The sequence below is a fragment of the Onychostoma macrolepis genome, chromosome 03 (genome assembly GCF_012432095.1).
Source record: "Onychostoma macrolepis isolate SWU-2019 chromosome 03, ASM1243209v1, whole genome shotgun sequence".
Lineage (NCBI taxonomy): Eukaryota > Metazoa > Chordata > Actinopteri > Cypriniformes > Cyprinidae > Onychostoma > Onychostoma macrolepis.
In genome coordinates this window covers 21,700,592-21,960,094 of record NC_081157.1, presented here as the reverse complement: position 1 = coordinate 21,960,094, position 259,503 = coordinate 21,700,592, and the positions used below count along the sequence as shown (strand labels likewise).

Sequence of the window (259,503 nt, the reverse complement as noted above, 5' to 3'; positions counted from 1 at the left end):
TCACAGGAGGTGAATCCTCATCCTTGAGATCCGCTCACACTCACGGATGAAATTACAGCTCACATTTCAGACGTCATGGAGGTAGAGGAGTTAGAGAGGAAGGGAAAAGGAGGTCTTAACTCATAGTGAGAGAGATTTCCATGTCAGCAGGAAGTATCAAATCCTTTATGATATTCCTTCTTCCTAATAGCTGGAATAGCAACAACCAATGAGACAGTGACCTAGAAACATGAAGACAAGAAGAAAACATCTTACGGCGCTGTAGCATGGCCATAAAAGACGACATTGCTCTTGATTTGCAAGAGATAATAATCCGGTACTGCATACACACAAATACACAGAAAAAAAAGCCATTTATTTTATCACATTTACGCATGAAGACAGCACATTTCCCATGTAGCATACTAATATTTGTGGATATATCTGTGAATGACACTTTTTTATTTTGAGCACAGACTCGTTAAACTAGGTTAAATATCCGGAGTTTTTGTCAGGCTCTGAGAGGGACCTATTTCCTGTCTTTGGTTTCCAAAACAAGGTTTACTTCTTGCTGCGGTTGTCACTGGTTCACAAAGAGAGATCGACCAATTCCCGTTTTAAACAGGGGAGTAAAGGCAGTAAATGTCAGATAGAGGCCATTTACTTGTGAAGCAAAGCATCTTGGGAAAAGAGGCTGGAAATGGCTGTCAGAGGCTGTTTAAATCTGTCTTATTTTGAAATTATGAGCTCTATTTTAGTGCCTAGATTACCTGGAGATCAGGGAGACAGCAGAAGGGAGAGAGTGAGAGAGAGTGAGAGAGAGCGAGAGAACATGTGGAGGGTGACTGATTAAGTCATATTTACTCACTTTAAGAAAGAAAAAAAAAGGAATACATTTGTAGCACCTTCTTTCTGCCGTAATTTGGATGTCAACAGCTGTTGCAGACATAATGACGCGCAGCTGGAACACAGCTGCACAGAGTAAATGCCCTCCAACGATGCAAATGAACATTAAACAGGAAGGAAACTGAAATATATGCATTATTTGACTGAAGAATGAAAAGAGAAACATTGGCACGGTCAGTGTTGACTAAATTAAACATGAAAATCCAAGAGCTGAAATATGGAAACAAAGCACTGAAAAAAAGTGTTCTCATAATCTGGATATCATATGACAAATATTACAGCAATAATTTGCTACTCTGAAATAATGCATACTGTGAATATAAACTTGACTTCACTGATTCAAATCGTTTTTCATAGATATGCAAATAATATTGTTTTGATTGACGTGTGTGTGTGTGTGTGTGTGTGTGTGTGTGTGTGCGCGCGCGCGTTTTTGTGACAAATGAGGACATGTATAATTGAATATAATATAATGAATATAATTGTATAATTGACATAGGGTAAACGTACCCATTAAGGCAGCACACTTCCATTTTTGAGATCAGATTATAAAAAGAAAAAAATATTTATTATTCTACTTGATGTCTTAACCAACTGATGTGTTTGTTACTACATGCCTCCTGTAATTTCAAGTCAATCAGATCATTGCACACTGAGATATGAGTCTCCATGTGATCACACTGTCTGGTGGCCATTTTGAAAGCTTTCTAAAAGCTTTCCCCAAATGTTTAAGCCTTTATTTTGGGTAAGTTTCACTACTTATTGTAAAATTAAGAGGTTATTGTTCAGACTTTTGCATATTATAACCTGGAACTTGGATGTGGGAAATAATTACAGTTAGATCCAAAAGATAGTTTTAGCAACACAGCGCAGATGCTACAGAACACAGTTAGCTGACTAGCTGTATAAGATTGTGTGCTACGCTAACATATTACTTCACAGGCATTACTGACTTGTACCTTTACATCCATAATATTATAAATTACATAAGTAATTATTTAAATAATTAATTAAATAACAGTTTATTGCTGGTCTGTCGTTTTACAGTGCTGTAATTTTAAAGATTTCATATTATTTTAAAGTGAGCTTAAAGGATGCACGACTATGAAAATCACACAGCTTCAGTGTGACATCAGTAAGAAAAATAATAATTTCATAGATATTGTTAATAATAGTTGTTCATATTAAAATATGAACTTAATAGGCTACATGACCTTGACTATTTATTTAGCAAAATCCTGTCATTTTAATAAATATTACATGAAATTTATTAACAATTGTTGCTGCTCCAATTAAGCTCAGTGTGCTCTCTTTAAGCTCTTCTATATTGAACATCTATGTAAATACTTCATAAACAGACTTTAAATATAAAGTGATGGCTGTCACTTTAAGTTAAGGTAATCGATTTTTTTATGGATTCTGTCGACTCAAATCTGCAGACTGGCTCTGATCTTTGGCAACTAGCATCAACTTCTCCAGACTGTAAATCTGTGGAAAATCAGGGCAAAAACCGTGTAGTGTATTCCAGCCTTAAGAGACTATAGATAAGTTGACATCCATTTAAAAAGAGGCTAGTTTCTGTGTTCATCCCCATGAGGAAAATGTTTTATTGGTTTGTTTTATCTGATTTTTTAATGTGTTACGTAGCTGAATGTGGACTAGTCTAGATGTTGCAATGTGCTTAGATGACACTTCATTATGAATATATAACTGATCAAACTGAATGCCTTGTTGCTTGATTTTAGTGTTCTGTTTTTTTTTTTTTTTTGTGATTGACTTTGTACCTTCAAAAAAAAAAATATTTTTACAAGAATTTTTAATAAAACATGATGTGAGCTTAATGGGAACAGGGGTGTGCTTAAAGGGTACAAAAATGTACCCATTAAGCACAGCCAGACTTTTTGAATTTAATGATGTATATATTAATTGAAATGCTTTTGTCATTTAAAATTAAATTAAATATTTTTGTGTGAGAGATTAATATTCTATTTTAACATAACTTTTTGCACTGAAACCAATATCTTGTATACTAAAAATGTCTCAATGTAGATTTTAGTGAGCTTAATAGGTACGTTTACCCTAGGTATTACAAGGAGAAGGTGACTTTTCAGGACATTACCCCATGTCCCCACTTTTCAAAACGCTTATAAATCACACAGAATGGAGTGTATTGAAAATCTGAAATAGCACAAAGTCTCCTGTAAGGGGTAGGTTTAGGTGTAGGGTTGGTGTAGGGCAATAGCACATACAGTTTGTACAGTATAAAAACCATTACGCCTATGGAGAGTCCCCACTTTTTTTGCCCTTTGTTTCTCAGCCATTTTAAACATAATTCGTAACACTTTACAGTAAGATTTTGGTTGTTAACAGCAGTCAGCTGATAATAACATTACAATAATCCACAAGTAATCCATAATTAAGGCATTTTAAATCTGAACCATCGCTTCTGGCACAAATACAATCCGTAATAACACTTCTTACAGTGAAAAAGTCCACTCCTTGTTGTCCTCTCACATCAAAAATTTTATTTAGTTTTCACTTGAAAACAGTGCTTGTTCTGTGCATGTTTCTCTCCTGATTCAGACAAAACAACTTTTTCACTGGAGGAAGCATTAATATTGTCACGGTGCACACAGCAGGGAGGAACGAGGAACACGCAGACGAGGAGTAACTCCAAATAATAGTCTTTAATAACGACATCAGGGCAAGACAAGGCAAGGTAGACACAGACAGGAACACCGGGGAATAACAAGTAGACCAGACAAAACTAACTAAACAGGCAGGAACTAAATACACATGACAATCACAGATAATGACTAAAACACAGCTGGACACTACTTAACTAATGATCACACTTAACAAGGACAGGAACATGACCAAATATGGAAACAAGAGGCGGGAACACATGACACACACGACAGAGGACTGACAAATATGGATTATAGACTTATATTTTAGCCCGACACAACAGTTTGAAGTTAAAAACGTCTTGTTCATGGATTTGTTTCTTACAAACAGTTTTTGATTCACAATGCATTCACTGATTGGCAGGAAGGGTGTGGATTACTTGTGGATTATTGTGATGTTATCAACTGTTTGGACTCTCATTCTGATGGCACCCATTCACTGCAGAGCATGCATTGGTGAACAAGTGATGTAATGCTAAATTTCTCCAAATCTGATCTGAAGAAGAATAAATGCTAAGGATTTTTTTTCCCTATTCCTTTAAGATTAATAAATGCTGTAGTTTGTTTTTGTTCATTGTTACATAGTTCAGTGTTAATTTATGTAGTTGGCTCGTGTTAACAAATTAACTAAAATGAACAAAGACGTTATTGTATAGTGTTATAGCATAATTATTAAAAACATCATTTTTGCACTGACAAAGAAGGAACTAAATAAGCTTATTGACTACGGCTTACCAGCGCAGCAGTCAGAAATTGAAAACAGAATCTGAAATGCAATCAGCAATGTGTCTTTAAAATGAATTGCAAGGTTAACACAAGTTGACAGGTTGACATAACAAGAGTGCTATGAAGCAGGCCTACATCACTTTACATTCATGAAGGTGCTCATCCCACATGATTCCACGGCCGTCGCTTTGTTGTAGTGAGAGCTCAACAGCATCGAGCATCTATCTTTGCTCTTGCTCCCCATTAATCAAAGCAATCAATTCATCAATTAAGTACATCACCATAGTTACCAGAGGCCCCTGGGGGCCAGAACAACCTTGCTTGATCCCCTTATTGCTCTTTAACAATATAGAGTAACAAAATCTCCAAACAAACTAACCGCTTTGTAGCTAAATCAATCACAGAGCTCTTAAACATCTGTCGCTGCTTGACAGCAGTAATATAACTGTGAGCATCACGGATATGTTTACTGCTGTCATCATTTCTGGGACAGTACGTCAACTATTCTGATTTACACAGTGTTCAAAAACGTAAATGTCAGTTTAACAATGAAAAAAATTAATTAATTAAACTGAATACAATAGAATATTTAAGACAGAGGGATTAAACATTTAAGAGACAAATGATTTTTAGTTGACAAATTACAGAACTGCTCGATAAAGATGATTGTTCAAAAATTATTTAATTACCATTACATGCTGCAGATTGTGTCATATATATATTTCCACTCTGTTTTGTAAGAATACAGTATGTCTGCATCTTTTTTTTTTTTTTTTTAAGATAAGTTCAAATATGGTACCTACCAACACAGCAGTGTTTTATGATTTATACAAGCAGTATTTATTAATATAGTTTTTTGGGGGGCAGGGGTCAATTTTATTAGTTTTTGTTTATTATATTTCTATACCTTTATTTCTATTTTAGTTTTAGTAATTTAAACTTATTTATTTCAGTTACTGATGCAACATTTTTCATTTTTAATTAAGTTTTTGAAGTTAAGTTCTTCATGTAGCTTAATAATTTTATTATATTTCAGCTTTACTTCAAGTACAGAAAACGATTTTTAGTTAACCTTTTTATACTTTTAGTTAACAAGAACAATGCCACACAGTCTCAGCAATAATCAGTAATATATTTTGTGCATTATTTATTTATTTATATATATATATATATATATATATATATTTTATTTTATTTTTTTTTTTTAAGAATACCGTTTAGGCTTTTAGGCTACAACAAACCAGTTCCGAATGTTTCTTTTATGGCAAGTAACAGTCTGTTCGTTTTTGAATCGGTTTGTTTTTGATTCGCAGTTGTATTCGTGGCGGTGTTGCAGGCATACCAGGCTGACCTGCTCAAAGATCTGGATGAGGGTGAGGGAATTAATGCGGAGGATATCAGAGAGCTCCGCAAAACTGCTGATTTGTCTCTCCGTGCCATTGGGCGGTCTATGGCAGCTCTGGTGGTGGCGGAGAGGCATCTCTGGTTGACCCTGTCAGATATTAAAGACCGTGACAGGGTCTTCCTCCTGGACGCCCCGCTTTCGCCATCTGGCCTGTTCGGCGACGCTGTTGGTACCGTCGTCAACAGGCACCAGGAGGCCAGGAGGCACGTGGCAACATTCCAGCGGTTTTTCCCTCGCCGCTCTCTAGATCACGGGGCTGCTGGGCGAGAGCAGCCCCTGCCGCGTGCTGGCTCCTCATATAGAGAGGCTCAGAAAGAGAGTGTTGCCACCCATGCTCCCCCGCGACGGGGCCAGGGCAGTAAGAAAGACTCTCGGTCGGGGGCCTCGAAGCCTAAGCCGGATCTGCGGACCGTCCTTCAGGCAAAGAGGTCTTCAGCCAAGAGGCTCTGATGCCTATGGCCCAGGGCTTATGAGGGTAGCCCCCGCTGGGGAAGAGTGGCGCAGCGATCTCCAGCGAGCACACATCACAGTTTCTTCCACCCAGAAACGTAGCGGAGCTGAGATGCTTGCTACCCCTTCTGGGGTCTCTAGAGCAGCTAGTTCGGCCGTCTCCTGATTACACCAGAGGCCAGTCTCGAGAGACTGGTTCCCTTAGTAGACTATTTTGCAGCATGGAAACTACTGCCAAATGTGTCTCAGTGGGTCCTGCAAACTGTAGAGAGAGGCTACAGAATCCAGTTCGGTTCTCCTTCGTCTCAATTTAACAGGGTGAATCCCACTCTGGTGGGTCCCGAGCAGGCTCTGGTAATGGAACGAGAAGTAGATACTCTCTTAAGGAAGGAGGCCATCGAGATGGTCCCTCCACACGAGAGAGAGTCTGGGTTCTACAGCCAGTACTTCATAGTTCCAAAGAAGGATGGAGGTTTGCGTCCCATTTGAGTCAGCAGACCAAGGTTCAAGATGCTCACACTCAAACAGGTCGTGTCTCAGATCAGGACCGAGGACTGGTTTGTCACGATCGATCTAAAAGATGCATACTTCCATGTCTCCATCCTTCCCACTCACAGGAAGTTCCTGAGGTTTGCTTTCAGGGGCGAAGCTTACCAGTATCGGGTTCTTCCCTTCGGCTTAGCACTCTCACCCCGCACTTTTACGAAGTGTGTGGATGCCGCGTTAGCTCTGTTGCGGCTACAAGGCATCCGCATACTCAATTACATCAGCGATTGGTTAATTCTCGCTCAATCAGAGCAGATGGCGGCTCAACATCGAGATGTTGTTCTCGCTCACATGAAAGTGTTGGGGTTAAGACTGAATGCCAAGAAGAGTGTGCTTTCTCCATTACAGAGAACCACTTATCAAGTCAAGTTAAGTCAAGTCAAGTTGCGCTTTATTGTCATTTCGCTACATGCGGGGGCATACAGTGGAACGAAATGTCGTGCCTCACAGGACCACGGTGCTACATAAATACAGGCATACAGCAATGAAGTAAAACAATATAAACCTATACACAACTATCCTACTGATAGATTTTGATTATAAATATACTATATATCATTTTTATAATTTTTTTACCTATACATAAACTAAAAAATACAAACTATACAAACTATACGAGTGCTTCAGATAAATACTGTACATGTGCGAAGAGAACCATTGTGAGTCAGCAGCTGGCTGGGGAACAGTGCAAGATGATTTGTAGTGCATGAGCATGTAAACATACATATATTACTGAGTCTTTTTGTGGGATTTGTATACACACAGCAGTGTGTGTGAAAAGTGACTAGTGCGCATAGAGGAGGAGAGTGTGCTACTACAGGTGGTTTGTACAGGCCCACTCACCTGTGTGTAGCACACTTCGATTGCACAAAAAAGTTCCATAAGTTTCAGATGGTCCATGTTTCAGGAGGTAGGGGGTTTGTATGGGGTTTCAGAGAGGGGCGGGGTGATTTGAGTTCAGGGCTCTCACAGCCTGGGGGAAAAAGCTGTTGAGCAGTCTGGCAGAGCGGGCTCTGATGCTACGATACCGTCTTCCTGATGGTAGGAGCTGGAAGAGACTGTGGGAGGGATGTGTGGAGTCCTTCACAATACTGTTGGCTTTGCTGGAGGATGGAGGGGAGAGGGGCACCGATGATCCTTGCAGCTGTGTTCACTGTCCGCTGGAGGGTCTTGCGGTCTGCTGCAGTACAATTTCCGTACCAGACAGTGATGCAGCTGGTCAGCACACTCTCAGTGGTGCCCCTGTAGAAAGTGGTGAGGATGGGTGGAGGGAGACTTGCTCTTTTCAGCCGGCGGAGAAAGTGTAGGCGCTGTTGTGCCTTCTTGGAGAGTGACATGGTGTTGGTGGTCCAGGTGAGATCCTCTGTGATGTGCACCCCCAGGAATTTAGTGCTGCTGACTCTCTCCACAGGCGAGCTGTCGATGGTCAGTGGGGGGTGATCACGGGAGTTTCTTCTGAAGTCCATCACAACCTCCTTTTTCTTACTCACATTGAGGGGCAGGTTGTTAGTGCCACACCATTTCGCCAGCTGTGCCACTTCCTCTCTGTAGTGCGTTTCATCATTGTTGCTGATGAGACCTACCACTGTTGTGTCATCAGCAAACTTGATGATGTGGTTGGAGCTGGACTTGGCAGTGCAGTCGTGGGTCAGCAGCGTGAAGAGCAGCTGTGTGAGTGTGTTGGGGAGGCTGGTTTTGATGTTGTGCATGACTAACCTCTCAAAGCACTTCATCATGATTGGAGTCAGTGCTATGGGACGGTAGTCATTTAGACAGGACACAGGTGATTTCTTTGGTACCGGTATGATTGTTGTGGATTTGAGACATGTGGGGACGACTGCCTGGCTCAGGGAGGTGTTGAAGATATCTGTTAGGACATCTGTCAGCTGTACAGCACAGTCTTTCAGTATACGGCCAGGTATGTTGTCAGGACCCGCAGCCTTGCGTGGGTTGATCCTAGATAGGGTCTTCCTTACGTCGGCTGGAGACAGACAGAGCGCCTGGTCGTTTGGAGGTGTGGGCAGTTTTTGTTTAGGTGTGTCATTCTGCATTTCAAACCGTGAATAAAAGTGGTTGAGTGTATCTGGGATGTGTCATCATCACAGGCCTGTGGCGGGGGCTTGTAGTCTGTGATGGTCTGAATGGCTTGCCACAGGCTCCGTGTGTCACTGCTGTCTGTGAAGTGATTGTTGATTTTTTGAGCATATGACCGTTTTGCATTTTTATGCTGCGGGACAGATTGGCTCTTGCTGTTTTGAGGGCTGCTTTATCTCCTGATCTGAAAGCTTCATCTCTGGTCTTTAGCAGCACATGAACCTCTGCTGTCATCCATGGCTTCTGGTTGGCGCGTGTGGTGATGGTCTTGGTGACTGTCATATCATCAGTGCACTTTTGGATGTAAGCAGTTACAGTTTCAGTGTACTTCTGCAGGTCTGTGTGGTGGTTGTAGGTGGCCGCCTCTTTAAACATGTTCCAGTCTGTGTACTGGAAGCAGTCCTGCAGTGCTGAGGTAGCATTTTCTGGCCATACTGTGATCTGCTTTAGAACCGGTTTGGCAAGTTTGAGAAGTGGTCTGTATGCTGGGATTAGCATAACAGAGATGTTGTCCGAGTACCTGAGGTGGGGGCAGGGTTCGGCTTTGTATGCATTCTTTTCTGTTGTGTAAACAAAGTCCAGTGTGTTATTTCCCCTTGTTGCAAAGTTCACATGTTGGTAGAACTTTGGCAAAACTGTCTTTAAGTTTGCGTGGTTGAAGTCACCGGCTATGATGAGAAAGCCGTCGGGGTTATTTGTTTGTTGTTCGCTGAAGGCGCAGTACAGTTCACGAAGCGCGTCCTTAGCGTTTGCACACGGGGGAATGTATACCACGACAATAACAATGGCCGTGAACTCCCGTGGCAGGTAGAACGGTCGACACTTCACAAACATAAACTCCACCAGTGATGAACAGTGTTTTGTCACTACCACAGCATTGTTATACCATTTTTTGTTGATATACACACACAAGCCACCCCCGCGAGTCTTACCAGACAGTGATGAATCTCTGTCCGCTCGGTAGCAGGTTAGCCCGTGCAGCTGAATGGCGGAGTCCGGGATATTGTCGTTTAGCCATGTTTCAGTGAAAACAGACACACAACAATCCCTTGCCTCATGCTTGAATTAAGTCCAGTTTGTTTTCCAGAGAGCGAACGTTTGAGAGCATGAGTGTTGGAAGAGCTGGTCTTGTGGGGTTAGCCCTCAGCCTAGCTCGTATACCTCCGCGCTTACCGCGCTTCCGTCCTCTCTCACACCGCTTGCGACGCTGCCTTGTGCGGGTAGCATCAGTAGGCGAGGCCACGGTCTCGAGGTCCGGCTCCAGCAGTAAACAAAGGCCTCGTAGCTTCTCAGTAGCCGCCGGCGAGAGTTTGTGTTTGTATGTGTTGTCGATATCCAAAAGGCTTTGCCGATCATAGATGTATCCCGGAGTGATCTCCCGATGAATTAGCGGTAAATTGACATTGTTTGGAGACGAACAGACGACATTAAAAGACATAAAAGCACCGTCTTTGGGACCTGGAGAAGCCGCTGCGTCCGACCGCGCCGCTATCTTGGGCATATTTCAACTTGGTGTGGTGTGGGATTCGACAACGATGCAGGCACGTATGTCCCCTGCTCGGATCGAGTCGATCCTCACGGCAGTCAGGAGAGTGAAAGAAGCCAGTCACTCACTGTCGAGCAGTTTCAGAGACTGCTGGGTCTGATGGCAGCTGCGTCCAACGTGATACCCATTGGCCTGCTGTACATGAGACCCCTAGAGTGGTGGCATAAGACCATGATAAAGGTCACGCGGCGGTGCCTACATGCCTTAGACATGTGGAGACAACCTTGGTTCTTGGTTCTTGCCAGTTGGTGCAGTGCTGGAGTTCCTGCAGGCTCAACTCTCCGCTCGACTCTCCGACCCGCTCCACCTTGAAGGTTGATGTGGCGGCAATATCACTAGAGGGAATGAGACGCTGCGTCTTGAGGCCACACTTCCGTCATCCCTGCCCGCGCTTGCTTCATTCCTAGAAGCTGATGCCGGTTTCACCGCACGTGCTTTTATACCAGCTGGTCATTACGTCACCTAGCCCGTGACATCTCGCCCATCCATTGGACAGATTACACTTGTATTCAGAGCCAGTCACGCTGAAGGCGTTCCCCTAGCATTTTCGGATGCATCGTCTCGCTCCCTCGAGGAACTATAACACTATAACCAGGTTAACACTATAACCAGGCTTTTGAACTAAAATTTCAAAACCATAACACCATTATTTTTTTTTAAAAAGCACACCCATTTTGCTGAACTATAAACGCTCGATAAAAGATTTGGTGAACTGTTACTGCAAAACTCAACACAAAAATCTCTACATTTCTCAGTGCTTACACCATGTGGTCGTTTAGAAAGCACGAGCATTCAATATTGTTCACTCAAGTCTGCACAGTTTGAGCTCAATTAGCTCACAATTACCCAAGTGGAAACACTAGGAGTCAAAATTTATCACACACCAATCAGAACCTGCGATTGGATTGATAAAAGGTCCAAAGTCAGCTTACAGTTTTTCTCAGTGGCTTTGGTGCATTTCTCGAATCAGAAATGAAATTCTCAAAACTACTTGTTCAACCTCCACATCATCTAGTCACTTGTGCACATCATAAAAAGTTTTCATTCTTTTGAACAAGTTGCGATTGCTTTGGTACATTCTTGCAACTGATTATGTACATTTGTCTGTGGTTTCCTACGTCAGTTGCTATTGTCATGTTGCTCAAAATGTATTATATAGTTCACTGTAATAGCTCAAAGGTATATCTCATCAACCTTCAATTGGAAAGCATATATAGACAGAGGACAACACAAGAGTTACAAATTCTGACAGTGGACTTTCTAATTTTTATTTTTGCCTTTGTGCACATATTTCTTTTTCTTTTCTATTTCACAATGACATTGTAATGTGTGTGTGTTTTTTATTATTTCATTATCAGTTGTTAATATCATGTTGCTCAAAATGTATTATATAGTTCTCCGTGCAATAATCTTACCCCTCAAAACATCTAGTTATTAGTTCATAAGTCATTATATGCAAAATGGTTGATCTAGTTGTCATAAACTGTCAAGCATATTTTCTACACATTTCTATTAGACTTTTTGTAAATTTGTCATGAATTGTGAAAGTGAATCTTGACTTTCACTAATGAAGAGAATATAGATCAACCAATTATAAACCAGTTCTCTGAAATAGCTCAAAGGTACATATGAACCTTCAATTGGAAAGCATATATAGACAGAGGACAACACAAGAGTTACAAATTCTGACGATAGATGAACATCCAGAAAATGATCAGGGTCAACAGCCGAGAGGAAGAAGAGGAGTATGGATGCATGGTGGAAAGGTACAGAGGCCAAGGACAGAGGCACATATTACAGTAGATGAAATAAAGGCCACTATTGTGGACCATGTTGTCAATCATGGCCTTACAATGGCTGAAGGGTGCAGCTAAATATTGGGAGATCGACCATATCCTCGATAATTCAAACATTTCGAAACAGTCTCTTTCAATCAATATCCCACATACAGTAATGTGTAAATTTGTACTTTTGAAATGGATATATGGCATACATAAGAAGCACAGCCTTCTGCACTTCAGTACAGTAACTCTTATCCAAACTCTTGTCATAGTTTACATCAGGTAATACTAACAGAGTGCACTGTTATATTGACAACATGACTAAGCATCTTGTTTGTGAACAATGATACAAGGACATCAGGCATGCAAGAGCATTTTACCCCCACTGCCTGGCCAGGGCCAGTATAGCCTGTGATGTTGAAGAGGTTCTTTGGCCTGTTCCAGACCAAAGACGGCATGCTAGGGCAGAATAATTATTTTTGTTGTTGTTTGCTGTATTGTACTGTACTCTACAGTACATTAAATTGAGGAATAAAAAATTTGGGGAGTACAACACTTATTACTGGTTTTTGTAGTATTGTTTTGAATTTATTTCATCAGAGTGTAAGACTCTGTTGTAGTGTGTGTTTGTGTGTCATGTCTGAGAGCAAAGTTTGGTTTTTCAGCAAGACTGAGTTGTTTTGAGTGGAGAGCTTCATTTTTACCTGAATATAGGAAGTCTGGGGAATTGAGTTAGAAGTTATGGATTCGTGTTTTAAAAGAGTTTTAAAAAACTGTAAAAGAGAAATTGTGAATCTTTAACTCATTGACTCATTAAAAAGAATCAGTTCATATGAGTCATTTGTTCACGAATCAGTCATGGTGGTTTTGCACTGTGTTCGTTGTTGCTCGAAGAAAGAAGCACTGGCGTGCGCTGTGAAGACCTCACGAGGTGATATCTTAAGATATTCATATTTGCTCACACAAACTAGTCCTGACTAGTCACCAATACCGACATTGTTGTTAAATTACTACACTGTAAAAAAAAAAAAATAAGTTGAGCCAACTTAAAATTTTAAAGCAACCAGCTTCAGCAGATTTTTGAGTTTTCTCAATTTTGTAAGTTTATACAACAAAAAGTTGAGACAATTCAAAAAAACTCCTACAAAAATAAGTTGAGAAAACTCAAAAATCTGCTGAAGCTGGTTATCGATATTAGACAGAGAATTGGTTTCCTTTGCTCGTGCCATCCACTGCATTGGTTTGTGACAAGGAAAAAGTGCTGCCCAGAAGGCGAGAGGAGCCCCAAAGACTTTATTGAGTTTATAGCCAGCACTTCTCTCTCCAGCCCTGCAAAGGTCCCTCATAGTCGCAACAGATGTTCACCACCACCACTATGGCAAGCCGTTTTGACTTTCATTCATTCTCAGGATATGAATTCTTGATATCAACAATTCAGTTTTTACTAGTTAAAATGCTAATTCTTGATATCAGGAATTAGATTTCTACTAGTAACAATAGCTATTTTTGATATCAGCAATTGCATTTCCAGCTGTAAAAATGTTAATTTTGATATCAGCAATTCAGTTTTCTTATAAGTTGAAATTCCAATTTCACATATCAGAAATACAATTCTTACTAGTAAAAATGTCCATTCTTGATATCAACAATTTAATTCTTGATATCAACAATTTAATTCTTGATATCAAGAATTAGCATTTTAACTAGTGAAAATCGAAATGTTGATATCAAGAATTAACATTTATACTAATGAAAATTGAATTCTTGATATGAAGAATTCATATCCTGCGAATGAATAAAAGTCAAAACAGCTTGCCTATTGCCATTCCCACGATATAAATTCTTTATATCAAGAATAATATTTTTTACTAGTAGAAATTTATTTGCTGATATCAAGAATTAGCATTTTAACTAGTGGAAATCTAATTGTTGATATCAAAAATTAACATTGTTACTAGTGGAAATGTAATTCCTGATATCAAGAATGAACATTTTAACTAGTAAAAACTGAATTGTTGATATCAAGAATTCATATCCTTATAATGAATAAAAGTCAAAACGGCTTGCCATACCACCACAGCTCTCATGGTGAAGAATGTCGTCATCTAGGTAAACTTATGCGTTAATCTCTAGAAGGTGGCAGGTGGCTCATACAGGCCATAAGGTCTTTTTCTTCACTGTGGGCGTGAAGTGACCTTGCCAGTATCCCAGCATGAGATCCAGAGTAGACGTGAGCTATGCTTTGGAATATAGTAGCTGTCAAACTGTTAGACCTCACTGAGCCTCTGATATGCTTTCTATGGTCTGGCAGTATCTCAAAGCTGGACCAGTCTCACAGGAACCCAATTCCTTTGCAATCCCAATGTCATTTTCCTCCATTTATTGCATCTGACATCCCATTTAGACAATAGACATTAACTCCTGATAAAACTACCCATTTGGAGTGGTGAATTCTGGGCCAGGGCTTGATGGACTGTATGTACTATGCATCCCGAAGTCCAGTCCTTAACCAAAACTAAAACATAAATAAATGCATACACACACACACACACACACACATTTTTGTTACTTAAAAATTAACTGAAATTAAATAAAAGTTAAATTTTTTATTTTTTTTAAATGTTTTATTTCAGCTAGTCCTGAATAATTTCTCATTTTCGTTTAGTTTATCTTGAATTGCCAAAAATAAGTAAAACTAAATAAACTAATACAAATAAATAGAAATCTATAACTATATTATATAATTATATATAATATATTATATAAAGACTATATAATGTTTTATATATAGACTATATATAAAACGTATAAAATAAAGTCATAAAAATGGGGGAAAAACAGACAACAAAATTATTATAAAATTATTAAATTAAATCTAATTCAAAATATAAACAAAACTTACTAAGATACTAAGATAACACTGCTTTTTGAATGGTACAGAAAATGTAATACGCATTTATAAACTAATAAAGAAGCTAATTTTTTGATTCCCCTTTTTGTGGATAAATGCAAGTAAGTTGTAATTTTTCTATTTTTAGTTGAATTGCATAATAAGATGGGATAGGAGAATATGTTTGTGCATATTTTAGTAGTGCACTAGATTTCATGCTAATCCTTGCTTTTCCCATCCATGCATTAGGAGATGACCTACACATTATCTTGCTATATCTTTTCTATACTATATACTATGACATGCTGCTGGCAAAGAGTCTGTTAGCCATGGTGATGCATGCAACACCTCATTCTACACTAACTATAGCAAGAAAAATAACAGGTAAAGTCGATGAATACGAAACCTAGAGGCTTTTTACTAAGTGTGCATACTAACTGTGGGTGATCTGGTGCTTGTCTAGGTTGCTCTTCAGAGCAGAAAAGTGCTTCTTTCTCATCAGTAAGCAGAAAGAGGTAGGATGATGCTGTTCATTTGCTTCTTGTTACAGCTGGAGAGTCATGTGTGTGTCGCCAGAGTCATTGCTCAGCTTATTGAGATGCCAACCTCCTTTTGTATTATCCACTGATAATTAAAGACGAGGTCTAAGTGTTTTCATTTATACTGCACCACTCTCAACATCTGTTTTGTTGCTGTAACCCAAGATGATCCTGAAATATACATAGATGGTTTATCTTTTATGTCTAAATATTTAATATAACCATTTCTATGATGCACTGTGAAACGAAAAAAAAAATTTCCCTCAAAATTACTGTACTTAGACCTTAGATAACATATAAAGGCAAACATGCATAATACAGGAAATGATAACATCAGTATGATGAAGAGAGCAAATTTTAAGACTTTGTTGGTTGAATTGTCCCGCTAACAGAAAATCTTAGGGAAAAAGCAGAACAACGACAGAGGACAGAGGAGAAAGGGAAGGAAAATAGGAACCCAAGGTGCCTCTTTTGTTTAATTAGCTGAGCCAAATTAATTAGTAACAGAAGCTTGAATTAATTATGGTTGAAAAGCGGCAAAGAGACTGACAGTCATAGTAACGTCCCCAAAGATTTACTGTTTCGGCTTCTGTTAATGTGCAATTAGACAGTCTCTCTCTCTCTCTCTCTCCCGCTTATTATAATATAAATAACATTGCTCCCAAAATACAGCTTTTATTTCCTTTCTACTGCTTGTGTCATGCTGTGGGTGTTTCCTCTGGATCTGTTTTTCTGATTGGGCTCTGTAATTTGCGGCCTTTTATTTGTTTTAGTGCCTGAGTGTCTGCTGTTATTTGTTTTAGTGCCAGTTTATTATTGGATGTGTTCGGCTTAAGTTACTTCATGGTGGAGTATGAGGATTTGTGAGTGTATGAGTTATTCCACAATACATGGTTTTGTCCTCTTTTTAACTAGCTTAACCAGCAAGGTTAACCTTATTGTTAGGTCAGCCTTTCTATATATAACCTTTCTTTATTTAAAAAATGACTTGAGAATGCAAGTGATTCATAAGTTCAATTCAGTTCCTTAATATGAGATAGCAAACAGGACGCATAATATAAAATAGGAATATAAAATAGACAGCAAATATTGATTATTAAAATTATAAAAATTTGATTTTTTTTAAAAATCTTAAATATTAAAAAATATCATTAATATTAACTAAAAATATATGTAAATTTATAGTATTTTTGTTTATTGGAAGATAGAACTTTGTGAAGGCAAACTTGAATGTTGGTTTGACAAATTCGTGTTTAAAGGTTTTGAGAAATATTTCTTAAAAATTTGGACTTTTTTTTAGTTTAGTGCTTTCAGAGAGATGTTTAAAAAGCAACCTATAGAAATTTGTTTAGTTTATATATTTCATTGTATTTAAGAAATTCTCTTTTAATCTTAAGAACACTTCATTTCCCAGAATGCATTACCTGTGTTGAATTTCTTTGAATTGCAATTATGGTAAATCCTTTTCCTTTCATTCCATTTCAGTTTTCTTTGAAACATAGCCAGTGTGATTCAGTTCTAACTTAATATTTAAAAATGAACCAATTCTTCAATTCTGGACTTTGCCTACCCAGGTGTGTTAGTTTTATGTAAAATCACTGATTTTCTCTGTCTTAAATCCAATGCAATGCAATAAGAAACAGAAACAGGTACTATACATATATAATTCAAATGGACAGAAAAATCCATATATTGTGGTCGAAGAACCAGTTCAAGAGCAGCCTGATGGAAACTTACATTGTCCCAGATGACAACAAATCTCGGCAGCTGTGGGTCATGCATCTGATCCGCTGGCAGGAGAAGGTCATGTAGTGAGTATATAGGCAGATAACAAATAAGCAGTGTTGTTGGGCATCATCTTGGTTCATCATAAGAGCGACATTTGTGCGGTTTGCACCTCTATATATTGGTACATTCAACCCTGTTGTCTTAGCTTTATATGGGTAAATTCAACCTCATCTATAATAAAAATATTTATAGTGCACTGCTAGTCAGACGGTTAGCTGAAACGGACAAAAAATACAGCACGAGAACAGAAAAACAGTCAATCGGGTGTAGCACTATACACTAGATGACACTAATGCATCTGTGTAGTGCTGATAGGACACAGACATAGTATAGCATAGTGTGCTTGCACTGCACATCCTAGTGCACTTCTTTGATTTTCTCTAAGATTTACACATTGGCTCCTTTAGAGCTGCTTTAGTTCTGCTTGTGCTGACACAGACTATACTTGCTAACATTTGAGGTTTGTAAATATTACTTTTTCAATTAATTAAAAAATAAATAAATAATAGAATTAACCACACGATATGACTCATGTTTCCCAAAAAAAAAAACTCAAAATAAACATAATTCAGTACCATAATATTATTGTGGCAGATGAGTGAATTTTTGGGGAGATATTACAAAATGTGGCTTTAGAAGTCAATATGTTGTTTGCATTATTAACTGCTTTATTTTTAATCATGTTTTTTATATAATTAATTGCACCAATTTAACATGTTAAATTGGCAGTCCAAGTAAATATGTTATGCCAAATGATTTTGGATTTGTTTCAGATGAACACTGCATCAACACGATTACGTTCACAATGGTTGTTTCCTGTTTAGCGTGAAAGCTTGTGTTCTCAACCATAAAACAGCATCAAGCAGCTCTGCAAAAGATCTGTTTTTGGAAGAGAAACTGTTAGGCTTCACTGAGGTTGCTCTAAGTTTCAACTCATCTGAGTGGGAATTGCAGAGACCTTATCATAGCCTGAGGAATGGCAACTCGTCTTTAATGTTGTATTAGGATTTAAATGTTTTATCTCATAAGATGTGCTTAAGATACTTTCACAGGCGTATTTAAAAATGTCATTCATGACGCAGGTTTTATTTACAAGACTAAATATTTAGATCAGATCGTTTAAATCCAGTCTAAGATGTGTTAGATTCAGATAGTGGATGTGAGGAAAGAAGAGTGATAAAGATAGAAAGAAACAAAAAAAAAGATCCTTGATATTAAGCAAGTAAGACTGTCAAGTCCAGAAATTACAGACTTGAGTGAAAGTAAAGCAGAAAAGGGAAGCTAAACCTTTCCTTTATAATCCAACATCACTGACAATTCAGTAAGTATAGTATAGTATGGCTGTAAAATAGATGAAAATATTATTTGAATTCAATTTTTTTTTTAAAGCTGTAACATTCAGTCTTTTGTAGCTGATTGTGTAAATATCATGAAAATATTTCTAGGTCACATAACAAAGGAAAACATTTGAATATATAAAATCAGGCCTATATTAAGACCATTAGGAATTTTTGCATTGTAACATTATTTATGCCAATTAAGCACGTTCCCCCACAAATTTTCATTACTGTAATGCATACAGATTTTTTGTACTTCCCACAAGTATATGTGTGTGTGTGTGTGTTTTGAATTATATTAGTAATTAGTGGGCAAATATGCTTAATTGTCATTAAAAAAATAATGTCACAATGCAAAATGTATTAATGGTCATTAATGGGTTAGTTCACCCAAAAATGAAAATTCTGTCATCAATTACTCACCATCATGTCATTCCAAACCCGTAAGACCTTTGTTCATCTTTGGAGCACAAATGAAGATATTTTTGATGAAATCCAAGAGCTTTCTGACCCTGCATAGATAGCAACGTAAGAACATCGTTAAAATAGTCCATGTGACTTCAGTGGTTCAACCTTAATTTTATGAAGCTACAAGAATACTTTTTTTTTGCACAAAGAAAACAATTCATCAACATTTCATCAAAAATATCTTAATTTGTGTTCCGAAGATGGACAAAGGTCTTACAGGTTTGGAATGACATTAGGGTGAGTAATTAATTACAAAATTTTCATTTTTGAGTGAACTAACCCTTTAATATAGGCTTCATTTTCCTTTTGCAAAATGCAGTGCAACTCAGATCCTATTGTCATAGTCTGCTCTTAATAGTTTAATCATTTATCTTGCACTGCAAAAACTCATTTCCATAACTACACACTCTCACACAAGTGTTAACATACAAACAATTACTGTTTTGCTTTTATGTTTTAACTATGTATAAATTTGCAAATATGTATAATTGTATTGACGCGAGCAAACCTTCGATTAGGAATAACCCTACTTTTACTCTGTGAATTGCTTTATGGATAATTCTTTATTCCTGTAGCTAGCTGTATGATTGGAGCAGTGGTTTGCAACAGTTTCACAGCCTCATAAATTCTGTTACACACAGCATGTCATAAGCAATACGCAGTCGGCTCCTACAGAGGCACAGTTTTTATCTGCAGGCGTGTTAGCCAGTGTTAATGTGCTCAAAGCTCACTTTCCTTAAAGCATAATTTCACGCCGGTGGTTCTGAAAACATCAGTGATTGAATCTCAGCAGAGGTCGTACGCAACCGAGAACAAGGACAACTGAGATTTTAGAAACTGAATCTGACATTATTGTCTTAATTTCAGAATTTAAAAGATAAAACCTTGAATTACCATGGATTTATTCAGGTCAACCGTGTTAGACTGTAACCTATACTAAAGATTTTTTGTCGATCCCTTAGTTTTCTCTTTCTGCTGCTTTGCACTCGGTGGCTCTGCCCACAGTGAAAACTTATTGGTCTAAAATTACAATACGCATACGTTCTGACTGGCTGCTGTTGCATTGTAGTTTGCTTGCCCTGTGATTGTGCACAAACAAACAAATTATTTCTAGCTTGAAAAGAGTGTCTGATTTTTGTGTGCTGTTTGAGCCCCACTTGTCTGTCTGGATCAGGCTGAATCTGTCTGCAGGAAACTCGCCAAAAGCAAGCAGAGGAGCGAACACCCCACATTTGAGATTCAGTTTCTCCGTGATCTCTTTAGTGTCCACTCAGATCCTGTTATTTTCTCTTCTAGCTCCCTGTGTCCTGCCTACACACGCACAAGCGCACACCTCAGCCTGCTCGCAGTCTCTCTATCTCTTTCTCTCTTTTGGCCTGCTGAATGTGTAGTTTGAGATTAAGTTTGACGTTTGAAGAAAGAATCCAAGTCTGAACCAGAAAACCCACTACACTGCCAGTATTTTGAAGGCTTCAAAAAGAGCTCAGACAAAAAGACCACATAAGTCATTATTGCTCTCAAACAATGAACAACATCACTGTTTGTCTGTCTATCTATCTATCTATCTATCTATCTATCTATCTATCTACACTGTAAAAAAAAAAAAAAAATTCAACTTTTAAAAGTGAGTGCTTATGCTACCTTAAAATTTTAAGTTTAGTCAACTTCACATTTCAAGTTGACTAAATTTAACATTTTAAGGCAGCACAGACACTTACCTTTTCACAGTGCAATTGCATTGGCTCAAAAAAGTTTATTTTTTTCAAAACAGTAAGTTCAGATGTCTGAATAATTAGTATCTTGACAACAATAGATTTAAATTTCTTATTGATTAAAGCAAATTGCGTGTGTTTTGGCACGTGTGAAGTGCAGTTGTCTAAAATTTGCACAATAACAAATTGCACATGACTTGTTGATCAAAACTGATAAGTTGCTTTGCACTGAAATTGTCAAACTCTTCACAACTTCTAAACATTATTTCATTGTGTGAGCCATCACTTGTAAAATGATCCATTCAATTATCAAAATCTGTCAGACGTGTATATATTCCATGAATATCTGATATGGAATGGTTGTAATGTATGCTAAGTCGTCTAATGGCTCGCCATTAAAGTTGCAAAGGGGCAAAACATTTATGGTAAATTTCCAGCATCTTTGGAAACATTGTCAGAGACTTTTACAAAGTTTCCAGAAATTTACCAGAAATGTTCTACCCCTTTGCAACCCTACTTACCATTGTAATGAAATGGGAATCACAATTTTGCAAGTCAATCGCTTGCATATGGAGTTTGCCCAGCACAATTACTACCGTTTTTGAAGGAGGAACGTCACAACTCTAAACAGCAGCAGCTACAGCAATACTGTATAAATACATTTATATTTGAACAGAACATTTACCTCTAGAAATGTGTTACATTAACAGTTGCTTGTGGAAGAGCAATAGGAAGAAGAATGTGTGGTGGTGTTGGTGTAAGGGGAAGACAATAGAGTGTGTAAAAATGAATAAGCAATGGTGAATTTTCAGTTCACGTGCAACATATTTCTACAAAAATAAGTGTACTGTATAAATATAAATGTTCATTTTCTTTTTGTGTGCTACAGTATTAGGTTTTACCAATGCATTTTTACCCATGTTGAAATCTGTGTCTAAAATGCTCAGTGTGATACACACAAAACTGACATTTTTGAATAGTTCAGGAAGCAGTCTGTCAACAAAAAATGTGAAAAAAAACAACAAAAAAACAAATTGCATACAACAAATCACAAATTAAATTGCATATAATAAATATGAAATTAATCAAATGAAATTTGCATACAGTATAACATGAAATGAAATGAAATGTGCATATTAGAAATATTTCCATGGTGAAAAAAATATCTAAGCATTTTGACCAGTGTGGCTCAAATGATGACAAAAGTACTTTTTATTTTGGTGGCACTGGCCAAGTCATTGACAAAATAACTAGGTTTTGAAGCATGAATGAAATGTTTTGGGTATTTTTCAGACATGCAATAAAGTTTTGATGTTCCAGCAAACAGTTATGACAGTTGAACATACTGTTTAGAGAATGTTAAGACGTTTCGAAAATTGTGCCAAAGCGATTGAGAAAAACTTTAGGTTGAAACAACATTTTTTTTACAGTAGTGTAGCAGTCATCTGTTAACAAAGACCCAGCACACTGTAAAATCACTGTACAAGTTTTGCACAGGCGAACACTTCTCACATTAGAACATGTAAACATCCAGTTCTCTCTGTGACTCATTCTTGAGCGTTTGACTTCCTTTCCTTATTATTTCCTCCACATTTATTATTCAGTGTTTTATGAAGCTTTACCAGAGGATGACGACCGATAAATATAATTGTGCGAAAGCAATTTCCTCTTTTGGGACCCACATCGCTAAACTAAACAGCAGTCAAACTCATTTTATTTCTTTGTCTAAGGGTCACTGTCTCCACCACTGGGCTGACCCAGATAAATTTGGGTGTGTGTATTAGCTATTATTTGGCTGTGGACTCTCAGGCGATTGTCACAAAAGTGCCACCACTTCCAAAGCTACTGACCCACATTACAAACACTGTGACTGCTCGCAACACGCTGGATTTCAATGAAAGTTTGACTGCAGCGTCTTCTGAAAATTCCCAAACCCTGCTTATCAAACCCCAGAACTCAAAGGGCCTGGTTTACATCACCCACACTGACACACATTAACAGCTTGCCTTGACAGACAAATTCAGTCTTTGCTTCATTATTTTAGCAACCTGAGAATTTTGCATTTGTCAGCCCTTCTTCTCCGAGCCACACTCTATCACTTGAGTCAACGTTGTTAATTCATTTTAGTTCACTGGTAATTAGAGAATAGGGAAATTTCACTTCTTAAACATGCACACGCGCACACACTCATCTGCGAGACAGGCAGGTATTCTTAACACTAACAGAAGCACAGCTATTTTCAGCTCATTCAGTTCCAGCCTGGCTGCTCTGGAAACACACACACACACACAATACAGAAAGTAGGCGCTGGCACAGTCAGGTCCTGATAGAATACATTATTTTTTTGTTAGGCTGATAAACTAGGTGGAATTGCATCACTGTGTGTATGTGTTTACTGCTGGCATGTCTGCTGTCAATGATGTTATCCAAAAGAAAGTATTCAAGAGACTCAGTTAACAAGAATGGTTAAATTTTCTACAAACAAGCAACCCTGATGCTGCTGATTTAAAATAGTTAAGTAAAATAATGTACTTAAAGATATATATATTTCTGTCATGATAACTCTCGGAGGGATTGGCATGGTAATGTACATGACAATGTTAATGTATTTGGTCTTGGCGGAATAGATCTGCTACGCTGCTGCTGCTGTGGCAAAGTACCAAGACTTGCTACTGCCAATACATCCACAACATGCTGCTGTGAGCATGTAGGAAATACTGCTGCTGCACATATAACACATATGAATAACCCCCCACAAAGCAGGAGACACATGCATGCGGCTGAATATAAGGATAAACTGCTGCATCAGTGGACATGCATGTATCTACACACATAAAGATGAACAGACAAGGAAAGACAAGACACCCCCCACAAAGCAGATCTATCACCAAGACATATGTACTGCTGCTGCTCCGAAGAAGCATGTGACTAGTGGCCTATGACTATGTGAGCCTTGGCTACCATGCCGACCAGCTTAAAGGACCGTTCACACCAAGGACGATAACTATAAAGATAACGATAAATATATAGTTCTAAAAATCGTTCTCAATATTAAAGAATAGCAGAGTCCACACCACAACTATAACGATGAAGGCACAGAGAAACGGTATCGTTGGAATCACTTTCAGAACGATTTTTTCCAGCTGATGAACGATACAAACATTGACAGCCAATCAGAATCCATCCTGCTATAACGAGCTCAAGAATTTAAAGCGGCAGACGCGCGTGCACTTAGAATAAACAGACAAAAATCTGAAAAGTTCAAGCATATATTTCTTAACTAAATCCCACATCTTCACTATATTATAGAGACGCTGCAAGGTAGAATTAATTCACACACGTAATGTAAAGTATAGTATAGTAATAGTAATATATATATATATATATATATATATATATTTCTGTCATGACAACTCTCGGAGGGATTGGCATGGTAATGTACATGACATTGTTAATGTGTTTGGTCTTGGTAGATACTGCTGCTCTGCATTTATGAAATAACCCCCATATAGCATACATGAATCGCCCCGTAGCAGATCTAGACAGGTGGAGCTGGGGAAGGTGGAAGGTTTCTGAAGCGTGCTGCAACTGCTACAGCAAGCACTAGCCAAGTATCTGAATGTTGAGCAGCAGCTCATTATTACATTTTAATAATTTTAATAATATATAAATTTGTATTTATTTCATAAATGCATATCATGTTTTTTTATTCATTATGTATATTTATTATTTCTAAATGTGTGTATGTAATTACTTTATTTAAAGATAGACAGACAGACAGACAGAGAGATAGATAGATTACACTATTTTTATTCATATTTGTTTTTAAATAATGACAGTATTATATTTAAAAGTATATATTTTACTATTGTTTTACTATTGTTTGTCTTTATCGACTAAATCTGTGTTGATTTCCACAGGCAATAATTCTAATCGTTCTAAATTTGTAAAAAAAAAAAAAAAAAAAAAAGGAAGACAACATTTACAGTAACACACTTACAATGGAAGCCAATGGGGCAGGCAAACAGCACCATATTGTGCACTACTACGCACAAGTTTTTACAAACTGAGAGGTGAGGCAAAATTATTTTCTGTGGTAATTAGCATGGCGCACAAGCTGAATGTTAACTCGTATTGAGCCTGGAATGTTCTTTTAATGTTGCTTCTTTGCACTGATATATCCATCAGAGGCCTGCGTGACTGGAGTGTTATAATCCTGCAGCGCTGCACTGCAGTGAGCCCTGTTTATGTTTGGGTTTTGAGTTTACATGCTGTGACGTCACCACCTCGCCTTACAAAGCCTGAGCCGGCTCCCCCGCCGTGACGGCCTATAACATCAAAGAATTCACTGAGGCAACGCGGCATCCAGCGTGAAGTGAGAGAATTTCTGGGGGATCCAGATACAGATTGTGTGTGTGTGTGTGTGTGTGTGTGAAGGGACTAGAGATGAAGTGATTGGGGAAATGTGCATATCAGCAAAGAAACGTCAGTTTATCGTAGATCTGGAGGGAACAGCAAAGGAGAAAACAGCAGAAAAGGCAGGGAAAATGATGCTGATTATGGATATGTCCCGAGGTTCAAAAAAGCTAAGTCTTCATGCACACTGCCTCAGTGTTTCTTCACTATGGACACTTTTGGCCTGTGGGCACTGTGTAGAAACTCTTATTAGTTTATTTCATTTTTCAACTAACAGTGTTCAACAATTTATACAGATCTACAGTGTATACATAACTTCTGAAAATCATAAACTTTGCCACCACAGTCATTTCCAGCACATCTCAAGGGATACAGGTATATTGTGTTCAATGTAGCATTCTTTTGGAAATAACATTTTAAGAATAAAATGTCTGTAATCCATTCATCTTGCTATGGTTAATTTTATAGTCAACATCTTATGTATCCTAAATACACACATTAAATAATATTTTCACACCTTTTGCATAATTTGACAAAATTACAGTCCAACAGATACCGTATTTTCCACCTGACTATGTCACATTTCTCTATAAGTTACATTATATTATTATATTCAGAAATAATGTAAAATGTCAGTAAATAAAATGAAGTGTTTACATTTTAGTTCTCCTCATTCCACAATAAATCCATAAAATTTAATGGCATTCATTATAAACAACATTCATTATAAATGCAAAGCCAAAAAAAAATAAATTATTAAAGCAAAACTGAACCTACTGGCTTGTGGCAAATGTGCTATACAAATAAACTTGGGTTCATGTACTTCTCACATTCCTCACAAATCCAAATGTGTATGTTTTGCGTATGTTTTGTGTGCTTGCTGTTAATTGCATTAAGTTGCTTTGGAATATAAGTCGCAGCAGTTTCAGATGATTAAAAAAACATGACTTGTATTCCAGAAAACACAGTATTGTGTTTAAAAGTAATATTTACTTTTAGGCTTTCTTTACACCTTTAATCGCACACATGCTCTTAACTGACACTCTATGTCTCTTAAGTACACTAACTTTGTTATTTGGCAAAATTGTTATTTGCTTTGGAAATGGCAGCACAATTGTTGTGGGACAGATGTCATTTTTTTTTAAATAGATATTTACGAAATAATAAATACATGCTTATACAATTGTAAAACAGAAAAAACAGCAATAAAGGCATTGAAGAAAACATTTCCTGGGACATGAAAGTGCCTAAAGCTGAGGAAACATCTTTAAGTATTAATATATTTAATTTAGTTTGATGTAAACAAAGTACTTATAATTCACACTTGAGTGCATGTTTCCCCTGCAGGCCAGATAATTGTGCAGCTTGAGAATGCATGCATGCATGTGTGTGCATGCTATGTAAGGTGCAATCAGGGAGATTCAAATGTCATAGATAAACAGAGATCGTGAGAGAGAAGGGGAGAACATGTCAGCTGCTGTGTGTCATTTCTGTGCCACTAGTGGCAACAAACAGAACTGCGATAAATGAATACATTTCAGCATTTTCAAAACCAGTATTGGTGCTCGTGCAAAACTCGAAGTCACAGTGCTGAAGTGTTCCGGATGGTGGCCAGAATGCTCCTATCTGGTTGCATTTGTGAGTTGTTTGTGAGTTACTATGAAATTGCTAGAGTCGTAGCGTATTGGCCCAGAGTCAAAAAGAGTTTTTTTATTTTTCAATCATCATTGCAAGGATAAAATCATAACACCCTAATCTAAACTCTAATGACAGTTTTATTTGTAAAAAATAGTGCACAGGGCACTGTATTAATTTGAAGTATTTTCCCATATTTTTACAGGTGTTTTCTCCTACTCATGAAAGTGCGTATAAAAGTGAAGTGACATACGGCCAAGTATGGTGACCCATACTCGGAATTTGTGCTCTGCATTTAACCCATCCAACGTGCACACACACAGCAGTGAACACACACACACCGTGAACACACACCCGGAGCAGTGGGCAGCCATTTATGCTGCGGCGCCTGGGGAGCAGTTGGGGGTTCGGTGCCTTGCTCAAGGGCACCTCAGTTGTGGTATTGAGGTGGAGAGAGCGCTGGACATTCACTCCCCCCACCTACAATCCCTGCCGGCCTGAGACTCAAACTCGCAACCTTTGGATTGTGAGTTCAACTCTCTAACCATTAGGCCACGATTTCCCCATAAATAGTACAACAAAAATAAAAAAAAACGAAAACTCGTGGTAGGATTAGGGTTGTGGGGTAGACGCGTATCATATGCATGCTAAAACTGCGTATTAAATGCACGCCAAACACGTGTTCAGTCCATTTTTGCGTATCAGTACCACGAGTTTTCGTTTTTATTTGGCGTAGGCCTACTATTTATACGCATTTTCATGAGACCGGGCTCATTTTATCTGTATTTTGAATTTTACACTTAATTGCATTTTGTTTTAGGATTAAAAAATAATATCTGTAAAAATAATGGAAAATGTCTCGATAATGTGCTGCCAGTACTTTTTCTGTTATTTTACAGATTTATTTCTTACAGTGTAGCTCCTATAAATTTAATATAAAAAATAGTTAGATGAAGAAATTTGGGGTTTTGACATCTCATTGATAGTGAAAGTAGAGCCATTACAGAAAATTATGAGGAGAAGAATGAGGAACAGGATCAGGACACAACAAAAAATAAAGCATTGCAACATATTATTGAAGTAAATAAATGTTTCATGCAGGCTTTTGCAGCTTATTGATTATAAATCATGATTTCTCTGAATGGCGAGTTGATGGCTGTGACCTGCAGGTGACTGTTGATGCAAGTATGCAACCAAATAATCAATATTAAAGGGAAAGGGAGGGTTAAATTTTAAGAATCAGTCATTGAAAACCCACTCTGATCAGCAATGTGAATATTTGAGAGAGATGCATTCTCTTTTACATCAAAAATTCCATTCATAAGGTTTGGGAATCAAAACATGCACTTCAAAACAAAGCTAATTTCTCAAAGTTGAGCATTTTTTGTTTGTTTTTCCATGAAGTATTATTTACCTCAGTCTACATACTCATTTAAATCACTTTTTGTTGTTATAAATGACAGTCATTCTTTATGCCCTTTTTATTTCTACATACCATGAGAAGGGGGGGGGGGGGGTGGATGGGAGGGGGGAATGATTTTAGAGACAGCCATAGGCTTACCGTATGTCACAATGGCCTATGAATCACACTTTCTGTAATATAGTACATATTTCAATGCGTTTACTGTGCAGGCTGTATTGGATAAATGCACAAACATGTACACAACGCTCTGACTTGCTTTCATAGTGTTTTTCTGTATTGTTGTCCAGATGCTGTGTGCTAGTAAAATGTACAAGCCCAGCATTTCTCAGTCCAGTTACATCATGGGCATCCGTGTCGGACTAAGTAACTGTCTGTCCTGCCCTCGGGAAAAAACTGCTTAGATGAGTCAATATTCACTGTCAATGTATGTCACTGTGATATGAGCCCTGATATTCTGAATCACTGTTTAAAGTCACATGGAATCAGCGATGTCAGTATTGAAGGTAACTTATCGAGCAGAGCTTAAAATCTGCTGTACCTGAGAGCTTCGGTCACTCAGTAATGCAATAATACAATTTATTTTGCCTTCGCAACCGCAATGGGAATATGTCACAGATAACGAATTCACTTCATATCCCTCTTGAACAAGCACTCACACACATAGCACACACACATTGGGCATTGTGAGTGTGTGTCTAAACTACTTTGTCACACTAATATTTCTGGTAACCCAGTAGTTGATGTTTTATCTGTAAAGTCAATAGTGCACACAGAGAGATTTGCCGTTGAATGCCATCTAAAACCATTTGAATGTAACAGCTGCGTCTGTATAGTGAAAAGCATTTCTATTGATCTGCTCTTAAATAGGAAAAACACTTTTCACGATGTATGTCCACTGTGGTAGTGGGTGACTAAAATAAAATATGTATGTTATTTAGTGTAATATATTCTTATTATTAGTCAACTACTACTTTTTTTTTTAAAGGCTGATTCTTAAGGTCTTTTTTAAGCCATTTTTGTTCCGATGGGGTGGCATTGGTGTTAAAAAAATTCACTCAGAAAATTGCTGGTAAATTTCACAATTAATTACAAAGAAACATCAAGTAACACATTGACTCAAATGTGAATTTTGGAAGTAGAAAAATGAAAAAAAAAAAAAAAAAAAATTTCTACGTACACCCATAATGTTATCATTTTCTTTTCATAATTTCATTTACAGCTTAAAAACATTTTTTTTTAAAAACATTAAAAATGTATTAACTATATTATTTCAATTTTTATTTATACTTTTTATATTTCTCACAAAGTACACCATGTTACTAGAAATTACTGCTTGAAAATTTAAGTATTCAACTCTCAAAAAATATTTTTGCTGTTTGTACACTTTAATTAAAATGAACTACAGTAATGCAAAAATGTTTACGTAATTCATTTGCATTGGGACTACATGGATTTTTTTGTTTGCATTCACTGAAATTGGGAACTGGTTTGTTTTTCCCAGCATGCTCTGCATGGGACTGGGCAACTGTTAATCAACTATTGTTTTATGTGTTTTTATTTAAGTTTAGAGACTTGGTATTCTTAAGTGTTGTAGCATTAGTGTATGAAGAAGAGGATTTTGTTTTGGTGGTTTCCATTCTGCTGAAGAGTGGAACTTGTGTTTAGATGTATAGCAGTTAATATCTCTGTCTTCTGTCTTCTGTGTCTTGCTCATTATATAAAGGTAAAAGCATTAATGCATTATTCTTAATCTGAAAGAAACTACTATCAAGTTACTTTGATACACCTAAATTTATTTAGAACAAGCACATGTGTATTTGTATGCATTGTGTGATTTGTATGCAGAGTTGAGTGCATGAGTGCATACATTTGGTATACATGAGGACATTAACATTGGTCACAGCGTTCCTGCTGTTTCAGGCAAATGTACAAGCAGTGCTTTCTACTAAAGTCACACATGCGTAAGCAACCTCTGTCCTCCATGTGCATATGTGTGTTTATATCGTTGGCCTTGACTGAGGTGGGTCATGCCAATCTCAGGAGAAATCCATATGGCTCCTGCCCTGCAGTGGTGCCCCTCGGGTCAATGTCACAAAAGTTTGTAAAAGACAAAGTAGTGAACAGAAGGACAAATGCAACTAAATTTTCAGGGAAAATAAAAGCATGCTTATATTTCATCTACAGCCTAATTTATTGCAGGACTTAAAAATGTTCTGCTTAAAATGTTTTTTTGTGTTTTTTTAAGTTAAAGCAATCTTTTTGTGTTGGGACTACATGAATCATTTTTGTTGGCAATGGTAGATTTGTACACAGCTAACAAAAATATGTTCTAAAAATGTTTTGCTAACATTTCCGTTTAGTTATAAAAGGTATGAAAACTGAATGTTTTCAAAACACAACATCCATTTTTCATAATGCAAACATTAAAGGGGTTATGAACTGCCTTTTTTTAATAGGCTATTATTTTACTGTTCTGAGGTCCAACAAGAACAGACAAAGCAATAGTGACCACTATTCAGTTACAGTGAGAACTGAAAACAGTTACTCACACTTGTGTGTTGCGACATTACTCTGAACTCTGCTTTGTTTGTAAACGAATCCACAGTAAAATGAAGTGAACAAAGGACCATGTTCTTACTGACGCGGTCTGGATCTACATTAAAAATAAAGTTCATCCACTCTTCCCTCTTTTAAAGGAAGGCAATGCAAAGACTGTTTTTTTCCACAACTTGGCACTGCTTATTTACGCTACGTGAGCAAATCGGTGGTCCAATTTTTGTCTGCTGATTGCCGTAAGAGGCTTGTGTTAAAATAAGGTAAATACAACTCCAATCTCTTCTTGAAGATCCTGAAAAAGTCCATTGGTGCCTTGGTTAACTCAGAAAGCTGTCAGTCTCAGCTGTCAATCATGACGTCACACTCCCCTTTTTATAGCATCATTAACTAACTAAAACCAAACTTATTTAAAAAACAAACACCCTAACTTACATCAGCGTGATGAAATCTACATCAAATGACAAAAACCTTGTTTGAAAACAAAATATTTGATTAAAATTAATTATTTAGTTTGTCTCAAGTCCCATTAGATTACATGGAGAGGGCGGGGTTTAGGACCTATACTGGAACCAGCCACCTGGGGACGATCGAAACGCGATGGCTTCACTTTTGAGGACTAGTGCAGCACACTTGGGCTAAACAGACACCGATAAGCATGCTGATCATCTTCTGTGGAGGCGGTGCTTATCCATCATAGAGTAGAACATTTCTCAAGCTGTCGTTTCAGCAGACTGGCTTCAATATAAGCTGTTTTTAGACTAACGACAAAGTTTTGAATTCTGAAACTTGCAGGATGTTTTTTATAATACAATGACCTCTTATATGTCAAAAGATCAAGGGAAGTTTGATTTCTCAGTTCATGACCCCTTTAAAGAACATTCCACTTTAAATTTATGCAAACATTACAGGATATTCTGAAATAGGTAAGGTAGTAACTTTTTTTTTTTTTTTTTTTTTAAATGTCAGTTGAACATCCATCTAAAATGTTTCAGAAAGAAAATGTTCCATGAATGATACCATTTTTATGCTAACATTTTGAGAAAATGCCTAAAGACCAGAAAACACTGAACAAAAGTTCTATCAACATTACTGGAAGACTGATTGTTCCTAATTTTGAAATAACCTTGACAGAACGTTTGTGTTTCATTTTCAGTTATGATGGAGATTTTGTGGTTATCGATCAGAAGAACTTAGATTGTGGGTGGCTGCCTAAAAGTTATGGAGTTGTGTGGAGATATTCAAGCAAACATACTATTCAGGTCATTAGCAAGTCACTTTTCATTTGCTTATACCACATATTGTATTTAGCAGAAGAAAAGCTATGTTTTGCATGCAAATATATACTAGTGCTGGGCTGCATTTCCCAAAAGCATCGTAAACCTAAGTACACCTTTGCCACCAATGGTCTCTATGATCAACTTAGCATACAATGATTTTTCTATTTTTTTTTGTGAAGAAAGTGCATTTTATTTAATGCAGATAAAACAATTAATCCGCTGTTTTCAAAGTCAAGACAGTCATGGTCATTCTCAGTGAATACTGAAAACTAATGTGCTTGTAGAATATCTCAGCTTTGTTCAGATTAGTGGCAGATTTGTATCTGGTGTGTCTGATTCAAATCTCTTTAGTTTTTTGTAGTTGTAAAAGAAAAAAACAAAGTATGCTATGTTACCTAAGAACTGGAAAGAAAATGAAAAAAGAAATAGAGAGGCTGGAAGGGAAAATGAAACAATATATTGTAAAATGTGCTTGTTATGGTGTGAAAGTGTATGTCAGTGAGCTCCAGAATCTGATGAGTCATGAGAGATTGGCGTGAGGGACAGGAGATGAGAGAAATGGATGGAGAGATATTAGAAGCCAAAGTAGAAGAGACACGAGGACATGCACTCAAGCATGAGACCCTCGCTCTCGTTTCAGTTCATTCAGTTCATTTATGACAGTGGCAGAAATATCATTCTCAGAAGTTCTCTGAAATACCATAAGCGACAGTCAGACATTAGATCTCCAGATAAAGCTGGAATTAAACTCTTGGAGAAGAACAGGAAGCTTAGTTCTGCTTCTGTTTGTGAGCCGACCCACTTACAAAGACAGTCAGAGCGAGCGTGAGACATCATGTCTGGACGTAATGATGAAACACTCAATGAGTCTCTGGGAACGGCAGAGCGGTAGCTAAAACTGGGTCTGTGACATCATAATCGTCTCAAATTAAAGGAACATTTGTTCACCCTTGTCATTACAAACCTCTATGAATAGGAACTTTCTGCTTTCGCACCCAAAATAAGATGTTTTAAACAATGTGAATGCTGCTCATTCCGATTCAGCTGGTTGTCAAACTGACAAAAACAAACAAAAAAAAAACGTAAAAGTGTTTTTATGCCCTTTGCATATTCCAAGTCTTCTGAATCATGTAATGGTTTTATTTTTACTTTGAAACAGGATTTACTTTGAAACCATTTTCACTCAGAAATAGCTAGTAAATTTCACGATTATTTACAAAGAAAAAGCAACACATTGAGCTAAACATTACATTTTGAAGTAGAAAGACTGAAATTGTATTTTTTGCAGAACTTGTAATAATCCAATTAAATGTTAATAAAGCATTTTTACTGTGTAGCTATCAAATCTCATTTGCAGGTTTCAAAGTTACAGGTTTAAAATAACACTCAGAAATTGCAAGTAAATGTCAGAAATAATTACAAAGAAAATAACACATTAATTTAACAAGAAATTTTGAAGTAGAAAGACAGAAACTTTGAAATATATAGATTTTTACAGCGTAGCTCTAAAATCTATTTTGCATGTGTCAAAGAGTAAACAATGACAGGATTCTCATGTCTCTCACTGTAAAAATGACTTTTCAAAGTTGTAAATAAAACAACAATTATCGGAGGATGTTTTAAAAGAAAATACTATTTCAGTTTTTCTACTTCAAAATTTTAAATATGATTCAGTGTTACTTGCAGTTTCTTTGTAATTGTTTGTGAAATTTAATAGCTATTCCTGATCGACCATTGTTTCTATACAATTTTTTCAGTGCTTTAAAAGGTGATGTTCATGACATGGGTGTTGTTTAGACACAGGATGTTTGCTGGAAGTGTTTCCTCTATTATAATACTTCACCATCAAAATTTCACCTAAATGACAAAGCATTTAACAGAACAGGACAGAGTACCAAGTGAATCCATCATAGGTCTCTCTGTGGGGATTAAGTTTGGGTTTAAACTGCTTATTTCTATTCTGAGATGTTCCCTTAGAACCTTTCTGGGTCATGTTTTCGTGTGCACCAAGACTTTGGGTTGTCAGATCGAGGGTTTGTCACAGTCATAACACAAAAACATGCACACACACTCTTCTGAGCACAAGTGTGTGAGAGGATTGGCGACGTCTCCGCAGAGGTCACACCTCCCACAGTGACAGTGTTAGCTGGAGAGAGCCAACGAGAGAATGAGTCAGTGAATGAGTGTAACGGGGTTGACTTCAGGGGGGAACACAGGCACCCCTTCTGTAGTGATGCATCTAATCGCAAAAGAAACAAATGGACTTTGTCCTTAAGACTAGAATAATAAAGATGTCATTTGAGGAAGAACCTTGTTTTGTGATCATTTCAGGGGTTTTCAAATTTGAAAAAGGACCCTCAAATGTGATGATCTCCTTTTTGAGGGAACCCAATATTGTCCCGTATACAGACTCTTTATTCTCTTGAGAAAATGTCAAAATATGAAATATGTTGTTTGTACAATTAAATATTTATCTTTTAATATTACCACTCTAATTAAATCTAAAGCAAATCTTAAAATATTTTCTGGAAAATGCATTTACATTTATTCATTTGGCAGATGCTTTTATCCAAAGTGACTTACATTTGACTAATGCAACAAGCGATTCATCATAAGATGGCAATAAACACAAGAAGTGCCAGTTATACAAGGTTTCAGTCATTGTTCAAAATTGCTAGGACAGGAAGGGATTAAGGGATAATGAGAGCATAGGAAAAAGTAAAAGCATACAGAATTTTTTTTTGTTTGTTTGGGAGGATGCAGTTAGATGCTCACAGAGTTTTCAGTTGATTCTTGAAAATTGTGAGGGATCCGGCTGTTCGGATAGAGTTAGGCAGGTCATTCCACCAGCAAGGAACGGTGAAAGACAACGTCCTTGAAAACGTCCTCACTTACCGACCTCAGGCTTTTGGACGGGATGTAGACGCATAGCAGAGAGTGGAGGTTGGAGGGTGCTGTGCCCGTGGCTGTTCTGTAGGCAAGCACTAAAGCCTTGAATTTAATGTGAGCCACAACTGGAAGCCAGTGCAGAGAGATGAGAAGTGGTGTGACATGGGCTCTCTTGGGCTCATTGAAAACAAGATGTGCTGCTGCATTCTGAATAATTTGCAGAGGTTTGATTACACATGTTGGAAGTCCAGTCAGAAGAGCATTGCAATAGTCCAACTTAGAAATGACGAGGGGCTGAACGAGAAGCATGGTGCTTGTTCTTCTAAAGTTGTGTAGTGCAAACCTGCATGATCGTGTTGTTTTTGCAATATGATCTTTAAAGGTCAGCTATCTTCAAGGATCACCCCAAGATTCCTGGCCAATGGGATTATCATTGATGAGCATAGCTGGATGGTAAACTGGTACTGTACTGATGGGGTGGCTGGGAAGATGAGAAGCTCCATCTGAGATCCGAGCAGGTACCGTTGGATCATCTGGTTTAAATGAGAGGTAGAGATGCATGTCATCAGCATAGCAATGGTAGGAAAAACCATGTGCCTGTATGATGAAAAGAGGAGGGGTCCGAGAACTGATCCCTGAGGAACCCCAGTAACCAACTGATGTGATTTGGACACCTCTCCTCCCCAAGCAAACTTGAAGTACCTACCTGTGAGGTAAGACTCAAACAAGCGAAGTGCATTTTCAGCAATGCCCAGAGGTGAGAGGGTGAACAGAAGGATTTGATGTTTAACAGTGTCGAAAGCAGCAGATAGATCTAGCAGAATGAGAACTGAAGATTTGGACTCAGATCTTGCCCTCCATAGCGATTTAGTAAATGACAGCAAGCCGGTGTATGTGTGTGTGTATATATATATATATATACAGTGGATACGGAAAGTATTCAGACCCCCTTAAATGTTTCACTCTTTGTTATATTGCAGCCATTTGCTAAAATCATTTAAGTTATTTTTTTTTTCCTCATTAATGTACACACAGCACCCCATATTGACAGAAAAACACAGAATTGTTGACATTTTTGCAGATTTATTAAAAAAAAAAAAAAACTGAAATATCACATGGTCCTAAGTATTCAGACCCTTTGCTCAGTATTTAGTAGAAGCACACTTTTGATCTAATACAGCCATGAGTCTTTTTGGGAAAGATGCAACAAGTTTTTCACACCTGGATTTGGGGATCCTCTGCCATTCCTCCTTGCAGATCCTCTCCAGTTCTGTCAGGTTGGATGGTAAACGTTGGTGGACAGCCATTTTTAGGTCTCTCCAGAGATGCTCAATTGGGTTTAAGTCAGGGCTCTGGCTGGGCCATTCAAGAACAGTCACGGAGTTGTTGTGAAGCCACTCCTTCGTTATTTTAGCTGTGTGCTTAGGGTCATTGTCTTGTTGGAAGGTAAACCTTCGGCCCAGTCTGAGGTCCTGAGCACTCTGGAGAAGGTTTTCGCCCAGGATATACCTGTACTTGGCCGCATTCATCTTTCCCTCGATTGCAACCAGTCGTCCTGTCCCTGCAGCTGAAAAACACCCCCACAGCATGATGCTGCCACCACCATGCTTCACTGTTGGGACTGTATTGGGCAGGTGATGAGCAGTGCCTGGTTTTCTCCACACATACCGCTTAGAATTAAGGCCAAAAAGTTCTATCTTGGTGTCATCAGACCAGAGAATCTTATTCATGTGTTTTTTAGCAAACTCCATGCGGGCTTTCATGTGTCTTGCACTGAGGAGAGGCTTCCGTCAGGCCACTCTGCCATAAAGCCCCGACTGGTGGAGGGCTGCAGTGATGGTTGACTTTCTACAACTTTCTCCCATCTCCCGACTGCATCTCTGGAGCTCAGCCACAGTGATCTTTGGGTTCTTCTTTACCTCTCTCACCAAGGCTCTTCTCCCCGATAGCTCAGTTTGGCGGACGGCCAGCTCTAGGAAGGGTTCTGGTCGTCCCAAACGTCTTCCATTTAAGGATTATGGAGGCCACTGTGCTCTTAGGAGCCTTAAGTGCAGCAGAAATTTTTTTGTAACCTTGGCCAGATCTGTGCCTTGCCACAATTCTGTCTCTGAGCTCTTCAGGCAGTTCCTTTGACCTCATGATTCTCATTTGCTCTGACATGCACTGTGAGCTGTAAGGTCTTATATAGACAGGTGTGTGGCTTTCCTAATCAAGTCCAATCAGTATAATCAAACACAGCTGGACTCAAATGAAGGTGTAGAACCATCTCAAGGATGATCAGAAGAAATGGACAGCACCTGAGTTAAATATATGAGTGTCACAGCAAAGGGTCTGAATACTTAGGACCATGTGATATTTCAGTTTTTCTTTTTTAATAAATCTGCAAAAATGTCAACAATTCTGTGTTTTTCTGTCAATATGGCGTGCTGTGTGTACATTATGAGGAAAAAAATGAACTTAAATGATTTTAGCGAATGGCTGCAATATAACAAAGAGTGAAAAATTTAAGGGGGTCTGAATACTTTCCGTAGCCACTGTATATACAGTATATACACATATTATTAATGTGTTCATTAATGTATCTGTCTGACATCACTTAATGTCACTTAATTTCTAGCGATTATCGCCGAATTGATTGCACAGATATTATTTAAACTAAACTGAGCTAGACAATGACATCTCTGAATTCAATAATGAAATGCCTTTAACTGAAAATTGAAAATTGAGTGTTTAATCTTATCATTATACATTACTGACACTCTATCCTCTAATTTGATACTGTTAAGTGCTTTGACACAATCTGTATTGTTAAAAGCGCTATATAAATAAAGGTGACTTGACTTGACTTGACATCAGATCTTTGCATAAGTTCAGAACAAAGTGCTTTTGCAGCTTAGTGTCATTTAATGGTATTTTTTTTGCATTGGGGATGAAGTTTGGAATTCTGAAAGTATGTTTTTAATAGCACACTGAATCTTTCAAGTCAAAGGGCCAAATAAAATGTTGATTTTCATTAAATGACCCCTTTGAAAGAACGAAGTTGTTTTCTCTCATGGAATTTGTTGTGAGTGAAAGTTTCGAGATGGATACAGTTTAATAATTTATTTTACAAAATTGCCTATTTTATAACTAAAAAATGGTTTCTGGACTTGGAGGATAGTGAGTGAGTGGGGTTAAAGGAATAGATTACCCAAAAATGAAAGAAAAAAAAAATACTATGGATGTCAATGGGGACCAGGAAGTGTTTAGCTGAATAAATAAATTCATACAGATTTGGAACAACTTGAGGGTGAGTAATGACAGGCTATTCATTTTTGGTTGAAAAAAAAAAAATGCAAAAATAAAATAAAATAAATATATATATATATATATATATATATATTAAAAAATTAAAAAATGGCTCCATGAAACTACTCGGGTCAAGTGATTTGGTACAAAATCCCTGAAATTGGACTAATGACCGCAAATAAGGAAAAGTTTTACCTACCCATCATGCCTCACTATGTTTTATTTGCACAAGAAAGTACCGAAGTTGAAGCACTACAGTGTGCAACTCTGTTCCAATAAAACTGTTGCTTGTGTAATGCAGATTTTTGTCTTCACTATTTTCTTTATTATATAGCTATACCATGCATATGCTATGGTTTATTTGGAAAGTATTAAATGTAACTATATATATATATATATATATCTGTGTGTGTGTGTGTGTGTGTGTGTGTGTGTGTGTAACTATATATATATATATATATATATATATATATATATGTGTGTAACTAATATATATATATATATATATATATATATATATATATATATATATATATATATATAGCACATGCATATATTACAGTATATTTAAGCATATAAAGAAACTATTACATGTAAAAATATAGTGCCTTTTTTGGTTTTGATTGCAATATATATATATTTATATGTATCAATATATATACATATATGGTCTATGCATATATTGCAATATATTGGAAAAGATAAATATTAAATCCCATATATGAGAATATATTGCCTAATATATTACATGATATTTTCCAATATACTGCAATATATTTTTGTTTCATAAGGGACAGCATTGCCTTGTGTAATATCTCCATCTGGTGTTTTTCTAGGGTAGCACACTTTTTAAAATACCTCCCTTTTCTCGTGTTCTCAGAAGTATACTTCACAAGGATGGTCAGTTTTTCCGAATTGAGGGGGGATGAGGGGGGATGGCATCCCCCTGGTCGAAAAAAAATGACAAAAAGCATCCCCTCTGTAAAGCCACCATCCCCCTTACCATCCCCTTTGGATTATTAATTTTGTGTATTACGTAAAATTTATCATGCACATGAAATGTTAAAATTCTCTATTTATGATCATTTACGAACTAAATAACGGCGGTTGGCCAATCAGAACTTGGTACTGTAACAAGCTGCGCACAAGCAAGCAATTTCATCATTTTTCGCTCAAAATGGTTCAAGCCCAACTTTTGAAGTTCTTTAAAAAGAAGAAAATGATTTTTCCTTGATTAGAATTCAAAGACATTCTCCTGACAATGTATGTTTTACTTTGAGGGACTGAGAGACAATACCCCGAAGTATTGTATACCCAGCAAGAGAGCTGACATTATCCACAAAAAAACACGTCTTGAGAGTCCAAAAGCATTCACTGAGCAATGAAGCCCATTAGAATACAGTTAGAATGCCCTTATAATTCCAGCAATGAAACAAAAAATACCCATGTATGAGTTTTTACGTTTTTTATATTCATTGCACAAGCAAGGTACTTTTCTGTATATCAGCACATGTGCGCGAAATGAATGATTCAGTAAGTTATTTATTAAAACAGAGACTTGCTGCCACCTACTGCGGTTTTATTGTCATATTTAATTTATCCATGACAGGCCTAAACCAGCCAAGATGCCAGCACAAAAACACATTCAGCAAAATATTGTTTAATTATCAATATTGGCCAAAATTCCTCTATTTCAGGCCCCTGAAGGGAAAAAAAAATCTGATAAATAATAGTTCATTTAATAAGGCAATTTTTCATTAAATAGAAACCTTTTAAAAAATGAGACCAATTTTGTAATCATTGTGTAAAATTAGCCACAGGAAGAGTTCTGTTTTTTAGTTGTTTTTATTTTGGTATTGTGAACTGTCAATTTCAAAGTAAGACTGGATTTATGCATTTTTACATGTAGTGTCATGTACTTTGTCTATGTTTAGATTGCAGAAAAGTGAGGATAAGAACACACACACACACACACATCTTTATGTAGACTCAGTGCTGGTTCTTTAATGAGATGACTTCCATTAAAACATGAATATAAAGCTCAAAACAATCAGTGCAGTTTAGGGTCTGCAGCAACTATTTGACAATGACAATAGCATGAAAACAAAATAAGAGTGGCAATAGCCTTTCATCAAACATCTCTATTTATTGAGCAAAAGTGATAATGTAATATTCAAACCAATTTAAAATAGGAATATGTTAATAAATACCAATAATAAAGACACATTCAACCATATAACACTAACAACAGCAGCAAACTTTCCTTTCATGAAAATAAAAATTAGCATAAAGCATACATAAAAGCATTTAGTTTGTTAAATAAATGGAAGAGACAACGTCTACCTTAAGCATAACGTGTATAAATAATTTGTACTTTACAGATTAGTTAAGATTAAAATGTTACTTGTGCCCAAGCTGCCATGACAAAGGCACAAATACATACAGTGGGGCAAAAAAGTATTTAGTCAGCCACCAATTGTGCAAGTTCTCCCACTTAAAAAGATGAGAGAGGCCTGTAATTTTCATCATAGCTATACCTCAACTATGAGAGACAAAATGAGAAAAAAAAAAAAAAAACAGAAAATCACATTGTAGGATTTTTAAAGAATTTATTTGCAAATTATGGTGGAAAATAAGTATTTGGTCAATAACAAAATTTCATCTCAATACTTTGTTATATACCCTTTGTTGGCAATGACAGAGGTCAAACGTTTTCTGTAAGTCTTCACACACTGTTGCTGGTATTTTGGCCCATTCCTCCATGCAGATCTCCTCTAGAGCAGTAATGTTTTGGGGCTGTTGCTGGGCAACACGGACTCCAAAGATTTTCGATGGGGTTAAGATCTGGAGACTGAAATGCTTCTTACGAAGCCACTCCTTCGTTGCCCGGGCGGTGTGTGCTTGGGATCATTGTCATGCTGAAAGACCCAGCCACGTTTCATCTTCAATGCCCTTGCTGATGGATCAAAATCTCACGATACATGGCCCCATTCATTCTTTCATTTACACGGATCAGTCGTCCTGGTCCCTTTGCAGAAAAACAGCCCCAAAGCATGATGTTTCCACCCCCATGCTTCACAGTAGGTATGGTGTTCTTTGGATGCAACTCAGCATTCTTTCTCCTCCAAATACGACAAGTTGAGTTTTTACCAAAAAGTTATATTTTGGTTTCATCTGACCATATGACATTCTCCCAATCCTCTTCTGGATCATCCAAATGCTCTCTAGCAAACTTCAGACGGGCCGGACATGTACTGGCTTAAGCAGGGGGACACGTCTGGCACTGCAGGATTTGAGGCCTTTGTTACTTTGGTCCCAGCTCTCTGCAGGTCATTCACTAGGTCCCCGTGTGGTTCTGGGATTTTTGCTCACAGTTCTTGTGATCATTTTGACCCCACGGGTGAGATCTTCGTGGAGCCCCAGATCGAGGGAGATTATCAGTGGTCTTGTATGTCTTCCATTTTCTAATAATTGCTCCCACAGTTGATTTCTTCACACCAAGCTGCTTACCTATTGCAGATTCAGTCTTCCCAGCCTGGTGCAGGTCTACAATTTTGTTTCTGGTGTCCTTTGACAGCTCTTTGGTCTTGGCCATGGTGGAGTTTGGAGTTGGACTGTTTGAGGTTGTGGACAGGTGTCTTTTATACTGATAACGAGTTCAAACAGATGCCATTAATACAGGTAACGAGTGGAGGACAGAGGAGCCTCTTAAAGAAGAAGTTACAGGTCTGTGAGAGCCAGAAATCTTGCTTGTTTGTAGGTGACCAAATACTTATTTTACCGAGGAATTTACCAATTAATTCTTTAAAAATCCTACAATGTGATTTTCTGGATTTTTTTTTCTCATTTTGTCTCTCATAGTTGAGGTATACCTATGATGAAAATTACAGGCCTTTCTCATCTTTTTAAGTGGGAGAACTTGCACAATTGGTGGCTGACTAAATACTTTTTTGCCCCACTGTATATATATAATACACTGTATATTTCTCTCTGAATCTGAGCCACATGTATCATGGTCCATTTGTTCACATTTAGTCATTTCTTCAGAATGCTAGTCATATTACAGAACACGTGCTTCTTTGTCACAAAGTCACTGACATAAATAAATACATATATATTAAGAATAAAATTAAAGATAGTCTTTCAACTTTTTGGCTTGCCAATATTAATACATATCAACAGACAAATTATTAGGGGAAAAACAGCATGAAATGATGTGAAAGGAATAAAAACTAACAGCAGGAAAGAAAAAAAGTTGGATTGTCATCAACAAACAAATGACCTTTGCATGTGGTGGGCTGTAGAGATACAAAGTAAAGATACATATTAAAATGAAAACCATGGAAACCAAGAACTTGACACTGAAAAATATGAACCATCAGTGATCTGGAAAGAATGACCTGGGACCTTGTGCATGAAACACTTTAAGCAAAACTGTCTCTAAATATCTGGGTAACTGTGAATATGGACCAGAATTGATGAAATTTTGTTCAGTGCTCTTGAAAGATGTGTTTTGAGCCAAATTCATTTACAACAGGGCAAATAAGTGTGTATAAACAGCGTATGTGTGAATTATTGCATGTGTAGGTGTGTGTGAGAGAGAGATTACAAAGCTGATCTAGCTATGATTATTTTGGCTGCTGATCACGTTTCCGCCTGGAGGGGCAATATGTATCGAGTCCAGGATCGGCCGTAACACCTGACCAAATGGCCTGAGAGAGAATGAGAGAGCATAAAGTACTGTGAAATCTGTACAGATCTTCTTGCATAAATTTTCAGCATTGGAAATGTGACAGATGAAAATGAGAGAACATCACAGTTATACAATCACAAATGGGTGAATCTCAGAAAAACATGGTCAAGGTCGCATCTCACTATAAAATCAATAAAGAAAAATTTGCATAAAGAAAATTAAGCCTATTTTTAGGACCATTAAATGGATAGTTCATCCAAAAGTGACAATTTTGTCATTCACGTTAAAAATGTCTTTGTGGCTGTTGTCTATACAATGAAAGTCAGTAGAATCCAATGTTGCTTTGGACCCTTTTGACTTTGAAGGAACAGTTCAACAAAAAAATTACAATTTCCTGAAAATTAACTTCCTGGCCATCCAGGATATAGAGGAGTTTGTTTCTTCATCGGAACAGATTTGGAGTAAGTTACATCACCAATGGACCCTTTGCGGTGAATGGGTGCCATCAGAGTGAGAATCCATGCAGCTAATAAAAACATCACACAATAATACATAAGTAATCCACACCACTCCAGTCCACCAGTTAATGTCTTGTGAAGCGAAACATTGCATGTTTGTAAGAAGCCAATTCATCAAGACGTTTTTAACATCAAACCAGTTTCCAGCTAAAATAGTCCTCTACCCATAATCTTGCTTTCTCCAGTGAAAAAGTTGTCTTGTCTTGAGAAATATGCACAGATCAAGAATTGTTTACAAGCCAAAACAGTTCTAAACAAATACGTTGGTGGATTTTGATGTGAGAGAGCAACAGGGGATGGACTTTTTCACTGCCGTTATTATGGATTATGGACTAGTATTTTGGCCAGAAGTGACAGTTAAAACGCCTTAATGCTGAGTTTGTTTCTTACAAACACACAACTTTTCACTTCACAAGACATTAATTGATTGACTGGAGTCATGTGAATTATTTGTGGTTTATTGTGATGCTTTTATCAGCTGTTTGAACTCTCATTCTGATGGCACTCATTCACTGCAGAGGGTCCATTTTTGGGCAAGTGATGGGAAATTTCTCCAAATCTGTTCCGATGAAGAAACAAACTCATCTACATCTTGGATGGCCTGAGGGTGAGTAAATTTTCAGCTAAATAATTTTTTTTGGGTGAACTATTCTTTTAATTGAATGGATAAAATCATTATATAAAATATTGGTAACAATTTAGAATACTCTTTCTTACTTACTGCATAACTAATAAGGAATTATTGAAGAACTAACAGGTAATTATTCATTAAAGGTGCCATAGAATGCATTGATACAATATTTTATATTGTTCTCTGCTATCTACATAGAAGGTGGCTTAGGTAAGGGTAAAAATTCTCCAGAAACGGTTTTACGTTTACATTTACAATTACATTTAGTCATTTAGCAGACGCTTTTATCCAAAGCGACTTACAAATGAGGACATTAGAAGCAATCAAAACCAACAAAAGAGCAACAACATGCAAGTGCTATGACAAGTCTTGGCTAGCCTAACGCAGTACACGCAGAAAGGTTATTTTATTTTTATATTTTAAAGAAAATGAGTAGATAGAATATAGAAAAAAGAAACCTAGTGTTACATGTGCATTTACAACCCTAGGATTTCTCTCTAGAATGAAACTGTTATTGGCTTATTTGGCAGGGTCATGAATAATAATGTTAAGCTCTGCTCTGATTGGCTGTTTCACAGTGCAGTTCTCATTTCAGTAGCTCACACAGCAGGAAGGAAGCACAGGGAGGAATTATATTTCAATACTCTCTCTCGCAGTTACATCGTCGGGTAATTTTACTGTATATAAAATGCGGGCATCAGGGAGCCACTATTAATATGTGGGGCATTGAAACTGCTTTCAAATGCATGATCGCTTTTTACTTTCACTTTCGCTTTCGAGATTCGCGATTGGAAGTACTCTGTTTATACTATGGAGCAGCAGTACTTACCACACATTTTACAAGATCAGATGCTTGTCAGTGATGCTCAGGATCTGTAAATCTTTCGCCATCATCCTCAGTCATCTCTCCTTACTCTGTTTATGTGGTAAGTGAAATCTTATGTACTGTAATGTAACAGGCTACGCTAGCAAGGAGCTAACCATGTCCCTTTAGTGGCTCGCGTTATTTTATTAGAACGCATTATTTGCTTTCCGTGCCTTTCTGAATACAGAATACAGACACCAACCCATCCCTGCACTTCACATCCCCTGCACAGCCTGAAACATAACATTTATTTCCATGATCTGCCATTTTTGCTGTTGTCCTCGCTTGTTTCTTCACAATACCTGCAGAACTGCTGATGTTTAGCTGGTGGCTGGCCTAGAACATGGGTGGGTAGACGTTATGCAAATGTTGGTGGCGTAACTATTAGTGATCCAGACTGTTACATCACAGTCGGTGTTATGTTCTGATTAGCATATTTTTCAGTGGTCTTTTTTATTCACAAGATTTACATAAGAAGGAAGAAACAATGGTGTTTGAGGGTCACTGTATGTAATTTCCATGTACAGTACTCTTATTATTCAACTATGCCAAGGTAAATACAGTTTTCCATTCTATGGCACCTTTAACACTTAACTCACTACTAAGGAGGTATGGGTTCAGGAGGTATGACAGAATACATTAGTTATTGATTAGCTAACTGTTACTTAACACAATCATAACATTTTATTACATTCTAATTAGTTAACACATCTCCCTTAGTAGTTAATAGTAGGGAGTTAAGTGCTAATGAATAATTACCTGTTAGTTATTCAATAATTCCTTAGTAGTTATGCAGTAAGTAAGAAACAGTTTTCTAAAGTGTTACCAAAATATTTATTGTTTCACAGAATACAAGTCACACAGGTTTGGAACGACATGAATGTGTCTCTTTAAGATTTCTCACATTATTTTCTGTACATTTAAGCACTTTCTCCTCAAAGTTATATTACCATAATGCATCAAAAAAAAAAATGTTTTGTGTTTATACTTTTGTTAAACAGTACCTTTTGACAATAAAGATTAACTTAACACATTGAATTTTCTTGTAAAACATACTCCAATAATCTTGCTATAATAATGTCTTATTCACAACTTTGAAACAAAAATCTACAGTGCAGATCTCAAGCTATTTATTTATTCTCTGGATGCAGTTACTAAATATTTACCTATGAAGTCGGAAGTAAAAATAACACTGTAAATCTTCTTGAAATACGTAACGTAAGCATGTATGTGAGCAGGTTTATGTTTAGCATACTCACGTGGAGAGCACTTCAGAGGGCAGATCTGTGATATAGGAGGGAATTTTATTGCCTGTGAGAAACTGGGCCACCTCATTAGTGAACGTGTTACAGTTGTGTTCAAACAATCTGTACTTGTCACCACTGCAGAGAGAGATAGAGACAAGAGATTTCAGATGCCTACAAAATGCAAACAATGCATATAAAGCACATGTTTGTACAGTACAAAAACTTTATAAAGACCTTATACCTGAAGAAAGGAATCCCTATTTTTATTTTGATTAATAAACAACAATCAAAGATACACTCACCTATATGTTGTTTCTCCAAGTGAGGACAGATAATCCATAAAGATCTCCTCTGTCACCTCGGTGCTTCCCAGCTCCACCACTGTGTCTGGAGGTCCGAGCATCGTCCCGCCCTGTAAACACACATACACCGTGTGCTACATACTCTCCTTGTAGCCACCTTAGAGTAAATGTACCTCTTAAGGACAATTATGTTGCAAGGCCAATGTGTTACGTCAAAGCTTCACGTGGATGACAATAAACATGTAAACTGAGGGCTCACAAACAGCAAAACATACCCTGAGTATATTTTTGGGCTATGTTTTGAAATGCTTGTCCTATCTTGAGTACTAAGTGTCATAATGGGTTGAGATTTTACCGGTGGGCAACTAGAGATCCCGGCACCACCATAGAAGAATTCCTCTCCGTAGATCACTATAGATGTGTGCCTGTGTTGACATGATCATACAAGAAAAGCATATAGTTATATAACTAGAGATTTATATATTTAACTTATGCATAAAAGGTTTTAACCATAATCTGTAATAAGTAGATATTAAATAACAGTAATTCACTTACCAAATACCATCAAGCTGTTTTCCTGTAAGAAAGAAAATGTTTTTAGAAATCATACAATTATAGATATTAGAGATTTTACATATGTTCCTCATAAGTTATAAATTATGTTTATATTATTAACATATTAGGACTCTTATGGTTTGAACCACTCAAATAGTTACATTATGTTAAATTTAATGAACCTTGATAACCATAATTGCTACCTTCAGCATGTGACACCTACAATAAAGAACATCATGTTCTTAAACAATTTGTTTTTTATTATTGTTCATTTGTTTTTTATTATTGTCCTCATTTGTAAGGCGCTTTGAATAAAATCGTCTGCTAATTGACTAAATGTGAATTTGTTTTTTTTAATAAATAATTCTAGATAACTGAGAGATAAACAGGTCTCGGTGAATATAGCTGACACGTTTAAGTGATGTTGCTGATAAAAGTGTTTCCATTATCTGTAACCAGACGACGAATCCTAGTATAGTGACGGCATCTTTTAAATATTCATAAGTAAAGCATTCGCTATTGGATAGTAACGACGCAACGTCAGTTTAACATTAAACTGCCAATCAACGTTAGAATCAGGTCATTAATATTCAGTAGCCAAGATTTCTCATTGGAAGGTTACCAGGCAACGACAGCACGCTGGAAGTCATATAAATGAGCTAAACCTTCTTCATGGTAGGATTGGAAATTTCGCGGCCCTCACCAATATAACGGTAAAGATATATCACTCACCTAGCATTATAGGGCTGAGCTGTCGAGCCATTCCCCTCGACAGATCATAAATGAAGAGCTGCACTCCAAACGTCGAGTCGTGTTGATCCATGTTTGTGATGCCGGAGGCTGACTGCGGCTGACTATAGCCTGTCTGCGGCGATACACTGCAGTTACACGGCCTTAAGATTCTCAAATGATCGCGACAGTCTGAAATCTCAAGTTTTTAAATTTCTAAAGCAGTGTCTCTATATCGGACTTTTGGAGAATCGGTGGCATTAGGAGGGTCTGAGTAAAAAAAAAATACAGCAAAGCTGCTTTAAAACGATAGCAAGATAAATAGGCTCTGTCCTTTCAAGTCGCCAATGAAGAAGCGTATTAATTTAACGGCACGACAGCGACATCTATCGGATGCGCAAGTGTTTGCCTCACGACATTGTAGCCACATTATGCCCACGACAAATAAAACTAATTTATTTCAGTGTGCGTGTCTTTAAATTGGTTTTAACTTAATAAGATGCAACAAATGGATAACACACCTATCACCTTTCCTCACTGTTCTGATATTGTTTTTCATCCATATTTTGTTTGTATTGTTTGTAATAGTCCAGTTTGACAAGTCATTAACTAGGCTTAACTGCTCTATTATTTGGGGGGGGGGGCTTGGGGAGATGTTTTACAAAGAAAGTTTTAATTTTCTGGAAAAAAAGAAGAACATAGCCTAACAAAAGAACGTTTTTTTAACATTCCCATAATGCTATAAAAACTTTTTTTTTCTTTCTTGGTTATGTGAACGGTAAGGGAACATTCATTTTTATGCCATGGTCTGTCTGAATACTGGATTCTGATTGGCTGGCAGGTGTTGATTAAGTTCGTTGAACTGCACAGGTAGTTCCAGGTCAGTTTAATCATGTTCTATATTAATGCGCTTCCTATAAACATCGGTAACCATAGTAACATACAGTTACAGCTGAATAGTAATACAGATGAAAATAACCGTCATTTTTATCGTTCCGGTCAAATATTGCAGCGCAAATATTATTAACATCTTTAATATGTGAATGCTGGAAAATGACCATGGCATAAATGGGATAACCCACGGCTAGCTGTGCATTAAACGATTTGAATGCACTTCGCGGAGGGCGGTTCTTCGCCTCCACGTCGTGCATTCAAATCGTTTAATGCACAGCTAGCCGTTGATTATCCCTTAATTATTATTCTGAAAACATTACGGGAACACTGCTTTTGAATGTACACATTCTTAAACAAATGTTAGACGGACATCCAACTAAAATGTTTCAGTTTTGAGAGCATTTTTAAAGAACAGATAACTTTGAACAAACGTTCTAAATTTGAAAGGAAACCTTCCCAAAATAATCTGAGAACCTTCCCCTGGTTTCTATATGTAGGCTATCTGTCAGAAGATATCTTATTTACATTTAAAAGTTTGAGCAATCCGATAATGAGACTGATAGCCATTTAATTTCCAAGTAATATCTTTTGTGGGAAAAACTGTTGCCTACATTTTTCATATATTTAATTATTTATCTTCGTGGTTTTGCGCGAAACATTCTTAACGCTTAAAGTGATAAAGCAGTGATATCGGAGAATATATGATAACCCCGAATATGAACGCAACACAAAAAATGTAACGGAAGTGTTTCCCCCAAGAAAACCAAAACAAAATAGCTTGTATGTAGGCTATTTAAAACAGTTATAGATGCTGAAGAACCGCGTTTATATTCTGGGTTCATCTGTTTGCCTGTATATAAAGCTTATTAACTTTTGTTAAACGTTGCCTCAAAACCTACCTTTGTAGCAAAGCCTTTGAATGATTCTTAACATTTCTTTTTGTTTTTAATCTGTAGCAATTTGGGATTCTGTGTGAATATAAAGTGCGTTATAAATGAAATTTATTATATTATTATAATCATTATTATTATCATTATTATTAAGTGCCTACTGAATTTGGGTCTCCGATATTAATATTTTTTGTCATCTTGCCACGTTTTCTTAATAATGTTTTTTAGGGAAACGCCTAACTTTAGGCATTGCCTTATATTCATCTGCTTTCCTGCATACATGCATTTCAGTCCTCATTTCACTGTATTTGTGCATTATACACCTTCTTATCTGCGTTTGTGGGTGAAAATCAGCGGAATTCTGTCGATCTGATTTAAATTTGGTAAATGCGTAGAATAAACCAAAACACTGTCTGTGATCACAGCAGCACACGGGGTTGGGAGGTGTGTAGAACTGTTACCGTAAACGAGGGGCACTGGAATTCTCTAGAAATCTGCGGAACTTTCTGTGGAATTCTGTTGGCGCAGATTCCGGGAAGGACTAATTATGAGTGTTTTTCGGCGCATTTCTCGGAAAACACTAGTATACTTTCATTATGTTCTAGTCAGTATGTGCATGTGTAGATCACGTTACTGTATATAGGGGTTTACATCAGCCTCTGCAATGACCCGATATTCTCGTGTATCTCAAAAGTGACTCATCGCACTAATACGTCTTTATCGCTCAGAGCGAGACCACCTATTCCCGTCTTTCATTCCCATTTCTCGGCAAAAACAGTCGCGCTCCTTCCTCAGCGCGCGCGAACTCTCGTGGCGACTCGTGCTCGGTGCAGCACTAAAGGTATAACGGAGTTTGGCAAGCCATCTTAACACTCTTTCATTAAAACTAGTATACTAGTACTTATTTTTGATTGCAGTTAGAAAAATAATATCTAATGTTTGACGTTCTTGACAAAGTCTCTTTTAGAATGCACAAATAGCCTACTAGTACACTGTAAAAAAAAAATTCAAAACTAATTATTATTATTTAGGAACTAGTTCCACAGAAATTTTACGTTCAGTCGATTTCTGTATTCAAAGCGTTGCCTGAATTGTTATTTTTTTAGTTGGCTCAACCTTTAACTGAAATAGTTGTATAGTCCATTCAACTAAAGTGTTTTAATTGGTCAAACATTTAGAAAATGACAGCAAATTAGGTCAATTAAAATTTAACCATTTGTGTTTCATATGTTACCTCAACTAATATTTATTATTTGGGCATCATAAGAAATTGCTGTGGAACTAGTTATTATAGTCTATTTTATGCTGAGTTTAAGAAAATTATTAACTGGTGTCTATTAATCACTAAAAACACTCGTTACAACAAAACAATCTGCATTTAAAACATTTGTCATTCAGACTAAACATGCAGGCTTAAAGGGATAGTTCACCCAAAAATGAAAATATGTTGTTAATTGACTCACCTTCAGGCCATCCAAAATGTAGTTAATCTGTCAGCTGTAATCTGCAGACTGGCTCTGACTTTCCTCAGCTAGCGTCAACTTGTTCAGACTATAAATTCGGGGCAAAAATCGTGTATTCCAGGCTTTATCTGTCACCATTACCTAAGTGTTTATACTAAAGCCTAGAATACACTACGCGATTTTTGCCCCGAATTTATAGTCTGAACAAGTTGACGCTAGCTGAGGTGGATCGACTAGAAGATAATGAATTCTAAAAATCAAAACAATTAAGACATACATTACATTTATATTGTTATTTAATTAATGTAATAATTGATACAACTCATCCATTTTCTTAAAAATATATATAAAACATTTTGACCTGTAAGTCATGCTTTTTACAGTCATTTTACAGTTTAATATGTTACCATAGTCAGTGCCCTACTACACTCATATGATATTTTATTTGTGCAGGTCTTAAAAAAGTCTTACATTTGAGCTTAAAAATCTTAAAAATACTGAGTTTAAAATGACTTAAGGGAGCTGTTTTTGGTCCCTTAAATATGTCAAGGTGAAATAGTCACTAAGGACTTTGTAGCAACACTTAAGGGAACATTTAGTTAATTAAGGGGAATACTTAATGGCAGCCTTAAGGTTCCTTAAGTTGACTCTTAGGATATTTCTTGCAAAAAAAACCCCCAAGTTCACTAAGGGTTTCCCTTAACCTTACAACTAAGAGATTTTTTAGCTTAAGGGCTTTCATGCAACCGGGCCCAAATAAACATGTAGACAAGACCAAATTACCAAAAGCTCCTCAAGACACTTTGAGGTCTTATGAAGCTAAACAATCAAATACCGGCAGCCACAGACATGTAGTGTATGAATCGCCAAGGATCACTGTTTCAGATAAAAATCTTCTTTACTGTTCTACTGAAGAAAAAAGTCACTGACATCTTGGATGGCCTCAGTAAAACAACAGCAAATTTAAATTTTTGGGTGAACTATCCCTTTAAAGTGCTCCAGTTGTCAAACATTACATTTGTAATACAACTGCAAAATTTATTTTAAACATTTGTTTCATGAACTTAAAAAATACTAAACAAGTTAAACAAAATATTCTTATTAGTTTTTATTAGTTTAGTCAATATTAGCATAGCTGAATTTTGACTGGATTTGAAAATAACTCTTCAATGTTTTTCAAATATATTTGAGTAGACTTAATATAATATGTCTTCTCAACTAAGCCCAAGCAATAAAATTCGCTCAACTTAAATATTTTTGCCCATCCAACATTTTGTTAATTTTTTTTGTTTGTTTTTACAGTGTAGCCTACTCATTGTCTTGCTAGTTACATCTTTAACAAAAAAAGCTGGACAAAAAATTAAATTAGTAAGTTGGACACAAATGAAAACAATCGCTGAAAGTTAAAATTAAAATATACAAACATTTATTCAATATTTTTAAGTGTAAAAATGTTTCACCAAAAGAAAATTAAATAGCTCATATAGTTTATTTATTTATTTATTTATTTTTAAGTATATACTTCTTACATTTTCAGTCTTTCTTGTAAATTTTCAATCGAACTATATAGTCTCCTCAAGTCTACACATCACATCTGACAAGTTAAAAAAAATAAAATAGTAGGCCTAGGCTATCCATCTAACAACAACTGGGATATTTACCAGTAACTAGAAAAAAAAATACTGTTAACAAATGAAAATGTATTAACTAGTGACACTAAAAAGGATACCACCATTAGACTTACTAGTGCATAAAGAAGTAAAATATAACAATAATAGATACTCGTTGAAAGAATACATGTTAACTCAGCTTGCCATATACGGAGAAGTGGGTGGGCGCGAGTGCATAGATCGTGCACGCGCCAAACCAAACCAGTGCATACATGTGTCGCAGATTCAAGAACTCAGAGAGAGCTGGAACAGCGGCGGACCTGAGTGTGCACCAAGAGTACCAGTGGGTTTAAATCCTAAAAAAAAGAAAACACTCTAATAGTCTACGCAGAATAGTTAGGTGACATTTCATCAACTGAAGAGCAATAACGAGAGAGATAAGAAACTCTTATTTGCTGCACTGGAACATCTCATGAACATGGAGCTGTTAGCAATAGGGGAGCAAGTGTTTGCTGTAGAGTCAATAACGAAGAAGAGGGTAAGAAAGGTAAGGACGCTGCTGGTGCGTACAAAAATGCACTTCGGTCAGTTGCTTTAATGCAATGTATTCTGCACGCACTATTTACTTTCTGTTTTGAAATGATTCATCCTGCAAAACTCCGCACAGTTTTCTTCTGTTGCCAGTTCAGGAATGACTCATGAGTGACTGACAGCTAAATTCGCATAACGTTTCGGAACTTTTTCGTGTGCAAAACAATGCGGTAAATTGTATGCTATTCTCTTAAATATGAGAATTTTCGCAAGGTCTCGAAAACTGAATTGCGAACGCTAGAGATGGAGGTGGGTGTGTGAGAAGAGAACAGTGTCATCTTCATCTTTTCCTTCGATGCGCTTTTCGCTCGCAAAATCGCCGCGTCTGGTGGCTACGCAGTTTATTTGTACGCGCGCAGGGTCAGTGTTGATGCGCGTATAACATCCGCGCAGTTTCCAGAATAATTGGACCAGTTTATACCAACAGCAGAATAAACGAGATTGAATACGTTTAAATAGCAATAAATAAAATTGGTCACGTTTATTAATAGAGCACGCACATTGGTAGGTGTTTGTCTGTGTATTTGTTATTTTGAGTGTGTTATACAGCCAGATGTTGTAATGTACAGCAGTAGCTAAGATGATGAGTAGCGCTGCACATGCACGCGGGTTTCGTTTCGTACGCTCAAGCATGAGGGGAAGCAAGACAAGACCTTCGCAGTGCTGCACGTTGCAGAAAACGAGTTGTTTACGCGTTCCCAAAGCCCCACCTACTTCCATCCAATGAATGTTCTTGAAACTCGCTGTTTTATTTTTTTAAATGGAACTCACGTGCTCGCCCCTCTATGACATCACGCGCCATAACATTCGGGAGGGCGGCGCTGTTCTCGTCCTGCATAATCTTTCACGTCAAAATACTACTGAGCGTCAACGTCTTAAAGAGACAAACATGCTTTTTCAAAATCTGTGGGATGTTTGTGTTTGTATCATGGATTTGTTGAGAACAGAATGGTGACTTATGTCTCCATCTCAACTTTAAAAGTGAAAATGACCCCTTTTGTTTCTTTCTCTTTCTCATTTCAGGGAAATGTGGAATATCTGCTCAAGTGGCAAGGATGGTCGCCCAAGTAAGTTCTCATAAAAGATTGGGAAAACATAATATTAGTCATTTTATTCAAAACAAAATATAACCCACAACTAGGACACAATATGTGACCGAATCCTACAAAAAACACGAAGGTCACATTTCACCTGCCCCCCAAATCAGGTAAAACTCTAGAAAATTAGATGTTGGATAAAAAACAGCATCATATTATTCTTCTTTCTCATGTCACATATTTTATGCCTGAATCTCACAAAACTTGTCAAGAACATGTCTTGATCATATTTCACAACAAATCAAAGAAGAAAACAAAAATAAAACAAAACAGTGTTTTATGTAAAGATAATGAGTTCTAATTTTAGGAATGTGAAGAAGCTGTGCATTGCAACATTAATGACAATTCCCATTGTTGTTTTTCCTTTTTATTTATCTATTTATTTATTACAATGATATTTTTATTAATCTAAAACAGAACTTTACATACCACCATCAAGTATATATACACTTTACATTATCATTATTGTTTTACACTATTACACTCAGAAATGACACTCATGGAAATATTGCAATTTTGAAGTTATGATATATTGCAAATATTGCAATAAAATATTTCTGCAGCTGAAAAGTTTTTCTTTTGATTTTGGGGTGAAATATGAGCTAGGTATGTTCTTGACTGATTTTACGAGATGAAAATTACTATAGATTATAAAGTTCAATTCTGGGCAAAAACTAAATATGATTAAAAAAGTATGATTGCCATATTTTATACTGGATTTGTTGTATTACATATATTTGTATTTGTGTGTATATATATATGTGTGTGTGTGTCTCTAATGATCTGTTTGGGACTGTGATTGTCAGGTACAGCTCTTGGGAACCAGAGGACAACATATTGGACCCTCGTCTTGTCCTCGCCTATGAAGAAAAGTAAGTCACGCTCTGGGAACCTTCGGTTACTGATGGGGAGATGAATATGCTGGAGGCAACGGGATGTTCTTACCTTTCTATCCCACAATTCCTTTGCATATCTCTCTCTTTCTAACAGAGAGGAGAAGGAAAGAGCTCTGGCTTATAAGAGGAAAGGCCTGAGACCTCGTCGAGTTATTCTGCGGGTACGAGTTACCTCGTTTTTATTTTGATGTCCAGTAGCAATTAGCATGTAATTTATGTAAATCTGATGGGTTTTTTTTTTCTATAATGACAAAAAAACAATATTTGAAGCCTCATCCAACTGTTGTGTCCTTTCTATGCAGCTTCTGTAACAACAAGTACCAAATATTTTATTTCAATTCATATATCATATAACCAACAATCTGATACACACAATAAAAAAGATCTGATGTACTAAAGTATCCTAGGATCTGAACTTAGATTCATTGTCCAAATTTGGCTTAGCATCCGCAGGGGCTGTACTTGACTTTTTGTTTCAGACATGGTTCAAAACAGTTCTCTGTTTTCAGTGGAGCCATCTAGATTGCAAGATAATGTACTGCAGCAGTTGTGAAGAAACTTCAGTATTTCAGAAAGAACAATCTAGACTAACCAGTATTTGCAACATCTGATAAACACAGCATAATCTCACCCCTCTAACAGAGCATCTACCCAATGGACCTACGAAGCAAAAACAAGGTTCCAGATAAACCCACCCCAAGAATCCGCCTGTCACTCACCCGCTCGGTGGGGACGGTAATAGATCAGAATGGGCGGCGCTGCAAGATAAGGCAGTGCAGGTCCAAACTCATGAATGACAACAAATCATCCCAGCAACAAAGACTTCCTGCAAAAGACTCACAGAAACCATGGGGTGGAGACGATGAAGACGAGAGGAAGAAAATGGTGAAGATGCAGCAAAATAACAAAGAAAACACAACAGAAGTGCATCAGGACATTCCAAGTGGTAGGTGTTGCGTGGCATCAATATGACAACTGTTGCTAAGATACACTGCAATGAAAATATTCAGGGGTCATGAGGGCCATTCTGAAAAATCTTGCCAGATATTTCTGAATCACAGTGACAACGTGTGTTTAATGTAATTATGAAATACTCAGCTGTCAAAATTCACCAAAAAATGACGATGTAGTTTGTCATTCAAAACCTATAAGATACTCTGAATGAAAGTGAATGACCGTTAAACTTAAAAACTGGACCATAATGCACCATAAAAGCAGCCAATACATTTAATAATAAATTTGCCATAAATTTCAACTCTTCTAAAGCCATTTCGCCTTTTCTGTGAGGAACGACTCGTTTAGCACTCCAATCTCATTTAAGTCAATTTTAAACTTGCCATTTTAAGATATGAAGTTGTGTCAGGTTTGATGACAGTGACGTTAAACATTGGTTCTTACATCTTGCAATCGATCGTCATCTACGTAAAACCGAATGTGACGTCTTGAAGCAGCATCCGAATGTGAGATTTTCAGAGGTGCGTTTCCCAAAATCATCATAAGCCTAAGTAGATTGTTGAGACCACTGGTGCCTGTGATTTCGGTTTGCTCCTCATTTTAAAAAATCAATTTCACAAAGTAGTCCATACGACTTCCAATTCTTTAGAAGTTATACAGTAGGACCAACGTGATATTTACATAGTTAGTTGACAAAAGTCTTCCCTTCTGCTGCTGCTTTTGAATCTCTTTCGCATTTAAGTACATTCAAATTTGTCGTTAAAGGTGCGTCACGAGTAAAGATCATTGACACCAAAACTTTTATGACATATCTTGAAGCCACATAACAGAAGGTCATGTGTGTTTGGACTGACTTTAGGGTCACTAAATAACTTTCAGTTCTAGTTGAACAATTCCCTTCAAAGTTCATTATGAGTTTCTGTTGTTTTCTGTCAGGTCAAGAGATGTCGGAGGGTTACAACTCTTCGGCAGAACATGAAGCTGAAATCACCATCAAGGAAACTGAGAACTGCGCTTTCATTTTTGAACATGCTGAGATGCAAAGTGAGGATACAGGTCCAGTTTTAGGAGCAATAGAAAACAGTACAATCACCAACACACAAGAGAATGAGCCAGTCACAAACACTGCAGGGGATGAGGACTCCGACCGGGTATCACATGACACAACAAACACTGACCAATCACTACAGAACAGCACCAAGTCAGGAGCCGAGCAAAGTGTGTTTGACAAAGTACAGAACAGACCTTCGGTTATCGAGGTACATTCGAGCACTACATGGAGACAGGAAGAGGTAAGAGAAAGGTGTGAGGTAGACAGTTCAGAGGCCGAAGAAAAGGAAGGAATGGATGCTGATGTTACAGCAGAATGCACAACATTATTACAGGTCCCAATTGACCAATCACAGACTTCCTCCACCACCGCAGCACATCCTGGGAAAGTCATTGTGACTCGGGTAACGCTAAATTCCTTGACCGTCACCTTTAAAGAGGCCACGAGTGCAGAAGGCTTTTTTAGTGGCTATGGGCTTGAGGTGTAAGTTGACAAAGGAACCCAAGAACATACAAAAGATTCATGTACATTTAGTCAGGACCAAGTGAATAATACAGTTTTCAGTAGTGAAGCAGATATTGTCTAAGCAAGGTAAAGACTTCAACAAGGCATTTGTTTTAAGTTTGTCCTTGTGTCATTGTGGTAAAATAAACATTGAAGGACAACATTTCTGATTATACTCAGTGATGCTGTATTTGAAGACTTTAAGCATGTAAAGCAAATCTCTGTATCTGTACCACCACTTTTCCATCAGCAGCAGTCATTGACTTAATGAGAAGAAACTGTTTTTCAGTTCTGACTCCAAGACAAAACTACTGTTACGTCACCTCTTTTGTCCTGTAACCAACCAGGTGGGAAAAGGAATTGCCACCTGGCTTTGTTTCCATATCTGCGCCTGAGCTGTCTTCACTGTTAGGAGGCCTTTGTGCATTTTTTAAGAGACAGTATTGGTTTACATTCACAGCTGCTACAGTGGACGCTTTCGTAGGGGTAGATCCTGTTCATCTGAACACATGTGCTTTAGGTGTGCTTTTAGCATGGCAGAAATCAGAGCCGAGCCTAAGTTACATGTTTTGTTCGTGATAGTTGAACATGGCTTGTCAGCTCTATTGTTGCTCTCACATGTGACAACTACTTTTTTTTGCTTGTATTTACAGCAAATAAATAGAAAAATAAAGTTGTGGGTGATTTTAATTCATTTGAGTAACACTTTTTTTGTTTGTGTAAGCCAATTTGTGCCTCGGAGTAAATTATGTAGTGAAATATAGTGATTCACAATTGTAACTTAATACCCTGCAATTGTAACTGTATGAGTTCCAATAGTAAGACAGTTACATTGAAATAATCACATAGTATGTTACAGTTGCAACTATGAGAAGTCATATTTACAAGAAACAGTTGCAATTGTGAGATAAAGTTACAGTTGCGAGAAGTCACATTTATGAAAACAGTTCATGAAGTCGCATTGTGAGTTATGAAGTCACAATTACAAGAAATAGTCACAATTATTAAACACAAAGCTGCTTTTGGTTCCTTTTTTATTGTGAGGCAGCTTCCTTAATGACGTCTTCCAGAGAGCAGTGTAATAAATAATCATTACACGCCCTGGAATACTCAATTAAACAGCAAAAGTACTGTCAGCCAGTTGTCACAAAATAAACCCAGGAGGAGAATCTCAAATTGATATTCTCTAGTCAATCGGGCCAGGTAAATGTTATAAACTACTAGTCAAAAATTATGAAACAAGCCGACAGTACGGTCATATTTGCTGACGCTAAAGCTGATTCTTAACCACTCAGGGAAAGCCACTAAAGCCTCACTTTTACCAGTCAATCTCTACAGTTCCCTTGTATCACCTCTAGGATGATTTGCAGGAGCAACAGTTTCTTCAGACTCGGTCTGAACGTCAACCAGCAATGACAGCTGGCTGATGAGTCAACTATGACCAGCCTAACAGCACCTTTTTAACACATTTAACCAAACAAACCCAAATCCAAGAGCACTGCCATTCTGCCAAATGAAAGAAAATCTTTTTGAGCCAAATAAAGAGATAAAAGATTAAAGCAGAAAGGAAATTGGTTAAAAATTGCAAACTTCAAATGATCATCAAATACTGAAATTAGTTTTCTTCATTTTATTAAAAAAAAAAAAAAAAAAGTATGAAGTCCACAGTTTGTGTTTCCTTTGTACAGTACAAAATATTCAAATAAAACTCCCAAAGTTCAGAGCAAAGAAAATTCTGGAGGTGGAGGAAAATTAAGAGTGGTACTGAAGAAGGACGAAGATGGTGAAATCAGTGGCTCGCCTCTCCTTCTCCGTCCTTTCACTGCGCCATACAGTTCATATGTGAAACGCTGATCAATATGATATTGGCGAGAGCAGATGAACTCCTGCACCACAGCCAATACACACACACATACACTTGCGCAGACACACTCACTCACACTCACACACACAAAACTTTCATCCAACCAGTACAGACACCTCCACTATCCAGTAAGTCTATAAGGAGTGCACACACATTCTGAGGGTGGGTGTGTGCGCGTCTAAGAACTTGTCCTGTTGCAAAAGAAGTAATGTCCAATGGAATTTCCAATATGGCATGAAATAAGATCCATTGGGCAGCAGAGCGCACACCAAACCCGAACCCCCAACACTGTAATTTATATTATACTCAATAACCTAAATCTCCAGCTTAAGTAAAGGAATAGCTCCCCATTTTAATAGGTTTTAACAAAAATATATTCTATGTGAACTGTAGCAGTCTCTGGGAACACACATGAAAAAAATCCATCATGACAACAAATGAAAAAGCTAGAATAAATAAAATGCAAAACTCAATTTACAAGGAAGATATGCATGATGTTCAGATAATTATAATAATATAGGCATGACAACGTTTGAAAAGTTCCATATGACTCTGTAAAACACATAACAGAGACTGGTACATGGTGAAACTATATATAAAAAAAGTCCTTAATCATTTGCACTTTAATTTTATACCACTTTTAAAATCTTAAAAAATATCTCTTGAAAAAGGAAAAGTACTCCCCTGGACTGGTTGTGAAAATATTACTTGTGGTTTGTTCTCTGAGGCCGAGAAACAATCCTCAATTTGTACACAACTGGCAAAAAAAAAAAAAAAAACACACCCCGCTATACTTATTTGCTATCTCTCTAGGCGGGTCCATTTTCAAAGCATTTATGATGAAAAACACTAAACTCATCCTTGTAGTATAAAAAAAACTAACACTGTCTCAGGTGAGGTTTTGTGAATTTCGTAATAACTATATGATGTCTAATGAGTTATTAATGTTAATGGCAAGGTCCTGGCCACTAGAGGGCAGCATATCATTAGATCCCGGTCCGTGGAGTCCAGTCAAGCCACTGAGCTGAGATAGCATGGCGTTCTGATCTGCACCAAATCCACTTGGGTCCTTAGAGTTGTGCTGTGGCTGTTGGGAAGGTGGAGGAGGTGGAGCCATGCCTGAGTGATGCTGCTGAAGGTGGCTAGGATGCGGAGAACCCGTTTGGGTCTGAGGCGAAATGTGGTGGGGCGAGGGCTGTGGTTGCAGGCGCGGGGACGGACTTGAGTGAGGTGGCTGGGACTGGGGTCGCGGGGAGGGTTGAGGGGAACAAACCTGGTTGCTGAGGGAGGATGGGAGCTGTTGGCCCTGCAAGTGGGGCGACTGAGACATCTGATGCTGCTGTGGGCTCATGGGGTTGTTCTGCTGTGCCGGCGAGGTGCCACTGAGATGTTGCTGCTGATGAAGCAGACGCTGATGCAAGGCCTGTTGCAATAATGCCTGTGATGTCTGAAGACCGGGACCTCCTTGCGTGGGCTGCGGACCTCCTCCGTGCCCCATGTCGGGACCTTGCGATGCCGCATTCTGCTGCTGTTGCATCTGTAGTTGGTGTTGCTGTTGCTGTGCAAGCCTCTGCTGCAAGGCAGCTGCAACTTGCTGCTGCGCAGAGTTGCCTGGAAAGCTCTGCTGCTGGCCAGGTTGTACACCTTGTAGCGGCTGACCTCCTGGTGGGACTTGCATGTTACCCTGCTGACCCATGTAACCTTGTTGCTGTTGGAATGCTGCGTGATTACTCATTTGTTGCTGCTGCTGCTGTTGCTGTTGTTGTTGTTGCTGTTGTTGTTGTTGTTGTTGCTGTTGTTGCTGCTGCTGCTGAAATTGTAGTTGCTGTTGCCTTCTAATGACCAGATCTCTAAACTGTGGATTTATGTTGGCCATGTTTGGAACACCCTGACCCTGAATTCCTTGCTTTTGCTGCTGCTGCTGCTGCTGCTGTTGTTGTTGTTGTTGTTGTTGTTGTTGTTGTTGCTGCTGCTGCAAGGTAGCAACTTGCTGCTGCTGCAATAGCGGCCGCTGTTGCATTTGCTGCTGCTGTTGGAGCTGAGGAAGTTGAGTCTGCATGTTAACACCCTGTCCAAGGTGCATGCCAGGCTGGGACATCCCAGTGTTGACACCCACTGGCTGTCCTCCCATGGGTCCTGGGCCACCCTGTGGTCCAGCAGGGCCACCTGTGCCTCCTTTATATTTGTGAACCCGCTGCTTGATAAATGCTGCCATTAATTGTGGGTTAGACCGAAGAATGTTGAGGACTTGCTGCTGCTGTAGAGGAGAGCTTGGAGATCGCAGGGTCCGCAAAAGATCCTGCAGGGCTCCCTGAGGCAGATTGCCAGCTGCTGCCCCACTTGCTATGCCACTCTGCAGACCAGCCTGCACCATACTCATCAAGGCGTTTCGATTCAGCATTTGGGGTGCTTGCTGTTGTTGCATTTGTTGTGGTTGTTGCTGCTGCTGCTGCGGAGGGGGCTGCATTGCAACCATTCCTGGTTGAGCCATCATGGCAGGTCTCTGCTGGGTTGGCATACCCTGCCCCGGCCATTGTTGCTGCTGAGGCTGAAGTGGGGAGTTCATTCTCGGCTGTTGTAGATGCATTTGTGGTGGCATCTGGCCTTGCACAACTGCCTGTTGGGGTTGCTGCTGCTGCATGGGCCCAGCTCCCACCATCATTCCCTGAGATCCTTGCTGCTGCTCCATCTGCACTCTGTTCGCTGATGTTTGTGCCTGCGAGGCCATTCCTTGTGGCCCTACCATGCCAATCCCAGGGTGGGCTACTCCCATCTGTCCCTGTGGCTGCTGATGGTGCTGCGGCATCATGCCAGCTTGCGCAGCCTGCCTTTGTAGCATCTGAACGTGTGCCATCTTTCGCTGCGCATCTGCCACTTGCTGGATCTTCATGGCTATCTCCACAGCTGCAGGCGGAGGACCTGAAGGTTGCTGTTGTTGGGACATAGGTGCTGTGCCTGGATTGCTGGGGAGTTGAGGAGGAGTTGCAGGACCAAGGCTTGGCTTACCCTGCGACTGTGGATTTGGGGAGGGACCTGTGGAATGGGGACCATATTGATTGTGTGGATGCGGGAGTTGACCCACAGGTTGTTGAGGAACCATTTGTTGCTGCGGTGACGACATCATCCCGCCTGCACCTGGCATCTGCTGAAACTGGTGGTGGATGGGATGCTGAGGAGGCTGCTGGGGAGCTCCAGGTGGGACTCCACCCACACCAGGCTGGGGCAGAGATGTAAGGTTGGGCGTCAGCTGTGTGGGCGTCTGAGGGGTTGCAGGTTGCGTACCGACCGAAGTAGGTGTGCTAGGACCTGTGGCCCCATTGTTGCCAGGGGATGGAAGACCTCCAGGAGGCCCACCGCCACATGGTGGTGGCTGCCCTACTCGCTGCATGGTGGCCATACGTCTACGCAGCATTTGCGCTTGTTGAAGCCTGTGTTGCAGCTGCTGCTGACGAAGCTTGTGCTTGATGTTGAGACAGAAGGGCACAGGACACTTGTTTTCCTGGCAGTGCTTGGCATGATAGCAACATAGTGCAATGAGTTGCTTGCAGATGGGACAGCCACCATTGGTCTTGCGTTTGCAGCCCTTGGTATGTTGCACTACTCTCTTCATCTTCTGGCAAGATGGCAAAGAGCAATTAGCATTGCGACACTGGCACGCATGCACCAGTGACTGGATGCAGCGTTGGATGCTGAGACGACGCGAGTCGCCAGGGTTCTGAGTGGAGGCTGCAGCTTGGTTGTTGCTCTCGTCATCAAGACCCAGTCCAAGTTTATCCATCTTATGCTCATGGCCCTTAGTGTTGTAGCAAGTGATGCAGAGATCATAATCCTACAAACGAAGAGAGAAGGGGGCATTTAAAAAGTTGCTGTGTTTCTTGCTCTAAAAAATATGCACCACAATACAGCATTTTTAGAAACCCTCTTCAAAGACATACCAAGTATCATACATCCCACATGGCATTTCTTACCTCACAAACAGTGCAGTGAAAGCGTGTCTCAACGTGGTGCTTGCATTCATTGCACGTGTAGACAAAACGGTCCTGGCTTTGATTGTGCAGTTCTACTAGCATACACATGGAGCTCCATTTGGCCCGCCTCAGCGAACTGAATTCAAGGTGCTTGTCTCGTGCAAGCGTTAGGAAAGCATCTCGTCCGTCCATCAGATCGCAGGCCATCAGGGGGTCAGCATCCAAAATGGGTGGAAGGGAATTGGCAGAAGGGCCAGCGATGAGACGGATAACAAAGAAAACCTTGAAATTAAGCAGAGTGTTGACATTTGTGAGTTCAGTCCAAACGTGTAAATGACAAATGCTTCAAATGTTTTTGGGAGCTACATACCTCTTTGTGTTTCTCCATCGTAGCATAGAGTTTCTGGGATAGATCATTGGAGACATTTGGCATGCCCGGTTTCTTTTTATTGGCTCGGCTCAAGCTGCTCTTGTTCTTGCTAGTCTTCTTGCTGTTCTTTTTTTTGGCATTCTTGCTGTCACCATTGGTAGCCTAGACAGTCAAAAAAACATTAATCTTAAGCATCAAGTTAAAATAATCAGGTTTTAAGAATACATATTAAAGCAGCTGCACTAGAATTTTATCATCAAGTCAGAAACAAGAAAGGACAGTAGCAGTCTAAAAACTCAAAGTGTGTTCAGTTTTTTCTAGAAGTACATTTTAAAGTTACCTAGTTCACACAACAATTTTCTTCCTTTGGCACTTGAGTATGTTTTTACCCCAGTACAAAATGGTTACAAATCTGAGTCAATCACTCACGTCAATACTTTCACTAGAGGTGTTGTTTTCCTCTCTCTTCCGTTCTTCCTCCTCCTGTTCCAGCTCTTTAATGCTCTCCTCCAACACATTAGGCCAGAAATCACCTTCAAAATATGGGAGCTCCTTCGCACTGGTCAGACGATCCTCTGTTGCCTGCTTAAAAATGTCCTGGGTGAGGAGAAACACGCAATAGTTAGTGAAGGACTTTAAATAGATGACACATTGCTGTCAACAACAAGCCAAACAAGGGAAAAGACTATAGTGCTGTATGCTGACTCAAGTCTAAACTTTTATTATTGTCACCCAGAAGTACAGCTGTCACAGTACCTTGTAGTCGTGTATAATTCTCTCAGCTACTGCTTTGTCAAGCATCTTCTTGTACCATTCTTGTAAGCGTTTAGGTTTGGGAATCTTCTGATCCGATGGGTGGCAATGGAAGATGTAGTCGTCACCTTCACTTGGTGGACAAGCCCAGATGTGGCCAGTGACAAACCCCATTTTTTTAACATACTCCAAGTATCCAATTAGGATCTCGTGATAGACTCCGGTTCTCAGGTGACGGGGTTGGAAAAAGTGCACACTGTCAAGGTAGGAGATGTATACGCGTCTGCATGGAGAGAGAGAGAGAGAGAGAGAGAGAGAGGATATTGCTAAGTTACTTGTATTTCTCAGACACTCTTGTAATGTTATCCACATGAGGGAAGATTTTGTGTGTGCCTGAAGATGTGTGACTGTGTCTTTGTTATTTTTAACCTTTGATTGGGTTGAGGGCAGTCAGAGCCATATTCTTGTACATGCATTCCAAAGAAGCAGACATCTGTTCCATCAATATCTTCAAATGCAAACAGAGCTTTTGTCCTGTACGGGAATGACTCTGACATCTCGCCGCTATCAACAAACCTGTAAAAGACAGCCAGTAAATTCTTTAGATCTTTTCATGGTGTCTATTGAAATTGTTCTTTTTTAAAAAGACAAAAGGTAATTTTTAATTAAGCAAGCGTGAATATTTATCATTTTTCAGTTTCATAATCAAGGATCCATTCATTAATCCACATTGCAATACCCGAATGTGTGTAATATATTGATCCAATGTTGTTTTTTCGTCCTCCTAAAGGCCTTTAAAACACAAAACACCTTTAAGTCATTCATTTTCAATGACAATTAATAGGTGTCAACGATTAATCGACAATCAAATAATTTTCGACGAGATGCAATCGATTAAAGCTATCAATAGTCGATTCAGCAGTTTAATTTAGGGCTGCATGCGTCTCATGTGCAAAACACATGCAAGCGGCTGCGAGTGATGGTGACGGAGCTGGATCTTTGGCGAAAATAATTCACTAACATACAAATTATGCTTTTAATGTGATCCAAACTTTAAAAAGTAGCTACATTAAAACAGAAACAATACAAAGTTATTTTGTATCGAAATGTAGTAACTAAGTCATGTTTAATTATAATTTCCGCAGATAAATATTTCGTATCGGGCTCTGCGCTTTGACAGGGCTGCAGATAATTCATTCCTACAACTTGTTAATTTGTGACCACTGTCCATGTTTCATATTTGTTCCCTAGAAAACCCATGATTTAACTAAAATGAGGGAATGAATTAAGTCATAGGAACAAATTCTTAATTCACGGCCATGAAATCTTTAATTTCCCCCCACGCTTACCACAGTAAGAGATGCGAAAACAGTCATTAAAAGTAAACGACAATGAAATAAACCTGCGAAATTAGAGGGTGAGACTTGGGAAAAGAAACAATAAATATTATAAATAGTGGTGGGCCGTTATCGGCGTTAACGTGCTGCGTTAACGTGAGACTCTTATCGGGCGATAAAAAAAATATCGCCGTTAATCTATTCTCAAAGTTGGGTTGGGAGCTGGGTCTATACTACGCAAGCTATGATGACTTTCACCTCGATATTTTAGCGCGGATGTATACCTAGCCGATTGCACTGTAGGGGGCGAGAACGAGTCTTCGAACCTGTGTGTATGCGTGCTAACATGGATGCAGCTATGAAGCCGCCGGGTTTGCTTCAGGGGAAATTTATTTTTAAGAAGCCAATGGAAATCGGCAAGTCATTTCTGTCTCTACGTTACATGGTCGCGCTCTCTGTATCGCGCGCACAGCGGAGTTCCGCCCCGGTTCGCACACGCACACACACACACACACACACACACAAACTAACGTAAGCGCACACACAAGTGGGCACACTCCCACTCCTATTTGTAAATATTAAGCCGCAAAACGTCTATTTAAATATGACTTCTGTGTGTGTCTGTGTTAATGTATGGCGCAGACGCACGGGTTTGTTCACTACTCATACAGAAGACCGCGTACCGCTTGCAGCGATATTAACGTCTGTCGTCTCACTAAATGAGGACATAAATACATGAACAACATCTCCAGAACTGCTCTGAGAGTCACTTCACGAGCACTCGAGCGTTTCATTTGAGAAAAACTATCCTCACGGCAACCCGTCAAAATAAAAGTTCGGTTTCACTTGAAGACATTGGGCAGAACGTAATAGGCTACTACTACTAAAACTATTAAAACCTTATCTTTAAGGAATAATCATACAATGTCTTCAATGTTATTATCAATATTAAATTCTTGATGACTGCTAGTTGTTTACTTATCTACTTGGCAGAATTCAAATGAGCCATTTTAATCTAGATTAATTCCAAGATTACAGTGAGATTAATCTAGATTAAAAAATTAATCTATGCCCACCACTAATTATAAAATTTGTATACAACCAACAAAACAAAGCCACATATGGATTTAAATGTATCGGACAGCATGAATGCAAAAGCATGGTCACGATGTAACATTTGCCTGCTAACCCATTATTTCTCTTATAAACAAAGCTTTGTACCTCACTTATGTCATAATACTCACATTAAAAATGTTTCATGTGAGCAGCAGTGTGTTTTGCCGCAGCAGCATGTCTACATCTACCACAACCCTAAACCTACCCTTACAATAATGCAAATACAGTAATTATGTTGTGGCTGTGGCTAGAAGGGATACAGCTACCGGAAACCAACAATAAATCATTTTTTCTACCTATTAGATTGTTTTATTAATCTCTACACCTACCCCAACCCTAAACCTACCCATACAGTAATGCAGATACATTAAATATTGTTGTTCAGCATGAGAAAAAAAAGTGCTCTCTTCATTATATCAAATGATCATAATCACATCCATTCATTTTGCAGTCCTTCTAGCCTTTTATTTAGACTAAAAACCCCTTTAATTCGTGCAAGGAAGCTGGCGTTTTGAGTGGCATTGGCATATCCTGTCATGCAGGTGACTATATGCCACTTCAATTTTACACTAAGGTTAACCATAATTATCAATTAATTGATCGTTAATTTAAACGACGATCGATCATGGAAATAATAGAAAACTGACATCCCTACTATTTACACAACAGCGACTGATGGTGATACAATGCAGTCATGTCCAAAGTTTAGAACAGTTTTACTTTATGCAAATGAGCAACAAAGCAATGAGATTGACTACAAATGTGAGTGAAAAAGCATCCCAAAGTGCAACAGTGATGCGTAAACTGTCTCCTCTGAGATACTGCACTTGAGTGCAAGCAAGATGAAGATGTTATTGTTTACTGTGAGCAATTCATCTGCCCACATACATAGATATAATTTTAAACATATATGGAAAACGCGTGGGAATTCCAAGAGAGTTTGATTCATGCATTGTAATAGTCGTTCATGTGCATATGAATTGCATAGTGCTGCAATTTCCTTGGAAACACTTCCCCCTCAAAATGGTTTCTTGACAAAATAGAGCATCTTAATTTTACCATTTATGACCAGAAGCTACGGAAGGCCACAAATAACGTTTGAAGATAAACAGTGTTACTCTATTGTAGTGTTGTCAAAAGACCCGGTACGTCGGTACAAAGTCGGTACTAAAAAAAATGAAAACGTCACGATACCAGGTTTTTTTAAGTACCGGTGGTACAGAGAACCCGGTTCTTGACGCATACGGCCCTATGATTTCCGCGATGCAGAAAACGCGGACGGAATCGCGGAACCTAGTTTAAAAACGGAATTTACAGTTTAACACGGAATGTCATGGAATTTGTCAAGGTTTGGATGAATTAATCAAAAGTAGGTCATTACACTTAAATCAAATCGCGATATGGACTAGTATCTGTAAATATTAAGCCGCAAAAGTTGATTCAAATACGAATCCTGCATGTTCTACGAGTGAGTGAATGGCAGAGACGCGCGGTTTTGTTTACTACATACACTGAAGCGCGTGTGACGCTCGCTGTGATTTCAGCATCTGCCGTCTAAATGAGGACATAAATACATAAACAACATCTCCAGAACTGCTCTGAGCATCACTTCACGAGCATTTTACCGTTTGATTTGAGTAAACTAAACCAGCGTCATATCATATACACACAGAAATTTAAAAGGTATTCACGAAATATATTAGGCTACTATTATTTGGTAGAATTGTATGTGATACTACTACTACTACTACTGTTTAAAAAATTAATAAAACTTTTTATTTTTTTAGTAAGTAAATTCACAGAATATTTAGTAATAGCAATAGTAAATCCCCTTTATTTACCAGAAAATAAAAAGTGTTTCAATTTCATTAATTAAAAGACCAATTAAATTTGGGTGAAACTTGTTTACGGTTTTCCATACTTGAAAAACTAAGAAACACAATTTTAAATAAGCATAAAGAATAACATTGATTTTTTTACATTTTATTTTTGTTTTGACTTTATTAATAAAAATAGTGTTTTTTATTTTTTTATTTAGCATGTTTCTGTGTTTTGCTTTGGTACCGAAATTGGTACAGAGAACCGTGGATATTCACTGGTATCGGTACCGAATACAGAAATTTTGGTACCATGACAACACTATTGTTAACTAAAACTGAAATTAAATCTATTCAAATTAGTTTTTCGACAAATAAATCTGAAAATGTAAATAAAAATATTAAATGAAAAACAAACTTCAAAACGAATGAAAATTAAATGCTGCTTTGGCAACTAACAAAGAAATTACTAAAACTGAATTAAATTAAATCTAAATACAAATATTAAAAAAAGAAAACAGTCGCATAAATGACTTTAAACAAACTAAACCTGAAATGAAGATGAAAATATAAAAATAAAAAGGTAATCCAAAATAACAATAATATCAATCTCATATACTATACAGGTGCATCTCAAATTAGAATGTCGAGGAAAAGTTTATTTCAGTAATTCAACTCAAATTGTGAAACTCGTGTATTAAATAAATTCAATGCACACAGACTGAAGTAGTTTAAGTCTTTGGTTCTTTTAATTGTGATGATTTTGGCTCACATTTAACAAAAACCCACCAATTCACTATCTCAACAAATTAGAATACTTCATAAGACCAATAAAAAAAACATTTTTAGTGAATTGTTGGCCTTCTGGAAAGTATGTTCATTTATTGTATATGTACTGGTATGGAAGCCCAGGATTCTTTGACAGTGGCCTTCAGCTCATCTGCATTTTTTGGTCTCTTGTTTCTTATTTTCCTCTTGACAATACCCCATAGATTCTCTATGGGGTTCAGGTCTGGTGAGTTTGCTGGCCAGTCAAGCACACCAACACCATGGTCATTTAACCAACTTTTGGTGCTTTTGGCAGTGTGGGCAGGTGCCAAATCCTGCTGGAAAATGAAATCAGCATCTTTAAAAAGCTGGTCAGCAGAAGGAAGCATGAAGTGCTTCAAAATTTCTTGGTAAACGGGTGCAGTGACTTTGGTTTTCAAAAAACACAATGGACCAACACCAGCAGATGACATTGCACCCCAAATCATCACAGACTGTGGAAACTTAACACTGGACTTAACACTTCTCCACCCTTCCTCCAGACTCTAGGACCTTGGTTTCCAAATGAAATACAAAACTTGCTCTCATCTGAAAAGAGGACTTTGAACCACCGGGCAACAGTCCAGTTCTTCTTCTCCTGAGCCCAGGTAAGACGCCTCTGACGTTGTCTGTGGTTCAGGAGTGGCTTAACAAGAGGAATACAACAACTGTAGCCAAATTCCTCTACGCGTCTGTGTGTGGCGGCTCTTGATGCCTTGACCCCAGCCTCAGTCCATTCCTTGTGAAGTTCACCCAAATTCTTGAATGGATTTTGCTTGACAATCCTCATAAGGCTGCGGTTCTCTCGGTTGGTTGTGCATCTTTTTCTTCCACACTTTTTCCTTCCACTCAACTTTCTGTTAACATGCTTGGATACAGCACTCTGTGAAGAGCCAGCTTCTTTGCCAATGAATGTTTGTGGCTTACCCTCCTTGTGAAGGGTGTCAATGATTGTCTTCCCCATGATTGTGTAGCCTAGTGAACCAAACTGAGAGACCATTTTGAAGGCTCAGGAAACCTTTGCAGGTGTTTTGAGTTGATTAGCTGATTGGCATGTCACCATATTCTAATTTGTTGAGAATTGGTGGGTTTTTGTTAAATGTGAGCCAAAATCATCACAATTAAAAAGAACCAAAGACTTAAACTACTTCAGTCTGTGTGCATTGAATTTATTTAATACACGAGTTTCACAATTTTAGTTGAATCACTGAAATAAATGAACTTTTCCACGACATTCTAATTTATTGAGATGCACCTATAATAGTGTATAAATAATACTAACATAACACCGGTTAGGGTGTACAATAGTAAATGCCTACTACAACATCTATTTGATGACCTTCAATAATGAAATCATTATGTTAACAAGTCTATTACTGCATGTAAGGTTATGGGCCATTGTTAAGTTTCATAATAATCACAAGGACAATTTAGTCACAAGAAATGAAGCAAACAGTTCCAAATTCAAAGTCCCCGAACCTTAAAAGGAAAAACAATATTTCAGAATATTCTGCACTGTCCCTCACCTGGACTTCATGCCAGGTTTGACCTCCACCACTTTATCAGAGACGTGAACCACACGGATGGTGACATCACCGGTTTCGGGATGACTCTGGCGCTTCAGGTACTCGTTCACTTTTGTCTCCAGGAAGATACCAAGCTTTGTCTGAGGAAGCCCTGGAATAAGGAGAAAGAAAAGCAGGGAGTTTAAAATCCAATGCAATATAAATGCAATTATAGCATTTTAAAATACATTATGACAATTCGTTAACATAAAACAGTGCAACACGGCATATTCACTCTTAAGATCTGCCATTAAATCTTATTACACGGCTCTCAGAAATGCTTGATTCTCATTAGCCAGGCATGGAATTCTATACTCAAAAAAGTTAAACAAAAGGAATTTTTTCCTTTTCTACTTACTCTTTGCACTGTATTTATTCTCCTTCCTTGTTGCATTGGCCTTTTTCAGACATCCATCACAAACAAACCTGATTGAAGACAGAGCAGGATATTTGGAAACAGAGCGTTACATCTCTGTATATACGGTTAACTCTGCATTTACAGATACAAGACAGAACAGTAATAATCAAGAAGTAGTAGTAACAAAGGACATCAAGTTGTCCTATGTCTTCCATATTTACAGTAGCTCAAATTGTCACAAAGCTCTGAAAGACGTTTACATTTTTTAATTTGACCATTAATTAGAAGGATGGATATATCTTTTATTAATGCATATATATCTGTGTGTGTGTGTCTGTGTCTGTCTGGGCGTTTCTTCTGAGGAGGCAAGGGAGGGAGTGCCTCCTCAAAACATTAGAAGAGAAAAAAAAAAAAAAAAAAAAAAATAGTACAAAAATAAAAACACAATTATTACAAAATATGACATTAAAAAAAGAGTGTATAAATCACTTTTTTTTTTTTTGGATAAACATTGTCCAACAGCGACACCAGCAGGTAAAGCTACAGCGGGAGTCCGCGTCTCTCTCTAGCCTCTCCTGAGCCCACTGAGTTTTAACATAAGTGTGCGGTTGATTGAGAATGAATGGGGGAAAAGTCATGTGAGAGGAGGCAGTGACCGACAGGTAGAGAAAGGGATATGAGTGATAAATAATCAATGCCTAACCTGATGAAAAAATAATTATTTAATGTTATCCATGTTATATTTCATCTGTAGCAACACTGTGAACTTTTATAATAATGATACGTTTGGTCATTAACTTTTAAAATGCATCATTATGCAAACACATGAGCAGAGTTTTCAGCATGATAGACCCGCGATGTGCCTCTTCATTTCTCTCCAACACCGTAGGAAATCAAATTAAACGAAATGTGGACGATGTTAACTGTGACAAGATGATTGACAGGGCAGTTTAAACAGTTACAGGATGCACGTAACTAAGCAACAAAGCGTCAGTTAAAGACGCAGCTATGACCAAGTAGTATGTCCCAAAGCGTGCCTACTATTCTGCTACATACTCAAAAGTATGTACTTTTTCTTCACAAAAAGAGTACATACTTTTAGGTAGGGATGCACCGATACCACTTTTTCCAGTACTCGCCCGATACCGATACTTTTATTTTTGGTACTTGTCGATACAGAGTATCGATACCGATATTTTCATTGCATTTGTAAATTTTTTAAATATTGGGTACAGAAACCAAAAGAGTATGTATAATGTTAGTTGTTTAACTTAATTTATCAAATAGATACAGTCAAACCAAAATTTATTCAGACACCTTCAACATTTCTCACGTCTCACAGTTTATTCGCTATAGTTTATGGTAGTAAAATATAACAAGAACTCAGAGTTAAACTGTGTCAGAACAAATTCAGCTCGATAATATCAGATAACTTTAACAAAATTATTCAGACAGCTGTTAGTATGACCATATTTACACAACTATCAATACTTTGTCAGGCAACCCTTAGCCTTAATGACAGCCTGTAGTCTCCTGGGCATGCTGTCAAGCAGGAGCATGCAAACCAGAACTTCAGTTTTTTTCCCAGACTCGGTCTGAATAATTTTTGGTTCCAAATTTGTATCAATTTTATTGGTAGTCCACTGTATGAAGAATTTTTGGATATAATATGGTCACAGTTTACTTTATTTTGCTATCCTCACTTACATAAATTAACTATAGTGTCCTGCACCCACAAAATATCAAAAATTATATTTGGTCTCTGAATAACTTTTGGTTTGACTGTATATCCTTCGATTATTTTCACACTTAATTATGCACATTAAAATGTATTTTACAAGTTTTTGTTACTTTCACTGTTCTTTTTTTTTTTGCTCTATGGTACATCATGTTTAATTCAATTGCATTAGAGCTGCTAAAATCACGCGTTTTGCTGTAATAATGCAGGGAACCACTCGTTATAAATCTCCTAACTGTGATATTTTCAGAAATAGAAGTCGCATTTTTCTTTGCTTTTCTTTCTAATGCAGAAACACTCATGAAGCAAGCAAAACATGCACAACGTGCGCACGTATTTGTACTGGTGCAGAATGAGAGGGACAGTACAGCCTAGCGCATTTCACACAGGCTGCTAGTTTCACTTTCGCCAGAAAGTCGTGTATGCTTAAGGTTGAAAATAAATGTATTTTATAGTGAATGCCCCTATAAATTGTCTTATATTTACGATTCAGTTTTAATCCAAGTGATGCATGCTATGTGAGCGAACATCAATAAAGATCACAGAAGTGCGCGCGCGCTCTCTCCCTCCCTACCGTTAAGTAACTTGTGCATTGTTTTGCTTACTTGTTTTTGACATATCCGACCGAACTACAAAAGTTCCAGTGATGTCTGTGAGAAAAGTATATTCACTCGACACAGGACTTTACCGCCTCATTTCAGAACACCACTGCACACCACTGGTATGTATATTTGTTGCTTTAAATTCATGAATCAGGGTTGTATTTAACAGGAAAAACCCGGCAAACCTCATATAAAATATATTATGGCTAACTTTATATTAAGTTTCACTTTCTCAGGTAAGGCCTTACATTCACTAACACTCCATTTTTTAAACCCTATTATGCACTAGAATGTGTCAAATAGAAGTGTGCTCAAATAAAACTAGCTCACCCCGACGGCCATATCGTCTCATTGTGCAGAGCGCATATCTGATGCATTTTTCGACCACAATCGGCACATTCCAGCAGTCTGTAAAGAAAAATCAGAAAACAAAGATCAGACGATGGCAGCAAATCCAGGCCTTGACTAAAGCTTCAGAACAAGCAAACTGAGATGACACATTTGGACAGAGAAAATATGTACATACAGTTCAGGGTCGAGGGTGTCGTTCTTTTTCCTTTGAAACTGATCTTTATTGATGGACCTGAGGAGAGGAAACGAGACACAGAGAGGAGGAAGCCGCCCAATCGAGTGGGTCATGAGAATCACTGAACGAACGCTCTCCGGAGGAATAGCATCACAACAATAACAATGAAAGAGAAGATCAAAACACAAACATTTAGACGGTTACTCACGTTTGAGGCTGGGTTGGATCGTCCCCCAGGGATACATTCTCCCCTTGGATTTCGTTGAAACACTTCTCACAGAAGTGGTACCTGTCAGCAAGAAGCCCATATTTGGGTGAACTAGACCGTTCGCCAAGAGCACAGCCAATCACAGTGAGGGCACGTGGAAGCAGCCACCAATCAGGGCAGGGCAGGCCAGGAGACAGGCACACAGGAGAAGGCAGGTTCGTCGCCGGGAGCAGCCAATCATGAAGCAGGTTTTTTGTGTGGGCAGATTGATTGATTGGTTGCGTGTAAATTTCGGAGCGGATGATTGGTCACATCAAAGCAGGCCAATGCAGACATCACAAGCGTTAAAAAAGGAGGGAGAGAAAGGGAAGGGGGGGAGGAGGAGGGCAGAATGAATATTTTAAAAAAGTGTGAGAAACAAAACCGTTATGAGGGACAAAGAGCTACGTGTTGGACAGGTGGAGGGGTGGGTCAGATGTAGAAGAAGAAAACTAAACCAAAAGAGAGAGCAGGAAGCCGAGGCAAAAGCACAGACGGTCTCCCTCGCGTCTGCTGAGCTCTAAAGCAACCGTGACGCCCAGAGAAGCGAGGGACAACAATGGACTGAGTGAACGAACTGATGAGAAGAATGAGAACAGGAGCAACAGAGACCCATCATCCTTTCAGGACATTTTAAAGAGGGTCCCAAGATTCGCTACTAAAACAACGTGTGACAGATCAACAGTTAGTACGCCCTGTAGTTGGCAGCATGAATGAAGTCTTAGCCGATTTTGAAATACTGTACTTTTGGGTGAATCTCATTAAACACATCCAGGTCATATTTTACCCTAAAAATAATGTTCCTTGCATAAAGCAAATGAAGGACCATTGATATCTGACATTACCATTTTACAAAATTCTTTATTGAAATGCAGCTTAAAGGCATCACAACATTGTGACTTGACATGTTTTATGTAGCCTCTTTATATAATGAAAGTAAGGTTCAGATTAAGTCTAAGGTTGCCAAAGTTATACCAAATCTTAAGCTTTGCACAACCCTAGTTTGTTTACGCCGAAATCTCTGATTCTGGTGAAAGTCTTTGCCAGCCAATGCGAATAAGAATTTAGCTGTTCGGATCTAGGACGTAACTCAGAAAACTGGCAATGATTTTCACTAACACATTAGAGGAAGAGCACCGCAGTCGTTTTGGTGCTTCCTTATTAGCACTTTGTTATTTTGTGCTTGTAGCTACCAACTGAGGTAATCAACACAAATACTTGCCAACACACCTGTTAATTGTCAGTACACCAACAAAACGTCAAAACACAACTGGAGTCAAAAATGCAGACCCTCTTTAAAATGGCCGTTTAAAATCAGAAAAAGAGCAGAGATGTGAAATGTGGTCTATTTTGCCACCGAAAGTCAAATCAACAGGCCTGAAATTCAACAACACCCTGATGTGGGAAATATGTGCTCATAGCAGAACAGCGTTTACATTTTTACAAAGCACATGAAAACAGAGCTTTTAAAAATACTCACCTCGATCTTTTTACATACAAATACACAATGTAGTGAAGTACTATTAAAGTGTTCAGAAAACAAACAGCTTTCATAATACTTCATTCTAGCACTGGGCCGCTTTATAGCAGAGCTTTTAAGGCTGCCAGGCAACATGAAATTGATTTTAGGCTGAAATGCAAATGATCTACAATAGTGTGACGACATGCCTGATGGGGTCAGGCAATTACCCATCAGGCCACATTCACTGTGATATAACTATTCGTATGAATTCAATAACTTGCTTCTGTTTGTATGCATAATATAGACTCATTGAACTTTCAAGTGGTTATTCTTACGCTAATAGGTTTGATAACTCTGTATTTTAGTGGCTGTACTGCACAGTATTAAGCTATGGGTGCGAGTGACTGTGTGTAGAGTGGATACGGTGCAGGGGTGGGCAAACTTTTTGACTCGAGGGCCACATCAAGTTTTCCATGTTAAGTGAGGGGCCGCATAATATGTTTACAACAAATGAAGCTTTGATTTTTTTTATTATTCTAAAATCGACACTCACTTACTACTGTACTGTATGTATACTTGTACTATTTTTTCACGAGCACTTTATGACATAGATAAGGTGCATTGGTGTTGCCTACAAGTCAATTGATGTGCAAGATGCATTTTATCATTTCATTCAGAAATAATGTAAAATAAACAAAACGTTTACAAATATTAGAAACATGTATATTCCCAACACTCCACAAAAAAAATCCTGTAAATTTAGCAGTGTTCAGAATAGAAAAAAATAATGAAAATATAAGTAAAAAACAAACAAGTTATAGTGGCATTCAATATAAATATATATTATAAACTCCCAGCCTAAATATTTAAAGCGAAACTGAAACTAGTGTGTGAGTGCATTTTCTAGCAACTTGTCGTTCGTTATCAATCCTAATGTGCGCGCTTTGTGCTTAGCCTTGTTTGCTTCAAGTCGCCTTGGAAATCACAACACGTTTCAGATGAAAAAAAAAAAAAAAACGCAATTTAGAATCTAGAAAAAAAAAATAGTACTATATCCATTTTCATAAACGTGTGTGAAAAACAGAAGGAAGCACATTTTGTATTTGTCAAAAATAGACTAGGTTTTTGAAACGTGCCGCGGCGTAGCTGGTGTAAACACAAGCATTGATTCGAGTAGCCTCGATCAGCTCCAGCACTACGGTGTAAACCAGGTGTTATATTCACTACAGGCTACAGCGCCATCTATTGGATTGTACTGATATTGCATCAACTTCGCTATTTTGGACCAACTGCCTCACTGGCTGGATGAAAACGCCCATAGTTTGCCCACCTCTGCAGATTTGTATCATTTTTAAAAATCCCTCGCGGGCCGTAGTTTGGACACCCCTGATATAGTGTGTATAATACAGTGGATATAGTGTGTATAATACTGACCTGTTCTGATAACTGAAGTATGCAGCATCTCGAGGGATGGTACACAGCTGTTTGCCATAGCAGCACAGAGTTTGAGGAGAAAACTCCAACTGAAAGAAGAAAAATAGGTAACGTTATAGAGGGATTAAAAAAGAGAGAAAGAGAGGAAGAGGAGAGTGGGGTAGCAATATCCCATTAGTTTTAGCAAGAAACCACAATGTACTTCATAATGTGCCAAATACTACAACTTAACTGTGGTAAAAACGCTGTTATAAGTGTTTTCCTGCTTTTTTACATAAAAACAGTAATATGACATGACATTTCTTATTGTTTAATAAAAAATAATAAAAAAAAAACTACAAAAACAACAACAACAACAAGTAGTAGTAGTTATAATAATACATATTTAGCATACATTTACGACAAGTATTAACTTGCATTGCTGTTGTGGTAATAATAATAATAATAATAATAATAAAACAATAATAAATGTTGTATATTAACATTTAATATTTAATACAAAAACGTATGGTATTATATGGTGAAATTACAACTCTTCTAAATAAATAAAGTATTTTAATACATATTTAACAAAACATTTAACATACTTGCTGGAATTATTCTTATTAACAGTTCTATTGTTAAATAAGTTTGGTATTATAAGGTAGTACATTATAATTCATCTTAAGTAGCAGCAGTATTTAACATACATTTAAGATACTAACTATACTGTTTGCTAAAAAAGACTTATAATAATAACAATAACAATAATAATAATAATAATACCCTGGACCACAAAACCAGTCTTAAGTGTCAATTTTACGAAATTGAGATGTATACATCATCTGAAAGCTGAATAAATAAGCTTTGCATTGATGTATGGTTTGTTAGGATCAGACAACTATTTGCCCGAGATGCAACTATTTGAAAATCTGGAATCTGAGGGTGTAAAAAAATCTAAATATTGAGAAAATCGCCTTTAAAATTGTCTAAATGAATTCTTAATGCATATTACGGTAACACTTTACAATAAGGTGTCATTTATTAACATTAGTTAATGCATTAACTAACATGAACAAACAATGAACAATGCATTTATTACACTATTTATTAATCTTTGTTAATGTTAGTTAATGAAAATAAAGTTGTTCATTGTTAGTTCACAGTGCATTAACTAATGTTAACAAACAACTTGTGAGTTTAATAATGCATTAGTAAATGCTGAAATTAACTAAGATTAATAAATGCTGTAGAAGTATTGTTAATTCTTAGTTCATATTTACTAATGTTGTTAACTAATGAACCTTATTGTAAAGTGTTACCCATATTACTAATCAAAAATGACGTTTTGATATATTTACAGTAGTAAATTTACAAAATATCTTCATGGAATATGATCTTTACTTAATATACTATTGAAAAATCAATCATTTTGACCCATACAGTGTATTCTTGGCTATTGCTACAAATATACCCCAGTGACTTAAGACTGGTTTTGTGGTCCAGGGTCACATGTTGTTTAATTAAGTTTTGTATTATATGGTAGTATATTATAATTCTAAATAGAATATCTTTTAAAAAAATAATTTCATTTAATACAAATAAGTTTGGTATTATATGGTATTGTGTTATAATTATTCTTCTAAATACATAATATTTGTATTTTTAATACATATTTAACATGCTTGCTGGCATTATTAGGGGTTCAAGCACATAGTGCTGAAACCCTATTGTAATTGTTAGGATTTTTACTATTATTATTTTTCTGCCATAAAACCGTAAGAAACTTGGCCAAATGACAGAGCTCAATTTGGGGAGAACCTGACAAAGATTCATCCCAATCGGACAATAAGGAGTGCTACAGCCAACAAAAAAAAAAAACACAAAACTGCTCATAACTCCTAGACCGTTTGTCATAGACTCAGGTGTCTTATATCATTGTAATCCTTGGCTCACAACAACAAAAATGATTCACCCCCATTATATATTGCAGCTATATTTATTATTATTATTGTTGTTGTTGTTGTTGTTGTCGTCAATAATAATAATAACAACAGTTCTATTGTTAAATTAGTTTGGCATTATAATGGTAGTACATTATAATTATTCTTAAGAAGTAGTATTTAACATACATTTAAGGTACTAACTATACTGTTTGTTGAAACTGTTATAATCATAATAGTTATATTGTTAAGTAAGTATATTATCATTCTTCGTCGTCATATTATTAAGTATCTAAACATACTTTTAAGGCACTCAATATACTGTTTGCTGAAATTGTTATTATTATTATTATTATATAAATAGTTAAATATTATAGTAGTATATTTTGGTTACTTTAAAACCAGTGAAATCTGATGGGTTGAACCACATTCCTTTTATTAAACTTATTAGTAAAGAAAACCAAACCAACAAACACACACGGCTCACCTTCCTTCCACAGCAGTAGCCCAACTCCTGCATGACAGGGTCTATTTCCTGTTCAAACACCTCAGCCAGTTTGGAGCAGTATTTATACACCCGTGACGTCTTCCTGTTATACAGCCAGGCGTTATTGAACATCAGCCACACGTCGTCCACGTACTGCCAGGGCTCCTGGTACTGACCCGTGTCCAGCTTACGCTTGATAGTGGACAAGTCCATGGGGTTTTTCACTATGTCAAAGTAGTCCTGGAGAACGGAGTCCAGAGCGCAGATGAAGTTCAACATCAGGTGAAATGGAGTTGCAGTCGGACAGAGCGAGGGACGGCGGCCCGGCGGGTTGAGAGTCAGGGGGAGAGAAGAGGGTGCAGGGGGACAATGTTGAGCGCTGTAGAAGAGGTTCACATGCACAAACAGAGAAAAACGTAACAGACTCCCACTGCCTCGCTCAATTCTGTACCCTATTTCTCTCTTGTTCTCCCATACACACAAATACACACACAAATCTCAGGGCCAGCAGCAATGATGGCAGACATCTACTGATGAACTGGGGTGGGCAAAAGTATATGAACATAATATGATCAGATAGTAGGCTGAATCGCATTCAAGAAATGCCAAGAAAATTATATTTTGCATTTTGAGCTCATTTTTAAGACCTTTCAGATTTTGCATTGTCTTTAAAATTCATGACAATTAAACTTTATTAATGACAATTAACCCTCCAATGCTAATGAAATATTACTAAAAATACAACAGTAAGTATATGTTTGAAAACATTTGCAGTAATGAATTTATGATTTGAAATAACACTTTCCAAAGGTTCCGTTTGTTAACATTAGTTAACCACATTGGTTAAACTAACAACAAAAAAACACTGTTTATCTTGATTTGAAAATACTTCATTGATTTGACACACACACACACACATATATATATATATATAAGATTATATAGTTAACAAATGGAACCTTATTGTAAAGTGTTACCATAATGATAACTAGTATTATTATATTTTTTATCCTCATCATTATAATTACTTTAACAATTAATATTATTATTAATATAAATTTTAAAAGAATGAAGACATTAAATGTCTTTGAACTGTCACAATGATGCTACAATGCAAAAAAAAAAGGTCCTAAAAATAAGCTTTATGCAAAATATAATTTATTGTTTTTCTTTTGATTTTGGGGTGAAATGAGCCCAGCATTTCTTCATAATATTAACTTGTTAACCATTATGACTGTAATTTATTATTATGCTCTGTCATTATTTTTAGCTTGGAAACTGTATTTAAGAAAACATTTACTAATTTTAAATCCAGGCTTGGTAGAATAATATCACATGTGGAGGAATGAATCCATTTGGCCAAAAAATCTAAATAAACTGAGGTTTCATAGGGTGATGTTGGCAGGGTTAGCATTTAGGGTACAGTAAGCTGAGGTGAGTACAAGCGGGGTGATATTAAATTACAGCAGCATAACTATGAGCGTTTACACCACAAAGCACAGCTGGACTGGCTTCTTTACAGTCCAACAGCACAAGTCAAAGGCACAGGAGAAATACAGTCCTTCAGGTGTCAACCCCACCGTATTCAGGTTGTGTGTGACAGAGTCAAATTATTTGGAACTAACTTGTGTTTCTTTATCAAAACTTTTGTTTTTAGGGAAATTTAGATGAAGGTTTTGGGCCACATCAAAATATCTTAGATCTTGAGACTCTGCAGGGTGCCTGGCAACTGACAGATCTACAGAACCATACATTAAAATATGAATATGTACAGTGATTACAATAATGGCCCCCTCATCTGTGTTTACACGACCATATGCGTTCTTTGAGAAGATACGATGGGGACGACACAATGCCAGGACAAACTGAGGCGTTTCAAACAAACAGTTAGACCAGTGAAGAGAGTGAACAAACCCAATTATTTTTCATTTTCAGGGTTTACCGTTTGACCAATAAATTATGACTTTTAAGTTTTATACATATTTTGTTCAACTTAAGACTCTTCAATTTTGAGGTCAAACATCTCTCTCTCTTTGTCTGTAATGTTTGCTTGTCACACCTTAAATAGGGCCGGTGCCTCATCCAAACAAACCACTGATAAAGCAGCAAAATAACCAGAAAAGCAGGAAACTCATTTTAATTTTCGCCACTTTGTAAGAATCCAAATTAACTGATCCCATCATACAACACAGTAATCAGTGGAAGAAATGTGTCTCCTTAATGTAAATGAAAGAGTTGTACTCGTCAGTAAAATTATACCAATTATACAATCAGTAAAATTTCATCTGCAATGCTGGTTATTGATAAAACTCTGGGGAATGATGATAAACTAAAGAATGAGGATATTATATGGCAAAATAAAACAAGTGCAATGGTTTGAAGCTCAGGTTAAGATAATGAAGTACATGGAGTTTAAGCAGATGAGAGCAAAAAAAAAAAAGATACTAAATGCAGAAAATAATGCCAGCGCAGACTGAGAGATCTTTCAGAGCCATTTCATTTTATTAAAGCCCACCAACCAGCAACATTTAAGACTTAATGCCAACTGAACATTCAAAATGAACTAGTTAGAAGTACCAGTTCATTTTCACCAAATAACTGTTTTATCATTAAATAAAATGTTAGTTCCAATTTGATATAATCTTAAAACTACAATTCTCAGTTTAAATACATTGCGTAAATAAAACTAATTTATAGCTTAAGTGTGTAATCTCTGGCATTAGCAACATAACTAGTTTATAAAAATCTTTAAAAACTATTTGTTGCCCAAACACATCCCAGACTTGCCAAACACCATTGGTTGAGTCACAGTTGTGGCGTTGGGCTGGTCAAAAAAAATTATTATAAAAAATGGCTCAGCACATTAATTCAGGGTTTTAATTTCAAAACAAATCACAAACTTCAGCTTTAAATTTTCCTGATTTGAATATGGTCTAACATAATTTTCTGTCTATGTTTTGACAAGATGAAGACACAAAGCACAAGAACAGATGTTCATAGTCTGCGCTGCCTTTTATTCACTCATGTTTTCTGACAGAAACGCTACAGAAGCAAGCTTGCAACGTCTCTCTCACGTCCAAACACAATGTACACAACAGCAGGCAGAAGAAAGAAAGAGAGGGGGTAAAGGAAAAAAACAAACAAAAAAAAAAAATAATAATAATAATAATAATAATAATAATGAGACTAGAACTGAAAAGTGCTAGGTTTTGTAGCGTAATGCGTGCCAGCGCAGGCCCTTACCAGGTTAGTTTTGTTACTAGTTCGAATACGTACGGGTATTCCCAGTAACTGGGGGTCCACCGGCTGCCGGAAGGGCAGCGACTCTGGGTCCTGTCTGTACAGAGCTTCCAGAGTGGGCATTAAAGCCTGGCGGAGCTCGTCAGGTTTAAAGACTGATGGAGAGGAAGGAAATAAAGGTAGCAGCGGAGTCAAGAATCAGGCACATATTCATATGAAAATGATGAGTATTGATTTCAAAGCAGTGTTTGTCCTTCATATTAAACTGAGGAAGGAACAAGCACCTGCCGATTCTAGATCAGAATTAGTAGATTTCATGCAATGAGAACTCATGATTTTCCCTACATTTAGCACCATATACATTTAAATCACAATATAAAATAACAGCAAAACCATTGCATGTTGTAAGATGCTTTGGTTAATGACTGTGTGCAAATTATATAAGAACATCTGCAGGGTCATTAAAGGTGAAACATGATTTCTGTGCCACTAACCAAACACAATCAGAAAATCTTGTTGTTGAAAAAACATTTTTAACAGTTATAAACCACAATTAATCTATCAAATTGATCACATTACACATTTTGATCATTTGAAAATCAGACAAAAAGACAAAATTGTGTACTTAGAAGCATCGAGAATGACAATCAGTTATAAAATGGAGACATAGCCTACAAAAAGCTTCAGGTTTAACTTCTCCGGGATGGTCTACCAATGGATTTTTTCCCAGAACATTATATCTTCATAGAAAAAGGTATTTTTACATTGAAAAAAAACACAACACCTTAAAGGACAAAAATTTTCATATAAAAGGTCTCCATGAATGTGTGCGTTAGTTTGTTTTACCTTTCTTCTTGCTTTGTGTGTTTGCGGGAGTGCTGTTGGTTCCCGCAGCCTCTTCCTCTTTGGGTTCGATTTTGACCTCCGGCTTCTTGTCCTCGGCTGTCGACCCAATAGATGTTTCCATTGGCTCGGTCTTACATTCATTGCCTGCAGGCTCCTCCTTCTTTATGTTGCAGATCAATCAAAATAAGGTTAGAGACAGAATTGAAATACAGACTGAAATACTATACATTAACAGATGTATAGTTTTCCGACTCACCTCTGGTTTCTCTTCAGTCTTAATCTCAGTCTTCATGGCAGCCATTTTCCCTGAGGCCTTATCCTCGGTCTCATTCTCATCGTCGTCTTCCTGTTGTTTGACCTCAGTTTTGGGGTCGAGTGGGGCGGTGGGCTCGGATGATGTCAGCTGCGAGCTGGGGTCAGCACTGCTGTCCGAGGCAGGAGTTGAGGCCTGACCGTCCGCCGTAAGAGATGACTTCTGGGATAGCTGAGGGGTGGAAAAGAACAGCAGATTAGGAGAACGACCAATGGCGAACAAAAACAAGAAGGAACAACCAATAAAAACCGCTGATTAAGAGAAGAGTAAACAAACAAAATGAGGGAGGAACAGCCAACAAGGCACAGCAGATAGAGAGAACAGCCAATGAAAAGTTAAAGAAACATAACAGAGAAATTGGCTAAATAAGAAACAAATCAGGAGGAAGGCCAACAGCAAACAAAAACCAGGAGGAACAGCTACAAAAAATAAATAATTAAAAAATAAACAAAAAAACAATAGCTTAGGATCAAATAGAGATCAAATAAGACAAAACAGCCAATGGCAACCAAAAATCTGAAGGAACAGTCTATAAAAAAAAACAGCAGCCAATGGCAAACAAAAGGAACAGCAAATAAAAAAGTTACAGAAACTAGAGAAATGTGTGTCTGAATGAGAGAGCAGCCAATGAGAAATAACAGTCAGCAGGAAACGCCTAATACAGAACAGTCTATGGAAAGCCAAAAAAACAAATGTCAAAAAAAAAAAAAAAAAAACAGCAATACAAATAAAGAATATGAAGGAAATATTAGATTAAGAGAGCTTTCATGCTGGGCTTGTTTGCGGTGTTCCATTCTTCTATCAACCCTGTGCGTTTTTGTTTATTTTGCGTCATCACAATCAAGCGAATTGTGACAGAGTTCCAAAGCAGACAAACAAAACAGAGAAATTCATCAGACCATATGAAATTAGTTTTATCTTTTCCCATTTCATTTTTCTGGATTCAGTTTAATGGTTTAATTAAATACATTAGGTAATAATCAAAAACAATGACTAATCATTTGAATTCATAAAAACTCAATTTAATCATTTTTACTTTAATTTTATAAATAGGGCATTTTAAAATAGTTTTATTCTTTCAGAAAATCTTTCATTGTTATTTTTTTGGAACCATTACCAAAAACGTCAAACAAATGCATAAAACTTCAATAATTTAGTTTTTTTTTAAATGAAATGAAATTATATGAATTAAATTAATTTCAATTTCAACAATTTCTTTCATTTGTGGCAAACAGTCCTGCACAACAAAGGTTCACGGTTTAAATTAAAACAGACAAAAAAAATAAATAAATAAATGTAATACTCTAAAATTAATGTTGTAATTAACTGTATTATTACTTAGAAATATATTTTCATTCACACAGACATGCAGAACATGTAGACTACACATTTAAATGGCAGTCTTTTTGTGCTTTAATATTCAAAGACATGATTTATTCATTGATTAAATACACAGCCCTGCTTTTGATTTATTCATCCAAATTTTGCCAAATTCCATGACAATTCGCATTATACTGTAAACTCCATTTTTATGATTCCATATGTTTCATCATAGGGCTCTAAATTCACTGGAAGCTCTTCCGTGTCGATGTGAAGGTATAAGCAAAAACACCTCAAACAAACACATTCTTGATTGTGATACTCACAGGAGTACGTGGGTGTACACAAAGCCCGTGCGCATTCTGGGAAGGCACAGATGACGCTAGCCCTGTTTGGGGGCCTCCAGCAGCTCCGCCCCCATGCGATGGCTGCTGGAGCTGACTGGCTTTTTCGGAGCCCACCCCCTGTGCCATCGGGGGCAGCTGCGTTGCAGGTGGGGCCATAGTGGTCGAAGACGTTGGGGTGTGGGGCTGGGGGGTCTGGTTACCCGGCAACTGCGGGGGCGTTTGGTGCGGGGCAGGGGTAGGGGTGAGGCTGCGTGCAGGAGAAGGGGAGTTTTGGCGTAAGGGAGGACAGGGCGTGTGCAGTCCGGGCTGTGGAGGGTTGGACGGAGGCCCCTGAGGGCCGGCAGAGGCTGCGGAGCCTGAGACTGCTGTCTGGGTTTGAGCTACTGGACTTCTGACTGCCAGCGATGGTGGAGTGGGCATTTGATTCTGAGAGAGAAAAAGATTAAAAAAATGAGACTGGGTGTTATTGCTATACATCGAGGGCTGGGTAATGTATTAAATATTTACAACATATTCCTGATAGTTTTATTGGTGATGTAACACTACATATTGTGAATACTGCGGTGATCTTAAGTTTGTTCAGTTTCCTGAAGACTCTTTAATGGCTGCTTCTTGTTTCACTAATAATTTCTGTCCATTTCAAAGAATCTGTTCAACTGATTCAGCGATTTATGTGGCTTATGTGTTTTAGAATGTTTTTTGGTTTTACAATTTTAAAATGTTTCAGAAAAATATTTAAAATTTTCTATGTATATTAGCATATATAAATGTGTGCAATTATATAACTCGGGTTTCTTCAGTGAAGAACCATCAGTGGAAATTTTTAAAATAATAATAATAATAATAATAATAATAATAATAATATTTATTACTAGATTTCTTTTTACTGTACTGTTGTTTGGCCCAAATATTTTTGTTGAATATATTACGTTTACGTTACGTTTAGTTTGACGTTACTACATTTTTGATATTTCTTTTAATATAATGTATATATTTAAAGGTTTTTTTTTTAAGTTTCTTATGCTCATTTAAACAGTTGTGCTGATTGATATTTTTGTTTACACCATGATACTTTTTTTTTCAGAATGTATATCTTTTGCAACCCTATAAATGTCTACTGTCACTTTTGATCAGTTTAATACATTCTTGCTTAATAAAAGTATAATGTATATATATATTTATTTTTTTAAATGTCACTAAAATCACCATTTACATCAAGTATTACTTAAAATTAAGTTTTATTAACATTTATGAGCACAATCAAGTAATACCAACTTATCACTCAGCTGCTAAAACATACACAAAGAAACCAAGATACATGTCTTAACAATGAACAAAATGGGTTTTAATAAGGCAATTTAAATTATGCTAAATGTAATGCTTAAATCTCTTTAAACAGTACTTTTTCCTAAAATTGGTCATTCATTTACATTAGTCATTCATATTTTCTTTCACTCTTTTAGCCACCAAAAGACAATTCATATTAGATGCATTAGAGACAACAAGCTGTGCAGAGTAATATGGTATGAATGTGTTTTAATAGCTGACCTGTGACATGGCTCCCTGCCCTGCAGGTTGGTTCAGGGCAACTGCACCCTGGCCCAGTCCGGCACCTGTGCCTGAAAACTGGTTCTGCATGTACTGGTTTTGTAACTGGGGTACGTTGGGTTGAGTCATTCGAGGTGTTCCCTGCATACCCATCTAAAAAAAAAAACACAATAAAGGCTTAAATAAACACTTAAATCAGTTAAATTAGTTGTCCCTCTTCAGGTCACAAGTGTTGTTACCTGATTGAGATTTGCTCCCATTGGCAGGGGCGGCGTTGCCCTTTGTCCCATTGGCTGTTGCATCCCCACCTGGGCAAACTGATTCATACCTGCGCAAGAGTTGCAAAAATGTTACAAAAAAGGCAAACGCAAAAATCGGGATTTATTTGTAGACATTTAAAAAAAATAATAATTCAACTACAGACCATTTAGTGAGTGTGCCATACCAGCAGGATTCTGCATGCGGTTGACCATCTGATTGGGTCCAGTGGCTTGAACTAGGGACGGATCTGAATGGGGACCATCTAGGAAAGACCAGAACAACCATCACAAACAGCATCATTTGATTTAACTGCGTGTGTTCGTACTTGAAGACGTTTGGTTTAAATTTAAGGGTGTAGTGCGCCCAAAAATGAAAATGTGCTGAAAATGTACAAATCCTCAGGCCATTCAAGATGTAAACGACAATGGGAACAGATTTGGAGAAATGTATCATTACATCACTTGTTTACCAATGGAGCCTCTGTAGTGAATGGGTGCCGTCAGAATGAGAGTCAAAACAGCTGATAAATGCAACACAATAATCCACAAGTAACCCACGTGAGTGAAAAGCTGTGCGTTTATAATAAACAAATCCATCAAGACGTTTCTAACTTTAAACCGTTACTTCCAGCTAAAATACAAGTCATCCATAACATTGCTTACTCCAGTGAAAAAGTAATCCCGTCTGAATCAGGAGGAAAAAAAAAAAATATGCACAGATATGCGCATATGAAATATGAGCACTGTTTACAGGTGAAAAGAGTTCAAAACAGTTGGTGGATATTGGTGACATGTCAGGGCATTATAATGTGAGAGGACAACAGAGACCGTTTCATTGGAGGAAGTGTTATTATGGTCTTATATTTTGGCCAAAGCGACATGTTAAAAGTTAAAACGCATTAATGATGGATTTGGTTCTTAAAAACACACAGATTTTCACTTCTAAAGATATGAATTGATGGACTGGAGTCATGTGGATTACTTGTGAATTATTGTGATATTTCAGTTGTTTGGACTCATTCTTACGGCACCCATTCACTGCAGAGGATCCATTGATGAGCAAGTGATGAAATGCTAAATTTCAACAAATCTGTTCCAATGAAGAAACTCATCTACAGCTTGGATAGCCTATGGATCAGTACATTTTCATTAAATTTTCATTTTAGGGTGAACAGTTCCTTTAAGGCCAGATTATGCAGGTGTGTATGTGCACGTACTGGGCGGCTGTGCCTGACTCATGCCAGCTGGTGCTTGAGGTAGAGCACTGTTGGGCATGCCAGGTTGAGCTGGCATCATACCCTGCTTCTGCAGTCTGGTTCTCCTCTTCTCCTCCAGCTCTTTCTGAATCTTATAAATCTTCTCCGCCAACAAGTGGTAATACTCCGCCTGGAAAAGTTAAACATTCACGAGGACAATCATTCTTATAAATCGTTTTAAACATGTACAATGTTTCGGTTCAAATTTTTTTTCATGCAGCTTTTAGTGAAGACAGAAAAATTAATGGACGTATCACGCCTGGTTAGGACGAGGTTTTCCAGTGCTCTGTCCAACGCTAGCTGCGTCATGGGTAAAATGTGAGGAGTCAAGTGATTCTGTGGATTCACTTAGATATTTACCAAATATAATCCACAGACATGATACTGTGCAAGCCTTTCCTTACCCTGCTGTTGGCAGATTCATACATGTCGCCCTCCACTTTGCGAGCATAAGCTACAAGGTTTTCCATCCGCCGATCCTTCAGTGCTGCAGGGTCTGGAGTAGGGAAGATAGCCTGCACACTACTCACACACACAAACAGAAAAATACCTAAGTAACAGAGTGAATTCATGAAGTTAGACAGCACCATGTGTGATCCAGTTTTGTGTGTTTACTAGATAAGGATTTTAAATCATTTTATGGAGAATGAGTTCACAAGGAGCAATTTCAAATAAATCAGTATCAGTACCATTTCGGTATCACTGACACCATGTCTACACGAGACACGTGTGGCGCGACAAAATATTATAGAACCCACTATAATCAGTGATGCTGCCTACACTGGATGCGGTGCAGCGCGACACGACAAATCCCCGACAGTAAACTGATGCCTCGTTCAATTTATGACGTCCTGACACAAAGTTCAAATTACTTGCAATGGTCGCTTTAGCTGTTGCGGCAAGACTCGATAATTGTTGCATCTGGTGTAGACATAGTGTGAGACTATTACAGATTTTATATTCATTTTGAATTAACTTATTTTTGTACTTTCCATTTTCATTTTACTTTTTGTTGAAGTTTCCGTCATTTTGTAGTGTTTTTAGTTTTTGTTGTCCATACAGTTTTTCTGAATTTTTATTTTAGTGTTTTTATTTAATTATTTTAGTACATCAACTTGAAATTGAGAAATGTGGCCTTGATAGCTAGCTGAAATAAAATGTTTCATTTTGTATACTTTATTTCAGTTAATGTTTCTTTTATTATAATTCGTGACAGCAATGTAACTGACATGTTCAAGGCACATAAACGTAGTAAGGACATCATTAAAATTGTCCATGTGACATCAGTGGCTCAACAGTAATTTTATGATGCTACAAGAATACTTTGTGGAAAAATAAAACTGAAAAAAAAAAAAAAGACAGTTGAACCACTGATATCACATGGGCCACGTACACACAGCAGCAGAATACGGCTGTCAGTCCTGTATTTGAGTCCTTAATATGGTTACATTCACACCCAGTTCGGTTATTTACAGGTGTGACAACTGCATTCTGTAACCGAACTCACACGTGAACATTTTCAGGAGTCACACGCGCTGTGTGAACGGAACAGGACTGGACAACTAGTTGTCTGTCAAGACATACAGTGCGAGAGAGAGCCGCTCTGCAGAACAAAAGCGCATCTACCGCGTGTTTCGTGCTTTCATGTGTTTTTGGTAACTTACAGTGATGGAGAAATGAGCTGCGTGTCATCTGGAAGTTTTAGATCCCGTCAGTTTTGTGTTCTGCGCACAATTCAAATGCTCCGCTCTCCATCCAAATTTAAAAGCTGCCGTCGGTTAATAAAGATTTGTCGAATGAACCCGGGGCTCGATTGGACTCTTGTCGTGTCAGAAAGTGATAAGACTTTCAGTTTTAAGGACGTCGCCATCTTCAATTTTACTTTGTTCACTGTCGCTATGGTTACTGGTAAGGAATACGAGCTTGACTCCCGTTGCTCGTTCATACAGACAGTTATTCTAAACACAATCGTAAGCTTCTGTGTGAACGAGACATTTCAAGACTCACACCTGTAAAGAAAACTGACAGTGTGAACGTAGCCATGGACTATTTTAACGATGTTCTTACTACCTTTCTGGGTGTTGAACGTGTCAGTTGCGTTGCTGTCTATGGAGGGTCAGAAAGCTCTCGGAGATGAGAAGATGAACGAAGGTCTTACAGGTTTGGAATGACTTGAGGGTGAGTAACTAATGACAGAGTGAACTAACCCTTTAAGTATAAATACATTTGCAACAATGTACACTATCATTCAAAAATGTGGTTTAAGAAATTAATACTTTTATTCAGCAAGGATGTATTAAACTGATCAAATATAACAGTAAAGACATTTATCATGTTACAGAAGATATCTATTTCAAATAAATGCTGTTTCTTTGGACTTTCTATTCACTGAATAGTGACGTGTATAAGTGATGTGTCAATATCGACAGAGATTTGCAGCGGAGAAGCGACCTAAAGTTATTCATTTTCAATGAAAGTTGGTGCTTTCTGATGACGTGAGCAACAGTGACTGTTTTATCGGTCTTTATGCAAATGAGCAGCGATATGATTCGTCCGACAGCCAACGAGAGTGCATACTGTAATCCACCACCTATTTCAGCTGAATACAGCGATCAAGCAGGAACGTCTGCTACTAACTAGTAATTATTCAGTGTTGACCCCACCTTCATTTTCATTAATTTATCATAAATGTAAAATTCCTCAACATATTTTTACTATTTCTTATAATAGATGTATAAAATGACAGGCTGAGTGTTAGCATATCACTCACAGTTTGTGTACGAGGTGATTGCGGAGGTCTTGTGTGATATCTTCATGCCAGCTCTTCCTCATTCCTGCAGAGGGGGGAGTGGCTGTTGCTGCAGAACCCATGTTACCAACACCAGAGCTGTCATTCATCAGACTGCAAGAGAGAGACAAATCATCAAACATCAACAAAGCTATTACTGACCAATCCATTTAAACCAGGTCTGGTCCACTGAGCCGCAGTGATGTCCAGTACCTCTGAGGCGTCATGTTCCTGTGCAGCATGCCATCAGGCAGCATTCCTGGATGCTGGTTCGTCATCGGAGCGCCGACTCCGCCGTTCACGCCCATTGAGTTCCCACCTGCTGGTGCACACAGTTTAAAACATTGTAGGCAAGACAGGTTAAGGATGTACACTAGCAGACTAATTTTTGCACTAACTGAAAAAACACTACATGTATGATTAAGAACCAAAAAAAAAAAAAAAATCATAAAATTAAGGTTGAACCACTGATGTCACATGGACTATTTTAAATGATGTCCTTACTACGTTTCTGGGCCTTGAACATGGTAGTAACATTGCTGTCTATGGGAGGATCAGAGAGCTCTTGGATTTAATAAAAAATATCTCAATTTGTTTTCTGAAGATAAACGAAGGTCTTACGGGTTTGGAACGACATGAGGGTGAGTAATTAATGACTAACCCTTTAAATAACATTAGTGGACATACATGTAATTAGAGACTACAACTTATGGAAACTCTCACCTATATTGTTGAGCGTCCTCATGCCGGGCTGAGTGGGCACAGAGGTCTGCTGATTCTGATTGGATGCCTGGTTGCCCTGGTAAGTGAGTCCAAGGGCAGCGTATGCCCTTTCAATGGAGCTTGGGTCAATCTGACTGGGTGGGTTTAAGTTTGGGGCTGAAGGCTGACCACCGGGTAATGACCCACCTAACGGACCACCCATGCCCATCCCAGCACCTCCCAGCAGAGCTAGAGAGAAAAATGGATGAAAGGATGAGAGATCGAACAACCCTTTAAATACTGGAATACGTTGCTATAGTCGTATTTTAGTATAAAAGACGATGTCTTAAAGGGATCATATGATGATGCTAAAAATAACATTATTTTGTGTATTTTGTGTAATGCAATGTGTTTACGCCCGTTTAAGGTTTTAAAAACACATTATTTTCCACATACTGTACATTATTGTTGCTCCTCTATGCCCCGCCTTTCTGAAACGTGTCAACTTTTACAAAACTCATTGTTCTGAAAAGTGCAGTGTGCTCTGATTGGCCAGCCGAATACCTCAAGCGTGTGACAGAAATGTTACGCCCCTTACCATATTTGGAAACACACAGCGTCTCCACGACATGGTGGTGGCGGCGACGGCAAAAATACTACAGCGAGAAAAGTTATGCCTTCTTTCTTTGCATATACATTTGGGCGGTGTTATGCAAATCTTCCCACACCGTGACGTAGACATGTGGGGGCGTGTTTGAATGAGCCGTTTTAGGAAGGCAAGGACAACTTAACTTTTATAAAGAACATCTCTTTGGGTTTGAGACTTTAATCTTTGCGACTTTTACGGATCTCATATAAATGCACGAACAGCTTGAAACACTCCAAAGACTAAGGAAAACTTGAAATCGCATCACATGACCCCTTTAAGGAAAGTCAATGGAATCCAACAGCTGAAGTATTCTTCTAAATATCTTCTTTCGTGTTGGACAGAAGAAAGGAAGTCACAGATTTTGAAATACATCGGGATGAGTAGCAATTTGTGCATATTAAAACTCACACTGCTGGTTTCTTTTGTCTCCAGCGCTTTTAAGCGGCAGGCAGACGGGACAGTCATGCCGTGTGCAGTTCTTCCAGTGAGAGATGATCTGCCTGGAGGACGCGCAGTGAGCCACTGCAGAGGAACACACGCATTGTTTATTTATGAGAAAATAAAATATGACTGAAAGAATATAAACTGGTTGCAGCGCTCACCCTGGCAGGATTTTCCGGCCTGACAGTGCGTCATGTGATTAAGGACATTCTTCATGGTTCTGCAGTGGGGCAGGCTGCACTGGCGGACCTCTCCGTTGGCCTGCTCTCTGCGATGGCACTTGTGAGCGTGCAGTAACAGCACCAGCTGCTGCTGAATGAGTTTACGCTTCTCCGGGTCCGCTGCAGGGGGCGCCGCCACCGCCGCCGCCGCGCCTGGGCCCGACACGCCACCCACCACACCTGAGCTCTGCTAGACACAGACAGAGAGAGGGTTTTCAAGGGACAGGATTTCATCTTCCTGCTGCTGCAGAGTGTTAAGAAACAGAGAATTGGTTCAAAAAAATGGGATCGGTAAGTGTTTTTTTTATATATATATATTTTTTTTTTTATTTATTTTTTTTTAAATAAGTCTCTTATGTTGACCAAGACTGCATTTGTTTGATCAAAAATAAGGTAGAAACAATAATATTGTGAAATGTTATAATTTAAAATCACTGTTTTCTATTTTAAAAAGCTGAATTTTTTGTATCATTACTCCAGTATTCAGTGTCACATGATCCTTCAGAAATCATTCTAATATGATGATCTGATGCTCAAGAAACATTATCAATGTTGAAAACGGTTGGGTTGATTAATATTTTTGTGAAAACTATGATCTAAATGCAAAACCTGCAAACCTTTTTCCATATTTTAAGATTCTGAATGTTTAGATTCTGCAGAATAGTGTTAATATGGTAAAATGTGTTACTGAGAATACTGCAATTGTACTTACAACAAGAAAAAAAAAAAAAAAACTAACAAATTAGCCAGAAATTATTTAGATATATTTTATTTAAACAACATGGTAACACTTTACAATAAGGTTCATTAGTTAACTACATTAGTTAACTAACTAATTATAAACTGCACTTATACAGCGTTTATTAATCTTCGTTAATGTTAATTTCAACATTTACTAATACATTATTAAAATCTTGTTAACATTAATGCACTGTGAGCTAACATGAACTAACAATGAACATCTGTATTTTTATTAACTAACGTTAGCGAAGATTGGTAAATACAGTAACAAATGTATTGCTCATGGTTAGTTCATGTTAGTTAATACATTAACTAATGTTTAACTAATGAACCTTATTGTAAAGTGTTACCAACAACATTTATTCAAAACTAGGAATGTACCAAAATTGTGGCTGTCAAAAATGTTCGGAAGCAACTGCAACTTTTTTTTAACAGATCTTTAGAAGACGACTTTGTCCATGCAAATACAACTTTTATTGCATAAATATCAACTTGAGAGTGTTATTGTGTTCTGCACATAAGTATGTCAGTAAAGCAAGAGCTGTGTCTTAAAGTTTATTCTAAAAATATGTAATTTGTCAATTAAATGTTGGAATATTTTAGATAAACGATCACACTAAAGGTCATTGCACACCGAGGCCTAAATTTTCACGTGCGTTTTTCCGTATTCCTCAATGCATGCTACAGATGCGAAAACACAGAAAATCGAACCTGATCCGAATTTTTTTATGATGGACGAAAGTTTCGGAGTCAGTGTGAAAACGTGATTGACACAACGTAAGGTCGTATTTATTTTTTAATGTGCAAAAATTTCGTACTCAGTGTGCAGTGACCTTAACCTATGTAAGTAGGTGTAATTGCTTATATAAACACATTAACTGAAAAAAAAAAAATTAATTTTGTCTTTCTGTCTATTGAGTCCAGAATTTTCAGAGGCGGTTTAGGCGACAAATTTCCGTTGCATTGCATCACTATTCAAAGAATTTTCAAGATTAAAACTAACTGAAAATGGGGGTAGTGATGAATGGAATTTCACAAATAAATGGCCTCTCAAATTGTGCACAAATCTGGAGAAACAAATTTTGTGACTACCTAGAAATAATCAATCAACAAGTTCAGTGTCTGTGGGATGAACTACTGGCTGAGGTCTGAGGGGAAATGATAACTGAAGGCTCTTGGTGGCCAGTAAGAGATAGAATTAAATCTCCTCAGTCAGAGAGGGTCAGGCAATGTGTGCGGATGTGGTTCGCTGTGACAATTTCTGTACAGTTCTCTCACCATGCCACCCATGTTCTGCCCATGCTGAGGTTTCTTGTCCATGTTGAACTGGTTAATGCTGTTGGGTTGTCCCGCTTTGTTTTGGAGCTGAGGCCCAAGGGACTGTCCTCCGCACTGACCATATGAACTACTGTAGGGGCCTGGAGCACCCATCATTCCCATCTGAGGAAAAAACAAAATAAAAAATGTATCATCAAGAATGAAAATGAGCTGGTATATCAGTCATGTCAGAATCTGATCCATCATCCTGGGCAGAATCATAAAGCATCCAAGATGAGCTGACAAAACTGAGAATATTAACAGCAAAACAAGAACATGAACATCAATAGAGGAGTATCAATCATTCAGCCTGTTTGACACTCACGTTCTCATTGTTTACTCACAGCATATGTATAATATTAGTGACATTGCGGTATCAATTCTGCAAAAAAACCCTCAAAAACAGCAGCTTGAAATCTAGAACCCAGCAAAACAAAAAAAGAAAATGTCATTCCCTCTTTTTTTCTGCCCATTTCCTGCAGTCCAGGTTGTGCAATCGCCTGTGAATCAACAAAATGGTGCACACAGTTCCTCGTATGAGGGAGTAGAGAAGGTTTTTCAAACTGAGGTCTGTTTCAGTGTGAAGGATCACATCACATCACATTCAAACCAAAGAAAGACCACAAGAGATTTCTTTCACTTGAATAGTCTATTTCACTACCTGATTTCTAACAACAGTCTTACAAGACAAAAAAAAAAAAATTGACAAAGGGTTGTGTTTTTAAGTGCTGTCAGAAGAACATACCAGTACAGTAACCAGATGTGTCTATTCGGAAGATGAAAACTAAATTTGAAAACTTCTGGCTTTTAAATCAAGCAACTAATGATAAACACTACATGAGTCTTTTTTTCTTTTAGGTTAAAAAGTTTCAAAATTAGACAACTTGGCCTTTAAAAGTCATAAATCCTGAGAACTATTTGTTTGACCTTTAATATTTAGTATTATGTTCTCTCTAAAGCAACTTAACCATAAAGTTTAGGTCTGGGACTGATAGGTGTGTGACAGCAACAGAACATGGCGCTTTTTGCTGTTATTGTACTTTTTGCTCCATAAAATAGTTTGACAGCTGTTGAAACAGGAAGTTGGGACAGAAAGGCTTAAAAGGGCTTGCACTTTTTGTATTAAAAATAATAATAATATCAATAACAATTAATTAATTTAGCCAATGGTCTTTATTTATTGATTTCATTGGGTCTTTGTCAGTTTTTCAATTTGTCTAATGAAAAGCAACACTTATGTTTGTTTAAAATAATATTAAATTACACACATTATTTATTGTAATTAATAATTAGATCAAAACTGAATATCTATAATAAAAACTATGTATAATAATTAAATAAATAAATAGCATCTATAATAAATAAAATATATAATATTACATAAAATTGTATACGTTTGAGTCTCTTATGCTCACCAAGGCTGCATTTATTTGATCATATATACAGTGAAAACAGTAATAGTGAAATATTACAAATTTAATTTCTATATTTTTAAAATGTAAAATATTCCTCTGATGGCAAAGCTGAATTTTCAGCATCATTACTTCAGTCTTCAATGTCACATGATCCACAGAAATCATTCTAATACGCAGATTTGCTGCTCAAGAAACACTTCTTACTGCAAATGTCGAAAACAGTTGTGCTGCATAATATTTTCGTGGAAACGTAATCCTTTTTACAGAATTCTTGAACAGAAAGTTGAAAAGAACAGCATTTATTTTGAATATATTTTTATAACAACATATTGTAACATTATATTACATTCAATTTAATATATATTTATATACACACATTGACCCCAAATTAAATAGCTCTTTCACTCAAAGACACATCAGTTCATAATAATGAGATATAAAACACAGATTGAAGTTAACCTTAAAGCTTGAAGCAAAACCATTTTGTGTGCAGTTCATTGGTTTAGGTGCACACAGAATTATTATATTGACACTCTGATTTGTTCATGTTACCTTGTTCACTGCTCCTGGTTGCTGCGGTCTCATTGCTGCCTGTGCCATCTGCTGTCCTGCGTTCTGCTGCTGCAGAGCATCGGGCAGCATGTTCCCGTTACCAACCATGCCCGCATTCATGTTCACATTGGTGTAGCCCATTCTAGGCGCACCATTCATCATCTGCCCTCCCATCATGCTCTGCGGCTGTCCGTTCCCTTTCTGGGTGCCCATCATGCCCCGGCTCAGTCCTGCCACCATGCCAGGCTGCGGCATCATGCCAGGCTGCTGCTGTTGAGGGCTACCCAGTCCCTGAGTAACCGGGCTGCCGCTCAGACCTCCCATCATCCCCAAGGAGGGTGCGTTACTGGGGCTGCCCGTGGCTGTGGAGGTGGATGGAGGGGCGCCAGGGCGGAGGAGCTCAGACAGGTGCTTGTGTTTGGCTGCTGTGTCCTGGCCCGAGCCACCCAGAGGGCCCAACATCCCTCCTCCACCCAGAGTGGTGTGCAACTGGCCAGGGTCCATCCCGTTAGGAAGACCCAGGTCGGAGGAGTTAATGAGCTCGTCCGGGAGGTCATGCTCCAGGTCAAACAGGGGGCCAAAATCTGAAAGAAAGGGGGAAGAGAGACTATAAGATAATAAGGTTGTTGCTCACAGAAAAATCACTCATTATGAGATACATCGCAGAATAATTATAGTATATGCCCAAAAAATGAGATGTGTCCAGCAAAGCCACAGCAAAAGAAACCATATTTGTTCTTAGACAGAATTTAATCTGATGAGATAAAGTAATACTAACACTCTATAACGATAAGTGGACAACACATCTGTAAATTCAATACACCAGGAGGTTAGTTGGCCTGAACAATACATGGGTTGATCCATCAATCTACAGCAAAAAATCTAGACAAATTGACCAAAGCACGACTGAACAAATCTCATGCAACAGTTTATTGCAGCTCCCGTGATGAGAGAAGGACTGAGATTATCGGCTCACAGGAGAACAGTATGCAGTAGAGCCGGTGTGCATGTCCTAATGGTTCATACTAATAAAAAACACATGGCATGGCATAACAATGGACAAGTGGTGGGACAAAATGGGGGCCTTTTCCTACATAATGGCAGATCCTGATAGCAGCAACGCACCAGTGACTAATAAATGCAACATACTCTAAATAAGAAGCAAGTGAATCTTTAAATGCAGTCCACATTAGTGATTAGATCGATACATCAGCCAAGCAATTAATCAGACAATATTTGGATTTGAATTTAAGATTATGGTCATAGACAAACAACCAAAACATGCTTGGCTGATTCACACTTTTATCTGTTTTAAAGTCTACATACAACCTTTTTTGTGGATACCAGAGAGTTTTTATTTAATTTTATGTTTAAAGGAGAGTTTTTTTAAATGCATGTAAATTTTCAAGAGACGTAAATAAGAAAAGTGACAGCATTTAGCCAATTTTATGATACATTTTTGGCATGTATTTTTTTTTATTTTCCCCCATCTATAGAACATGTCCAAAATTAAAAAAACATTTTTACATTGACTTCAATATTCTGAATATTAAAATAACAATCTTATGCCTGGTTCATCTTTAGGTAATTGCAGATAGTGCACAGTAAAAATAAAAACAAAAAATGGGATTTAGTTCAAAGTATTAGTTGTACAAACATTCATTTCTTATTGCCTAGATGACAACACAAACAGTGGCACAACGTACGCCAATTTTCCCAAAACCTTAAATGAAATAAATATTATATGAAATAAAATGCTGATTCAAATTCATCTTATTTGCTATTATGAAATTCTTCATGCATATAAATAGATTATAGGTTAGCATAACAGTCACCCATCTGCTCTGTTGATATCAGCCATTTAAAAACCTGCACTGGTGAACCACTAGAGTTCGGGCAGTATGACCTGACTTCCACTCCAATACAAGCTGTAAAAAAGCTGTATAAACCAGCCTAGAATGGTTTGCTTGTCTTAACTAGTCAGGCTGGATTTAGAAGGGTCTTGGACACTTTTCATCTGGTCTAACAGGAAGACCAACAAACCACCTTAAGCTAGTTAAAATACAGAGTAACCGCACAGATGAAGTAGTGTTGATCAGAAACTTACAGACACTGGTTTGTCAACTATTTAGTACGCACTACATGTAAACCAACTTGAAAAGAAAGACCTCTGGAGTCTCGAAGTGCTCTACACTTCACTCCCGACCGTGTGTCAGTAAAACGACCTGATTTATAACATGTTCCTGTCGAGTATTCCTTTCCCTGACAAGCTCAAAATGCATCACCTTATAAACCTTTGACACCAACCCCTGCTCTCGACATCTAACAACGACGAACAAAGCGAAAAGTTTGTGTAGCGCACACCCGGAAAAACACTGCATACTATTTTGCTCACTCAGATGACCAAGTACAAACAGTATTGTAACACACCTCATCAACTTCAAATGAAAACACGGAGCAAATTAGCCTGCTAGCTATCCCTGCTAAGTTATTTAAATACCAGGGGACGATGCAAACAAACAGATACAACAAAAGAAAGCTCTTAGAAACACACGTCGAGCGTTTTTTGTTCATACATACAGGCGAACAGCGGCAACAGACTCGCCGCCGCACACCGCAGCGCGTGAAACATTATTATTTACGTTACCGTTTCCATCGCTCGCGGAGACCGACAGAGCCGGGGAAGACAATTTAGGCCTCTTAGCTGAAGGCGGACCGGATTCCAGCACATTATCGGCCATAGTTTTCCTCCGGTTTAGTGTTAAAGCATATATCCCGCGTAGGATAGCCCTTCCTGTGCAGTCGCGAGCCGATGTGCAAAATGAAATCTCTCCTCGTTCACGAGCACCGGACGGATTCCCGTTTCCCTTTCATGGGACGATACATGCATGCAATGCAATGCAAAGCAAAGCTTCAATGTTCAGTCCACCTTTAAAGCTCCCTTTTAAGATTTTCTAGTCTTTAGTTCCTCAAAGTATGTTTCCGAATGGAGGAGGTGAAGGGAGGGACAGACGGTCATGCAAGCTCGCCGCAAACTCACGTAGCCTCCTCGGCGACTGAGCAATTTTCCCGAGATTTATCCTCGCTGCTTGCATCCGTCTTTTCCGCCATTGTCGGCGGCGAGCTGAAGTGTTGGGTTTTTTTTTAAGGCGTTGTGTACGAGAAACCGAACTCGCTCCGGTGCGGCTTCATGCAATGCTCATGAGCAAACGCTATGATTCAGAATCGTGCCTGCCTTTGCATTGTAGCATGTGCAATTCTCAGCCTGCATCACTTTATTTAGAAGATTGAAAGTCCATCGTGCTCCTTAAAATTGACACAGATGTTTGAATCTCCTTCATCAATGTCTTTATTTCCTCCCAAGTAATTAAGATGAATGGAGAGAACAAATAAATACTGGAAATATCAATTAAACGGTCATATGCATTTAAAAGTTTCCTTTCATCCTTACTAAGACAAGTACTCTTTGCGGAATAAATAACGCGACGAATGTGCATCCAACTTCAGTTTGCATGCACGAGCTACCACTTTAGATGATTCCAAACAACTTGCATATTTCAGTGTCCACGTCTTAGCGTTTTGCAACAACACTTCAAAGTGACAAGTCAAATGGTTTATTGTGCATTCGCGTCTGAATATGGCTCGTGCGCCCTCTGTGTGAACGTGTCCACTGCACGAGTTAAAAGTGTTTGCAGAAAACCTCTGACCATCGCTTCACGAGACCACCCTGCACTGCGCACGGCTCGTGCATGCAAAGAAATTATTTTAAAAGTGTCCGTCTAATGGACAGAACATGCATGCAGTCGGTCTGAAGTGCAAGAAGATGTTGTCTCGCAGTCCGCTGTGCACGAGCTAAAGAATGGAATCAAGTGAAGTTGGTCAATGCATATGCGTGTATTTCAATGCACTGACACATCAAGCAAATAAGAATAATTTGTCACTGCACGAAGAGCCTTGCGGAGCATTAAGAAAGAGCGAGAGGAACAGGCAGCGGTGGGTCGAAAACGGAACCGAACCGAGCTGGGCTTCATTAATATTTCGGGTCTGAAGCATCTGCCGATCCGGGTGATATTGCCAGCTGCACCCCCCAAAATCTGGGGGTCCTCAAACCCCTTTCATAGGCTTTGTGATGCTGTGAACCCCCCTGCGCGTTCATCCCTTTTAAATTTATCCCTTCTCTTGCACAGTTCCTGCAATTTTCCCCACTTTCGCCGTCGTCCGCCAGCAACCGGCGATGTAATTTCACAGATATTCCCACTTCGTGACGCTGTTATTTTCCTTTTCCCCTGACGAGCTTCCCTTCGTTTAAATGTATTGCCCTCTTCCGCCTCTCCGCTTCGTTTAAAAAAAGAACAGCAAAAGAAAGGAAAACCCAGTCTGCTCTTTGATTTGCACACGGGAGAATCTATAATCTCCCTCCGTCGCCTCCGCTAATCGCCGGGCTTGTGTTTTATCCGGTCTGGATCCGCGAACCGGAGCCGGCGGCGCTCAGAGTCGCAATGGTCGGCGCTCGAGTGGCTTTTTTTCGGTCGCTCCTGCCTCCTTCACTCTCTCCGCACAAACAAAATGGCGGCTTGTTGTTTCTACTCCTCTGGCTGGGGGGAGGGAAGGTTGGAGGTGCGGTAACATTAGTAAAGGGGGGTGGAGGGGGAGATGGCGATCGGGATTTCCCGGACAGCGCTGTTTCCGTACTGTTTCGGAGTTGCGACTGGGGTCCAGCAGCATCATCAGATGATGGAGTCACTAGGAGTGAGATGATGCCCACCTTGTGACTTGGTTTGCAAAATATTGCCTCGCTTGGCTTCGCTGTAGCTGGAGGGACAGTCAGCCTCCTCGGCGAAACCCAGGGGTCAAGTGCCCTGTTGAAGTGCAATGGTGATAGAGGCCAGAACAACCGGTGATGTTTTTTTTCAGACCTTGGGTACGCAGAGTCGTCTCAGTTCCTCAAAGCCTAGCGAGCTGCTAAACTACAGAGTATTTTTGGACATCATAGGCAGCTCAGCTTAAAAACGTTGCTTAACTAGGCAATTTTTGGCATAACCGCATTGGGAACCGCACTTGTTTGAGAGATTTGGTCTCAAAAGCCTGCTGGAAAAACAAAACAAAACAAAAAACAGCCTAAAATGTTTAGCTGGTCTTCCAGCCTGGTCATATCTAGTCAGGCTGGAAAGACCAGCTATGCACAACTTAGACCAGCTAACCAGCATAGGCTGGATTTAGCCGTTTTTTCCAGCAGGGAACCAAGAAAACTGATTATGTAGCCAGCATTTTTGGGCATCATAAACATGTTCAGAGTGAATTCCTCAAAAGAAGCTCCAAAACCTAGTCTGCTGCCTATCTAGACGGCATTTCTGGATGTCAATTCAGCTCAAAAACCTTGTTGCTTTCCAAGACAGAATTTTTGGGCCTAAACGGACAGCAAGAGATTGTGTCTCGAAACCTAGTCAGCTGCCTACCTTTTTCAGTGTATTCTGAGTGAGCTCATGTCAAAAAACTCCAAACCTAGGGACTTGTCGACAACATTTTTTGGCATCATAACCATGTTCAGAGTCCAAACCAGCTAACCAGCATAGGCTGGATTTAGCAGTTTTTTCCAGCAGGGCACCAAGAAAACTGATTATGTAGCCAGCATTTTTGGGCATCATAAACATGTTCAGAGTGAATTCAGCTAAAGAAGCCCCAAGACCTAGTGTGCTGCCTATCTAGACAGCATTTCTGGATGTTGTATGCACATTAAGTGTCTGCTCAGATCAAAAACGTAGCTAGACAGCAACTGGCAACAATGTAACTGAGCATAACCATAGTGCAGGTCATCTCCACTTGAGAGATTGTTTCTCAAAACGTAGGAAACTGAATATGTGGCCAGCATTTTGGGCATCATAAACGTCTTTAGAGTGAATTCAGCTAAAGAAACCCCAAAACCTAGTGAGCTGCCTTCTTAGACAGCATTTCAGGATATCATGTGAACTTTAAGAGTCAATTCATCTTAAAAACCTCAAGTTCCAAAACAGGATTTTTGGGCCTAAACAGACATTAAGTGATAAAGCCCGTCTCAAAACCCAGTCAGCTGCCTACCTTTTGGGTGTCTTCAGTGTATTCTGAGTGAGCTTGTGTCAAAAAACTCCAAACCTTGGGATTGTCGACAGCATTTTTGGCATCATAAGCATGTTCAGAGTCAATTCAGCTCAAAAACCTCAAGTTGATTTCCAAGACAGGATTGTTGGGTCTAAACGGACTGAGATTGCATCTCAGAACCCAGTCAGCTGCCTTCCTAGGCCTACCTTTTAGGCATCTTCATTCTGAGTGAGCTCATGTCAAAAATCTCCAAACCGACTTGTCAACAGCATTTTTTTGCCATCATAAGCATCTTCAGAGTCAATTCGGCTCAAAAACGCGGAAACCTAGTGAGCTGCCTATCTAGAAATCATTTTTGGATATCATGGACACTTTCATAGTCAGCTTTGCTTAACTAGACAACACTTCTGCTCAAAACATAGGGAGCTGACCATGCAGCTAGCATCCTTGGGAATCATAAGCGTGTTCAGTGGCCTAGCTAGACAGTATTTCTGGGCCTCACTTGGCATGTTCAAAGTCAGCTCACATAAAAAAGGGCATAAAAGCATTGCAAGTCATCTTAGCTGAGAAATTGTCTCAAAATCTAGCAAGCTGCCAACCTAGACCTACTCTTTGGTAGTCATTTGCATGTTCTGAGTGAGCTCTGCTTCACAAAAACTCAGAATATCCCAAGTTTAGCCACATGTTGCATCATAACATTTTCAAAAACTCCAAAAACCAGTGAGCTGCCTACCTAGACGGCATTTCGAGCCTCATAAATACATTCAAAACCACTTCTGTTCAAAAACCTATCCAGCATTGAGCTGCTTCAGAGCATCATGTAGTTCACCTAGACTGTACTTTTGGACATTAAACAAGCTCAGCTGACTCAGAACATGCTTAATTTCAAATATATTGTGGAGTTATCAGATTCACAAAAATACAGCAGCCCAACACACAAACAAATTCTGTTTTTCCATTTCCAACCTTACTGATGTTTTAGAGTACTATTTTAGAGTCTATAAGTATTGTGAATACACTATAGTATATTGTAGTTTTCGACTTCATTCAAACATAAATGTCATCACTTTTAACTTACTATTAGAAACTTTTTTATTTCTAATATTAAATCACTTTGACTTAAAACCAATTTAGTGTATGTTAGTACAACTTATATGCTACATCATATAATTTGTGTGTTATGGAGTCATTAAAAGTTTCAAATGTACTTAGAATATGTACTGAATGGAAAAAAAACTTCAGTGACTAATTATGTGGCTTAGAAATGCATTGTGCTTACAAACTGCAGCAAGAATCAAGAATCAGACGTTTATTTTGACAACAGTAAAAAAAAACACCATGTATGACAGTAAATGCCTCGGCAGACAAATTGAACTTTTCACAGTACAACAGATAAATTGTCTCACAAACATCCTGTTCACGACGCTAAATCATAGCAACCTGTTTGTTTCTCCATCTGAACTCATTTGAAGTAAACCCCTATAAACCCTCAAACAAAAAGGTATAAAAGCTGACACTGGGGTGGTACCTTTTCAAAACATACAAATATGTATACTTTACATATTAATATGTACCTTTACGGTACTTATATGCACCCTTTGCGGGTAAATAAGGTACAAATATGTAACTTTTGAAAGGGTACCGCCCCAGTGACAGCTTTTGTACCTTTTTTCTGAGAGTGTAGTTGTGCAGGTCAAATACAAAACACGACCCAACACAACCATTTAGCTAGCGTAGGAGTGAACTGGCTATCAGGGAGACATTGCACGCTGTCCAGACATGTCCAACTCTTAATCCTCCAGATTTAATACTTAACTGGAGCAAGTTCTGTGAGATTCAGACCTCCTGAGTTCACTATTACAGAAAACCCTGCCAGCGGTGTTAAAAGATGGGAGGAACGGACTCATTCTAGCAGGGCTTGCTATGTTGTACTCTTTCCTTTCAGTCCTCTACGTGTGCGCAAGCACTCTCCACCTCAGCGATGGTTTTTGGGGTGTTTGCAGACAGGATGAGGGGTCCCCCGTGTTCTCGGATCACCACATCGTCCTCAATTCGCACCCCAAGACCCCGGAATCGCTCTGGACATGAGCTGTCGTCCTCGCTGATGTATAATCCTGGGTGAAGGGAGCAAGAGATGAGAGTTTAGAGCTTTTGCTTTTTGCAGTACAGCTCAAATGCTAAGAAGTTGAATGTTACTTTGACCAGAATGCCAAAGTCCAACTGTCTTTACAGTGCATTCAAGATACATATCAGTGTTATTACCCTTATTTTTCTAACATGGTGCTGTATGAATGTCCTCAACAAGTGCAGTTTTCAAAACAACTCTTTCGGGATGCAAAGTGCAAAACATTGCTCTGATTGTAATCAACAAGTCTGTCTACACCTCAAGTGCCCAGTCCAGCGTGTTGCAACGTGCATTCAGATGACTGATGATGCCTCATTCCAATTTTAGTCCCGCCACTGTAATTTGTATTTATTCTGACTGACTGAATTAAAACATTTATTTATAAATATATTAAATTACTATGAATTTTATGTGCTACACTGCAGTAATATGCAACATCATTATTACTCTTTAAGAGAATCTGTATTATTTTAGTATTTTTATATACTATTATAGTATCTATTAACACATTGAAATTAGCCTTTATTTTTGTATTTTCAGTTTTTAATGTAAGTTTTAGTAATTTTGTTATGTATTTTATGTTTATGTATTATATTTGTTTTTATACAGCTAGTCCAGTCACTGTATTTTCTCCATCTGACTAAATTAGTATTATTTTAGTTAAAAATGTCTTATGTTAATTGATTACCATGGATTTTGTAATATCGACTACAATAATATGCATTATTGTTAATACACTGAGAATCAGTGTTATTTTAGTATGTATCATACACAATTATAGTATTTATTAATACTTTGAATTAGCATTTATTTTTGGGTCCCACTTTATATTAGGTGGCCTTAACGACTATGTACTTACATTTAAATTAATCATCTGGTACAATGCACTTATTGTGTACATACATGTTTTTACATTGTACTTATATTTTTAAAAATACCTATATGTAATTACATCTGTAATTAATTTCTGTAATTAAAATATATAATTACACTGTTGACCCATTCCTTACAACTTAACTCACCCTTAAACCTACCCATACCACCAAACCTGTCCCTAACATTACCCATATAACACCTCAATAGCAGTAAAAGTGTTTTACAATATGACCACAATAAGTACTTATTTTTAGATGTAAGTATATAGCAGTTAAGATCACCTAATATAAAGTGTGACCTATTTTTGTATTTTCAGTTTAAACTTTAATTGTAGTAATTTTGTTACGTTCTTCTGACCTTTATAGTATGTTTAGTACTTCAGCTTATCTAGTTATACACTATGTTTCATTTTATTTCAGCTTTATTTTAATTAACAAAAAATGTTTTTTCTTCTTTTTTTATACAATAACAGCACAGGATAAAATGGCTTTCTATTTTATTAAAAAAAAATAAAAAAATTCATTTGCTTCTTTTAAAAGCATCATCTTCAGAAGCCATAACAAGAAAACACTGTTACCTCAAACTTGTTCTTAAGAAATCATTCTAATGTTCATTTTGCAACTCGAGAAACTTTTCTTATTATTAGCACAGCTGAAAATGATTGTTCTGCTCAATGAACTGTGGAAATTACAATACAGTTGCTGGAGTATTGAGTACACTTGCAAGTCACCATACTTTTCTAGAATCTCATCAGTCTCTTGTTGTATTGAGGGATGAAGGTTGCTTTATGCAAGGAAAAGCCACATCTGATACCAGTACATAAAATAAAAAGAACAGAAATGGCAAAGATCAAATGGTAAGTGATTATTGTGGATGGATAAATCTAAGTTTGAGGTGCTGATCTGATCGTAAAATCCATGAGAATCAACCTACGACTCAATCGCAAACAATAGGAGGTACAGCATGAGAAGAAATTTCATGCAATCATTCTGATAAACTGAATGCTAGAATACATTCTTTGATGAAGTAAAAGTTTTAAAAAACAAACAGTCACATGCAACTTTAATTGCTTTTGAATAAAAGTGATCTCCACCTGGCTCTATTGTGATCACCATGCCAGGTTGCAGCGGTTGTGAACGGGACAGTTCAGGGGTGTCATGAACATCCATGCCCAGGTAGTGACCCACGTGATGGGGGCAAAACTGCCGAGCTGCCTGGAAGGAAAAAAGAAAGAGACGGGCAGACATCTATTAAGAAAAACAACTGTAATGTGATTACAATGCATTTTACAGCATGTGAAACAATTGCAAAGCTACATGTGAGGAACATGAGAACAGAGTTAAACTGAAATAAGTGCACACCTACATCCCCACAGCCACAACAGGCTTAACTGACCAACATGTCGGTTTGCTGGCCTCATAAACTCACTGCACTAAGTGAAATGGTGCTTTTATGGCAGTGTGGTGCTTTACAGATGCTATAAGTGGGTCATATCTTTGCCATTGAAATTGGCCAGAAAGACTTCTTTCCTGACCACAGAGCTTTAGGGAAGTTCAATTAAATAAATAAAGAATGTCTCAAATTCTTGGTGTTTCAGCAACTGTGAACCATAATCTCAGCCTGGTGTGAGAAGCCAGTGATACATTTTACAGTATATTTGTACGTTTTCTTGGAGAATTTAAATCGATTACAAAACTAGACAAGAATCAGTTGCATTTGGCATCATTGAAAAGCTGGAACAATGCAATGAGTGTCTGTTTATATACACAGAAATAAGAAAAAGGGTAGACCAATGCAGATATTAAATAAATAAAAAGGCTAAATATAATCTTTTCTTACACAAAATGACCATATTTATTTTTTTTAAATCTATTGTTGAAGGTTGCAAGTTCGACACATGCTGCTTTAATGTGTGTTCCTGTGGTTCTTTAAAAATGTATTTAAATATGCAGTGATCATCTTGGATGTTTTAGTATGTTAAATGTTACTATAATACTTTTAAAACGCCAAGTTTTATCAATTAAACAACAACTAAAAATTGTGAAATATTATCACAATATGTAATTTATTACTGTGATACAAAGTTGAATTTTCAGCATCATTGCTCCAGTCTTCAGAGTCACATGTTCCTTCAGAAATCATTCTGATATGCTGATAAACGTTTATTATTATCAATGTTGAAAACTGCTTAATATTTTTCTGGAAACAAAGATACATTTTTCCATCTATTTTAACATTATAAATGTCACTTTTGATCAATCAAATGCTCCTTGCTGAATAAAAGCATAAAATAATAAAAATATTAATTTTAATAAAAATACATACACACACACACACACACACACAGGTGCATCTCAATAAATTAGAATGTCGTGAAAAGTTCATTTATTTCAGTAATTCAACTCAAATTGTGAAACTCGTATATTAAATAAATTCAATGCACACAGACTGAAGTAGTTTAAGTCTTTGGTTCTTTTAATTGTGATGATTTTGGCTCACATTTAACAAAAACCCACCAATTCACTATCTCAACAAATCAGAATATGATGACATGCCAATCAGCTAATCAACTCAAAACACCTGCAAAGGTTTCCTGATCCTTCAAAATGGTCTCTCAGTTTGGTTCACTAGGCTACACAATCATGGGGAAGACTGCTGATCTGACAGTTGTCCAGAAGACAATCATTGACACCCTTCACAAGGAGGGTAAGCCACAAACATTCATTGCCAAAGAAGCTGGCTGTTCACAGAGTGCTGTATCCAAGCATGTTAACAGAAAGTTGAGTGGAAGGAAAAAGTGTGGAAGAAAAAGATGCACAACCAACCGAGAGAACCGCAGCCTTATGAGGATTGTCAAGCAAAATCCATTCAAGAATTTGGGTGAACTTCACAAGGAATGGACTGAGGCTGGGGTCAAGGCATCAAGAGCCACCACACACAGACGTGTCGAGGAATTTGGCTACAGTTGTCGTATTCCTCTTGTTAAGCCAGTCCTGAACCACAGACAAAGTCAGATGTGTCTTACCTGAGCTAAGGAGAAGAAGAACTGGACTGCTGCCCAGTGGTCCAAAGTCCTCTTTTCAGATGAGAGCAAGTTTTGTATTTCATTTGGAAACCAAGGTCCTAGAGTCTGGAGGAAGGGTCGAGAAGCTCATAGCCCAAGTTGCTTGAAGTCCAGTGTTAAGTTTCCACAGTCTGTGATGATTTGGGGTGCAATGTTATCTGCTGGTGTTGGTCCATTGTGTTTTTTGAAAACCAAAGTCACTGCACCCGTTTACCAAGGAATTTTGGAGCACTTCATGCTTCCTTCTGCTGACCGGCTTTTTAAAGATGCTGATTTCATTTTCCAGCAGGATTTGGCACCTGCCCACACTGCCAAAAGCACCAAAAGTTGATTAAATGACCATGGTGTTGGTGTGCTTGACTGGCCAGAAAACTCACCAGACCTGAACCCCATAGAGAATCTATGGGGTATTGTCAAGAGGAAGATGAGAGACACCAGACCAAAAAATGCAGATGAGCTGAAGGCCACTGTCAAAGAAACCTGGGCTTCCATACCACCTCAACAGTGCCACAAACTGATCACCTCCATGCCACGCCGAATTGAGGCAGTAATTAAAGCAAAAGGAGCCCCTACCAAGTATTGAGTACATATACAGTAAATGAACATACTTTCCAGAAGGCCAACAATTCACTAAAAATGTTTTTTTTATTGGTCTTATGAAGTATTCTAATTTGTTGAGATTTGAGTGAATTGGTGGGTTTTTGTTAAATGTGAGCCAAAATCATCACAATTAAAAAGAACCAAAGACTTAAACTACTTCAGTCTGTGTGCATTGAATTTATTTAATACACGAGTTTCACAATTTGAGTTAAATTACTGAAATAAATGAACTTTTCCACGACATTCTAATTTATTGAGATGCACCTGTACATACATACGATACATATAGGTATTTTGATATTTAATTTGAGCAAACAATATAAAAAATATTTTAATATTTTTGGGTGAACTATCAAAAAACAATTGATCAAATTAGAGTACCTTCAGTGTGTCTGTATCACTGGTGCTTTGTGGAACGATCCCGAGCTCTTTGAGCTGCCGGGCCAAAAGTGTGAGCATGGTGGAGTATATGTAGTCCAGACTAACACCAGGATTGCACTGAGAGAGACAGGCCAACTGCACCTCCAGCACGGCCTCATACAGCTCTCTCTGAGCAGGGCTGAACCTACAGACAGCACACGGGGGTTGATTGATCACTTATTAATAGCACAAAATTAAAGCTACATTACGTCTGAGACAATAAGAGTTCTGGTGAAAACAGACTGACTTTCCATTGACCGGCCAAGTGCGTGTGATGTCGCTGACATAACCAAAATATTCACAGCCCCCATCCAACAAGACCATTTCTCCATCCTGAGAGAGAAAAAAAGAAAAAGAGTTAATTCAATATTATGATACTTTTGTCTATGTCACCCAGTCCTATAACTTTGTGTATGCTTGTAAAAACTAAACATGGACACAATAGTGATGCACCAAAATAATCTTTTTACCAAAACACTATAACAGTTTTTATTTAGCTTGAACTGAAAACAACAATACGTTTTATTTAATAATCAATTATTCAATCGATTTTATTTAATAAATAAAAACTGAGGCACACAAGTCAATTTTTATGTCAACATTTTAATAATAGAATTACTCTAATTTTGTTGTCAAAATATAAACATTTAAATGGCGGCTTTAATTTAAAAAGACAAAAGCTTAAGAAAAAATAAATATGTAAAGTGCATACATTTAGCAAAAAGGAAAAAAAAAACTAACCTAACTAATTCTGTGGAATACTCGATTCTGATTGGTCAGTCACCACATTCCAATGTATGTTATTCCCCAATAACAACCATTAAAAATGTTTGGTTACTGTCGTAACCTCGGTTCCCTGAGAGCAGGATCGAGACATTGCGAAGATCACAGTGCAGGGCTCGCAAAATTTCAAAATCCCTGGTAGCCCTTCAGGCAAGTACTCTTCAGATTTTGGTAGCCCGAAAATTAATTTAACTAGCCCAAATTAAAAAATTACCTTTTTTTTTTTGTTTTTGTTTTTTTTTTTATATTGAAAATCAGATAGGAGTTTAAATGTCAATCAAAAATGTTTTCAATACACAAATATCAACAAATATGAAGGAAGGAAATTTATTTCACTATTTACAGGGTATCTGCAGAATTAAAAAAATAATACATTTAAGGAAATTTATGACCCATTTTAAGAGCTGCACAAGTAAAATGAACACAGAATGAGCGGGGTTGGACAATGTCTATGGTAACATACAGTATTGAGCCATAAAATTACATGATTTACAGTTCAGATACAGGTTTTCACAAAAACAAAAATCTTATACAACAGCGTTTCAGGCTATAGACCATTTTTATGAAAAGGGATAAATCAAGCATATAAATTGTTAATTTAAAACGTATAAATATTACTGTCTTAATTGTTTAGAGTTTTAGAAGGCACATTAACTTCTTTCTCATTTACAACCTTGTGTTTGCTGCGTAAAAACATGAGTTGATATTTGCATTGATCTGACCATAAACAGCAAGAAAGGCTTATTGGAAATGCAAATTCATTCTCTGCCACGAGGTGGCGCTTTAGGAGCGCTGAAATATTGCGGTTTCCCCGGAAACGCTGTACACAAAGCAGCTCCGCGCTCATAAACGCTGCTTTATCAGGAATTATAGGTAAAATGAAATTAAAATGCCAGCGACACGTTTCTGAGGACAGTCGGTTCCCTTCAGATACATTCACATAAAGACATCCGTGCCGCGTTTTGACTTTAAACGTGCAGCGCTCATATTTATTCAATGACATCATTGCCTTTTGAAGTTTAATCCTGCCGTATCGCGACTCATGTCTTTCCGTCCCCTCTTGAAATTATAATTAAGACATTTCTTATACCATTTAACGTATAGATTTTCCCTAATCGAGCGTTCTCTCTACATTGCGAAGATCGCAGTGGGAATGATATAAAATCCCGCCGTGAGCAAGGCGAAGATCAGGCCAAACAAGGCTAAGTCCACACCAATCATGGGGTAGAACAACAGATATTCCCAACCAATAGTGACACCCACTAGGAAAGCTCGTAGCTGATAGGCACAGCCAGACCAATGAGCATCTTTTGCTTAGGTATATTTGCATATCTAGCCAGGATGAATGAAGCAACTGCACTGAACACAGGGAAGACAAGGAAAGTAATCAGCATGTGAAATGCATATAGATCTGTAGTGTCAACAGCTATACACAGTAACAACTGGTACAAAGCACATATAAAAAATGTACAAAGGCCGGCACAGTGTCAACAGCTAATGCGGTAACAACTGTGCCTTAATTGTAAACATAGCAATGAAATAGAAAAATAATTGAGGTTAGTGACTCACCGAAAGCCAAGGACAGCACATCCATCTTGTAAAACCTGGCGAACATATTCTGTGAAGACCAACCAGCTGCAAAGCATCTATCCCAAATAGATGAGCCTTTAAACCAGGCCCATGAGGAAGCAATAGATCGTGTCGTATGGGCTCTGATGTTGAGAGGGCATTCCTGTCCCCAGCTCGCACAAGCCGACACGATAGAGCCCACTATCCAGTGAGAAAGCCTCTGCTCTTCATCACAGCACCATTTCATAAACACTCCCCATTTAAGCGTGTACAAATGCCTAGTAGAGGGTGCACGAGACTCTGATCGTGTCAATCAAACGGGGAGGCAGGGGGCTTGGCCCGTCAGGGATCCCTGAAGTAGCCACACATGCAGGCTCCACAGCTCCGGGGCTGGGGTGCCAAATTGTGCCATCCGCTTGAGACAGCAGGTCATTCCTTAGGGGGATCTACCAAAGGGGAGCCACCAGAATCTCCCTGAGGTCCGGAAACCACAGTTGATTCAGCCAGTTCGGGCAATGAAGATCACTGATGCCTTCTCCTCCCTGATTTTGCATAATACCAGAGGCAAATACGTATATAGTCTGGCTCTTGGCCAGCACGACGTCAGAGCGATTATCCGAAACAAGCTGGGATGCAGCCTCCACTCTCCGGGAGGTATTCCATTCCTTGAAAGCATGTCCGCTCTGCGGTTTAGGAGGCCAGAGATTTGCGCCACTCTGATGAAAAGTAAATGACGATCCACCCACAACAGGAGTCTCGCAGCCTGATCGAAAAGGGATCTGTAGCACACGCTGGCCTGGCGATCAATGTACGAAACCACAGACATTTTGTCGGTGCGAATCAGCACGTCACTGATCCACTTGCGGCAGAAAGGCCATTAGAGTTAAGGACATCGCCTTCAGTTCCAAGCGGTTTATGTGCCACCTGCTCTGAGACGCTGACCACAGTCTTGAAGTCGGTATGCCCTTGTACACTGCTCCCCAGCCTGAGGTTAACGTGTCTGTCGTGACCACAGTGCGTGCTGTCACCAGCCCTAGTGGAACTCCCCTGCTGAACATTTCTGGGTCGCGCCATATTCTCAGAGATATGACACAGCTGTTTGGACCCCACAGTCCATTCTCTCCATGAGACCTGAGATTTCAGCCACAGCTGTAGTGGCCGCATGTGCAGAAGGCCTACGTGGCAAACTAATGACGCCAAAGCTGTAAACCCCAGGAGCCTCTGGAATTCCCTCAGAGGAAAAGACCATCCCAGTCTAAACTGGTGCAGAGCTGCAGAGATGATCTCTAAGTGCTCCAGAGAGGCGAGCTCGCATCTCCACTGAGTCGAAACACACGACCAGATACGTTATAGAACACACTTTTCTGCATATTCACATGCAGTCCTAAGGATTCCAGATGGCGAACTTGTCCATATGACTGATAAGTACAACTCTTAAATGGGCTAAAATCAGCCAATTGTCCAGATAAGTCAGAATGTGCATACTACTCGCTCTGAGAGGAGAAAGCGCTGCATCTATGCACTTCGAGAATATGCACGGGGCTAAAGCCAACCCGAACGGGAGAACTGAATACTGGTATGCTGTGCCCTCGAACAAGAAACTCAGGAAGCGTCTGTGGCGCGTCGCAATCTGAATGTGGAAGTATGCATCCTTCAGATCTACGGAGTCCTGGGATCTGCTGCAGCGTCATCATGCTCAACATGCGTTTGTGAAGCGCTCGGTTGACAGGCCTCAGCTTCAGTATCGGACGGAGTCCTCCATCTCTCTTGGGCACCACAAAATAGCGGCTGTAAAACCTGCTCTGCAGCTCGCTCAGAGGAACACGCTCTATTGCTCCTTTTGCGAGCAGACTGAGAGCTTCCTGTCTCAGAACCGGGGCAATCTTGGCCGAAGAAGGGCAAAAGTGCGTGGTGATGGTCTCCTCGACGGTGGGCATGCACACATACCCGTGGGCTTCTGCCCTGTCCACATGCGAGAAGAGAGACTGAACGGGAGCATGGATACATGCTGATTGGGGCGCAGACCACGACTTCACCATGTGCTCATGCATGTCAGGGAAGAATGGCATCTTCTTGCTCGATGCAGCTTGGCGCTAGCGGGGAAATGCTCTGCTCCCTCCGGAGCCTCCCAGCTCAGTTCGAGCTTCTTTGAGCCCACCAGCGACTTGCAAGTAGCAATGGGCATCTTCCCCGTCAAGCCACAAGCTAGGTCTGTCCTAGCTTGCAGGACATGGACCGGCAGATCCATGCAGTGCAAACACTTGGAGTCAGCAAAGTCAGGCAGGGGACACAGTGCTGATGGGTATCCAGTGGGCTTATGAGGCCCGCACAAATTCCACAACAAGTTGTGTCCATCTTCAGGAAATTCCACTTAATGGGTCAGTTAAGTGAAGAAGATTCTGACGTAATTGCCGCTCCTGCCGCATTTATACTTCCCGCCAAGCCTGTCAGTATTTGCATGCGATTTGCATAGATGAGCATCAGTTGGCAAGTTTATTGAACTGGCGTTATCCTACAAGACTTCAGGATTTTGGTAAAGGGGAGAAGTCTCACTGCGATCTTTGCAATGTAGAGAGAACGCTTGATAAGGGATAATAATAACACAGGCTCATCCAGGTAACAGCAGTCGGCGCTATTCGCTTGCTGGGAAAAAAATTTTCTTTGTGTAAGCTTTGCGTTTGTTTGGCTAAAAAAATATTACAACTCAAATCAATATTCTCCGTACAAATATTTAATTATTTCATCCTGGTATCGTGGACTCGCTCTTTCATTTCATACAAATGCAGCTGCTGCCATTTTATGACAATTGCTGCACTGTAATGGATTGTAAGATAACTAACAAACTGGTAAGATTTTAAATCAGTTTCATCTGAAATTAATATATTTTAATCGCCATAATTATTCGTGTAGTGAAATGCTGTGTAATATGTAGTATGACTGTACCATATCGCTTAATGTCCGTCTTGTTTGAACTTGCCACTTGCTAGCAACTGCTTTCTTGACGTAAGATCTGCGTTCAAATATTTCAACTTAAATTAATATTTTGTCTAATCCAACTGGATGTATTCGCAAAATAAAGCCTTACGTGAGGTCTCAACGGTAATTTTACGAAGCTACGAGAATACTTTTTGTACAGAAAGAAAACAGAAATAATGACTTTATTCAACAATTCATCTCCTCCACGTCTCTTCCGCATCACCGTAGTGCCATTTTGGAGAGTATCCACTGCACGCAAACTGCATATGCTGTATGCCGTGTGGTGCCGCTGACACAGAACAGCGTACGCAGTTTGCGTTATGGTGATGGGGAGGAGACGTGGAGGAGATGAATTGTTGAATAAAGTCATTATTTCTGTTTTCTTTCTGTACAAAAAGTATTCTCGTAGCTTAGTAAAATTACGGTTGAACCCCTGATGTCACATGGATTATTTGACAGATCTCCTTGCTACGTTTCTGGACATTGATCATGTTAAAGGGATAGTTCACCCAAAAATGAAAATTCTGTCATCATTTACTCACCCTCAAGTAGTAGAAACAGAGAAGTTCTGGGGCACCACTGACTTCCATAGTATTTTTTTTTCCTACTATGGAAGTCAACGGTGCCCCAAAACAGCCTGGTTACAAACTTTCTTCAAAATATCTTCCTTTGTGTTCAGCAGAACACAGAAATTCATACAGGTTTGGAACTACTTGAGGGTGAGTAAGTGATGACAGAATTTTAATTTTTGGGTGAACTATCCCTTTAATTACATTGCTGTCTATGGGAGGGACAGAGAGCTGTCAGAAAGCATCAAAAATATCTTAAATTGTGTTCCGAAGGCGAACAAAGCTTTTACGGGTTTGGAACGCCATGGGGGTAAGTGATTAATGACAAAATTTTCATTTTGGGGTGGAGTAACCCTTTAATTGTTTAATGTATGTTTAAATAAATCTGTTATGAAGCAAGTTATGACAGCCACTGTGAAAATGAATATATTTCAACAACAAACAGAAATTGTATAATTTACACGTTAATTTAAAAACTGCATTATGTGCAATTTACATGTTTGCATACATTTTTTAAGATGAGTGTTGATTATTATATTTAAAAATAAATGGTAATTAAATTTAAGTTTGGGCTCTGTTGGTCTGTTGGTAGTTGTAAAGGAACCATGTAATAGTAATGTAAAAGGGCTCACTATAGTTTAGAGCAGTGGTTCTCAACAGGTTTGGCCTTGGGACCCACATTTCACATGGTCATCAAGACGCGACTCACTTATATATAGAAGTGACTGAATCTGCAATAGGTAAGCAGCTTGGTGTGAAGAAATCAACTGTGGGAGCAATTATTAGAAAATTGAAGACATACAAGACCACTGATAATCTCCCTCGATCTGGGGCTCCACGCAAGATCTCACCCTGTGGGGTCAAAATGATCACAAGAACTGTGAGCAAAAATCCCAGAACCACACGAGGGGACCTAGTGAATGACCTGCAGAGAGCTGGGACCAAAGTAACAAAGGCCTCAAATCCTGCAGTGCCAGACGTGTCCCCCTGCTTAAGCCAGTACATGTCCGGGCCCGTCTGAAGTTTGCTAGAGAGCATTTGGATGATCCAGAAGAGGATTGGGAGAATGTCATATGGTCAGATGAAACCAAAATATAACTTTTTGGTAAAAACTCAACTTGTCATGTTTGGAGGAGAAAGAATGCTGCGTTGCATCCAAAGAACACCATACCTACTGTGAAGCATGGGGGTGGAAACATCATGCTTTGGGGCTGTTTTTCTGCAAAGGGACCAGGACGACTGATCCGTGTAAACGAAAGAATGAATGGGGCCATGTATCGTGAGATTTTGAGTGAAAACCTCCTTCCATCAGCAAGGGCATTGAAGATGAAACGTGGCTGGGTCTTTCAGCATGACAATGATCCCAAACACACCGCCCGGCCAATGAAGGAGTGGCTTCGTAAGAAGCATTTCAAGGTCCTGGAGTGGCCTAGCCAGTCTCCAGATCTCAACCCCATCGAAAATCTTTGGAGTCCATGTTGCCCAGCAACAGCCCCAAAACATTACTGCTCTAGAGGAGATCTGCATGGAGGAATGGGCCAAAATACCAGCAACAGTGTGTGAAGACTTACAGAAAACGTTTGACCTCTGTCATTGCCAACAAAGGGTATATAAAAAAGTATTGAGATGAAATTTTGTTATTGACCAAATACTTATTTTCCACCATAATTTGCAAATAAATTCTTTAAAAATCCTACAATGTTATTTTCTGGATTTTTTTTTTCTCATTTTGTCTCTCATATTTGAGGTATACCTATGATGAAAATTACAGGCCTCTCTCATCTTTTTAAGTGGGAGAACTTGCACAATTGGTGGCTGACTAAATACTTTTTTGCCCCACTGTACGTATATATGTATGTATGTATATATATAAATAAATTTGTTACAAAACAAAAAGAAAGCAAATTTATTTCACAAAAATTAAGCTAAGACTGTTAAGAATATGACTAATACTGAATAAACAGCCTATAAGTTAAGGCTATTATAGCAGTCCCAAACGACAATCCCAAACTAGTTTTTGTTAATACAATTAAGTTGGTATGGGCCACCACAGTCATTTAAACATATACAAAATAGTAAAATAACATGGTATTTTTGGGTTATGGAAACAACAGTTACCATGGTGAATATACAACATGAACTGTTAATGAAACGTGGAAACTGCTCCTGAATAGAATGAATATCATACCTTCAAATCCTTCCCAGCTAACACACGCAGTACCAGTTATGTGATTTATCGATACTGTAGGCCTACTTTCATTTCACACGTTGCAGGCTCGTAGTTTCTGCGCTTTGGTGAAATGATACGTTCACGCGTGCTAAAGAACATCTGGCAACATCATCTGACCGCAGATACTGAATCGGGACAGTGTGTTTTTCTCAGGCACTCTTTTACTTTAAACTGCATCTGACAGAAGCGTCAACAGCTTTCATGCACATCTTTTAAAATGTGCATGAAAATGTGCTTCTCGCATCAGAAAAAAAAATTTGAATTACGTTTTTTTTGTTGTTGATGTCATTTCTTTGGCCGCACACTCCACGACCCACTCAGAACGGTCTCGCGACACCCACCAGTTGAGAAACACTGCTTTAGAGCATAAGCTGAGGTGCATTTTTATTTTTCCAGTAGATTTTTTTTATGCCAAGTAAAAATTAAATTCTAATTGAATTTGTTTAAAGACAGCAATTTGTTCAGTAAACCACTGTTTAATTTTAAAAAAGCAATTTTATGTTTATGTTTTTATGTCTGCTGTACCGAAATAATACTGAAGCGGGATGTCAAAACCGAAGTACCTATCAAACCGTCATGTTACTGTTACACCCCTATGAGGCATGATTAATTTCATCTAGCTGTTTTTTCAACATTCTTTCTGATGTTCATTCATGTTTATTTGATGTTATAACTAGTAGTAAAGGGAAAGAGAAGCGAAAGTTGCATTGAGGCGACTAGAGCCTAAAATTCAGTTAAAAATGATTGGTTGCCAACATTTTGGTGCATCACTAGCACACAAATTTTCATATAAATGTGGTTTATAAACAAGAAAGAGAGATGTCATATATCATATGAATCTGTTCCAGACTCCCCCCTCTTAGAAAAAAAGCCCCAGTAGTGATCATGAGTGTGTTTGGTACTTTACCTTCACTATTTGATTGTTATTGATGTAATGAAGTGTGTTGGCTCGGTTTCCACCGGCCACCACAGGCGGATATGCCAGGAAGTTTGCGCCATGAGCACGGCATTCAAAATCAAACTGTACGGAAGACCAAAAAGGGAAACAGGGGGAAAAGAAAGAGAAACAGAAGAGAAAGCAGGCAGAGATGTTATTCAGCATGTGGGCTGGACACTACAATGTGACTCTCCAAGAGCCTGCTGACGTCACTTTGTTTCTGTGGTACATTTTCAGTTCTCAGACGGTCCATTACCTCTGCATCACCCAACAGCCAAACAATGACAACTTTATATAGTAATTCTACCCCAAAATTTCAGAGCAACAAAAAACTTCTGAAAGGCTTAAAAATAACTGGCACCTTCTGCTACAAAAGAATATACAGATGTTTCTTCAACTGTGGGCAATTTGGGGTTTGTGAATTTCAAGAAAATAAACCCTCTTAAGACACTTTTCCCACTCCAACTAGGTTAATTTTTCCACTACCTTTTTTTATATGTAAGTTGTAAGTTTTCCACCAAATCCCAAATGATATATTCCATTTAATGGTATTCTTCAGTGGACAATATTTTTTTTTAAATAAAATGGCCTTTGTCTTGCTTAAGCTAATTACAAAGCTAGCTTCTTATGTAACCTAAATACACACAATTAAATTATGTTTTCATATTTTTAACAAAGTTACAGCCTGTTAGCAGGTAGCATTTTTAGAATTGTCATACAATATACAATGGTGTTAAAAAATTTGGAGTCAGTAAGCCTTTTTTAAAAGGAATTAATATTTTTAATTCAGCAAGGATACATTAATTGATCAAAAGTGTCTTTAAAGACATTTAAAATGTTACAAAAGATTTCTGTTTCAAATAAATGCTATTCTTTTGAACTTTGTAATTATCCGAGAATCCTGAGAAAAAACTATAATGGTTTCCTAAAAACAAATATTAAGCAACTGTTTACAACAGTGATGATAATAAGAAATGTTTCTTGAGCAACAAATAATCATATTAAAATGATTTCTGAAAGATCATGTGCCACTGAAGACTGGAGTAATGATGGTGAACATTCAGCTCTGCATCACAGCAATAAATTACATTAAAATACTGTATCAAATAAATGCAGCCTTAAGCGTAAGAGACTTATTTTAAAAATGTTGAAAAAATCGTACCAACCCCAAACCTTTAAAGGGGTCATATGATATTGCTAAAAAGAACATTATTTTGTATATTTGGTATAATGCAATGCGTTTACACAGTTTGAGGTTCAAAAACATTATTTTCCACACACTGTACATTATTGTTGCTCCTCTATGGTCCGCTTTTCTGAAATGCGTCGATTTTTACAAAGCTCATCGTTCTGAGAAGCAAGGTGTGCTTCTCCGGACCTAAAAACCCCACATGTAATATCCTAGAACATTATCTAACACTTGATGGCTGCTCTGTCAATTCTTCTTCATCAGGTGTGCTGTTTGATAGCAATCTTTCATTTGAAAGCCATGTTTCTAGCATCTGTAAAACTGCGTTTTTTCATCTCAAAAACATATCTAAATTGCGACCTATGCTCTCAACGTCAAATGCAGAAATGTTAGTTCATGTGTTTATGACCTCAAGGTTATACTACTGTAATGCTTTATTGGGTGGTTGTTCTGCACGCTTGATCAACAAACTACAGTTGGTCCACAATGCAGCAGCTAGAGTCCTTACTAGAACCAGGAAATATGACCATATTAGCCCGGTTCTGTCAACACTGCACTGGCTCCCTATTAAACATCGTATAGATTTTAAATATCTTGTTAATTACTTATAAAGACCTGAATGGCTTAGCTCCTCAGGACTTGAGCGAGCTCTTATCACATTATAGTCCTCCACATTCACTGCGTTCTCAAAACTCTGGCCATTTGATAATACCTAGAATATCAAAATCGACTGCGGGCGGCAGATCCTTTTCCTATTTAGCACCCAAACTCTGGAACAATCTACCTAACACTGTTCGGGAGGCAGACACACTCTGTCAGTTTAAATCTAGATTAAAGACACATCTCTTTAGCTTGGCGTACACATAACACACTAATACGCTTCTAATATTAAAATCTGTTAAAGGATTGTTAGGCTGCATTAATTAGATCAACCGGAACCGGGAACACTTCCCATAACACACGATGTACTCGTTACATCGTAAGAAGAACAGCATCTACGCTAATATTTGTCTGTTTCTTTCTTATTCTGTTTCTCAGTCCGTGTCCGGATCAGATGGTGGATCGGCACCGGGAGATGATGTCTGCGGCCCTGATCGTCGGCGGAGGCCGGGACACCTGGATGAGCCCCGGGGACATATCCCCAGTAAAGACCTCGACTAAAAATAACAATAAAACTAAAATAAAACAAAATAACTAAAAATATAATAAAATACCTAACTACATGATACTATTATTGTTAGAAATTGCAACAATATAAAAATAGAAATATAATACATTTATACATTAAACATAAATTTGAATTAAAACAATAATATACAAATATGAAAATGAATAAATACATTTTAAAATAATAAATAGTATGAGATATATATATATATATATATACACACATACACACACACAACAGAAATATATTAAATTAATTAAACTATAAATTAAAACTATAATAAACAAACAAATATATATTATAAAAATAGACCGAGAAACAATAAATGCATTAAATTATACATTACAATTATAGCAAATGAATAAATCATATAAATGAAAAACTTCAAATAATGAATAAAACACAAATATAACAAATACATTAAATTATAAATTAAAATGCCCCATTGGGACAAGACCACGGAATCAGATAAGCCCTTTACACAAACTGACATGGCTGCGGTTGGAATTAAACTGCTGTTTCGTCTGGTCAGAGGAGAACTGGCCCCCCGACTGAGCCTGGTTTCTCCCAAGGTTTTTTTCTCCATTCTGTCACAGAGGGAGTTTTGGTTCCTTGCCGCTGTCGCCTCTGGTTTGCTCAGTTGGGGACACTTAATTTCTAGCGATTATCATTGATTTGGTTGCACAGATACTATTTAAACTAAACTGAGCTAAACAATGACATCTCTGAATTCAATAATGAAATGCCTTTAACTGAAAATTGAGTGTTTAATCTTATCATTATACATTACTGACACTCTATCCTCCAATTTGATACTGTTAAGTGCTTTGACACAATCTGTAAATAAAGGTGACTTGACTTGACTTGACTCTGATTGGCCAGCTATCCAGTGTGTTGTAATTGGCCGAATACCTCAAGCGTGTGACGGAAATGTTACGCCCCTTACCATGTTGTGATGCCGTGTCCCGGCGCGACGAGACTAAAACAAAAAACCACACTATAAACGAAGCATTTGTTGCATTCAGTGAGGACATAATTACTGATTATAATGACTCATATTGTCTTTTTACGTGTTGCGTCGTGTAAACATTACCATGCCTGCATTTGTGTTTGTAGAAACGCCAAACAAGCACTACTCTACACTGCTCAAAACTCGCGTTTGAATAGTCAGTAGCAAATTCTTTAAATATCGAAATGTACTTACAGGCTGTGAGTCAGAAGCACCAGACTGTCCTTGCGATGTTGAAATTGCCCCACTTTATAGTGTTCACATCACAGCCATTCATAGTGTTCACATTGTAGGCTACTCTCTCCCAGGTTCAGGAAACATACAGGATCGTGCATTAGGCGCGCATTATGTCCGTTATAATTGATGCGCAAACAAAAAGTGTATGTGTGCTCTCGGTGCACTGATCACTATAACTTATTTCAGCTTGAATACAGCTCAGTATATTCACGTAGTTGAATATAGCGAGTGTTTTATAACGGATGCTCGCGTATTTTGGAGAAGTTTGTGAGGATCAGTGGTGTTTATGTACATATGGGCATCAGACACTCCAAACAGCTTGACAGAGGAACTATTCACTGTGGCGTCAAGCCACCTTCAAATCGCTGAGTTCAGAATGGTTTCATTCTTCATTTGTATTTTGGTGTGCTTAGTGATTCTGAATGGATCCGTATAGTAGTTTATATGCAGTCCTTTGGCATCTCCCTGTGGTATTGTTTGGTATGGCAGGTTGACTTGTGCTTATGTTAAAATTACTGTATAATTGAGCTTTACATAGGCTACTTTTAAGTTGTATAGTATATCTGCAGTGACAATTTTGCTAAGTACGTTTGCAAAAAAAAAAGGAACATGAAATATTTAAATCTATCTTGAATTTGTTTTGTTTAAAAAATACATGTAATTGAAAAGTAATAACAAATACAAAGGTTTTAGTGAATAGAAAAGTTTGGGCTTGCAGTATTGATTTGGAGAGGAGGGGTCTTGGCGTAAAAATGGTTAAAAAAATACCACTGCTTTTGGTAAATGCAGGCACAGTTCTATGGGGGTACTAAGAATTGAACATTATTTTATTTTTATTTTTTTTAATTAAAAATTAAATGAATGCAATATAAAAATACATCCCAAAAAGCTTTTTATTTATTTATTTTATATGTATTTTATTATTTATTTTTCACTTGGTAGATCTCGGTGAGTTTCTCATTTGAAAAGTAGATCCCCACACACAAAAACTGTGGGCACCCCTGGGCTATATTGTTACTACCGTATATGCCTAGTTGATGTGGATTATAAAAAATAAAAGATCCATAAACCTAAATGATTGAAGCCTATTAAAAAAACTCTTAATGTGATCATTTTAATGTGACCTTCATATATAGAACAAATAATTTTAATTATAAAAAAAAAAAAAAAGTTTTAATTAAAATCAAACCCCTAGAACATGTCCAAAGTTGAAGAAACATAATATAATATATAATAGGTTACAGGTTGCAAAACACCAAATCTTTTGTTTAAATTGACTGTTTATGCGTGTTCGCATGAATTGAGTCCCTCTGCTTACCTTTGCATAGAGAACTGCCTCATCAATGTCTCCTCTTGACATGGCCATCGTCTTCTTAAATGCCTGAAGATAAACGCATGGCTTAACATATTGCATGTTTGACCTTCATCAAGTCCCTCATAACTGAAATGATCAATTCACTCAGACTTTACATGAACATCTTACTTTTCTTGAACTAACGAGATCCCACCCAAGATCACCCAGACCTTCTTTAAAGTAATTTCCCACAACATTCAGTACTGTTATTACAGATTCATTACCTGGGCAGTGATCCGTCCTGCCGCCTTCATCAGAGCGACCTCTGCTGGGCTCTTAATGGCTCTGAGGGAATGTGTGAGGGGTCGGAGAGACTTTGTCAGCTGTCCTCCTTCCAATAGGGGGCGCACATGAGTCTGGTGTAACTGTGGATGGCAAGGCTGGGAACTGTCATACCATATAGTTCCTCCTAAGAGAAAAAGAAAAGAGTAAGATACTGATTCACATGTAAACGCATGTAAATGTATGTTTGTTTTTTACCTTTCAAGCTTTTTATCACTACACCCAGCTCCTCTGTGCTGTGAACCCGCTCTAGACCCGTTAAAGCAGCTGCCCCGTCTTTCCCTGAGCGAGGGCCGTCCCAAAGCTCTCGTGCCGGGTCTCGCCGTGGGACGAATAACACGGCCTGGTCCGGCTTACCCGATCCGTACATCACCAGTGCACTGTCCGGCTCCATAATTCCTGTCAGGTACAGGAAGTCCTGGTTCTGGTGGAACGGGTAAGGGATGTCATTGGTCATGTAGCGAATGGGATGCGATAGGACGATGACAATGTGGGAGGAGTTTGAAGAGGCTCCAGACCCTGTTAGTCGTTCCGCCTGCATCTTGATCAGAGACGCCAAGCGCTGCCGACGAAACTCAAACTCTGTCTGGGTGAGACCTGGCGTCACCTCACCTTGAGACGAAGACATTTGCAAAGTTATTAAACAACCCAGAGCAAGCTATTTTACTTTCTATAATGTGATGTACACTTTTTTTTTTTGGTAAAATGCATTTAATTACTTAAAAATTACAGTAAAGACATTTATAATGTTTCAAACAATTTCTATTTCGATAGAAACATTCTTTTGAACATTCTGTTAATCCAATTATTCTTAAAAAATGTGTCATGGTTTACATAAACCATGCAGCACTAAGCAGCACACCTGTTTTCAACAGTGATAATAATCAGAAATGTTTCTTGAGCATCAAATCAGCATATTAGAATGATTTCTGAAGGATCATGTGACAGTGAAGACTGGAGTAATGGTGCTGAAAATTCAGCATTGATCACAGGAATCTATTACATTTTACAATACATAAACAGTAAAATAGAAAACAGTTAATTTCAAGTGTAATAATATTTCACAATATTACTATTTTTTCTGTATTTTGATCAAATAAATGCAGCCTCGGTGAACATCAGAATAACAAATTTTTACTGACACAAAACATTTAAATAGTAATATATTTTAAAATGAAACAAAATAATTAACAACAAAAAAATGAATATGGGAATTGTATTTTATTCATTGGGATTTAATCGGATTGTAAAAAGTAGGCATTCCATTATCATTATATTATTGGCCATTAATGTGTTAATTAAATGTAAGAATTGTAAAGGCTACAACAGTATTATCTATACTATAACACGGGCTAAATAGCTATTATACATAGCCTGCATGGCCTCAGCCAAAAATGAAAGTTGTTTCAGAAGTGAAGCAAGCTGTTACATTTTAGTCAAAGATTCCAAACACATTTTTCATCTTTGTAAAAATGTGTACAACCAATTGTTAACAATAAGACCAAGAACAGACATTGTGAGACTCATAAAGGTCAGTTCTGATTTTATGTCAACTTCAAATGAAAAAACTGAAAAGGAGACCAATCTCGGTTTCTCTCACCATAACTGATGAGATGAGGGTGTGTGTGCGGGCTTGGCTGACCCAGGTATCTCGGAGGAACTCTCTTGGTTTTCCATCCTCCTGTTTTCACAGACACATTCCTGCAGTGACACCATACAGAACCTGGAAAACAAAACAAAGCTACAGTAAACTGTATTTGCAACCCATTTCACTTCCCTATTTTGATGTACACTACTGTTCAAAGGTTTAGGGTCATTAATTTGATCAGAAGTACAGTAAATCTTGTGAAACATAAATTGTGAAATTTTCTATTGTAATATATTTTAAAATGTAATTAATGTTATTTAATGTTAACTGCTGCATGTTAATGTTATCTAAGACAATATTATAAGACAATAAAAGGTATCAACTTTGAAACACAAGTAAAAACCACTTGACTGTAACAGCTAATGCAAGATCTTTTGTTGGAGTGCAAAGGAGAGATAATAAGTTGCTGCATATTTACAGAGGTGTAAAAAGTACTCAAAAATTTTACTCAAGTGAAAGTACAAATAGTCAGTGAAAATTTTACTCAATTAAAAGTACAAGTATCTGGCCAAAAACATACTGGAGTAAAAGTAAAAAAGTACAACTTTAAATTGTACTCAAGTATTTAAAAAGTAGAAGTACTTTCTTTTCTGACAGACATTCAGAAGTTTGTTTAAAGGAAGAAAACGAAACAAAATGCAATGGTACAGGTCAAACACGTATATCTAGTGCAACAACAACAATTAAAATGCAGCACAGCGGAACACCGGAAAAAAAAATACAGGGAAAGAGATTAAAAGGAAACTCCATCCTTTCCACCCTCATGCCGTCCCATGTGACTTTCATTTATCAGATGAACACAAACTAAGGGTTTTAGAAAAAAAAAAAATCACGTGTATGGGACATCCAAAAATGACACTTCAAAAACTACACAAAGTGAATATGACAGTAACACATGCAATCCATTAATGAATCAGTGTCTTAAGTGAAATGATAGGCTTATGTAAGAAGGATACAAATACTAATATTTTAAATTTGACTGTCGTGTTCACTTTGTGTGGGTTCTGAAGTGATTCTGTTTTGCAGTATCTGGACTAAAAATATGTGCTTGTGTTCATCTGAAGAAAGAAAGTCATAAACATCTGGGATGACATGAGGGTGAGTAAATGATGAGAGAATTTTCATTTTTGGGTGAACTATCCCTTTGAAGAGCAAGATGTGATGCAGAGGCTTGAAACATATTCAACACAGAATACTAGAATGTGTTGAATTAATGAGGAGAGTCATAGAATTAAAACATACAACATTAACGTTTTGAAAGGCCATTTTTTTGTGTGTTGTTAATCTTTTAATTATTTATTTGGGGCTTTTAGAGTTTTTTTTTCTCAGCAAATATGGATAAATAATTATTTGTTACTATTTCGATTAATTAATGAACAAATCATGTAATTATTAAGATTTAAAAAAAAAAAAAAAACATTGACAGTCCTGATTCCTACTCGATGTGTCATATAATGACATATTATCAATACAACTTATCCACTACCTGGCGAGAACATCACTAAACATGAATTACAATTAATTTAACAAACAATGCTTATTTAAACACTTTTGGAGATTTTTAATTAAGGCGAGACACTGCAGGTGAATAGGGTAAAAAAATGAACTAATAGTTATCGCCTTACTTACCCAGTTGATTGATTACATTGATAATTGCAAACATTTTTTGTATTACAAGTTTTCTAAAATGTTAGGTTTAAATATGCAAATGAGGCATTATTTAATGAAATATGCACTAATTTGCATACATTTCTAGTACAAAAAACTAAACACTGGATGAAGTCAGTTTCAAAATTCTTGTTTAATTTTTTTGACATATTAGATTCAAAAGTTTTTACAGAGGGAATTTTGGGCATCTCATTTTGTCACTCCATAATTCAGAAAATACTTAGAACAGACAGAAAACACTATATTTTGACAATTTTGGGGCGATTAAAATGTTGTATATAATCAAGCAAATTATATATGAACAAATCCCTCTGTAAAACCTTCAGGATATAGACAAGAATAAAAATGTAAAGTTTGGTGTGTGTAAGTGCTACCTTTAAAAATATGTATTGTAATTGAAATCTATTGACACAAATAGATAAAGTGCTATAAAAGAAACACTTAACAGTGTCTTTTGGATGTTTTCGTTCTACTAGTCTGAAAAAACACTTTATGAAAAACCAAAAAGCCCAAAATCTCAAAATTGACAGGTGCATAAAAAAAACAGTGTTTTTGCCTGTAGTGTCTCCCCTTAAGAAAATATTTCCACAAAAATATTAATGGTATTTAAATTCTCATCACTGATTTTATTTGCACTCAATCTTGTGCATTCAGCTAATACATTACACAGCTAATGGCTCTATCAAAACAGAACAAATAACGAATAAACATTTTTTGGGAAAATGCAACTTTGCTACCTCAATATGCTTGCTCGGATTTGATGGTGAACTTTCGAAGCCAGACATTTACCTGATGAAAGTTATAAGTGAAGTAGAAATATGTGTGCTTGATGCATGAAACAATGATCATTGGTTCTCACATCAAGCACGCACGTTTGAGCTTCCGTTTACCATATTTAATGTGCATAAGATAAAATAAAAATGTAATGTACTTTTCAAGATGAAATAAAATTGTAAGGAGTAAAAAGTACTGTTTTTTCTTCAGAAATGTAATCAAGTAAAAGTACAAGTAGTCAGTTTAAATTGTACTTGAATAAAGTACAAATCCCCCAAAATAATACTTAAGTAAAGTAATCAAGTAAAATTACTCAAGTATTTTACTGGTTCCTGCCATGTCCCCTATACTCAGCTATGAGTTAAATTAATACATTGTACTGAATGACAGACCTATAAACGAGTAAGTATAACTGTAATGCATTACCTGGACTCCAGCGGGAGCGAGTAACGCGCTGGACGGCGGCTCTCAGTAAATCGCTGCTGGAATGCAACATTGCCGCAAGTACGCGAGATTTCTGATCAGCTGCACTGATCCGCCAACTTTAAACATGAGGTAGAATAAGTTCGCACAGCAAAAGCGTGCATTAAAAATACATAAACCGAAATGGTTTCGGATTGTTAACCTAAAGGTAACATACTGAAGGAACAACGTACATGTAAGTTCTTACTTAACTCATACAACTGTAAGCATGATCGCATGGAAGGTGACAGTGTCACGCTCCATGTAAGACTCTGAGCTCCTATTGGTGGAGTGAGAGCGGCTCCAGCGCTCTGATTGGACAGGTTTGTTATGACAGTTATAATCTGCGACTCTGTATGATGGAGGACCCTTTATTCCTTATTTTTTTGTGGATCTTGCTTAGTGCTATACATTGAAATAATTGAAACAAACATAACTTTTTTTCTTTTTTTTTAACCGATATATTATTTTGGTATTTTTTCTTTGTTGTAATTTCATTGTTGTATTCTAGTGTTAGAGATTTTACAAATCTTTTAATCTCAAATATAGATTTATGTATTTTTTTATGTATATAGAATTTGCCTAAAACAGGTTACAATTTAACACAATATTATTGATTGCATTGGGATATTTCATAATTATGAAAACAAACAGTAAATCTTCTAGGCAGTTTTTTTCTTTAATATTCTTTAACAAATGAGCAAATTTCCAAACAAATTAACAGCACATCAAAATTAACAAGATATATACATACCATAGAAATAGTTACAGAGATCATATTTTTTGAATACTCTTAAATGGATATTATAAATTGTAATTAAATATTAATGGGGTATAGCACAAGCTTTCATATACATACTGTCTTTCTGAAAAAGACAGAACGCATAAATTGTTATTCCTATGATTGTACATGCGAAGAGCAACATATCTGTGTAATATTTATTTTTCTTCCTTTAACTGAACAACATTATACAATACTACTTTAACAACAAAGAGGGTAAAAAGAAAAACACATTAAAAAGCAAAACAAAGAGTATTGAATGGGTTTTATTCAAAGAGTCTCTAAATACAGTCAGTTTACTGCCTTGTTTCACACAGTAAGTCAGATTTGCGATCAGCAAATGTACATTTATATAGAGAGAATGTAATCACGTTCATAATATAATTAATTAATTAAAACTGTTTTTATATTTTTTAAAGCTTAGAGTCATTTTTCCACAACCATAAAGTAGATCTTGGACATGTTCTGCATTTACTCAAAAACGACTGCAGTGCCAGAAGGACCCCTGTTGTTTTGGTTTTGTCATAGTAGTGAGTAGTTTAATTCCCGCCTGCGCAAAATTCGCAGTCTCGCGCGTGCAGAGCGAGTGCGATCTCGCGACCCTCAAATCGCTGCTGGGAAAGCGCGTTTTAGGCACTTTGCTCTTTCAGGTACTACATTAATGGTTTATTTTTTGAATGAACGTTTATTGAGACCGTTGATTAAAATAATAATTAAAATTCCACGCGGATTTAACAAATTGCGCTTCCTCGCGCATTATTTCCAGAAGCTTCTATGCAGCGCGTGCGTTAATCCCGTACACACTAATTACTGGTTATTTCCTGCACTGTTGCATTGGACAGTTCCTTTGCGTTTTTGGCGTTGAATAATTTATTAAGCCCGCGTTCTGATGGGACACGTCATGTGACGGGATAATAATAATAACAATAATAATACAGGTTTCCTTGTTTTCCAGCACATTGTTTCACTGCTTGAGTTTGGTTGGTGTTGTGGAATATGGATCCAAGGAAAGTGTCGGAGTTGAAGGCCTTTGTGCAGCTGTGCAAAGAGAATCCATCTGTGCTGCATCTGCCAGAGATGGGCTTCTTTAAGAGCTGGCTACATGGGTCAGTGCCTCGTTTGTGTTGTTTATGGTTTTGCATTCAGTATTGATTCCAAATGTTATGTTTTTCCATTTAAACAATGATAGACTATGAAGTGCGCTGTGTAATAATGTGGGTTTCTATGTCAAAGTTTAGTGTCACACCCACATCCAGCGTGACAGGTGGCTCCCAGAAAGTTCTAGCTTCATCACTTTAAAGTGAAGCACACAGATGAATAAACATCCCTGTATGACTCATATAAAATGCAAATATGTTGCTTTATTATAGAATGGGAGCAAACATACCATCACCAACAAAGAATGACAGCTCATCATGCAAGGTAGGAAAAGAAGAATTATTCAGAATTATAGAATCAGAATTATTTTACTGTCCTTATTACACAACCACTAACACATCATAACGGTCTGTAAATATCAATGATATTATATATAGTATATACAAGGTTGTATTTGTGACTATTCATTTACCATTAATGGGGAAAGAAATGCTTTCCACATGTTTCATAGATCTTGAGAGTGAATGTAAACGTAAATAGCTTGTTCACAATTAATTTCCAGGTTCCAGGAAATCAATTTTTATCTTTCCCTAAATTATGTCTATTCCATTTTATTTTATTTTGTTCTGGATTCTGTTTTATGATTTCAAACATTTTATTTATTTATTTATTTATTATTATTATTATCATTTGTCGAATTAAATTAATTTATAAAACTCTAAAAATTAAATAAATTACAAAATAATCAAATGAATACATCACATTATTTGCAACAAAGCAATTTATTTTTAATTTTTGTCAAATAAGACAAAACAGAACTGCATAAATTAAAATGTGGATGAAAAATATCTTTGTTTTATTGTTTTCAAAAAATAATATCATTGTCATTAAGAATTGCATTTTAGTATACGATGTAATATATTTCTGTCATAATTTCCTCCAGTTTTGGTGGTTTGTCGATAAGATCTTTGCATTTCAGTGTGTATTTGTGGTTTTCACTGATAAAACCGTGAAAGCTCTGAAGTGACTGTCAGTGCTTTAGATCCATGACACTGTATGTGATCTGCAACCGTTTTATGATATTTTCTAAAGATTGCCGCTGTCTGTGTTTTCAATTGTCTGTAGGGAAGCTGTCCATGTGATGGGGCCCCCAAAGCAGAGCCCGAACCCAAACCCAAACCTGCCCCACCATCTGAGAGCGAAGAGAGTGAATTAGGTATGTTGACTCTAATATCTCCTTTAATATCTTTTGTTTGCTCCTCATATGCCATCTTGATATGCCATCGCTTTGGCCTTTTTTGTGGATTGGTAATAGCTCTGAACTTTCACTAAACTTTTCGAGCTATTGCTGGCTCACAATTTCTCGCTCTATGGAATGGATGCCAACAGCGTTTGATATGAAGCTGATATCTAGGCTCTAAAACTAACCTTTAAAGACACATTAAAATATGTTTTGTAGTATCCTGGAAACTAGAGGCTGAAATCTTTTGACTGTAGAGATAAAAAGAAGCTGTTTGTGTTGTGTCTACATTTACTTCTGAAGGTAAAGAAGCTGTTTAAAGGCGCAATAGTCACTGAATAGTCACCTCATTAAAATCCGTTTACATGACAGATTTAAAGTACTGTACCATTAATATTAAAAGAAATATTATTACAATTTAAAATAAAAAAAATTGTATTGAATGTTTTAAAATGACATTTTATTCCTGTGATAACCTGAATATTCAGCATCATTGCTCCAGTCTTCAGTGTCACATGTTCAGAAATCATTCTAATGTATTGATTTGCTGCTCAAGAAACTATTATTATCTATGTTGTAACAGTTGTGCTTTTTAATATTTTTATGGAAACCATTACAGCATTTGTTGCATCATAAATGTCTTTACTGTCAAATAAAAATAAAGCATTCTAGCGGAATAAAAGTGTTAATTTTAAAAAGACGCGTAGTAACTGCTGTAGTGTATACAGTGCCGTGAAAAGGTTCTTGCCCCCTTCCTGTTTTTTTTTTTTGCATATTTGTCACACTTTCAGTGTCAAAGATTCAGATCATCAAACAAATTTTTATATTACACAAAGATAACGCAAGTAAATACAAAATGCAGTTTTAAATGATGATTTAATTTATTAAGTGAAAAAAGCTGTCCAAACCTACCTGGCCCTACATGAAAAATGAATCGCCCCCTCCTATTAAATCATGAAAGAACTGTGATTAACCACATTATTTTAGAAAGCTGAGTTAAATTTCACTAGCCAAACCCAGGCCTGATTACTGCCAGACCTGTTGAATCAAGAAATCACTTAAATAGAACCTGTCTGAAGCATGTTTAAAGAGCAACACATCATTCTGTGATCTTAAGAAATTCATAAACAGATGAGAAACAAAATAGTTTACATGTATCAGTCTGGAAAGGGTTATAAAGCCATTTCTAAGGCTTTGGGACTCCAGCAAACCATGGTCAGAGCCATTATCCACAAATGGAGAAAACTTGTAACAGTGGTGAACCTTCCCAGGAGTGACCGGCCTACCAAAATTACTCCAAGAGCACAAAGACGACTCATCCAGGAGGTCATAAAGAACCCAGAACAACATCTAAAGAACTGCAGGCCTCACTTGCCTCAATTAAGGTCAGTGTTCATGATTCAACAATAAGAAAGAGACTGGGCAAAAACAGCATCCATGGGAGAGTTTCAAGGCAAAAGCCATCGCTGACCAAAAAGAACACAAAGGCTTGTCTCACATTTGCCAAAAAATATCTTGATTATCCCCAAGACTTTTGGGCAAATATTCTGTGGACTGATGCGACAAAAGTTGAACTTTTTGGAAGGTGTGTGTCCCGTTACATCTGGCGTAAAACCAACACCGCATTTCATAAAAATACCAACAGTCAAACATGGTGGTGGTAGTGTGATGCTCTGAGGCTGCTTTGCAGCTTCAGAACCTGGATGACTTGCCATAATTGATGGAACCATGAATTCTGCTCTCTATCAGAAAATCCTGAAGGAGAATGTCCGGCCATCAGTTTGTGACCTCAAGCTCAAGCGCACTTGGGTTATGCAGCAGGACAATGATCCCAAACACAGCAGCAAGTCTGAATGTCTCAAGAAAAACAAAATGAAGGTTTTGGAGTGGCCAAGTCAAAGTCTGGACTTAAATCCAATTGAAATGCTGTGGCATGACCTTAAACAGTCCATTCTTGCTTGAAAACCCTGCAATGTGGCCGAATTAAAACATTCTACAAGAGTGGGCCGAAATTCCTCCACAGCGCTGTAACAGACTCATTGCCAGTTATCGCAAACGCTTGATTGCAGTTGTTGCTGCAAAGGGTGGCACAACCAGTTATTAGGTTTAGGGGGCAAGCACTTTTTCATGTAGGGCCAGGCAGGTTTGGACAAAGCTTTTCCCTTAATGAATGAAATCATCATTTAAAAACTGCATTTTGTATTTAATCGGGTTATCTTTGTGTAATATTGCAATTTGTTTGATAATCTGAATCTTTTAAGTGTGACAAATATGCAAAAAAAATAAAATAAAAAACAGGAAGGGGGCAAAAACCTTTTCACGGCACTGCATATTTTTATGTTGCAATCCCTAAAAATACTACAAACTTACTGGCCAGTAAAGCTTTACCCTGCACAGTCAATTTCTAATCTCATTTGGTGCTTGATGAGATTTGTCATTTGCAAATGTCTCTTTGGAGAATATGCACTTATTTTGTAACAACAGTTTCTAATGCTTACGCTGCTATGTGAACTTTTCTTCAGAAATTGACAATGAAGGAGTGATTGAGCCTGACACAGATGATCCTCAGGAGATGGGTGATTATGAGAACCTGGAGGTAAACGCACAGGAAATATCGTGAAAAATCTGAAATATCCATAATCCTTTGAGATAAGAGTTTATTGTACTATAAAAGCATACTGCAATTTGCAGAACTCAAGCTTTCTCCTCAGTCTAAAAAGACCACTGATTGAAGCTAAAGGCTGGAATACATTACACAAATTTTAAAGCACTAGGTATCATACACTGGCCGACTTTGTAAGTAGTTACGCAAGAAAGACTGTGCATCATACACTAAACAACTGAGGATTGTACACTATCAGACTTTTAAGCTTTCCAGCTCAAAATATCACATGTTTGATCTTGAGTGAATAGAATGGACTGGATGTAGTCTGTGACCATCATACACTACACGATTTTCTATGCAGTCTTTTATCTCAAATCTGGGCAAATGTCATGTAGTGTATTGTAGCCTTAAGCTGCTAAAACGTTCCAAGCATATAGATTCTTCTTATTTCCGCAATTTAAAAAAAAAAGTTAATTAGAGGGTTAGGTTTAACAAAGTTAATGTGCATGATTTTAGTTATTATGCACAAAATATTTTAACAGGTAACTGTAGTCTTACTAAGTCTGATTACATAAATGCATCGTGATTATTGGTGGGTTTCCACTCAAAAGATGCAACAGATATTACCACAGTTTTTGAGAGAAACCACAGCAAATTCAGTCATTTATTCTCAGGTCACAGATGAGATGATGGACCAGGCCAATGAGAAGAAGACTGAGGCTATTGAAGCGTTAGGAGACGGTGAGCTGCCTCTTATTTGAAATTATGAAATCAGTAATAATGTAATCATAGTTTATATTTCCTTAGTTGTGGTCATAATTCATAATAAAACAACTGGGTTCAACCAAACCTTTCAGGTGACCTACAGAAAGCTGTAGACCTCTTCACAGAGGCCATCAAACTCAACCCGAAACTGGCCATTCTGTATGCCAAAAGAGCCAGGTATCATCCAATCCCTGCTTTGGTTTTTAGCGACCTGGTTCGATTGGCTCTTGATTAACTCTGTCTGTTTGTGTCTTTCAGTGTATTTGTGAAAATGCAGAAGCCCAATGCTGCCATCAGAGACTGTGACCGAGCCATCAGCATCAACCCAGACTCAGCCCAGCCTTATAAGTGGAGGGGGAAGGCACACAAGTAACAGACTACAGCTAGATTTTGATGGAAGAGGTTTGATTTCTGCCTTGACACATCAGTGCTTTGCTGCTGATAAAGATCTCTCGTTCTGACAGGTTGCTCGGACACTGGGAGGAGGCCGCTCGAGATTTGGCGATGGCCTGTAAGCTGGACTATGATGAAGAGGCCAGTGCCATGCTAAAAGATGTCCAACCAAAGGTATCTGTGCAGAAATCTGAACTGGTCTAATTATTTTTTGGGAGAACCGTTGTGTTAATTTGCCATCCAGGGAGAATTCTCTTGAATGATGTAATATAATTGAATAATATAGTAATGATTTAAATTTTAAGCTTATTTAATTACTTATATTTTACAAACATACAAAAGTGTTTTTTTTTTTTTTTAAATATCATGAATTTTTCGTTAACTATACTTTCTGTTTAAAGGGGTGGTTGACTGTTTTTTTTTTAGGCTTGATTGTGTTTTAGGGGGTGCAGTCTAACATGTGTTAATGCTTCATTTTTAAAAAACGCTTTATTATAATTTACCTTTATTTCACAACGCTCTGTCCCTTCTCCTCTAAACGCTGATCATTTCCTGGTTTTATGAAGCCCCTCCCTCAGAAATACGCAATGGGCTCAGATTGGTTAGCTGGTCCAGTGTGTTGTGATTGCCTAAACCACCTCTAGTGCACATCTAAACGTCCCGCCCCTCAGATCAGCGGCATGTGCTCCAGTTGTATTGTAAACAATGGCGTCGTCTATATTGCTTATCAATTTGAGCCCGATTGAGATGCAGAGGATATTAGTGATATTAGTATGTTTTTGGTTTGTTGTCTCATACTTTTAGATACGCTGTTATTTGTAAATGCTACTGCTTCTGTTAGCTTCTAGTATACGGTTTTATCCTGAATAAAGCTTTAATACAGTTCAGCAACCGCACACATGTCCATGTTTAACGCTTGTCATAGCTGTGTGAAAATAAGTGTATAAATGGAACATTTCATTGTTGGAGAGAGAGATGCACAGCAGGGCGATGCGAGGAACCGTATTAAGAACCGCTGCTTTAGAACATTGATTTTGAAACTTGTGAATCCATTAGAATCGTTAGAAAACAGAATCGCGATTCATATAAGAATAGATTTTTACGTGCACCCCTAGTTTTCTCTTCCTTTTCTCTAAAGCAGTGCAGCATGGCCTCGCCCCCTTTGCTGCATGTTACCGGAGGCGGGGTTTATCTGGGTTCGTGACGTAACGGACCCGGGAAGTAGTTCGTTGTAGTCCCTTACCAGTCGTTTTTGTAGGCATTAAAATGCCAGAATTTTAAAAGACGATATCTCTGTTTGCATTGAACTTTCAGCGCCACAACTTTGCAGATATTGTTTATGCTCAAACAGCAACATTACACACTAACTAACGTTAAAAAAGTGAAATCGCAATCAACCACCCCTTTAATGTCAAATTATTTGGCATTTTTAAAAGATTTCCTGAACTCGATTTTAATACAGTTATGATGGACTACATGGTTTTTATTATATAATTTCTTTGTATCATATGATTTATATCAATAATATATAAATTTTTTGTTATAAGTTTTCTTGTCACATGACAACAAAATGCCCTCCCTTATGTATTGACCCTGATTATAAGATGACCCCCTTTTCAAGATGTACCTTTTGGAAAAGGCTTTTTGAAAACAAAATCTTGTTTTATTAAGAAGAAGAAAAAGATGTCATCAATTATTTTCATATTGCATATTTTTTGCCTGTTTTTGTTTTGAATGTATGGTAAATACTGGTAAAATGTACCAACAATCACATTTAAAAATATACACTTTTTGATATAGCATAAAAATAACAGGTAGCCAATATGAATTATATAACATTTAGGCTATCCATCTCATCACTAGAAGTGAAATCTTATTGTAGTCTTCAAATCTGGGTTCTGTCTTACGTTTTAAAATCACTTGCAGAGGAAGTTTGGTCCCATCAGGCTAACATGACAGTCACGACTCTGCCGCTGTAAGCTTTTCTTTTTATTTTGTTTCACTTGCGATGTTCTAACATTACAACACGCATTACATTACTTCTTGGCACACTCGTATTATGCGTATTTGGCGCCACCTTTTGTTGTGGGTGTATTATTGACACATCAGTGCTTCTCGAAGTCTGGATCCGGACCCGGAGGGAATTCAATCCGGACCCGCCTCCATTACGTATTTCAAAAGCACTAATTATATTTCCTACTTTGATAAACGCATGTTAAACTTGTAAATCATTTGTTTAGGGGTTTTTTTATGTCTTTTTGGAGACGGTCCGAAATGAAAGCGAAGGCGAGATATTGAAACTTTTCTTTTATGACATTTGTTGTCATAATATTATTATTTTTGTTATCACTTAGATGGCCGTTTTTGACTTATGGCCATTTGACTTACAGCAGTGTCCAGTGTTTCACATACATTGATTTATTTGTGGCGGCCCGAATAAACTGTGCACTGCATGTTCAAAATTAAAATGCAGCACGGATGTTTTTATATGAATGTATCTTTGAAAAGAACCGACCGTCTTCAGAAAAGATTTGATGTTATTTTCATTTCATCTCTCCTGTAATGCCTGATAAAGTAGCATTTGTGAGGGACAACACTTATTTGATTACAGCCGTTACCGAAGAAAACCGCTATATCTCCCGCTCCAACAGCACCTCCTGCTGGCAGAGAATGAATTTGTATTTGCAAGTCTGGGAAACACTGGTGTCTGTCAGCAAACATAAACAAAAAGCATGCTTCAGAACTGTTTTGAGAAGGTGCTTAAGTTTTGAGCCATGTATTATTACTATGAATTTGGCTACTACTATGACTATTACCATCTTGTGCCCTGCAATAATAATTTACTCAAACTCTCTTTTATGAGATAAAGGAGAAAAAAAGAAAATCGGCCCAAAAAAATCAGCATCTAATATCGGCCATTGGCTGCCCTGATTTCTAAATATCGGCATCGACCAGAGAAAAACCCTAATCGGTCGACCTCTATTGCTGACACTTAAATTAATTGTTTTGCCACTTTTGCACTTGTTATTAATGTATTTTGAATGCAAAGGGCACTTAATTTTTTAAAAGACTTAGTGTTTATTTTTTATGCATGTTATGTACTGTATGTTTTGTAATAACCAATTGTTCCGGTCCAGACCTTTGACACTGATGAAAATTCAGATTTGGACCTTTGAATGTAGACTTTGAGAACCCCTGGTCTAGACCCTGAATATAAGACAACCGCATTTTTTCAGATGTATTTCCAAGAAAAAAAACATTGTCTTATATTCGGGTCAATACAGTATGTTTTACCATAATTTAATGATATTGAATTCCAGTTTTAATGTTTTTTTTTTTATATATATATATATAAAATAATACATCTGGGGTCTCATTTATGAACGTTGCATATGCACAAAATGGGCATAGAAATATGCGTACAGAATATTCCACGCACATATCGGGAATTATAAAAAATGTATTTGATGTAAATGTATGAACATTCTAGACCATGCGCACAAACTTTTTCCTAGAGTGAGAAAAGTAATGAAGCAAACAACAAATTTAAACTGTTTTAATGTCGATGTACACATTTACATTAAATATTCCACTCTCATTAATGGAGATGAGCACTGAAATTAGGCTACAAGTCATTACGCTGAAGTTAAACCAAAATTATATGAATTTAGACATATTTGTAGTGGATGCGCATGATCACTTTTCCTCTGGCATACTTTGTTTTAATGACAGCGAGGAGTGCTATAGGTGCACAATAATTCATCTTTAAATTAAACTGTAGATCTCATGTTGAGAATATTTTAGTGATCAATTATGCGCACTTACTTCGATATTATAGTGGACACTGCTGGATTCGGTGGTGGAACGGTCCATTGTGCGGTTTGAATAGGTCCAATGATAATAGCTTGATAATAGCCACTAAAATTAGCTAAAAGATGTTCACCTTATCAGCAAAACTGCATAAATTTAATTTGATTTTGAAATGTTTAAAACAATTGAAATACTATTTGGCCAGTGTTAAAGAATGAGATCATTCTAAAATATTTATCTGATAACTATTTTAAACAGCTTTTTATAGTTATTTTGATATATTTATTCTAAAACATAACAAGGATACTGGATGATTTTTAGCAGTAAAAATTAATGTGACACAAATGGCATTTATAGTTAGTATCTATGGGAAGTCGTGGCCTAATGGTTAGAGAGTCGGACTTGTAACCTAAAGGTTGCGAGTTCGAGTCTCAGGTCCGACAGGAATTGTAGGTGGGGAGAGTGAATGTACAGCGCTCTCTTAATACCACGACTTGAGCCCTTGAGCAAGGCACTGAACCCCCAATGGCTGCCCACTGCTCTGTGTGTGTGTGTGTGTGTGTTCATTGCTGTGTGTGCACTTTGGATGGGTTAATTGCACAGTCTTCCCCTGACAGGGATTTATAAATCTGAAAAATTTTGTGCGTACGCAAAATCTAGCTTTTGTTCGTATGTACACTTTTAGGATGAAATCTACTGAGAGTTTTATAAATGAGACCCCTGGACACAAAATTATTTTTCAAATTAGCATATTACTGTTGGTTACATCACTGACCCAAGTACACCACTATTAAAAGTTTGGGGTTGATAAGATATTTTAATGCTTTTGAAAGAAGAATCTTGAGCTCACCAAGGCTACATATATTTGATAAAAATTAGTGCTGTCAAACGATTAATCGCTTCCAGAATAAAAGAATGTAAATATTTAAAAATATATACTGTGTGTGTATTTATATATACATAATACATCTACACAGTACACGCACATTATGTAAACAAAACTTTTTATTTTGGATGCGATTTAATCATTTGACAGCACTCATAAAAATAGATTAAAACTATTTTAGGTTTTAAAACTGTTTTCTATTTGATTATTTTAGAATGTAGTTTATTCTTGTGAAACTATGATTTTTCAGGATTCTTTGATATATATATATATATATATATATATATATATATATATATATATATATATATATATATATATATATATATATATATATTTTTTTTTTTTTTTTTGTCCACAAAAATAAAATCTTGTTGACCTCAATTTTAAACAGTAGAGTATATTCAAAATTTAAGATTAACAGTAGCATTTGAATGCTAGTGAATGATTGAAAATCACTAGTAATGTGATGCAAAATAATGCTTATGTAACCTTGAGTACATTTGTTGAAAACATCAAAAGCAAAGTGAGTGTGCCGAAACTTCAATGTGTCTCATGTGATCCCACCTCTCCCTCGCAGGCCAACAGAATCATTGAGCATCGGCGCAAATATGAACGCAAGCGTGACGAACAAGAGATCAAAGCACGGCAAGAACGAGTGAAGAAGGCGAGGGAGGAGCACGAGAAAGCACAGAGGGTAAGAAATCTGTTGATTTGCATCAAGCCACTGAATCAGAATTGTCTGCAGTCAGTCCTGTTAATGTCCCTCTGTGTGTGCAGGAAGAGGAAGCCAGACAACAGGCTGGAGGGGCACGTGGAGGATTCCCAGGTATCTACTATTAAACTGTTTATGTATATATAATAAGCCATACTGACTTATAAAACAAAATAGGAATAGGAAAAATGAAAGTTAACTCATGATTTACTCACCTTCAAGCCATACTGCATGTATATGACTTTCTTCTTTCAGATGAATACAATCAGAGTTATATTAAAAAAATATCCTGGCTTTTCCAAGCTTTAAAAAGGCAATGAATGGGGGTCGAGATTTTGAAGTTAAATAAAGTGCATAAATCAATCATAAAAAGTGCTCCACATGGCTCCGAGGGGTTAATAAAGGCCTCCTGACGTGAAACAATGCGTTTGTATAAGAAAAATATCCATATTTAAAACTTTTTAACCCGTAACCTCTGTCTTCCGCTAACTGTTTCACACATGTTCACGAGAGAGTGGCGATTCTGCAGATAACGTAGGGTGTAGGCGTAGCGTAAGCTCCGGTGTGAAGTGACGAGCGCAGAAGCACAGAGGTCACAAATTAGAAGTATAGAACAATATCAGAGGATTTCAATGTAAGCCAAGAGTAGACAGGTTTTCCTTGTAAACTTGAAAATAAAAACTTGGTTCTTACGAGACTAGCATATTCTCTCTGTAGCTTACGCTACGTCATACGTCATCCGCTCCGATTGTTTTCGTCATATACACCTAAGAATGGCTTGAGGGTGAGTAAATCATGGGCTAATTTTCATTTTTGGGTGAACTATGCCTTCAAGAGAGATTACTGCTATTAGTAATTGGTGTTAATATTTGCTGTGATCCTTCAGGAGGTGCTGGTTTCCCAGGTGGAGCTCCTCCGTTTGGAATGCCTGGACTTAATGAGCTATTCAATGACCCAGAGGTTCTCATGGCCATGCAGGTAAATTTAACCACATACTGCTAAGCACAATGACGGTGCATTTACACAACTGGATAGACTACAGTCTAAAGTTAAGGAAGGTCTGTAATTACCAGGGAATTTATAAATTGTATTGTCCAGGACCAAAGAAGTTATCTCTATCAATACAGTTTTTGAAAATCATGGAACGGTCGATAGTGATTATACATTTTTCTTGTTAAGCTCAGCTGTGAAATATTTGATTGGCTAGGTATTGATCTTATGTAGAGAAAAGGCTATCGTGATATCCAGTTTATGATAGAATCATACATTTATGTTGGTCTTTCCAATAATTTGGTCAAAGCAGTTCAGAATCAGTTCTGATTCATTATGAATTCGTTAGAATGATTCATTGGTATCAGTCTCTATTTTAATCATTTTTAGAAGTCTTATGACAAACAGCTGGGAAGATGATGGAAATTCATTGTTCAAAGAGTATGGGAAACCTTTATAAATGGTTCTCAACAAATTTGATGATTCTTAGTTCACAAATGCTTCACTAAACATAATGATGAATAAACAATTACACATCCATCCAAAAGTTTGGAATTGGTAAGATTTTTAAAATGTTTTGAAAGAAGTTAAGTAATATTACAATCTAAAATAACTTTTCTATTTGAATATATTTTAAAATCTAAATTATTTCTGTGATGTAAAGCTGAATTTTCAGCATCTTTACTCCAGTCTTCAGTGTCCTTCAGAAATCATTCTAATATGCTGATTTGCTGCTCAAGATCATTTCTGATCTTGATCAATGTTGAAAACAGTTTTTGATAGGGCTGTCAAAATTAACGCATTAAAGCAAATTAATTTTAACGGCACTAATTTTGTTAACACGTGATTAACGCAGCACAAATTTCCCGTTTGACCCGTGGCCTAGCCCTTAGTTGGAGAAATGGAGATGCACAGTGTTGCCAACTAGATTTAGCGACTTATTGTTTGTTTGTTTGTTTTTAAAAGCACATCTAGCTATTCTTGGACAAACCTTTAAGCTAATTTCTGAGACTCTCCGGTACTGCCGCACAAGCACGAGGTCTTGCTTTCTCTCACTCTCTTTCTCTCTCTCTCTGTGCGTCTGCTCTTTTCAGTGAGCGGCTGAGAGGAGCAGCGCTTTCAGTTAAAACAGATATATGTTGCTTCTCTAATTTGACACTAGTATAGCCGAAATCGCAGCACAGCTATTGTCTTTCTTATGTGTGGCCTATTTGATTTTATCAGACGACAGCTCGATTATAAATCAGGGTTTTTGTGCAGATTAACATCTTGGAAGGGAGAGCTGGTTATGTAGTCTTAATGGGTTGCGTTTCAGTCACTATTTCATATTCATTCCGTTGTCTGACAACAGAAACAGTAAAATATATCAATGAAAACCGTTTTATTGAGAATTTAGCTGCATCAGAATACAGTCTGTGGGCACAGAGAGACAAACAAATGTAATATTAAATAATAAATGTACAGCATGTCGTGTGAAAATGTAAAGGCTTTAGTAAATTGCTCAGTGCAAAGAAATGTTCTTTTTTTCATGTGTCTAATAGACATGAACAAGTTCTTTGAAAAACATCTATGACCTTTGAAACAGGTCTAGTCTTCATGCTCTGTTGAGTATGATTTTACTAATAAGCATACATTTGCATAAAGCATCCATATTTGTCCATGCCCATGTTGATTAGAGTATTAAAAACTTAAAAAGTATTCATTTAAGGTACATTTAGAACAGATAAAAATGTGCGATTAAGTTCCGATTAATCACGAGTTAATCGCGTTAAAAAAAATTAATCGACTGACAGCCCTAGTTTTTGATTAATACATTTCAAAAGAACAAATAGAATATTTCAAATATAATTTATTATTTTTTTTATGTAAATGTTTTTACTGTCACTTTTGATCAATTTAATGTGTCCTTGCTGAAAAAGTATTAATCTCTTAACAAATTGAAATTGTTAATCGTTTTTACTGTAGTTCTTACTTTGAGTTACTTGGTTCAGTTAATAATTGTATAGTATCGAACCATGTTCATAAATGTCTATAATAAACTTTCCTGTATCTGACATTCCTGAGCATCTCAGTTGCCTGTAATATTTACATAATAGTAAATCCTTTTATGCATTCTCATTTTCCAGGACCCAGAGGTAATGGCAGCATTCCAGGATGTGGCGCAGAACCCCGCTAACATCTCCAAGTACCAGAGCAACCCCAAAATCATGGCCCTGATCAACAAACTCAGCTCCAAGTTTGGCGGCCAGCAGCCCTAAAAAGGGCCGAAAGAGTTCATGTCCAGTTCCAATACTCTGCATAGCTTTTTCTCACTGGGTTTCTTGCCATAAATTACAGACAGCATTTAGCTTATGAGCCACTAGAGATACTGATTTTAGACGAGTCTGTGCTGATGAAAGATGAAGAAACTATGAAAGAGTATCGGAACAAGACCAGAGATGTGAGATGAGAGATGTGGCACTTTTTTGGGGGGTGGGGGGATTTGCTTGAGTGACGCATGAAATAAGAATAGAGTTTATTCCTTCAACGTTTTGTTGGGGACAAACTATATTGTGGGCTTCACTGATGCTGACACATTTAACACTTACTATCCTGGTCTCTTCTCCAGAATATCAGGGGGTTTGGATTTGAGAGCCTAATCTAGCCGACAGTTGCTGCATTGACAAACTGGATTTAACAAACGTGTCCATTCAGCAGCCAATCATTCCAGGGATTTAGTCTAATTATAATCAACTTCATCCATTCAGTATGCTATATAGCTTATGTTTGTGGTCTTATCCAGCGGGATCCGGATCAAAACGGGGTCTAGACTATATTTATACATATGAATACATATTCCCTGTCCAAAGCAATTAGTCAATCACTTCCTGTTTAGATTTCATGGGTGTTTCTTTTAAAGGTTTTTGATTCATGTTTTTGTTCTTTAGTCCTTTTTTATTTTGCTCTCCTCACCCTCAGTCTAACCTAACATTGTTTCTCATAAATGCAAAAAAAGTGAAAATTCAATCTTTCTTATTGTGACATTTGCATCTTGTATGGATTTCATGACTTAATTCAATAAACATTTTGGTTGTTGCAAATATAAGACATGTTTTGTTTTTTTTACAGACTTGAAATTTTATTTTACTTAAAGAGATAGTTCACCCAAAAATGAATTCTGTCATCATTTACTCACCCTCAGGTTGTTCCAAACCTGTATGAGTTTCTTTCTTCTGCGGAACACAAAAGATAATTTAAAGATTGTGAGTAACTAAACATTTGACAGAAGCCATAGACTTCCATTAGTATGGAGGGAAAAAAAAATACTATATAAGTCAATAGCTACCGTCAACTACCTGGTTACCCACATTCTTCAAAACATCTTCTTTTGTGTTTAATAGACTAGTAAGAGTCCAGTACTGTTTATATGTAATATATACAGTTCAGGTGCAGTTCTCATGACCGAGAACCAGGGGCCTGTACCATAATGGTAGATGAACAAATTCAGAGTTACAGGATTAGTTTCAAGTTGACAAAACCGAACCACTCCAAACTGGCTTTGTTGGTACCATGATGCTGATCATGAACTTTCTTTGTCAACTCAGGCTTTGATCCTGAGTTTGTGGAGCACATGTCCATGTGTCCCTTGGCTCACATCTGATTGGTCCAATTTCAATTTGAGCTCTCTAACTCAGAACACAACCTGCCCCAGAGCAGGTTAGCTGTGCAGTGTAAGTTACTATGGCAATGAACGCCGCTAAAAGCCAAGCCACTTTCATGGTACCTAAAACCCAGGATTGATGCAAACTAAACTGAAACTTACCTGGCTAGCCAGCTAATCCGGCTTCATGCTACAGGCCCCAGGTTCCTTCAACTCAATCAAATGTTTAGATCCGAACTCCTAACCTGAGATTTCTCTCCACATTACTTCTTATTTTTAACACAAGAGATGAAATGACTGGGCTTGTTAGGTTTCTTGCATAAAGCCTTAATGTACTGTAAACAACAGAACATAAATATTTCAGTTGTGTTAAAATAGCATGCAATTTCAGAAATATTGGAACTGATAGAGCTGAATCTAGAGAGACTTTATTGATAATTTACAGCCAAGAATGCTGTATACAACAGAAATAAAAAACATTCTGACTAGCATAACAATTTAAATGTGGACCATTTGGTCTTTGACAGGGAGAGAGAATGGTGACGTCTAAACAAAAATGCATCTCAGGAAAGAAAATCCTGGATCTGAAGCACAGACACTGGGCTGCTAATGACCGTACCTGAAAAACAGAGCAATGAAAGATGAATATTAGTACAAGTATGGACATTTGCAACCAATAAAAGACATGTCAGAAAACATGGGATTAGAACAACAATGCATTATCCCTTCTCAATGATAAACTTCTGGAAAATACAAATAATGGGGAAAAACAGAATAATCTCTACTAGCATGTTCAGCTGCTCATAACTGAATCAAAAGTATTTATCATCAATCATATGTTATATCCTAATACAGTTCAAAGTGATACACGATACAGCTTATCTAGAGCGGGTTCGAGAGCTCTAGACTTACGTTTCAGTGAACTAAGATTAATACAGTTTCTGGTCTGCCTCTATTTTAATGAAGAAACAAAATCACTCACTTCTGGAACTCCCACTCTCTGTTGTCCAGAGGACACACCTGTCTGGTCTTCAGCCAGCGAGAGATGCAGTGGAAATGAAATGCATGCTGCAGAACCAAAAACACACAGTTATACCACAACCAAACAGACACAGTCCACATTTTGATTTCATTTGATTGGTTAGTGTGCGTGTCATCAAACTCACATTACAGACTCCCCAGGCCACTGTACACTCCTCTGACGTAGCTGACGCCTGATTGGCCTGACACTCTATACCTGAAGATAGATGAACTAGGCTTAAACAACCAAGGCAACTCACTAAATAGCAGTTGTCAGTGTGTTAAACAAGAAACTAAACCTAGAATACAGTCAGATGAGACCAAACGGGAGCTGATACTTACAGAGGTCCATAATGTGATTTCTGCAAATGGCACAGTTGTCCACCACAATGTCCCAAGCCCACAGAGCCACGGCATTCCACTGCAAGAGAAACACAGTTCAGAAATTCATTAAACCAAACAAATCTCCGCAGCACAATTCCATGGCAATTCATAACTATTTTATTTTCCAGTGGCACTGAGATCCAACCCAATGTAAATCTCAATTCACCAGGAAATAAAACGCCTATTACAGATCTACAATCCATACACACAGATCAGAAAATAAGTCAAAACTGACAGAATTTACATGGTAATATCATACTGTGGTACTAAATGATTACAGTGTGTTCAAAAAAAAAAAAGTGTTAAAATTAGACGCGTCTAATGGGATGGAACGTGCCTTTAAAGTCAAAACAATCGAATCGAACGTTTAGAATGAGTCTACGAAGTCCAGAACTGTTGTCTATAAATGCTGTCTAGGTAAACAACTCACTGGGTTGCTAAGTGATTTCTATTAGTGTTTCATTTATCTAACGTTAGTGGCCTGGTTAAATAATCTCTCCGATTACGCAGCAGAATTGAACGTTACTAGAGTTAAAATCAGAGGCGTCAAGAACGACCAGGTTACATTTGTCTATTTGATATCAGATTCTACATATTTATGAGACATATTAAAGCTGACTGTAATCATAATAAGAACACAGGCAAGTGATTAATATTAATGATGAGAAAGAGCAGCGCCGCCGATGCTAACCGGGGATTATAAAAACGCCGCTGAGAAAGAGTTTACATTTTTAAGAGACTAAGTGGTTTAAATGTGTGTATATATACTTGCCATCAATACTTAATACCGACGTCTCAATACTGTACCTTTTTCACTTCAAAACGCTTTTTACTGGCTCCGCTGTTAGCTCCACTCGGGGTGTCTACATCCATCGCGGCCGCCATGTTTGCTAATGGTGTGATCTCGCGAGAGTTGAGTGAGATTTTAGTGATTTTTACTGAGCATAGTTCCTCAGTTTAGTAATCACTGATAGGTTGCCCATGCGCGCTATTTAGAATTCTGTTTATATTTAACTATATTAATATATTTCAAAAGATGATTTTCTCAACATATCGATTGTAAAGTAAACTCAAATGTTTTGTAGTCAAATGAAAAAAACAGTAGGTTCCACCGAGATTTGAACTCGGATCGCTGGATTCAGAGTCCAGAGTGCTAACCATTACACCATGGAACCAGCTGATGCCTCAGCAAAATATTTCCATATTTAAAGGAACGCTGATGTTTTTCAACTACTTACACGTATTTTCCTTTGCCTCTTTTTTTTCACAACTTTACACACAAATCCAAAAATTGCATACAAAATGCAAAATGCCTCACATCTCTTGCAAAATGAAGCACTACATTCAAAATATCACAAACACACCTCAAAAGCAAACATTTAAGCAAACCATAATATTAATTCCTGTTAGATTTTTGTGTGCTACATAGAGAATTGTGTGTTGTGTTTTGCAAAAAGTGTTTTATGAAATTGAAAACTAAGAATTAGTGTATGGTTTTGCAGATTTGGTGTGTGGTTCTGGTGTTTGAGCGTCAGGTTTCAGAAATTGTGACAAGTAAAGATTTTGTGTGTTAGCGGTTGAAAAAAACTAAAATGTAATTTTGTGAGGAAATTCTGAATATTTCTTTAAATAAATGATTTATTTGAAATTACACATACTTAACATTATAAAAACCCATATTTATGAGTTAAACCATATAAAACCACGTTTGATGGAATGTTTCATAATTCACAAAAGCAAAATCATTCTGTTCTGCCTTGAAAAAAATTGCACATTCAAGAACTATGAACAGCAGATGTAAAGACTATTATACAGTAACAACTATGGTCTTTATCAGCTTTACCTATAAATAAACTAAGTAACAGCAGTAAATTTGTTCACCCGATAAATATATCACATTATCCGTTTAGTTTAAATCAAAAGCTCTATGACTTTTCATTGATGACTTAATCCTTGGACGCCTTCCTCTTTTTTTCTGGTTTGGCCTGTTTTTTTTTTTCAGGGCCCGCACTGGTTTGAGTTCATCAAACTCATTTTTCTTTGGTGCTGCTGTCAGTTTGGTCTTCGCTGGTTTAGGATTAGGCTCAGATTGCACAGGCCTGGCCTTTGTGGTCTGCATGGGTTTGTTTGGTGTAGGGGCTTTGGTAGGAATGGAGGTCTCATTGAAGGAATGAGCATTTTCTCCAGAACAGTTCTTAAAGATGGGTGCCTCCATCACAGACTGACCTCGCAGCTCAGAAGGGTAACCGCACACGGCCTCAACTCTCAGACCTGACTTTTTCAACCATCTGAAAGAAAGTTGAGATGATAGATAGATAGATAGATAGATAGATAGATAGATAGATAGATAGATAGATAGATTACAGTTAATTTTTATGGATTAAATGATTACATATTATTCACATAATGGCAGGAAATTATTCATAATTTGATTCCTCCTAATTCTTTTTTTTTCTATTAAGTTTTCCTCTCAGAAATTCTACCGCTTTTATACATTTGGAAAGTCTTCCAGCCTTAAAACCCCTGAAACCCTGGCTTTATGTAATGTTTAGTACAATTCATGATGTTGATAACAAAGAATGGAATGTATTTTTGCTCAAAAGTAATCTAAAATTAATTAAAAAGTAGTCAGAGTACATTACCTACTATGTGTTATCCAATAGACAATTATAATAATTTCCATCATGTAATTTGTTATTAGTAATAGACTATAATTTGTAAGATAGAACGGCAGATGGATGGATGGATGGATGGGTATCTCACCTGTAAAATGGTAGTAATTTGCAGTCACACATTAATGGATTTTTGTTAAGGGAAAGGTATTGAAGTCCAGTAAGAGGTGAAAGGTCAGGCAACTCCTCTAACTGGTTCTCTTCCAGAGACAAAGACAACAGACCAGGACCAAACCCTGCCAGAGACCTTGCGCTCATCTACGACCACAAATCAAACAAGGAGACAGAGAAGGAACATTTTCTATTATCGAGATAAGTAAAAGCAAGGATTAACTGTTGTTTCTTTATCATTTAAAGGAATAGTTCACTCAAAAATGAAAATTCTGTCATTAATTACTCACACTCATGTCGTTCTCAACCCATAAGACCTTCATTCATCTTCAGAAGACAAATAAAGATATTGTCCAAGAGATTTCTGTCCCTGCATAGACAGCAACACAACTGACTCAGAAAGACGCATGTTGAAGACTGACACAGAAAACAAGAATTGTTGAATAAAGTAGTTATTTTTGTTTTCTTTGCGCATAAAAAGTATTCTTGTAACTTCATATAATTACTGTTTATCTACTGATTTAACAATATCCTTACTACCTTTCTGGGCCTTGAACATGGAAGTACCATTGCTGTCTATGGAGGGTCAGAAAGCTCGTGGATTTCATCAGAAATATCTTAATTTGTGTTCTGAAGATGAACGAAGGACTCACGGGTTTGGAACGACATGAGGGTGCGTAATTAATGACAGAATTTTCATTTTTGGGTGAACTAAACCTGTAATAGTGCATAAAGTTATCTTATGTAGTTTGTCATTTGACCTCTACCTTCTGAAGACTCATTCTATCAATGTGCAGGTGCTTTAGACTCTCTGCCACCGCCCGAAATGCTCTTGGCCCAATCCAGCGAATCGGATTCCCTGAAAGGCGGAGCTCAGACAAAAGAGGGGCGTGGCCTAGCGCATCACTCGGCACTTCTGTTAGCGCATTAGCTTCAAGATGAAGGACGTCCAGCTTGGGTGCCGGATCCAGAGCTTTTGGCACTATAGATGCGATGATGTTATTATTGAGGTAAAGGCCCGACAGCTGAGGGACCGGGGAAAGGAGGCCTGAAGGCTCTAGTTTAACTATAAGGTTTCTCTCCAGATGCAGCTCGAGGAGTTTGGGGATGTGAGCCAGTGTATCTGAAGAAGGAAACTGAGCGAGTTTATTGCCTTCCAGGTGAAGGTACATGATCTCATGGGCACCTTCAAAGGTTTTTGTGTCCAGGGAGGACAGTTGGTTGTCAGACAGGTAGAGGTACATTAGCCCCTTCATGCCCTGGAAGGCGCCACCCTCGATCTCATGGATCTTACAGCTGTCCAGGTGAAGAGACACCACCTCTGGGACGCCAGGGAAACTGTTGCTAGGAAGATAATGGAAATGGTTTCCGCGCATGTCAAGCAGAAGAGTGTTGCCAGGGAAACCAGTGGGCACTTTAGTGTGGCCGCGGTCCTCACATGTAGCGTGCTGAACTGCAGCCTTGATGGTGAGAGTGAGGAGAACAGAACATGTGGTGAGACGGAGATATGTATTAGATTTAAGGTATAGTTCACTCAAAAATGAAAATCTGCTGACAGTTTACTCACCCTCAGGCCATCCAAGATGTAGATGACTCTGTTTCTTCATCAAAACAGATTTGGAGAATTGTCACTTGATCACCAGTGGATCCTCTGAAGTGAAGAGGATTTGTTTCTTACAAATATGCAGCTTTTCACTTCACAAAATGTTAACTGATGGTCGTGTGGGTTACTTGTAGATTATTGTGATGTTTTTATCAGCTGTTTGGACTGTCGTTTTGACGGCACCCATTCACTGCAGAGGATCCATTGGTGAGCAAGTGATGTAATGCTACATTTCTTCAAATCAGTTCTGATAAAGAAACAAACTCATCTACATTTTGGATGATCTGAGGGTGAGTAAATGTTCAGCAGATTTTCATGTTTGAAACTATTCTTTTAAGTTAATATTTTTGTATAACTGACAAGAACAAGGAATATATTGAATTATGAATAAATAACTAAAATTCCCTCCACCCTTTTCCAAGCCTTCCTCACCTCACAATGGCAATTCTTTGGGCATTTGCTCTTTTTCTTTGGCTTGGCAGTTGGCACGGCCTTTTCTTGCACTCCATCTTCTTCTTTTTCTATCACATCTGGCCTCAGCTCATCATGTGGTCTGCAGCGGAGGTCCTTTTCTTCAACATCTTGTAGAGGTTCGTCTGAGAGGTGTGGTGGCCAAGCACAGGCCCCATAGAGCTTGATTCCTGAGCTCAGCGCCCACATCTTCAGCCCTTGCAGTAAACATGTACATCTAATCGGGTTCCCTGAAGGACAGTGAATGAGAGTTATCACTTCACAGGTTGATTCTGAGATATTTTAAATGAATAAATCATATAATCTCCAGAATTGTGATGAAAATAATAACATACTACATGTAAGACAATTTTAGAATAAAAGAATACTCTTAATTCAACTTAAATAACTTTAGTTAAGATTTAGTAACTAACTACAATTTTCATAATTAATCATTGATACTGTACTTACTTTATCTTCATATTTATTTATTTTTTTAAATTCCACAGGTTTCCTAAAGTTTCAGTAGGGGAGGGATGGAAAGTGGTTCATTAGAAATGCCAATGAATGAAGGAAAGAAAGATTATTATTATTATTGTTGTTGTTGTTGCTAGATTTTATTGGCTTAAATAGCATTTCTAATGAACTACTGCTCAACTGTCCTACTGAAACTTTAGAAAATAATTAGAATTATGATGTTGTTGATACTTCCATTATATTATTATTATTTCTTTATAATTCATTTATATACTAATATTATTATAAGCTGAAAAAATATAATGTAATATTAAATAATAATAGTCATAATCATTCATATGAATGATAATTCAGCTATTATTATTGCTGCTCTTGTTGTGGTTGTTGTTTTTGTTGTTATTAAACAACATTTCTAATATAAAAATGCATATAATTTAATTATATATTTATTAAATATATAAGTACAAGAATAAAAGATAATTAAAAATAATTATAGTTGCAAAGTTTGTTGTGAGAATAATTATACTGACTGAAAAGTTAGTGTGGTAACAAACAGTAACTGTCTACTGAGACAGTGGGCAATGCTGTATTCATACCGGTGAGGTTCAGGCTGGTGAGCTGCGAGGACATTTTGAGGGCCTGTATGTAAGGGAGCTGGTTATAGCTCAGATCTAGGTGAGAGATATGAGGAGACAGATACAGAACTGATTCAGACAGGTCCTGAAGGGCCATGCGGTGCAGAGACAGATGTGTGAGTTTCGGCATGGACACACTCTCCTCCACCAAATATGTCATGGGGTTAAAACTCAAATCCAGGTGAGTCAACTCCACCAATCTGAGACAAAAAGAGAGAACAGTGAGTTCTGAACGTCTGTTTTATACCAGAGGATATCTAACATCAGCAACAATCATTCATTTTGCTTGTCAAAAATCAGTGGTTACCTGGTCATAGTTTTGGTAGGAAAGTACTGGAGTTCATTATGGTCCAGGTTTAAGTGTGTGAGTGCAAGAAGACCAGCAAAGGCTTCCGTCGCCAGATTATTTAGAGAGTTATGACTCAAACGCAACAACTGGATACTCAGCATTCCCTGAGAGACAGATAATTGGGAATTAATCAGGAGGAAAATTACTCGTATATCAAAAAAGGTCTAAAAGAAGATTATCACATAGAGCTTCCAAACCAACAAACAAAATCAGTGTAAACTCAGATTGGAAAGTTTATAACATCAAGTAATGGGACTCTTTGAGAGAACTCTAGAATTGACTAGAAAAAGATGATCTATATTCTCAACTGAAAGTATGAAAGAAGTCTCTTATGCTCAACAAGGCTGCAGTTGTTTGATCAAAAATACAGTAAAAATAGTAATATTGTGAAATATTTGTTACAATTTAAACTAACTGTTTTCTATTGTAATATATTTTATTCCTGTGATGGCAAACTCCAGTCTTCAGTGTCACATGATCCTTCAGAAATCATTCTAATATGCTGATTTGCTGCTCAAGAAACATTTCTGATTATTATCGATGTTGAACACAGCAGCTTAATATTCTGTGGAAACTGTCATGCTGAATAAAAGAATGCATAAAAGAACAGCATTTATTTGAAACAGGAATCAGATGTCTTCGTTGTCACTTTTACTTAATTTAATGCATCCTTGCTGAATAAAAGAATCCAAAACAAAAAATCTTACTGATCCCAAATTGTTGATCGTTAGTGTACCTGAAATGCCATGTTGGGGAGGTAGACTAGCTGGTTATGAGTCAGGGAGAGCAGGTTTACAGAGTTTAACGCAGCGAACGCTCCAGGGTGGATCTCTTCAATGCGATTCCGGTCTAAATACAACTGCTTCAGTGATGATAAACCGTCAAATGATTCCTACAGGAGGGGAGACAGTAACAACATATTACATTTCAAACCATCAGCTTTAGAATGATTTTACCTCCATTCATCTAAAATTATCACACTTCCACATCTCAAAGAAAATACCTGGTAGAGGATGTCAATATTGTTGCTAGTGAGGTCAAGCTGCACCAAACGTGAAAGTCCCCGGAACGCCCCCTCTCTGACGGACTGGATACTGCACCCCTGCAGGTTCAGGTGGGTCAGGTAGGGTGTGTGTTTGAACGCACTTTTAGGCAGTTCCCCAAGATTATTCCTCTTCAGGTCCAATTTCACCGTGATCTGAGATAAAAGCCATTGCATATAAATATGTCAATCCACATGCTCATAATAATGCTAACAGGTCCTATAAGTTAGTCAGGCTATTTTGAAAGTCATTAGAAGTGTTATTAACCCTGCATACCAAATTTTACCCATTAGGAAGGAACAATATAAAACGCTCAGTCTGTTATAGTGTCATGCATCGTCTAGTTGTTTGATGGTGGATGTCATGCACAATCTGGATACAAAAGCAAACTTCTGAGGGATCGGACAATAAACTATGATTATGATATTAAGAGACAAGCATGATGTTTTATGTGTGGATGTGGAAAGTCACACTCACTTCATTTATAGTAGGAGGAATATGTGTGAGATTCTTCCTTGCACACGTCACAGTGAGCTTTGTGTCGTCGCAGACGCAGACGCGCGGGCATTTCTCAGTCTGACCCGCAGGCACAGAGGTTATTAGGAACAGAAGCAGACGTGCTACTCTCAGCCTCATGGTGCCGACCTCCTCCAACTGAAGGGATACAAAGGAAACTGATTATTATCAGCATTTGAATATAATGGAAAGATCAAAAATATACTGACAAGATGGTGCAAAGTTTCTAGTAGTACATTTTACCTTAAGACTGGTTTTTGCTTATTTTATATTTTCTAAACAGGCGCAGTAGGCCTATTCTTTCATGTTCAAAAAGTGTTAGCATGTCCATTTATGTAGGCGACATGAAAATAATAAAAAGTTAAATAAAATAAAAAATTACAACGCTAACATTTAAAAAAAATAAAAAATGTTTAATAGAATAAGTAATTTATACTTTCCAAGGTTTCAGTAATTTGATCAAAAAAGCAGTTAGAAGAGTAATACTGTGAAATATTAATTTTAAATGTAATTTATGCCTGTGATCAAAGCTGATCTTTCAGCATCATTACTCCAGTCTTCAGTGTCACATGAACCTTCTCAGAAATACTCAAAAAATGAGAGAAAAAGAAACATCCACATTGTTAATGTTAAAAAAACAACAACTTTTGAACAGTAGCATAAATAAAATGAACATATGAGAACAATCATTGTTACTGTGCTTCTAACTATTTAAAGATGGTGTTCCTATTTCAAACCAAACACAACATAATACTGACTTCAAACACCATAGGTAAATTCTTGCATTATGACCTCTGATCCCATCCTGCCCTTAACACAATTAACACAGTGGTACCACATTTCACAGGGCTCCAAACTTCAGTGCAAGAATGAAGAAAGACAAATACGTATTTTACTCATTTCCATTTTTGAATCTTACAAATATACTCATTCAGACGGTTTCACTATATGCAAAACTTAACTTGATCAGCGTAAGGATGAAAACCATTTATATTATTGAGCTGAATATAAACTATTGTTTCTGCAAAAAGATAAGGAAAAGATGAAAGAAATGACAACTCACCTCTACGAGTCTTATGAGTTTAGGCTATTTATAATCCCAGAAATCAAAATTCTGCAGCTCTAAACTTGACCGTGATAGGGAAATATTTTCTTGATCTCGCAAGAATGTTACTTTTCATTACAAGTTTGTTTAAAATTACAACTAAACATTTAGTCTTCAGGGTGAAAATCTTTCATCTGCGCCTTCTGTTCTAGTCCGCTGCACCGATGTGAATGAGATAAGAATGGCCCCGCCCACTGGTCTCCCTTTTACGACTAACTTTCTCACATTCAACCCGTTCTTCTTCATCAGTAGTAGGGTGAATTAAGAGTGATTGGGACAGTTTTTGAAATTCTGCCATGTGCAAGGTCTTTTGCCATAAATTTAAACAATCGGCCCAACACATGATATATTTCTGTAATACTGAAGATGTTAACTACCCATTTGAGGAGGAAACAGTCTTATATTATAATGAACGGATGCGTGATGTGCACTTTTCTGTTAACTGAGCCAAAAAAACATTTCGGTAACATTTGGGTGATTGTGACAACGCATTTTTTTTTTTTTTTTTTTTTTTTACTGTACTGAATATTTACTGTAGTGCACAAGTTAGTTCATATTTTTTTCTTTCTTTTTTTAATTTATTGATGGGCTTTTATTTCATGCCTTTATTTGGACAGGACAGGAAAGCACTGGGTGAAGAGAGAGGGAAGCAGGATCGGCAAAAGACCACAAGCCGGGATTCGAACTTGGGTCGCCGTGAGCAGTTGCTCTGTATGTCGGCGTACTAACTGCAAGGCTATTGGCGGGACGTTAGCTCGTGCTTTAATATAATTTTATATGCAATATTTCCTTTTCTGTTTATCATCATTAAGAGCCCACGTGTATTTCTGTTCAACTTTATTTCTCAGTTCATAAATCCATCCAAAATTCATACAATACAACACATGTAACTGAGGTAAAAGAAAGTCCAAAAATCATTGAAAACATTTAAAAATCAAATAGACAAGTAATAATAATTTTAAAAAAAATGTTGGGTGGCCCCATCAACAATTATCTGTTTGACAAACACATTTAACCTGCACAAACCTTTAACAGAAACATGAATATGGTTTATTACTGCAACAAAAACATTAAAAAAAAGTTTATCTATAATGCTTTCTATTTTATTTTAGCACAAATCTAGCTCATGAATATGTTTGTGGTTGATTAGGGCTTGCACAAATAAAAAGGTTGGAAACCACTGATTTAGGGCGTACAGAGCATATACAATGGTTCTCTATTACAAGGTCAATCATTTTCTTAATTAGCAAAGCCTTTAAGCACTGTCCCAATCACCCAAAATTATGCTGTCCCATCCATGGGACAAAATAAAAACAACCTAATTCGGAAAATAGAAACATGATGTTAACACTTTTTTTTTTTACTGATTTTGTAAAAGTAGTGCATCATATTTGTGTTGATTACAATTAACACAGTGGTAAAGGGACATCTACATGTGCCACAACTGTGAATCAGATTAGAGTTTAACAGTTTAATTTAAGTATGGCGAATCATTATGTCATTGTTTATGGAAATTATTAGTGTTGCACATTAAACAATGTGTTGCTTTTAAATAATTAAAATAATTACAATGAATATTATCTCTACGTGATTCTGTTAATATATCTTGACTTGTATTTGATTAAAGTTTGGTTAAAGACTGTTCTTGACTCATCAGCTGATTAATGTATTGAGTAAAATATATATTTAAATAATTACAATCTAGAATAGTTGCCTAGTCTTCTGCAAAATTAGAAATAAACTTGCTTTTTGAATGCATAAATGCCTCACAACTAAAATAATTTGAACCATATAAAAAATAGCAGCATTACAGCAGTAAAGTGATTACATTTTTATTTGAGATACGACTTATTTTTCAGTGATACAATTGAAAATATATCAATTGCATTATTAATTAGTGCACCTATATTTGTTTCTTGTATCAAAAGATGACTAGTGTATTTCAGGAAGTCTATGAGTTACGAAGGAAAATGTAAAAAAACGCTACAACTGTCCCTGGTCTCCCCTATCACAAACATTTTAAATTAAAACTTAACAGAAACACATGACTCAAGTGCCTTTTCTTTTGTGTTTAAATCTTTATTACATGCAATCCCGTGGGTCATAAAGAACTTGTTTTTTTTTTCAAAATCTGCAAGTGCCAGCCATTGTGTTGCCTTGTTCATCTAAGAGTGTACCTTTCCTTGCTTTAAACCTATAGCCAAACACGTGTCGACTGAAGGGCTAGACTGGGACGACCCGTGAATTTTTCAGGACCAGTCGGGTCGGGTAACAGACCTCTACCCCGTCCTTTACCTGGACCCCCTTGGCACTCCTACAACCTTCAAGATACAGCCATGGTGAAAAAAATCTGATTCCAAAACCTTTAAAAATATAATTTTTACAGTACAGTTGTTTTAAACCATTTTCACGACAGCATTCATACACATCCATCACTTTTACCAAGTTGCTTACATTTGTTATTCCATTAGAATACATGGCTATTTTTGAATGACGGTCAGGAGACAGATGCTGGTTATCCGGGTGCAGTTTTGGAATCTACCAGCAGGGGACATAATTTCAATGCTAACAAGTCAAGCCTAAGGACAGATTTTAAAACAAAAGCAAAATGCAGATGTTTATAATCTGACGTCAAAAGTATCGTTTGTACACCTAAGTGAGAAAAACCAGATATCTGCATGCTTAGAGAAGTTTAGGTTTTGTTGGTTAGGCCCTACTCCACTTCCTATTTTGCGTATTGCAATTTATTTCCCCAACCATTTCAAACGGTTCAAAAGAGGAAGGATAGCTATTTGTTTATTGTTGGTTGTAGTTAACTTTCTGTGTTCATTTGGAAGCCGTGGTGCGTTTCAACTATGCAAATGTAAAATTCTCAAAAACACAAACACAACAAACCAGTAACACCACCTTTAAACAGTCAGGAAGCGGGGGCGTGAAATTCAACTTGATTGATATGTTCTCTAACCAATCGTAGCGGTACATCAGTGCTGCTAGCCAATCAGATTTAAGGAGAACGGAAACCCCCGAGCTTGTCCGAAACTTTCCGAAAGCTACTTTTGTATATAAATTGCGCACAAGAGACGGCGGTGTAAGTTACACATCAGAATAGCTTCTGCTTTGTTTCATATCAGATGTAAATCCAATTTATTTCTTTTAAAGACCAGAGAATGAATCGCTTTCACTTGTTCACGTTTTTAATTTGGCTGTTAATTGCGGACAGCCAAGCAATAATCAGGTAGGCCTAATTGCATCAATTCTCTTATTATCGATGTAAGCGTGTTTTGTGTGTTTTATGCGAACATATTTAATCATGAAACATTTTGCTTATTAAAAACTTATCATGCACATTAATTTTAATCAAACAACAATCCGAAGCATTACATTTCATAATATGAATGAAGCTGCAATAAACAGTGCTGCTTCAGACGTTTTGTGTAAAAGTTTGATACAGCATCAACTGATGTTTTGGATCAGGAAGTTGAACTCGCATGACCAAGTTCAGTTAGTAACCAGTTACATGTGTGAACTGCTGTGGTTGAGGTGCGACTTTGCGACTTTCCTGCATCAATGAAAACGAGAGAGGCGAAACGCAGACACTCGTATACAGTTTTGACAGTTTCGTTGCTTATAAAGTCAGCGTTCGTGGACGAGTGGTATCTTTTTAATGAAACCGTTCACTTTGTGAATTGGTTAGCACGGTTATTATATGTTTCCGCCTCGCAATGATACAAGTTAACCGCTCACAGTCACCGTCTACAAATTTGTGGACTTGCGGTCGATTAGTGATGGGTCGTTCTTGAACGATTCGTTCATTTTAAACGAATCTTTAATGTGACTCGGGAAGAACGAGTCGTCTCAGGGAGTGATTCGTTCAGTCGCGCATGCGCAACATCCTATAGGTTCTGCACCTGTTTCGAGTCTTTTGTCACGTGACGTGACAGTTTTGGGCAGAGAAATTAGTTAATTTACAACCTTCCTTACAAACGGGTGCATAGTCTTATTATTATTATTATTAGCCTATTATTATTATTATTTACTTGTACAGTTATGTGATGCATTTCTGGTCTCGAATTACTGCTTTAATTTCTGTCATGATGGTTCTTATCCATAATACTGAATGTAGTAATAAATCTATCTTCATAAAATACAATACCTTGTTGTATTTATGTCTTTTGAGTTAACCCTTTAGATTAGACTATAGTGTTACTTACTATACTTTTGTAACATATGACACTTTAGACATTAACACTGTGTACACTCCCTTGAATTGTTTTTTATTGTTTATTTTTGTGCCAGAAAAAGCTTTAGCAAAGAGGATAACTATTCCAAAATGAATTAAAACAATTTAAATAAAAAAAATACAAGAACGTTAAAATATACTAAAGCCACAGCGCCAGATCATAACCTTAATATTTTAAACTAACATTAATCATTCATATTCAAAATGTTATTTGCTTTCACTTTATGTCATTGTGTCCTTTTTGACCATTTTAATTATATTTTGCTAAAATGAACGAAATGACTCGAAAAAAGATTCGTTCATTTTGCTGAACGAGACTCAAAGGTCCGAGTCAGTAAAATGATCCAAACTTCCCATCACTACGGTCGATTACTGCAGGTGACAGGTCAAGAACCGTCCACTCTAAAGCGACCAATCACAGTTTGCTTTGTTCATACGTAACAATTAGGGGCGGGGATGTATTAAAAAACACAACAAGCCTGGGCAAAATAACTATGTATTAGTGCTGCAATCTAAACAAATGATTGTACAGAAAAAAAAAACATGTTAAACTATAGCAATGTCCACTTAATGATGGCACGCGCAAGCACCATTCACGTTTTCTTCGGAAAACCTAAAAATCTAGTTCAGATTATTAATTAAATGCCTTGTTTGAACATTGTCGTCGTTTTGTGATGGCCACAGTTTTCTAGATGTGATGCACTACTCGACGCAGGTGTTTTATTGCTTTATCACTGTTGTATCTCTAGGATTCCTCTGCATAAGATGCGCACTGTGCGCCGCATGCTGGCAGAGAATGGGAGGACTATTGACGAGATCAAATCCATGGCCAGAGAGAAAACCTCCAAAGTCAAATTTTCATTGTCTCCCACAACAACACATTCACCATCACCGACAAAACTGCCACCACCTATTGAGAAACTCACCAACTTCATGGATGTAAGATAATGTGGCATCAGTCACTGATTATGCATTTGGTCCTTGCAATGAGGAGTATAATAAGTCCGACTGTCCTTTCTCCCATCCCAGGCTCAGTATTTTGGAGTGATCAGTATTGGCACCCCTCCTCAGGACTTCACTGTGCTGTTTGACACCGGATCATCCAACCTCTGGGTTCCATCTATCCATTGCTCCTACCTGGACATTGCATGCTGTGAGGGATGCTTTAGGTCATTGTTTTGATATGCATTGTTTTTCTTTACTAAATTTCTTACTCTGGCCGTCTCTCAGGGTTGCACCATCGCTACAACTCTAAGAAGTCAAGCACGTATGTTCAGAATGGCACCGAGTTCTCGATCCAGTATGGCAGAGGGAGTCTCTCTGGCTTCATCAGTCAGGATACAGTCACTGTGAGTAAAGACTACAGGAACTGATCATGAGTTCACTAAATAATAAGAAAATCATCATAAAAGTTACTTTATGCCATGGTCTGTCTGAATACTCGATTCTGATTGGCTGGCAGGTGTTGATTAAATTCGTTAAACTGCACAGGTAGTTCCAGGTCAGTTTAATCATGTTCTATATTAATGCGCTTCCTATAAACATTTGTAACCATAGTAACATACAGTTACAGTTGAATAGTAATACAGACGAAAATAAAAAATTTTATCGTTCCGGTCAAATATTGCAGCCCAAATATTATTAACATCTTTAATATGTGAATGCTGGGAAATGACCATGGCATCCGCTGCGCGTTGGGTGGTTCTTCGCCTCCACGATGTGCATTCAAATCGTTTAATGCACAGCTAGCTGTTGATTATCCCTTACTTATACTATATCACGGGCCTCTAAAGAAATCCAATAGATATGTGTGAAAAATAGATCAACATTGTTTAAAAAGAAACCAATAATGTTGCTGTGGCTAGTGCTATTTTTGTATTATTTATATAATATTATTTATAAATTTTTTAATTGGCTTTTAATTTGATATTTTCAGTTTGTAGTAATTATAGTATGTGCATTTGTCTTATTACATTTTGTAATATTGCGAATTTGATTTAAAATTTGTAAAACAGCTTTTTTTTTTTTTCAGTTTTAGTAATTTAAGTACTGTCGTGGAAATTCCCAATGCTAATCTGACTTCACCACAGACAACTCAAACAACTACAGTTGTTAATATAATAACTACAGTATCTCGGGCTAATTCCCTGAATTCCTCAAATACTTACAATATAATTCAATACTTTCCTGAAGTATGGTGACAGCGTCCCGTCAAGAAGCTACTATCACTACCTCAATCACACATGAACACACAGGTCTTTAGCATCTATACACTCTCACCGGCCTTCTCAGCTGTACGCTGTTACCTCAGCCCGAGGACGGCTCTATAGTCTAGAATCTTTAGTACTTCTATTCCTCAATAGAATTCTATTCCTGCGCAGCACCAGACACCACTCCCAAGTTGCTCTTTGCAGGAATGAAAGTTTATTCACGGCCGGGAGCTCACTGGTCACAACAACCAAGAGAGACTCCCAAAACAGAAGGATACATGTACATTCATGCCTTGTAGTTGAGTAAATATCAGTGTCACTCAAGTCTTCTTCACTGGTGATTGGTTGTACTGATCTGATGATTGTTTTTGTCATATGACTGTTAGTTGAGCACTTTTTGGGTAAGTATAGATTCTTTAGTCATTGCATCCTTAGTCTGCACTTTTCTGAACCTATGTTGAACATGCCCTTTTGACTCTTTCTGAGGCCATTACATAAAATATTTCCATCATAGTACTTTAATTTAATGCAGGAATATACTGCGCAACTTTTCTTTCTAGATTTTTGCCCTGATTTAAAATCAAGGTGGAGTTGACGATAGTTGCTAAAGTTCAGAGCCATTCTGGATGATTTCTGGCAGTCAGAGTTGACAGATTTCACAAAGAAATCATGTAGTGTATGATGGGCAAAGACTCTGAGTGATTTATTTTTACAAGTAGATTGTGACTCCACCCAGTTAAGACCCATATTAAGCATGTTTTGTTTTGTTTTAAGCTGATTTGAGAATACATAGTTTAAATTTGTCAAGCAGCTTTTGAAGCATGTTATGCATGAATTTGTTCGGATCACAAGTTTGGTAGTGTGATCCTCTGGCATTTAGTGTATGATGCCCAGTTTTAACCATCTAACTATTTAGAAAGTATAGTTTTGGTTAACCATAAGCACACTGTTTGAGGCATCAACATGCCCAAAAACTCACACATTTGTTTCTGTCTGTAGTTGGCAGGGCTGAAGGTGCCAAACCAGCAGTTTGCTGAGGCGGTTAAACAGCCTGGGATTGTGTTTGCGGTGGCACGTTTTGATGGCGTCCTGGGCATGGCATACCCTGCCATTTCTGTAGATGGGGTTACGCCGGTGTTTGACACAGCCATGGCTGCCAAAATCCTGCCTCAGAATATCTTCTCTTTTTATATCAACCGGTAAGCCTCTCTGTTCAAGGTTCATTTGCCTGGTTTTTCAAACTGTTTAGCCAGTTGTTGGACATTTAATATTGACATGGGAGAGTTTGGAAAGGACAACATTGTTTTCCCTTATCTGAGGTTCCTCTATTTTCTTCTCCATTTCGGTTTTGTAATGGTGAAGAATGTGGCTACAAATGTAGACTGATAGTGTGACCTTCAGCATGAAAGAATTGTATTTATTCTTTTGTTAAACGGTAACGCATGACTCCTATTACTGCTTGCATAGCAGTGCCGCTCCTTTCTTGCTTTTCAAAGCGCATGTGCATGTTACGGCCAACTTATCACACTATAGTCAATTGTTCTGTCTGTATAAAAGCCTCTTTTACTAACTGAGTGATTCATGACTAAAACATGTGAATGCGGGTCAGGCTTTGCCTACTTTTTGGGGACCAGGATGCGCAACATTTAAAATCACTTATGTTGCAGGGACTGTCATTGCAGTGGCTTAATACCCATGCTGACTCTTGTTAATAAATGTTGTGTGTATGTGTAGGGACCCCGCAGGTGAAGTTGGAGGTGAGCTGATGCTGGGAGGTTTTGACCAGCAGTATTTTGACGGTGATCTGCATTACGTCAATGTCACACGAAAAGCCTACTGGCAGATAAAGATGGATGAGTATGTGATCACCATTACCATTTAAGCCATGTTTCACAACCAGGGCTGTGGTTTTTAGTCAGATTAATACTGGTTTACTAGAATGTGTGACCCTGGACCACAAAACCAGTCTTAAGTGTAAATTTTTCGAAATTGAGATGTATACATCAATGGAAAGCTTATTTATTCAGCTTTCAGATGATGCATGGATTTGTTAGGATAGGATAATATTTGGCCGAGATACAACTATTTGAAAATCTGGAATCTGAGGGTGCAAAAAAATTAAAATATTGAGAAAATCGCCTTTAAAGTTGTCCAAATGAAGTTCTTAGCTATGCATATTAGTAATCAAAAATTAAGTTTGTATACATTTACAGTAAGAAATTTACAAAATATCTTCATGGAACATGATCTTTACTTAATATCCTAATGATTTTTGGCATAAAAAAAATTTATAATTTTGACCCATACAATGTATTTTTGGTTATTGCTACAAATATACCCCAGCGACTTGAGACTGGTTTTGTGGTCCAGGGTCACATGTTGTTTTTGCTGCAGTGTTTATGATGGTTGCAAACTGGGACAAATCTAGTTTGTCATGATGACTTATTGCTTATATTGGTCGTGTTCCAACAGGGTTCAGGTGGGTGGCACTCTTACCCTCTGCAAAAATGGATGCCAGGCAATTGTTGACACAGGAACATCAATGATCACGGGGCCGGTTCAAGAGGTGCGGGCGCTGCAGAAAGCCATCGGAGCCATACCACTGCTGATGGGAGAGGTGAGGAGCATTCCTGCTAAAATATATCTTCAGAACATATACAGTACAATAAATAAATCATTTATAATGGTTATATATTCTTTTATTTATAAATTTGTCACTTATTTTCCTTTGTAATTTGCTGGTAATTTCATCACTGATTATTTCCAGCATAAATTGAGGAAGTTGTAAAGTGAACATTTCCTCTTTTGTAGTACTGGATTGACTGTAAGAAGATTCCATCACTTCCTGTTGTTTCCTTGAGCCTGGGAGGGAAGATGTTCAACTTAACTGGAGAGGACTATGTTCTGAAGGTGTGTGTCCCTCTTTACAGAAACTGGTGTGGTTTTCCTCTTACACTGCAGAGGTTGGAAAGGGACATTACTGAGGAACATAGAATGTTATGTTGAACATACAAAGTCCTTTTTTATATAGAAGTGCAATTTCATGGAATAAATTACCTGATTTCTTGAAGTGAAAAAATTAAGTTGGTGGCTAAAAGATGCTTTTTTTTTGTGTACATGAAGTCATCTTTTTGAAAGAATACAGGACACGTCCTGGCCAGGATTTTAATATTGCCTAAAACATCCAAAGCAGTTTGACCAATAACATGCAGGTATTTTACATAATCGACCAATCGTAGGGCTGCGCGTGAGAAGGTGAGATCTACAGAGAACGATCAAACCGATGCAAATTTGTATGTGCACGTGTTTGTTCGTTCATTTGACTTGAAGCATTGTTGCGCACCGATCAAAAAAGACAAAGTAGGCGCAAGAGCGATTTCCAAAGCATAAGGAGCCTTCTGCTCTGCTCTCTAGCTCTCATGATGTCACACAACGATCGACCTGCACAGTGCAAACAGCCAAAACCTGGATATTTTAGGCAAGATAGCAGTCCTGGCAAGGATTCGTCCCGTAAAAATGGCCCGTATGGTCACCCTACGTCAGAATGAGAATCCAAACAGCTGATAAAAGCATCATAATAATTCACCAGTAACTCCAGTCCATCAGTTAATGTCTTGTGAAGTGAAAAACTGCATGTTTAACAGAAACTAATCCAACATTAACTTTAAACATGCAGCTTTTCACTTCACAAGATGTTAACTGATGGACTGAAGGGGTGTGTATTATTGTGATGTTTTATCAGCTGTTTGAACTCTCATTCTGACGGCACCCATTCACTGCAGAGGATCCATTGGTGAGCAAGAGATGTAATGATACATTCCTCCAAATCTGTTCTGATGCAGAAACAAACTCGTCTTGGTTGGCCTGAGTGTGAGTAAACATTCAGCAAATCTTCATGTTTGGTTGAACTATTCCTTACATCGAGGACCAAACTGCATTTGCATGGGATGATTTTCTTTTTACTGTACACTGAAAAAAAGAACAACTTAAAAGCAACAGAAATTTGGATTTGATTTATTTTAAGTTCGGAGTCGAATCGAATCTCAGGACGTTGATTTAAAACTGCTTGAATGCAGAATTGATTAATTGAACACTTTAAATCAATCTTAACTCCCTTCTATCTTTTTCTCAGGTGACTCACATGGGTGTGAGTGTCTGTCTGTCTGGCTTCATGGCAATGGATATCCCACCCCCCGCCGGGCCGCTGTGGATTCTGGGAGATGTGTTCATTGGCCGCTACTACACTGTGTTTGACAGGGAGGCAGACCGCGTGGGCTTTGCTCCTGCTAAATGAAAAGAGTGGGGGGAAAAAAATCACAGTATTGTACTGGACCTTATGGGCCATTAGCAATACAGAAACCACTGGTTAAATCTTTTGCAATTTGAAATATGCAACCTAAGAAAATCACCAAAATGCTGAGTGACAGTACATGTTTTTCCAAGTATTAAACTCGAAGCAAAACTGAAAAAGAAGAAATGAGACAAACTTGTTGAGCTAGGGATTCTCTGTACTTCCCCTTGAAGCCATGCTTGTTTTTTTTATTTTGCACTGTTTCATTAGATTAATAAAAAAAACTATGCAATTTTAGTTTATAATTGAGCTATTAATTATTTTTGTAGAAGATAATAAATTGCTGGTAGATGAATAGTACTTTGGATTTGTGGTTCTCTTCTGTTGGAATTTTTTTGTATGTGTGTGTGTAACCATTTTGATAATGTTGGTGTATCATACTCAATTTATCACACTGAAATGAATTGTATTTCTGTTAAAGCTGATCAAGACTACATGGTTTCTTTGTCTAATCGTTTAACTCAAAATTCTTCCAAGCTTGAAGTTAAATAAAGTTTTGTTTGTTTGGTTTGCACTCTATCTATAGTTGAATTTACTTTGAAAACTTTTCTTGTCTAAACTGCTCAACTGATGGTGGTTTTCCACTTTTGCTTTTTTGTTATTTGTGGTATCCCATGTGGGGGAAACCAGTACAAGCAGGGATGTTTTCTAGTTCATTATTTTTGGAAGTTTCATCAAATAGCTCTTCTTTTTAAATTCAGTTTTTATACTTCAATTTGTAAGCAGTTAACTCTAAGGTTGAGTTGATTGGTTGACTGCATCTGTAGCCCTACAGAAACAAGACATTGGTTAGTTCCTACATACTGTGACAGTGTTAGTCATCTTTTGTTTCCTGTAATGATTCAAAATGTCCATCACATGACATCTAGAGTCAGTTTAGCACATTACATTTAACATATCAATATTTACCTTTGGCTGAAGTTGTCATACCACTGAAATTAATTTGATTTGCCTTCAGCACAGATCTAATTTCAAAGTAATGCTAATTCAACTAGTTTAAAAGTTTGTGGTTGGTTAGATTTTTCAATGGTTTTGAAAGTCTCTTCTGTTCAATGCTGCAACTTCAATTACTTGCTAAAAAATACAGTAAAAGCAGTAATTTTGTGAAACATTATTACTAAAATAGCCGTTTTCTATTGTAATTATTTTAAAGTGTAATTGATTTTTGTGATGCAAAGTTGAATTTTCGGCATCATTACTTGAGCATTACTGCTCAAGAAACATTTCTTATCAATGTTGTGCTGCAAACTATTTTTGTAGAAACTGATATATAAGTATACAAACAGCATTTACTTGATATAAAAATCTTTTGTGACAAAAGTATTTACAGTTACTTTTGATCAATTTAATTCAGGCTCGCTGGATAAAAGTATCAATTTCTTTAAAAAACATTGGTCTGTCAGCTACTGGACTTCTACAAATAATTCACAATAATGTTGTAATACAGTTTCAGCCCATTCGACTTTATTTTCATCCTTTACTCTGTATTGCAACACAGACACCCGAGGCACAGAACAAATGATACAAATTGCTGTTTAATAAAAATACAAATCACCAGGAAATGAAGAAACTACACAAGCATCACATGCAAAGTACTAGGCCAAGCTGAACTCCACTAGCAGATCTACTTTTGGATTCGGTGCTGCCCTTTCATATCATTCGCTAGGTAAATGTGTTTCTGCTACATCACACAGGTAGACACAGGTGTTCTGGTTACGCAAGCAAAATAAATGCTTCAATACATAAAACACAAGATCTCCTGCGAGTTTTGGCATTTCATATCGGAGACATAGCCTATTGTATATTTTGTTCTAACAAACGTCACTCTCCAAGCACAAAGAATGATCATAAGATATACATAAATAGTTTCACACTGGTGTTTGGTTACATCTGTACAATCAATACAAAAATACTAAAATGTCTCTATGAAGTCTGTTTTTTAGGCTTTTGTACATCATTTGTGCATAGATGCACCCAATACATTTCAGTTCACCTTCCTTATAACCCCCAGCCTCAAAATTTTTTAAGTGTTTTTAAATGATTCTATAGCTTTAAGGAGGTCTGCATGGATTTCCTTGGTTTATTAGGCAGCTGCAATACAATAAAAATCACATCAGCTCTTTGTTTAGCCATTCTAAAGATGTTTTGATTATTAATTCAGGTAATTATCTTCATCTAGTTTCAGCAGTGTGGTAATAACCCGTGTCGACCATTTAAATAACATCACATCCATTCAACATTTCTATGAGGGACTTTTAAAGGATCATTTTAGAGAATGTATCTGAAAATAAGCAATTAGGTAAAATAGGTCATTTGCATATTTTAATGGTACAAACTGACAAGAAAGATGGAAATATGGGGGGAGAAACACATGATCAAATAAACATGATCTTTTTCTCAAACTTTATCATCACTTTGCAACTGATTTTGAATAATGGACAGAAATCCTCTGAAAATTATGAAGTTATTTTAGGCTTTAATTTAGTTTTAATTTCATTTGCCTTCAGATAATTTAATATTTCAGAAAGCTGGTTTACTAAAAATAATTCAATTATACAATCACTCCTTCAGCATCAGAGTTGCAAGCCTTTATGAAAAAAATCACTGGAAATGTAGTAACCGAAAGATAATTTAGAGACCCTGCCATCTGATTAATCTAAAACGGCTCCCTGTGTCATATATATTTTTCTAAAGGAAAGTATTTTGATGAATCCAAGAACAAAATTGGAGAAGATACTGAACAAATGTTCCACCTAACAAATAACTGGGAAACATAAAATCATGAATTTCACAGATCAAATGTAACATGTCAAATTACCATCATAGAAACTCATTGCATTTTGGGTAACAACAGAAACACATAAGAGATGACGGTGCTTGAATTTATAATGAAATATCACTGATTCTTCACTAGATAAATATATAATTGTCATGACCCTTCACTGTGCATTAGGAAAGTAAAAAACACTGAAATGATATAAGATGGGCCATTTAAATATGACCAATGGATGAGGTTGTAGAACCTGAAAATAACTTATGATGGTATGACTGACAAAAATATGAATGTGTGAAAAACAACTGAGGTTGTTTCATCTGAATCATCTGAAAACAAGACACGTATGAAAACATTGCCATTATTTTGGTTTGTGTATCAACTCAATTCTGTGCGGGGACCAAAAAGCGGTAGCCTATGTGCATGCATGTTTGCTAAACAGTTCTCAAAAGGCTCTCTGGGTCAGACAATGCACAGTATAGTGTGTATCCCAGTTCATCTATTTCCTGTGGTGTTAGCTCACAGAACAGATTGACTTTGAGATTGAAGATGCATGGTAGCCTCCCAGCCTCTAGGTGTCCCACTAGTGTACGAAGCAGCTGTATGAAACGATTGGCGAGCGCTTCCTGAGTCCAGTCGCCCTCCTGTTCGCTCAGGAGAAGGATTGCATTAGTGAGCTGGCTTGCGTTTAATCGTGCCAGCGCTGGATTCAGTTTACACACGGCTTTAATGACTTTAAGACACGCGCAGCGGCACCCGGAGTCTTCCTGATCGAGTGTACGCAACTTTGCCGTTTCCGCCACGCGAAAACTCTGCCGCCACAGGTTCTCATGCCGTTCGGCGGCCAATCGATGCGGTTTGGCGATCAGCGAGACGCCGTCCTCCATAACAAGCAGTGGAAGGAAGTCCACATAAAGGCGACGGTCCGTTTCGTACTGCACTTCTAGTGTAAGCGTTTCCGACGGGACCACGGGTCGGATGATGTAATCTAAAACGCTACCGATGGCGGGCCAGTTTATGGAGCCGGCGACGAACTTCTCGAAAACTTCTAGGACGCTCTTTGGGGAAAGGTAGCCACCCACCATGCAACGGTCCCAGTAGCTGCTTCCACGTGGGAAGTACTCAAGGTTTTCCCGACGAACCAGCCAGAAGCCGGGAAGGTTCATGATGGTGTCCTCACCAGGAACGGATGACCAGAGATTCTTCTCAAGGATCAGGGGTACCATCAGCTGGGCGTGGTCAGCAGTCACCACCTAAAAATGTGAAAAATAAAGGTTGAGGGATGAATTACACTTCCATTTAAAATACTGAAATTAAATTCAGCAAGGATGCATTCAATTGATCAAAAGTGACAGTAAAAACATTTAAAACGTTACAAAAGATTTCTATTTCAAATAAACCTTCTAAATTTAACTTTCTATTTTTTGTAGAATTTTGATAAAATTCCACAAACATATTAAAGGGGACATTGGATGCCCATTTTCCACAAGTTGGTATGATACTTCAGGGTCTTGATGAAATGTCTGCAACATACAATTCCTCAGTGGCCGTATAAAATAACACCCTTTTTACCTAGTCAAAAACAGCTGGTCACAGCGACCCGTTTCGGTGCATGACCCTTTAAATGATAATGAGCTACCACCATATATAAATGAATCCACTGCGTCCTCAGTTGCTCTGATGTCTGGAGAAAATGAAGACTCTTATGTTGACTTTTACATCCAACTACAAACCTGCATTGCTTACGAGACATTGTTGTCGCTACAGCTGCTTGAGAACAGAAAATACCAGACAGCGTACAACTGGCTGAGGGCAGGAATATGCTAATACAGGACAGTCCGTCAGTGTTCATGGGCGGAGCTTGAGCAATATGACAACATATTGCTCAGAAAATCAAAAAGGCTTGATGATTGAGACTTTAGGTTTTTTTTTAAATAAAAATTAATTTTTAAAAAAAAATATTTCACAATATTACTGTTTTTAATGTATTTTTTATTAAATAAATGCAGCCTTGGTGTGCAGAAGAGGCTTAACTTAATTAAAAGCACTTCAATTAAAGGCCATGTTTCCCCTATATTCTTGCTTACCATGTGATCGTTTAAACACTCAGAACCGATTACACTTGTTCTCACCTGAAGGTCGTCGTATAGACTTCCGCTCAGGTACATTTCTCGTAGGGGCATATCAGGTAGTTTAGCATGGAGAAAGACTCTGAGCTCGGCACAGATATCCAATGCAGCACGCCGAGCGACGGCCTGCTCTTCTGAAGGGATCGCCACTCGCTCTTGAAAGAAGGCCCAGAGGTGTTCCTGCAGCGAGAGGCGCATCCGTGCCTTCTGGAGTTCAGCCTTACCAGGGCGGCCACCACCACGGCCCATAACACGATGTAAAGAATCTAAACAAAAGCAGAAGAAGAAAACATAAAAATATACTTAAATGACAATCAATTTTGCATAATTAAACATTCTCATACCTTCCAAAGGTCAAACCTGGTAGAACAATTCTACTTAAATCACAACACTCAGCCTAAGCAACACACTCTTTAGTCTTCCAGACACAGATTTAGACTAGTCTTGGGCTTTGTTGGAGAATAGATGACACAGGATTCTGAACTAGTCATTCAACAAACAAATGATTAGTGAGGATGATTCTGAAAATTTCCAATGCTTACTTCACAACGACTAGTCATTCAGACACCAGCTAGTCAAAATGATTATGTATATGCCTAATGTCCATAAAACAAATGAAGGGTCTACAGAAACCTAAAGTTTATTAGTTAAGGAAGGGTTTAAATACCCACTGAGCAAGCAGAGCAGACACTCCAATATGTACAAGCCTGGGAAACAATAAGGATACAGATTAGGATAAGATAAACTAGGAAAAACCGTGTCCATGATGGCCCAGGAATAAAAATAAATGAAGAATTTGAACGAAAACAAATAAAAAAAATTGATAAAAATAAATAAATAAATAACTCTCCTCAAATCTATAGAGAGGAAATTCAATAATATGGAAACAAACGAAAACATATAACATTTGTGGTCATCGGGAAGTAAAAAAAAAAAAAAAAAGCACGTTTTTACATGGTTGTTGCATATAAAAGTACAAGATGTTAAGTATGCAAGGCACCAGAGATTCATTACCTGGCTTGAAGGAGCTGGAGGAGGTGGGGAGCGTCTGTAGAGAGCGGCTGACGTTCTGTTTCATGTCGCGGTTCAGTGTCCGTGGTGACGACCCCAGCCAGCTCGGCTCCTCCCAGCTTCTTCGTCCCGATGGGTCGGCTTTAGTGGGACTGGATGGGGCACTGAGTGCTCTATCGTACATCTGAGACAAACCAAACTCAATTATACACTAATAATAATAATAATAAATGTACAGTGCAGGAAACAAAGCATGGACTTTTTAAGGGATCTTTTTTCTTCATCTCATGAGGTACCACTTACAAGATTTCCTCTATAAAAAAAAAAACATTCATTACATGTGAAATAAGCTACAGAACTTCTGCAGGTCTCTTGCACAGGATATTAAACAAAGTTGATTTCTCCATACTCTTTGCAAAGCCGAGTTGCGACAGATTCATAAAATAATCCACACTGAATTGTGATGCTCAGAGTTAAGGTCAAACTGAAATGATCAGAGACACTGTTAAAAATAAACTTTATCTGGTCTCAAGTCGTTTCTGCTGCTCAGTTTCAATAAAAGGTCAGAAAGACTGGAAGTTTTTATAGTAATTCTCAAAATGTGATTCCTTATGACATGACCCCTTTAATACACCCACAGGTTCAAAGAGCATTACAGCTTGTCCCTGTACTCACTCTTTTGACCGCCAGTGTGGCGATCCCGAGCATGGCTGCTCCCCCGACTCCCAGCACCAGCTTTGCATTAGAGAGCACAAAGTCGATGGCTGTGCCAAGCCCATTGTCATCTTTCTTTCCCTTCCGGTCCCCGTTCACTCCTGCCATTGATCTTTTACCTCCCTGAGACAAAGCAAGAAAGTGGGGAAAAAAGACAGTAAATAGATTTTCTCATCAACTACAAGTTGTGCAATATGCAGAGCTTGTCTGCTGTTTACTAAGTGATGACATCATGTAAATCACAATGTCACATGTCACTTTCCAGTTACGTCGGCAAATAGCTTGTGTTGTTATTGTAAAAAAAAATTAAAATAAAAAAAAGTTTAGACAGAGAGAAACGGGTATGGCAGGGCTTGATATAAAGAACTGCCAGATGTCCTGGGCCTGAGAGAAAGACGATTGAGACAGTTGATGGAATTTTATGGCTGGATTAGGAAAATGTTAAATATATTAAATTACATTTATTTTACCTTTTAGCCATGATTTTGCGTAGCAGTGGAAATCAATGTCACAAGTCACGACTAAGCATAATTTGACCCAGGGGTAACATTTAAATATGAAAAAAAAGGGGACCCAAAATAGATCCTTGAGGGATCCCACAAAATAGAGAAGCATGAGAGGAGGAGGCATCTCCAAGCACTACAGAAAAGGACCTGTTTGACAAATAAGAGATAAACCAATCCAGAGCCACATCACTGTTACCAACACAAGTCTTCACAGATAGTTAATTAAGACATTATGGTCCACTGTGTCAAAGGCTGAGCTGAGATCAAGAAGAATTGAAATGGAATACAAGCCAGTGTCGGCTGCAAACAGTAGATCATTATCTATATGTTTGGAGTGGAAGCCAGATGGACATTTTTCAAAGATTAGATTGTAATTCATAAAGGAAATCAGTTGCATGGACACAACTTTTTCAAAAATCTGGACAAAATATTTCTAACATGGCTACTTGGAGATGGGTCTTAAAACATAGGGGTCTTGAGAGGCCTTCTTTAGTAGTGGGTAAACTATCCGAAATACAGTTTTTAGAAACCAAGTGGGAATGCAGTCAGAAGGGCAGGTGGATGATTCTGAAAGTACAACAACGTGTTCATTGACAGGAGACAGGAGTCATTGAACAGGGAGTCAACATCATGTTCTCTGAAATCAATATTAAAATGCTGCTAAATATCCACTATTTTTGTTTATAAAAGTAATTGGGAAAAGCCCCACAATTCTCTGGAGTAAACTGGCTGGATAGGCACAGGGCCAATTATATAATTTATGGTTTTAAAAAAGGATTCTGGGATCATGTCCCTGTTTAGCAACCAGGTCAGAAAAATAAATGTTCCTTGCTTCTTTAATTTTACACTGACAAGTGAACATCAGATTTTTTAGAGAACCAAGGAAGACATTGAGTTTATCCTTTTCCACTTTTGTTCTGCCTTCCTTCATAGTTTCTTTAGGTTTCTTAATTTAACCAAAGTATAGAAGGTGGTTTCAGCTTTCTAACTCTGACTGGAGCTACAGAATCTAGAATGCTTCTTCAACAGCTGTTAAAAACAGCTCCTATACGGAGAGGTCATGTTGTTCACTAGTGTTAAAGTAAATTTAAGGCAGTTAAAAGCTTAACAGAAACAGTGAATTTAGGGGGTTGGAGCAAATTCGAGGGTTTGGGTTCTGAAAAAAGAGTGGAACTTGGAAAAACACTATTGTGATCAGAGACAGCAAAATCAATCAAGTTGACATCATCCACACAGAAACCATAGGAGAGCACAGGGTCAAGAATGTGTTCTTTATCATGAGTGGGCTGCTTCACATATCGAGTCAAATTAAAAGAGTCTAAAAGTCACCAAGAATAAGAACTCTGTCATAATGTAGTATAATGACTGATAAAAGGTCTGAAAGTTCCAGAATAAAACCGGAGATAGATTTAGGGGGCTGGTAGATTTAAACATAAAACGGGCAGTTTATTCTTTAAAGTAAAAACAAGACTCTCAAAGGAGGAGAAGCAACCAAGTGAAACTGGGGAACAGCTAAAATCACTTCTGTGAATGACTGCAAGGCCTCCCCCTTCGGCCTGTCAGTCTTGGCTAGTGAAAAATAGAAATAGAAATATTTTTCACTGGGGGGGGGGGGTTCGACTCAATGAGGGGAGCACATTCATCAGAATTAATGCAGGACTGTGATAATGTATTGGCCAAATATTAGTCCAAAGACCTAATGTTGAGTAGACAAAATTGAGCTGATATAACCGCAGGGATGGAAGACGTAGTTTAACTATTTTAAAGGGGTCATAAGATGCTTTTTAAATATCATTATTTTGTGTGTTTGGTGTAACAGAATATGTTGACATGCTTTAATGTTCAAAAAACACATTTTTCAAATACTGTACATTATTGTAGTTCCTCTATGCCCCGCCTCTCAAACGCATCGTTTTCTACAAAGCCCCTCTGTTCGACGAGTGTAACTGCTCTGATTGGCCAGCTGACACAGTGCATTGAGATTGGCCAAACACCGCAAGCACGCGTCGGAAATGTAACGCCCCTTACCATAATCATGAGCTTCAGCTTTCAAAGTAAATATAAAGACACTTAATAGTTAGTTTTACCATCAGTTCAAGCCTGAGAGGGGAACAGAGTCACGTGACAGACACAGTGATGAAGCTCATATGTATTTACACACAAGCTGTGGTTAAGACAGCTGACTCCACTGTGATGTGACCCTGTCTCTCTCTCTCACACTCACAAACACACACACACACGACGCGTTACTCTACACTGCGCATAACTCCGCATTTGAACAGTCAACAGCAAATACTTAAACTAATAACAAAACGTACTTACAATCGCTGCAGGGCTCTCAAGTCTCACGCAATCGGAGTGAGACCTCACGCATTTCAACCAGTTCACACGCTCTCACGCCACACCTTGTATTTCTCACGCTGAGAAGGGATAACTTGTCCCGCTACAATTAATATACCATTAATAGATGAGGGAATATTGAGGTAAGTTTTCTGCCGAGTTCATAGCTCTCTCGACTCTGTAGCTATAGAGTTAAATGCCACCTACCAGCCAATCAGAAATTAGGATGTTGTTGTTTCCGTTTAAATTATGCGATTCTGCCACAAGCGGGTTCGTTACTAAGCAACATGGATGCGCGCGCACACGGAGTGTAAATTGGAAGAGAAAGATCTGATGAATGCTGTAGGTAACCCCTTCATTTATTTTTTCGATTTTAAGATTCCTCTACGAAATCACTTGCCTGTGAAAAGATAGTGAGAGCTGATGTTGGGGAATATAGCCAAATTCGCGCTAAAGTATTACTGATGCAGTCAAAAAAATAAAAAAAATAAAATAAAAACCTCTCCAACTGCTTTGCAACCAGAAGCTTTGGCTTCCTGAAAGGAAAGTACTAGAAATGTTATAACAGTTGGTGAATCTGATAAAAGACAGACAAATTCATCCAAATAAAATAAATTGTTTTACATATTTAAAAAAGGATCAAAAATACAAAGAAATTTGGCCCCAAACATGCAAACTGAACAGCAGTGCTCAGTGTACATACTGTACACACACAGTAGGATTACAGAACTTGTCCTGAACATGTATGTCAAGCTCTCTCTCTGTCTGTCTGTGTGTGTGTGTGAGAGAGAGAGAGAACGAACGAACAAACACATTTCAGCTTATGATTTTATTTTTTTCTGTTGTGTTTGTTGCACATCTTGATGACAGGGGTAGGGGGCTCCCATATAAAGCACTGAGGCTTCCCCAAATTCAAATTCAGATGCAGTGTGTTTTCCATGGTGGGTTTGAACAAAACTAGAAGCAGTTTGGCTCTGGATGGAACGCTATTATCATGACAGTGCTTTATGTGGGAGTCCTCTACCCCTGTCATCAGGCATCAAAATGTGCAATAAACATTTACAACAGAAAAAAAGAAATGTGTTCTCTCTCTCTCTCTCTCACACACACACACACACACACACACACACACACACAGTTTGACATACATGCTCAGGGTAAGTACTGTAATGTATATGTGTACAGTATGTACACTGAGTACTGCTGTTCAGTTGGCTCGTTTGAGGCAAAATTTATTTTTATTTTTGATACATTTGTATTTTTAAATACATAAATCTTTTTATTTTATTAGAATGAATTTGTCTTTCATCAGATTTACCAAATGTTATAACTTCTATTTGAGCTGGTCAATTACGAACAATAGGTAAAATTGAACTGCTAGCAAAAACTTGGGTGCTGCAAATATTTGAGTTGCTCCTCCCCTTTTGACTTGCCCCTCCCCTTTGAGTGACTCTTCCCCTTTGTGTGGCCCCTCCCCTAATCTCACTCCAAACTTTCGCTATAACTTGAGAGCCCTGTCGCTGATTCAGAAGCGCCAGATTGTCATAAAGTCAGAATTGACCCTTTTTTTTTTTTTTCTTTGTGCACAGCCAGCCTTGTACTCTCCTAGGTTCACAAAACGGTCGTCCATAAAATGTGTTGCACAAATTCAAACATTTGGGTTGTGCTGTTCTGCTGTAAACAAAGTGCTTTTGCTTTCGCATAGAAGCACACAGCGTCTCCCTGACAGCTGCATTAACACTACTGCGGTTCCTGAAGCCACGCCTTCTTTCGTCCACCTTTGGGGCGGCATTACGCAAATATTTCTACATCGTGACGTAGACATGTGGGGGTGTGTTTTAATGAGGCGTTTTAGCCCAGTCTGGATCAAGCTTCTTTTTTAGATAGAACAAATCCTTTTGTTGGAGACTTTGAGCTTCGTAACTCTGCAGATCTGCTGTGATTAGTAGTAAATCTCCATCACCTGCTTTCAGATGGAGCAGCATTTACTACACAGAGCTGTAGTTCTCTGACAAACTAAGCCAAAAAATAAAAATAAAAAAATACATGCAGATGATAATCGTACGATTATGAAATCGAATAAATCGTTTGCGATAATGACAGCTGTTTGCGTAGCTTCTCAGTGAACTACTGCTCTGTATAGTAAATGCTGCTCAATCTGAAAGCATGTGAAAATACCACATTTAATAACATGTTTTTAGTCCAAACTCTCTTCATGTTGTCAGTCAAGTGTTTGAAATAAATCCTTCTGTGAGATGAGGTAGCTTCTTACACAGAATAAGGCATGCAACAAATTTCATAGTATTCTCAGCAGTGTTAAAGGTTATGTCGATTAGCATTGCATTATAGATATACTTTATTATAATGACAATTATAATAAGAAGAACTCAGATAAACCATATATTGCCGTAGTCGTGTGTTTATTAGTCACGCTGAATCAATGAAAGCATTTAAATCTTCTGTTTATTCAGCTGCAGTGGATTTCTTCTGCGAGGCGTATTTGGAGTTTCCTCACGAGAGAGCGCCCTCTGGCCTTCGGATGGAGATTTACTACTGATCACAGAACCGTGCTTCTCTGAAAGATACGCATGACAATCGCAGCTTCTGTCTAATCACGATTTCATTTCGATTTATCGTGCAGCCCTAAACAGGACAATAGTGCAGAAACAAAACACTAGACAAGGTCTTGCTGAGGAAACCATCATTTAAGGTTAAAATTTAAGTGATTGACCAGATTTGATGCTTGTGTGAGAGGAGGCAATGGGGTTGTAGCAGGTGGTTGTGATGACAGAGGAAAAAGTTGCTGGTGGTGCCAGCTGCTCATCTGCCAAATGATGAAATGTAATATTTTTTTAATATTTCCATTTAGTATAAATTTATTTTTCATTTTAGTTTTAGTTTTAAGTTAGTTTTTATTTATTTCTAGTTGATCATTTTAGTCCTTCAATTTATTTTAATTAGGTGCCAAAGGAAGATTTCAAATTTTAAAGTTTTTCCATCTAATATGTATAATAATATTCAATAATAAAATTATTATTATTAATAATAACTAACAATATTTTTTATTTGAGCTTTTATCTTAATTGACAATGAAAAACATCACAACATGCACATCCTGAGACTGCCTAAATTTTTTCTGATGCACAAATTCCTTCTTACCGGCTAGCGGTCAGACAGTCTGGTGCTGATGGACCACTTCTTCTACACCAACCCGCCCAGCCCGCTGTTGAGGAAGAACTGGCCTCTCTTCAGTGCGTCCTCCCTCTCTGCTGGGGCGCTGAGGGTCTGACAGCGCCGGAACTCTCGGGTCACTGTGCGCCGGTAGTAGTCACGGTCTGTGTACTGTAGGTGTTGGCCTGCACGGAGCAGTGCTCGGTACAGCTGCAGCACAGCACTGCGGGACCAGCCGCCCATCAGGGAGAGCTCAGAGCGGGCAGAGACAGACGTCTCACACGCACCTGCAAAAGAAAGTATACACTTTAATACCACCCAACACTGGATGACAAAATGTCATTGACCACACAAAAGAGCTGTGGTTATGCTTGTCATAATGCTATCCAATTCAATAAACAGCTGACAACCAAACCACATTCAAATCACCACAATTCAGTGCTCTTCTTCAAACAAAGACAGTCCACAATGTGTCCTTTGTTTTGGATATTGACATTGCTATTGACCTGTTTCAATGTTATATTATTTGTTTGTTTTTAGGTTAACGCCATATATGCCTTAGTATAAAATGCTTGAGTGCTTTGGAAAGTACTGGCAATACTTCCTTCAAGATAGGATGAATAAGCAACGGTTGGGAAAGTTAGGTTTCTGAGTTTGATGCTCTGTAATCAACCACAAATATCAACAAGAGTTCACTCAGTGGTGAAGAGAGCATGTTGCAACATCAAGCGGAGATGAGACAGATGAAGACTGCAGTAAAGAAGTGGAAGTGCGCTCGGGCTGGGAGATAAAAAAAAATTATTATTGTGATATAATTCTCCTGTATAAAATGATAACGGGTTTGGTAAATGTTCAATATAATCACCGATAAGTCTGGGTCATGTGAGTACTAAACAGCACTGTGAGATCCAGTGTGAAGCACTTGAATTAATTTGAAACAAAATAAATTTTTACATTAAGATATTCATTTTGTTTAGGAAAACAAAAATAAAGTCTCATGTTCTGACAACAGAGCAGTTTAAAACCACAACTAATGGTCCTGTTTCTTCACTTAGGAGCAAAAATCTGCCTTTAAACTTGAAGAAAAAAAAATTCTTGAAAAAAACTTGATTATCGATAGACTTGCATGAAAAATTTTATTGTGAATTTTTTTGGCCATATCGCCGAGCCCTAATGACAGATGTAAAGTTTTTAGGTTTTTGGATTCCTGCAGGCAACAGAGGAGATACCTAATCAATGAAAAAGGACAAATCGTTAAAAAAGCCAGACACAGTAAGGGAGGTTCAACAGATAATGGGTATAATGGTCCCATGAAAGTGTGTCAGAAGAGAAAAGTAGACTTGGTAAAAAGTACAGTAGTCAATCGTTAAGGATGAACAGGCGCATACAAGGTGTATACATTATAAAACAAACAGAACAGGAGAAATATAGAAATAAGGGGAAAAATAGAAGGAACAGCACAAACAGCAGAGGTCAAAGCTGTGGCTGAAGCAATAAAAAAAATAAAAGAATTAGGCATAAAACAGGCTATAACAGACAGTAAATATGAAGTAGGAATGAATGAGTATTTGGACATCTGGAAAGAAAATGGTTATACAAAAAGTAAAGGAAAGTCTATGGAGCACATAGATATCTGGAAGGAAATAGAGCAGAATATGGTCGGAATGGACCTTACTGTTATACATATATAGGAGTTAGATGGCAGCTGGAAAAAATGACATTAGAGATTAAGCACAAAGACAGACCTAATAACAAAGAAAGATATAACAACAAAAATAGTAGAGCAGCAGTAGAATTAAAAGAAAATGGCATCTGGTCTAAAAGATCTTTGGTCAAAGGTGACTAAAACAGTATTATTTTATTTACTTTTTACATAAAAATTATCCACTGTGTTTCATGTGGTGCAAGAACATAGCAGTTAGGCCTATTTATTTATTTATGACTTGGAATTTTTAAACATTTACTTGTTTGTGCAGTTTTCATTTATTTGGTGAAAAGTCTGATAAGATTGTTACTATACATCCCACTGGTTGTTTTATGCTTGAAAACATTTCGTATATGTTGTAATTCAATAAACACTCAAGAATACCCTCCTGTTCTGTCTTCATTGCATTGTACCAATGTTTTTGCATTTGGTATACTTGTTAAGATGCTGCGTCCCAATTAGCATACTATCCGTCCTAAATAGTATTCGAAAACAGAATTAGTATGTCCCAAATCATAGTTTTTACAAAAGTCTGCCAAAGATTCCCGGATGGTCTACTACTTCAGATTAAAAATCAAAGTGCAGATCGATGCGCACTCCAACGGATAATATTGCCCACAACACATTATGCCGTGGATGAGGATTCAATTAGAACTACAAACACGCATAAAAAGTGTTTAAAAACTACAAACATGGCGGATATGCGAGACCGACAGACAGGCAGAGAAAGGGGTTTGAGTGAAAAAATCAATGTCTAACCTGATTAAAAATATTTGTTTAATGTTATGCACGTTATATTTCATCTGCAGAAACATTGTGAACCTTTATACGTTTGGTTATCAACTTTTAAATGCATCATTATGCAAACATACGAAGAGAGTTCTCATCATGAAAGACCCAGGACAACTAGAGGTCTGCAAGACACGCCGAGTCCATTCGGGCCGGGCTCGGGCCATTTTTTTTTTTTACAGGTCGGGCTCGGGCTCATTTAGCTTCTCTCCTTTTATTGTGCCCATATACGCGCAGAGCACACATGGCTAATTAAATACTGATTATTTTATAAATATTATACATCGCCTAAGCAATACGCAACGCATACGCACACATTAGCATACAGGTCACCATGCAGAGCATCAGGAAGAAGTTGGAGCGTGGAATTACAAAAAGTTCCCAATGCTTCGGGAAAAGCTGCATTTTTGATCAGCCATGCATTTGATGATGATCCACGCCATCTCCTCACTGGATGCGCCTTTAGAGAGAAATGCATCTTTAGGGATTTTATAATGAAAGAGTTTTTGTTTTCGATTCGAATTATTTCGTTTTAAAGTAGTAATTCAAAGCTTTCTATAGATACTATATTTATCAAGTCAGTGAGGCAAGTAGGCTATATGCTGTGTTTCGGTTTTTCAGAAACGCTCCGCTTGCTCAAAACCGAAACTGTTTTTTTTTTTTGTTGGAATAGTTCCACCTTCTTTCTTTGCATATACATTTGGGCGGTGTTTTGCAAATCTTCCCACACAGTGACGTAGACATGTGGGGGCATGTTTAAACGAGGCGTTTCAGGAGGGTGTGGTCGAGTCTTAAAGTGCATATTGCAGGTTAAATTTTTTTTTCAAATAAATACATAACCTTGTATGAAAATATCATATGAACCGTTATTGCAGGGTTTGAAAATGTTTTACAAGGCGTGAGGGCACAAATTTAGAAGAAAAAGTGACGCTTTCCTTTTTTTCAACATTGTGTCATATTACGTCATGAGAGGGAGTTGTGTGCTGCGCTCTGTTGGTATTCAGTGGGAGCGGGCGTGAGTCAGTGTGTTTTCGGTAGTTATTTTCATTTCAATTTATCATCGTCTTGGTAAATTATTGTGCTTGTGAAAGTTGCACAAACTCCAGCCTGTCAGGACATTGAGTCCACAGGTTTCCTAACAAGAACTGTATCTTCCAGGCCTCGTGCGTTTGTGCAGCTGAAGAGACGGGACTAATGCATCTGCTTCAAACAACGAGGTGGTGCAATCACTTTATACCGGAAGATTATCATCCGGCAATGTGATGCAGTTCAACATGGGATACCGAAGCAATAAGCGAGTGAGACTCAGAGCTGGTGCGGTTCCTTCGGTGCGCACAGCAGCTTCATCGGGTCCGCCATCAGCCTGTGGTTCGGCCGCCGGCGGGAGACGTGATGCTCACGGATCCGTCAGAGATGTTGCTCCACGAAAATGTCAACTGTGTCACAGCTAATTTGTAATTTTTTGTCATGTGGTGTGTTTATAAGGCTTTGGATGATGGGAGTGTGAAGATCTGAAGCAGTGGAGGCCAGCTGTTATGAACCACCTCTACTGGACTGCAGCTTTCACTCCTAATGGAGATGCAGATGTGATGGAGGCCAAGTGGAAAAGCATGGTCAGCAGTGAATGTAATCGAAACTTTTGCTTGCTTCTCCCAGCATATGCTGTCTAAGAGAGGAATACTGCAGGTCACCACAGGCTCTATGAGAACGCAGCACCGTCTTGTCTTCCACTACACCTGCTCCTCTTTCCAGATCCCTCCAGAGGATCAACAAGATCAGGCTGTTGGATTGTGTATCTAGCACAGCATTCACGATTTAACACACGTTAACAACACATTAGAGTGATACCCAGACTGAAAGATTGTTAAATGTTTTTAAATGGGTCAGATGGTATATTTTTCTTTCGGTAGTATATGTTTGGTGCATCTCTATATATATAATATATATATATATATTTGTTAATTAACAGCTGCAATGTTGTGTTTTTGGTTGGATATTAACAGTGCTATGAAATAACATTTGTTATGATACAAACTCAATTGAATTAACCATAAATGCAGATCTGCTTGATATATGTCTAATGTAAACTTCATAAACAAGTTTTTATACAGTAATACAATTCGTGATTGTGATTATTTTTTGTGATTAGCCTGGGTGCAGAGTCAGACACTGCACATCAAGTGTGGGGGTCACATTCTCCACTAAGGCCCGGTATGCATCTAACTCCCTGCAGCACTGACTTTCCTCAGCTGTGACCATGGCCTCGCATTTACCACACAAACATTTAATGAAACAAAAACGTTTTACCTCTCTCTCTCTCCTGTGGTGAAGAGACACCACTATATCACATAACGTTAGTGTCGGATATTAACGAGCGTGACACGCCTGATCAACACTCAATTTATGTTACTGGTAAGTATCAATACTCATAGATGATCAATACTAGCTTTGCTATTGCCTGATTACATATCGTTAGCTAACATGTGTATATCTGTAAACTGACACTGGTCTCTCACCTGCCCTGTTCTCCTCGCACATCAACGTCTCCTCTGACCGTTGTTCTGTCTAATCCTGGCCTTTCCCTGCTCTCTTGGCTGCATAGCAGGCTCATAATTTTATCTGTGGTCCGTCATACCAGTGTAAATAAACATTTAACATTTCTTCAGCGTCTGAACTGTCATTGCGATCCACTGTTTTCCTATGGTTAAAATGGACCGCTCTCCCTCTCGTTACATCACTCATTAGACACTGGTTTTGGCGGTTTTCAGATGCGGAAGTAAAATTCTCTCACAAAAATGACTCCAGAAGCCTTAATAGCGTATTTTAAAGAAAATATAGTTCCTACATTATTTGTCTATACATCTACTCACTGGAGTCTCTAACCTGGAATATGCCCTTTAACTTTTATAAAGAATAACACTCCAAAGAGAAAGGAAAACTTGAAATCTCATCATATGATCCCTTTAACTGACTCTTTTCATAGCTTCATTCTCTGGTTTTCCTGTTGGTTTCATCCATCAAGTCTCATCTGCCCTTTCCCCATGTATGAGTGATTGTATGTTTGTTTGTTTGTTTAGATTAGTTATGCGTGTTAGCGTTTAGTTAATAAAACTCTTTTTATTACTAAAGAGACTGTGCACAAATTACATGAATTTCTGATTCTGTCTTGCAAATTAATGTCCCTTTACGATTTTGACCCTTTCCCTTACATGCTCCAATGCATTAATACTGTATGAAAGTATTTCTGTGGCCATGAAAATATCCTTTCCTAGAGTTGATATGAACTTACACTGAATGCTCGCTGAACAAACAGATTCGTTGATGGCAATTTAATTCTGCTACAGTTACTACTGGTAGCTGATAAATAATTGTAATTAATCATAATTAATTGTAATAATTTATATTCATTTCCCTTTTGAGCTGATCTGCTACATGAGTTTACTCTATTGATTGACTAAACAAAACTTAAAAATAAAAGTGATTTTAAAAATGTATGAGGCAATCGGTTTCCAAAAATGGTTAGACTTAGCGTAACTTGTCGGGTTTCTCAGAGAAAGAGGAAATAAATCTTAAAAGAATAATTTAAACAAATAGTCACATGAGGGTTAATTCAAATAGAGACACGATTGCGAAAAGCAGAACAAACTTTATAGTTACGGACATACAGCATGGAAAGGACAGGCAAAATGGAAAAACGTGAAGCCCTGTTAGCTTGAAATGCAACAGGATATTTGTTGAAGAAAACTGTGTAATTTGTGGATGCTTGGGAGAATATATATATATATTCTGTGTCTAGTGCTGTGTCTAGATGCTGTGCCAAGTTAAAAGAATTGAAACTTTTACAAACAGTGTGCCACTCAATGCCTGTACCAAAACAGTGGGCCAATCAGCAAACATTGTGAGCTTTTGTTTACAGTAGCAAGTTGGCTTAGCAACTGCTGTATTTGACGGCAATATGGCGGAGGAGGCAATCTGCACCTGAAAACTTGCTTTGATGAAAACGGACGAACAATTAAACCAGAAAAAGGAAAAGGAATTTTCTGGTCAATTGTAACGGTTGCTAAAGTGCTGATGGAAAATGGTGAAAGAGAACAAATAATGTCACCAAGAGTTGATTTTCCCAGGTGAGGTGAAAGTGACAAGAAAAATGGAAACACGAGATGCCAGTTTGGACAAATTGACGAAGAACAGAAGAACATTGGCTGAACAGAATAACAGAAAGAGTTGGCAGGGTGTCAAGTGTGCCTATAGACTTCTGGAAGGGGGAAAACCCTCAGAAAGAGAAAGGTGCAAAGTCTAACAAAAACAGATTTTTTTTTAATAACAAAAACCTATTATGGAAGGAGAAACAGAAGATCTACAAGCACACAGAGACTGTAATCATGAATTTAACCACAACATCAGAACCTGAAATACTCGCCTGTGTGATTGAAATGGAACTGGCTGGAGAATAAAGTGCAGGGTTATTCCTGAGTCAAACATGGCCGCTGAAAAATGGGATGGAGGGGAAAAACAAGAAAACTGGTCAAAAAAAATGAAGAAATGGAAAGAACCACGTTTGCTTAAACCTGTATTAATGGCAATATTGGTAAGTCACCGTAACCCTAGTAGGGATATGGCCTCTAGTTGGAATTAGCTACCCAACTGATTACAGTGGACCAGGTTTACGTACATGAAGTCACAAATTGTATTATAGTAGACAGGGCCATCCTTTGGAATGCAAAAATTTGGCCCTAAAATGATATTAAGAGATACAGTCCTTAGGGAAGATGTATTGAGAGGGAAGATGTATTGAGTCCAAAAAAGGGAAAAATATGAATGAAAGAGTGCATGAATGTTACTGAGAAAGTAAAGATAACTACACAAGGTCAAGTTTTCAGTGAATTTATGAAGTTTAACAAAAAGACCAATGAGGTTTACATGCCAATGAGAAGGAAAGAATAAATGTAATAAATGTGTTATATTGAACCAGGAAAATGGCAAGAAAGTGGTGTTTTGGATATTGCCATTTACCTGTTTCAATGTTATATAATTTGCTTGATTTTAAGTTAATGCCATATGCTTTAGTATAAACAGTGGCAGTAACTAGTTACTAGTAATTTAGTTACTGTAATAATATTACTTTTTGCAGTAACTAGTAGTGTAACTGATTACTAATAAGATTTCATTCATAATATTACACTTACTATCCATAAAACAGCTTAGTTACTTTTGATGCCTCAACCACATTGATTTAAAATCCAACAATCAAATAATTTCTAGATTATTTTTCACAATTTTCACGACTCGCACATGCATGTAGATGCAATAGAAATATTGCATTATATTGATTTTGTCAGGAGAAAATATGATTTGAACACTGTTGTGTAAGTTTTACTTTACTCTACTCTACTCTACTCTACTCTGGCATCCCACACACATCCCTCTAATCAGCATGTGGTACATTATATTACTATAATAACAAATCTTTTTGGAAAATTAAACAGTTTCTTACAAACTTATGCGATTTGATAAAATACATAATGAAATATAATCGTATATGGGTAAAGGAGAAATTCCAATTAGCTTCAAGCTACACATGATAATTAATGAGATTAATACAACACTTCTACTTGAATGTCATTATCAATCACTATTGAGTGTTTGTAATAACTTCTGACTGTGATCCAATGTGGATTTTGGTCAAATGATGAGGCAGAAATATGTTCTAAAAGAATTTTATGTGGAAGATACACAGTTACAACTTCTGTGGGGCGTGAAGAAAAAGTAATGTAACTAGTAGTGTAACTAATTACTGTTGCCAGAAAGTAATAAGTAAAGTAACAATATTACTTTTGAAAGGAGTAACTAGTAATGAGTAATATATTACATTCTTTGAGTAACTAGGCCAACACGGAGTATAAAAATGCTTGAATGCTTGGGAAAGTACTTCCTTTGTTTACTTTAAAGTGGACATAACACACACAGTTTCTTTCAGCTTCTCATGTTACTCAAGTTAATCCCTATTGAGTTAACCCCTATATCGCATCCTTCATACATTCAAAGAATCTTTAGTTTTATCAGGTTTATTAAGGACAGATACAGCTGTACCGCTTCAAAAAGCAGGCAAGCTCCTGGAGGCGTGCTGTGGGTGGAGCTAAAAATTCTCGAGCATGCAAAGTTTTTGCTTAGCGATCGTTTTCAAGCTGTGACACTGATGTAAGTAAAACAGGAACAAAACTTCATTGACCCCAACAACTTCTGTAAACCGAAATGAAGCACGTTGATGGGCGAGCTCTTATTCTCGGTCTGGGGTGCATTTCCCGAAAGCAACTATGGTCGCAAGCCGTCGTTACAAATAGAATTCAAATGGAACTTTCGACCATAGTTAGTTAACGATGCTTTCAGGAATTGCATCCCTGGTTGATGTGTTCTCTTCCCGGAGAAGTGCCCATACAAGGAATTCCGCCCTTTATGATGTCATACAGGGCCATACGCGAAAAAAAAAAAAAAAAAAACCTTCCCAAAGCTTATATGAACCCTGAAGTAGTGTCTTTGGCACAGAAAAAAATAGTTTTTTGAGACTTTGGTCATATTTAGCATGAGAATACAACTCTTTAGAAGTGTAAATAAGTCAGAATGCATGAAATAGCACTATATGCCCTTTAAGACAGGATGAATAAGCAAAAGTTGTGAAAGTTAGGTTTCTGAGAATGATGCTCTTTAATCAATCACATGAGGGTATGCAGTGGAAAGGAGAGCATGTTGCAGTTCTATAATCAAAATCTAAACCACAATATTGGAGCTGTAAGGCGTCCCACGTTTTTGAATTCTTTACACTTTTCCAGTCATTTTTCCTAAACAAAATAAATAATAGAAAAATTAATTTCTTAGTTTCTGCATGTTCTAATAAGTGATATTGTTTCAAATCGTGAAACAGGTTTGTTTTGCCTGGCTTTGATGACTGGTATCTTCAGCACAGCTTGCAGGTCAGGCTGCAATATTAAAAATAATAATAAATTAATAAATATATATATTGGTCTCTTAGAAATGCACATTTGACCGTAGCTTGAGTAGACAGTAGTAGCTTGAGTTAGGATGCAGATGTAAATTTATGTTCATTATCAAAACCAGTAACATCTGTAAAAAATTGTAACAACCTCATTTTTATATGGTGAAATTTTATTTTTCTGACTATTTGAGTTTTATTAAAATTACCCATTGTTCTTCCATAGTTTTATAGAGGAGAATTATATCACGATAATAGCCCTACATCATGGTATCAAGCCCTACCTATATATACTGTATGTATGTATGTATGTATGTATATATATATATATATATATATATATATATATATGTATATATAAGTCAGTCGAGCAAAACGCACACAACCCATAGCTACGCCTCAGATTGACAGATATGGAAAAATGAACAGGAATTTTCCAACTTTTGAGCAATTAGTTACTGTTTTGTACACATTGTCATGTTAATTAGAATTCAAATGCATTTTGTTTTACTGACCACAATATCATTGCTGTTGTCCGAGAAGGGCACTTTTGAATAATTTTGAAAAAGGGCAGGGGCTTGAGCCCCCAAAGCCCCCTTCTGCACGTGCCTGCTACTTAGGCTTGATTTGACTATCCTTACCCTACCTGGGGTAAGGATGTAGGGTTAACGGTGTAAGGTAAAAGGACACACCAAACAACGCCTTTCAAAGCAAACACATAAAACCAGCCCGATGCTGGCACGTGCGACTTCTTGACCACATTCTCAGTCATGTGGCCCTGTAATTACATGCAGTGACACCGCACTTGATATTCTCGTTGGGAACTTTTACAAAAAATTTTTTTTAAATGCTTTACTTGATAACTGAAGAAACAAAATATGGGAGAGAACGATTGCATTTATAACCACTGCGACAAATTTACAGCCTGTACCACACCTAATATTTAGTATTATCAGGTAATCAAAAACATACGTTGGTACATTAATCACTACGATCTACGGGAATCAGTTCAGGCTAATGTGAAATATGAAAATGAGACGTTCATAAACAGAGCTGTAGTTATTTGCATGCTACCGTTAGCTAGCCTCATCTCCTGTGACCTTCTTTAACTGTGTAAATATACCAAAAATCGCAACCTCTGAGGTCTCATATACTTCATAAACTCATATTCGGAGCCGATAAAAAACTTTAACTCACATTTGAAAGAGACAGAATTGAATGTTTGGCTTGTCAAGGGTGGAGGGAGATCAGTCTTCGGTGCGGGGTCGACCAACGCCGCTCCGGAAGATGTAAGTGACTAGACTAGAACGTACTTCCGGTGTTATTGGGAAAAGTTTTTTTTTAAGAAGTTTGTTACTAGGGCTTGTGGCTCAAAAACCGAGAGCCGTTTATCTAGTTAGCACTTTTTTTTTTTTAATACTTTCAAAATGCATTTTATGTACTTTAAAATAAACTATGAACCTCTGTTATGAAAATAGCAATTATTGACATCCCTTACGAAAATTAACCATGGTTTTTTTTGTAGTAACCATGGTTTTTTTGTAGTAACCATGGTTAAACTATGGTTTTTGTAGTAAAACCACAGTAACTACATAATAAACCATGGTTTAACTATGGTTTTTGTAGTAAAACCATAATAACTACATAATAAACCATGGTTTTACTATGGTTTTTGTAGTAAAACCATAGTAACTACAAAATGAACCATGGTTTTACCACAGTAACCATAGTTAAACTATGTTTTTTGTAGTAAAACCATAGTAACTACATAATAAACCATGGTTTAACTATGGTTTTAGTAGTAAAGCCATAGTAACTACGAAATTAATAATGGTTTTACTGCAGTAACCATGATTTATCTATAGTTTTTGTAGAAAACCATAGTAATTGCAAAATGAACTATGGTTTACCACAGCATTTTTAGTAGAACCATTACAAAATAACCCATGGTTTTTCAAAAGTATTAACTACATATTTAGTTATTTCTTACTCTTAAAAAAAAAATAGGGCTCAATAAAATAATCATAATTAATCTCATGATTTCTGAAAATGAAACAATCAAATTTTTACACTCTTAAAAAATGGTTATTTGGCAGGGTGTATGGTTCCATGAAGAACCTTTAATATCCAAAAGAACCTATCCATTGCACAAAAGGTTCTTTAGACTATATAATGGTTCTTCACAATCAACATTTTTGTAATTATTTTTTTCTGGAAGGTGAGATCAAGTGAGCTAAATGTTCCTAGCTGCCTGGTCCAGAACTCATTCCAGACTCATTTTCTTTTAGTTGTGTTCAATTAAAGCTCAATAAAGTATTAATTTTTAGTTATAAACAGTGTTTAATTAAAAAAACACCAGTAGATCAGTCCTTTTATACTTTTTACTCCTATTTTAATGCTGTTTTGCATGACTCAAAAAAATGTATTATGCTTATTTAGCAAAAGCAAAGTTTAGTATAAAAATCATGTTTTAAAATGAAATAAAAAGGCTGAGTGATACAAATCTTAAAATATAATTTTTTTATTTATTTTTTATTTATCCCACTATCATACATTTTGCACCAATGTATTGGTCGTAGAACTACAAAATTCGCGATTTAAAGAAAGACTTTAAGAGGTTTATGAATGCTGCATGACTGTGACGTGTTTAAATGGACTCGCGCGCTCATTCAAACGCTGCAGCGGAGGGAGTTGCCATGGAAACGGTGCGCAACACTGTAACTGACCAACAGTAAATCTCCGTCTCTCGCTGCTGTTTTCACTGCTTTCAGGTGAGTTTAGTCCCTAAAATCACACAAATATCACACACAACTGTTCCAGACACTTTCTTACATGTAACTGACATGTTTCTGTTGAATATTTACTTCACAGAAATGTTTTACAGTCTTCGAAAAAGTCCGCTAGCATCTGTTTTCAGAGGAGGTATGTTATAACTCTGAAGCTTGAGCTCTTATTTATGAAAGTTTGGGTTTTTAATCACATCTTTATGTGTAGATGAGAGGTTTTGATAGCTTTGTAAAGGGTTTGCAGTCAGTTTGTCAATGGTTTATTGGAAGTTGTCTAAGTTATTTCACCTAAAATATGTGCTGTATACTGTTAATGGGTGACGTCACTTACAGAAGCACGAATGAACTGAATCTAACATTAGTTCAAAAGTGCTTTGATCTTTCATGGTAAACAAATACTGATAAATTAAAATTGTTCTGTGGTTTCAGGAGTGATAATATAATCTTTCTACAAAGGAAGAGAAGCTCCAAGATTTCAAATTCCTGAAGGGAGCTGCTGACAGAAATGCAGAAAACACAGGTGAGCACCACCTTTTTCTTCAACGCGGAAGTAAGCCTATGGGTGAGACTTCCGGTTCATTAGCCGCTATACTCACAACCATAGACATATAAATACCTAGACGCCTCATTGGCCGCTTCGGTCCGTTGCTGCGATACGTCAACACGTCCGCCATGTTTGTTAGGGCAAGACTGCCTTAAAAACTAATGGAGGTAAACGGGGGAGCTGCGTTTTTTTCGGGATAAAAACACGATAACGTTTACATTTATCAACCAATTTCAGTGGTTTGTGATCTACATGGAGTTAAAAATAACTCTGCCTCCAGTTATTCAGTTAGGCTTGGAAAATTAATAATTTTCTTAAGAAATTGTAAAAGCTCACACTCACACTCGTGTTGATTTGGCAGATTTTTTTCGGTTAACAATTCTAATATTGATGTAGTATAACTGTGACATATACATGTAATGTAATTTTAATGTACATTAAATGAAATTAAGTTGTTTCATTGCTTTCTCTGTCTTCAACCCCAACATTTGAGCTTTTCTCGTGCTTCAGGTCAAAACACAGCTCGTTCCCTTTGAAATACTGAGGGGAAAAAAATCTAAATAATACATATTTAAGCACTAATAATTTACCATCATTGAGAAAATTGAATAAAACCAGCAAATACAAATCAAAAAGGGACACACTGGTAGTCTGCTTTTTATTTTCATAGCACACTATACAGATAAAAACTCCACAACAAACAATAACAAATGTAACTGATAATCCTTTATGGATCCAGTAAAACTTATAGTGGTAAACTAATATGCACTGATGCACAGCAAAAATATAGTAAATGTGATATGTAATATTAAAATGTATACGTAGAACAAGTGGTAGTAAAGTGAATAATATAAAAAGCGAATATAACAGCACAATAACTGATATAATAGATTTATAATAGCACAAGTTATATGTGTAATACAATAATAAATAAATGAATAACAATACATGAATAATAGCAAGTAGAATATGTAATATCAAGGGTGGAATAATACAGAATAGACAATAATGAAGAATAAATTAATAGTAAATTATAAAGTAAATTAAATAATCGTGAAAAGTACAGTTTTATAATGGTATTTGTGTAATAATTATTAAACAAAGTAAGACACAACTAATGACAAGCAAAAAAAATTGTGGTCATGAATTCCAAATTGTGTTTAATTAATGAGCTCCTTGAGTATTTTATATATATTTTGTTGTGACGAAAAAACCTGACTAATAAAGACTAATTCTCCACTGCTTCCCTCAAGATTTTCCTATATTTTCTAATAAGGTTTTTCAATGAATGAGTAAAATAATGTAAACAACTTGACAAAGCTTGAAATTTTGCTCTACAATGCAAATTACACACACCCATGCGGAAAACACACATTCTGAAACAGTCCTTTATTTTTCAATATGTTACTACATAGGAGTGTTTGGTGTGTGAGTGTGTGCAGTTTACGTTGTACAACAAAATGTCAAAGTATAGTTATGTTTAACACAGACCAGAATATAACCTCCCCCCACCCCAAAAAAACCCTTCCTATAAATCAAAATTAATAATCATTACAACATAAAGAGCAATAATAAACAATGATTTTGTCATGATATTGCAGCTTCACTCACTAAGGAGTTCCTGTGTTTCTCATTTCTAGGCTATTTACATTATGCAATTTTTGTGTAAATGCACATACAGTACATGATCAGCATTAAACAGCCTGTGTAAATAATTTTAAATGCAGTCTATAGTATTGTGATTGACTGAAAAAAATGGTTATTTTTAAATATTTGACAAAAACGACAGAAACATTTAATAAGGTAATTATATTGTTATAAAAGTTACCCTTACAAAGGTTAAAAAATGCTCTTGGAAGTCTGTTCCGGGGAGAGAGAGTGCTTTGAATATGATCAGGGTCATTCTGGCCACTCATTCAGGGCTGTTCTGGGTTTTAACGAGTACAAATACAACATTAGGCTGTGAAGTATAGACTAGTCTCTTGGAAATGTAGAGAACAGGCTTTCCTCAGCTTTCCTTAAGGCTTGCTTTGTCCTGTTTGCAGTTGGCTACAAAAAAATATATATAAATATATATATATATATATATATATATATATATATATATATAAAATCAGTCCACAGTTTTATGATAAGCTATGAAATCCTTATAATCAAGTTATGATAAACTTACTCTTTGTAAACGAATAGTGAAATTAAAGAGAGATGCTTTAGCTCCATCCCTGATACTGACAGTCTGACACCGTCTTGTCAAAGTGCTCACTGTGCATATTGTGCTCATAACACAATTTAGTGTATGATATAAACTACAATACAAGTTAAAACTTAATAAGAATTAATTTAAACTTTGATTTCTTATAAAGTCTCAGCTTTCACTGCTTACTAGCCATATCGCTAGCTATTAATAGTCTGACACTGGCTAATTAAGCGGTCAACATAATGCTAAAAATGACCAAAAAAAACATCCAGAAACAACTGTTCAGTCTTACCTGTGAAAGATAATACCCCGAGATCTGTTTTTATTAATGTGCGACAGTCTGTAGATGCCCAAGCTGCCGACGAGTCAGGTATGTTTTCTTCTGTCCCGGTATGAGATTTATGGAGAGTTGCCCGCACCAATATGGCGGCGCCGTTGACGTGCGGTCGAGCGGCCAATGAGGCGTCTAGGTATTTATTATGTCTATGCTCACAACCGGCGCAACGTCATAGAATGTCTCTGAACAGGTTCACGCCCACTTTTGGGGGAAAACAAACCGCCATACAGCATCGGATCGAGGAAGTGGACTAACCTTACAACATGCCAAAGAGTTGTTGTGTGGTTGGGTGCACCAATAATGTTTGTAAAAACCCAAATCTAGCCCAGGCTACCTGCCACCATCATCCATATCTTGCTGTTATGGAAATATTATGAATTACGGATGATGCTATCGAAAGCGAAGCCAGGCTAGTTGTATGGCTGGACAGAAAGTGCACTCAGTACTCTAAATATAAGGACATAATATATACATTTAAAGATGTTTACTTTCAAATGAAGTAAAATCATTCACTGGTTTACCTGGTGATTAGATTAGGTATGAGTAAATGTCCGGCAAGACACCTCTGGCCACTGGGTGGGGTTGTTACACCAAATTGACCAAATTAAGTTTATGGATGTATCTTTTACACTCTATGGCAGGCAGGGTGGACATATAATTACTTGACATGATTAATCCTAGTGATTACTTAAGTTATTCACGTCTGTCGGCTGTGTATGGACGTTGCTTTTTGCCGCTATTTTGTATTGAAGCCTATGGGAAGTCTAGTTTGTTTTCCCCCAAAAAGGGGCGGTAACGAAATTGACAGTTAAGTTCCCGGATGTGCCGGTAGTGCGTATAGGTAAATAACGAGAAGAATAACAACGTACAGTAAACGGTAAAACTGTTTGTTCATAATTAAGATAATACATTAAAATAATATGATAAGACACACTAATTTTCAATATAAAGCAGCAAAACGAACTGTTTTATACAACTAAAAATAGCTGGACGCGGATGAGACCGGAAGCTAGACCCATACAATTAACAAATGGCCACGCCCATTTTTACGTCAAGAAAAAGGTGGATAGAGCTTGGCAAACTACGTCACGCCGCGTCGGATTCCGCCATGTTTTAGGTCACGCTCAGGAGCACACAGCATAAACAAATGCAAATCACCACAGAAAAATCTGACCGTTTTACATTAATATTTTTTGAAAAACATCTTACATATACTTAGAATAAAACGGAATAATATGTAAATCTCTTTAAATAAAAAAAAAAAATCGCTCTGTTGTTTGAGAGGCTGCAAATATTCATTACTATTCAGTCTCCTTTACTACAGTGGTACTGATATATGCTAACTGCTAAAACACTTACGGCAATTAACCATGGTTTTACTATAGTAAACGTGTAGCGACCGTGCTTTTGGTGTATGTATTACCATTCCTATAACCACAATCTTATTAAATACCACGGATAAACTATGGTTAGAGTAGCAAAACCATGGCTAATTTTGTAAGGGGAGAATACACTACAGCTAGATCTCATGAGATTTGCAAACAGTGGATCATTGTTATATCATCATTGCCCGGTAAAACTGCTCAGTGTTAAGAGTTAAGCCATTATAGAGGTAACAGAACTTGAAGCTGCTTTGAAACGATGTGTATTGTGGATGCTATGCAAATAAATACATTGACTTGACTGAACCAAGTTGAAGATTCCTGCTAATTTAGGATGCCGAACAATGATGCAAGCGATCAAATGAATGAAGGAAACTTAATCCGTACAAAAAGTGGCCGTACATTTTCATATATGATTTCCTTCTATTAGTGGTGTGAGGGCTTACAGTTTAATGCAAATAACTGTATCTATAATATATTAAATCTACAGAGATGAATTATAAAGCCACATTTTATTTTAGATGTTTACCATCCGGGTTTCAGTTTAATTTTCATCCGAGTTCCGTAGTGAATGTAGACATGTTTAATGTTTATATGATTCATTAGATCACGTTGGAATGATCAATTGCCGTAGCCTTTATTGTCAATGTCTGCAGGTAAAACCTCGGCTTTTTCGGCATTATAACACGGAGAAAGCACGTTTTTCACACCGGCTGTGCAAAGGGATATGACAATTGATGATACAGTAAGCCTTAACCACTGCAACGCGATCTTAAGTAGAATAATATAAACATTAAATAATATAAAATGTCTACATTCACTACCACTCAGTCTCCGCTGTAGCTCCCGTGACCTAAATTCCCAGAATGCATTGCCGCTGTGACGACACATTCCCAGACTCTATAGAAGAAATATGCATTCATATGCCTTTTTTTCACAACATATTTTCTTATATCACCATGCAGCTGTTATATTACAGTACATTAAAGGAAGGTTTTGACAGGTAGTGACACAAACCTAAATACATGAATGTTAATAATTTTATTTTAAGAAATTGTTTGTGTGTGTGTGTGTATGTACCGTTTTCTTTTCTGCGTTTTACTTCTGCTCTAGCTTGCTTCCTTTAAATAAAGCTAAATATCGTTGGCTCTGTGATAAATTGCATATTATGTTTCTAGATTATGATGGCCGTGCAGCAGAGGAGCGCAGAGTCTCCTGTACCGCTATGTACCATGTTACTAGTAAGTAAAACCTCAAACATACAGGACACTACTGTTCAAAAGTTTACTGTTCAATGATTTTTTTAAATGTTTTTTGAATGTGTTTTTTAAGTAAGTCTTCTGCTCACCACTACTGTATTTATTTGATTAAAAATACAGTAAGAACAGAAATATTGTAAAATATTAACATTTAAAATACCACTTTTTTATGTGAATATATTTTAAAATGTAATTTTTTTGCTGTGATCAAAGCTGAATTTTCAGCATCATTACTCCAGTCTTCAGTGTCACATGATCCTTCAGAAATCATTCCAAGATGCTGATTTGCTGCTCAAGAAACATTTCTGATTACTACCTTTGTTGAAAACAGTTTTTGCTGCTTAACATTATTATGGAAACAATACCATTCAAACATTTGTGGTAAGAAAATAAAGAAATTAATACTTTTATTAATCAAGGGTGTATTACATTTATCAGAAGTAACAGTGAAGACATTTATAATGTTGGAAAAGATTTCTATTTACTAAATTGTTTAATACATTTAATAAATGTTGTTAATTGTACTTTCTATTCATCAAAGAATCCTGAAAAAGGTATCACCGTTTCCACAAAAATGTTAAGAAGCAAAAACTGTTTTCAACTGTTTTAATAATAAGAAATGTTCTTGAGCAGCAAATCAGCATATTAGAATGATTTCTGAAGGATCATGTGACACTGAAGACTGGAGTAACAGGGCTTGAATTTCGGCGCGGGATTGCGGGAATTGTGCATAATTTAAACCATTCCCGCAAATGTAACTTTTATAATGCGAGAAATTCCCGCACAATATTTGCTTAATCTCAGATTAAATTATGAAATACATCCACAGCAGCAAAAAAAGAAATCACCGGTTCAAACAGTCCGTCTATAATTTAGAATTTAATTCCACAAACAGCGCTGCACCGGTGTTCTCTGACTGTGGCATCGGCGTGCTCTCTGCGGCCTGCGTCGCTCTGATCTTATTCACACAAGGCTGTGTGACGCGCTCTAATATTCTGAGCCGCACGCAAATGCGACTGAAAACTACTGCGTTTTATATTTTAAAAAAAAAATTATTTTAGTTTTTGCAGAGTTGAGTAATGTCACAGACATATCTCATGAATCCTTTCATAAACGAACAAAGTATACACAATGTAAATAAGAGATTCATTATGCAGTGTAGAGAGCTTCGTTGATTATAATGGAACTTTGTGAGATCGCGATGAACTAAGGAGAGTGACAGATTTAATGATTTTTAAGGGAGTTTGTAAATGTGATATTGATTTAATACAACAGTTCAGTAAACAAGAAGTTAATATTAAGTGACTTACATTGTCTGACTATAACACTGTTGCCTGATTTTGCTCTATTTCCTCGATGAAAATAGTTTGAATCATAGCCACAGCTGAGCCGCTGCGCATCTCCATTCAAACACAGCGGTGTCTCCTTTATGAATGAACCAGCGTTTTTAAACAAATCTAGTGAGTCAATGATTCAATTACCCATTCATAAAGACAGTCACTTCCTTCATTCCTGAATGAATCAGCCGTTCCAATGAATCAATTTAATGAATGATTCAGTGATCAAACCAGTGACTTGTCCCACCTGCTGGCAGTTTGTTTAATTTTTGACATATCTTTCAGTTATTCAAATAATTTAATATTTCTATAACCTATTCAAATTGTATATTTAAAATAGTAATCTCAACATGAATTTATAAATTTAAATTGCACTCATACCAACTCTGAGGCTCATTAAATGTCTGAAAATACACCTACAAGCCACTTTTGTGTTCTTCTGCTCCACCTCTGTACAAATTAATTTTAATACCGATTAATTTGATTGATATCTTATTATTCTTATTCTAATTAGAAATTTTAAAAAGCTTATAAATATGTATTTTTTAAAATTTAACAAAAAAGATGACATACTTTTAAATACATAAATAAATGAAGACGATTGATTTAGCCCCGATGTGTACCCCGAATCTTTAAATCCCCCCCATGTGACCCATGTAAGGGGGAAATTCCCCCCCACTTTAAAAAAACGAAATTCAGGCCCTGAGTAATGATGCTGAAAATTCAGCTTTTATCACAGGAATAAATTACAATTTACAATATATTAAAATAGACAACAGTTATTTTTAACGTGTAATTATATTTTGCAATATTACTATTTTTTTTCCCAAAAACACTGTAATGTTTCCAAAATCTTGACAGTTACTGTATAATTGTTACTATATTGCTTAAATACCATTAATTGGATGGATTTGTGGTCCAAGATGCTGGGATAGGCTTCAGCCCCCAAGACCTTAGAGAGGATTTGGTTTGGAGAGTGAATAGATGGATGCATGAACTTCCAAAATACTTTGACTTGCTTTGATTTTGTTTCTATTCCGACTGCTGTTCAGCTTAAAAATACCTTTCCATTATCGTTGTTTGTCATTTTGCATCATTATACCTGTGCTGAACCTATTAAAATTAATTCAATTCAATTCAAGTTTATTTGTATAGCGCTTTTTACGATACAATCGTTGCAAAGCAGCTTTACAGGAAGTTAAGTTTCTACTATATATATGCATACAAATACGCACACATGCACATATATATACATACATATACACATACACACAGAAGAAACCCAATATATTTAAGTTATGACAGACTTAACTTGGTAATGTGTTGTCTGAGGGTTGGCAAAATTAAGAAACTAATGAAAGGTTGTTTTTTTAGTTTTTTTTACAGGATCCTATGTACCCAGCCTCAACCATTCATCAGAAGGACTGTGAAAGCAGGAACTCTTTGAACCACCAGTGGCAGTTTCCACAGGATGAAAAAGGGCATAGTAGTGGATAATGAGGTACTGACATTAACCTGCCAAAAAAGGTTCCTCTGTGACATCGCCGCGAAACCCCCTTTTTGGTTCTTTCTGTCACCTTTTTTTAAGAGTGTAGATGAGTGTGCAGAGTTGGGACCAAGTCATTGTTTTGCAAGTCACAAGTAAGTCTCGAGTCTTTGCATTCAAGTCTCGAATCAAGTCCCGAGTCAAGACAGACAAGTCCCAAGTCAAGTCTCGAGTCAAAATAGGCAAGTCCAAGTCGAGTTGCAAGTCCTCAACTTTTAACTTCAAGTCTTAAACAAGTCATTAGTGCTCTTTGCCCAAATTAGTGTCTCAGTATTAATTCCCATATCAAATTTATAGTAATTTATATCAGGAAGTCGGGTAGAATATGTTTTTACATAGTTTAATTTCATGTGAGATGGGTGCCCTTAATAAAACTACTCAAGTTCAATTTAGGGATTGTGCCAAATTAGTACAAGCAGTGGAAAAAAAAAAAAAAAAAAAAACTATTTTATTAGTAACAGAATATCAAAGACAACATAATTTCATAGAAATTACATGAAATACTTCAAAAGTAATTAAAATTAAAAGAAATACTTTTTTTAGAAATACTTTGCATGTGTGCATAAGAAGAATATATGCTAGGTGTTTGTTATATCTAAGCCAATGAGCCATTATTTGGAACCTCAATGAAACAGATTTAAAAACATGTGAGCAGAAACTCAGAAAGAACCGCTTTGAAAGAACTAGAAGAAATAACTGCTACCATACTTTATGTGAGAGGAAACCTGCAATATGGATGCAGACAAACTCATGAAGACAGTCATTCAAAAATGCTGTGCTACCATTCTTTATAACTAAAAGTAACAAAGACAAAATGTTGTATGTTAAATGTTAAGTATATAATATGCATAGTTGATTTAAATTTAGGGGCTATATGTGCTATAGGCTACAGACTGATTTACAACACGTGAATTCAATTAATTATCCTGAAAGAAATAAAAGTGAAATGTGTGCCGGGTGAAGGGGGAGAAAAATTTAGTATATTTTATAGTTATATATAGACTACAATTCACAAATCATTTTGTGAAAGAACACTTCTTCAAATTATATTTTAAAATGATCATTAGGCCAATTGCTCCTTTATTTTTTTTTCTTCAAATTATAGCTAATTTTTTGCAATAATTAATTTTAAACCTAGCATAAATAAAGGTTTACCTAATAATTATTTTGCACCAAACTTTAAACCTTTACAAATAAGCAGGTTTACATTCTAACCCATCATTTTGATCCTGGATTTAAGTAATATTTAAATCTTGATTATGGATTAACTTTAAACTTAACTGAGGTTTAAATGAAAAATAAAATGCACATGCCAATAAAATATGCAACTGATTGAACAAAAACAGTGGAGATCTGACAAAAAAAATAAAAAAAAGGGTCTCAGAGAGGTGTTTACCAATAAAAATGAAAATTAAAGCACATCGAATTGGTAGAGCTGCGAGGGGTCGTGGCGGGATGCGGATCCGTCACTCATGGTCCACCTCGGCGTCGGACAAACAAAAGAAGTGAGGAATATGTTTAGCATTTCACAGCAGCAGTCACGGTGATGATGAGGCGAGCACCAGTGATCTCCTTTTTCCTCCCTGCCGCTCAAACGGGCAGGGCAGCGCTTTTCACAAGCGGAGATAGCAACTACTTTTTTTTTCGTATCTCGGTTCTTTTGTTGTAAGTTATGCTATTACTCCATTAATTTATACTAGCATATACTGTATATCAAGCGCTCCCTGAACGCAGTCTCTGGCTTACTGCCAGTCAAGCGCAAGCACGCTGCACCCGTCTCGAGTGATAACGACGCTGATCTGATCAAGTCACAGGGCTCAAGTCCAAGTCAAGTCTCGAGTCATTGCTGTCAAAGTCTAAGTCGAGTCTCAAGTCTTCTATAATTATGTCGAGTCGAGTCAAAAGTCATCAAATTTGGGACTCGAGTCCGAGTCAAGTCTTGAGTCATGTGACTCGAGTCCACACCCCTGTGAGTGTGCAACTGACCAATAACAACTGAGTATTCCAGCAAGTTGTTTATTAATATTGTGTATATATTCTTCTCATTTTTAGGTCCTGAGACCATATGGGGTGAAGATCAAGACAACCAAACCAAAGGTGGACTGTAACCTACTGGACTATATGATAGACTTCATACTGACAAATACTGCCATGTATGCAGCATGAAAAGTTTTTGAAAAGAGGGGCATTTCCTTCACCAAGTAAAAGTGTGGAGGATTCATCTGGCCTTCATCGGCCCCCATGAGGTGACTCGATGTAGAATAAATCAACTTGCTTTAGGCTTGAAATGACTGAAATCTTCTCATGTGAGTTGATATCATTTTAAACATTCTTTAAAGTACTTCTCATTTCTTGTGAATGTATTTTGTTGTATGTGTAAAACTTTTCCACTGAAAGAACCTTTTTTACCTTTATTGATATTGTAATCAAGGTTGTTAATGCGACCTTGATGCACCCGATGGACTGCACACATCTGCCTGTGTTTACAGGTTGTATAAAACTAGGCCTGGCTGCAACAACTAATCGATAATTAAAATAATCATCAACGAATTTGAATAGTGCATCAAAACAAATAGACCGCTCATAATTCTGACTAAAATACACATTTTGCTCAAGTTCATAGTTCTGAATCATTTTGACATGTGACAACAATATTTTGTTTCAGATGATGTAACTGCTATAATAAAGCCTGTATCATAGAATAGTAACTTGTCATTCTGTTTTTATTTTGTAGATGTTTGTTGAATAATTAGGCTTAAATGTAATTTGAGGTACTTTAGTAAAACCATGGTTAAACTATGATATTACAACCATAGTTAATTTGTGGTACTTGAAACATGGTTTTTAAAACCATGGTTCGCACCAAAAAACCATGGTTACCACAGTCATGGTTTACTACAGTTGTACTATAGTATTACTACAATATAACTGTAGTAAAACCATGGTATCAGAACCATGGTTTTTTAAAACCACGGTTCGCACCAAAAAACCACGGGTACTACAGTCATAGTTTATTACAGTTTTACTACAGTATTACTACAATATAACTGTAGTAAAACCATGGTATCAGAACCATGGTTTTTTAAAACCACGGTTCGCATCAAAAAACCACGGGTACTACAGTCATGGTTAACTACAGTTTTACTATAGTAAAACCATGGTTAATTTTCATAAGGGATAAACACAAGCACACACAGATAGATGCATGATGAGGACATGTGGTCAGCCTGAATAAATCATGTCTGATAACAAAAAGCACCTTCCTCACGTGAAACACACAAACTCTTGCTCAGTACGTTCTTTGTTCAGCCTGCAACAGACACTCACACATGACAAAAATCATCGCCGCACAGTACATCATATGACATTTTTTAGGAGTCCATGTCTGCTATGGAACTCTTCATTCTTCTTCCACCATCTGATGTCTTTAATGACACTTCAATGCTGTTTATAGGAAACCTGATTACAGTGAGCACAAGTAACCCAGATTATATGTCATACTATGATATCCTAAAACTGATGAATGAATCGCAGATGAATCGCCTTCGATTATGAACGCGATATTGCATAGCTTGTCAGTGAACTATGGCTCTGTGTATTAATATTAAGTGCCGCTCCATCTGGAAGCACGTGAAGGAGATTTAATACTAATCACAGAACCGGCTTTACTGACGAGATGCGCATGACATCTGCATGCGATTTATCTTGCAGCCCTTATTGGGAGACAGGAAATTAAATTCCTTAATTGGAATCACCAGGTTCAGATTACAGCCCTCTGCTTGTTCACTAAACAAAAGCTTGTTGCACTCTAGCTCTCAATTCATTGACAAATCGACTTTGGGAGTCTTTACTGCCCTGAGGTGAGTTGAATGTTTCTACTTTGCTTTTTAGTTAATGTTTCTGCTCTGACGTTAAGTTATACAAGTTTGTTGACAAGCCTTACATAGATTTTACGCTGAAAATAAGAAAATCACATTTTGTATGGGCTATATGAACAAATTGTGTGGGATTAAAACCAAGTAATAAAAAAAGTATTAGTTTTAACCCACTAGCCATGTGCATTTTATATATATATATATATATATATATATATATATATCTTTCATTATTAATTCTGAACATTTCAAAATCAAAATGGACAGCCAATTGTGTTAAATCAATAATTTAATGTTAGTTGGAGGCTATTTGATTTGATCTCTTCTGGTCAACTGATCATGAATTTAATTGTTTCTTTAAATGTTTCCAAAAAAAATAACCTACTTTCACACTTTGCATTACATTCTCCTTGTAACTTGGGCTACTTGCAATGTACAACTTAATTGTTTTCAAGTTCAGTGGGATTTATTTAGTACAGCCACAAAACATTTAACAAAATAAATGCATTTATACAAATATGCTGGCTTCATGTGTGATTGAAAAATGTATAAATCCTGAAGTTTAATTCATGCATTAGACTGTCAAATCTGTGCGTAAAAGTTCTTTGCTGGAAAATCTTTAACCAAACAAGAAAGATGGTTTGTTGGTCTTAGCTGATTTAAGTTGGCCGCACAGCATGGTCAAGCTGGTTTAGAATGGTTTAACCCTTAATCATCCATCGAGTAGGGTTTACGGTTAAGGTCCTTGGGGGCAGATAGACCCCAAACTTTTACTATACTATTATAATATAATATAAAATTGACAAACTATATCCTTTTTTTTAACTTCTCAACTATACAGTTGTGTTGTTTTTGTGGATATTTGATAGTTTACCAATTTACTGCAGTCAACTCTTAATCTCTTAAATGATGATCTAAAGTAAATATAAAAGGTTTCTAGATATTGGCCCATGTGTTAGGGATGGAATGCTGCCATCTGCAGGTTAGAGGAAAAGCTTTAGTAACTAGTTAAAGAGTGCAATGACCACATGTATCCAGAAGAGGTCCATAGGGACTCATTCATTTTCAGTTCCGTTTCAAGTCAACTTCATGTTTCAACTTCTCCTCGCAACTTTGATATACCGTTTATACTTTGAACACATTTAAACATTCTAAAATATATTAATCTATTTTTGTCAAAGGTTAGAATGTTGTTGTCTGTCTCTTGAATTGTCTGCTTTTGCAAATTGTTACATAAATTTGCAGAAATCTGTCTGTGTGTTATGTCTACCCCTTCACATTGTTATGCATTTGTTCCGTGCATTTTATTTGCAAATCTAAAAAATGCCCTGGACACCTATGTCCAGAGCTGGGTAGATTACTTACAAATTGTAATCTGTTACTGATTCCAGATTGCATGACAAATTGTAGTCAGTAACGTAATCCGTTACATTACACATTTTAGCTAATATAATCAGATTATTTTAGAATTACTTTTAGATTACTTTGGATTTAACTCGTTTACTACTGATTTAAATGGGATTATCTTGTACCATAATGATGTAAAAAAAAAAAAAAAAAAGCAAAGAGTAAGAAAATGTGTTCCATTAATGTTGTAAATTACAATGAAGTGTTAAACAATTACATCAAGGTTTCCCAAACTAGGGTTCGTAAAGGAATTGTAGGGTGTTTGAGTTTAATGAAAAGCTAACAATTAATTAAATCATTTTAAAACCGTCCCTTTCAAGGAAAGTCTCTTCACTCGGTGGCCATATTTGCAATGCCTCTGGGCAGCTCATACAAGACGAAGGCCTATCTTAATGAATGGGGGAATCCTGAAATCTCAAACTGCTTGCTGAACTCACAATTAAATTACATGCATCAAATCGGCAACAAAAATCTGAAATTACTTGCCCCATGAATGTTGTTTCTTATGCTCAAATAGCATTTAAAAAGCTTATTTTTCAGGCTGTGCATGCGCATTGGCTGGTCGAGCCTCAGATTTCTATGGTAACCAGGGCTTTTAATGGCCGCTGCAGTGAATGCCTGCACTATATCTAAAGAAATAATGTCACTATGCATTTTAATGAGTTTGAAAGACAAAAGCCTTCCAAAGACATAATACATGGTTAAAAACACACTGTAGGTTATAATTCAAATAAAAATGAATGTTCATCAGTAGTTGATGCAATGTTGAAACCCTTCTTAAATTTGAAGTGATTTTTGTAAATCCAGTGGTCAAATGCTGTATCGCCACCTGACTGAGTAGTCTGTGTGAATGTCCACAAAACTGGACTTTCTGAATGTATATAATCAGTAGGCTATTTTAGAAAGGAAAATTTAAAAGACGAAAAAGAGAAATTAGGGAGAATCTGAATTTATTGCTATTGTGTGAATATGTAATCCATAAATTAATTGTAGTCTGATTAAGAGCATTTTAAAATGTAACTTACTCTAATTACAAATACTTAATTTTTGGAATCTGATTACGTAATCCAGATTACATGTAATCAGTTACTACCCAGCTCTGCCTATGTCACGTGTGTGAGTGGACATGCTTGTTCCATGTTGCAGTTGTGCTTTAGTACCAGTCCTTCATTCATGAGTGGAAATTTTCAGATTTATGTCAAGTTTGTTTTTTATATGCCAATATCTATAAAAATGCACTATTGCAGTCACTCACACGTGTGCATGCAAATGTTCGTTCCAATTTGCATTTGTGCTCTAGATCCAGGCCTTTATAAAAATGTAGCATTACAACTGATTTAATCACACTGTATCTCTTTTTGTAACTTGTAAATTACAAGAGTTACAAAAAGAGACTCGGTGTGATTTAAATCAGGCAAAATCAAATTATACAACTAGGGACCTGCACCATGAGACACATTCCCATGACAACTGGCTATACAAACAGCATGCTATACTCATTGTGACCACACAAGGTCAAAAGTAACTTGGAGTATGTGCACCTTTTGGAATGTGTAAAGGTGGTCAAATTGTGGTGTACACTAATAATGCTCATTCTTAGATTGTATTTGTATGCCTTTGAAATATGCTTGTAGAGTCAAACTACATTTCCAAGCCACCCTGAGACCTGGAAATAAGCCACTTTACTGAGCCACGTAACTAAATTGAGTTACACATGACAAAAGTCATGTCGCATGTAGCCTGAGAAAAAGCACTGTGTAATCATTCAAACATGGACTTAAATTTAAATCGCATGACAACTGTATCATGTGGCATAAAATTTCGTCCTCTACTCTACAGGATGGCGCTACCTGATTATCCTATTCCAGAACTGGATGTTACGCTCAAGGAGGCTAGCCGCGTGCTTCAGCTCACCTTGAATCCTGACCAATACCAACGCTATAAAACTGCCCTTCTTCAGCAGAAAGATGCACTCCAGGATGTCCAAGAACAGCTGAAGAAACACGTCTCTGGACGTGAAAACTGGGTGACTGAGGAATTCAAAAAGCGGCTGCTCTCCTGCTACGATCCCCTGCCCAATTCCACTGCTGTTCCTTCTATCCTGCCCTCCTCTAAGCTGAAGGGGGAGTTTGCACAGATTGAACGGGCTACGGCCCTGCTGTGGGCAGCTGCCAAGCTGTACAGTGAACCACAGCTGGTAGAAGGGGATACACCAACTGAGCGAACCCAACAGTCGCAGGTTCTTGCGGCTAGTCGCCTACCTGGCAAGAACCAGGATGAGCTAAAGGTAAAGCTTTGGTTCCATTATTTTTCTTGCATCTAACTTCCAATTTTAAGATTCTTTAGCAAAGTAATTTTTAGAAATGCTGAATCAATCTTAATGACATACTTTCTTGGCCTTAATGTTCCAGACATACCAAGACAGCCTTCACGCAATTTTGACCTGTCAAGGGGGTATATTTCCGATTCAAATTTTATGGCAACCAAGTTCAGGAGAATCTCTTTCTCCTTTACCTGTCAATGACATCTATGCCCAACTGGTGCATGCAATGAGTCACCCAGCAGCAGCCCATGAACAAGACCCATCCACTATTTGTAGTCTGTCTTCTCTTCATCGCCAAGCCTGGCATTCTGTGAGAATGGAAATCTTAAATGCAGGGGGAGAAGCAGCAGTTTCTCTTGAAATGATGGAGAGTGCCATTCTGGCTGTTTCCCTGGAAGACAACCCAGCACCGGCTGATCTTGCAGATATGCTCAATGCTGTCCGGCTAGGAGAGAAAGGTGGAAGATGTTTGAGATACTATGATAAGGTATGTAAAAATGAATAAGTAGCACTTTATAATTCATGCTGTGTAGCAGGAAGTTTAAGTTCCCATGCTAATCAAGGTTTTGTAAGATTCAGAATTGAAGAATTGCATCCCTTTCAATTCATGTCTTGGATGTTGAATTTAGTTGGCCTTTTCCTACAAGAAGTTTATCTATCTATTAGGTCTATAAACAATCAAACTTCAAAGCTATTATGATTTATAAAAATAAAATAAAAAGTTACTTTGCATTTCAAAATATTTAAACTTTAATTCTTACATTGGAATTTTAGTTAGAAAACATGTTGCAAAATTTGATTGAAATTCAAAAACTGAACTGGAATTTAAAGGCATTCTCAATTCGGTTCTGAATGATGCACAAACTGTTATGATGTAAATATTGTTAATGCTAAATCCAACTCCACTGTCTGTAATGTTTAGATATGAATGACATGACTATTTACCGTCTTCATCAACAGGTGGTGAACTTGGTGGTTTTTAAAGATGGCCAATCAGGCATGTTGTTCGAGCATAGTGCCCTGGATGGAATGGTAGCTGGGCTTGTTGTTGAACGTCTGTGGCAGCTCTCAGAATCTGAAAACCGAGAAAAGATAAACCCCCAAACCAATAGTTTAGCTCCACCCTCAAACACTGGTTCCTTTCATCCTAAACCTCTGAAAATGCCACTGGACGGCATAACTATGCCAAATCAGTCTCTTTCCAGCCTACAACAAGATAGCCAGTCTGTCATGACCTTTGAAGTTTCATCTTACCCAGATGTCTTCACTACCTTAAGGGGCCACAGAGGTTTATATGATGCATGGATTAATTTCACTTTGCAGCTATCCTTGAGGCAAACACTTGGGGATGCAGCTACTAGCCTTATCATGGTGACGCCTACTCACATGCGTCACTTCAAACATGGCCGCTGTGATCCCACATACTCCACAACTATGAGATCTCACCAGCTCGTTACAGCACTGGCATCCTGCACTGGCCCAGACAAGGTTCCCCAGTACACAACTGAGCTTTTCCGGCTCTTTCACCTTGCCTTTTTAGAGCACAAAAACCTCATTAAAGCCACAAAACTTGGCCTTGGTGTGGGGCCTCATCTGGCAGCCTTGCGCAAATCTATGTCTCAAGATAACCCACTCAAAAACTTTCTTGTCCCTTTTGGATGCCCATCAATTTACTTGACTGGATCAGATCTAATGGAGGGAGTTGAGTGTGCTGTAGGTAATGTGTATGCTACAGACCAACTGGCAGTCACATATCTAGGCAGGAAGGACAAAGTACGTCTAGTGCTGAATGGGAAGGGTACTTTCGCCAACATCCTGGGAAGTCTCAAAGAAGGACTTGAGCTCAATCTAAAACTAGTAATGCTTCTGGCACTAAGGTATGCCATTGCTGGGCAGATGGGAGCCATTGAATGTCTCCTGCAAGACAATGAAGAAAAACTAGTAAATGGATCTTCAGCGGATGATGCAGTCAAAGCTGTAGAGCAGAAAGGACACGGCAAAACCATGAAGCCAGATTTCACTTTAGTGATTCATGGCGGGGCAGGAGAGGAAATTATGTTGAATGAAAAGGTGATTGGAACCATCGAATTTGCGCTTCAAACAGCTCTAACTCTTGGAGCACAAGTGCTTTTTCAGGGAGGTAGTAGTCTGGATGCAGTACAAAGAAGTGTCGCTGCATTGGAGGACTGTTTCTTGTTTAATGCTGGCAAAGGATCCGTATATAACAGAGATGGGGAGCATGAAATGGAAGCCACCATTGTGGATGGACATGGAAAGAACTCTGGATCTGTGGCTTGCATGCGAAGAGTGAAAAACCCAATAAAAGCAGCCCGATGTGTTATGGAAAAGAGTGTGCACTCCCTACTGATTGGAGAAGGTGCAGAAGAGTTTCTAGACCATCTTGGAGAGAAAGAAACAACACTGAAATCAGAGTACTTTGACACTGACATAAGATACAAGGAGTTGCTTATGAAGTCAGGTGACGACAAGAATATCCATCCTCAAACCGTAGGTGCAGTTGGGCTGGATAAGTGGGGCAAGTTAGCAGCAGCCACATCTACCGGAGGTTTAGTTGGCAAGTGGAAAGGCAGAGTTGGTGACACTGCTATAGTTGGGGCAGGAATATATGCTGATGAGAAACTTGCCGTGACATGTTCTGGTGATGGTGATGCTTTCTTGCGCCAATCAGTTGCTCATAAAGTAGCCAGCTTATACAACCTCAAAGGTTACGGTCTCAGACAGGCTTGTCAGGAAGTTATCCATAATGATCTGGAGGGAAAGTGTGCAGGAATTATTGCTGTGGACCATCAAGGTGAGGCCGTTATTGAAACCAACGCTGGGGTCATGTTTTTTGGTTCAATGATCAACGGCATTCCTCGAACTGAAGTTTTGAGACCTATGAAGGGGTTTTCGAATGTGATTTGGGAGACTGATGAATTGGTAGCTCACCTACAGCCTAATCCTTTGACCCCAGTAGCCACTATTCTCACTCGAAAAACCATTAATGGACCTAGAAGCATCTTTCAGTTAGTGTTATCTGACTACGTAGCAATGATGCAGGGGGCACAGACTGTTGCCAATCTACTCTGCGAGAAACTTGGTGTGTATCGCTGTGCCCTTGTGTCCATGCCAGAATTTGACAAGCCAGCTTACATCAAAGTCTTGCCTCTCCATGGCCTAGAACCAAACTGGAAGCCTCAGCTCGCTGAGGAAATGGAGTTCAATCCTTATGACCCTGGATACTGTAGCTCCAAAAATGGTCCACGATGTGAAGATGTACATCTTGACCAAGTGCAGGCAAAGATTCGCTCTCGACTCCCAACACCCAATGCCCCTTCTTGCTTTGATTTCCATGGGGATCCCTCTGATGGTGGCCTTTTCCCCCGCATTATCCGTGGTGAAGAGCAACAGTGGCGTGTCTGGGAAGACGAAGAACATGTAGCCTTCCTTACTCCTTTTCCAAATACACCAGGCTCTACAGTTCTAGTGCCAAGAAAACCTCTTACCAGTGACCTCTTCCGTCTGAACGAGAGTGACTATACAGCCCTAATTGTGGCCACACGAAAGGTTGCTCACCTTTTGCAAAAAGGAATGAATGCCCATGGTGTAGCTCTCATATTTGAAGGCTTTGAAATTGATTATGCCCATGCCAAACTGATCCCATTAGTTCCTCAGCCAAATGCCCTTAAACCCCCATCCGTGGCTTCTCAGTTCTGCCCAACTTATGCAGGATATGTAACCTCGGCAGATGGCCCCCCAGCTAGCAAAGAGGACCTTACAGAGATCCACACCAAGATCACAAAGACTACTCCCCCTCAGTCCTGGAAAGACCCCCAGACTCACTCTGCATCAGCCATTAGGAGCAAATGGTACCGCAATCTCTTTCAAATCCAAAACACCCTGTTTCATAGCACAGTAGAGTACTTCAACAACAAATGCAAGTATGCTTATGCACTGACACCTATCACAACTGACACAATCTCCTCTCCAATGGGTCTGGGGTCCGATTCTGAGCCTGTTTGTGTCAACATGCTGGGCCAAGATGTATATCTGGCAGACTCTATGCAGTTTGTTTTAGAGTACTTTATGAGATTTCACGATGGTATTCCCGGGGCTTACTATGTGTCTCCCAGTTTCAGAGGGGAAGATCCTGATTCTACACATCTCAACCAGTTCTACCATGTGGAATGCGAGCTCCTGGGCGACATGAACACTGCCATAAGTATAGCTGAAGGCTACGTTGCACATTTGACTCGGGCAATGCTAAAGCAACATTCCAGCATTATCTTAAACACAGCTGGCACACTATCTCATGCCCAAGAACTGCTGAAGAACTTAGAAAAAACCCTTCCAAGAGTAACCTTGGATCAAGCCATTCACATAATGCCTTCCTCTGATTGCCTTGAATGGGTTCAGGAGGGACAACCGCAGTTTGGCAGGAAGCTAACTCGAAAGGGAGAAAGAGTTCTAATTGAAAAGTATGGAGGTGCTGTTTGGCTGACAGAAATGGACCATCTTGGCGTACCCTTCTACCAAGCATATGTTGAAGGCTCGGGCAGGAGCAAAGCCAAGGCAGCTGACCTTCTAATAGGGTTAGGGGAGACAGTAGGGCTTGGGGAACGTCATTCCACACCTGAAATGGTACAAGAGGCCTTACAGCACCATGCTGTACCAGAGGACTCGTACAAATGGTACATCAACATGCGCCAAGTCATCCCTCTTCATACAAGTGGATGGGGTATGGGCACAGAGAGATACCTATGCTGGCTTCTGCAGCACAATGATGTCAGGGATATGCAAATCATACCCAGACTGAAAGCCAAAAAGTTCTTGCCTTAAATGGTGTATATGCTTGCTCTCAAATGTCATCTTGTGCAAGAATTTTCTACAACCACAGGATACTCAGTAACTATATTGACAGTTGCAGGGTTGTAGCTTGTTATAGATTTATATGGGCGAAAAAAAAAAAAGATTGCAAAACTCTTATAACGTTTAAAAAAAAAAAAAAAAAAAAAATTGCAGATGAATTACCCTTTGTGTCTTTTGTTTTCTCAAACACTGAACTCAATGTTACCAAAAATAAGAAGCTTGTCATGGCCTTCCAAAATGTGAAATTCAATTCTTGTCATGTAAGCTAGCTGGTCAAATTTTAAATTTATTTAACTCAACTGGTGAACGGGAGAGCACATTAAACACTTAAGTAATTAAATGGATGGTTAATTGCTGATACCATAACAGAATGAGAACCACTAAACCGATAATTATCAAGATCAATGGGCAACAGATATGCCCTTCTGTCACTGAAAAAAATGATTCATTGAACTTACTCAATTTTTAAGGTAAGTGGTTGCAATCAATTTATTTTAGCTACATTTAAATAAACAAATTTAGTTGATTAACTTTGAACATTTTTAATTAAATGTGGCTAAAATAAATTGTTTGTGACCACTTTTTTTTTTCTTCTGTGTATTCAAGCTAAAATAGTCTGGGTTTTAGCACAGCTCTAATCCTATGTAATTTTATTCTCATGACCAACACTTACTCCCACAGAGCTGCACACCTTGTGACAACCTACTAAAGTCTCACAAACTGACAACACTCACATAAAGAAAACCATGCCTCTTTCTCCATCTTACACAAGTCACATAGGGGCAGTGTGTATAACCAACACTCTTAAAAAACAAAGGTGCTTCAATAGGTTCTTCACAGTGATGCCATAGAAGAACCATCTTTGGTCCCAAAAAGAACCATGCAGTCAAAGGTTCTTTAAAGAACTATCTCTTAACTTTTTATAATCTGGAGAACCTTCTTTTGCCACAAAGAACCTTTTGTGAAACACAAAGGTTCTTCAGATGCCAAAGGTTCTTTATGGAACCATTTAGACAAAAAGGTTCTTCTATGGCAGGGGTGTCGAGCTCAGTTCCTGGAGGACCGGAGCCCTGCAGAGTTTAGATTAAACCCTAATTAAACACCTGAGCAGCTAATCAAGTCCTTCGGGCTTATTTGAAAACTACAGGGTTTGTGTAGCATCGTGAAGCACCTTTATTTTAAATAAAGCAAAAAATTTCAGTCTCATTTTATATTAGGTGGCCTTATGTACTTGTAACTAAATAAATAATTTGATACAATGCACCTATTGTGTGCATATGTCTTTACATGTACTTATATTTAAAAAATACCTTCAGGTAAATACATCTGTAATTAATTTATGTAATTACATTTATAATTACACTGTTTGACCCATAACCCACTCACCAGGGATGGACTGGGAGTAAAAAAACGGCCCTGGATTTTCTCCCAAATAGGCCCACCACAACTATAAACAGCTGCTACTATCTCACAATATTACAGCAATCAATGTATTGCATTTATGGCAAATAACATCACAAAACCCATGGTGACCGTGCTGAAAACCCCCCCAAAAAAACAATAGAAACCATCACAGAAATTCTAATGGTTTAAACTACAAAACGCCTTTACAAACATTACAAACCATCAACTTTTAATCATTAAAACCATTAAGTAATGGTTTCCTGTAGTGTGTTTTGGGACATGTTCCATTAGGGTTTAGTGGTTTTAACAATAATATTTAACCACAATAATAGGCAACCAATTACCAGTAGAGACCAACAGGGTCCATTAAAATTTCCTTTATAACCAGTAAAACCCTTACAAATTCTATTGGTGGTTTCTATTTTTGTTTTTTGTTTTTCAGCAAGGGATTGAAATAAATGTATTATATGAACTTAAATACTTGAAATCTACATAAAAAGAGCAGAAAGCAAAAATGTATGTGACATAATAATAAACATAAAATCTGGAAACCTGAAACTAGCCTACATTCTTCAATTTGAGTTTTCGTGTGTGTGTGTGTGTGTGTGTGTGTGTGTGTGTGTGTTAATCAGAGCAATCACCTTATAGGCTACTTCATTTACTCTCTTTTCTAACTCAATATATCTCAAGTGTAACCCGTTGTAGAATCGCTGCTGTCTCTTTATGAATGAGTGGAATATTCATGTCAGACAATGCGGAGTGACAAATAGCAGTGGACTCTCGGACTAGGGTTGTCCTGGGATTTTACTATAGTGCTATAGGCTACATGTTGTGTATAGTGAGAGAGACGGGCAAAAATAACCTGACGTAACTGCTCTCTTTTTTTCTATTTAGCTTCTCCTAACCGCCTTTATCTTCACATCTTTTGCTTGCCATCAAGAGCCCGACCTCCTTCGCATCAGTGTGGGTTTATTATAAGCAAAAATACATTGCATTAACGCCCCCTTTATGTAAAAACATAGTAGTTAAGGCCATCTGATATAAAGTGGGAACAGAATCTCTGCTTCCAGATTATGCTATTGGGACATGACAGCTAAACTGAGATGAATCAAATGAATGAAACAGAGGGCTTTTGAATACATGCCATACTGTATATTCATTACAATGCAGACATTTAAGTGACTCTGTTCATTGATTTCAGAAACCTTGCACTGTTTGCACCCATTAAAACATCACTCGCATGACTCATGCTCAGTTATTTCCAACACTGATTACGTTTTTCTCAAGTATGTCTTAGTAAACAGTCACATCCAATCATGTAACCTATGTATCTGTCAAAAAACGCTTACAATCCTGTCCTCTATGCCTATGCAATCATATTAAGTGCGTCTTCTTTACTAAATAGCATTGCAATCTATAAAGCATAAGAAACACCTACAATGGTATAAAAATACAATAAATACTGTTGCAAAGCCAATGGAATTCACAGTTTTGTACTAAAACAGATCCTATAAAACAAAAGAGGGGGCACCCGGATTTGAACCGGGGACCTCTTGATCTGCAGTCAAATGCTCTACCACTGAGCTATACCCCCTTGCGGTACAAGCTAAGATTTCTGCACGATATAATTATCACTGCAGTATGTCGCACCTACAATACAGACAAACATGATTGCAAATCTTTAATTTAAATAAAGTTAGAAACAAATTATTGATATTTCCCCTTTCCCAGTGCACAAAATATCACGCCAATGTAATATGTGAGCTCTTGATTCGTTGCCAGGTATTTGCAACCTCGACTGCCGCTGAGCGCCAGAGTGAGAGACATGGCTGCTCAAGCGCGAGCTCTCGTTGCAGCGCGGTGGCTCGCGGACGCTGTCAAAAGCAACCGAGTGGGGCCAAATCTGCGGGTATTAGACGTATCTTGGTATCTACCTAAACTGAAACGCAACCCCAGGGCCGAGTTTAAAGAAACCCACATTCCCGGAGCCTCGTTTTTCGACATCGACGAGTGCTGTGACAAAACCTCCAAGTTTGATCACATGCTGCCTACCGAGGGCGAGTTCGCAGACTATGTCGATAATCTGGGAATAGGGAACAACACTCATGTCGTCGTTTACGATACCAGCGACTTCGGCTCGTTCGCTGCTCCTCGGGTGTGGTGGATGTTTAGGGTGTTCGGGCACAACTCGGTGTCGGTTCTGGACGGTGGATTTAAGAACTGGTTAAAGGAGGGCCATGCAGTGACCGAGCAATATAGTAAACCAGAGCGTGCCGAGTTCAAGGCGACCTTTAACAAGTCCTGGGTCAAAACTTACGAAGACGTTTTGAACAATATTAAAACCAATGCATTTCAATTAGTTGACGCCAGAGTCAATGGAAGATTTCGTGGGGTTGAACCAGAGCCGAGGGAAAGTGAGTATGAATTGTTAGTTGTCATAACGTTACCTATTACACAAATTCTCTGTAAAACAGTGTAATATTGACTACTAGTTATGATTGCTAAGGCAGATTATGTCTGGGAACGTATTCATGCATGTTACCCCATTTACTCTTTTGCAAAGACTTTGCACCTTGTGCAAAAAGTCATTTTTAACTACTGATAGCCTTTTAGTTCTCTGCAGTATAGGCCTACAGTCATACAGTGACAGTGCCACTTCATCCAAAACACTTTTGAATACTCTTTAACTTTTGTATAATTATTATAAATGCATTTTTGTGACCATATGGAATATCTGGAAAAAGAAAAGAAAAGGTTACCAATAACAGCAGGTGTCTTGTATTACAAATGAATATGTTGGTTTATCTCTTTGTTACACAATATCTCTGTGGAATGCGATATTGATTTAGCAGTGTTATTTTAGTATAATATATATACTATTATATTATGTTCGTATTTTGAATTTAGATTTTTTTTCTGTTTCACTTTATATTTAGCTTAAGTGTTAATGTTTGTGTTTTTGTCATTTATATAATTTTTTTTTTTTATGCCTACAAAGTTTTTGTTAATCTTTTTTCATTGGTATTAATTTTATTTATTAGTTTCAGATATTTTAGTACTTCAAGTTAAACTAAATGGAAATGAGAAATGTTGCCAAAATAAAATGTTTTTTTTTTTTTGTTTTTTTTTAAATTTCAGTTATTGTTTATTTTATTTCAAGTAATGAAAATGTTTTTATGGCTTTAATTTTAGTTAACTATAATAACCCTGCTACTTCATTAAGAAAGTTAAGGTAAACGTCTTAGGTCTGTGAATGCATGCATTTTTATGCTTTGCGAGGACTGCATACAGTCATTTTCAACTAGCCTTTTAATTCTCTGCAGTGATAAAATAGATGGTAGTTAACATAAGCTCTGACAGCAGTGTCACACAGTGCCATTTCATACATACTTTTTATAATTAGTATACATGCATTTTGTGACCACATTCAATTGTGACCCTGGACCACAAAATCAGTCTTAAGTCGCTGAGGTATATTTGTAGCAATAGCCAACAATACATTGTATGGGTCAAAATTATAGATTTCTCTTTTATGCCAAAAATCATTAGTATATTAAGAAAAGATCATGTTCCATGAAGATATTTTGTACATTTCCTAGCGTAAATACATAAAAACTTAACTTTTGATTAGTAATATGCATTGCTAAGGACTTCATTTGGACAACTTTAAGGCGATTTTCTCAATATTTAGATTTTTTTGCACCCTCAGATTCCAGATTGTCAAATAGTTGTATCTCGGCCAAATATTGTCCGATCCTAACAAACCATACATCAATGGAAAGCTTATTTATTCAGCTTTCAGATTCTGTGTAAATCTCAATTTTGAAAAATTGACCCTTGTGACTGGTTTTGTGGTCCAGGGTCACATATAGACGTCTAAGTTATTAGTGAAGTACTCCTATAGAATATAACACACTGAAGATTTTATGTACCACACTGTAAGACAAAATTTTTTATCAAAAATGCAAAAGTGCCATTAGCTTATTTCTGTATCTTTCTCTTTATCTTAGACATCGAGCCTGGTCATATTCCTGGATCGATCAACATGCCTTTTCCCAGCTTCCTGGACTCAACATCAGGTCTAGAACTTCCTGTGGAGGAACTCAGGAAGCTCTTCCAGCAGGCTGGAGTCGACATGCAGAAGCCCTTCTGGGTCACCTGTGGCTCAGGTGTGACAGCCTGTCACATCTCCCTCGCTGCTCACTTGTGCGGCCACCCGGGGGTCTGTCTGTACGACGGGGCATGGGCCGAGTGGTTCATTAAAGCTGCACCTGAACATGTGATCTCTGAGGGAAAAGGAAAACAGCCATGATGAATGGTTTCTTGGTGTACTATAGCCTGTACTACACTGGAATAAAGAACTGATGACTAATAGAATCACAAGAGTTTCAGTTGTATCAGAAATTATTGCATAAAATGGCTATTAAGTACTGCACTATTCTGCTACTATTGCATATGCATTAGAGCCCCTTTTCTGGTTGAAATAACAGTTCTGTAAATCTAGGTAGAGAGTTACAAGAAGTTTATTATTTGATTATTATCCTTTACCAATTCATAACTCAAATCAGATGTAAAGAATACAGAAGAAAACAATACTTCAGAATAAGTCTCTAGAATGTAATTATATGATGTTAAAATGGTATCTCTATATTAATATAATTGAATAATTTTGCATTTAAATGTAATTGCAGACCACCGCCTTTATGAGGGAAAAAATAATCATCAATAATGCCACATGTAATTTTTAGGCAATAGAAATTTGATCTTTACTATTTTAAGTTTAGAAAATGAGCTAAATATAATTAGTGACTGAACTCAGTTGTTCCTGTTCTCTTTATACTACAGAGCTTATCTAATAAATACAAAACACTGTAAACAAACAGCTCATGTCTTGTGTGCTAGTTTTTAAAACAATAAAAATAAGCCCTTCACCCATGAGGGGCATTTTCATATTGCCCTCACTGTTAAATTATCTCTAAAATATAGAGAGCTTCCGCATAGATTGTCAAGTTTCTGTTTGTCCACCACACATGCCACACTTAAAATGGCCGCTTCAGATGGACGCCTATAGTCGACTCTGATATTGCCTGATGGTCCTGAGAATAATAATAAACAAACGCTACTCTCCATTCCATCGCCTTCATGGATAAACGTTGTTTGTCTATTTCCCCGACGTTTTAGACCAAATTTGGATGTAATTTTATGCCTATTACACGACGAGCTGGGCAAATTCGCTTGGATTCCGAATAATTAATAATCTTTAATAACCTTAGCTTTAATAATCAAACGGTTGAAGATCAAACGCTAGTTTGGCTCGCGAGGTATTTTCATCGCACGTTTGGCTCTTTTTTTTTAACGTTTCCAGTTTTTATTCTAGAGTTCGTTTTTTTCACTGAAATAGTTTTGGATTTGCTGGAAAGGCATTTTAATAATTTATTTAAGGTAAGACAGCGAAGCAACTGACAGCGAGTGACATATAATGCTAATGATGGCATGATGTACGTTAGCGCTGAAAACACAAAAAGTCGTTCACCTAAGTCTTTGTGTGTTCTATCTAATAACGTTATAATCATATAAACCCTGTTATAATGTGTATTTGTGTCTTTACGGACGCACCAGCGACACGGTTGATGGAGTATGTGTGTGTGTTTTCTGTCCGCAGGGTGGCGCTGTTGAGTCATGTCTGGAATTGCTTTGAGTAGACTGTCACAGGAGCGCAAAGCCTGGAGGAAAGATCATCCTTTTGTAAGGGACACACAAATACACATCAGTTAAATGTTTGTGTAGACTTGCAAACTGTTCAATCAGTCTGTAATTCCGATTCAAAATGACTATTCTGAGCCATGGTATTTTGGTTGTTTCTCTGAAGGGTTTTGTGGCTGTACCAACCAAAAACCCAGATGGCACCATGAATCTCATGAATTGGGAATGTGCAATACCAGGAAAAAAGGGGGTTAGTATCCTTCTGAACAATGTTACACCCCTCTCGAACTTACGTTTTAGATCAAGTTACACAGAGCTCTGAACAATGTCTCAATCTGTATATTTTTCATGCTTATACGTATTTAACATTATACTTGCATTCGCTCATACTTTTCTCATGCATGTAATCTTTTCACTTATTTTATTTTTATTATCTGTCTCTTTTTCTGTGAACGCATACTTGCCATTACTTTTTTTTTTGCGTAAATTATGCAATTTATGTTTTGATATAACATCTGTGGACAAATGGAAATCCATGCTCTCTTGGATTAGTTCATAGATGCATATCATATCATATATTTGAACTGTGAACCGGATAATGTTAAATGACAGATTTTAACACCTGTGTTTTCGGTGTCCTGTAGACTCTTTGGGAGGGAGGATTGTACAAACTGAGAATGCTCTTTAAGGATGATTACCCATCTTCACCACCCAAGTGTGAGTTTTCTCTTCTGCAAGAAATGTTAAGCCCTATATAGTGCTTATCATTGTCAATACACTTACACACACATGTCCTGTACAGCTCTTCACTAGTGCCTAATATAGACACTGAAAAACTGAGAAGCTGAACAGTATGTTTGACTTGTTCATTTTCTTCTCAGGCAAGTTTGAGCCTCCAATCTTCCATCCGAACGTCTATCCTTCAGGTACAGTGTGTCTGTCCATACTGGAGGAAGAGAAGGATTGGAGACCAGCCATCACCATCAAACAAGTATGCAAAAACACAAATGTGTGTGCTTATACGCTACTGTTCAAATGTTTGCTGTCAGAAAGTTTTTTGAAAATGTTTTTGATGTTGGCCAAGGCTGCATTTATTTGATCAAAAATATGGTAAAACAGGAATATTGTGAAATATTATAACAATTTAAAATAACTGTTTTCTATTTGAATATATTTAAAAATGTAATTTATTCCTGTGATGGCAAAGCTGAATTTTCAGCTTCATTACTCCATGATCTTTCAGAAATCATCTAATATGCTGATTTGCTGCTTCAGAAACATTTATTATCAATGTTGAAAACAATATTTTTGCGTAAATCATATATATATTTTTTTAGGATTCTTTGATAATTTCAGAATATCAGCAGACTTTTTTGTTACATTACAAATGTCTTTCACTTTTGATCATTTCAGTGCATCCTTGCTGAATGAAAATACTAATTTCCTAAAAACAACTTACTGACCACAAACCTTTGAATGTGTACATTTTATCCATTATGATAGGAACACTAAAGATCACAGTTGCTCATACGGTTAGGCATTTGAACAAAGCTTTTAAGCAGTATGCTTTTGTATCTCACTATGTTGTTGTGGCTGTAGATATTGTTGGGCATCCAGGAGCTCCTGAATGAGCCCAACATTCAGGACCCAGCGCAGGCAGAGGCCTATACGATATACTGGTAAGTGCAGCCAAATATCACCTGCACGCTTTTATATATGATTTTACTATTTCATCAGATACCATGCCTACAAAACTGATCTTATCTCTCTCGCTCATTCTCTCAAAGTCAAAACAGGATGGACTACGAAAAGCGTGTGAGGGCACAAGCTAAGAGATTCGCTCCTACATAGAGCGGCACGTGCACAATCTAATAAAGAAATTCTGCACCGATGCCATTCTGATGCTCCAGAATCCTTCACCACTCAATGAAAAACCCCAAAACTGCAGTTGAGAGTTGAAATAAAGATTTAGTTCAAGCTGGCTTCAGCACAGAACTGAATGAGAATGGGTGCAAAACAATTCTAAGATGAAAGCAACCAAGACAAGTTAATGTTGGCTGCTGATCACTGACCAGTGTTTTATATAGTGATAGTGAAATCTTGTTTTGTTTAGTTGATGAGGAAAATGGTTGGTGATCAGTCGCTAAGAAACAACTTTTACACAGAGCAAAGATGGTAAAGGTTTCTGTGTATATATAGTATAAATATATAAAATTATTTACTTTTATTTACTTTTTTACTGTTTCATTATACTAATTAAATAAGTGTGGCCATAATATATGTATTGAGTGTATGTATAATTTGAAATAAAAAGATAAAGTGGTTGCTAAAAGCGTTGTTGTTTATGTAGTATGTTAATAACAGTTTCCTTTTTCACCTGTCATCTTATGTGTTTTTTTTAAGCTAAACTGTTATGATGTTCGTGCGATGTTCATCTTGCGGTCACGATTTGTAACCACTGATACTCTGTAGAAGTCAATTATTTATTAATATCACAGGTAGAGTTTCGCCCATGCCCAACTGCCGGTCGGTAGGTACAAACTTCCTCTTACAGTCTTAATTCGGCTTGTTTCACTTTGATTTCAGAAAATGTGTCCAGTCTCTTTTTGATATTATGGAAATATCATTGGCTGACATTCCTAAGGACTCTTATAACAGCAGGTCAAGGCTAACTAAACTTATCATGGCAAACCAAACCTGGCATATTTTCATGTAGCCTCAGCAGTTTTATCAAATTACTAAAGTGCTATGTATGTATTCAAACTGTTTCAGTCCCACCTACTTGGAAATTTGCATCATTTGTCTCTATCATTTGCATTAACTTTGGTTACCATGCTGATAAATTGTGTTTACTGATAGGAAAATTAGAGGATGAATACCATCAGCAAATCAGAGAAGAGGACGGCAGTCAGGTCAGTTCTGAACTGAATAACTTATGTGTAATCCAATGTTCAAAACTAATCGTTAAATTGATCATTTTAGAGCACTGAAATGCTGTTGCATGAGGATTACTATGCAACTCGTATCATCACACAAATGTGTATTTATGTGCATGTCAGGTGTGCAGGGTGCACTACCCGCAGGTTCCTCTGCTTTGTGCTCCGCACTACTCCGATACAGACTCAGGCTGCACAGATGAGCACAGATCTTATAATATGATGGGCCACTACCTTCGTGCAAACGTCTTCTCAGGTGTGTCTATAACACAGAAAAACTGAATCTTTTTAGTATATTACATAACTGTATATTACAAATATTGTACTGTATTTGTCCACTATTAAAGGGCCTCCAGTTGTGTGGTCATCGCTGGTTAAGGACTCGTATGCTCATCATCCTCTCCCAGCATTTTTCCATGATCCAGAGCACTGGCATGAGCACAAAACAGATGATTTAGGTAGGCTTGAAGATTATAATCCTATTCTCTCATTTCTCATGACTCTCTATAAATCAGTGTGGCCCCAATAAAAAAAAAAAGTTTTATTATATAAATGTATTTATTATTATTGTTATTTAATTTTCTGCATTGTGGGCTGACTCAAAAAGGATGAAAACCACTGCTATAAATACATTTTTTTCATTTTCGAGAATAGTTTAATCCAGTGTTCGAAATGTGTCAAAGCTCTTGGGGGTCCCCCTAACCAGACCCCCCCCAACCTAATTCTAAGATAAAAGCGTATTTTACGATGATCAGTGAATTATGTGCAAACAATCAGCAAAGAAGAAATAAATATCTATCTTAGGGGTGTGCAATATAGACAAAAAATTATATCTTTTGGGTATATATAGATATTTTCTGGGATTTTATCGATAACAGACGACATTTTACTGAGTGTGTTGCGCTGCAGGACTGCAGTGGGCAGCTGACTCCTAAAGTTTTTGATATTCTTCATATTCTGCGTGGTCATTTCACAGCAGTGATAGAAATTTATATTTTAAAAACAAGTTTAAAGTGATTTTTACCCTTTATGGGCATTTTTACCATTATAAAATCTTTTTTTTACCATTATAAAATCTTTTTAATAATACTCTTCGTGTGATATTGATTAACTAGATGAAATTATATAAATACACATATTTTCTGCCCCATCTTGAATTTTTGGAGCATTCTGCATTTTATTAGACTGAATCATGCAGTGAAAGAATGCACTCAGTCAGTCTAGCTAGTAGTGTTTAAGCACTCATAGCTCCTCTTATAATCTGTATGATAAATGAATCTCTTACTTTTATCGTACGTACGTCTGCACTTTTATTGCTTATGATGTGGGTATTCACAAGTTTCAGTCTGAACAAAATTCAGCGATGACTAATCTGAAAGCCTCTGATTGGCCACTGCATTCCTAAGCTCAACAGAATCGTGTGTGATTGGTTATAATGAGCAACGCTGTACAAACGCTTAAAAATAAAATACGATGTAACATGAGCAGGTCTAAATTTAATACGGCCATCGAATCTTTTCATTTAATTTTCATTTTCACTAGTTCAATGTTTCAAGTATTATAGTTTTATTGAAAAACCCTTATACTTATGGGAGGTCCGGGACCCCCCCCTCAATTCGAACACTGGTTTAATCTGTTTCTCATTATAGGACTTAAATGAAGATCTGGGCCCGTATTCTTAAAGCTGCTAAGAATGGCTTCTTGGAGAGCTCCTAATTTAGCTTAAAAAATTATAGAACTAGGAGTCTTATCTTAAGAGTGATTCAGGGCCAATCTGAGAGCAACTCTGAGCGAGGAAAAGACAAACTTTGATCTTAGTGAGGAGGCGGGGCTGACCCCATTGCTAGGTATGTCACATTCTTTTGAAGACTGTGTTTGACTGTGAAGACTGTGTTGTCCAAGATGAAAAAGAAAAAGAGCTATCAAATTGGGTCTATTTTTTCGTGTTTTACCCTAATATGTATATGTATGTGTGTATATATACAGTATATATGTATGTATATGTATATATATGTATATATGTGTGTGTGTATATATATATATATATATATATATATATATATATATATATACATACAGTCATGGCCAAAAATATCGGCACCCTTGGTAAATATGATCAAAGAAGGCTGTGAAAATTAATCTGCATTGTTAATCCTTTTGATCTTTTATTTTAAAAATTCACAAAAATCTAACCTTTCATTGGATAATAAGAATTTGAAATGGGGGGAAATATCATTATGAAATAAATGTTTTTCTCTAATACACATTGGCCACAATTAACGGCACCCTTTTATTCAATAGTTTTTGAAATTGAAAGTTTTATAATGCCTGATGAGGTTAAAGAACACCTGACAAGAGATCAGAGACCATTCCTTCATCCAGAATCACTCCAGACCCTTTAGATTCCCAGCTCCATGTTGGTGGTGCTTCTCTTCAGTTCACTCATTTTCTACAGGGTTCAGGTCAGAGGACTGGAATGGCCAGCAGAAGCTTGGTTTTGTGCTCAGTGACCCATTTTTGTGTTGTTTTTGAGGTTTGTGCTTGGATTATTGTACTGTTGGAAGATCCAAACATGGCCCATTATAAGATTTCTAACAGAGTCAGTCACTTATTGATTTCTTTATCTGTTGGTATTTGATAGAATCAGTGATGCCACGTGTCTAAAAAAGATGTCCAGGACCTCCAGCAGAAATATAGGCCCACAACATAAAAAATACAGCAGTATATTTCATTGTACACATGGGTTACTTTTTATTCCTGTGTTCACCAAACCCATCTTGAGTGTTTGCTGCTAAAAAGATCATTTTTTAGTTTCATCTGATCATAGAAGCCAGTCCCATTTGAACTGAATATGCTGGAGTTTGTTTTTGGATGAGCGAGGAGAATATTCCTTGAAACCCTCCCAAACAACATGTGGTGATGTAGGTGCTGTTTGACAATTTTTTAAAAAGGTTTTCTGACCCCGAGACTCAACTATTTTCTGCAGTTCTCCAGGTGTGGTCCTTGGAGAGTCTTTAGCCACTCAAACTCTCCTTCTCACCGTGCATTAGGACGATATAGACACACGTCCTCTTCCAGACAGTTTCTTAACATTTTATGTTGATTGGAAATTCTTAATTATTGCCCTGATGGTGGAAATGGGAATTTTCACTGCTCTAGCTCTTTTCTTAAAGCCACTTCACTAATTTGTGAAGCTCAATTATCTTTTGCTGCACATCAGAACTATATTCTTTGGTTTTTCTCATTGTGATGGATGATTAAGGGAATTTGGGCTTTGTTTTCCCTCCTATTTATATTTCTGTGAAACAGGAAGCCATGGCTGGATAATTTCATGTTCATAATAGTGCTCAAAATTGTGAATATGAATGGGAATATGCTTCAGAGATATTTTACTCATAAGAATGAATTAACTATTACAGAAACATAAAAAATTATTTTGGTAATCATCAATACTGTTAGGTTAGGGCAGCTGTTACACAAACCTTACAGTGGTGATGGTGGTCTAATAAATTGGTTAAGCACTGTATACATACATACAGTATCTCACAGAAGTGAGTTCACCCCTCACATTTTTGTAAATATTTTATTATATCTTTTCATGTGACAACACTGAAGAAATGACACTTTGCTACAATGTAAAGTAGTGAGTGTACAGCTTGTATAACAGTGTAAATTTGCTGTCCCCTCAAAATAACTCAACACACAGCCATTAATGTCTAAACTGGTGGCCATAAAAGTGAGTACACCCCTAAGTGAAAATGTCCAAATTTGGCCCAAAGTGTCAATATTTTGTGTGGCCACCATGATTTTCCAGCACTGCCTTAACCCTCTTGGTCATGGAGTTCACCAGAGCTTCACAGGTTGCCACTGGAGTCCTCTTCCACTCCTCTATGACGACATCATGGAGCTGGTGGATGTTAGAGACCTTGCGCTCCTCCACCTTCTGTTTGAGGATGCCCCACAGATGCTCAATAGGGTTTAGGTCTGGAGACATGCTTGGCCAGTCCATCACCTTTACCCTCAGCTTCTTTAGCAAGGCACTGGTCGTCTTGGAGGTGTGTTTGGGGTCGTTATCATGTTGGAATACTGCCCTGCGGCCCAGTCTCCGAAGGGAGGGGATCATGCTCTGCTTCAGTATGTCACAGTACATGTTGGCATTCATGGTTCCCTCAATGAACTGTAGCTCCCCAGTGCCGGCAGCACTCATGCAGCCCCAGACCATGACACTCCCACCACCATGCTTGACGGAAGGCAAGGCACACTTGTCTTTGTACTCCTCACCTGGTTGCCGCTAACACAGGCTTGACACCATCTGAACCAAATATGTTTATCTTGGTCTCATCAGACCACAGGACATGGTTCCAGTAATCCATGTCCTTAGTCTGCTTGTCTTCAGCAAACTGTTTGCGGGCTTTCTTGTGCATCACCTTTAGAAGAGGCTTCCTTCTGGGACGACAGGCATGCAGACCAATGTGATGCAGTGTGCGGCGTATGGTCTGAGCACTGACAGGCTGACCCCCCCACCCCTTCAACCTCTGCAGCAATGCTGGCAGCACTCATACGTCTATTTCCCAAACACAACCTCAGAATATGACGCTGAGCACGTGCACTCAACTTCTTTGGTCGACCATGGCGAGGCCTGTTCTGAGTGGAACCTGTCCTGTTAAACTGCTGTATGGTCTTGGCCACCGTGCTGCAGCTCAGTTTCAGGGTCTTGGCAATGTTCTTATAGCCTACGCCATCTTTATGTAGAGCATAATTTTTATTTTTTTTTCAGATCCTCAGAGTTCTTTGCCATGAGGTGCCATGTTGAACTTCCAGTGACCAGTATGAGAGAGTGAGAGCGATAACACCAAATTTAACACACCTGCTCCCCATTCACACCTGAGACCTTGTAATACTAATGAGTCACATGCCACCGGGGAGAGAAAATGGCTAATTGGGCCCAATTCGGACATTTTCACTCTTGTACTCACTTCTGTGAGATAATGTATATAGGTTGTCTAATAAGATTGTTCACAAACATGATCCCTGCATGATCTAATCCAGGGCTATTCAATTAACTTCATTTGAGGGCCGGATTATCGAATTTAACATTTGAAGGGGGCAAAGGGGGTGGGGGGCCGTTGCGATCTTTTTCTGGGGGGCCTATAAAATTGGAAAGTAAATTTAAATGCATATTCAGCAGTAAAATTAACTAATTACCAACAGTAGCATCTATAAAAGGTTAACATTAGTGCTGTCTGCCATTCAATAAAAAAAAAAAAAAAAAATCATGCATTTCTGTAATTAATTTTAAAAATGTGACTAAATGTGACTAGTCATATAATTGTGTTGTCATATTTTCACACTGAACTTCCAAATTAATATAGAAACAACAAAGATGGTATATTTTAAATTGTGTTTAATGGCATCTTTTTACTAGCCTATTGTTAATGGAGAAGTATCATTGATACAAATAATGTTACTGTTGTCTCTATTAAATCCATTTTTTTCCCTTTAATTTTAGCCATTAATTATTTTTAGCCATATTATTAATAGGCTTTGAAAAATATAACAACTTTTTATAAGTGAACTTAAAACAATCTTCACACAAACTATAAATTGTATGCATAAGCTATATTGATTATTCAAGCTACAAAAGTTAATCCGCAAGCAGAGCAGTCAAGTGATTTTCTCTTTTTCTTTAGTTTTTTGATTCACATCAATCACAGACTGCAGCAGGTTTCACTTTAAAAGCAGCGCTGTTTCTTTAATAAAACCTGATGCACATGACGCGGATGTGACACACATCCAATTTTCTCCCAACTCTTTACTGTCATTTAAGATTTTATAACTGATTTAAGACTCACCAAAACCATGTATTTTTACATCATTGTGTGTGGTTTTGTCCATTGAAGCGCTGGTGCGCTTGTCTGAAGCGGCTCAGCTTATGAGTACAGCCAAACGTGCAGATTTTCAAACTATACTTCCTGCTTTGATAATCTTCGTCCAGTGTCGGCGCTATTTCTTGCCAGAAGTTATGACCGATAACACTGTCTTTAAACTTGTTTAAACTAACGTTAGAATTGTGGATCTCATAACTCCCTCACATAAACACTTGTCAAAACTGCCATGTTGCGGTCTCTGGCAGATTGTTTATTTTTGGCTGGCCCGAGCCAGAGTTGCCACCTTGTGGACAAACTAATTAGTGCAAGAACAATTCAAGGCGAATGTGCAACCTACTTACTCTTCCTCGGGCCGGATGAAGATGATTGGCGGGCCGCATTTGGGCCGCCAATTGAATAGCCCTGATCTAATCTATCATCTTAAGTCACTGTCATCCATTGTCTGCAACACATTTTTTCTTCTTCTTCATCTTTCCACCATTTTCTCCTCTGCTAAAGAAACTCTTAAGCCTCTTAAAAGTCCTCCTCCCAACTCCTAACACTTTTTGACCTTAAGGGCTATTTTAAGGGTTAAGATACCTTGTTAATAACTTTTATCTTCCCTACGATCATCTCTTTAATTGTAATGGAGAAACTCCCCAATTGTCATAAAGTTTTGTCAGTAGGTGCAACTCTTTGCACTAAAAACCTTTCATGAATATGGGCCCTGATCTTAATGTAAGGCAGAAATACACCAAATTTACAAATGTGTGTTAGGCATAAGTTAGGAGCTGTTAAATATAATGTGAAAATATTCCATAGAGAGAGCAGGGTATCATATAGATTTGTAGTTGTAACCTTTTGAAGTAGCCAAGTAAACAACCACTTAGCAACAACTCAGTACACCCTAACTTCACAGCAACACACTAAAAACCACTCAGAATCCTATAGCAACAACAAAATAACAGAAATGTAGTTTAAGTTCTGAAATAGAAGACTTAGAAATAGAATGCACACACACATACATAATTATAGGAAGTATCTTAAATGGCCACATCTTTGCTTGTTTTTCCTTCTCGTCTTGCCCTGCAGTGAAGTGGACTGAGCAGAACTTTCTCGACAAAAGACTGCATAAGCTGCTGAAGGAAATCGAGTTCAAGGGTGTGTCCAAATGAGCCCGACATTTTCAAAAACCGCAGCAAATAAACATTCGCACCTTCCGAGAAGTGTCATTACAACACCCACGCACTCTTGGCATATATATATACGTATATATCCACGCATGAGTCTCTGTATTCATGTGTGGACCCTCCTATTCACACTCAGCTGCTAATTGTCTCACTTTCTGTGCCGTGTATATCATGAGTCAAATGCAGTACCAGAAACTGACCCTGCAACGGCTGATGGAAAATATAAGATGCTATCTGGTAATGGGTGTGGGTAAAATACTAGAGAAAAGTGTTATTTGGCACTTGATAACTGAATAAAGCTCTCACTGTTAAGTTGTTCCTTATATTGTTCACTGCAGTTCATTTACTGTAGTTGCTTTTTTATGTTCTGTATACCTGGAAATTAGAGTCTCCAAGAACTGAACTATATGTCTGTTTTTTGATATATAAACAATATTATATCTTATATAATTTAATTTGAAGAAGAACCAGAACTTAAACATAACCAGGCCATGAAAAACTTTGACTTATGGCTACAGAATTTTGAACAATATATTTGATTTAGTCACAATTAGCTGTACTTAGTAGTTTACTCTCTAATATTAAATCAAACTCATGACCTTGGTCATTGTCAATAAAATTTGAAGAAAAAAAAATAAAGTTACATTAAATTTGTCTATAATTTTAGCTATATTTTCAGTTTTCAAAAAAAAAAAAAACCCAGACATTTTGAACTCCTAACCTAACCCTAACACACGGATCTGATCTTCACCAAATTGGCAAGCATTTTGCAAAATATTTTTGAAATATCAAAGCTTTACAACTATAGAAGTGAACGCTTCTTGAATGGTCAAGAAACTGCAACAGAAACTCTGATAATTCATAATTGTGACTGGTTAACTTGGTGAAAATGCTATCTTTCTTTTGGGAAAAAAAGGCAAACTTAATTAGAGAGGTATAAAAACACTAGTCATTATGATGTGCAAAAGTTATAGTGAAAAGTGAGTCATTTTCTTGAACGTTTGGGTCCATTTCATGTGCTATTATTAAAGGAATAGTTCACCCAAAAAATTCAGTCATTAATTATGGCATTAATCCCATTATTACCCATGTCATTCCAAACCTGTACAATCTTTAGTTCAGAACACAAATTAAGATATTTTTGATAAAATCCGAGAGCTTTCTGACCCTCCATAGACAGCAACACAACTGACACGTTGTATGGCCCAGAAATGTAGTAAGGACATCGTTAAAATAATCCATGTGACATCAGTGGTTCAACCATAATTTTATGAAGCTACGAGAATACTTTTTGTGTGCAAAGACCACGATGCATGTTTACAAGCAGAGGAATGCACAGGCATGCGTCGTGGTGCTCTCGTGAATGGCAGCGGAGACTGACCCGGAAGAGAAGAAAATTATTGAATAAAGTCGTTATTTTGTCACACAAAATGTATTCTCGTTGCTAAATAACATTATGGTTGAACCACTGATATCACATGGATGGATTTATCAATGTCCTACCTTTCTGGGCCATAAAAGGTTTCGGTTATGTTGCAGGGTCAGAAAGCTGTCAGATTTCATGAAAAATATCTTAATTTATGTTCTGAAGATGAACGTTCCCTCTCATGAGGGAGAGTAGTGACAGAATTGTCATTTTTGGGTGAACTATCCCTTAAGTGCACTTTTTGTAGCCGTTGAGAAATCTTTGATTATTGCAATACAACTCTTGTAGCGTATACTGCGGTGCGGTGCGGTGCGGTGTGGTGCGGTCCGGTCCGGTCCGGTTTCGGATCCTGCGAGACTCAAACGGTAGCACCATTTTACCGTTTCTACAGTTTTAAAGTGTGCAGCGCATTAAAGCAACGGAGCTGTACACTCCATATCTAATCAGTGTTGCTCCAACCTTGTTTACACCACAGACCAGTTACGTTTTGAAAATATTCTTGCAGACCGGCTGGAGGGGGGGGGTGGGGATATATAAGGAGACATGAAAGAGGAACAGTGTTGTCAGACGTACTATAATTATCATATTTGTACAATAATTTCGACCTGTGTATTATCCCGTAATCAGGGGCGGATCTAGAAAATATTTTTTAGGGTGGCAAAGGGGTGGCATGGGGTCTATGAGGGGTGGCAACACCAAAGTAAGCCCCCATGCATAGTTTTTGGGGATTTATTGTCTGACATGTTGTGTTCACAAATAATGCATTACCATTAAGTAATCATCTATACTGTTTAAAATGAAAAATAATTAACAACATTTCAATATCCATCATGGCACCAAGTCAATACGCAATATAAAAAATTTCAACAGGTTCTAAATGTTTCTGAGCTTGTATCATTAAAGAAGACATGCGGTTTTATTAATATTACATAGGCTACTTAGATGGTATAAATCATGTTTTAGTGCAAGTTTAAGAGTAACATTTTTGAATTTCCTAACATAAGAAAGAAATACAACAATATCACAACAATGTTTGATTTTCTGTTATTACCAGAAGTGGGAATGTCTGTAATCACCCAGAACACACTATCAATAGTCTAGCAACACCCCAACAACTGCATAGCAAGAGCCTAGCAACCACCCGGAATATCCTAGCTACCAACTAGCAACACTTTATCAAACATCTAGAACATCTAACTGACCAAACTATTTATGTTTCTTAAACAAGACTTTAAGACAAGCCAGCATAAATTTGTCTTTCAAATTTTTCAATCTAGTTATTACAGGTATTCTTACATGCTTACAAACAATTAAAATACACAGATGACTTTCCTGCCCAGTGAACACTCATGAGATCAATAACACTTAACAAAAAAAAAAAAACTCTTACTAGGATTCACAAATTATTTTTGCAGCTCAATGTCTATTACAGTATACAATATAAATTAAATTACAGATAATAATACTAATTCAGCAATGAACTTTTGGGAACATATCATTTTCATTTTGCTACTGTAAAGTAATCTTGCAGTAGATTAAAAACACTAGAAAAGTTCAAATACCAAAGAATTGTATATGAACTTGGTGTGCACCACAATACAGTACAGTAAAAAATAAAAAAATTTAAAAAGTAAATTCAGCATCCTCAGCACATTTGGTCAAATTTCATTACAGTATACAGTACTACAGCAGTTTCCTGTTCTCCTGACACAAGACTATATCTCTAGGACAATGGTTACAAATGAAATTTGACAGTCACACGTTTAAACGTACATACATACAGCAGTTTACTGTACATATAGGACAGTGAAATTTCCATCATCTAATGTACTGGTACTGTACTGTAATTATACTGAATGTGTAAGTATAAAACCCATGTATATTATTCGTTCAGCTCTCTCCGTTGTTAGGATGCAGAGATTCTGATTGGTGTAATCAGTTTTGCTGCCTAATGTTTAACTTAATCATTGTTAAACTTTTTTGAGAAATGTGCCTTTGTTTTGAGAACTGAATTAATGGTTTGGGAAAATGGACCAACTAAAATCAGTTATATTACGTTAACAATCGAGAAAACTGCAATACAAGATTCTAACTCTGCTATTAGTTTTCGTGATCTGCATCTTCTTATTGATTTCATGTTATTGTTTCTTCCGATATGGCAGAAAGGCCTCTATATCCACGATGAAAGTGGAGCGAGCGGTCAGAGAATCCATCACCAAACAATTACGGGATGAATCTCAGACACATCCGGACGGGATTAGATTTCTCAGAGGACTTCTGAATAAACCGAGAAGCAGTATCTGATTCACGAACAAATGTAAAAACAATTCGTTATAGTGAATGGGCCGCGCTTTGTGTTTTTGACTCAAAAAGAACCGGTTCATAAGAGTCATTTGTTAATGAAGCCGACTACACTGGGCGCGCTGCGTGCAACCATCACGCACAGTTTAGTGAAAGACTTTTTTTATTTATTTTTTTGCCATTTTCTGTTACGCTGTCATCGCCGCGGCTGAAAAGTAGCACATGAAACACTGCTTACATTTATGTTTTATTCTGTGATAATTCTGGGGTGGCACAGCTTTTTCTTAGGGTGGCAGTTGCCACCCCGTGCCACCCCGGTAGATCCACCCCTGCGTAATGTACAATAACTTTTTTGTGAATTTTGTGTCACTTCAAATGATGGCAGTTGTAATCATAGGGCTTCTATACTCATACACGAAATTGGCTCATTGCACTCTAAATGGGCTTGTGCACACCTCAGAGTGTGTTAAGAATTCCCTGGTTTTAAGCCAAGGAGCACTATGTTGCAGTCCATGATGGTGCAAAAGAAAACCCCCTCAATATCTGGCAACACACAGGCTTCTGATGACAGCGACTCAAAGGAGGAGTTTGGACTTTCCCACTAACATCGTTGCGCCATGCCACAACACTGTGCGATTTTGGCCATGATTTGGTCGTCGGAGACAAATGAGTGACTCTGTGTATGACTGTCAATTCTGTTACATACTATCAACATTCTCACTCTACTTTAGTAATATAGTTTGACGGTAACAGAATTGACACTAATTCAGACAACTAGAAATCATGATTTTCAAAAATAAAACATTTTCAACAAAAAAACAAACAATTATATATCACAAGATGTTACAGGCTATATATATGTAAGGGATAATCAATGGCTAGCTGTGCATTAAACTATTTGAATGCACGACGTGGAGGCGAAGAACCACCCGAGGCGCAGCGCTGTTCAGGTGTTAATCAACACTTGCCAGCCAATCAGAATCGAGTATTCAGACAGACCATGGCATAAATATATATCTATATATATGTATATAATATACATACATACATATATATACATACAGTACATATTTACATCTAATTAATAGCAAGTGCTATACATTTAATGTTATAATTTGTGATGTATCTAATATGTTACAAAAGATCTACTACAAAATATGCTACATACTACTCAACTACATAAAGTATATACTTACTATTAATGCAAGAATAAATCTAAAGTTCATCCTATAATATGAACAGAAACGGTCCATTTATACCACTGAAAGATACACATCCATGTAAACATTATAATAGTACATGTCTAGCTTGTCGTTCATTGATGCTATGAAGGCATCATCTCGCCAGATCCTCTGTATTGTGAAATCTGATTTTGTGTCAGTCACAAAGTCACACCAATGTAGACCAGTAACTGCAAGCTGGCCTTGAACCTGCCAGTAGTACTTATGGGTCTCTTTGAGTTTGGCTTGTCCTCTTTGAATTTTCGTAAATGGAACCTGAGCAATGTTGACAGCAGATGTGATTTTTACCTCCACTAGTCCAAATTGGAATGTTTCAGATGGATTGTGCACTCGTCCATCTGGACTAGCTCCCAGAGGTGGTGCTTCTGGGTTGATAATAAAGCCGCATGGTTGACTGTAATCTTGTGGCCTTTTCAATCTGGCAAGCTGAACTCTGGGTAACCTTTATAGACTCTAGATGAAGTGCTTGATGGTATGTGGGCACAAATTTAAAATTACAGCCAAACTGATAACCAAGCACAGGTAGTGGGGGGAAATTAACATCAGGAACACCTGCAGCTATAGGGGGACATTAGTATGAAAGTGGAATGCCACAAGGTACAGGACCAAATTGTGAGGGGACCAACTCTACTTTTGACATGCCCTCAAGTATGTGTGCCAGCAAAGGCTTGGGATTAATCTGACTCAGTTTTGCACCAGAAGCCAAGACATCAGGATCTGCAGGGGGACCTAAAGATATGAACACAAATTATCAGTCATGAAGACATTAAGCTGTAGCTGTACACACACACATGCGCACAAGCAAACACAAACACGCACACAAATAAGTTTACCCTGCGTGACGTAGTTTCCGGTTACGTGTGAAAAAGGCTAATTGATACAGAGGCCAGGGTTTTTCTTCTTTTTTGTTTTTTTCTATTTTTCTTCTTGATACTACGGATTAGTGACACTCTTGTGATCTTCTGTGACATCCTGTGAAACTTCACATTTGAAGGCGAGCCAACCAAATCTGCTGCAGAGGAAAACGGACGACGCATCATAAAGAAGAGGACAATATCCTTTCTTTCAATTATCAGCCTTGCTTTATGAATGCAAGACGATCCCAAATCTAAAGAACTATTAAGTTCCCTTCCTTGAGGGAATTGATAAAGAACGAGAAAATAGAAGAAACTGATCAGTACTTTACAGAACATTGAATTATTGATGGTGTACGGTTACCCATAACCCATTTGATAAACACCGAAGTCCTTATTGGGACAGCTGTGATATTTTGAGAGAGAAGTTATTTCTTTTATTCATTTCTTTTTTTAATTTTATTTCTTTGTGACATTGAAATAACCGGTCCATGTTTATTTTTGAGGTTAAAAGAAGAGTGCACACAAGGGAAGTTTTCATAGTTCATCTTTATTGTATATTGTTTGTATGACATTGTAATTTACTTTCTTTTATTTTGGTTATTATTTCCACCTTACATGAAAAGGAATAATTACATTCCAAGTTCAAATTTAACTTTGTGTCTGTCTGTTGTTTCTCACCACAACTCGCCACCTCCTTTATGATCTCTAAATCTTCTGATCAATTCAATTTAATTCTATCTGCAATAACAGCAATTAAATTATTGTAAATTCCTTAGACACGTGTTACATCTCCGTGTGTGTGCGCTCTATGGGTGTTTGCGGCTTCACACAGAAAACAGCGCAAGAGTAATGAATGGAGTTCACTTTCGCTGCTTCTTCTTGTGGTTTAAAATAGCTTGAATGTGTAAATTGTCAAATTATTCTGCACTCTAAAAAAACACTGGGTTGGTAACCCAACGCTGGGTCAAATATGGACAAACCCAGCATTGGATTATTTTAACCCAGCACGTTGGGTTAAATATTTAACCCAACATGCTGGGTTGTTTTATTTAACTCAACTATTAATTAAAAATGACTACATTGCTGGTTAAAAACAAACTCAAAATAGGTTTAATAATAATAATAATCATCATCATCATACAGAGGCAACAGAGGAAAAATATGGATTCAGTACTGTTTACAAACTAGACCTGCTGGGCCTTAACACCTCCCTCTGTAATTGGATCCTGGACTTTTTAACTGCAAGACCTCAGTCAGTCCGTGTCGGCTGCAATACCTCGAGCACTACCACACTGAGCACAGGTGCCCCACAAGGCTGTGTGCTCAGCCCGCTGCTCTTCACACTGCTGACCCACGACTGCACTGCCAAGTCCAGCTCCAACCACATCATCAAGTTTGCTGATGACACAACTGTGGTAGGCCTCATCAGCAACAATGCACTACAGAGAGGAAGTGGCACAGCTGGCTGAATGGTGTGGTGCTAACAACCTGTCCCTCAATGTGGGTAAGACAAAAGAGGTTGTGATGGACTTCAGGAGAAACTCTGTTGACCAGCCCCCACTGACCATCGACGGCTCAACCGTGGAGAGAGTCGGTAGCACTAAATTCCTAGGGGTGCACATCACAAAGGATCTCACCTGGACCACCAATGTCACGTCACTCAACAAGAAGGGACAACAGCGCCTCTACTTTCTCCGTCGGCTGAAAAGGGCAAGTCTCCCTCCACCCATCCTCACCACCTTTTACAGGGGCACCATTGAGAGTGTGCTGACCAGCTGCATCACTGTCTGGTATGGGAACTGCAGTGCTGCTGACCGCAAGACCCTACAACGGACAAGTGAACACTGCCGCAAAGATCATCGGTGCCCCTCTTCCCTCCATCCTGGACATTTTCCTTGCACAATGCTCCAGCAAGGCCTCCAGCATCGTGAAGGACCCCACCCACCCCTCCCACAACCTCTTCCAGCTCCTGCCATCAGGAAAAAGGTACCGGAGTATCAAAGCTCGTTCTGTCAGATTTCTCAACAGCTTCTTTCCCCAGGCTGTGAGAGCTCTTAACTCCAATCTCCCTGTCCCCGCTCTGAACCCATGAACACCTCAGCCCCCCAACTCATAAATAACTATTGACAAATTTTTCCTAAGTGCAATTCTGAGTGTGCTACACACAGGTGAGTGGGCTATACCAGTGGCGTTCCGTCCATATAAGCTGCGAATGCGCCGCATACCCAGGCCGTCTGAGAGAATGAGTTCACGGGCTAATTAATATAAACATGATTATAAGTTGATCTCTTGTCATTTGAGATGTGACTTAAAGCTTAATGAAGTGTTGGGAATAAGTATGTAAAATTATTTATTTAAAAAAAAATGGTCATTTTCTGTAAATCTACGTCAGTGAGACAGTGACGGAAGCTTCCGGGTAAAAGCGGATTCTCCGCAGCTTTGGCGCCTCCGCTCTGTGGCTACGACTCGTCAGGATTGTAGCGCGTTCTCAGTGTTTAGCTGGTCGACGGCTGATTTCATGAGCGGGGTAAGCTGTCCGCGAAGCGCTCGCCCAAGCGGAAAAATGTGCTTTTGCTGCCAGATCTCGATTGCCGAAAATTACATTGTGTTTGATGCAAAACTAACCCGACGAAATCATATGAAAAAAAATAAATAAATAAATAAAAATCATAACTGTATATTATCATGCTTTCTCAAGCAAAGCAAATTTTGAAAGTCCACTAAAAACATATCTGGTCATAGACAATGTTGATGGTGTTATTGTCAACATGCCTAAGTAGTAAATAAATGTAAAAAAAAGTTTATAAAAATGTATACAAAATTTGAAATAATAACAAACATCGGGAAAAAAATAGGAAACAATACCTTTGTTTTCCGTATATTTGTGTCGCTTACAGTTAAAGTCCTTCTGTGATTTTATCGTTGTTTGCAACGTTACTTGGCAATATTTTAAATATATTATTATTATTATTACTTTATTATTTATTTTATTTTATTTTATTTTTATTTTTTTGTATTTTGCATGGTCTATTATTGTCATCTGGGTGGGAGTTTTAACTCCTATTCACTGGGAATAAAAAATAAATGGGGGGAAAAAAAAGATTCATTCAGTTGATGCAGAGACGTAGTCCGGGGAAATCCCCCCCATCTCCCCATGCTCTGAATATTACGTATCATAACGTAACTACGTGTAAACGTTATTTGGCGGTTTTTACGTGGAAAATCAGCTGTTTTCTAGCATTGGAGTAACTATGGATAAACCTGAAACGATAGAAGAAGGATTGGATATGAATTTCATTTACAAATAGCCTAAGGCAGGAATGTGCAGAAGCTTTGCACACACTAAAACTGGAACTGACAAAAAATGTAACACTGGCTCACCCAGACTTTGACCAACCTTTCATTTTGGCTGTCGATGCATCTTTCGATAGAGTTGGAGCTGTATTGTCGCAAGTTCTGCCAGGTGAAGAAATTGCCAGACCCCTAGGCTTTGCAAGTAGAACTCTGTCTCTCTCACAAATGAACTATCCAGCTCACAGATTGGAGTTATTTGCCTTAAAGTGGGCTATCTGTGAGAAGTTTAGCCATTGGCTGAGAGGATGGCACTTTATGGCATGGACTGACAATAATACTCTCACATATATTCTGACTAAGCCTCAACTTGATGCAATGTGAGCAGCGATGGGTGGCAAAACTTTCTTCTTACAGTTTTAATCTAAAGTATGTCCCGGGAACAAAAAAATGTTGTTGCGGATGCTCTGAGCCGTGAGCCATTTGTTCAGTCTTGCATAGGACATCACCTTATTACTGAACCATACTTATCTCTCTTGAAGGATGTCAATGGTGTTGTTGACAATTCTGTCCAAGAGGCTTTCAAGTGTGCAAGTAACCATCAGGTGGTGCAGGGAGTTGTTGAAGGTTCTCGTGACACAACCAGTGATGGACTCTCACCTTCAGGTTCTTCTGGGATCCAGGAAGTTTCTGCATTGTTGACAGCACACGCTACAGGGGGTTTGAGCGAAGTACTGGGGACAGTACCAGCCATCCCGCAACCGCAACAGTTTGACCCTCCTTTGCAGCACAGCAACATTGTAAATGCACATGGGCAGGACAGCACCTTGTGTCGGATTCTGTATTATATTGAGAGATGACGGAAACCATCAAAGAGAACAAGCAAAGGAATTCACAAGTGTGCGGAGACTGTTGAAGCACCATGACAAATATGTTGTCTGTAATGGAGTGCTATTTAAGGTGAAAAGGGATCCGAAGTTAAACAAGAAACTCTACCTGTTTGTTGTACATGCTTCTTTGAAATCACAAGTTCTTCATGGAATCCATGATGCAGCAGGACATCAAGGATGTAGTAGAACACTGTCACTTGCAAGTCAATGATTCTTCTGGATTGGAATGCAAAAAGATATCGATGATTATGTGAAGAATTGTCGCCGATGTGTGGTTGGTAAAACCTCAGAACCCCTAGAACTGGTCTGCATCGACTTTTGGTCAGCAGAGATTAGAGAAGGAAAGTCTGTGGATGTGCTGATTGTAACGGATCATTTTACAAAAATGTACCATGCATTTCCATGCCAGAATCAGTCGACCAAACAAGTTCCGAAAAGGCACTGGAATGATTTCTTTCTAGTCTATGGATTCCCCAAAAGAATTCATTCTGATCAGGGGGCTAATTTCGAGAGCAAGCTAATCAAGGAACTCTTGACCATGGTGGGTATAGACAAGTCACATACAACATCATACCACCCCATGGGTAATGGCATTGCCGAGAGGTTCAACAAGACTCTTGGAAGCATGATCAGGACATTGCCTCCTAAAGCAAAATCAAAATGGCCACAGATGCTACAGAAACTTACCTTATGTTACAACTGCGCAGAACATGAGACAATGGGTTTTGCGCCATTCTTTCTTATGTTTGGCAGAGTTCCTCGTCTCCCAATTGACATCCTGTTTCAAAATTTCTTCTAAATGAGGATGTGTTGGATTACAAAGATTTTGTGTCCAAGCTGAGGAAAGACTCACATAGCATGGATGCACACTCTGAAAGAACAGGAACGACATGGCAGACTCTATAACAGAAAGGTTGTCCACTGACTGTTGGTGATAGAGTACTGGTTGCGAACAGAGGTGAAAAAGGTAGAAGAAAAGTTGCTGACAAATGGGAGTCATCCCCACATGAAGTCATGGCTGTGTATCCTGACATCAGTGTTTACAGGATTCGGAAAATCAATTCAGACAAAGTGAGGGTAGTCCATAGAAATCTTTTGTTACCTGTGAACTTCCTACCAGTTGATGAACCTCGGGAACAGGATGAAAAGGACAATGGACAATGAATGATGTAACTGATGTAGAAGGAAACAAAGTTGATCATGATGACAGAAGAGGAGGGTGGACGTACAAACTGTACAGACTTACCTGATGTGTCTGATTGTGTGTCAGAGATACTGGACTCTGCAAGTACTGATGCTGGGAACCTGCAGGAAAGAAGTGACGTTAAAGTGATAAGTGATGTTGAAAGAAGTGATGTAAATGTGACAAGTGATGTTGATTTGTCTGAAGTAGGAGGTCAAGACTCGACTCGAGGAGAACAAGTCACGGATGAGGTCACAATGGAGCTTGTGGTGTGCACACAGCCAAGGCATGTAGAGGCTGCAGTAACTCGAACTAGGCTTGGCAGAGTCATTAAGCCTCCCAAAAGACCGATTTATGAAATGAACAAACAACACATAGACAGTTCAGACTCTACAGTGAGTTCTTTCGTTTATTTAGTTAAAAGCATTTTCACATTAAAAAAAAAAAAAAAAAGAAAGTTACATTTGATTTCATGCTTCAAGTTGAGAATACAAAGGAAATAGACTGATACAGAGATTATAAATCAAATAATGAGTTAGTACATAATGGAATTTTTGAGGTGTAACAGGCATCTATTTAGTCTACTATGAGATTGGGGTTAGGTGCCTCCTTAGTCTTTATGTACTCCTTATGGGAGAATCTATGATTGACAGCTACATTGTACTCCATGTGCATTTTTTTCTCTTCTCTTCCTTGTTGATTGAAAACATGAAGTTGGAGTTGTATATACTGTTTTTTTCTCCCTTTCTTCACTGTTGGTTTTTCTTATGTTTTGTCCCCATTAAGCAGGATTTAAGGGGGGTGTATGTAACGAGATAAATGTTATATAAATATAAATATCAGTTCCTAGGTTCTTTAAGTAAATCCTGCATTAATGAGATCGCGCTTCCTATTGGTTGCGCCGATGGCGCTATTGCCCAATGAGTTCGAAGAGTCTGCAGCAGAGCTATGGAGAACTGCTGTGGGTGGAACTATAACGTGACTGAACTTTCCATTTGTCTCCTACTGCTCTGTGTGCAGGCATCAAATAAATTCTAACATCATCCATGTCCAGAGTGTGAGTGCTGATGAAGGGTGGGACAAACCGGGTCAGATAAAACAAGAAGGTCACATATATAAAAACAATAAAGGCATAATCTGAAAAACCGAACCTTTATATGCATTATAGAGAATAATATTCAGAATATTTTACACCTTTAGTTTGATACCTTTAGATCAAATGTCACGTAGTTAAATTGTTTAATTTAAATGGTTGATTTTCATTAATTTTGTTAATTTCGAACAAAAAAATACGATAGTTTATAGATGCTTGATGCAAGTTTCGTGTCATAAAACAAACGCGCATAGGTTATAGGTTTGCTTTTTGACACGAAGCTAGCATCAGGTTTCTATCAAATAGGCCTATGGACCTTAAATCAATATAAAGACACTTAGCGAACAAAATGACTCACATAAGTTACGTATTCAGAGGAAATGTTGGCCAAAAGACAAAGGAGATGTTCGAATTATTAAAAAGGCAGGAAAAAGCTGTAACGTTATAACAGAGTGGGCATACGGCCTTGCAAACCGAAGCTAACGTTAGGGGTTACTTTTCAAAACTGTTAATGTCATGTGAACCGCCCTATTTTTCATACTTTTGCATTTTCTGGTGTACAGTAATAGTTTTCTAGATAAAAACACTAAAACATACCTTTTTCTTTCTGAATAACAGCTATCCTTGTTGAAAAACGCTTGTTCCTGAGGCGATTTAAAATGCCCGCGAAGATCGTGCAGCGTCGATGAGGGGGAGGGGGAGGGGTTCAACTGTCGCTAAACTTTGACCCAACCGGTAACCCAGCGATTGGGTTACACAAAAAAACCCAACAGTGAGAAAATAACCCAACAAAATGACCCAACATGCTCAACCCAGCGGTTGGGTTGAAAAAATAACCCAACGTTTTTTAGAGTGTGTGAATCACATGCGTGCCAAACTGGTCCATAAGTATCACGAATCAACTGCGATCTGTTTAACCCCTAATAGCCTATATAGACAGATCAGGACAATCATTAATTTACTAATTGAACATTTAATTTATATGAAATCGTCAAATTACTACCCCATAGCAATTGCATACAACAAATGAAAATAAATAATAATTAGAACAATCATTAACGCAGAGTAAATAACAGTGTGTCATATACACATTTTTCTCAGAACGTTTGTGCGGCCCGGTAGCAACTCTTCCACGGCCCAGTATTGGGTCGCGACCCAGTGGTTGAGGACCTCTGGTTTATGCTAATGATCTTTCGGCACTATATCCATAATATTTTTATCTAGAGCCAAAAGCGCTTGCTCCCACATTGCTTCTTTCTGTAGGTGACGCAGTTATTTTAACACACGCTAGCAGAAACACGGCAAGCAGCAAAACAGATTGGTACTTTCGCTAAAACACCGCAGAAAACAAGAATGCAGCAAATACAGCTATTTTTAACTGTCATACATATAGGATTCCAACCATTTAAACAAACCAGGTTTGTGACAAGACTTTTTAAGTAATATTAATCAGCATGTTAAGAGCTGTTCATAATAAACACTGTTATAATTGGGGAAATTATTTGTAGATGGCAAGGAAAGCCAAATAAAACTTTGAAATTACTAGTTAACTTTGTTTTCTGCTTATGATGAGAACATTTAGATGATTACGATAGTTATTTTAAGCAAAATATAAATACAGTGGGTACGGAAAGTATTCAGACCCCCTTACATTTTTTACTCTTTGTTATATTGCAGCCATTTGCTAAAATCATTTGTTCATTTTTTTCCCTCATTAATTGACCCCATATTGACAGAAAAACACAGAATTGTTGACATTTTTGCAGATTTATTAAAAAAGAAAAACTGAAATATCACATGGTCCTAAGTATTCAGACCCTTTGCTGTGACACTCATATTTAACTCAGGTGCTGTCCATTTCTTCCGATCATCCTTGAGATGGTTCTACACCTTCATTTGAGTCCAGCTGTGTTTGATTATACTGATTGGACTTGATTAGGAAAGCCACACACCTGTCTATATAAGACCTTACAGCTCACAGTGCATGTCAGAGCAAATGAGAATCATGAGGTCAAAGGAACTGCCTGAAGAGCTCAGAGACAGAATTGTGGCAAGGCACAGATCTGGCCAAGGTTACAAAAAAAATTCTGCTGCACTTAAGGTTCCTAAGAGCACAGTGGCCTCCATAATCCTTAAATGGAAGATGTTTGGGACGACCAGAACCCTTCCTAGAGCTGGCCGTCCGGCCAAACTGAGCTATCGGGGGAGAAGAGCCTTGGTGAGAGAGGTAAAGAAGAACCCAAAGATCACTGTGGCTGAGCTCCAGAGATGCAGTCGGGAGATGGGAGAAAGTTGTAGAAAGTCAACCATCACTGCAGCCCTCCACCAGTCGGGGCTTTATGGCAGAGTGGCCCGACGGAAGCCTCTCCTCAGTGCAAGACACATGAAAGCCCGCATGGAGTTTGCTAAAAAACACCTGAATAAGATTCTCTGGTCTGATGAGACCAAGATAGAACTTTTTGGCCTCAATTCTAAGCGGTATGTGTGGAAAACCAGGCACTGCTCATCACCTGTCCAATACAGTCCCAACAGTGAAGCATGGTGGTGGCAGCATCATGCTGTGGGGTGTTTTTCAGCTGCAGGGACAGGACGACTGGTTGCAATCGAGGGAAAGATGAATGCGGCCAAGTACAGGGATATCCTGGACGAAAACCTTCTCCAGAGTGCTCAGGACCTCAGACTGGGCCGAAGGTTTACCTTCCAACAAGACAATGACCCTAAGCACACAGCTAAAATAACGAAGGAGTGGCTTCACAACAACTCCGTGACTGTTCTTGAATGGCCCAGCCAGAGCCCTGACTTAAACCCAATTGAGCATCTCTGGAGAGACCTAAAATGGCTGTCCACCAACGTTTACCATCCAACCTGACAGAACTGGAGAGGATCTGCAAGGAGGAATGGCAGAGGATCCCCAAATCCAGGTGTGAAAAACTTGTTGCATCTTTCCCAAAAAGACTCATGGCTGTATTAGATCAAAAGTGTGCTTCTACTAAATACTGAGCAAAGGGTCTGAATACTTAGGACCATGTGATATTTCAGTTTTTCTTTTTTAATAAATCTGCAAAAATTTCAACAATTCTGTGTTTTTCTGTCAATATGGGGTGCTGTGTGTACATTAATGAGGAAAAAAAATGAACTTAAATAATTTTAGCAAATGGCTGCAATATAACAAAGAGTGAAAAATTTAAGGGAGTATGAATACTTTCCGTACCCACTGTATATAGACTTATATCACATAGTCCTCTACCATTCATAGGTATCTAAATATAAAAACAAATGATAAAACATGATCTTATGTTTTAATATTCATGTCCAATTGGACATTTATTGGAAATGTATAACTATTCCAAAAAATATTGTCCTGACATCTACTGAGAAGGAAATATAGAGACCGGACCTCTTGAAACTTTAACTGAATACCCCTGCTGTAGAGCATGGTGCGATAGTTCCCAGGGAATGCATGAACTGATAACACACACCTTCAAAGCAATGTTGTTCACTTTGGATAAAAGAGTCTGCCAAATGTATCATTATATCTATTGAAATGGGTTGTATGTCAGCTGAGGCACTTTTGGACAAGTGTATAAAAACATGATATATGTCAGATATAGACAACATTAAAGACATTTGGCTAGGTGTTGTGGGGAAAGTTTCTGCGACTGATGTCTTTTTTACTGTAAGATGTGGTATGAATGTAACGTAAAACTGACAGCCTCACTTGCGTGGTTTGATCTTAAAAACCACTGAAACCTGTTTTTTTTCCTCTCCGGTTGTGATGGCTTGATCTTTTCATGTAGAGCTTCCTGAAAATCCGGTGTCAAATTGGAGGCATTATGTATAATTAAAACAACATGTTTTTCCCCAAGTATGTTTTAACACCCACTCAGCATAAAAACATAATAGTATAGTTCACTCCAATACAAAAAAAGTACTGTGGTAGTTACGAGATGATATCAGGTGGTACATAAAAAAAACATGTTAGTACCACAATCATTTTTGGTGCTAAAAATGCACAGATGCAAAAAAAGAAAAGAAATGTTCGCTGTGTAGAGATTTGTGTTTGTGAAATCTCTACACGCTCACTTTTCCTGTCTCCCCATTTTTATCTGTTTATCTTTCAGTAAACACCGCAACTCATATCGGATCAGTTTTGAAAAAAAAAAAAAATTCACTATCACCACAGACTGTTTTTTTCCTATCTCGATAGTTGTTGAACCACAGGTTGTTTATACCTCTGTTTCTGTGGTTTGTACAACTCAGAATCCAGGACTGATTCACGTGTTTGCGGCACATATTGAGTGCACAAATACAATTGGGTTAAAATTTTAGGTTCTTTGTATGACAAGCGGTTGGTAAAAAGTTTCACAATGATGACAACTGTCATTTGCACTGATTCTTGTAAAAAATTCAGTTCAGTTTAGTAAATTGCGGTGGTTATGTATATATTATGTAAGACCTATGCTCTGTTGCATCATATTTTCCTCTATTTTCTGTCTTCCTGCAAACAGACAACTGCGTAACACCTCCAGTGTAGATGAAATTAACGGCACATCAGCTTTTTAAACCATAAGGCTGTTTTTTTTTTTGTTTGTTTGTTTTAATACTCAACATTGTTTTGTTTTTCTTAACCAAAAAAATGTATTCCATTTATTCTTTTAATATTTTAAGCCTGGTTTTTCTAATACAGCTTAGAATTTTAAGTTCGCAATATAAACAATATGTATCACAAGTTATGAACAGAACTGGGCATAATCCAATCCATATTCTGCAATATTAAGTTTAAGGGTTTATTTGATAATAAGAACAAGTCTTTAAAAAGTCCTTAATCAATAATAATTAGAACTGCATGAAATCTCAGTCACATTTTATTGTGCAATTGACTTTTTGACCAAAAAGATTTATTACTGATAATTTAAACATATCACATTCCATATTGCTTAAGTATGGATTAAAATCACTGTATGTTTATGTAATATGTTTTTTTTTTTAAATAAGTATCTGTCATTCTGAAATAATTCCTTTGCTGGGGAAAGAAAGGTGAGACACAAAATCAAACTTAACACAACTCTTAAAAACATTTAATCAGTTTTGTTCTTTTATTTTATAGATTTTATTTGATTTTTACAAGAATATTCCAGGTTAAATATAATATTGTTTTCAGAAAATAATTTGTGAAAGATTTGAATAGTTATTAACAACTAACAAAAAAAAAAAATTCAAATATTTTTGCATTTATAACGGGCATTTTTCATTCTGTGCATTTCTGTACATGTTTTTTGTATAATTTAGATGCAACATGAGTTTCTGTGGTAATGGACAGGATGTCACGGATGCCGTCGAAGTTGTTTTCTGTTTTCTGTTTTCTTTTTGTACATGGAGTATTTCTTCATTTTCATTATTGATCTTTAATCCAAAGTGTCATACAAATGAGGACTATAATCCTGAGGATTAGTGCATAAACTATAGCAGAAGTCAAATGCAGAATAGAAAGAGAAAAGTTGTTGTTACTGATGTAATAATTAGCAAAATTAGTTCATGAAGGCATATAAGTTCTTATTCAGATGATGATACTTTATAGTAGCTTGGTTGAGTTGATTTAAAATTAGTTAATGCTTTAGGTATCATGAATTAACAATAAATAGTCATTTTTACAGCTCTTATAATCTTAATGTCAGTTCATACTGCATTAGCATATGTAGACTTCGAGAAATCTACTAAAAACTACCTATAACCAATCTGTATAAAGATGTTTTTCTTTGTTACTTTATGGGAACTTTTGTGCTAACCAATGCTAATATATATATATATATATATATATATATATATATATATATATATGGTAATGTGCTGACACTTTTCCACTGTAAGTAGCTGTAAAAAGCATGATTTGGTTTATTTTGGGTGTTACTGGTCAAGTTACAAAGTGCTTTGAATGTAGGTTGTAGTTTCTACCCACACATATGCACACATACACACACTTAACACCTACCTAAGACCCCTCAAACACCCTGTCTTTGCGGTTTTGCAATTCGAAGCTGTTTTCTTGTTTTGCTTGAGTGTCAATCCCTCCCCCTTCCCTTCACCGAGACAACTGACCTTTACCAGATAAGCGCATTACGCATCTCGTTGGCCCACCTCACACTTTGAGTTCCTGTTCTGATATAGCATCAAATGCTGATTGTTTTTAGTAAGTTTTGAGTTTTTTAAACTGTGTTCTCACCTGAATCATCTTGCATCATAGCACAAGACTGTTAACTGTAAGACACCAAACTGTTAACAAAAACAAACCCTGAGGTTGTGCATAGCTGTGGGCTTGTAAGTGAGGCTAAATTGTTGGGCAATCATTAGTGTTCATTCTACTTTTTTCTTTCATGATGCAAAAATATAAATAATGACCTAATATGGATTATGATGCCATTACATATCTTCTATTCCAGCTGAATCTGCAGAGATCACCCGCACCTTAAATAAATAGTTCAACCAAAAAAGAAAATCTACGCGCTCTCAGGTCAGCTAAGATGTAGGTGACCAGATTTCGAGAAATTTAGCATTACATCACTTGTTCGCCAATGGTTCCTCTGCAGTGAATGGGTGCCGTCAGAATGAGAGTCCAAACAGCTGATAAAAACATCACAATAATCTACAAGTAATCACTCCAGTGAAGGGATAAATTGTGTTTGTAATAAACAAATCCATCATTGAGATGTTTTAGCTTGAAACTATTGCTTCTGGCTAAAATGCAAATCTTCCATCCATAATACTGCTTTCTCTAGTGAAAAAGTCTTGTCATCTGAATCAGGAGAGAAATGTGATCAGAGATAAATCCCTGTTTATAAGTCACAACAGTTCTAAACAAATATGTTGGTGCATTTTGATATGAGAGGACAACAGGCGATTTCTCTGGAGGGAGAGTTATTGTGGATTAGGTTTTGTGTGTGTGTGTGTGTGTGTGTGTGTGTGTGTGTGTGTTTGTGTGTGTGTGAAGATCCTCAAACCTTACTTACAATGTGCAAACCCCTTGAATCCACTTGAAACCTTGTTTGATACAATGTGCAAACATCACTGACTTGTGGTATTCTAATACTGGACAAACTTTGGCGCATCCGTTAGCAAATGTGCTCATGCACACATGAAGTGTTGCTAAGTTTCTAAATAAATATTTTATACATTCTAAATTAGATGCATACTTATAAAAGATGATAAAAACACAGATGCTTTTCCCTCAGTTCATTTTTTTCTATATAATTTTGGATCTCCTTACAGCAGAGCCCTTTTGTCAGCGCATGTGGATTTTTGCATGCATGCATGCATGTGTTTGTTTATATGCATGTTTATGTGTATGTGTGTGTGTAGTCTGTGGGTAAAAAAAGCTTGTATGAAACAGGATGTGGTCCTCATCAAACTTTTGTGCTCTGAGCACCGCTCAGGCACCGTGTTGAGCCCAGCGCGGGGCCCAGGTGGCTAATATTTACTCTCATCAGAATCCAAGAAATTCAGTCTTTCCAGGCCTTCCCAATAACTTCACTAAAATCTAACTTCAGACTGTCACAAAACTATGCATGCTCAAAGACAGAATAATGAAACATACATAAATAATAAGAAAGAAGAATAACCCTTGCATCAACATCTTGAGCCCGTCTTATTTCTCTTCAGGCACTTTGGCCTGAAGAACATTTGATTTAATGTTTCATGCTTTGTAAACTTGTCAGCAGATTCTGTGGTTACTCAGTCACATAACGAGAAGAGAGGAAGAAAATGCAATTGTCAAAGAGAGAGAGAGAGAGAGAGAGAGAGGTCGGATGAGTAACAGAAAGGAAGGAGTAGAGTGTTAGAGAAAGATATCCTCCTGACAGATGGAGGTAGAAGGGGAGGGGCAGCGAGAGCAGTAAAGGGCGGAGGATGAAGGGTTGGGGGTCAGGTAGACAGACAGACAGACCTCAGCATCCATGGTGCCTGCGCAGACAGCTGTTTAACAGACAGCTGAAAGTGAAGGGTAAGTCTTATACTTCCAATATTAAATAAATGCTGGGCTGAGCAATGATGTGTCTGATAAGAGCTGACCTATTCTGACGTAAAAAAAATAATAATAAAATTACGTAATGTCATGTACGTAATGTACACTGACCCTAAAATGTGTTTGAACACTTAAGCCTCTATAAAAAAATAAAAAAGAATGTCATTGCATGCATTGCATGTCAAACCAAGCAGCATTTATTTCAAATAAACATTTCACAAGAAGGAATTTATTAGGTTTTAAATGATAAATCAATAGATATACTGTTGAAAACTCAATGTGTTGTGACATTTTGTAGTTCTAAATCATTCTGGAACATGATGAGAACCGACTTCATCTGCTAAAAATCACCCTGCTGCTTAAAAGTAATCGCAAAATGACTCAAGAAGTGAGTAGAAAGGTAGTTCTGAGAAATATTCTAGCATAATTTATTCCTAAATGTCACTTTTAGCCAGATATTTTGTTGTCTAATGCAACAACTTACATTTTAAAGAGTGACTTCAGGGTCTATATACTTTCCGGTCACTTTATGGGTTGATTATTAGTCGTCAGTTGTAAATAAATGAGTGGTGAATACTCATTATGCTTTGATAAATAAACTTTTAACTGTGCACTTGGAATGTACAAGTTAGTTCGTATTAATATTTAGGTGATCTTAAGAATAACCCAAAAGCTAGGAAATGCTCAAGCGTTTTGTGAAACCGAGAGTGTGAACCATATGTTTGCAGCGATCACTCAGATTAGGAGTTGAGGTTCAAACTTGTGTGTCAAATAAACCATATCCAAATTACTCATCGCATACTTTTAAAAGTGTTCAAGATAACCGCACCGTCAGTGTTTGCTGTAGAGTGTCCTGTCACTGTTTGATATCTCTCATTGCTTTGGCCGTAAGTATACATATGCGCATTTTTACAAGAAGTCACCTTACGGTTACAGCTGAGGGTTTCTGTTGTTGTCTGTGGGTGTCGTTTTGTAGTGTTAGTGGAAATTGCCTATATACAGGTTGACCACCCACTCACAAAGAGGGGTGCACTGCTGAAAATGGCCCACTCAGCAAAAGTGCCAAAGGTAGCTTGCGTCATATACGGACATCTAAAAACCCATCTAAAGTTCATGTCAAGAATTTTGCAATGGAATTCAATATGCGTGCTCTGCAGTTTACCGTTTTCTTTGGGCAACATCCTGTCAGGTAAAAAAGCCACAGCGATGCCATTTAAAAGTGAAAGTCTGAATTTTAAAAATTAAAGCTCCTCTGGGTGACTGGCTGATTGCATTATTATGCAAAAATGCAACATAAACCAGTCAATGATCATGTACAAACATTAAAAATCACTTGAAGGGAAATGTAACCCTAAAATGAAAATCTGTTATAATTTACTCTCCCTAATGTCATTCTAAACTTTTTTCACCTTTTTGTCGTTCTAGACAATGTTCAAAACAACAGCAGCACGCCGACATATAGCACCGTAACGCTTCTGGTGTCCCAAGTTTGAGTCCCGGCTTGCGGACCTTTCCCGATCCTTCTCTCTCCAACTTCGCTTTCTGTCTAATAACTGTCCAATCATAATAAAGCAAAAATGGCAAACAAATCTTTTTGAAAAATTGTACAGGTTTGAAACCGTATGAGAATGGAAGCCTGTTTAAGCCAGGAAATAAAATTTTAAAAAATTAAAAAGGTAATTGCGACATTTTATTTCAAAATTCTGACTTTTTTTCCTCACGATTATTCATTTATATCTCACAATCGGTATTTTTTATTTTTTTGCAATTTTTGCAATTTTGTGAAAAATTCGGTTAGAATTGCAAGATATAAACTTGCAATCCTGAGAAGAAAAATCTGAATTCTGAGATTTAAAAAAGTTGTAATTAAAAAAAAAGGAGATGTAAACTTGGAGTTTCAGAGTTGCGAGAAACAAATTCCGCATTGTAAAATATAAACCCAGAACTGCAAGGATTACCTTTGGAATAGGCTTTCCATGAGGGTGAGTAAACAATGACAGAATTGACATAAAGGAATAGTTCATCTAATTTTTTCCATACTTCTGAAGTTAATGGCTACCGTCAGCTGTTTGGTTACCAGCATTCTTCAAAATAAATTATTTTGTGTTCATTAGAAAAAGAAACTCATACAGGGTTGGAACAACATGAGAGTGAGAAAATGATGACAGAATTTTCATTTTTGGGTGACCTATCCATTTAAACTTCAATGCAAGGCTTGTTCACGCTAAGCACGAAAACTATAACAATAACGACAACTAGGCTACTGGCAGCCAATCAGAGCTCCAGGATTTCAAGCGTTAGGCAACATAGGCCTAAAAGCGTGTGTTATACTAAATGGATAAAATATAATTTTTTCATTGCATAGATTGGATTATTTTACCATTCCAGTTCAGTGTGACTAACTTAGTCCTCCTTCCCAGGAGCAATATGGTCTATTTTATGCATTTCTATATGTGTCACTTTCAGCCACAGGTAAAAACCAGCTACATTTGCAGTCACACTCTTAGTCATATCTCCATAGCAACAGCTTGTGACCTCATAGCACGTTGCTACTGAGTTATTAACAGATCATTTGATTACCGTACTAGATATAAACACAGAAATTGATATTTAGACAACAGATTAGCACAGCCACTGCTGTGCTGCATAGAAACCAAGTGTTAACCTCATACGCTCTTGTAAATAAAGGTTCCAAAGGGGATTTTCACAGTGACTGATGCCATAGAAGCACCATTAGATTCCCTAAAGAATCTTTCACTGAACAGTTCTTAAAAGAGCAATTTTAATCATCTAAAGAACCTTTTTCCACTTTAAAGAATCTTTTGTGCAGTAGAAAAGTTACATGGTTGTAAAAGGTTCTTCATAGAAGAAAAGATGCCAAACAGCTTTTAAGAATATAGGCCACATTCACACACAGCAGCAAAATACGGTTGTCAGCCCTTTTGAGTTCTTAATACGGTTATGTGCACACACAGTACGGTTATTTACGGGTATGACAACCGCATTCTGTAACCGAACTCACACATGTATTTTTCAGGACTCACAACCGCTGTGTGAATGGAACAGGATTGGACAACTAGTTGACTCTGACTCATGACTCTGTCATGTCATACAGCGCGAGAGAGACGCCCTGCTGCAAAAACACACATTTACCATGTGTTACGTGTTTTCATTACAGATGTTCCGATACCCTTTTTCCCTTCCCGATACCAATTCCGATACCTAGGCTCAGGGTATCGGCCGATACCGAGTACTGATCCGATACCCGGGTGTGTATCTGGTTATACAGTTGTATGTACTACTAGCCCTGTATGAATTGATACAATTATTTTAGGGTGTGCTTCACCATATATAGATAGATAGATAGATAGATAGATAGATAGATAGATAGATAGTCTGGCGAGTAATTTTAACTGAATTTAAGACCGGTGGTGGTGCTTTTTTGGTCATTCAGTGTTTCTGTAAAAATGGGGAAAAACTGTCAATAATACTGATAAAATAATAATCATACTATGAATTCTACTAAGAACAATATAAAACGCACTAAGGATTAACGAGCTGCTGGATTCATGAATATTAATCACGTTGTCTGCATTGGCTCGAACGGATTTGCTGAAATCAAAACAGGGACGATAATAGGTGAACGCCAGCCAATGAGATTGTCGTTTGCGCATTAGCTCCGCCTACTACCAGAGAACCCGGCAGTTAAGCTGAAGAATTCCAAAGGAACTCCGTTATTTTGACAGAAAAATACAACAAAGAATAACGTTTACATACCATGCAGAATTGACGCGCTACATGTAAGACTCCCTTGCTCCCTCTCCCTCTCTCTCTGCGTGTGAGGAAAAAAGCAAAGCGACGGCGAGTCGTGCGCTTCACACTAGAGCTTACGGTACGTCAAATACAGCTGCGCTGCGCATTCATTCAGATGAACTGAAAAATATATCGCTTGACGGAGAGAGAAACTCTGAAGCACTCAGAGTGTTCAGCGACTGACAATATATCTGTGCTAAACTTATACATAGCCTACCAGTAAAATCTGATCATTTATTAGCCAGTGGCTAATATTAGACATCATTTAGTCGCCCAGGGTGAAGATTTAGTCGCGTATGCGAGTGATTTAACTTACTGGCAATGTGCTAGCACGTTTGTATTTCTTCTTCTCTGCTCTAAATAGTGGTTGCTTGTGTGGCAACACAGCACAACTTCCTGTCTTTGCATTCTGAGCAGCGAAGAAGAATTGATTTCCGATTTGCAGCGTTAAGCAAAGCTAGCGCGCATAACTATAGGTCTTGTTTAAAAATGGTATCGGATCGGTACATGGGTTCAAGTACTCGCCGATACCGATGCCAGAATTTTTTGTGGTATCGGTGGAATTTCCGATACTAGTATCGGAATCGGAACAACCCTAGTTTTCATGTATGGTTTTTTTTCAGTAACTTACAGTAACAGAGAAATGAGCGGTGTGTTGTCTGAAAAAATTTTCTCCATCGAAGCCGCTCCCATCAATTTTGTGTTCGAGCGACTCAAATGCTCTGCTCTCCAACCAAACATAAAAGCTGCTGTCGGTTAATGAAGATTTGACGGATGAATAGGAGAAACTGAAACACACAATATGGCGAAATAGTCCCAACTTCTAAATGAAAGAGCCAATCACTGACTGGTAAAGTCATGGCGTCACTGCAGCAATAGGTGCATAGAAACCTGAGGCTAGACCAGCTGATGCGCATGCGCAGTCATAAGCGCGTTATAAATGCGCATGCGCATTGGCTGGTCTAGCCTGAAAAATAAACTTTTTATCGCTATTTGAGCATAAGAAACAATATTCATGAGGCAGTTCATTTCAGATTGTGTTGCTGATTTGAAATATGTAATTTAATTGCGACTGAGCAGTCTTTGAGATTTCAGGATTCTCCCATTCATTTTGATAGGACTTGGTCTTGTTTGAGCTGCCTGGAGGTGAACAGACTTTCTTTGAAAGGGACTTTGGTTGCTGTGTGAACGGGACATTTCGAGACTCACACCTGTAAAGTAAATGCAGTTGTCAATGCCAAAAACTGACAGTGTGAACATAGAAGAGATTTTTCGAAGCCAGATTTAAAGTTAATATGCTTACCATGTATTGCACTTATGGATTGTGCATCAGGCCTTTTGATGAAATATTGAGTGGTGTTACCTATAAGGTATATTATTATGTATTCAGTCACACAAAAATTTTAATTTGTCATCATTTCCTTATCCTCATGTCGTTCTAGAACTTATGCTAATCACGTATGTATAATGATGAAAGCTTTTGAGCTAAAATATTTTTTAATTTTGATTATTCTGCATAGAACAAAAACATTATATATATATATATATATATATATATATATATACTGTATGTGCAGTATCTCACAGAAGTGAGTACACGCCTCACATTTTTGCAAATATTTTATTATATCTTTTCATGTGACAACACTGAAGAAATGACACTTTGCTACAGTGTACAGCTTGTATAACAGTGTAAATTTGCTGTCCCCTCAAAATAACTTAACACACAGCCATTAATGTCTAAACCGCTGGCCACAAAAGTGAGTACACCCCTAAGTGAAAATGTCCAAATTGGGCCCAATTAGCCATTTTCTCTCCCTGTTGTCATGTGTTGCAATGTCTCAGGTGTGAATGGGGAGCAGGTGTGTTAAATTTGGTGTTATCGCTCTCACTCTCTCATACTGGTCACTGGAAGTTCAACATGGCACCTCATGGCAAAGAACTCTGAGGATCTGAAAAAAAATAAAAATTATGCTCTACATAAAGATGGCGTAGGCTATAAGAAGATTGCCAAGACCCTGAAACTGAGCTGCAGCACGTGAACCATGAATGCCAACATGTACTGTGACATACTGAAGCACAGCATGATCCCCTCCCTTCGGAGACTGGGCCGCAGGGCAGTATTCTAACGTGATAACGACCCCATACACACCTCCAAGACGACCACTGCCTTGCTAAAGAAGCTGAGGGTGAAGGTGATGGACTGGCCAAGCATGTCTCCAGATCTAAACCCTATTGAGCATCTGTGGGGCATCCTCAAACGGAAGGTGGAGGGGTGTACTCACTTCTGTGAAATGTGAGGGGTGTACTCACTTCTGTGAGATACTGTATATATGTGGATGTATATACAGTGAGGAAAATAAGTATTTGAACACCCTGCTATTTTGCAAGTTCTCCCACTTAGAAATCATGGAGGGGTCTGAAATTGTCATCGTAGGTGCATGTCCACTGTGAGAGACATAATCTAAAAAAAAAAATCCAGAAATCACAATGTATGATTTTTTAACTATTTATTTGTATGATACAGCTTCAAATAAGTATTTGAACACCTGAGAAAATCAATGTTAATATTTGGTACAGTAGCCTTTGTTTGCAATTACAGAGGTCAAACGTTTCCTGTAGTTTTTCACCAGGTTTGCACACACTGCAGGAGGGATTTTGGCCCACTCCTCCACACAGATCTTCTCTAGATCAGTCAGGTTTCTGGCCTGTCGCTGAGAAACACGGAGTTTGAGCTCCCTCCAAAGATTCTCTATTGGGTTTAGGTCTGGAGACTGGCTAGGCCACGCCAGAACCTTGATATGCTTCTTACAGAGCCACCCCTTGGTTATCCTGGCTGTGTGCTTCGGGTCATTGTCATGTTGGAAGACCCAGCCTCGACCCATCTTCAATGCTCTAACTGAGGGAAGGAGGTTGTTCCCCAAAATCTCGCAATACATGGCCCCGGTCATCCTCTCCTTAATACAGTGCAGTCGCCCTGTCCCATGTGCAGAAAAACACCCCAAAGATGATGCTACCACCCCATGCTTCACAGTAGGGATGGTGTTCTTGGGATGGTACTCATCATTCTTCTTCCTCCAAACACGTTTAGTGGAATTATGACCAAAAGTTCTATTTTGGTCTCATCTGACCACATGACTTTCTCCCATGACTCCTCTGGATCATCCAAATGGTCATTGGCAAACTTAAGTCGGGCCTGGACATGTGCTGGTTTAAGCAGGGGAACCTTCCGTGCCATGCATGATTTCAAACCATGACGTCTTAGTGTATTACCAACAGTAACCTTGGAAACGGTGGTCCCAGCTCTTTTCAGGTCATTGACCAGCTCCTCCCGTGTAGTTCTGGGCTGATTTCTCACCTTTCTTAGGATCATTGAGACCCCACGGTGAGATCTTGCATGGAGCCCCAGTCCGAGGGAGATTGACAGTCATGTTTAGCTTCTTCCATTTTCTAATGATTGCTCCAACAGTGGACCTTTTTTCACCAAGCTGCTTGGCAATTTCCCCGTAGCCCTTTCCAGCCTTGTGGAGGTGTACAATTTTGTTTCTAGTGTCTTTGGACAGCTCTTTGGTCTTGGCCATGTTAGTAGTTGGATTCTTACTGATTGTATGGGGTGGACAGGTGTCTTTTATGCAGCTAACGACCTCAAACAGGTGCATCTAAAATGTCCACCTCCACTCCATTTATTATCCTAAATTAAAGGCAGACTAACAGGTCTTTGAGGGTCAGAATTCTAGCTGATAGACAGGTGTTCAAATACTTATTTGCAGCTGTATCATACAAATAAATAGTTAAAAAATCATACATTGTGATTTCTGGATTTTTTTTTTTAGATTATGTCTCTCACAGTGGACATGCACCTACGATGACAATTTCAGACCCCTCCATGATTTCTAAGTGGGAGAACTTGCAAAATAGCAGGGTGTTCAAATACTTATTTTCCTCACTGTATATATATATATATATATATATATATATATATATATATTATTCTATTATATAGCTTCAAAACTAGGGTTGTTCCGATTCCGATACTAGTATCGGA

At 37.6% G+C, this 259,503-nt stretch overlaps 13 protein-coding genes and 2 non-coding genes across 36 annotated transcripts; 6 read left to right on the top strand and 9 right to left on the bottom strand.

Annotated features, from left to right (window-relative positions):
• Positions 1 to 42,255: 42,255 nt before the first annotated feature.
• On the bottom strand, positions 42,256 to 48,238 carry desi1a (desumoylating isopeptidase 1a). Its single transcript, XM_058771045.1, has 6 exons — positions 47,882 to 48,238; positions 47,150 to 47,171; positions 46,950 to 47,019; positions 46,595 to 46,704; positions 46,305 to 46,427; positions 42,256 to 43,050 (listed from the first exon to the last, which is right to left on the bottom strand). The coding sequence occupies exons 1-6, from the start codon at positions 47,970 to 47,972 to the stop codon at positions 42,957 to 42,959; spliced, it is 510 nt and encodes a 169-aa protein (XP_058627028.1). The 5' UTR covers positions 47,973 to 48,238; the 3' UTR covers positions 42,256 to 42,956.
• Positions 48,239 to 52,994: 4,756 nt separating this feature from the next.
• On the top strand, positions 52,995 to 58,518 carry cbx7a (chromobox homolog 7a). Of its 2 annotated transcripts, none has more exons than XM_058771036.1 (6): positions 52,995 to 53,297; positions 54,350 to 54,393; positions 55,230 to 55,295; positions 55,414 to 55,480; positions 55,962 to 56,265; positions 57,210 to 58,518. In XM_058771036.1, exons 1-6 carry the CDS (start codon positions 53,208 to 53,210, stop codon positions 57,809 to 57,811), a joined length of 1,173 nt encoding a protein of 390 aa, XP_058627019.1. In that variant the 5' UTR covers positions 52,995 to 53,207; the 3' UTR covers positions 57,812 to 58,518. The 2 variants fall into 2 exon arrangements, with proteins under 2 accessions (XP_058627019.1, XP_058627020.1); XM_058771037.1 differs by having other exon boundaries at positions 52,996 to 53,282.
• A 137-nt stretch (positions 58,519 to 58,655) lies between these two features.
• On the bottom strand, positions 58,656 to 102,734 carry ep300b (E1A binding protein p300 b). 16 transcript variants are annotated; one of them, XM_058770996.1, is made up of 30 exons: positions 100,805 to 102,734; positions 98,158 to 98,741; positions 96,152 to 96,313; positions 94,073 to 94,322; positions 93,879 to 93,992; positions 92,843 to 93,070; positions 92,333 to 92,441; positions 92,102 to 92,233; positions 89,736 to 89,853; positions 89,293 to 89,461; positions 88,240 to 88,338; positions 88,055 to 88,143; positions 87,816 to 87,968; positions 86,247 to 86,693; positions 84,544 to 84,771; positions 84,288 to 84,447; positions 83,445 to 83,596; positions 80,202 to 80,441; positions 77,793 to 77,881; positions 74,858 to 74,968; positions 74,650 to 74,706; positions 74,454 to 74,531; positions 71,784 to 71,851; positions 71,387 to 71,537; positions 65,213 to 65,359; positions 64,787 to 65,066; positions 64,460 to 64,627; positions 64,031 to 64,192; positions 63,661 to 63,942; positions 58,656 to 63,521 (listed from the first exon to the last, which is right to left on the bottom strand). In XM_058770996.1, exons 1-30 carry the CDS (start codon positions 100,896 to 100,898, stop codon positions 60,612 to 60,614), a joined length of 8,031 nt encoding a protein of 2,676 aa, XP_058626979.1. In that variant the 5' UTR covers positions 100,899 to 102,734; the 3' UTR covers positions 58,656 to 60,611. The 16 variants fall into 16 exon arrangements, with proteins under 16 accessions (XP_058626979.1, XP_058626985.1, XP_058626986.1 ...); XM_058771002.1 differs by having other exon boundaries at positions 74,858 to 74,938; XM_058771003.1 differs by having other exon boundaries at positions 83,478 to 83,596.
• A 2,792-nt stretch (positions 102,735 to 105,526) lies between these two features.
• xpnpep3 (X-prolyl aminopeptidase 3, mitochondrial) lies at positions 105,527 to 130,444 on the bottom strand. Its single transcript, XM_058771029.1, has 10 exons — positions 130,137 to 130,444; positions 127,221 to 127,343; positions 125,819 to 126,232; positions 125,563 to 125,747; positions 125,303 to 125,365; positions 120,352 to 120,465; positions 111,565 to 111,650; positions 111,279 to 111,462; positions 108,327 to 108,447; positions 105,527 to 106,346 (listed from the first exon to the last, which is right to left on the bottom strand). Exons 1-10 carry the CDS (start codon positions 130,204 to 130,206, stop codon positions 106,174 to 106,176), a joined length of 1,533 nt encoding a protein of 510 aa, XP_058627012.1. The 5' UTR covers positions 130,207 to 130,444; the 3' UTR covers positions 105,527 to 106,173.
• A 1,017-nt stretch (positions 130,445 to 131,461) lies between these two features.
• On the top strand, positions 131,462 to 146,540 carry st13 (ST13 Hsp70 interacting protein). Its single transcript, XM_058771038.1, has 13 exons — positions 131,462 to 131,603; positions 131,909 to 132,059; positions 132,324 to 132,375; positions 133,177 to 133,267; positions 135,814 to 135,887; positions 136,571 to 136,637; positions 136,754 to 136,838; positions 136,920 to 137,030; positions 137,126 to 137,228; positions 142,331 to 142,447; positions 142,531 to 142,579; positions 143,352 to 143,443; positions 145,582 to 146,540. Exons 2-13 carry the CDS (start codon positions 131,950 to 131,952, stop codon positions 145,711 to 145,713), a joined length of 1,083 nt encoding a protein of 360 aa, XP_058627021.1. The 5' UTR covers positions 131,462 to 131,603; positions 131,909 to 131,949; the 3' UTR covers positions 145,714 to 146,540.
• Positions 146,541 to 147,507: 967 nt separating this feature from the next.
• Positions 147,508 to 149,464, bottom strand: rbx1 (ring-box 1, E3 ubiquitin protein ligase). Its single transcript, XM_058771047.1, has 5 exons — positions 149,307 to 149,464; positions 148,458 to 148,536; positions 148,262 to 148,332; positions 148,078 to 148,163; positions 147,508 to 147,714 (listed from the first exon to the last, which is right to left on the bottom strand). The coding sequence occupies exons 1-5, from the start codon at positions 149,382 to 149,384 to the stop codon at positions 147,702 to 147,704; spliced, it is 327 nt and encodes a 108-aa protein (XP_058627030.1). The 5' UTR covers positions 149,385 to 149,464; the 3' UTR covers positions 147,508 to 147,701.
• Positions 149,465 to 149,602: 138 nt separating this feature from the next.
• On the bottom strand, positions 149,603 to 149,674 carry trnaq-cug (transfer RNA glutamine (anticodon CUG)). The gene has a single exon. It is a non-coding gene; the product is annotated as a tRNA-Gln (tRNA).
• Positions 149,675 to 150,159: 485 nt separating this feature from the next.
• Positions 150,160 to 157,610, bottom strand: chadla (chondroadherin-like a). The gene is made up of 10 exons (XM_058771026.1): positions 157,419 to 157,610; positions 156,317 to 156,493; positions 155,800 to 155,994; positions 155,533 to 155,688; positions 154,755 to 154,900; positions 154,409 to 154,647; positions 153,318 to 153,586; positions 152,050 to 152,742; positions 151,263 to 151,429; positions 150,160 to 150,787 (listed from the first exon to the last, which is right to left on the bottom strand). The coding sequence occupies exons 2-10, from the start codon at positions 156,473 to 156,475 to the stop codon at positions 150,406 to 150,408; spliced, it is 2,406 nt and encodes an 801-aa protein (XP_058627009.1). The 5' UTR covers positions 156,476 to 156,493; positions 157,419 to 157,610; the 3' UTR covers positions 150,160 to 150,405.
• Positions 157,611 to 160,487: 2,877 nt separating this feature from the next.
• Positions 160,488 to 168,780, top strand: napsa (napsin A aspartic peptidase). Its single transcript, XM_058771035.1, has 9 exons — positions 160,488 to 160,695; positions 162,450 to 162,639; positions 162,730 to 162,853; positions 162,931 to 163,049; positions 164,910 to 165,109; positions 165,645 to 165,767; positions 166,383 to 166,527; positions 166,722 to 166,820; positions 168,043 to 168,780. The coding sequence occupies exons 1-9, from the start codon at positions 160,628 to 160,630 to the stop codon at positions 168,202 to 168,204; spliced, it is 1,230 nt and encodes a 409-aa protein (XP_058627018.1). The 5' UTR covers positions 160,488 to 160,627; the 3' UTR covers positions 168,205 to 168,780.
• Positions 168,781 to 169,703: 923 nt separating this feature from the next.
• Positions 169,704 to 174,996, bottom strand: mief1 (mitochondrial elongation factor 1). The gene is made up of 4 exons (XM_058771030.1): positions 174,850 to 174,996; positions 174,178 to 174,358; positions 173,167 to 173,429; positions 169,704 to 172,287 (listed from the first exon to the last, which is right to left on the bottom strand). The coding sequence occupies exons 1-4, from the start codon at positions 174,994 to 174,996 to the stop codon at positions 171,469 to 171,471; spliced, it is 1,410 nt and encodes a 469-aa protein (XP_058627013.1). The 3' UTR covers positions 169,704 to 171,468.
• Positions 174,997 to 180,935: 5,939 nt separating this feature from the next.
• On the bottom strand, positions 180,936 to 191,730 carry LOC131537529 (mitochondrial ribosome and complex I assembly factor AltMIEF1-like). Of its 2 annotated transcripts, XM_058771049.1 has the most exons (3): positions 191,585 to 191,697; positions 187,820 to 187,886; positions 180,936 to 181,192 (listed from the first exon to the last, which is right to left on the bottom strand). In XM_058771049.1, the coding sequence occupies exon 3, from the start codon at positions 181,146 to 181,148 to the stop codon at positions 180,936 to 180,938; it is 213 nt and encodes a 70-aa protein (XP_058627032.1). In that variant the 5' UTR covers positions 181,149 to 181,192; positions 187,820 to 187,886; positions 191,585 to 191,697. The 2 variants fall into 2 exon arrangements, with proteins under 2 accessions (XP_058627032.1, XP_058627031.1); XM_058771048.1 differs by lacking the exon at positions 187,820 to 187,886 and having other exon boundaries at positions 191,585 to 191,730.
• A 1,315-nt stretch (positions 191,731 to 193,045) lies between these two features.
• Positions 193,046 to 216,961, top strand: si:ch211-256m1.8 (uncharacterized). 5 transcript variants are annotated; one of them, XM_058771016.1, is made up of 7 exons: positions 193,046 to 193,309; positions 193,603 to 193,693; positions 198,812 to 198,874; positions 201,604 to 201,730; positions 203,828 to 209,344; positions 209,469 to 209,867; positions 210,341 to 216,961. In XM_058771016.1, exons 5-7 carry the CDS (start codon positions 208,829 to 208,831, stop codon positions 214,217 to 214,219), a joined length of 4,794 nt encoding a protein of 1,597 aa, XP_058626999.1. In that variant the 5' UTR covers positions 193,046 to 193,309; positions 193,603 to 193,693; positions 198,812 to 198,874; positions 201,604 to 201,730; positions 203,828 to 208,828; the 3' UTR covers positions 214,220 to 216,961. The 5 variants fall into 5 exon arrangements, with proteins under 5 accessions (XP_058626999.1, XP_058627003.1, XP_058627000.1 ...); XM_058771020.1 differs by having other exon boundaries at positions 201,604 to 204,081; positions 208,897 to 209,344; XM_058771018.1 differs by having other exon boundaries at positions 193,095 to 193,158; positions 193,259 to 193,309; positions 201,604 to 209,344.
• A 214-nt stretch (positions 216,962 to 217,175) lies between these two features.
• On the bottom strand, positions 217,176 to 217,247 carry trnac-gca (transfer RNA cysteine (anticodon GCA)). Its single transcript has one exon. It is a non-coding gene; the product is annotated as a tRNA-Cys (tRNA).
• Positions 217,248 to 217,426: 179 nt separating this feature from the next.
• On the top strand, positions 217,427 to 220,030 carry mpst (mercaptopyruvate sulfurtransferase). Its single transcript, XM_058771042.1, has 2 exons — positions 217,427 to 218,067; positions 219,664 to 220,030. Exons 1-2 carry the CDS (start codon positions 217,479 to 217,481, stop codon positions 219,963 to 219,965), a joined length of 891 nt encoding a protein of 296 aa, XP_058627025.1. The 5' UTR covers positions 217,427 to 217,478; the 3' UTR covers positions 219,966 to 220,030.
• A 148-nt stretch (positions 220,031 to 220,178) lies between these two features.
• Positions 220,179 to 223,700, top strand: LOC131537526 (SUMO-conjugating enzyme UBC9-like). The gene is made up of 7 exons (XM_058771046.1): positions 220,179 to 221,095; positions 221,316 to 221,398; positions 221,523 to 221,606; positions 222,001 to 222,073; positions 222,238 to 222,347; positions 222,956 to 223,035; positions 223,144 to 223,700. Exons 2-7 carry the CDS (start codon positions 221,333 to 221,335, stop codon positions 223,205 to 223,207), a joined length of 477 nt encoding a protein of 158 aa, XP_058627029.1. The 5' UTR covers positions 220,179 to 221,095; positions 221,316 to 221,332; the 3' UTR covers positions 223,208 to 223,700.
• Positions 223,701 to 259,503: the final 35,803 nt, after the last annotated feature.

Excerpts from the sequence above, each read along its gene's own strand:
- desi1a (XM_058771045.1), bottom strand. The coding sequence starts at position 47,972 with ATGGATCAACACGACTCGACGTTTGGAGTGCAGCTCTTCATTTATGAT. Across the intron at positions 46,705-46,949 it reads GGATCTCTAGTTGCCCACCG|GGCGGGACGATGCTCGGACC; the intron begins GTAAAATCTCAA and ends GTGTGTTTACAG. Across the intron at positions 46,428-46,594 it reads CTTGGAGAAACAACATATAG|TGGTGACAAGTACAGATTGT; the intron begins GTGAGTGTATCT and ends CTCTCTCTGCAG.
- cbx7a (XM_058771036.1), top strand. The coding sequence starts at position 53,208 with ATGAACATGGAGCTGTTAGCAATAGGGGAGCAAGTGTTTGCTGTAGAG. Across the intron at positions 54,394-55,229 it reads TGGCAAGGATGGTCGCCCAA|GTACAGCTCTTGGGAACCAG; the intron begins GTAAGTTCTCAT and ends TGTGATTGTCAG. Across the intron at positions 55,481-55,961 it reads CTCGTCGAGTTATTCTGCGG|AGCATCTACCCAATGGACCT; the intron begins GTACGAGTTACC and ends CCCCTCTAACAG.
- ep300b (XM_058770996.1), bottom strand. The coding sequence starts at position 100,898 with ATGGCCGATAATGTGCTGGAATCCGGTCCGCCTTCAGCTAAGAGGCCT. Across the intron at positions 84,448-84,543 it reads AGACTGAAGAGAAACCAGAG|AAGGAGGAGCCTGCAGGCAA; the intron begins GTGAGTCGGAAA and ends TGCAACATAAAG. Across the intron at positions 74,969-77,792 it reads TACTTCAGTTATCAGAACAG|TTCACCCAAATATGGGCTTC; the intron begins GTCAGTATTATA and ends CGAACGGTCTAG.
- xpnpep3 (XM_058771029.1), bottom strand. The coding sequence starts at position 130,206 with ATGTTGCATTCCAGCAGCGATTTACTGAGAGCCGCCGTCCAGCGCGTT. Across the intron at positions 125,366-125,562 it reads CAGGACGGATCACTGCCCAG|GCATTTAAGAAGACGATGGC; the intron begins GTAATGAATCTG and ends GTTTATCTTCAG. Across the intron at positions 120,466-125,302 it reads AGGCAGTTCTCTATGCAAAG|TTTGATTTTGAATGCCGTGC; the intron begins GTAAGCAGAGGG and ends TCTTCCGTACAG.
- st13 (XM_058771038.1), top strand. The coding sequence starts at position 131,950 with ATGGATCCAAGGAAAGTGTCGGAGTTGAAGGCCTTTGTGCAGCTGTGC. Across the intron at positions 137,031-137,125 it reads TGGAGGGGGAAGGCACACAA|GTTGCTCGGACACTGGGAGG; the intron begins GTAACAGACTAC and ends TCGTTCTGACAG. Across the intron at positions 142,448-142,530 it reads AGCACGAGAAAGCACAGAGG|GAAGAGGAAGCCAGACAACA; the intron begins GTAAGAAATCTG and ends CTGTGTGTGCAG.
- rbx1 (XM_058771047.1), bottom strand. The coding sequence starts at position 149,384 with ATGGCGGCCGCGATGGATGTAGACACCCCGAGTGGAGCTAACAGCGGA. Across the intron at positions 148,537-149,306 it reads AGCGTTTTGAAGTGAAAAAG|TGGAATGCCGTGGCTCTGTG; the intron begins GTACAGTATTGA and ends TTTCTCTTGCAG. Across the intron at positions 148,164-148,261 it reads TGGCCTGGGGAGTCTGTAAT|CATGCATTTCATTTCCACTG; the intron begins GTGAGTTTGATG and ends TTGGTTCTGCAG.
- chadla (XM_058771026.1), bottom strand. The coding sequence starts at position 156,475 with ATGAGGCTGAGAGTAGCACGTCTGCTTCTGTTCCTAATAACCTCTGTG. Across the intron at positions 154,901-155,532 it reads TCCCCAACATGGCATTTCAG|GGAATGCTGAGTATCCAGTT; the intron begins GTACACTAACGA and ends TCTGTCTCTCAG. Across the intron at positions 154,648-154,754 it reads CCTACCAAAACTATGACCAG|ATTGGTGGAGTTGACTCACC; the intron begins GTAACCACTGAT and ends TTTTTGTCTCAG.
- napsa (XM_058771035.1), top strand. The coding sequence starts at position 160,628 with ATGAATCGCTTTCACTTGTTCACGTTTTTAATTTGGCTGTTAATTGCG. Across the intron at positions 163,050-164,909 it reads TCAGTCAGGATACAGTCACT|TTGGCAGGGCTGAAGGTGCC; the intron begins GTGAGTAAAGAC and ends TTCTGTCTGTAG. Across the intron at positions 166,821-168,042 it reads GAGAGGACTATGTTCTGAAG|GTGACTCACATGGGTGTGAG; the intron begins GTGTGTGTCCCT and ends TCTTTTTCTCAG.
- mief1 (XM_058771030.1), bottom strand. The coding sequence starts at position 174,996 with ATGGCAGGAGTGAACGGGGACCGGAAGGGAAAGAAAGATGACAATGGG. Across the intron at positions 174,359-174,849 it reads CCACACTGGCGGTCAAAAGA|ATGTACGATAGAGCACTCAG; the intron begins GTGAGTACAGGG and ends GGTTTGTCTCAG. Across the intron at positions 172,288-173,166 it reads GTCTATACGACGACCTTCAG|GTGGTGACTGCTGACCACGC; the intron begins GTGAGAACAAGT and ends TCACATTTTTAG.
- LOC131537529 (XM_058771048.1), bottom strand. The coding sequence starts at position 181,148 with ATGGGCGGCTGGTCCCGCAGTGCTGTGCTGCAGCTGTACCGAGCACTG.
- si:ch211-256m1.8 (XM_058771016.1), top strand. The coding sequence starts at position 208,829 with ATGGACTTAAATTTAAATCGCATGACAACTGTATCATGTGGCATAAAA. Across the intron at positions 209,345-209,468 it reads AGAACCAGGATGAGCTAAAG|ACATACCAAGACAGCCTTCA; the intron begins GTAAAGCTTTGG and ends TTAATGTTCCAG. Across the intron at positions 209,868-210,340 it reads GTTTGAGATACTATGATAAG|GTGGTGAACTTGGTGGTTTT; the intron begins GTATGTAAAAAT and ends CTTCATCAACAG.
- mpst (XM_058771042.1), top strand. The coding sequence starts at position 217,479 with ATGGCTGCTCAAGCGCGAGCTCTCGTTGCAGCGCGGTGGCTCGCGGAC. Across the intron at positions 218,068-219,663 it reads TGAACCAGAGCCGAGGGAAA|ACATCGAGCCTGGTCATATT; the intron begins GTGAGTATGAAT and ends TCTTTATCTTAG.
- LOC131537526 (XM_058771046.1), top strand. The coding sequence starts at position 221,333 with ATGTCTGGAATTGCTTTGAGTAGACTGTCACAGGAGCGCAAAGCCTGG. Across the intron at positions 222,074-222,237 it reads CCCATCTTCACCACCCAAGT|GCAAGTTTGAGCCTCCAATC; the intron begins GTGAGTTTTCTC and ends TTTTCTTCTCAG. Across the intron at positions 222,348-222,955 it reads CAGCCATCACCATCAAACAA|ATATTGTTGGGCATCCAGGA; the intron begins GTATGCAAAAAC and ends TTGTGGCTGTAG.